The sequence below is a fragment of the Xenopus laevis genome, chromosome 4L (assembly GCF_017654675.1).
Source record: "Xenopus laevis strain J_2021 chromosome 4L, Xenopus_laevis_v10.1, whole genome shotgun sequence".
Classification (NCBI taxonomy): domain Eukaryota; kingdom Metazoa; phylum Chordata; class Amphibia; order Anura; family Pipidae; genus Xenopus; species Xenopus laevis.
The window spans coordinates 115,511,110-115,732,493 of record NC_054377.1 but is presented as its reverse complement, the minus strand read 5'-3'; the positions used below and the strand labels follow the sequence as shown (position 1 = coordinate 115,732,493).

Below are 221,384 nucleotides of genomic sequence, written 5' to 3'. Positions count from 1 at the left end.
TAAAGGGGTTGTTTTGTCTTTAAATTATCTTTTATTATAATATTTTTGTAATATATATTATTGTAATATTCAAAAGCAATTTCATTTGTGATTAGACTTGGAATTTCAGCAGTTATCTGGTTGCTAGGGTTCAGATTACCGTATCAACCAGGGAGCGCTTTGAATGACTAGTATATGAATAGGAGAAATCTGAACAGAAAAACTAAGGGACAGATTTATCAAGGGTTGAATTTCGAAGTAAAAAATACTTCGAAATTCGACCATCGAATTGAAATACTTCGAATATCGAATTCAAACTTTTTTCATTGAATTTGGGTATTCTGCGGTCGAAGTAAAATCGTTCGATCGAACAATTAAATCCTTCAAATAGAACGATTCGATCGATTTTATCGTACGATTGAACAGTTTTACTTCGACTTCAAAAAACTTAGAAAAATGCTGTAGTAATTTGGCGAAGTATTGGAGTCAAAGTTTTTTTAAAGAGACAGTACTTCGATTATCGAATGGATGAATATTCGAATTATTTTACTTCAAATCGAATTAGAAGTAAATTCAAAGTCGTAGTATCCTATTCGATGGTCGAAGTATCCAAAAAATTACTTTGAATTTCGAATTTTTTAACTTCAAAAATTCCCTTAAATTCACTTCGACCCTTGATAAATCTGCCCCTTAGTAATAAAATATATATAAAAAAAACAATAAAATTGTAGCCTCAAAGAGCTATAGCTTTTTGGCTGCCAGGGTCAGTGACCCCATTTAAAAGAATCAGAAGAATCAGAAGAAGAAGGCAAATCATTTAAAAAGTATAAAAATAAATAATGTAGACCAAATCAGCAGCCATACTACATGAAAGGATCACAGTGAATCAGGCCTTGCTATTAGCCACAGGCTGCACAAAGCCGCTTGCGTGTCCAGTACAAGATGCCATGTACTCTACGTCAGAAACTGACCACTGCAGCTGTCAGCAGATATACCCAGGTGAGTTTGAAGGGGAATCCCTGTAGGACTGAATGAAATTATCTTTCCATATGGAAAGAATTCAGAACAGTCAAATACAAGACTGCTAGCTGAAAGCTCACGTGAAATAGAACAGGAGCTGACAGTTGCTGGGATCAGTTTCTAGCCTTTAAACCAGTGCTGTCAAACTGGAGGATTACAGGGTGCATGTGGCCATCCAATCTATTATTTTGGACCCCAGCCTACTCATGGGCTCCACAGATTGCTTTATGTGACATCACATCATTATTTTAATCTGGGCCTTGAACATAGGCCACTACACGGAAATACTTCCACAGAGCTGTAAACCACCAGTAAAGACACCCCACCCTTTTTATCATCGCTCTTTGAATGTGGGAAGACAAAATGACAGAATAATGTAGAGTTAGATTCCTTTTTTTAATATTTTATAAATGACTTATAAACTCTGCAGATCTATTTAGACTCATTGGAGCCATTTTAACTTTATGTGTTACAATTCTCCTTCTCTCCCCTAACCCTTCTGGGAAATACAGGGAAATGGCCTGACATGTATAGAGGAATGGCCAGAACTGAAGGAACCAGTATTAGCAAAAATCAGACAAAAGCAGAACCTCCCTCCACCCTTATTTTTCATACTGTGTTTACCTTTACCTGTTCATAAAAAGCCCATGGCAAACGACTGCATTTAATTATCTCGGAATTTAAATACAAGGAGGTTGATTCTGATGTTTACATTTCTTTTTTAAAATACACACATTTTGATGTAGAAAAAATAGTAAAGCTTTAAAATATATATAAACCAGTAGATTTACACAATAACAGATGTGTGCAAGATATCTGGATTTGTAAATGTTCCAACCACACTGGCTGCTGGTTTATATTTCTACATACATGACTGGTATAAAAGCCCAGACTCCTTATCTTGTACTGAATCTCTACAGCAGACTGATTCCATTCTGTTTGTAAGGCCTTGGCAATTGAATGCAGTATGTTTTTCTGGAAATTAATGCTATCAATTTCCCTGCAGGAAGGCAAAGAAAACTGGAAATTTGTAAATGATTGTTTGAAAGGGTGTTATAAATGTGGTTATTATAATAGCATTGTGTTTTAACAATTAAATAATCCTTGTGGCTATTGTTTAGACAAATATTTTTTCAGATTTATTCAAACAACAAAGGGTTAAAGGGGAATTTTATTTCCCAAAGAGGTCCATACTTCTGTAGTCCCAACAATATACTGTACACTCTCCTTTCTATACTCTGCCAAGAGCCCACCTCTATGTAAAGAAATGTGAAGATTAGTGGTGGGCGAATTTGCGTCGTTTCGCCGAAAATTTCATGCGAAATTCTCAAAAAATTATTTTGACGCACGTTTTTGACAACGACGCCCATTTTTTACGCCGGCGACAATTTTTTTTGGACAGCGGCGAATTTTCGCCAGCGAATTTTCCCACCCGTTTTGCGAATTTATTCGCCGGCGGCAAATCACGCATATTTGTCGCGAATTCGCGCCTGGCGAATAAATTCGCCCATCACTAGTGAAGATAAGAAACTCTTTGGGTTAGAACAGTGATCCCCAACCAGTGGCTCGTAGGCAACATGTTGCTCTCCAACCAATTGGATGTTGCTCCCAGTGGTCTCAAAGCAGGTGCTTATTTTTTAATTCCTGGCTTGAGTGCAAGCTTTAGATGCAAAAAACCAACATGTACTGCAAAATCAATCCTCCCGCAGGCTGCCAGTCCACATAGGGGCTACCAATAGCCAATCACATCCCATATTTGGCACCCCCAGGAACTTTTTGCATGCTTGTGTTGCTCAAATTATTTTTAAATTCACATTTTGGCTCAGGGGTAAAAAAGGTAGTGGACTCCTGGATTAGAAGATAATATCAGTTAAATTATGAGCTAATTTATTAATGTTTGTATCTCAAGTTTGGGTAATGCATAAAAAAAACACAAGCGGTTTTCCATCCTCTCTTTTTTTCTTGCATCGTTTGTGTTTTTTTTAAAGAAAAGACTGTTGAAAAAAAATCAGTTGGCAGTTTTAAAAAGAATAAAAAGCTCACACCTATGACCTGTACAAGTAGGATACACCAGAATATGGAATGCACCTAGTCAAGAAATGTTGGTAGAATTTCATGGCATTGATCCTATTCTCTTGGCAAATGTGATAAATCATTGACAAATCTAATGGTTTGCCATGCCATTAACTTGCATCCATTCTCCATTAGAATTAAGACAATTGGAGTATAGAAATATATTATGTATATTATTTCCCAGCTATATGCAACATAATATACACACTGTTTTAGTTAAGTGGTGTCCCACCTTAAAATGCACAGGAAAGATCTTTTTGCAATTGAAATCAGCCTACATGTAAACCAACAGCACCAGTGGCTTTTGACTTGACTGACTCCATCTTTAAATCCTGCCCTTCTTGATTGGTGTCTTCCCCACCACTACCACCATACATATTAGTTCAGGGATTTCTTGCCTTATGGATGGTGTAAATTACAATATCCAGCATTCCCTGACAGCCCTGCTTCAAGTCTTGCGAATTCACCTTATTCTGTCTAGTTGTTGGCAATGACTAATATGGAGAATGAACTGCAGACAGATTTTTGGTGTCCGTTTGATGTGCTTGGCACAGAGATGTTCATGGTATGCATTGACTTTATAAGAAAAAGTGTGGGGAAGCAAACTGATGATAGTTCATCAAATTTGTCACCTCACTTTGCTTTGGCATATAGCTTGGTACATAGCAGAGCTCAAAGAAATGTTTATATAATGTAATGTAAAATCCTACCCTTAAGGCATGATGCTTTTTTTGTTTTACAACTGCTTTCGTTTGACTGATCTGTCACTGTTCATCTGTAAATGGCTGTCCCCAAGTTGTCTGCTGTATACGTTATATGAACAAAAGTGTCAAGCAAATAAATAAATAAATAGTAATATTTAGTATTACTCATTTATATCCAACCAATACATTCTGTCTTATAAAGCACCATTGGCAAAGGTTTGGCAAAGTTAAGTAACTCACAGCAACCAATAAATCCTTTGCACTGAACATTCTAACTGCCCAGGACCAATTAGAGTGTTAAACACTATCCAGCTTAATGGACAAGGGCAAACCTTTCCCATGATTCTACATATGTGTGTTAAGATCAATTCAGTTCAGCTTGGGACCCAGTCCTATATGAAAGTCTATACAGTTTTTTGAAGGGATTCCATTTCTCTGCCAAAATAACCTTCCCCAGCACATTACTCCAGAGATCTATTGTTTTACTGCAATGAACCTTTTCCGTTGCAGATGTAAACCCCCCTTCCTTTATACATAATTGTCTTTTATCTCCCAATGTCTGTAAATATAAAGATCAACTGAGATCTTTTCCCTGTGTTTATTGTCCTTTGAATTATGATCCAATTCTGATACTTTTGTCTTGAATGCAACATACCTTAAACGTATTAATTTAGTTGTTTGTATCATTGTTTGATTAAGACTCATAAATAAGTGAAATTCTACTTCAGTGCCTAAGGGCAGAGACACATGGGAAGATTTGGGGAGATCTAGTCGCCCGGCGACTAATCACATCTTCTTCGGTAACCAATCTCCCCGAAAAGCCTTCCTGCCAGCTAGAATCGAAATCACTGGTGGGATGACACTTGGATCGCTTTGTTTTCCGAAGTTGCCCAAAGTTTCCTCGTGAGGCAACTTCGGAAAATGAAGCGCTCTGAGTGCCATCTCGCTGGCGATTTAGATTCTAGCCGGCGGGCTGGTAGTTCAGGGAGATTAGTCGCCCAAAGAAGAAGTGATTTTTGCATTTTGCTGCCCATGGGAAATCTCTTCTCCCGTGGAGACAAAACAGTTTACATGTGTGCATTTGTGTAATCGTATGGAAATACCTTTATCTGAGGAGAGGAGCAACCTGAGGGCAACAAAGTGCCCCATATCTGATAATATTTCCCAGCAGATAAGTAAATATAAAGGCACAATTTACACTGCCATGGTAAAAGGTGTGTAGTAGTCAGAAACAAATAGTAACCAGCTTGGGCAAGTATTGAGAAATGTCCCAGAGACATCAAAACGTAAGCAACCGATCCTTGGTGCATCTAAGCTGTAAGTGTGATGATGGCATTTAATTTTTCCATAGTGTCCATAATTTGAATACTAAAGTCCCTTCCTAAATTTAAAATAGCTGCCATGCTCACACATAAACGAAGGACATGCATACATGCCAACTTACAACTGCCAGCGAATGGACAGAGCTGAGTTCTTTACTACTTTTTGTTACAGCAAAAAGCTGCATTTTTTTTTTCATTCCAGGTATTCTGTGATAAAGCAAGCAGAAAATCATGAAAATTGTGGCTCATTGTTACATTTCTTAAACCAGTATATTTGAATGAATCCATTTCACAAATCCAAAACACAGAAAAAAAAGATTGATACACTCTTGAAAAAAGTGCCCTGATATATACCCAACACATTTCAACCCTAGTTGAGGTCTTCAAATCCCCCCCCCCCATTAAAGACTGCATTTGAGTTTAAAACATGGCCATAACTATATAACATGACACTTAATACATTGTGACATAAGAAACATATTTAGCATTGCACCCGAAGTAGGAAAGTTAAAAATCCTTTGCAAATGATTGAGGGCCTCACTTATATTATTATATCAGTGGTTTAACCGCACCATTTATACAAAGGCTAATATCTACCATTTTCAGACTTAATAATATATCTCGGTTTTTTCTGGTCAAAGTTTTTAGGTGGAAAACTCAAATTTTTTGTGGAAAAAGAAATCCTCTAATTTTTTGAGATTTATTATACCCCAAAACTGCTAAAAATACAAAAATATTCTCAAAAATCTCAAACCTGTCGAGGTCATGTAGAAGTCAATGGCAGATATCCCTGAAGTTATTCCTTGACAATGTGATCTGTGCTGCATTATCCGAAAAATGGAGGGTTTTTGTCTGATAGTCCAAAAAAGTTGTTTTCACAATAAAAACTCAATACGTTTTGGAGCGTCAATCTTACGATATGAATTGACAATCGATTTTTGTCATCACGTTGTATCGCTCTGATTTTTTCAAGAAAAATTATTGATAAATCAGTTAAAATCGTGGAAGTGAGTTTGGTTGGATTTGTTTTTATAGAAAAATGAGATTCATTTGAGTTTTAGTAAATAAGACACTTAGCAGCAGATTTATCAAGGGTCGAAGTGAATTTGAGGGAATTTTCGAAGTAAAAAAAAATCGAAATTCAAAGTAATTTTTTGGATACTTCAACCATCGAATAGGATACTATGACTTCGACTTAGATTCGAAGTAAATTAGTTTGAATATTCGACCATTCGATAATCGAAGTACTGTCTCTTTAAAAAAACTTCAAATTCAATACTTCGCCAAATTAAACCTGCCGAAGTGCCATGTTAGCCTATGGGACCTTCTAGAGCAGTTTTCTAAGTTTTTTGAAGTTGAAGAAAAATCGTTCGATCGATCGATGTTATCAAACGATTTAATCCTTCGAACCGTTCGAATAGAAGGACTTAATCATTCGATCGCACGATTTTTCTTCGACCGCAAATGGCCAAACTCAATGCAAAAAACTTTGATTTTCGAAGTCAAAGTAATTTAATTCGATGGTCGAATTTCGAAGTATTTTCAACTTCCAAATTCGACCCTTGATAAATCTGCCCCTTAGTGTCTGCCACTTTAAAGCTGGAATTCAAAGCCTTGAAACGTAGAAGATGTTATTGTACCTTCATAATTAACTATAAACAAATGTCTCTTTTATTGCTAACCATTTAAACAAACTCTTCATTTGCTAATCTGGGACATTTTGAGAAATAACTTCCAGAAACATGGTGAGGCAATGTCTCTGAATCACTCTTTATACAATAAGTGCTGGTATATTTCCCCAGAGAAGTTTGCAATTGGAAAGACTTTAAGAATGTTTCAACTGTTAGCATGGAACTGAACATTCCTGTACTACATTGCTAAAATATGGCATTTTCCCATGCCCTTAGAAGCATTAAGTGACCCTGACTGCAATACCCTTTGGCCATGCTCAAGTCAAGTGCAAAGGCACCATAGAGGTGTCTACAATTCCCATCCAGACCTGCTCAATTGCCTATATATGAAAATTATGCACAGGATATTTCTGGAACTGCAGGATCATTTGTTTGGGAATATTGATGCATTTTGAATGTTCTATATTTCTTTAAGATATAGGTACAACCCATATATCTGCATATCCATTATGATCTCTTGTATGCCAAGAGCTAGTTTGTTCAGTTCAGCATCTCATGATAGTTTGGCACTTAACATTACTGATGCAGTCTCATATGCCAAAACTTTATTTGTGCAGCGCCACAACCCATCAAAGTATTTCAGCAGTCCCGACATGCCAACATGTTAGTGGGGAGTCTTTCATCCCAACAGTTTATTGATGTAGTCCCCTATCCAAACAAGTTACTGGTGCACTTATACATGCCAAGAAATTATTGGTACAGTCTCACATCCAAAGAAGTTTGTGTGCAGTCCCAAAGCACACAAATGTATTGATGCAAACCCATACACCAAGCAGGCATGTTCCTTTATTCCAGAAAGAAACTGTTGCTTTTGCAGAAGTTATTATAGTAGTCCCACGCCCCATGAAGTCAATGGTGCAGTCCGGCATGTAAACAAGTCACTTTGCTCAAAAAATGAATGGCGCTGTCCCATAGTATAACACTTTATTGCACTCCTACATTTCAACATTATTCAACATTGCTACAGCCACGTTTATCATCTACAAGGACTCCAAGGTCCTTTTCCATAATGGATTTGCCTAGTGCAGTCCCATTAAGGGTATAAGTGGCTTGGATATTTTTACATCCCAGGTGCATGACTTTACATTTATCAACATTGAATCTCATTTGCCACTTAGCTGCCCAGACTGCCAGTTTGTCAAGATCGTGTTGCAAGGATGCCACATCCTGGATGGAATTAATTGGGCTGGATAATTTTGTGTCATCTGCAAACACTGATACATTACTTACAACACCCTCCCCTAAGTCATTAATGAACAAGTTAAATAAAAGTGGACCCAATACCGAGCCCTGAGGGACCCCACTAAGACCCTACTCCAAGTAGAGAATGTACCATTAATAACCACCTTAACACACCGTATAGATCTCAATATCATCAATCGAAAATGGTGAAGGAAAATGGTGAAGGAAGCCACAGACTGCAGAGCGCTGCTGCTTAGTGTTTTATTGTACACACCTGTATATTGTATATCTGTGTGTCTGTGTCTGGTACATGTGTGTATATGTCAGTGGGAAATCTTAGGATTCCATTATGATATGAATGTAGTTGTTGCCATGAAAATATAATCTCTGAAAATGCAACAAAATCATTAAAACGATTAGTAAAAATTCAAACAGAGTGATTAGAAGCCAAATACAAATTTAATAGTCAAGGCAACCATCTTAGGGCAACGACACAATGAAAAAAATTAACGCAACATAAAATAAAACCTACTGCTTTTATATCTGATTTAGCTAAATAGATGTCAGTGGTAAATCTTAGGATTCCAATATGACATGAATATAGTTGCTGCCATGGTAACCTTCTACCCCACCCAAAGCTATACGATTGATATGAGCAGTAGGTATTAAAATATCTCAGAAACATTCTTGTCCCATAGGCTGTTAGTATCAAAATAAAAGTACAATAATTAAACATGAAACCTAAAATGTTTTTTTTTATCTCCAAATTTACAGGAAATAAGTGATGAATTGACCAGATTCGTGAACAGGGCCATGCTGGATACTGTGTGGTGGGTACTGTGGGTGGGTACAGCAGTGCATGTGTGGCTCTGTGGGTGACTGATGCTGCCCTTGGCTTTGCTTGCTGAGCATCTTGACTGGTGGTGCTGGTTACCTGCCTGAGTGCCTGACATATTTCTGCTTGCCTTTGAGGATTCATTGCTCTCTGGTCAATGTGACTTGTCTATCCATTTCCAGGTTCTGCTGGCGAACCAAAGGTCTCAGCCAGTACAGATGAATGAATTTTCTTCAGCGGTCCTCCATGTGCATGTAGAGAGAGCCATGAACCTCGAGGTCAGTACTAATGAACCACTGCTTTGACACTTTGCATTACTGGGCCCCACAACAAGATCTACTTAGGGCCACAAACTTTTATAGTAAAACTGAAGCTCCATTGTTATTTCTCCCTTTTCTGGTGTCCATCTTTATTCTCCTTTTCTTTATTTTAATGTTCTTCTTTCAAGTCTTACAGATGACAGTTGGAAACAAGATGCCAACCACCCTTACTAAAATCAGCGTCCGGAATATTGCTAAAAATGACCTTGGTAATGCTTGATATATATTAGATATCTGGCTACCTGTAGATTTGGGGCTCTATTCCTATACTACAGCATTCATATATTAACCAAAGCTATAAGCTATAGTCAACAACACCAGCTAAAGGGCAGAGGATGGGAAAAGCCAAGTTTTATAATGTAAATCCGTTTTGAATTTATAGATTTTCAGATATTTTCAAATATATTAAAATTACTTTATATCATTAACATTAGACAATGTTACAGTCATTTTCTGTGCTCACATGGGGCAAAACATAATTATCTCTCAAACCTTGAGTAGCGCAGAAAGTGCTGAAAAACCTCAATTATTGCAGAATATTGGAAGTCCCTTGCTTTCTGCAAGTTGCATAAGCTAGAGACAAATACCAGTACATTTCTCATATGTAGGTGGTTCTATGAGAGAGTGAAAAACACAAGTCCGCAATAATAGGGGTTCATAGGGATGATATGTCATTTCTATGTATATCGCAACAGATTATTTTGAGGTTATGAAAAGCATAATAATAATAATAGCATATGTACTGTTAGTTCCCCCTTACTTACTCTTTTCCATCTTGACTGTATTTCTGTTTCTAGTATCATATCAACACCACTGATCCAGAATGGAATGAGGCTTTCAGCTTCCTTATTAAGGACCCCTATAAGGAGGAAGTGCAGTTGTTGGTGAGTAGATCCTGCACCAGTAGATGGTGGTCAGAAGGCTCCTTTGTGCCTTGTCTGCTCTTCTTTGTGCCTTGTTAGCCTCTTTCCCTTATACTCTGTATTTTGCAGGTAGAAGACAGGTATCATGGACCCCTGGGTTCTGTATCTATGCCCATCTGTAGGCTCCTGACGGCAGAAACTCTTAATATCACAGACTGGTTTTGGCTCGGTCGGCCTGAACCTTGTGGTGCTTTACGGGTTACACTCGAGTTGAGGGTAAGTGAAAGGATTCTTATGTAACTGTGTATCATTATTTCTGTCTGTGTTAATAATTATATAAATTTATTATAAAGGGAAATATTATATGGATAACATATATAAGGGCAAGGCCTCTCTAACTGCTTATCCAATCTTTTTTTTTCACACAGATTTTGGTTACTCCCTTACAAGTTGCAAGTTGTGAAAATCAGGAATCCAAAGTTTCCAGCTCTCAACGGCCTAAACATAAGACTATGAATAGGCCAAGAGTAGCCCCCAAGCGGTAAGGAGGATTGCATTGTGGGTAAAGAAGAGGACATCTGTGTAGAGTAGTAGAGGAAAGGTCTGAGAAATTTACTGAATTAACAAATTAAATGAATCTCTTTAATGCTCTGTTTAGTCTACCCAAAGCAGCAACTGATGGAGTGACAACCAGTGTCACTGAACAACCAGAAATATGGAGAGAGATAATGCAGAAAGTAAAGGGAATCCTACGAGCAATAAGAACTGTCTGCAACAAATGAATTCCACTGTGCCATCCAACGACCAAGTGACTTTATACATTATTTCAACTAATGCAAAGATGGCAGATTTGAGATTATTACTGCTTCACTTCCAATTGCACCTATTATGTCAATACAGCCCCTGAAACTGGGAGGGATTTTGGGCGGATATGGGGCATGTTTTGACAACTGGACAATGCATAAATTGTCCTGATTTTGGAGAGGAGGTGTGCCATTTTTTTTATATCTTTCAGTTATATTGAATACAATTTTTAATGGTTTTGTTACTCTGTAACAATGATTGACAATAAAATAAAAATATAATTAATAACATGTATTTTCTTTCTAGCAAAAACAACTGTTAATTATACCCACCAGGAACCCTAGATACTGGAATCTTTAGTTTTTAACACTCAGTAGAAGTATAAAATCTTAAAGGGTAAAACTCACTTTTGGTATGGTGTAGAGAGTGATACCCTAATATTGGCAGCTGGGATCAGTAACCCCTATTTTAAAGCTGGAAAGAGTCAGCTGGGGCCAGTTGGAGTAGTGAGGGCCTCTGATGCGGCAGCTGCGATGGGCCAAGATCCTCCAAGTCCGACGATATGCTCAAGTGGCTCATTTGTGAATGTTCTAGTTCTGTGGTTGCAGAACATTTTTGCAATCTAAATGGCCCATTCTGTATTTAGGTTAAAGGGATGGGAAATTGATCTTGTACTTGAATCTGTACTTATCTGTGACATACTCATACATAGATACATTGAACTGATCCATTTACTGGTCCAAGTGCGACTCTCATTCTATGGCTGGCTGATCAGTCACTCAATATTAACAGGTTCCATTAGCCAATCAGTATTTTCCACTGTGAACAAAAAGCTAATTTTTGTTTGGAGCCAACCATAGAGATTGAACTTCTCTGCCTCTTTGCATCCCTCGGCTTCTAACTGTGGCCATATACACACTTCCACTTCTTTGACTAGGTTCCCAGCAAGCATTTTTGGTATTTGAGTGACTTTAGGAGATTAGGGAGACGTCTGCCATTTTGTTAAAAAAAAAAAAACATTTTTGTCCATGTACCTGTGAAAAGGATGCTGTGAGTTTAATGTTTCTACTGTTAGGAATAAGCTGATTAATAAAGAGTCAATTCAATATGCGCTTCCTCTAAGAGTCAGCCACAAGTCTCCTCCTATCTCCCACCAGCTTAGTGTTCTCTTTATATAAGTTATATCTCTGAAGAGTGATCACCCGCCAACTTCCAACGCTCCTCCACGAGATATAAAGAATAAAGAGATTTGTGCAGAACCGCAAAGTAAGCGGTCAGAACCCTGCTAATAATTGTATTCACAAGGTTCTCCGGTTAGACGTGCGATTGTTATAAGTATAACCGCCAGGCATGCTCGTGGATCTCTGCCACCTGTTCCACTCGTCCTCCTCAGTTGCATTTCACTTCCTGGTTGCCTCCTGTAGCTATGGGTCTTCCGGAGGATAAAACTGCACAAAGCTCTGTGGGCTTGAAATCTGTCCCGGCAGACACAAAAGGAAAAGCTCAGAGGATTCTTTTTATCTTTTATCAGTGATCATAGATATCCAAACTTATACTTAAAATAGGAATGTTCAACCTAACTCGTTTCGTCAATTTCTCACTTCATCAGAGGTTCATATTGAGCCAATTCAATCAGTCCTGTTATACCCCTTCTTATTAAAATATGCCATTTCATTGGCTAATCAGATCATTTGAATAATTAGAGGTAATTCATAATATCTAAATTAAAAACTCTTCCTAAAACACAATAAATAAACAAATAAGTAAAATGAACAGACAGATAAATACAGAAATATATAAATGTATATACAGAGCAATACATATGGAAATCCTGCACAAATTCATAGAAAGCAATTAAAAGGGACCCATCACCCAAAAAAAATTATTCAAAATCCTATTTTATCACATTAGTCAAGCAAAATGAACTTTAATTACACTATATAAATTATTTGAATCTTGTTTCCTTCAGTCTGGGAATTCAAAATGATAGCAAGCAGACAGGAGCCATTTTGTGGACACTGTTTTTAAGGAAAGCCTTGTATTATCTCAGAATCTTGTTTATGCACCAGAATAGGGGACCTGATGTCCATCCCCATGCACTGGCTACACAATTAAATTGTAAAGAGAACGGGGGGATATGTGGAGAGCAGTTACATCTAGAAAGTGCTGAATGGAAAGTGAAAGTAATTGTCTACCCCGCCTCTATGCCCATGGCATAGAGGAGGAGCAGACAATATTTGATTGACAGCTGAGATTTTTAAATGAGTTTACAACAGCTATGAATGCTTTAATAAAAAATAGAAATTGTATTTCATGTTTAATTTGAGAAGGACTTTTATTATACAGATTTTTGTGTCTGGGTGACAGGTCCACTTTAAAATCTAGCTCTATATTAAAGCCAGAGGGTGCTAATGTCTTTAATGTTATAATCCATTTTGTTTTTTCCTGGGATATTATTTGTACATTTTCCCCCCTCTCCAATTTCTACATTTTTGTGAGATGCCTGTTAGCTTAAGTACACTGGGATCACTATTGTGATATTTTAAAAAATGTTCCGAGACACTATGGGGCAAATTTACTTACCTGCGAAAATTCGCCAGCACTGGCTTCGCACACAGCAACACTTCGGCAGGCCTAAATTCGCCTGGACAATGCTAATTCACGAAGATCCGAAGTTGCGCACAGGGTAACGAACATTTGCGAAGTTGGGCAAGCAAAAATATGATCAGCAGTTTTAAGTTACTCTAGCGTTGGCTAATTTGCATACAGCGTGCAGTTAAAGTACAATGGTCGTATATGCTACAGCAAATACATTATACTACACAAGGCCAGGGAACCTTAATAACATTATATAAAGTTGTTATATTGCCCTACACATGTGCCCACAGTACAGTTTAGGTGCCATATGCTATCAAATGTAGGGGGGAAGGAGGGTACCCCAAAAAAAATTTTCAATCTTTTTGAGCCTATCACCCTGTAAAAAGGATGCCAGCGTTTTTTGGGACTTAGAAAGATTTTCAACAAAATTTCAAGTAAGTCCTATCTCCATTGCACTTTGCCTGGTCTGAGGTGGCAAAGGCAAGTCTGGTGATAGAGGTAACGTTCAGTAAAATTAAAAACTTTGAGTGCGAAGTTGTGAAAGAGTCTATCTCCTTCTCTGGTGTAGTGCCGAAATGACGTCACGCTGGCGAATTTTTGACAGCGTTAGCCACTTCGCCCTTTAGTAAATTTCCCCCTATGCATTTTTAAACCTTTATTGATGTTTCTTATATGTTCACCAATTCTCACACTTAATTTTCTTGTTGTTCTCCCCACATACTGTTTCCCCAGGGGTGCTTTGCCAATGAGGCGAATTGAGGCTGTCTCCTCAGGCGGCAGCGCCCCACTAGATACCAGGGGCAGCAAAAATGCTGCTCCTGGTACTTTAAGAGTGAATTTGCAGGGGAGGGGGGCAGCAGCAACTGCTGCTGCCTCAGGCGGCAGAGGGGCCAGGATCGCCTCTGTATTTCCCACATGTGCACTCTAATAAGTGCACCACGTTGATTGTTTCACAAGTTATTAGTTGTTTGATTTCATATTTTCTATTTGTTTGATTCGATTTGAAGTCACATATTCGTTACTGTTTATCTTTTATGATTTTGCAAGCATTACATTGCATACACTTAACAAAACCCTTACAATTTTCTAACCAAGTTGGTTTGGTGTCCTTTCTTAGAAAGCTGGGGGCTAGATATTGTCATAGGGTACTCGGACGAGTAAAGATAATTGATGGCTGTTCCCCTATCACTTCATGTAAATTCTTGTCCATTCTCAGAACATGCCAATGTTTCTTTAAGATATTGGCAAGTTTGTAGCCTCCTTTGCAGAATTTGGTGGTGAACGGTACACTCTGTCCCTTTATTTTAGTTTTTGTTGCCAATAAATCAGCTCTATCTATTGCATCTACCTGTTTTCTAGCATTATTTATTATCTCTGGCTTATATCCTTTTTCCATAAGATCTTTTTCCAGTGTTCTGTTGATAATCTCTTGGGTTTGAACAGTTTCTTTTTATTCGCCCAAATTGTCCTCGTAGTATATTATTTAACCCCTTTCTGTGATGTGCACTAATGTATGGTGTAAACCCATTACAGGCTGTCTCCTGATGTCCATCCCCATGCACTGGCTACACAATTAAATTGTAAAGAGAACGGGGGGATATGTGGAGAGCAGTTACATCTAGAAAGTGCTGAATGGAAAGTGAAAGTAATTGTCTACCCCGCCTCTATGCCCATGGCATAGAGGAGGAGCAGACAATATTTGATTGACAGCTGAGATTTTTAAATGAGTTTACAACAGCTATGAATGCTTTAATAAAAAATAGAAATTGTATTTCATGTTTAATTTGAGAAGGACTTTTATTATACAGATTTTTGTGTCTGGGTGACAGGTCCACTTTAAAATCTAGCTCTATATTAAAGCCAGAGGGTGCTAATGTCTTTAATGTTATAATCCATTTTGTTTTTTCCTGGGATATTATTTGTACATTTTCCCCCCTCTCCAATTTCTACATTTTTGTGAGATGCCTGTTAGCTTAAGTACACTGGGATCACTATTGTGATATTTTAAAAAATGTTCCGAGACACTATGGGGCAAATTTACTTACCTGCGAAAATTCGCCAGCACTGGCTTCGCACACAGCAACACTTCGGCAGGCCTAAATTCGCCTGGACAATGCTAATTCACGAAGATCCGAAGTTGCGCACAGGGTAACGAACATTTGCGAAGTTGGGCAAGCAAAAATATGATCAGCAGTTTTAAGTTACTCTAGCGTTGGCTAATTTGCATACAGCGTGCAGTTAAAGTACAATGGTCGTATATGCTACAGCAAATACATTATACTACACAAGGCCAGGGAACCTTAATAACATTATATAAAGTTGTTATATTGCCCTACACATGTGCCCACAGTACAGTTTAGGTGCCATATGCTATCAAATGTAGGGGGGAAGGAGGGTACCCCAAAAAAAATTTTCAATCTTTTTGAGCCTATCACCCTGTAAAAAGGATGCCAGCGTTTTTTGGGACTTAGAAAGATTTTCAACAAAATTTCAAGTAAGTCCTATCTCCATTGCACTTTGCCTGGTCTGAGGTGGCAAAGGCAAGTCTGGTGATAGAGGTAACGTTCAGTAAAATTAAAAACTTTGAGTGCGAAGTTGTGAAAGAGTCTATCTCCTTCTCTGGTGTAGTGCCGAAATGACGTCACGCTGGCGAATTTTTGACAGCGTTAGCCACTTCGCCCTTTAGTAAATTTCCCCCTATGCATTTTTAAACCTTTATTGATGTTTCTTATATGTTCACCAATTCTCACACTTAATTTTCTTGTTGTTCTCCCCACATACTGTTTCCCCAGGGGTGCTTTGCCAATGAGGCGAATTGAGGCTGTCTCCTCAGGCGGCAGCGCCCCACTAGATACCAGGGGCAGCAAAAATGCTGCTCCTGGTACTTTAAGAGTGAATTTGCAGGGGAGGGGGGCAGCAGCAACTGCTGCTGCCTCAGGCGGCAGAGGGGCCAGGATCGCCTCTGTATTTCCCACATGTGCACTCTAATAAGTGCACCACGTTGATTGTTTCACAAGTTATTAGTTGTTTGATTTCATATTTTCTATTTGTTTGATTCGATTTGAAGTCACATATTCGTTACTGTTTATCTTTTATGATTTTGCAAGCATTACATTGCATACACTTAACAAAACCCTTACAATTTTCTAACCAAGTTGGTTTGGTGTCCTTTCTTAGAAAGCTGGGGGCTAGATATTGTCATAGGGTACTCGGACGAGTAAAGATAATTGATGGCTGTTCCCCTATCACTTCATGTAAATTCTTGTCCATTCTCAGAACATGCCAATGTTTCTTTAAGATATTGGCAAGTTTGTAGCCTCCTTTGCAGAATTTGGTGGTGAACGGTACACTCTGTCCCTTTATTTTAGTTTTTGTTGCCAATAAATCAGCTCTATCTATTGCATCTACCTGTTTTCTAGCATTATTTATTATCTCTGGCTTATATCCTTTTTCCATAAGATCTTTTTCCAGTGTTCTGTTGATAATCTCTTGGGTTTGAACAGTTTCTTTTTATTCGCCCAAATTGTCCTCGTAGTATATTATTTAACCCCTTTCTGTGATGTGCACTAATGTATGGTGTAAACCCATTACAGGCTGTCTCCTTCTTGTATAAAATGGTCCTCAGGCCATTTGCTACAGTGTATATGTTTAAGTCAAGGAAATTAACAGATTCCTTGTTAAATCCATATGTGAATCTGAGATTGGAGATGTTGCAGTTCAAACTCTTCATTAGATCTTTCAAATTATCCTCCTTTCCAGATTATTATACAAATCGTCAATATATCGTCGCCAGGTGACCAAATTGGTCCCTGGCTGTAGAATTGGATCTATATTAAAGCTCTCCCAATATCCCATACACAGGTTGGCAAAGCTAGGGCCAAATTTGCTTCCCATAGCTGTGCCATTAACTTGCAAGTAGTAATCTCCATCATACCAAAAGTAATTATGTAGTATGAATCGAATACCATCCAAAATGAATCTTTTTTCTGTGGTAGGATGGTAATATCTCTCTCTAAAAAGAAAGAAACTGCTTCCAAACATTGCTCATGATTTATGCATATATATAATGATGTAACATCGCATAGAAGACATTGGTATAGCCTCATAGCCAAAAGATAGGTTATTAGTCCAACCTTCTCTGCAAGTTAACATTAAAGAAGAGAATGCATATTCCTATTAGTTCCTATGTGATCGGCTAAGGAAGCTAAATATTTTAGACAGGTTCTCTAGAACAGAAGCTTTTTTTCTCAGAGTTTACGATGAAAACCATGTAATAGATGGTATTTTAATCCCAATGCATATTTCTTTAATTATACCTCGTTTAGGCTGTTTCCAGTGTAAGCAATTGAATAGTATCTGTTTCTACTTTTTGATAGTATTAGAAACAGACAAGTCCTGAAATAGATTAAAGCTATAATTAGATAACATATTTCAGATCCGTTCTCTCAGTGGTTATTATAAACATTGGAGGCTGTGTGGGTTTAATAAGGAGCAGTTTATTGATCATCTAATAAAAGCTTGTTAAAGCTCTTTCTCTGACAATGTAACAAAGACAGATGCTGCATCTTTATTCCAGTCTTTTCTCCCAGGCTTTTGTGCTATTGGGATAGTATGAGTCTTCTATTATGTAGTTAAAAAAAGAGGTATTGTAACTACTTTAACTAGTATAGGTAAATCTAAAAACAACTGGACTTGCTGAGTAATCAATGAAGACGTTTCACTACTCATCCGAGCAGCTTGTTCAGTTCAACTGACTGGTGTGGGAAATTCTCGGCATATAAACTCTTCCACTAATCCAATCACAACGGCACATTGTAACTCTTCAAAGAGGTGACATCTGAAGAAATTCACAGAGGTGTAGATTCTGTGTAGTTACTATGATAGGATTATCCAATGTGTCATGCAACTACTAGAAAGAGGTGTTACTTGTGAGAGTTGCATGAATGGATGTGTGAAGTGTTCTGAAACTGCCGGGGTACAGAAGTTAGAACAGCATTGTATGTAGCAGACAGGTGGTGTCGAAGGCCCCCGACTCTTTTCAGGGATGGTTTCTCCACCTTGACATGAATCGTCTCTTTCACGCCTCGTTCAAACCAGCGGTCTTCTTTATCCAATATTTGGACCTTGCTATCTTCAAAGGAGTGTACCTTGTCTTTTAAGTGTAGAAAGACAGCTGAGTTTTGCCCTGTAGAGTTCGCCCTCCTATGCTGAGCCATTCGCTTGGTGAGCAGTTGCTTTGTCTCCCCAATGTATAGATCTGTGCACTCCTCGCTACACTGGACTCCGTATACCACAATACTTTGTTTTTCTTTAGGCGTTAGATCCTTTGGGTGTACCAGTTTTTGTCTCAGTGTGTTGCCAGGTTTGAAAAACACAGGGACGTGGTGTTTGTTAAAAATCCTCCTGAGTTTCTCAGACACTCCAGCTACATATGGGATGACTATGTTTCGCCTATTATGTGTCTCCGGGCGCTTATATGTGCCATTGTGATTGGATTAGTGGAAGAGTTTATATGCTGAGAACTGAAGAAGCTGCTCGGATGAGTAGTGAAACGTCTTCATTGATTAATCAGCAAGTCCAGTTGTTTTTAGATTTACCTATAATAGATATACCATGACCTGGATGAATGAAAATCTTCATAGTCGTAACTACTTTAACTTTGTATAAGTCTTTCCAGTCAGTGGCATAACAAGCTGTCACGGGGCCGCCCAGCAAAATAAATTTGGAAGGGTCTGACACCCACCCCTGCAGTGGTATAACTACCAAGGCCCCGGCCTAGGCCTGGCGAGCTGTGTCAGCACCTCCCTCACTGTCAGCTGCCTGAACTTGTACTGCTTCAGGAAGCAAAATTTAGATGCACTGAAAGGGGCTAGAAGAAGGTAATTCCATACAGCAGACCGTGTGGGGCCTTCTTGTTCCCCAGGGTCTGCTATATGGTAGTTACGCCAGCAGGGCCGGATTTACATAGTGAGAGCCCCTAGGCCCAATACCGTTCATCGCCCCTGTCCCCTCCCTTTATTCTTGAAAATGTTCATCATCTCGACCAGAGCAATGAGGATTAGTGCATGGGAAATTAAAAAAAAATATTATATCCTACTGCCCTAGGCCCAGGCCTAGGTGGCCTTTCCACAAATCGGGGCACTTACGCCAGTGCACACAAGTCCTGTTCCCTACCCACTTACCTCCTTGTGTGCACTCGAGAGCTTACTCGCAAGTAGGGTTGCCATCTTTTCTGGATAAAAATACTGGCCTTCCTATATATTTTTTCCCTATTAATAACATTGCGATCAACCATAATTTTTACCGACCTGGCGGGTAATATACCAGACAGGTGGCAACCCTAATCGCAAGTCACGGTGCGCACACCCACTAGGGTTGCCACCTTTTCTTGAAAACAATACAGGCCTTCCTATATTTTTACACATTAATAACATTGGGATCAAGCTTAATTTTTAAGGCCAGCCGGTAAAATACAGAGCAGGTGGCAGCCCTAACGCCCACATATTTTTCATATACAAGGAGGGATTTTTGTGCAACAGACCCCACAATCCCGCTCCCCTGTCCTCTGGGCCCCCTCACAGCCACGGGGTCTGCTGTCTCTATAGTTACGCCACTGTCTCCAAGCTACAGAATAATTAGTGGGGACCCACGTACTTAAGAATATAAACAGACCATGGTTGTTGTGATGGCAAGCCATCAAAAAAAAATTATCAAACTTGGATACACATTTACACAGTAAATATTGCCCTTTCACACCATCGTTGTGTATTATCACCTGACAGAAAAAAATAGCTGGTTCTAACCATAACAGGAAGAAGTGTGGGCACATAAGACTGGGATCTGTCCATTCATTGGCCGGTGTAACCTAGCGTGAATATGTGCCCTTGGTCCCCCCAAGAGGTGCCCACTGCAGTTGTATGGGGAAGGCAGCTTGAAGGACAGATATGTCTAGAACTATAGCAGAATGACCTATACAGCCATGTTTCCGTAAATCAAGACTCACATAATTAGCCTGACCAAATTTTGACTTTTAAAGGGGTGCCTGAGCACCTAAACTACAGAGATCACCTGCTATGTAATTTGTTTGGGGCAGAGGTATTACTAGCCCATGACCTCTATATTACAAGGGGGGCTGCTCTCTCCATAACCAATATCCACATAAAAACTAAAATTAAAAAATGTGTTAACTACGAGGGCAACTTGTCTGCAGAATAGTAATGTTCTCAATCCTCATTTCATCATAAAAATACATGTAATATAAAATCAATTACCTTTAAAATAAATAGGCCACTCTTCAATGTGATTCTCGGGACCTTTCCCATGGCCTCTCATAATTACTGGATATATGCAAGTGTCTGACCGGAGGCAAGACAATAAAGGCAAATCCCTTGTTAAGTATTGTTCAGTATCAATATGAAAAGAATAAACGGCTCTTGCAGCAACTGCCTGTTACTTGGCTTCAGTGCTTAAGTATTTGGAATCTACATGTTCGGTTGTAAAGCAGCTTCAGTATATACTTTATTATTATATTATTATAAACAATTAGGGGCCTATTTATTAAACCTCAATTTTTTTCTGGTTGAGTTTTTAAAGGGGAAAAATGTCAATTTCTAGAGAAAAAAACCCAGAATTTTTCTAGATTTATTATACCCAAAGCTGGTAAAAATCCGAATCCTAAAATACTTCAGTCAATGTCAGATGTCCCTTTTACAATTTGAAGATGTTTCTTGCCATCGTGATCTGCAATGGTTTTGCAAAAAAGTCAAGGTTTTTGGACCACAATTTTGAAAAAGTTGTATGATTCAAGCATCAAATTTGACTTTTGTTCGATCCAATTTTTTGATAAATTAGGTAAATTCGTGGGTGGGAGTTAGGTCGTTTGTTTTAATAAAAAAATGGGAAAAATTTGAGTCCTAGTAAATACCCCCTTAATGTTCCAGGAACTCACCAATGTAACATTTAGCTTTTTATTTAGTAGCTCTCCAGTTTGCAGTAATGTGGTCGCTAAGGTCCAAATTACCCTAGAAACCATGCAATGATTTGAATAAGAGACTGGAATATGAATAGGAGAGGCCGGATTAGAAAGATGAGTAATAAAACGTAGCAATAACAATAATTCTGTATTCTTGCAGAGCAGTTGTTTTTAGATGGGATCAAACCTGAAAGCGGGAAAGAGTCAGAAGAAGAAGGCAAATAATTAAAAAAAACTATAAAAAAATAAATAATGAAGAGCAGTTGAATTGACCATTCTATAACATTCTAAAGTTAACTTTAAGGTGAACCACTTTTTCTAATTAAGAGTTACAGTATTTATCTTTTTTAGAATAAGCAGGCTGTAAAATAATTATAAAATTATATATTCATATAGAGAGGTTGAGACCGTGACTCTCCGATTACTGTACAGCACTAACTACTAAATGATGCCCAGTTGATTTGCACTTTGGGCCCAGATACAGCTGAAATGCACACTGGTGGCCCAGAAATTAATAATAAGCTGGTAAACTTTTAAAATATCCAGTACTCGTGAAAAATCTTTACCTTGTGCCCATTTCTACAATGAATTAGTCATAGCACTGAACCTTGGGTTGGTGCATTAAATTGCATTTGCTTTTATTAGGGAATTGGATTAAAAAAAAATAAATGTTTTCAAACCTTGTGCCCAAGAATATACCAATATAATATAAATATAAAATGTTTTGCAACAGTGCCCCCTACTGCTCATAATAGTGTAGTCATTTTGTCCAGAAGAGTTTAATGGACAAGAACTTTATATATAATAATTATATATATAGACAGTGCTAGAGCTTTTGCGCTTGTAGATTATTCTTTTTAAATATTCTCACGCATGAGACACTCTGGTAAGTAACACTGTTACTAACAATATTTGAACCTGCAGTGAAGATTTGGGGACAAACTGAATTCAATGGTATTTCCAAAGGGGTTGTTGTTTTATATGATGTAGTAGAGTATGATGTACACATCAATTTTGATTTAAACCAGTTGTGTAACTTGAGGTTATTGAGCCCCACTCCAATATTTATTTAACTTACTGAATGCCACAATAAAGGAAGTATTGAGACAAGTGTCTGATACAGCACAAATTGGGGTTTATAATATCAAGGGTCACAGCCCTCAGTTTACCATAAAATAGATTTGCCAGGAGCTCTATGACCATTGCTAATGCCATATATATATGGGACCTGTTATCTTAATGCTCAGGAAGGACCTGGGGTTTTCCAGATAATTGATCTTTCCGATAGACTGGTTTTGATTTGAGTAAGGATTAATATATAGTCTGGATTAAGTACAAGGTACGGTTTTATTATTAAGGAGAAAACAGTAATTATTTTTAAAAATCTGGATTATTTGGATAAAATGGAGTCTATGGTAGATGAGCGTTCTGTAATTCGGAGCTTTTTGGATAATGGATCCAATATCTGAACTGGATAATAATAATAGCTCTTGCAAAAGAGAAATGTGCTGAAATTTACAAAACATAAAACCCCCTACACCAGTGCTGTCCAATTGGCGGTCCTATGCTTCCTGTGTGTGCCATACTCTGCCTGCATTATGCTCCCTGTGTGTGCCATACTCTGCCTTCCCTATGCTCTCTGTGTGTGCCATACACTGCCTGCCCTATACTCCCTGTGTGTGCCATACTCTGCCCGTCCTATGCTCTCTGTGTGTGCCATACTCTGCGTTCCCTATGCTCCTTGTGTGTGCCATACTCATACTCTGTGCCTCATATGAGTGAAATCCCTGCAATGAGCACCAACCATTTGGTTTTTAGGTGTGCTACCACAATTAATGTGGGTATGGACTTGTTGTAACATGGGTGTGGTTTAAAAATAGGGAGTGGTCAACACTGGCTTCCATTATCGGCCCTCCACCATGTAGGCCAGAAAAATTCCAGCCCCCTAATTTTCAAGGTGAACAATATTTAACTTGAACATTTGGAGCAGTATACTTCATATAATCTCTATCACTTTCACAACCTTTAAAGGGGCTTTTCACCTTTAATTAACGTTTAGAATGATATTCTGAGTCAAATTTGCAACTTGTCTTCATTTTCTTGTCTTCTTTGGAATTTAGGCAGCTACTTGGTTGCTAGGGTCTAGTTTACCCTAACAACCAGGCCAGTGAGAGACAGGAAGACAAATATGAGAGGGGCTGAATATAAAGGCAAGCAAGAAAAACTACCAACAACAATAAAAGTGTAGCCTCAGTCACTCCCATTTGAAAGCTGGAAAGAGGCAGAAGAAGGAGGCAGATAATTAAAAAACTGTAAAAAATATAAATAGTAAAACTTACTTAAAGCTAATTTAAAGGTGAACTACACCAATTGTGGTTATATCTATGGTCAGCTATTGTTACAACACCCTTAGGGGTCTCTGACAATGGAGAGACTAGTGCTACTCCCAACTGGCTCTCCTGCTCTGTGACAATCCTATGGCTGAGTACATCCTCTGGGTGGCGCTGCTGCTGCTTCTCAATGAGCTCAGGGGTCGTCTGCAGTTGCCCTCCAGCTTAACCCCCTTTTTCATTCACTCTCTTAAGGTCTCTGCTGGTGAATTGGTACATAGATGCAAAGATCCCAACGCACAAATCCTCAATTCTTACGATTTTCGGACCGTGTGTGGAGCGTCCAAACATTTTTCGTGCCATGGAGATCAGTTTAGAAGATTTGTGTCGGCTGCCGATAATTTCTCTTTGTGTATTGCCGATCTGATGATTTCAGTGGGAGACTGTCACTAGCTTCTGTCAAGACATAACTTTTCGGATCTTTGCGGCTATGTCCAGCTTTAGTGTCATGGCTCATTTGACATAGACAGAAGCCCTAAGATGCTAGAGCTGTGGGACTATTTAAACTCTTTTGAAACATAATTAGATACATTTTTGGAAGCTGCTGTTTCCATTGTTGGCTGGGGCAAATTCTACAGCTGTGAATCAGGAAAAACACAACAAAATACACTGATTTTATACAGGCTTGGTGTTGCTCACCTACATGCTGGCTGTATGTTTCTATGTACCTTAATCTATGCCCCACTCAGGGGTCTCACAGATATTGGGGGTCCCTTTCTAGGCATATTTGCAAGCTCACTCATGTATAGGATTGACTACACAGATCAGGGGGGGTGAGCGATAGAATTATTCATTGAGAACAGATATAACAAATATGGAGAACAAACTACAAACATTTGTTTATTTTTCTTTTTATTATAGATCCACCATAAAGGAAAAACCTATGTTCATATTTTTGTCTTTGCCATTTTTTTTTTTTCGTTTTCATTTTCAATAATCTTCCCAAAGCGTATGGGAGGCAGGCGCTTGCATCATAACATAATAAAACTACTAGGTATTGTCAGAGCTATACACATCACTTCCACACCATTTATTTACAGATATACACATAATGTACATACACCACTGGGCAGACTTACTAAAATCCCCACCCCCCCCAAAAAAATAAAAATGGTGCTAAAGGTTCAGTAGCAAACATATATATCTAGGTGTATTTTTACATCAACACAAACCTTACTGATTAAAGATTAAATGGGTGAGTTGGGAATGAGGCTCTTGCTGGTATGCCATGGGCTTAATTGCTCAAGTCATTAAATAATTCCCCTAATCGCATTTTTAGGTGTTAATAGGTCATGCCAGGATTTTCACATGACTCCCATTAAATTTGAGGCATGGAAAAAAATGTTGTGTCCTGCATTTTCCATTAGCATAATGATATCCCACAAGTGCACATGAGAGAAACCATGTTTTTGGATCTGGGGCATTACAGCTGAGCCATATCTTTTACCCCAGCAAACATACTTGAAGCCACCAGAGTTAGAGTTAGAGCTCTAAGGACATCCAACATTAGCTAGTTAATCCACCATCTTAATGATGCCTAATGCAAGCCTGGATACTAACTCCACCAATATAAGGAACTTTACTGTAGAAATATACCTAGATATATTTTAAGCTACTGAACAAAGAATAATCTAGCACCACATTGTTTCCTGGCATCCACAATACTGTCCATTTCCAATACAGAGGAGGCCCTTTGTTTATGCAATGCTGTGACAAACTCATAAAAACAAATTTCTAATAAAGGTAAACAGCCAATAATGTATTTTCCCAAAATTTTACGTCTCCATAAATAAACCTAAATCTACTTATAAAATATACTGTACACTGCGCAAATAAAATATGGCACACCATCTAACTGTATACATTAGCATTAGCAGCTGACCCATCCTGTCTCCAACTGCAGGGCTGTCATATATAACTTAATAGCAAGAACAAAACCCAACTAACACCACAAGCAAAATAAAAAGGCAGGTAATTTACAAGTGCATCTGTTTAAAGGAAAGGAGGTATATATTAATATACATAATAGAACGATGTAAGGCTTTCAGCCGTAACATCAAAGGTAATTTAATTGAACGTTTCTTAGATGTGTCCATCGTTGATTGTCACCTTGTGGCTTTCAAGATCGGTCAACTCCCACTGAAGAGCCACCGGTTTGGCTATTCCTGTTGTTTTAGAAATACTGAAGTTTTATTTATAAAATAGCTCAAGCTTTTGTAGGTCAGTAGTAGGACCTTATAAAATGGCACTGGCAAGCCAAGAGCTAGCTGCTGCATTCCTTAAAAAATACTGCTGGTCTTCAGCTCATTAACTAGGCCAAACAAATCTTGACTCCCTAGTACATAATCTTTTTCGGGTTCTAGATTTTCTGCACAGAGACAACAATAAATAAACAACCCAGGTGACCTTACGTTAGAAAGACATTGCTAAATCCCATGTTGACTCTACATGACATGTACTGTCAAACTCTTCATATTCACTAACATTTGCAGGAATCCACTTCAGTAGGCTTCCTAAACTTGCTTTGTGCTGGTAAATTGGTGCCAGTCTCATGCGTCCAGTGTTTTAATCACATCAGCTACTGGATAGTTGGATTTCCAGAAGAAATATATGCAAATGTTCCTTGGCTCTCTACAGGTACTTGTTTGCATTGTTTCGATGAATAAAAGTTCTGCAGGCCATAATACTTTAAATGAAGACAATAGTTATCTGTGTACTGTACGCCCATTCCTGCTACCCAGTAACCATCAATTCTTCCTCTTCCTCACTTGCACTGGAGTTTTGCAAGTGCCACCTTAATTGATGCAGGTCAGGTGGTCAGGACGGTCATTGTTGGTGTTATTTTGAGTACCCAAATTCTCACAAATATGAAGGATAAAAAAGATTTTTAAAGCCACCATGAGTCCATCATATCTACTTGTTTTGTCATTCTTCATATAATCCAACTAGTCTTCATGGATATTTAGATACAAGTGTGGAAGATTCTTCAAATGCTAATTTCTCTGTCATATTGCAACAAAATATTTTCATTTGGATTTTCTCATGATTGTACTGGAAGACCAGATCACACGGTTAAAAGGAAGGACCATTCTGATCATTTTTTTCCAGACAGTGGTAGTTATAAATACTAACAGTTCTGATATCCATGTATAGTTCATTTTGATTTTCAGCTGATAATAAACTACCAATTTGTTTATCTTGTAACCTCCATCATATTTTGTTTATATAAGGTTGAAATTATGGCAGTTGTAGTGCGAAGGTTGTAAAAACAGAGCATCTACTCAATCACAGCAAAATATGTAAAAAGCAGAGCCTGGCTGCTGGCTGATAGAGAAAAATCTACCTGGCTGCTCGTTGATAGAGAACACCTCGATCCAGACGTCTATAAACGTCTTGTATTTGGCCTCCTTTTTGGTATAAAATTTGGTAAGACCCCATTTATTCATTACATGATTGCGGATATACTGATACATGACCATAACTGTTACCATGCTATAGTTCACGGAATTACAATCCATAAAGCAATTCATCCTTCATGATGGGCCTCCCTTTCCACAGCATTGGGAATCTATGGGAGCTAGTCAGTCCCATGTTTTGGAAACCAATGCTACCGTTCATGTTTATGGGGAACAATATTCAATGCAATCCTGCTTGAACAAAAATATTATTGCAATGTCAAGAATGTTCATTTAAACAAGTGTAACAGTGAAAAGTTCATATGGACTATGGGCCTTTTTGTGTTCTGGCAATAGATACATTTTTCTTTTCATCCAACCAGCACCCAGGGTGTAACCTTCATCTTTGGAAGGTTGCATTGTTACTGAGTAGCTTGGATCAATCTGTGGCAAGCCCAGTGATCCGGGCACTTTATGGATTTCAGCTGAGGTTTCTTTCGAGGCGGTTCTTGGAAGACGTCCATTAGATGGCTTTGTAACTTTGCTGATCTCTGCTGCACCGAACCTAGAGTAGAGTAGGAGTACAATTAGAGAAATCCAGGAAGAGAGCGAGTAGCAAGAGAGTAATCCAAATACCACTCATAATGTCAGTAAATGATGAATCTTTATGCTAGTCCTCAAAGCTCATTTCATAAAGGATTACAAGCAAAGAAAAGGGGTTGCAAGTAACAATTCATGCTAATGGCAACATGTGTGCAAAGACGCAATCAATGTCAGTATGGCTTTGTTGTAAGATAAAATACAGACTCAAACTTAAAATGATTATAGGATGAGGCAAGGATGTCAGTAATGTCTTGAAACACAAGGACACTGTTGTTTATGCGACAAAATTAACATACAGATGAAGCCACTTGGATTTGTGAGTTAAATGCGTCATGACTCAGAGTTAATTGAAGAAACTGTGTTATCTAAAGTTATCTTAACTCATTTAATGCATTTAACCTTTTCATTAGCATACCAAAGCACCATTGTTCACAATGGTGAATGCTTTAATTAGATGGGATGTTGTGTCACAGTTTTCTGTGTTAAATGAGATAAATGGGATATCTTTGTTTAGTTATTCTGTGTCAAACAGACAAACCAAAGTGGCTGCATCTGTACATGCTAAAATTCGTTTAGATACAGACATTAGCCCCCAACATCTGTACCGTGCCAGATACTGCTCGCACTTTCTCCATCTAACCCCCCAGTGTAATTTGCAAATGGTATATTAATTGAGAGTTTAGTTTTAGAACTAAAGGCCACATGAAACACTTAATATTCTGCCAAAGAGTCTCCAAAAAATAATCTCCAAATGCAAGAGCACTTTTTTTCCACCTATATGTCTCATTTAATGCTGATGTATCAGTGTGGTTTTGCTGCCCATTGCATAGCTTGAGGAATCACTGGGTCTGGCACTGCAGCCTATCACAATGGGCTCTTCCAGGACATAAGAAGGCACAATGGATTACATGGTCCTCAGTTTAAAACAACAGATCTGACTGAGGAGTAAGCATGCAAAAGCCTGGGTCTCAGGAATGGGGGGCTGATATCTATACGCACAGAAAAAGTCAAACTTGAAGCACATGGATATTAAAACAAAATGGAGAGCTAAGCTGAGAACCCGGCAGAGAGCTGCTCATACAGCACAGGCGGGATGGCCATCTGTTACCTTTGCCAAGAGGCTTTCCAGAAGAAACCTTGAGACTATTCTTCTGAACAGGCTCCAGAAATAAAATGTACATGGATGAAACACAAGAGCAAGTCAGAAATGTGCATAATAATTGGTTTTAATTCTGCAGCATAAGGTCTTTTTTACACAAGAGACTTGGTCAGGCTTTATATCATTGATTACGGACTATTAACAAAACAACAGAACTACAGAAATCTGTTTTGTTGCCTTGCTGAAGTTGTGAAAAGTCAGAATACTGTACAATCAAACCTGACTGATCAAATATCTTGTGCAAACTAGGATTCAGTCTGCCAAATAGCCTTTAATAAATGCATGGAAGATCCATTATCACATCCTGCTGGATTTAATGCAAGGCACTGTTGGCTAGAATATGCAAATGGTGTTTCAGACTGATATGACGAGACTCACATGGGGAGCAAAATTCAGCATTCATCTGTCCTAGCCGAAACACATGAAAAGAGCCTAAGCAAAGATGGCCAAACTGTGGCTACCTGGAAGTTGCTGGGCGACTACTTTTAACAAGGCAATCATCCGTAGAATGCCAAAGATAAATTAGGATCAAGAACTTTGGAAAACAGTTGTAATCATTCACTACAAACATGTGAAAACAAGACTGCTTTCCAATAAAAGGTCTATGGATATTTACATGGCAACACTGGGGACTACTTAATTAATTGTAAGCAACAATTGCTTTATGTCTGCGCGTATCTCTTACCTCTAAATTTGACTTTGCCTTCTTCAGCACATCATGTGTTCTGGTAACTAAATGAGAATGAAAACATATATCCACTTGTGATTTCATACATCAAGCTGTACTAACATACCTGGTACAGACCACATAACCCCAGTATTATCACAGCCTTGGTGTGAAAGAATTTTAAAGGGACAGAGATACTACAAGTCAAGATGCTCCAGTACAAATTAACCTTTCTTTCACTGTATGGGATTAAATAGGGACAATGTAATTCAAGCATTAAATAACCTTCTCTCCATCATAATAAAAGCTGTAATGCATGTGTCAGAAGATCACTGTACTATGTGTATATATATATATATATATATATATATATATATATATATATATATATATATATATATATATATATATATATATATAAACCGTTTGGTTGGTGCACACAGAGCACAAAATGGATGCCTAGGTGCTGGAGCATTACATCATAATATAAAAACAGCAAACAGTCCGCACTCAACGTTTCGGCTCTACTAAATGAAGACGGCTCATGTAGTAGAGCTGAAACGTTGAATAAAGTACACTAGTTTTTTCACCAAGACCTATGAGTGCGGACTGTTTGCTGCTTCAAGTGGTTTTATTCACACATCACTCGTGTTTTCCAACGTTTCGGCCCTCGTTGGGGCCTTTATCAAGTTTGAAAAGCCCCCAACGAGGGCCGAAATGTTGGAAAACACAAGTGATGTGTGAATAAAACCACTTGAAAAAACTGTTGGAGTGCTGGTCCATTTTGAAATGTGTATACTATACTTTGACCATGCACCCACCATTGACCAGCGTACGAGTGCTGGTACTTTCTGAATCATTATATATATATATATATATATATATATATATATATATATATATATATATATATATATATTTTGGATTTCGGCTGAACCCCCAAAGCCTTTGTGAAAGATTTGGGCGAATACCAATCCAAATCTTAATTAGCATATGCAAATTAGGGGAGGGAAGGGGAAAACATTTTTTACTTTTTTGTGACAAAAACTCACGCGATTTCCCTCCCCACCCCTAATTTGCAAATGCAATTAGGATTCATCATATAGGTTTATTTAAGTGGACCAACATTTCGATTCCACACAGGAATCTTCGTCAGGGATTTACTGATTTACAGACTGGCACCCTGCCGTTGGATCATTTATGGTTGTGCGTTCCTGTTCGTTTGGCTTATATATATTTATATATATATATATATATATATATAAATATTTACTTTCTCTTATTACTTTACAGAAGTTTCTGCTGAAAAACATCCACATATTGTGCATTGCCTGTTCCCTACTCAGTAAGTACATACGTTGGCTGACAATGAAGTGCTCCATGCTTTCCTTTGCCCGATTTGTGCTTTTCAGATGCTCCAGAGCCTCCTGTAATGCCACCTCCTGCTCCTTTAACTTGTTTTTCAGCTGGCAAATTTCTTCTTTCATAGCCTGCTCCTGCCAAGCAAATACGTTTGTGTGAAAAAGTATCCATTACATTGCTAATAACCCTAGGAAAATTACATTTTTAGAGGAGCGGTGCCTAAATACATGTTTTTTTAAAGGGGTTGTTCACCTTTGTAACAAATTGACAAATCTAACAGTTCACATGAATAGAACAAACTTTTCCATAGAAATAGTTAACAGAAAAAGTACAGTTCAAGAGATATTCACCTCAGAAGTGTCCCTGTACTAATCCTTCAGTTCCACACAGACCCTGTGCTGGGAGGGGGTCACTGACCCCCAAAAACACTACAGTGTTCACTTCCTCTTCCTTATATGACATCACACATTGTACTGGCAGCTAACTTAACTCCTATTGGCTATGTCTGCTGTCAATCTGCCACTGCTTCCTGTGCTGGCTGTGCTGGGGAATTTGAGCAGCATTCAGGTACTGAAGAGAAACTGTTACAAGTTTGTGAGAGGGAGGGGGAGTGTGGGCTGTGTGCTGCAGAGACTTCAACTGTGCAGATGGGGGGATCAAGGTGCTTGGGACCTGGAGTTTTCTGGATAATGGATCTTTCCATAATTTGGATCTTCATACCTTAAGTCTACTAGAAAATCATATAAACATTAAATAAACCCAATAGGCTGGTTTTGCTTCCAATAAGGATTAATTATATCTTAGTTGGGATCAAGTACAAGGTACAGGTATGGCATCTGTTATACAGAATGCTTGCGACCTGGGGTCTTCCGGATAGCAGATCTTTCTGTAATTTGGATCTTAGTACTAGAAAATGGTGTAAACACTAAATAAAGCCAATAGGCTGGTTTTGCCTCCAATAAGGATTAATAAAATCTTAGTTGGGATCAAGTACAAGCTACTGTTTTATTATTACACAGGAAAAAGAAATCATTTTTAAAAATTTGAATTATTGGATTATAATGGCTACTATGGGAGATGACACTTGTACTTTCCAGAAATATATTATTTTTTTTGGGGGGGGGGGGTCCATGTATTATTTTGTGTATTTACCTCATAAAAAAGGTAAAATATTTTTCTGGTATAGATCCCTATATCATGAAAAATATAACTTTTTCATTTTTTGGTATTTAGAGCTCTAAATCTTGTTCCAGAAGTGGAACACCTAAACACTTAAAAAAGGTATAGTTTTCCTAGGTAAACTACCGCACCCCCCAGCGCACAAAATGTTCAAAATATGTACCTGCCCTCATCACTGCTCTGCCTGTCACTTAGGGCTGCCACCTCACCCTTTTAGAACCAAACACATATGAAATCCACAGGCTGCATGGCTAATTATCAACTCATTTAGATGCATGATACATGGCTGCACAGAAATCAGTTCAGTCTGCAGCATCTAAATGAGTTGATAATTAGCCATGCAGCCTGTGGATTTCATATGTGTTTGGTTTTAAAAGGGTGAGGTGGCAGCCCTACTGTCCCTGCTAGATGTGTAAGTTACATACGTTTCTAAGCAAGTCAGTGCTGGTTTTGTTGCAATTTTGTAAATAACTGACATTATGCTTAATGCCAAAGGTTGCCAAACAATGTTGCTCCTTCCTTTTCTGCAGTATTTGTCTGCATGGCTGTGTGACTGTTTGTTGCAAGGCAGGTTTGTTTATATGCTGCGTCTGTTAACCTCTGCCATTACAATTGAGTAATCAACCAATGACCATTCAAATTATGTGACCGGTTACAGTTCACAAGCACCCAATAAATTACTAGGAGGAGGGCAGTATCAACATCCAATAGGAAACAAGTAAGGGCAAAGCATGGGCATGATGATGTCATCATATAGGAAGTTCTTGGTGTGTCAGGTTCAAAATAGGCCACTCCCATCACTTCAGAAAACTGGTCAGAGAGACAGGAGAAGGGCTGAGTTAATAGGTATAGAAATTAGCTTTTACAATGGCATTTTTACTTTTTGTTATGGAAAATGGTTTTTCTAACACATTGAGAGCATTGTTACTGGTTTCATAAGATTTGTACATTGAAGGTGAACAACCCCTTTAAGTCTTACCTCTTTCTTTTGCTGTGTGGCACTTTGTGTATTGGGAAGAGCTGCTCTCCAGAACATGCCCAACAGGGAAGAGGACTCTTTAAGGATTTGGTGTAAGGTGCTGGTAGTAGAGAAAAGTCTCTTGATGCTTCCATAATCCAGTGCCTGAAAGAAAACAGATCAGAGGTAAGGGGATATGGACATTATATTGTAAATAAAGTATCCCTCTTGTAAATTATAAGGATATTATAAGTTATTGAGGAGTTTAATGACCATATAAAAACACAAGTCCAAGGCCATGTGTTTTTATACAGGTTATGGAACTCCGAGGTAACTTATAATATCCTCATATTTTGCAACTGGGGGTACTTTATTTATTATAATACACAAATTTCAGTGAGTCATGTGACAGAAATGACATCAGAACTCACGGTTTATAAGGATATAATTTACAGGATATTCATAGCTTTTGTGTATTATATTGCAATAATCCACTGGGCTGAATAGATGAATGTTGTGTGAATTACAGTCTATGATATGGGGGCACATTTACTATTGGTCGAATATCGAGGGTTAATTAACCTTCGATATTCGACTATCAAAGTAAAATCCTTCGTTCGATCGAACAATTAAATCCTTCCAATCGAACGTTTTCGAAGGATTTTAATCCATCGATCGAACGATTCTAAGAAAAGATAAGAAAGCTTATGGAGAAGGTCCCCATAGGCTAACATTGGTGATCGGTAGGTTTTAGTTGGCGAAGTAGGTAGTCAAAGTTTTTTTTAGAGACAGTACTTTGACTATCGAATGGTCGAATAGTCAAACGATTTTTATGCGAATCATTCGATTTGAAGTCGAAGTCGTAGTCGAAGGCTGAAGTAGCCAATTCGATGGTCGAAGTGGTCAAAACTTTGAAAATCAAAGTTTTATCCTTCACTCGAAACGCGTAAGGCTGTGGACACAGTAAAACTTTTTCACTTTGAACTTATTGCCTGGTGGAAGTTTGCCTTCTTTGAGTGCCTGCTCCAAAGACTTTTCATTGTGTGAATTAGCTCCAGCTCCTGTCACCTCCTTGTTTCTCATGCCCCATCTACAAGGTGTTTGCTAAAAGGAGCATCAGCATATGACATTTTCAGTTTGGAACAGACTGTCTGATTAAAGGGGAGGTTCACCCTTAAGTTAACTTTTAGTATGTTATACAATGGTCAGTTCTAAGAATCTTTATAACTGGTCCTCATTATTTATTTTCTACAGTTTTTTAATAATCTCCCTTCTTCTGGCTTCAAATGGGGGTCACTGACCCCATCTAAAAAAAAAAACATGCTCTGTAAAGATACACATTTATTGATATTTTTTTTACTTAGGCCCTCTCCTATTCATATTTCAGGCACTTATTTAAATCAATGCAATGTTGCTAGGGTAATTTAAACCCCAGCAACCGGACTGCTGAAACTGCAAACTGAAGAGCTGCTGAATAAAAAAGCTAAATAACTCAAAAACCACACATAACAAAAAATGAAAACCAATTGCAAATTGTCTCAGAGTATCACTTTCTACATCATACTAAATGTTTTTTTTTTTTTAAATCTTTATTTTTTGTCAAGCAGAAAAAATATTACAGCAATTGCACATAGTCATCAAAGACATAGCATACTAAATGTTAACTCAAAGGTGAACAACCCCTTTAAATCAAAATGATCTGTCTACCCAAGCAACAACAGCAAAAGAGCTCAACAACTAGTCGCCACCTTTAGGGTCAATCCCCACTCCTGACAAATATCATTCACATTTCTGTTACCTTAATCCCATGAATTTCCAAGAAGGTTATGTTTAGAGACGACTGCATGATTGTCTCCATCTTCTGAATGAGCATCTTTCCTTCCAGTATTTGTTGTTTCAAGGCAGCGAAATCATCAATGTGACCAATGACATGACGTCCATTTTTGTTGGCAAAGGATCCATCGGGTGCATCGCCTTCGAGCTTTTGGGACTTACTCTCCACTGATGCAGCATTGCAACTTGTCTCTAAAAATAAAGAAATGTATTTATAGCTTCTCCTCCCTGTAATACTCGAGTGTTGAATAAAACATTTCTTTTACAACAGTAATAACTGTTAATGATAACATTACTAGCACAATTGACCCACTAATGCTCTAGAGGCAGTTCAAGGTATCTCCACATCCACAGCAAGGTGTATTTTTGTGCTACTGTCCCTTTAATTCAAGCTAAACATATGATGATCTTGAAATAATGAAATATGATGATTTTGAAATAATGTTTATTTTATACATAGTATGTGAAAGTGTGTTTATAAAAGTGTGTTATAAAGTGTGTTTATAAATGATGTAAGTTTGATGTAAGTTAATTAATTGAATGGCTTTAATGTATCTAGTGCCAAATTGATGATGAATTGAAAATGACGCTAGAAGAGCCATAACAAAACCACAGTTATTTCACAAGGACACAAACATATACAAAAATAGTATATACACACACACACATACATCACTCACACACAGCATCATTTACCAATGGTGTGGTTGTAAATGCTCCAGTTTTTGCAAATGAGCCCTAAACTCTGTTTTTAGTACACGACCCCTCTTAAATTCAGGTTACAAATTTACCAACTAAATAAGTGGACACGCTACCTACATAATTCTATGTAGCAATACCATTGGCAATAATGTCAGTTGTAAATGGGGTAAGCCTCTGCAAATTGTACACTTCTACATCTGCCGATATTTATCCTCTATCCTAACTCTGCCAATGGGAGAACTGAAAAACTTCTATCGCCCAGTCATAAAGGCTGATTTACGAAATGAGTTCAAAGTATAAATTATTGGAGCAAAACCATCAAATCTGTGGCAAAACTCCATTGATTCATGGGTACCACATTCAGATTTAGATGAAGAGACAGCAACAATGCTGGGACATAGGCTTGAACTTATTCAACCCACAACTGCTTGGATTCAGCTGGTGCAAAACTGAGTTAATTTCTTAAAGGGAGCCCTGAAGTTACTGACTACTGAAGGCAGCTGGAAAGTATAGGGCTCCTCTGTGTCTAAGTAAGTTGGTTGCTGTGCCTTGAACCTCATATACAATAGAAGGCTGAACATATACACAGTGTGGTATTGTGTGCCAAACACCTAGCCCTGCTCCTACATATAGTATAGTGATCCTTCTGCTGTATTAATTAGATATTGATCAGGCACTGGCATGTCAATAAAGAACAAGGTTAGTACTATCACAGGTGTAGGTATATCTGTGGTCTCTAATACTAAAATTGGATTTTTATTGTAGTGTATTTGCTGTGTTCAATTCAGTTTACTACTTGCTAGTCAAATACCAGCTGATGAGAACCACGCCTTGAGTCAAAACAGTGAAAACTGTTGGGGCTCAGTGTCTATGGACAGCCCTCATTTAGCTTTATACATGCAGCCCCCACACAATCTTTATGATTAGTCAGAGAAACTTTTTTTGTAAAAAGAAAAAAAAATTCGCAAAGAGCTGAGAACTTCTGTGAAAACAGAAATCAGGCAGCAGTTGAAGTCCCCTGAGTATGGCTTTCTCAAATCAGCCAATATTCAGTATTGATCCCATTACCCTCTGGTTAAGCCTGAACTCCTTGCTTAGAAAACTATAATGCATTTACCTTGTGTCTTGTTGAGAAGGGAGAGATCTGGGACTGGTGTAGTATGGGAAGCATTTAGGAAAGAACTTGAAGGGAAGAAGGTAGACGGGGAGTGCATGCCAACGTCTCGCACAGGAGGAGAAGGGATCGGATCTACAAACCCAAGCAACCATTCAGTCATCTGTTATTTATTTAGTGACAACACAGCAAATACATGACATATACATGGGTTATTCAATGTTTGCCTCTCATGTTGTTGGTGAAATAAAGCTCTCATCACCCTCAGTCATCTATCAGAAGAAAGGATTATTCCAATGTTTTTATTTACCTTATTGATTAAAAATAAGTTTGACATATTTCGTGTGTGAGTTAGAAATCCAAGACCCCATGCCAGACTCAAATGATGTGTAAATATAATTCACATAGTAAATCTATGAATATAAACCTTAGTTCTTGGCTGTTCTAGGTACCTTTAACAATTTATCGGATTTCTCATGATATGGTTCGCTATGTAAAACATGTAGAACTATGTCAGTTCTAGAAATTCTACCTTGGAAAAGCTGCTTCGTGGCATTGTGCTCACAAAGAGGGAAGATACTGATGGAAGATGGCCGCATCTCAATTGCCCCAAAGCTTCCCTCTAGCTGTTTCTCTAAGTGATGCCGTATAGTGGTGTTGATTTGAATGCTCTTCTCCATCTGGGACCTGAGACTCCGTACTTCTGAGAGAAGCTCGCTAAAGTCATAGTTGGCTGGGAGGCTGTGATATGTTTCACCACTGAAAGCTGTACCTCAAAAGACACACAAAGGAACAAAATCCTGTACTTATAAGAAATGATGACCCAGGCTACATACAACTGTTGCTTCTGATGTTATATGTTGGTAAGATGCACATTCCCCAGTATCATCTGGGCTTTATGGTGTATCAGGATATAACAGCACCTACCTGACAGTACTAGCTTGGAAGAACCGAGCAGCCTCTCATACACCTGAAGCTCAGATTGCAAGCTGTTGACCAGTTGACAGTTTTCATTCAATTGCTGCTCCAGTAAAGTGGCTTGGTGTTGTAATCTTTATTAAGAAACATTTAGGAAAACATATCACAACTGATAATGTGTTTAATTAGAAAAGTGCAGTTTGATTTAGTTTTTCTGTTTTTTGGATATTTGGTTTCACTTGTTTGCTCACTGAGTGTTTTTTCTTTAGCTTTGTACATATAAAATGTATAATATATAGTATTCTAACATGGGCCATCTGGTAGCCTGACATTATTACCTGTTACACTTCTCTTGATTTGATTGTCGTTCCGTCTGAAGATTGAGAATCTCCTGTTGCTTCTGATCCAATTCCTCTTGAAGCTTTTTGCTTTCCTGTGTCTTCTGCTCTAGATCCGTTTCAGCGTTCTTTAGTTGTGCCCTTGAAGAGCTTAACAATTCCTGCAAATTCTCCAGCTCTTTAAAGTAGTCTGCCAAGAACAGAGTGGGAGGGATGAGGACATGAAATAACAAGCCTCTCAGGAACATAACACAATTACCCAGCAATGCCAAGGCTTCTACTTTATTTTCTGCACAATGGTCCAATTTGTGGACATTACATCACAAACCATATGTGCTATAATGACAGAATTTTGATATAATGCTCCGATTCAGAATATATGTCTCTGTCCCTACACTTAGGGTATACAGCCAACAGTGTCAACATAAATGTGGCTACTACTATTGTTTTTACTTTTTTATCAAAGCATATTGCCAGTAGTCCTTCCAAACAGGAAGTCTCTTACCTCTGGAGATCTGATTGATACGGACTTGTAAGCTGAGGTTCTCTTCCCTGAGTGCTCTGTTCTCATTGGATAGCTGAGGAAGTGACTCCAAACCTTGGATGTAAATGTTAGTTGGGGCACCTGAAACATAGAAAAAAGATTGTTATGACTGAATGCAGGGGACCATACATACATAGGTCAGTTTTTACTTCATGGAATGTTTCTGTAGCAGCCGTCTCAACTGATTTCTCTCTTACCTTTTGTAGCAGCTGTGAGCTTGTCTTCTAGCTGTGCCCTCAGACGGTCGTTCATGTGGATGGATTGCTCCAGGCGTTGGCGGAGGTTTCGGATCTCAGCAAGATGTTCCTCCAAAAGGTCTGAGCCTATTATCACCCAAAGAAGATGAAGAAATACAGAATATTAGCAATTTAAACATACTGTAGTTTTTAGGGATTTGCTATCTTAATACAGTGTCCTCAAAATTTTATTTGTAATGATTGGAATTAAAGTCCCGAATTAACTTGTCTTTCTCTAATGGCATATGGCCACATACAGTAGTAGCCACATGCAACAGCCAGTCCCATGTCACATAACACAGAGACCCACACAACCAATATTCATGACTAACCAACCCAGTACTGATGTTCAGGTCAAAAAATATTAGGGATGCACCGAATCCAGGATTCGGTTTGGGATTCGGTCAGGATTGTGGCGTTTTCATCAGGATTCAGATTCAGCAGAATCCTTCTGCCCGGCCGAACCAAATCCTAATTAGCATATGAAAATTAGGGGCGGGGAGGGAAATCACGTGACTTTTTGTCACAAAACAAGGAAGTAAAATATTTTCCCCCTTTCCACCCCTAATTTGCATATGCAAATTCAGATTTGGTTTAGTATTTGGCCTAATCTTTCACGAAGGATTCAGAAGTTAGGCCGAATCCAAAATAGTGGATTTGGTGCATCCCTAAAAAATATTCAACCTATACTCACTTAACCCACTGTGAGCCAATCTGCACCCAACACAAGCTGTTGCGCCAATTTATATACCCATTCCCAAACCGCCCCTTTTCTGATGTTATCGGAGCAGACGGGACAAAGTATATAAACCAGCACCGCCCTGTCCCTTGGGGGCTTGGCACAGCAAAGAGAGGGCGCAGGAGTGGCCACGTGGTCACAAATTCAGGAGGTTTCTTGGGGCAATTAGGGCTGACCCGCACATCACTTCTACCCAGTGTCATAGGCATGGCTCTCAATCTCCTGTTGATCCAGGAAAAAGTGTATGTGTGCAACAGGTACCCAGCAACCTAAGCCCAGGATTTTGAGGAGTATGTCCAGTTATATGCATGTCATAGAATTTCTGGAATTTTGTTCAGCTAATTAGTTAGAGTTGAAAAAGTCTTGGATTCTGCCAAATCCTGAACCTATTCCTGGATTCAGTGCACCTTCTGTAAAGTGAGCTATAGCTTGCAGGGTTGCTGGCCAAAGACGGCAGCACAGCAACCCAATTCCAGTAAAAATATAATAATAACATTGTAAACCAAGTTAATATGGGGCTTTAGTCCCTCCTGATGCAAGTTAGAGGAACACTAAATAATTATTGCCTACAAGATTAGGGTGGGGGTTCACTTAACCTATATGTACAACATATTTACTGCACATTTTAATGAAGATATACAAGAATGTACATTAGGTCTGAGAAGCAAAACAATTATGTGTGCCATTACCTGTGAGTTTGCTAGCGGACTGGTACCCAGAAGATCCAGAAGAAGCATCTCCATGGACATTTCCATTGACAGGTCTGACCAAATGTTGCATGTCCCACAAACCACTGCTGTTCGAGAATCCTGGCTCTGCTGTCCTGAGATCCGGAGCATTCTGTGGGGCTGCTGTACTGGGCAGGTCATGCAAAGGTTGGGGAAAATAAGATGGAAACACGGAGGAGGCAGTTGTGTCAAAAAAACTAGTAGCAGCTTGGGCTGGTTTCATAGAGGATGATGCCATAGGCATGCCTGCGGGGGGAAAACATAGATTATGTAAATGATGGATTTTCAAGACAATTTTTGTAATATTTAAATCTTTTACAGAAACCGCTGTAGGAAAATAAACTGAGTGTATTGATGGTGTATATTACATTAATGGTTTATAGTGTCCTTTAAACATACAAAAGTATTGAACATTAAGATATTCATTTACAATATGCAACTCATCACCAAGTTATACACAGCACTAACTCTTACCTTGCATGACCACTCTTAACAATGAATAGCCCTAGCCATGTTCTCATTTCCCATTCTTAAACATGAAATAACCACAAGTGAGTTAATTACAACCCAAAAGAAAAGTCATCCTAGCACTATCTATGAAAAACATGACTCTTTGCACCAAAAGATCACAGCAAATATTAGTGTCAGTAGTAATTGGAAGGAACTCTTTCAAGCTGAAAACTATCGCTAAAAATTGTGTTTCAATTGGATTCCCTCTTTCTATCATTGCTTTTTAATAGATCTTTATTGTGCATATTCTGGTCACTTGTATCTAACACAAGAATTTCTTGGGATTTGGCATGTGCTTTAAATTGTCAAGGCAAAAGACAAGGCAAGTAAAGCAATATGCATTTTGAGCCTGTTGTAATATAATATAAGAAAGAAGAAGTAAATAAGCAGCCAATAAACGAAAAAAATCCGACAAGCCAACAGCATGTTAAGAATACGCCTTAATATGTACAAGGTTAGGGAGTTAACTGACACAAAACAGCAGACACAGACTTTGGCAGCACACCATGCTCTATACTATATACTGTACATCATGCAGGTTTCCCAAAATTCTAAACACCTTAAGGGCGACAGAGATGTCTTTATAGTAAGAAGATGAAATCAGTAAAGGCTGTGGGAGAACTGGCAATACATGTATTGGACTGAGGAAGTGAATTTGTGACTTATACAGTTGTGCATATTTGGGCAGCTTCAGTTATTTGCCGATCTGGTGTAGCCCAGTCAGTGTTGCTGACCAAGTGCTCATTTGCTATTGCTAGAATCAAGGCTAGGCATTTAAACAGAGGAGAACTGTGTCCATAAAATACTATAGACCCTGTAGTTGATCCTACATCTATAATAGCATTTTTCACCAATTTGCCAGTTGCACTACCTTTTCTGCAGGAGACATAAATAGAGTGCTAGTGCAAGGAGTGCATGAACTATTCATGTGCCACCCCTTCCTGCACAGTTGCAACTTGAGCCCATATATGGCAAATTACTATTTGGTGCTAATATTTGCACCTCCAGTATTTGGCACAATATTTTGTTTGTGGCAGTTGCACACAAATGTTGGGTAGGAATATTGCATTCAAAACATGACAAATTGTGCTTTTTTGCACTTCTTTAGTAAGGGCAATAGTCCACAAGGAGATGAATACCCTTATTTTCTGCAGGCGACTCTTCTCCTCCAAATGCTTTCCCATCAACGATTAAGTCATTCACTGGTGGTAAAATCCTTGTGTTTCTTCAGTCTTCCGAAGTCGCCTGAAGTTTCCCCTTGAGGCAACTTCAGGCGACTTTGGAAGACTGAAGTGACCACTAGCGGTTCCCACCGGTGATTGCTGGAAAACCCATGTTCAGCCTTCCGAAGATGCCTGAATTTTCCTCTTGAGGAGACTTTGGAAGATCAAAGCGACACATGGGTTTTACTATCAGTGATTCACTTTATCGGCAGAGGGAAAGCATTTGGCAGAGATTAGTCACAGAAGAGGAAATTTGTTGCAGGTGATTAATCACCATTGCCCAAAATGAGGCCTTGTACAATTATGGAAAACAAAGATTCAAGATAGCACAAACAACACAGAATTGAGTAGTAGAGTTGTCCCTAGACTTGCTACGCACTCAACAAGAAATGTTTTGGGAAACCTGTATGAGATGTTCTGATACTTGTGAACTTCTAGCCATGCAAAAGCCATGTGACAAGAACATGGATAGAATACGGCTCTCACTTTCTGCCAGCTGCTTTTGCAGTGTGTGGAGTTCTTGCTGTACTTCTGCCAGAGAAAAGACTGGTGGGCCACTGATCATGGGAGGATGAACACCAAAAGGTGGGAAAGGTGGATTGGGTGGGAGAGCAGCACTCATCGCATTAACTGAGCTAGGTGGAAGGTTAAAATGCCCTGGAGGTGAAAGAAAGAGCAAGACTGGAAATATTGACTTTGAAAAAAACAAAATAAACAAACTGATTTGGACACATATGAATAAATGTTGGTGTTGATGTAAACATTTCTCTCACATCACAAAACTTTACACAATCCTTAATTTGTTCATAAAATGGTTTCAGACAACATTGCTCATCAAATCTGCCGGAACATAAATTAGAAGGAGGGATGTTCCAATCAGAGAAAAACCTGCACTAGTCTCTTTGTGAGAGGAAAATGACACGCCCCAGGTATGGTATGGTAACACACAGTTGATCCCCTACCTTGCAGAGTTTCTGTAGACTGAGCCTGTGCTGAATTAGCATGGAGCTTGCGCTGTTGCTGAACTTCATGAGAAGTGGAAAGTGATGGTTTGGTGGGCTGAGAAGCCACGTTATCGATATGAATGGCATCTATGAAAAGCAGATGGTACATGAAGGATGACCATGATTGGGTTCAAGTGTCTCATACAAACCACCACATCAGTGTGTGTTTGTATAAATGCATATAAAGGCTATATCCTCAGTTCAATTCCTTATACAAACTTAACAGCTCCCCTGAATTGTGTAGTCTAAAAGTATATGGGATATTACCTGCAACATGGGGGCTCCTGATATAGTCACTGGCTGTGGCCACCTCTGAGCAGCCATCTAAGTCATCGTTGTTGGAAAGCTGGTCATCAGACACAAAAGAGGTCCTGTCAGACTGATCAGACTCAGAAATAGCATGGCTGCTGGATGGAGTCATGGAACGGCCTTCAAGCTTAGACTGGAGAGACTCTATGATTTTGTCCTTTTGTTGAAGCTCTTTGCTAAGTCTGTCATAAAAAGAAACAAAGTCATCTTATGAATGTACCACACTGTCACTATGCTGACTGAATCTGAAAGTGCATACAGGGCTGGCCCAGTTAGTATGGCCCATGTGGCCACACTGGGGGGCCCAGAATACATCATACAGTCAACTGGGAGAATTACCTGATAGCCAGCAGCTCATGTCTAGATTTATCATCCACATCTGAACGTTCTTCTGAAAAAATTGGAAAGAGAATATATAAGTTCTCACCAGCTGAACTGTACTCACTGAGGGTGATGTAATAAAAGGCACTAAATTTGCCCAGATGCAGCAACCTAGAGCAACCAATCAGCAGGCAGGATTTACAGGTCACCTGTTTAAAAGCAAACACCTTATCGGTTGCTATAGGCTACTGCTCCTGGGCAAACTTGCCATAGTGTATTTTATTAAATATGTAGTAATGTGCGGAATCTACTTTCAATGAAAAATAGAAAGGGAAGGAATCTGTAATTAGAAATAAAATTAGTAAATATGACTAAATATATTATTGCTATTAATTCTTCTAAATATAAAAAGGGCTTACTGCTGTTGAGTTTATTGTTCAGCCTCTCTGCTAGCTGGTTCCCTTGAGTCAACTGTTCACGGAAGCCCTGGCCCATGTAATAGTCTATATCGTTGGCACGAAGAAGCTCCTCAAAGGATTTAATGGTGTCCCCTAGATGTTGAGTGAGAATATGGCAGACACTCCTGCCTTCTCGCAGTTTCTGCCTTAGGAGTGACAACTCTCTAGCCTGAGCCTGAATTAGGGAGTCATATTTCCTGTAAAGTAGGACATAGGTGTAACAAATTAGGATTTTAACCAAAACAACGGGCAACATAATGTCTTAGAAGTCTATATAAAAATGTGTACTGTCTACAAATACAAAGTAATCTTTATTTAATCACATTGTAATTTATTTTTGTGAAATAACGTACCCAGGCCAAGTTGCAGATTTCATCTGATCTTGAGCTCTAACATCTCTATGTGACTGATGGAGCTGAGCTTCCAGCATAGACACCCTTTGGACAAGCTGCTCTAAGTCTTTGGTGGCGTTAACACCAACTGTGTCTGACTGCCAGCCTTCATCTTCATCAGTGATGCTGTGTGACGTGGAGCCATGGAAAGAGACGCTGTGCTTCAAACGATGGTGGTTAGCATAGTCGCTAGAAGCGGAGAAGGAGCGGGCTCGGCTTTGTAGGTTACTGATTACCTTCTGCGCCTTCTGTAGCTGTACTTTTAGGTTCTTGACATGTTGCTGAAGGACTGTGACATCCTCTGATTTCTCCCAATCTAATGTCCAGTCATTTTGAACACATCCATTGTTTTTCAAAGGTGTGCTAGTTACTAAGGGTGACCAGCCTTTATATGCAGAACTCTGCTCCTCCATAAGGCTGTTTTCACTAAACATATCTTCATGCTCTTCATATTCTGCAGGTATGAGAATGATTTTGTAAAGGTAAGAACATTATAGAAATGTGTAGAAATTTTAGTACACAATATAGAGGATATATGTCCAGTGACCAGTGTAGTTACTATTTGCCAAGCAACTATATCACTACTCAAAAGTCAGCCAATGTCTCATAAAGGGCCATTTCTAATTACTTTCTCCTAACATTTATAAAGTTGATGTAAATAACACAATACAGAAATGCAGCAGAATACACCTCTTTTTGTTGGGAAAATATATTGAAATGATTAAACAGAGCATCATACTATAAACTCCATTATAACTAGTGGGTTTCTGTTTACTTATGTCTCACTCAGGACTTCGTACCTGGGCTGGTGCTTTCTTCCCGATCAACCTCATTCTCACTTCTTCCACATGTCTCATAGCCCAGATCCTGGAAGCCAACTTGCACTTGTTTGCTATCTCGTTCTACCAATGGTTCATCTTAAAGGAGAAAGAACACAATGTGGATACCGTCTTTATGAACTTTGGGTAGAAAGATGTCTTTTTTGAATGATATGTCTATGCACTGTGTTATCAAGGTTCCAAACTACAGTGTTTTCACTTAATTAATTAATTAATTAATTAATTGGGGGTGTTTGCATTGCCATCACACACCTACAGACTAATATTTTTTTGCTAATAAATGCACAGGGAACACTACTAATCCTAAATAAAGACATTTTAGGAAGGCTTGATCCCTTTGGCCAGTTTATTCTTTCCCTTAAATAAAACTGGAAAACTTCCAGTAAAAAGTAAAAACTTACAAAGTAAATTCTATGTTTGTATCACTCCATACACAGAAAGTACTTACTGAGTAGACCTCTGTATTGATTCAGCTGATCAGTCTGTTCATGCACAGTGGCTTCTTTCATCACTAGTTTATCCTGTAGCTCCTGGTTTTGACGCATACTTTGTGCAAGTTCAGAACGCAACTGCATAGTCTGGTCTTCCAGATTGGCTCCTGTATCCTGCCAGACACTGTCCGGTTCCTTTAAAACAAAATATGCAACTTTTTTTTTCAGAAAGACTACTATAGTTTATATAAACAAGCTGTTGTGTAGCCATGGGGGCAGCCATTCAGTCTTAAAAAAGGAAAAAAGGCACAGGTTAGATAGTAGAAAACAGAAATGTTCTGTGAAGCTCTGTGTTCTATTATCTTATTATCTATTATCTGTTATGTAAACCTGTACTGTGTCTCCTTTTTTAGCATTGAATGGCTGCCCCCAATAATAAGCGTTAGTAATGTCTCATTTACACTACCTAGCCAAAAGACAAATACGCACCTCTTGTGAAACATGGGCCTTCTGTTTTGTGCCAGATTTTTCAGGTTCTCCAGTGTCCCCTGACGACTGCCAGTTGCAATGCCTCTTTAAAGTTTCCTCCTTGGGCTGCTCAGTTACCACTGCAGAACGTTTCGTAGTGGCTGAAGCCTTCTCCATCTTTAGGCGTTCAATTTCCACTGCCATACTGACAATGAGGTCTGGGTTAAATGTCTCCATGCCATCCTTTGAGTTCAGTGCCAACTGTTCCTTCAAGTGCTTTATCACAGTCTCGGCCTGCCTCATCTTTCCTTGTAGCCTTCTTAGCTCCACCCTTAGGCCCTCTTCTACTGGGGAGTCCCCTTCCTCCATCGTTTCATCCTCCCATTGTCCTAACTTTTCACTTTCCATCTCCACATTCCATTCATTCCTTTTTTGACACAAAATCTGTAGCACATTTCTGAAATAATGGGGAAGGGGTGAAAATGTACAGCGAAGAAACAGATTCCTATAGTAATACTATAAATGGTATTAAATTAAACTAACTCTAGGTAAATACCACCCATACAACACAATATAATGGCTTGCAAAGGAAAACATTCATTGTTTATGCACCCTTATAATATTAAAGGAACAGTAACACCCAAAAAATTAAAGTGTTGCAAGGTAATTAAAATATAATGTACTGTTCCTCGCACTGGTAAAACTGGTGTGCTTGCTTCAGAAAGCCTATTATAGTTTATATATACAAGGTGCTGTGTAGCCATGGGGACAGCTATTCAAGCTTATAACAGGTGCACTCTGCAGAATACCATTGTATTCTATTACAGAGCTTATCATTTATCTGTTAAGTAACCTGTGCCTTTTCTCCTTTTTTAGTTTAAATGGCTGCCCCCATTGCTACACAGTAGCTTGTTTATATAAACTATAGTAGTCTTTCTAAAGCAAACACGAAACTTTAGCCAATGTAGGGCAACAGTACATTATAAATGAATTACTTTAAAATGCTTTTATTTTTTGGGTTACTGTTCCTTTAAGTTTTGAAGGGATACTTTTATGACATAATAGGTGCATGTGATTGATGAAACGTATGAGAAGCTACCTGATATCTGCTGCATCAGATATTCCTGCCTCTTCCAGTCTGGACTTCAGAACTTTAAGCTCCTCTTCCGTTTTAGCCTTTACTTCCATCACTTGTTGGAGTTTACTTCTTACACTGACAAGCTCATTTTGCAGGTTTTTGTCCTGAGCTGTAACATGTGGGACTGATTCCATAGCATCTACAGTTACCTACACAGAAATACAGAAAATAGCTCATGCCCTGTGTTAATAGGACGGATGTGGCAGTCAGCTTGCCTGTCCATAGGGCAGTGGTTCCAGAGAGAAAAGGACTGGAGAATGTTGTCAATACATGACAGAACGACTTATTTGGGAAACAGTCCTGTTTTTATTAATAAGCATTAACATTTATTTGGATCACTTTCTATAATAAAGTCCAGTTAGCAGCATGTGCATTACTTAAATGCTATTCAAGCCTAAATGATTGGAGAGGGAGATACTATATAATATGATGTTGGTGATCCCTAGTTTTAGAATGTCTATCACACAAGAAATGTTATAGTTATCAGAATTGGACTTACTTGTGGTACAGTCCCCTGCCCAGAACTCTGATCATCGATTTCATCTTCAATACTATCACTGAACTGTGAGCTGGAATCTTCATCCAATTCATTATCTTCTTTCAGACCTAAAGAAGAAACATTCATTTTCTCATCATGAATCATGTCAGACACATTTTTACACAGCAAATTCCATGCAAAAGATCTGCAGGGTTGCTTGCTCAAGGGGAATTACAGTATATCCCCCCTTTTTTCAAAAATAGTTCAGTGAGTAGGGTTTGTGCTGAACATGTTTTTGCCTATTTTTTAAATTCAGAAATATCTATGGTGGTTTCTCATTTTTGCACTAAACAGGACAAAGTTTACATTATATTCCAACTTTCTGGTTCTTATGAGGTGGTTATGACAAATGATCAGTCCCCTGTATAAACAACCCCCTCCCTTTCCCCTGTGGCAGGCTTTAATTGGCTTTGAGACAAGGAGTACCTCATTATACAGCAGCTTCTGAGTAGACTGGTATTTTTTTTTTAACCACCTCATATGGACCGAGAAGTTAGAATGGGACTTGCGTTCAGTTTGGTGCAAGGAACAACAAAAAACATAGCGATTTCTAAAATTAAAAACAAAAAGCAAATAATATTTTCCCACAAGTCCTATTTCAGTATGTTTTGGAAGGGACATGTTGCTTCTTTAAGTCAACAACACCTGGAGCCATGAGGAGCAGACATGCCTTGATTATATACATTTAAGCACAAAGTACATAAATCTTTATCTGCCACAATATACAGTACTACTATACTATACAGAGTGTTTCTCATCCCTTGTGCAGTTTGCTTATATATTGCTAGTTTATAGGTTGCATTGTATCTCTATTTATGTTTGTATAAAAGTATAAAGAAACTGTGCTTTTCAGAATTCCAGTACATTTTAGACGACATGTTGGTAGCCCTACTCTACATGCTAGGCATCCTTGATATGACAGGTTCCTAAATGGTAACCTGAGTAAATATCACACTGGGGTGAGCAGTTTGACTTATCGTGAATCTTCTTGGACAAGCAGACTCATTATTATTCCATCCCATGCCCATTCTTCTGCGCTGACTCATTACTCTCCCTTTTTACCGTTTTCGACTGTTAAAGAATAAACACCAATTGAAATGCAGATGTGTATCTCTGCTAACATTCATTTTGGAAGATTTGGTTTTCATTGCCTTTCTTGTATTCTTTCAAGAACCTGATTTACTAATCTCCTTGGGAAAGATGGAGTGGGTGTTCTATTCTCTGCTGTTCAGAGCTATTCCATTGTCTCCCCTCTAGTTCACGTGCTAGTCACTCAGCTTGCAGAGCAGTGAAGGGGTGAATACTTCACATCGATAGGATTCGGTGAAGCACTGCGTTTTGTAAACAATCTACAATATTAAACATCTTTTTAAAAATACTGTAGTGTTATAAAGCCCTACAAATCAGCAGTTATTTTTTTGGGTGTGTTGATGCTGAGCTGCTTATCTGTAGCTGTGTCATTAAGGGGGTAATATATAAAAAGGTCGAATTTTAAAGGTCGAATGAACTTAAATAAACACACAACTCGAATGGTTTGTTATTTAAGAAAAACCTTGAATGAGCAAGTTCAGGGTTAACAACCGAATTGGGCGAAGAAAAACTTGAATCGCTTGAGTTTTCGTGCGAAACCCACCAAAAAAACTCTCTTCAAATGGTTCAAGGGAACTCTGCTGTTGACTCCTAAACGACCTCGAAGGGTTTTAGATGGTGTATTTTAGGATTCAAGCTATTTCCAGGGTCAGGTTATAATAAAAAAAGAAATTAAGATGAAAAATCTATTTTTGACTCAAAAATATTCTCGAAAACTCGAATTTTTCGTGGAAAACATAAATTGAACCTTAAATCTTCCCCTAAATGTCAGCTTTGAGTTACTTAAACCTGCAGGGGAATTATTGATAAAACTTTACCTATAAAAAGGCATGAACATCTGGCATAGTCTGTAATAAAACTGAAGTAACTAAATACCCTGTAGTGTACAATGGCACACAGCTATAGCAAGTGCAGATCAGTCCACAAATTTAGAAATAATGTGGGTTCATTGTCATACAATGGCAGCTATTAAAATTGTACCCAACGTCTACATGTGCAGGGAATTCCTGGCTCATGCAACTAAGTGTATTGCATACGATAACTCTAAACATTAATATAAGTGACCATATTCATCAGTTTCTCCAAGTGAATGGGGAATCTACATCGACTTTCAATGCTAGTTCCTGTCCAAAATTGGCATTCAGCAATCATTTTCAAATGTGGGCGGGGCATGTGGCTGATCCAATTGTTTTGCCACAATAAAATAACAAGAGAAATAGTGCGGTTTCCTAATCCAGGATAGCTAATCATCTATTACAAAAGTCAATATGGCTTATAAAACACCATTTCCATTTTTTTGAGCAAGGCCATTTTATATGACTGGAACTGTTTTATAAATGTATCAAATGTGGTCCCTGTGTTAAAAGTAATGGATGGCTAGTTTGATGGAAAATAACCAAATCTTCTGACCTGGTCACCATATGTGTGTATTTCTAAGGTAGTATGTTTGCTGTTTTCTGTCCAACAGCGTAATGAGTCGATAAATATATTATGAGAGACACGGAGTCCAAGTGCTTATCCTCACTGCAAAAATTCCTTATAGTATAAAAACTAAAGTGTTGGTTACAGTGAATGGTTCTGTTTTATCATTTACTCTCAAATATGAAAAAAAAACCTCACTGGAGTCACTATTGGGCAAGTAAGTTAATTGCAGAGTTGGCGACTTCCAATTCGTTATCTTGGATTTGATCCTTTTTCCTTGTAATGTTCACAAGAAATAGTGGGTTGTAAGAAACAATATATGCTATAGTTTTTGTAAATGTTCACTAAAACATATCACTAGAGGTCATTTTTACATAAGCCTTATTTCACGCTAAAGGTGGCCATAGACGCACAGATATCGTAAGAAACAAATTTTCGTACTATATTCGGTACGTGTATGGTGGAAAAAGAGCTGACTGATATCGGCAGAAGAATTGGATATCGGTCGGTTTGTTGATCGGGCTGGATGGAAAATTTTGATTGGGCGCCTTTAAAGGCTCCCAAACATCGGCCAGTGTTAGTGCTGAATCGTCAGATACAGGTAGAATTTTATTGTTTCTACCTGTATATCTGACAATTTAGATCATAATTGTTACGTCTATGGCTACCATAAATGTTGGAAGCGGCCATGGTTCTCTCTGCAAAGAACCTCAAAAAAAAAAACAAGCCAAGTGGCTAAATTTGCATTTTTTTTACAACCAAAATAGATTCATACAGCTTAGTTACAAAAAAGTACTAGGTGCTTTTTTATTAGTACACAGAAAAAGGAAATTATTAACAAAAATTAGAGTGGGAAATGATAGATGGCTTTCATGTCATTTGGAGTTTTGTGGCTATTGGGTTTCTGAATAAGAGATCCCATACCTACCTGCAACATTCCAGCATGTGGGCCATGACTGTGGCTCTGCTCATAGCTATAGAGGAGGGTTTAGCACAACAGGATTAACTTCATTTCAGAGAAGGTAAGGTGGCCCATACAAGGGTCAAATTCCTATGCTTTACAGCCGATTGGCCAATGGATGAAATAGATGTAGAATGCAAGAGTTGTATTTGCAAAGTGCATGAATGAATGAAAGAGCAGGAAATGAAGGGAGCTGCAGTTCCTCTTTACTTCCTCATCTGCTGAGGCTCCATGTATTGGCTTAAATGTAGCCGAGCCAACCATTATCCATAGTACATGGTTATTGGTCAGGACTGGTATGCCTGAAAACTCCAGAGAAAAACTGCACCTGTTTGCTAAACTCCCCCCACAACATTCATACATGCTATTTGCTATACAGCAGCTTGCGCTCTATAGTTCAATGTACTTGTCCTTTCTAACAAAGCAGATGGATTTTTATCATTTGTACTTGAATGTACATCTCAAGGGCAATATGGTTTCATTAAACCTGTGAGACATCCATTTATACGATAATAATAAAAAATAAGTCTCTGGTCAAAAACTGATACTGAGCTTTGCAGCACCAGGGTCACCAAAAGACACAAAAAAGGCAAAATAAGTTATTGCAGAGATTAATAAGTGTATTTACTGGAGTTCCCCTTCTTACCTGAAATCCAAAATGTTGCAAAACAATATTGGCACCTTGTGATGTGGGCCAGCAACAAAAATCACTGCTTAAAATGGAAGACCCCCTATTTAATACACTCCCACATGTAGGATTATTAGAAGGCTGGTGGCTCTATGCTTTTAACTGCCAAGAAAACAATTGTATGACTAAAACAAAATGTAATAGGTAAATAAAACAAACTGCACAAATCATGAGAAACGTGGGACAAAACTGAATCAAAATAATAGATTTTTTTAATGGGAGAGAATTGTGACTTGCCCTCTGTAAATGCTGCTAAACCAACTGTGATTTAACAGATCTCACAGAGAAATGATGTAAATATTGTTATCTATTGTATAAATAAATAGTACTGTATATTGGGGAAAAATGTCTTTTACCCATAAAATCCACCAAGGCACGCGCACACAAACACACAGATTCATGCAGTTAAACACAATATCAGGACAATAAATAATAGGAGGAGGTAAAATAACTTTATTTGGCCTACTGTTGAGGGAATGATAGGAAATAAATAAAAAGGAGGTGGATGGGATGTACGGATACAATATTTCACCTGTGGAATACAAAGAACACGCAGAGATGTAGGGTAACCGTAAGTCTAATATCCTTCAGTTCTACAGCTATGAGGAAATTCTACTCCCACCCTCTCACATCCCTCAAAAAACATTGGCAAGCATTTCCTGTTAGTGACAGCGCTCCTGGAAGAGTAACGTCTGTAGCCCCATTATGGGACTTGGCAGTGTTTGGTTACCCTCCAGAGTTCATATTAGAAGGCATGCGTGTGCATGTGAGGAACGCTCACACTCCCCCACTCCCCACCTCCAAAGGTGATGGCCGTCAGCCCCCTCTCCGAATCCAGCTGTGAAAGGCGATCGGTCGCCCTTTCTAGGGCATCTTCCAGTTGGCACGTCAGTTTCTGTGCAGTAAGCAGTTCTTCCTGGAGTGCTGAGGTGCGTTTTATGCTAATAGAGTTGTACAGATAAAGGCAATTTACTGTTAATATAAAGTCGACAGCACGTTTTCAACATTCATCGACGGATGCTCATTATTTTTTCAATAAAATATAGAATTTCTTTTGACAATTGTCTGGAACATTAGGAAGTCTTTTCATCGAACAGACCCATGTGTCAGAATGAACCTGATTGCTTTGTACAGTTAAACACTATTCTGTTCAAAGGGGAGGCATTGCTCGGCACTTCTCAGCAGCACTGATCATTAAAGGAGAAGGAAAGATTAAAACTAAGTAAGCCTTATAAGAAAGGTCCACCTAATTACACCAGTAAACCCTTAATCTAGTGCTGCTCTGAGTCCTCTGTCAAAAGAAACACCACATTTCTTTCCTTCTATTGTGTACACATGGACTTCTGTATCAGACTTCCTGTTTCAGTTTCAACCTCCTTGCCCCCGGCGTGAGCATGCTCAGTTTGCTCCTCTTCCCCCCCCCTCCGCTGTAATCTGAGCCCAGAGCTATGAGTGAGCAGGGAGATACTCAGGCAGGAAGTGATGTCACACCAAGCTAATACTGCAGCTGCTATCCTAACAGAGAACTTCTAGAGCTTTTTACTCAGGTATGGTAAAACATTCTACAGAATAAATATAGCATTCTAGCTTGCACTATTGCATCTAATCTATCGGCAATAAAATGCCTCCGTGGCTTTCCTTCTCCTTTAACAAACATATGAATCCTTACTCCCCAATGGACATCACATGCAGAGAGAAAGAATTCAGACAACAATAAACGTACATATTTGCGATTTGGATTAAAAGTGCTCATCACGCTTGGACAAACAACTAGAATCCCATGACTGGAAGGAGGTAGAATGAAAATGATCTCTTATGCAACTCAAAAGAGAGGCTATGGGACTCATTTACTATAACTGGGGCTACATTGCACAAGTGCAGTTGCCAATAATCTGGAAGTTATTTTAATTGATTGATTCACTGATGGATGCAAGAAACGTGACTTGTAACGGAAACTGTTCTTCACTGTATCAAGAGCATATATGAGTTTAATGTTTTAAAAAATATTTGAAGCTATGAAACAATGTTACATGAAACAATTCTGAGTTTCAGTGCTTTGAAATAGAAATGGCTATAAATATGCAAAGGCATTAGTAAATATATGGTATACACATCATCACCAAACCAGTGTATAAATGGAATACTCAGCAGACCCTGTTGCACTTTAAACAAGACCAATAACAATGAACAAAGGCTTTCTCAATATATACATCTTAGCAGAGATAAAACTGAAATGTTATAAGTAAATAGAATATATATCTAGTGAATTTCAGGAGACACACTGCTCACCTGTCAGGATCAGAGTGGAACTGTACCAGGCTGCTGTAAAGCTGCTTCTCTGCATGTAATGCATCATTCAGCCTGCCTCTGTCAGCAACAAGCTCCTCCAATAGCTTTGATAACTACAACAGGTAACAGAAGAAAGCAGGTATTAGATAATGCAGGGCTTGGATTTCTGCAATTTACAAGTAAGATAAACTAGTCCTTTTCCTAGTTCTAGTCAGCAAGTAACCAAAATGTAATTACCTAAAGTATTGTAACTATTGAGTAAATTATGTTGAGTATATTAAGTGATAACACACCCTTTTGGTTTTAACTGAAATTCTTCACTGAATGGACTATTATAGGAACAAAGATAATGAGAACTATAATTGGAGATACACTTCAAAACTTTGTTGGCTTAGATTTATGTTTAATTTAGAAAAAAATGTGTAATTTCAGGGCTATTTACCCTTTAAAACATGCACTGCAGGTTGTCTCCAGTAGGTGTCACTGTCCCTATTTCCTATAAATATGTACAGTCTCACTGGTTCACTGTCACTGAGGAAGGGACATGTGTTCCTGAAATGTTTGATCATGTGTAAAGTGTGATGAGCACCATGTAATAAAGTTGGGATCACCCGTTTGCTGCATCATACAGGTATCGGCTCCGCTATTTTTGACAACTGGCGTGTGGCAAAGCCAGTACCAATACGATCACCCCCTACCTCCCACACTTCGCTCTTGATTGGGTGCACATATCACAATAAATAATGTTAATATAAGAAAAGTGGCTGCTACATTTAGGGATCAGTACAGTAAATATTCCAAAATGTATGGAATGCGTTACACTGCTTTAAAAGTCTGAGATGGCATAATAGCTTTTAGGACTTTTACTGTAGGTCCTACTGTAAACTAGTGCCGCTAGAATGTCAGTTCTTTGTACAAAATCGAAACAGAGTGTTCTTAGAATGAACCATGCACTTATGTCCATGATCTGTGCAGGAAAAAGGGAACTGTACAGCAGTATCATTCCATTTAAGAATAAAGTCAAGCAGGCCAGTTTTAACATTGTCCATCTACCAAATGTTAAGGTCTGCTGCTACATATTTAATACTTACATAAGAACAAAAAACCCAAAGATCATATTAAAATGGATGTTTGACTGATAAAATATATTTGGTTTATTTATGTAAAATCTTTAATTGTAGTGAACACGTCGGTAATAAATAACCCCCAATTATACCCAGTGGCAAGAAGACTAGCATACCTTCTGGTAATGACCTATGCCATGTTCTTGTTCGGGCACACCTGATGCAGCCAGCTTCTCCTTTAGGCTTAGGACCTGCTGGGTAAGGCGGTCCACTGTAGGGACCTCCTCTGGGTCAACCAATTGCATCTGCAGATCCTAGACCCCAAGACAGCTGAATGAGGCATTTATAATATTTACACGTCACAGAGGATGAGAACTGTGCTTATATATAGGTACATCTGAAACAGATTTCAACTTATTCTGCCTCAGAATGCAGGGATACTTTACTGTCGATGCTACAGTTGCTAGCAACTGATTTCTGCATCCTTACAATTGTCCCCCTACTTCATTTAAAAAACAAACTTCAGAAACGGTGAATAATCCCTCTAATGATGATATAAAATGATGGCACACATGATAGACAAGACACATCATTCTCTATTATCTTGTTAAGAGCCTAAGTGAAGTTAGAGATCTCCACAGTCCGCAGAGTGAAATACCGCCTCTCTCCATTCATTTCTATTGGATTTTTAAAGGTGTATTTATCAAATGGTGAACTTTCACTATCACCCTTTGATAAAAATCCCATAGGAATGAATGGAGAGAGGCGGTATTTCACTCTGAGGACTGTGGAGATCTCTAAATTCACTCTTTGATAAATCTACCCCTAAGAATTGGGTCAACTGCAGGACCCCAAAAGTCAATATAGTAAGCCAAGTCACTTCTTGATTCTCATGTACAGTTCACCTTGATTAAATCTTCTTTTATCTGAATGTTCCTGCTCAAAGCATCCATGTCTGCTGCTTGCTCCTGCAGCTGCTCACTTTGCTCTCTTATCATAGACTGCAGAGCTGACACTTCAATCTGTGAGCAAAAACAGATGACTTTAGATTCAAGAAAATAGCAAAAATGATGTAGACTAAGATGTAAACTAAAAGTGGACAAGATGGTAGATTCCAAAGGCCCCACTTGCAGCCTAAGATCCCTCAGAAGGGTGCATGGTACACTGTATGTTTTCTCTGGGCTTTGGGCTTACACAATTTGAAAGGAGGGATACATTTTCAGTTTATAAATGTTCAGTTAACCTTATGTGTAAAGGAAAGACCATAGGGTTATAGAGTCTGTATGAATAGAAAATTATATTTTAGTTGTCAAATAAAACACTGTATACAGATACCTGATTTTCTCTTTCCTTTCTCAGAACAAGTTGCAGATCATCTTTGGCTTTGGCAAGTTCACTCTCCAACATTTCAGTTTGGTTACTCTGTGCATCTGCTAAAGCAAAGTCAGAAATCGGTGAATACACCTTTCAGGGGAAGTTCAATCCAATTTCTATTGCAAACTTAGAAACGGTGTCTGAGATAAAGGAATGCTTTGTCACTGCATAAAAACATGATGGTTTTTATTCTAATGCAGTTTAGAAATGAATGACTTATGTCCACTAGGCATATCAACCACAAACTGCATGCAATCCGTGTTTTTCTGTAATATAAAAATAATTGTCATGGACTTGTACCTATTCACTGGTACATGCGGTTGCAAGACAAATTACCTCCCCCTCTATCAGTGAGAGATTTAAGAGTGTTGTTTCCCACCAACTCACCTGGAGCTTTGAGCTCTGCAGACAAAGAAGTCACACATACTGCAACTGGATATTCAGAAAGTGGCTTGTATTTCTCTAACTGCTGAAAACAATAGCACATAAAAACGCATGTTATTAGACATTACAACTCATGAAATTGGTTGCTGATGATAATGGGTAAAGCAAGGAAGTGGTTTGTTGTTGATCCTGTGTCTCCCTGAAGTTTGAATTCAATACCAATACCATTCATGCAACATATTTTGGCATAGGTTTATTACTGGATTCCATCAGTGAATATTGATGTCTTAAAGCAGCCACCCAAGGGCTAATTCTATGGTTCACTGACAGATTGCCCTAAGGATTGATAGGTCAGGTTCTACTTAATCTGGACATTTTGTAATGATTCTTTAATAGGGTTGATAAACTAATAATAGTGTACTATACTGACGGAGTGATTAGACCAGAAATATCCTTATTGTCCTGTCCTGTTTTCTGGCATGCTGGAGATTAATTTCTGAATTCTGTTTTTCTCGTATAGCACAGCTCTTACAGACAAACCCCTGACCCATTTTTTCTGATGCCACCTACATAAAACTAGAGCTATTGTAGTATTACACCTAGAATTTATATTTTGCCTACAATAGTAGATGAGAAAAATATGTTGCTATAACAAACAGCATGATTTGTAGGTGTTAAGTAAACACTTTTTTTTTTTTACTTTTTTCATTAATGTAAATATGTAAATAAACCCCAGTCTTGTAAAAATGTAATTACTACATTCTGCCACTAGGTGGAACTAGCAATAAAAAAATCATAGCAGAGTGCACTTTTGAAAAACAAATTGAAAAATAGCAATCAATCCCTTCTAGACAAACAGCAATACTAAAGATGGGAAAATGCCATCAAGAAGGTCTGCATTTTCCTTCCTTTCCTGTCTGAGTTTACCAATAAAGACATGAATCTCCAACTCCATTGTCACATTGTGTAGTGTAGTCAATAAACTCCTACAAATGAAGAGCACATCTTCAAATCAATAGAATGGGCTGTCATTGTACTTTATATGCCCACCAATACAATGCTGGTGTACTTAGCACTGGAGAAAAGTCATTTGAATATAATGATTACCAATAAGGATTACAGCTTTTTAATTAAACAAATACATTACCGCATTTTTTTTTTTAATCTCTGCTAATTTACTCACACTGGTAAGAAGTTCCTCCATCTCTCTCATGTGTTCATCGGCCTGTTGGCTTCTATCATGAAAAGCCTCTTGCAGCATTTTCTCTTTAAACTCCAAGCAGGCCTGTAGCTCTTGTATCAGCTCAAAACTGCCAATCTCCGACTTCTGGAGGAAAGCTGTTGTCATCTCCTGTAATATATATTTTATTGCCAGTGCTAAACAGGTTACTGGCAGTGATGGCTGCTACAGTAAATCTGTCTATGCATTAAAGATTTAAAGATCCAATAAAACCCCTAGTACCTTAATTTTAGATTAGATTCCCTGTATATTAGGCAATGATACTCCCAAAGCATTGCAAATATTACTGCAAAATGGTAACAAAGTTGCATTGTATTTGACACTTATGCTTTGCTGTACATATACTTTTTTTAGAACTCTGCAATAAGTCCTTACCTGAATTTCTTTGCTCCGCTCTTGCAGAGCTTGCTGCAATTGCTGGATAATTGATTCTCTCTCCTTCAGCGAACGTTGGTTTTTCTCTTCCATTGACTGTTTCAGCCATTCTAAGTTCTTATAAGCTGCTGAAATGTGTTCCAGCTCCACATCTTTGGACTTCATGAGGTTATCCAGGCTCTACAATATACGCATTTTGATTATGGATATCATGTCATATTATATATTTTATATGTGTATAGTGTTCTATGTACAACTGCACATTAATAAATATAGTTGCTGATTAAAAACCTAGGTGCTAGACGGCACAAGTGCAGTTCTGATAGCAACCAATCAGGTACTTGTTTTTATTTTCTAACTCATTTGCTGATTGGTTGCTGAGGAAAATTACATTTGTGCAAATTGGTAATCGTTTGCTGACAATAAAAAAAGGAGAAAGAATGCAGGGTCCTTGTGCATATATTACACATTATCTATAAAATTTGTTGTAGATCAGATCTTATATTTATGTCTCTAGTAAAAAAGTCAAATCAACTGGACTTGCTTTATTTTCTTTTTTCTTGAAGACGTTTCACTAGTCATCCAACTGGCTTTCACAATTCAGAAATTCTTAAAGAAAATTCTTCAAGGAAAAAAGAAAATACAGCAAGTCCAGTTGCTTTGAGTTATTACGATAGATATACCATGACATGGATGAATAATAATCTTCACACACTAACATTTATGGTTTCCTCATTGCCAGAAAGGACACTTTGCAGTCGTTCCAAGTCACGCTGTTTTTCTCGTATTATCATCTTTAGCTGCTGGATCTCCTTTTCTTTCTCTTCCAGTGCACCAAATTTATCATCCACCGCATGCTGGTGTAAAAAAAGAAGCAACTATGTTAGACATATGGATAAGGTTGGGCTGGAGGTTATTTGTTTTTCATAAAATGAGGATAAAAAAAAGAAAGAATATTAGGCACACTTCCTTGTAGAGTAAAATAAAAACCACTATTTATTCATACATTAAAAAGCAGAGATAGCTGCTGTGGAATGGAAGCCTAATGCATTTTTGGTACACCCCCTTAATCATAGGCTATTATTATTATTAAAAAATCACCCATAATTACATCAGGAATGCATGTTTGGTACAGATGCTAGCATATATCAGAACATGAGATGAACTACATCTCCTGGTGACAGGATGCAGTTCTAAATTTCTCCCAATGCAAATTCGACCTAGAACTTTGAATAACTCTAACCAGCATATGCACTCTGCAAATTACTAATTACATTAGTAAGAATGGCTCTGTAGCTTTTCGCCCATGCAAAACCTATTTCTAATCAATACTTCCCAAAGCTATTGTTCTACATACCTCTAAAGCTTCATCTCTGTCTTTAATTCTCTGGCGTAATTTGTCCAGCATGTGCTCGCTGCCAACTGGGTGTTTTCCTAGGCTCTGTTGGTATTTCAAAAGGTCCACATACTCCTGGGGAAGAAAAATCAAAGGGCCTATTTACTGAAATGATCCAATAATAATAATAGAATATAATAAATGCCATAAAAACTCAGGAAAATATCAGAACTTAACTTGGGCTTTTTCTGATGGGAGACATTCACAAAGCCAGATGGCTGTGAACTGAAAGCTCTGGAGAGAATTTCTCCAGCAATTGCTAGTGAAACACTAATCCCTGTATTACCACTGCTACCCATAACCAGCGTTGCATATACATTTAGACAGGAATGGTCAGCAACTCAATACTTCTAAACTTGAAGCCTCACAACAGTGGGGCAAGAGTCCCGACTGTCTACTGAGCTATAACTACAAAATATAGTCAAGGCATGCTGGGAACGGCAATTTAGCATTAGATGTACAGACACACAACCCCACTCTAGACAGTGTTCTTGAGTAGGTAAAAAGCTAGAGCATGGTGATGACAGGCAGTACAGCCATTCTAAATAATGCTTTCAGTTTACAGCAGAAATGTACCACAACCAACCCATAATGCATCAACAAGTGACTGACTGATTCATATAACAGATTCATAAATCAATAAATGGAAGACTGAGCCCACTGGTGGGTGGGAGGGGGGTTGAGTTTTAACTATAGCAAATGATGAATATCTCTTATGTGTCAGTGTGACATTAAAGAGCAGAAATACTTTTATCCACCCTAAATCAGTGTTCTTTTCTCACCTGCAGCAGTTGCTCCTTCTGAGCCAAGGTTTGTTGGAGCTGCTGGATACAGTTCCCCTGGGCATGCAACTTGGTGCATTTCTCCTCTTCAGTGTTCTGAAGAAGCTGACTTTTCTCCTGTAGTTCAGTCTGTAGCTTGTGCAGTACTCCATGCAGCTCCTAACAGCACAAACTACAATCACTTTCCACTCCACATTTAGATTTGTTGCATTTCCTTGGGGTCTTACAGCATTATAAATTCTCAACACATTAAATAGTAATATGAGTGTTATTCATTAATAATTCCATTAACTGATGGAAATCCTAACATTCAGTGATAAATGCTCCCTGTAATACCTATGGCCTAATGCTTATGGACATTGTGCAACTGAAACTTGCAGTTAAATGGTAAAGCCATGGCTGAAAGGTTACTTTGCTTTATTTTAAAACGGATAACGACACCAGATTTAACATTACCTGGTTGTGCTTCCAAGTAGTCTCCTTTTGCTGCTGTCCTTCAAGCAAATCAGTTTCCAGCAATCCCTGTGATTGCTTCAAGTCTGTCAGTTGACGTTCCTTCTGTCGAAGGGTCCTCTGTTGCTTCTGCAGTTCCCTCTGTGTACAGAACAAAGTGTTCTGAAGATCCAACAGCTGCAGCTGCTGTTGGGACGGGGTCATTTGGGAAGCCTGCAAAAGTCAAAACCCAAAATTCAAGAGCAGCATATGTCTGTGTGAAATAAAACAACAAATAGTAAGGTATTATAATAGTATAATGGTTTCAAAACCTGCAGAAAACCTTGTCCCGTTTAATATATTACTACATTTCTTACTGAAGACCAAGGAGTCAGTTTTTGCACTCAATCCCTTGATATACGTGGTGTTAGAAGTAGTATGGTTTTATAAGAAAGGCAACAAATAATTAAATGGCTATATGCACTTTCATGTGGAGTTCTCAAGAGCATTTACCTGGCAGCAGGTAAATATGGTGCTATAAAGGAGGACAGTATAAAGAGGTTGTTTTGTATACAATGTGGTTATCCACTTACAAGTCAAGGTAGATACCTCTCCATTCTACACAGCCTCATCAATAGTAACATTAGAGATTCCACAAGTGAAAAATGATACATCTACTTATCTATTCATAAACTACACACCCTTGGTAGCACAGAACATGTGAGCATTCTGAAATGACAGTTAACCATTGTTCTGCTGTTAAATGCACACACACACACACACTAATTTAGCGATAGAATATGAAGCAGAAACCCGCATATTCTGTTACCTGTAACTGTTCAGTTTGGCTTTTCTGTAGCATATTTTGTAGTTTCACTATGGTATCATTGTGTCCTTCTACTATATGGTACAAATCTGCAACCTAAAAGAGAACAAAAATAATGATGCTGCATGGTTGAAGAATACTACCTTTATAAGTCAAAAAGATTGTATATAACAATTTATATATGCAAATGGCAGTGTTCCCCATAAATGACATGGGGCACGAAAAGTGTGCAACAGTCTATATATTATATGTTTTACGTCTGTCTGTATGGTAATTGGAATTCAAAGGTCTTAGCTGGAGGTTACATTGTAGCATAAGAAAAAAAGAAGGCGTATTTGTCTAGCCTTCCTTAAACGAATATGGGTAGAACAGCATTTATCACTGTGTACGGTCTAAAGTTAGCATTACATTTTCTTTTTTTACAGGCACAACATGTTCATTTAATTCCCCATGTAAAACGTGTTGCCTGTTATGAGAGAGGATAAGCCACCTTTAAAATTAAAAGGTATCAAAGAAATGTATCCATACAGAGCCCTGATCACATATTGCTTGGCAATGCAGTTGTTTTGACTGCATACCTGGGCCAATAAGTTGCTGTCAAGAGTGGAGAATTATCATTTGTGATAAACATAATATGGCTTGATATATAAATGACAGCACTGGTTATGAATACATGTATAATGCCCAGATTCAAACCTTATTGCTGAATGGTTGCTATGGGTTACTGTGCTGGAGCAAACATAACCAACCAATTGGATTTGTTATCAAAATAGCTAGGGACATGGGGTTTTCTTTAATGTGAAGCACAATACCACTTAATTGAGCACTGGAAAAGACAGGCACCGCCTGCGGTTGATGCCTTACCTCACTGTCTCTGCTCTGCAGAGTTTCCCTCAGGCTTTGAATAATGCGTTCTTGATTGCAAGATAGTTCCCGTGCAGAGTTTAACTCTGCAGTCACTTGGTGCAAACTCTCCTGAAGCATCTAGTGTGAATGCAAACATGTCAGACACCAAAGGATGACAATAACAAACCTTCCCTTACTTAAAAAGCTGCTTTCCTAAAACAAAAATGGCTTCTTGGTGACGCACCATACATTTACAGTAACCTTGCATTTCATGATTCTGATTTGTTTTATTGCAATTAGCTCAAAAGCTGGATACATTTGCTGTAGAGGTTAAATGAAAAATAGATTTTGGAAAAGGTAACCATTGCCATTCCTGTATCCAGCTCTCATCTGTAATGGAGATCTTCTTGCAGTGTTAAAGGAGAACTAAACCCTAAAAATGAATATGGCTAAAATGACATTTTATATACTTCACTTATTGCCCCAGCCTAAAGAGTCAGCTTTAGTAGCGCCAATGATCCAGGACTTCAAACTTGTCACAGGGGGTCACCATCTTTGAAAGTGTCTGCGACACTCACATGCTTAATGGACTCAGCTGTTGAAAAGCTAAGCTTAGGGGTTGTCACAAATTATCAAGAAGAAAATTAGGTTGGCCTGTAATACAAGCTGATGCTACAGGGCTGATTATTAAATTCAGATGCTAATTGCACTGGTTTCTGAGCTGCCATGTAGTAATTATCTGTATTAATTACCAATCACCTTATATTGTGAGATTACTATTCTATGTATACTGTATATTGTGAGTGGGCCCCTAAGCTCAGTAAGTGACAGCAGCAAAGAAAGCATGTGCAGTGAACCAGCAGAAAAGACGATGGGGAGCTACTGGGGCATCTTTGGAGGCACAGATCTTTATGCTAAAGGGTTGTGGTTGCCTTGGGCTGGTACAGAAGCCCAAAACATAATGTACAACATTTCTAGCCTACTTCTTTGGTTAGGCTGAAGTTCTCCTTTAAGGGATCAAGCCTAGCATTGGCAAACAATGCTCTCCTCAAACTGAAATAAAATGTCTGTGTTCCAGTAGAAATATAATATAAGTAGAATATCACCATATTATAGATACCTTATTGGAGGCCTCTGTTTCCTGGAGACTTCCTTGGAGAGCCTGCAGGTCTGACACATGCTGTGCAGACAATACCTCACACTGAGATACATTCTGATGTTGCTTTTCAAGCAAATTCTGCAAAAAAAAAAAATGCATTTAATACGTGCACTGCCTACCAAATGTAAAGGTATGCATTATAAGGCGGCTACTCCATTGCAAAAGCTAAATTTTGTCACTTAGTTACCTATGTTCATGAGTGTGCATCAAAAACTTGCAGAATAACTAGATCTTACATGTTATGTTGTTTCAACTTTCCTTCAATTACCCTCATGATCTAGAATAGGCTCATTAGTGGCACTTATGTCCTACAAGGTACATTCTGATGCCAATGTCTAAGCATTACACCTCCGATTAGGTTTCTCTTAAAAGAAATCTAACATTTCTTGTAAGGTTGAAAGTTGCAAGACAGCTCAGTTGGTCATTCAAATTACCTTTATCCTCCTTTCTCAGTGTTTTGCAAGAACTACAATTTCCCAAGGTTCCAGGTTAAGTACAGGTGGGGCAAAGCGGTCTATACATGGGCTGATATAAATTGCTGAATATGTCCTCCCAGACTTAAGGTGGCCATACATGTTACAATTACCATCTTTCCTGTGACCAGTCGTTTTCAACACAGACATGTTAGAGCCGAATTGTCAGATATACAGGTAGAAACAATAGAATTCTACTCGATGTTTCAGCAGTAACAGTGGCCGATGTTTGAGTGCCTTCAAAGGCAACCAATCAAAATTTTCAGACCTACCTGATCAAAGATTTGTCCGTTATCCTGCCGATATCGGTCATCTCCCCCCATACATTAATCAGCATCTTAACAGCCTATGCATGTGGCCTACCAACTAATATCTGGCCTCTGATGTGACCCTCACCCAACAGGTCCACCTATGCCTATATTATGATCCGATAGTCAAAGGCAAACAGGCTACACTACTGCCATGCTAATTATTCTGGCTCGTCCTCCTGTTTTTCTATATAGCGTGTCCTAAACAAATCTTTAAAGTATTCACAAGACCATCCATTATGTATCTTGACACTCATTAATGCACAAATTTGATAAAAAGTTGTTTTATATCAGACCATGGTACTGAAATTCTAGGAAAACAACCAACAGTAACGAAAATATTTTGAAGTTTCAGGAGCTGCTGCGCTTAAGACTGTATAATGTGTGCCTTGTTATGAGTCAGGAGTGTGACAAAAAGCCTCTTTATTACAATCTCACTGGGTGCACAGTGTGCTGCCTAAGAGACTGAATACTGTTCCACAGCAGTGTTAATGAAGGGAAAAAATGATGTAAGATATTTCTTAGAATGTTCTTTGGTAATGGAGAAATCCTAAAGTAAACCTAAAAGATCAGCATATTATCCTGGCTACGTAATTACAATATGCATTCTTGGTTGTATTCCAAACAAGAACAAAGGGCCATCACTATTGCATATAGTGCGGAAGATTTGTTTCCAGCAACCAAATCAGAGATAAAGCCTTTGTTAGACAAAAGGACTATCTTATGCTGCAAGCACTGCTCAACAAAATCTCTAGAATTTACCATATTATATTCTATTTTTAATAAAAACTTCCAGGAATTCCAATTAGCAATACAATGTTTTATAGGTCATTCCTTTTCATTTACAAAACAATATAACCTAATTAAAATGGCAATTTATACTTTCCAAGGATTGTGCAATAGCTAGAAACATATTCTAGCAGAGGTTTGTAGTTGTTTGTACCTTTGGACATTTCTTTATAGACGCCATTCAGAACTGCTTAGAGCTAATTGGTCCTTGCTATATGGTATAATACCTTATAGCTCCTGATGGGAACAAGGTACTCAAAGACCCTGTACCATGCTGAACTTGTTAAACTCATTACATTGCTTTTTAACATTCATTCGAACAAATAGAACCAGAAAATACTGACAAGCAGCAGTAGAAAAGTCCCTTTTTAAGTGTAAGGGCATAGGCAGAATCAGCACTCACGTGTAATTTACTTGCTGGTAAAAGCCCAAAGAGTGCAGGGATAAATGCTGCATTTTCTTGATCAACATCTACATTCCTTACTGGCTATTAAATGCAGCTCTTGTGTATTTACAGCTCATGTGCAACATCAATGGCACAAATAGCCTCGTAAAACTACAAAGAAAGTGAGCTTTTTGGTTGATATTTTGTTGCAAATTTACGCAACTTCCACATACATGCAGATATTTGTCTTTAAACAGAGCAACAAATAAAAAAAAATGGGTCCTGCAAGACTATGTTCTGTTTAAAGGCCAAGTGCTTTTATGGTGGATGACAGATGGTTCCTAGTGAGGACAAGAACATCTGCAACGTCACTGTCTGGAACAAGCATATTCAAGTTGGGTTACGTCTACTTGTGCCTAGATCCTAGAGGGTGTAAGGGACAGCATTCCTCACTGTATACATATACTGGGTCTTGGCATAACTGAGAAGTGGTGGATCAGCGGTGTGGCTGTGTGTGAGAGGAGCATTTTTTTTCATTGGGACACCATTTTACTTGTTGGTAGAACGCATATCCCAAGGGGTCATGGTGACAGGTGGCCTAATTATTTTGGCCTCCAGGGGGAGGGGACAGCTAATTTTGTAGTATGGGGCCCCATGATTATTGATGGTGGCCGTGGTCATGGAATCCCATTTGATCTCTCTAAAAAGGGCTAGGTAGTACTGGGAATATCTGCAGAATCCCAGAGTGCAGCGTTTAGTTTGCTGCCAGTGTACATACAGTAATATAAATATTAGTGCCATGTAATTTAGCCTGCTGCAAGGGGTTGTTACCTTACAAACACTTTCAGTTGGTTTCAAATAGAACACCAGCAGAAAAAAGTTTCTTCAGCTGCTTTCTTCAGCTGGGGGGGGGGGGTCACTGAACCTGTGAAGTGTTCTACATTGATACATCAGTTGTTAAACTTTTTATCTTTGGTCCTGCTGAGCAGAATCCCTGAGTTTCATTAAAGACATCTGTTATAATTTATACAATAGTTGCTAGAGTTCAACAGATGCTGTGTAGAAATGTATCAATTAATGGAGCAAATTGTAACAGTTTTGAGTCTACGCCTGAATTACTGAGCTGCCAGACTGAAACACCAGACAGGAACATTAAAAGGGTACCTATCTCAAAAATTAAAATTTAATATAAGCTTTAGCATACTGAAATAAGAAACTATCTAAATACAATCAATTACAAATACTGTACTGTTTCTGAAATAATGAAGTTCATCTTCACTATCCCGCTCCTTTTGCCTAAAAGATGTATTGGAATTCACTCTATTAAAATCACCAGAAATCCTGTCTCTCTACATGCAAAATTTGTGCAAAAGGCAGTTATTTTATTAGATTTGTTTGTACTGGAATTAACTCTAAAACATAATCTAGGCAAAAGAAGCCCCCCTATAAGATATATTGGATCTAACGGTCAGTGACTATCTGATACCCAACTGCTGCATGAAGAGAGAATAAAGAGAAACAGATGCTGAGAGAGGGATAGTGAACATGAACTTGATTATTTCAGAAACTATGCAGAATATTTGACTATATTTAGAAAGTTTCTTATTTCAGTATGATGCTTATAATAAATGTTCATTTTCGTGATAGTCCACCTTTAAGATATAAACTTGCATTCTGTAAAAACGGTCAAAAATAATCTAGCCTGTATTGGCAGAACTTGTGACTCTTGGGTTAAACATTTATTATATATTATTAGGGATGCACCGAATCCAGGATTCGGTTGGGTATTCGGCCATTTTCAGCAGGATTAGGATATTGGCCGAATCCTTGTGCCTGGCTGAACCGAATACTTAAAATTAAGTGACTTTTCGTCACAAAACAAGGAAGTAAAAATTTTTTTTACCAGCCCCTCTGTGATTTGCATATGCAAATTAGGGTTCAGATTCAGTTCGATATTCGGCCAATCTGTCACAAAGGATTCGGGGGTTCAGCCAAATCCAAAATAGTGGATTCGGTGAATCCCTATATACTATAATGCATAGTTCTCTGGTGTTTGTGCTATGTGAAAGGGCTTGGGAAGAAGAAACAGATGACTTGAAATGAAGGAGCCAAAAGGTTGCCCATGTCAAACAGCACCAGACAAACAATGATATGCATGGGAATCAATGATACCTTATGCACATCAGTGAAAGGCAGGACTGCAGGAACATGGCATTCTTTTAGAAGTTTTTACCAGGAAATAGTTGAAAGTATGGGCCCCAAGTCAGGATTGTAGGCTAAAATCACACTGGTGGGAAAAGATTCATGCAACCGCTGATACTGTCCTTGCAATTTACCATATACTTTACTAGCAACTGCCTGCTTCGCATACACAGGGTAGATTTTGTATTGAAAATGCTCACTTGGACCACTCAGTCTGACAGATAACAGGTAACTGCTCATATCAGAGACTGTATCTGAAGGATATCGACGTCAGCTGACTACAAGTAGCTAGACTTTCGGACTGGAATAAGACTGTATCAATAGTGAACTAAATCATTTTATTTGCCACTCTCTGACATTGGAGTGTGCCAAATATAATGTATAAAATACATCTCTGTTAATGTTAAGCTCTTGCGTATTATAGATATTTATTTCACTATCAGTTGCCTAATGTTCTTCATTCCAGATTCCACGTAACCAGATAGATATGGTTCCCAAAACGTGAAGGTTGCCAAAAGAGCAGAATATGATATTGTTGCGCATAGGCAGGTTTATATACCTGTGTGTAAATGGGCATGTACTCTTCATAGACATCTTGCCATAGGTCTTGCACATCATATAGTTCAGGCAGGAAGTCCTGGCCTGGAGGGGATTCTGCAATGATGCTGAGGAAGCCAAGACCAGGAGAGGGTACCACTGACTGGCCACTGGCCACCATGCTGTGTGATTTGAAGTCATGAAGCCTTGACTTTACGGGTATCCTGCAACCACGCGGGATTTGGACAGGCTTGTAGTTAAACACTTTAGCCAAGAGAAAGGCAAATTCGCTTTTGGCTCCATTGACAGGAGAATGGGCAAGATCATGAATGGAGCAGCAGTCACATTTAGCATCATCTCCAGCAGGCTTGTCTGGTTCCTCCTCTTTGTGGGGCAGAGGAGAAGCAGAAGTAATAGTAGTAGTAGCAGTAGTAGTAGCAGAATCCATGTGAGTAGTAAGAGATTCGGCAGAGGAACCAGAGGACATTCTGTTGGGCCCTTCTGCATCATGTGGTGCCTTGACAAGGGTCAGCGACTCAGGGGTCGGAGACTGAGGGGTCAGAGACTGAGGGGGCAGCAGAGGCTGGGTGGCCATGGTCTCCTCAGTACACACGCTGGCAGCAGAGCCCTTGGTTGAAGGGCCACAGGAGGAGCCCCGCGCTACTTTCCTTGGAACTTTACATACAGCTTCATAATCCGAATCCGCCACCCTCAGGCCGGAGCAGCAGCGGCATCGCCTCGGTCGTAGCCCACCGGTGTCAGTGTGAGGACAATGCTGCGGCTCCTGTTCCTCCAGGTCTGCCCAGTACTCGGAGCCAGAGTAGGCGAAGTCGTCCTGGAGAAGAGCCGAGTAGCGCACATCTGGCAGCTCCGATATGTCCACTGTGCCGGTCTCTCCAGATGATTTGCTGTCCGGCCCATCCTCCTCGCTGTTATTCCTCCTGTACAGGCCGGCCAGGCAGTGTTTGAGCCGCTCCTTCTCGGAAATGAGCTTCTGCAGGCGCTCGATGGATAAAGCCTCGATGCGGGCGATGACCGTATCAAAGCGGCACATCCGCTCCAGCATAAAGGCGCACTTGCTGCACGCGAACTCCGCTTTGCCATCACGTGACACGTCCCTACCTAAGACGTGAGACAACAGCACCTGCAGGTTCAGCTTCGAGGCGGTGTGAAAGATCCAGCGGCGCTGATTCCCGCACAGCTCCCGGCCGCAGATCCGGCACGATTCCTTCATTGTCAGCTCACTCAACTCATTCACCGACTGTCTCCTCCAGCGTGTGCTACTGAGCGTGCGCAGCCAGCAGAGTTGCCAGAGCAGCCGACTCCATGTATAATGAATGGGGGCACCGCAGCCAGGTTACATGAAGCTGTCACTGACGTGGCTCTACAGCTGCTGCTATTCCCGCTCTATTGCTGCCCGAACGCCCTCAGCCAAATACCCGCATAGAAGGTTCCGTCCTTCTTCTCCTGCCTCTGCCTGCAGAGCTGTCATCACGCACAGCATCACAGGTCCCCACCCATCTGGTACCGCTAGCCGGCTAGTGTCGCTTCCCTTCCTCCGACTCCCAAGCAAGATGGAGTCTGCTGCCAGCGCAAGGGGGACCGGGAGATGTAGTCAGAACTAAACCTGGCAACGGACATGCGCAGTGGCACCGGTTCACTGTTTCCCTAGTGATGCCTCATCATGGCAGTGTGACTGTGCTCGCTGCTCACAACCACTGCCTGGGGCGCATAGCAACGTTACTAATAGCGACATCTCGTCAGATTCAATTACAAATCTAAAATAATAATAATAATAATAAAAGTTTGGTAAAAGTAAAACGTTTTTGTGATAGAAATCCTGTGACTTCCTGTTTATGTCTGTGTCTGCCTAGTCTTGTACATAATGCATTGGCCACAATATACCTTCCTATATTCTTGCCGTTTTCTTCTATTAATAACATTGGCATCAAGCATCATTTTTACCGGCCAGGCCGTAAAAATACCGGCCAGGTGGCAACCCTAGTTGGACGGTGCTTTCGAAAGTACTTATTGCCCTTAATTTTGTCATGTTAGTGGCCAATGAGCAAGCCCTCTGATTTATGGAACTCTGAAGAGACTTGAAATATATAATAACTAAAGAAGAAAACATGACTGGCAGTTGACTCCAGTGGGGGAGGGGGATCACCAGCATTAGGTTTTCATCAATGCAAATTGGCCAATCACTAAATTCAACCCTTTTAGAGTAGAGAGTGCAACTGTGATCCCAACAAAATCAGGGCCAGAATCCCTCATGAACAGTGGCATAACTAGATGTTACTGGGCCCACAGCAAATTCATTTCAACCATAGATCATAAATCAAATTTAGGGCTCCCAACATATCCAGAGGTTGTCCTGTTTTACCAACATATGTCGAAATTTCTCATTAATTAGGGCCTTGTGGGGCCCCCTATATCTCCTGGGCCCCCTGCAGCCGCACAGTCTGCTTCCTCTGTAGTTACACACTGAACTTAGGTCTGTCTGATTTAACGTACACCATCATCATTCATGAATGCCCCTGTGTGGGCTGTGGGTTGTGCTCTAATGTTAATGAAAGCAGTGTTTTTTTCTGGCTGACATGAGCTTTACCCATGCAAACCTGGACACCAGAAATCCCCCAAATCCATGTTTCAGGCCTAAGCAACATATCTGACCTTAGTAGCTGCACATAGCTCATCTGTGCTTGCCCATGGATCTGATCCTCACACAAGGGGAATACAGTTATATGGGTCTAAATGCTATGTTTTAGAAGCAAAGTGCAGGTCACTACTAGGATTGCCACCTTTTCCGGAAAAAAATACTGTCCTTCCTATATATTTATAATTTTTCCCTATTAATAACATTGGGATCAACCATCATTTTTACAGGCCAGGCTGGTAAAACACCGGCCAGGTGGCAACCCTAGTCACCACACCCCTCACATTTGCACCACCATTCCTCATTCTGTAAAGCACACACAATGTTTGAGGCGCTGTAGGTAAACATTGCCACCAGTGTAGTTAACCATTCCAGACAGCAAATAGCTTTGAATAGTCCTTTCTAGTGGAGTTAAATACTCAAAGCAGATTTTTACTTTATTATTTATAAGTTCTACACTTTTGCGCAACACCTATGTACAATATGCACTATGGTAATCGATTGTTTAAAGATCTGCCAGGCTTGAAAATATGATCTGCCCATGTATGGTAAATCTGCAGATAAGGAAGTGAAGAGGAGCACAGCTATACAGTGCATTCAGACTACAGGCCAATAGGTCGAATATCGCATGGGGTTGGCTTGGGTATGACCACTAGTGATGGGCGAATCTGTGTCGTTTCGCCGAAAAACTCGCAAATTTTTCCACAAAGTAATGCGTAACGTCGAAAAATTAGCGAAATGCATTGAAGTCAATGGGCATCAAAATTATTTTGATGCAAGTGTCAGTTTTTATATGTGCGACTATATGGTCCAAATGCATTAAAGTCAATGGGCTTCATAATAATTTTGACGTGCAAATTTTTCACTGGCGAATTGTCGTTGCAGCTAACACGGAAATTCACAGGAATTTGTGTCTGCCGAAATTATTTGCCCATCACTAATGCCCACCTAACAGGGTTTGTTCACCTTTGAGTTAACTTTTGATATGTTATAGATTGGTCAGTTCAAAGCAACTTTTAAATTGAATCAATGTTACAGTAAATTGCATTAACAGTAGTGTCGGCTTATTGATGACATTTTAATTTATTTGTTACTAGGAATTAAAATCATATATTTTTCCAAGTCAAAACTCATATTTCATAAGTAAGAAAAACACATTTCATATAATGGTTTCCCTGAAGCAGAATCATGTAGAATTTACCATTGTTATAAAAATAAAACATCATGCCCAAAATATAAAAAAATCCAAGGCTGAGAGGGATTTGTATAATAGAAGCCTCTTTTCTGCAATAGAACAGCACTATTATCGATGGCTGAAAATACACTTTAGTCCTTGTTTGTTGGTTGGGGCATTAGCTTATTATATATTTGTCTTTCTCAAGCACTCAGTAAGTGCCCTGAGGGGCTGTCGTGATTTTATATTGAGTTCCCTGCATTATCTAAATGGCCTTATCCAGGAATTAGGTTGGCAACAATTGTAAAGATGCAGTGCACCTTTATTTCATTTAAACATAAGTAGGTAAATCCACACGCCATCATTAAATCTGTACCTAGACGTTATGGGGAGATTTGGTCGCCTGGCGACTAATTGCCTCGTCTTTGTGGCGACCAATCTCCCCAAAAGCCTTCCCTCACTCTGCGCCGGCTAAAATGAAAAAACACCGGCACTAATCACACGCGGCGATTCGTTTTCCAAAGTTGCCCGAAGTTTCCTCGTGAGGCAACTTCAGGCGACTTCAGAAAGCGAATCGCCGCGTGTGATTAGTGCCGGTGTTTTTTCATTTTAGCCAGCGCAGAGTGAGGGAAGGTGTTTGGGGAGATTGGTCGCCGCAAAGACAAGGCGATTAGTTGCCAGGCAACCAAATCTCCCCAAAACGCCCAGTGTGGCCTTACCCTTAGAGACATGGCTGGGTGTTTATGACAACACCAACTGCATGCAGCCGTATAGCCCATAATAGTACACCCCCTGCCCCTGGCAGAATCAACTCTTATTAGGGATGTCGCGGACTGTTCGCCCGGGAACTAATTCGCGCGAACATCGACCGTTCGCGTCCGCCGAATGTTCGCGAACGTTGCGCAACGTTCGCCAATTTGGGTTCGCCTTAGCTGGCGCTTTTTTTTGCCATTTCTCCCCCAGACCAGCAGATACATGGCAGCCAATCAGGAAGCTCTCCCTCCTGGACCACCCCCACACCCCCTGGACCACTCCCCTTCCATATATAAACTGAAGCCCTGCAGCGTTTTTTCATTCTGCCTGTGTGTGCTTGGAAGAGCTAGTGTAGGGAGAGAGCTGTTAGTGATTTGAGGGACAGTTGATAGTAACTTTGCTGGCTAGTAATCTACTTGATACTGCTCTGTATTGTAGGGACAGAAGTCTGCAGGGATTTGAGGGACATTTTAGGTTAGGTAGCTTTGCTGGCTAGTAATGCCACCTAGCTGTGTGAGCTTGTTCACATTCTGTCTAAATAATAACAATAATAATTCCGTGTCCGTAAACACCACCTGAGTGACGTTTTTCAAGCAGCAATAATATATTCCTTATCCACTACTGTATACGTTGACCTTGCAGGCATTGTTTGCCCAGTCTTTAACCAAGTGCCACCTAGCTGTGTGAGCTTTTTCACATTCCGTGTCCAGAAACACCACCTGAGTGACGTAGTGTGATTTCTGCCCTTTACAGCACAAAACGCAGCGCTGTGTCAACAATGTATTTTTCAGAAACATTTTTGCCCTTGATCCCCCTCTGGCATGCCACTGTCCAGGTCGTTGCACCCTTTAAACAACTTTAAAATCATTTTTCTGGCCAGAAATGTCTTTTCTAGCTTTTAAAATTCGCCTTCCCATTGAAGTCTATGGGGTTCGCAACGTTCGCGAACCGTTCGCATTTTTGTCCGGACGTTCGCGAACATGTTCGCGAACATTTTTTCCGACGTTCGCTACATCCCTAACTCTTATTGACAAATGTAGCAGAATCTAATGTTATGGGTGCTTTAATTTGTTTCAATAACGTGCAGGGTCAAAAAAGTACAAGAAAGGAAAAATATACACCTTTAGTATGAAAGTTATTGGTGCTGGAAGCCAAACACATTGGTAAATAGCATATACAATAAATACAAATATACAATAAACTGTTTAACAGGACACTACTAATGTGCAAAAATATAGTAATAACCACAAATAGGTAAGATTTTTGAAAAGTGAAAAGAAGCCAATGTCATGTCCCTTTGACTGCTAAGAGATATCTCCAAGCAAGCAGCAGAGCTAATGTTACTTGACATCTGTGCTTGGCTCAGTATACAGCAGTGCAGAAACCGTGCGGATGCAAGCCAGGGCAAGTCTGATACACACTGGCACAGAGGGGAGATCATCACTACACAAACACATCATCATTAAAGTGACCCTAACACCCATAATATGCCTGTTCTGCCACAGAAGGAGTGTAGAAAGAACCTCACGGCACACAGGTCTGCATGAAGTTTTCAGTGATTTATTGAAGCGGAGTGCACTGCAACGTTTCGGGGTCGCCCCCTTTGTCAAGCATGATGCTTGACAAAGGGGGCGACCCCAAAACGTTGCAGTGCACTCCGCTTCAATGCTTGACAAAGGGGGCGACCCCGAAACGTTGCAGTGCACTCCGCTTCAATAAATCACTGAAAACTTTATGCAGACCTGTGTGCCGTGAGGTTCTTTCTACACTACTGCTTTGGGGGGTTGCCGAGCCTCCACCCACGTGCACCAGGCATATCTTTGCTTATCTATAAGGTGGGTGTGCTAATCCACATTACATTGCTTGGAACTGCCACAGAAGGAGCCAAACTGGTTTTCCTTGCTCGCTACTGATACTACCATTATCCAAGATAATGTGCAGAACAAAAGCAATGTTCTTCTACAAGGGTCAAATTAATAAGGGTGCTTCTGGTTCAATTGAGAATAGAGAATACAAAATAAAAATACAAAAAGGGAAAACAACTGTAACAACCTGGACATCTTTGTGGAGAAGTAGGATATTTATTGTCACAATAATATAATACAGATGTGACAGAATGCTGATCCACACTGATAGCCTGATTGTTATTTAGAAAATAGGGAGGAATGTGTGTCTGTTGATAAATGTTATTTATCAACATTTTTCAAATTTTTTTAAAATATAAAAAAGCACAATTTAATCGGATCTGGGGAAAACCCGAATCCTACAATTTTTTTGGAAGTTTTTACCGAATATTTTCACGCTTTTGCCCGAAAAGCATGAAATAGTCAGATTTTGGGGCTAATTCTAGTGCAGACCACAGAAACTTCTAAATAGGATAGGGACCTCTCCCATTGACATATATACAACCTCGGCAGGTCTGAGACGGATTTTCAGATTCTGACTTTTTGCATCCTTGGGGTATAATAAATCTTGATAAATTCAAAATTTTTTTCCACGAAATATATAGATTTTATAGTAAAAAAAAACTTTAATATTTCGAGTTTTTGGCATTCGGACTTTAATAAATAACCCCCTTAATAGCAGATACTGTGTAATCTATTCAACTAACGATTACAGTGATAAAGAGGAAGGTTTTATTATGGTGGCACAGTGTGTCTTTCTCAAAAGTTATAAACCAATAGGCCAGACTGCCTCTGATAAAACCAGACTGACAAAATAATACAACTGAGAACAGTTAAGACATATATGAACCCTTTATACAGTACATATAGTTAAAGTAGAAGTTGTAAAATGTATTGTTGCTTATGAGCATGTTTGTAATTGACAATTTTTTTTATCGATTTCATGATATTAGCAGCTTTTATGCTGCTAATATGATGATATCTAACATGAGCAACAGGCTGAACAGAACAGCAAAAGTAGGTAGTAGGAACCATCTTTTGACATTTATCTGATGTTTTTATAGCTCAATGTGACAGGAGCATTATAGAACTGGTCATATAAGCATCAATAGATGCTTCCTTTTTCTGTGAAATGAGATTTTGCTTTTCTTTCTGGCAGGGGGCACTCAGGTTACACTTCATGAAATTAGCAGGGCAGGAAATGCTAATAATGAAATGTTAAAAAAATTAATTAATTACAATTAAAAGTACTCATAAGAGAACTCAGCTCTACTCTAGATATCCCTTTATGTATAAGCATTTGTACCTTGTTTAAATATATAACATATATTTAAAAAAATGATGACCACCATTATTACCTGCAGTTCCTGCTGAGCCTGTGTTTTCTCATCTTGTAGTTGCTGGAATAGGAAATGAACAAGGTATAATAAATCCTATTTATGGTTTTAAAGTCTCTGAACCCAACTGTGGCCCAATTCTCTGTTCCCCCATTGTGTTGAAAATGTCTGCAACTTTTAATGTGAAACAGCCAGAATAGGTTACATCTAGCAAATAGTGGGTCCTAATGGTTAAGCCATGCAACTTACACAGTTGGGTGTTGGTGGTACCCAACCTGCTTCCTCTGTGAACGATATTGTTTTTGAGCTGTAAAGCTATCAATGGCCTAAAATGGATTCAAAAGTATTGTTCATTTTCTTTCAAAAATTTTCAAAAATGGGTTGGGTGGGACATATAATAATGATATACAGTAATTGCTGTAGAGAATAAATTGTTTTCAGTTTTGGGGTCAAGACTGTCAGCTGGCCTACTGTGATGCCTTATGTTTGCCTTTCTCTAGATCCATTTGTACGGTACTTCTGCAAAAGTAATAATTCATAGACTTGTGAGCACTAAAACTCCAACTAGGGAATCATGAAAGATACAGCTGCTAAACACTTTTCTGACAGCAGCATTGAGCTTTAACACACTACTGTGTTGATCATTTCCCCAAATCAACGAATACTGTGCAAATTAAGGGAGGATTCTTAAATCTGAAATCAGTGTATATTATGAATGAATCCTGTCCATTGTTTTAAAAGTGCCATCCCACCCCTGCACTGATTCAATGGCTGTTTATCAGCACCAGATGGCATTAGAGACTCATTTTACTCCACATCTGCCCTGCTCCTTTTATAAAGCACAAGGCCAGATCAATGGCAGCAGTTACTCTATTTGCAGGAACAAGTCTAGAGACTTCTAACTGAGCAAACTAACAATTGCCAAGAAAATAACTTCACTTGAAGGTTTAATAAAAACAAATATGTCGATTTTTACCGGCCATCATTTTTATTTATTTTAATGAAAATGATTGCCCTTATAGCCCCCTGTGTAATGGGTCATATAATTGAGGCTTCAGTGTATTGCCAGTTAATTGGCACATAACGAATTTCATGTAGATATAACTACGATTTTATCCAAATTCTGTCTAGCAAGTTCTCTTCTCCCCCCCAACATGCTGTCACATTTCACACTTTGTTGTCTAAATCTGTTTTATCCATCCCTGCCTGAGACTCCCATGCTTACCTTAACTTCACAGTCCTTATGCTGCAAAGATGCTTTCAGGTCCTGTACGTCCTGCTGTAGGCTTGTGTTCTGCTGATTCATTAGGGTGTTATTTTCCTCTTTAAGTTGGTTTATTAGGGAATCTTTGCTGTCGAGCAATAGCGTCAGCTGCTGGATCATCCTACAAAGGGACAATAAAGTCAGTTGCAAGTGGCCTGTAATTCTATTGCAAGCACCAAAGAAGTATTAGGCAAGTCATCCAAACCACATTATAAAATGAAAAGTCTATTTTGTGTTTAAAAACAGATACTTAAAATTTCTTTGTGATTGAGGCTGATGACAGTGACACCTGCTTTCAATAAACTAACCTCCCTGTCTCTCATTTTTTCAAGCCTTTTCCCTATGATATGGTTTTTGCATTTGATTCCTGTATTGTTCTACCCATTCAATTTGCAGAACTGTAAGTTACTCATTGATTGATAGATGTGTCAGTAAGAAGTAAGTTCATATCTACCTGTCCTTCTCAGTCAGTGTGGTGCAGTAATTCTTCTGCAGTACTCTGGCTTCTTGCATCTCCATAGTGAATTCTTTGATGGTACTTCTTAACTCCAGACATTTCTGCTTCTCAGCCTCGACCAAGGCTGACATCCGATCTGCCTCATTTTTTGCAAGTCTGGCTTCCTGGAGTTAGTAAAAAAATAAATAATTAAAAAATAAATATATATATATATATACACAATATCAAAACAGGGGGGTTGTGGGAGCACTCTAAAGGCTTTAAAGTATATATATATAAGTATAATAAATGCTATTGCATATGTACCCAAATAGGGGTTATTTTGTTACAAAGTTATGATCATAAAATTGATAAGCCACCATACCACGTCAAGGTAAACCCCGAATGGCGGTCCCTAACTTGTTTTATTTTTTATGTGCATTTTAGCATTACCTGTAATCAATGTCCATTGAACGCTGTTTTTTCACTGAGGGCTAAATCCTCCCCAGCCAGGAATCAGGCTTTTAAAGGAGAGATATTCCCAAAACAAACGCCCAATTTTAAAAGCATAGGAACACCACTAGTTAAAGGGGGGGTATGGTCATACTTTGTAACAAAATAACCCCTATTTGGGTACATATGCAATAGCATTTATTATACTTATATATATATATACTTTAAAGCCTTTAGAGTGCTCCCACAACCTCCCTGTTTTGATATTATATATATATATATATATATATATATATATATATATATATATATATATATATATATATATATATATATATATATATATATAGAGATATATATATATAGATATATCCATTACCACAACTGGGTTTCATTACTTTCTTTAATGAAAAAGAAGCCTATCTCCGATATAATTTAATTAAAAAATGTGCACAGTTTTTATAAGAAACCTGACTGTATCCACCTTCATTTACTTGCTCTGACTGCTGTGGATAACTGCTCTGGAAAGGATCATACCTTAAAATAGCAGGGGGACCCCCCACACCTTCCCAGAACTTGAGCAGCTTTGTTTGTTACCCTGTAGAGCAGCCAGTGACCATGTAGAGATTCGTATCCGCAGCAGTCAGAGCAAGTAAATAAAGAGGGAATTTTACTGCATATAGTCAGGTTTCTTATAAAATGGTACAGATTTGTTATTGGGGATAGGTTTTTTTTTCAGTTAATACTTAATAAGTAAAAATGGGATTTTATTTTTGCCTTTCCATCCTCTGTTTCCAACTCCAGCTGCGGGGACAAAGATCATGAAGCCAGATCTAAACAGATAAACTGGGATTCTATTTGGAGGATTATTTGCTGCAGCCGCTGCTTCTGGATTAAGTTTGTATTAAACAATACAAAAGCCATAAAATTTGATTATATGACAACACAGGACCCAGTGCAGTCTGCATATTCTTATTATTAATTAGTCTTGCTGTATCGGCTTCTGGCAGATATCATTTGACTTGTGCTGTTTTAATGATTTATGACAATAGCCTCCCAACAGCAGCCCAGACCACACTGAGCATGTGCACAGTCTTGGTCTTGCAAAGATGTTTAACAAAGTTACAAGATGGTGACCCCCTGTTGCCAACTTTGAAAGCATAAATCATTTGTTTAATTAGGCTTCTGGTGTAGTAAGTTCATGTTTATGTTTAGTATACAAAATATAGCATTTATAGCCTTATTCTACTTTAGACTTTAGTTTTCCTTTAAGGAAAGATTTGCAGTGTATGCCTGATTGCTACTGCCAACCAGGGTCGGCCCAGATCCGTGGCTTCTTCCTGCTGCAACCTCCCTTTGTTGGGCGGTCGCAGCAAAAACATTGAGAGCGGCGCCTATGGGCCCGGGCCCCCCCCAGTCCGACCCTGCTGCCAACAATTTAACAAAGTTAAGTTATATTAAGATTTGGGGTGAATACTTGCTTTCTGCCCTAGATACTCATGGAACCGAGGCTGAAAGTGCAAAGTTATAAGCACTGTTATAAGCCAAAGGAGCCCTAACCAAATATTGGACCTCAAAGATGGGAAACAGTGCCATTGGAATCTAAAACGATCATCTCACCTCTTGAAGAAGCTGGATCTTGTTCTCCAGAAGTTCCTGGACTTGCTCAGTCTCCTCTTGCTTCTGCTCATACTGCCGCCGCAACTCGGCTTCATTGTAGCTGGTCAAGTTTTCAGCAGCAGCCCTTAGAAAGATACAATGCAGCAGGCATTACTATACACTGTACCCATACCCTGACCACAACGCAAAAGTAGTTTATCAAATGAGTTTGGTTTGCCTGGGTGCAAGCTTCTCAGCATTCACTTTCTGCCTGACCAACATCCTCCATAGATGGACTTAAAAATACCTTTACTGATAAATGGGCACAGGCTCCAATATTCAGTATCAAAGGGAGAATTGTGTGCATGAGTGCATTTTATTTTTATCAATGACAAACATTAAAATTCATGTCTTTTATCATTCTTAATGATCTTAGGGGCCGATTCACTAAATTCGAGTGAAGGATTCGAAGTAAAAAAACTTCGAATTTCGAAGTATTTTTTTGGGCTACTTCGACCTTCGACTACGACTAACTAAAAATCGTTCGGCTATTCGACCATTCGATAGTCGAAGTACTTCGACTCCCTACTTCGGCAGCTAAAAGCTACCGAAGTCAATGTTAGCCTATGGGGAAGGTCCCCATAGGCTTTCCTAAGTTTTTTTGATTGAAGGATATTCCTTCGATCGTTGGATTTAAATCCTTCGAATTGTTCGATTCGAAGGATTTAATCGTTCGATCGAAGGAATAATCCTTAGATCGTACGATCGCAGTATTTGCGCTAATTCCTTCGATATTCGAAGTCGAAGGATTTTAATTCCTAGTCGAATATCGAGGGTTAATTAACCCTCGATATTCGACCCATAGTGAATCAGCCCCTTAGTGTGAGCTGTTGTTGACTGCTTATGATGCTAAGAAGACTCATTTATTATTATCAAAACTCCATGCTTTTGTGAGCCACATAAATATGTTGATGACATTTTACTATGATCAGGAGCTATCACTTAGCACTTCTCTCTGATAATTTGATTAGCATTATTTAATGGAGAAATAGATTTGAGTGCAGGCAGGAACATAGCATCCTCAATTCCCACAGCTTCATGATCTAATCAAAACTATAAATAGCAGAGCACTTGCGACCACCTAGCCCTTTATAGTTGACACAACATTTAATAAGGCTTAACATTCCTTCTTCTGGGAAAACAACCTGATGGCATGAAGCTTTCCACTAGACAACTGCAGATAAGCTATTTATACTGTTACATTACTCAAGAGCCGCTCTTCCTATAGGGAAATATAATATTTAGGTGGCTTTGTTACTGTACTTATTGTCCTTTAAAGGAGAAGGAAAGTCATATTCACTAGGTATGGTTTTATTCACTGGGGTAGTGTCTAACAAATTGGTACCCCCACAGTGACTATAATTTTCCTTCTTCTTTAACCAAATATTATGGCATGGGGAACTGTGAAAACACAACACATGCTTTGATTTATTATATTCATACATTTAAGTATGAGCTGGCAAACTACCTTCCTCAGACGGGTTATTTTCCATAGACTTCAAAAGAAAAATATCACCTATATGTGACCATCAGTCCTATTTTTGAAACATTGAAATGTAAAAAAAAGCAGGCTTATTTATCAACATTTTAATTTGTGAATGTTGTTTTTTTTTTTTAATTTTAATCAGCTTGAAAACTTACCAAACACAAATGTGTGCTTATTTATGAAAAAAATTTAATTTAATTTAATTCATTGGGGTCTACCAACTCTCAAAAAATTTAAAAAAATTAAATACAGTAAAACATTTTTGGGACATCTCCCATTGATTTCTATATGAATATGCCAGCTGCTGAATGTTTACATTTGACTTTTTCGCACTTAATAAATCTTTAAATTTACAGTTTTGAAAACTTGAAATTGTACGTTTTAGTGCAAACAAACACTTGAATCGTTGTAAAAATTCTAATTCAAACACTGATAAATCAGCCCCTTAGAAGAACAGTACACCACAAATGATGACTTTTTAAATTGCAGGAGGGCAGATCTGAGTTACAGTTACAGTTTGATACATTAATTGATACAATGCTCACCAGCAGCAGCTACAGAATATTCCGTTCTTAGAAATAATGCTGCCTCAGGTTTACTAAAGCTGGTAAGTGAGCAGCTGTTGCAACTGAACACTAGTTTGAGCAATGTATCTCGACTAATGTATCAAAAAGCAGACCCATATTAATAAGCACAACTAGGCAGAGATAATGGAGTTTGGCCAGTTGTACAGTTATTTAGCATACACTGATGAACTGTTGCTACTAAGCGCTGTTTAGTTGAAGACTAGCTATTCTGGTACAGCAAATGCCATATATTTGCCAAGGGAAAAAAATCTGAGACAGAATGCAATGCTTTGGGGCCTTAGAATAAACAAAGCCCATCTGGGTGCTAAACCAATACACAGTCATAATAGGTGTGTACTATAGAACAGCTTCCCTGCACTTACATCTGATCTGACAATTTACCTAAGGTTTGAGCAGGTGGGGGTAACCTATAATATGTTTCTCTTGCTCACTTTTGATTATGCCACTGAGCAACAGATTTTAAGAAAAATTGTTAATTTGAACATTTGTTTATGGGCCAAATAGGGTTAAACATCATAGCAGAAGTTTGGCAGATATTCTCCCAGTAAGCCATCTGATCCTTCTAAATATCAACTCATGTGTTTCTCTCCTAACTCATTTCCATGCTGGGCTTCCCCTCTTCTCTCCCGTAATGCTGTCATTTGAGAGGATGCCAATACAATATTTTTAGACCTTGGGTACACCAGATAACCCAGTGGCACTGAGCTGTGATACTCAAACAACTCGTGCTTTCTTGTCCGAATCCGATTACACATATACCATACCAGATTGCTTCAGCTTCAAATTGTTTATGGATGCAGCACTTACAAAATGCAAAAATATTGTGTGCAAAATGTTACCTAATGTTAGAGCTGATCTGAATTGTCATTTGAAAGGTTAACTTTGAGATTTCGCCATGACCAATCATTCAGTTGATCTCCAAAGTTAATTCCCATTTAATATCACTGGATTAAAGAATCATTTTTACTGGCCATAACAAGAAATGCTTTTGCCAGGTGGCAGCGATACTAGAGTGCAAGAGCCTTTATACACACCAGGATTTATCCAGAAAATGCTGCTTCTCTTGAAGTTCTCGCTTTAGACTCTCAACCTCCACCTTAAGTTCAATATTCTGTGGATAAAAAGAAATTTACTGTTAATAAAACAACTTGGCAGCAGAACTTGAGAAGCTGGAAAGCTTTCTTATTTCAATACTCTTTTTTTTGCAGTGTGCAAAATTCAGTTTTCGGCATGCTGTTTACCCAATAGGGCAACATTTCCCCCCAGACATCCAGCACAATTGCAGCTGCACGGACGTGTGTAGAGAAAGTTTGAACACAAAAGTGCCTTAATGAATGGCATCAATAAGGACAATATTTGGGTTCATTTTAGTGCAATTGCGCTTGCACTTGAAGTTGTAAATGAGGCTTTAAAACACTCACTCCAACAGCGGCTAGCACTTGGCTGCTAACAGTTGTAACATCTATAAGGTTGCCCACCAGTTTAAAGCTAGTTCTAATGCTTGCTCTAATTAGGTTCCCTCTGTATCCACTTTTTTATTACTTATTCATTTTTTATAAATATGAATACAGGGAAAGTACTATTTTCTGCATGGACAATTACTGAAAATCAATTTCTTTATTCTATTATGGGGTAGATGAAAACACTGAGAACAAGCTGTAGTATTGACAACTGTTGGTGCTGACTAGGGATACTCTGAATCCAATATTTTGTGTCTCTGATGAATCCCGAATCTTTCAACAATGATTTGGAATCCCAAACCGAATTCCATATGCTAATAGGCTAAGGAAGAGTTAAAAGGAACCATGTGTGCAGCATGTGAAAAATGAAATCACAATTTCCTTGTTTGTGTGATAAAAAGTTGTATGATTGGGATCGGACAGGCACTTGGTTTCTGACATATCTGAATCCTGCTAAAAAGATTCAATCCCTGCCAAATCTTGAACCAGATTCTGTATTCTGTGCATCCCAAGTGCTGACAATGTTGTGCTGTGATCAAAGTGGCGCCTAATACAAACGCACACAAACATGCTCTTATTAACACTTATCCACAATTTACTGAGGAATGCACAGAGATTGAAGCCACCCACCACAATAGCTCCATGTGCCACTGTGCCACATTGCCTAACTATCGTGGTTTGATTTTGTCTTCCGTTGATTATTTCAACTCCATAATGAATTATTTCAACTCCATAATGAAGGCAGCTATAGGCTATGGGCAGTCAGGCTGAAGGCTCTGTCAGCCTGCATATTTTTTGCAGGCTTAGAGAAGCAGATCTGGTCCCTTCCACTGCTCCATTGATTTGAATTTGATCAGCCTGTGTACACTCACACACAGCAGAGCTGAGGTTAGACCAGAGGTGCCTCCTTTAGTGTATTTGGGCTAGGGCTGCACCGAATCCACTATTTTGGATTCGGCCGAACCCCCGAATCCTTTGTGAAAGATTCGGCCAAATCTGAACCCTAATTTGCATATGCATATGCAAATTAGGGGTGGGAAGGGGGAAAAAATGTACTTCCTTGTTTTGTGACAAAAAGTCATGTGATTTACCTCCCCACTCCTAATTTGCATATGCAAATTAGGATTCGGTTCGGTCGGGCAGAAGGACTCGGCCTAATCGGAATCCTGCTGCAAAAGGCAGAATCCTGGCCGAATCCCAAACCGAATCCTGGATTCGGTGCATCCCTAATTTGGGCTGAACAGTGCATACAGGCTGATCAGATTCAAATCAAGGGAACAGGGCCACTCACCAGATCTGCTTCTCTCAGCCTGCAAAAATACACCTAAAGCTGGCCATAGACGCAAAGATCCGATCGCACGAACCGTGGATTCGTACGATTTTTGGACCGTGTGTGGAGAGTCCCGACATTTTCGTTCCGGCGGAGATTGGTCGTTTGGTCAATCAGACAGGTTAGAAAATTTCTGTTGCCTGCCGATAATATCTCTGCATTTACAGTATTGCCGATCGTACGATTTTCAGAGGGAGACTGTCACTAGCTTTGTCAGACATAACTATCGTACGATTGCTGTCAGAGGTAGTACATTGGCTGATCTGTTCTTTTACTACTTTATTTGATCGGAATGGTAAGACTTTGATCTTTATGGTTAGTGGAGGGTCGGGAGACGGGAAAGTCCGATCGTACGTTGATTCGTACGATCGGATCTTTGCGTCTATGGCCAGCTTTAAGCTACAGTAATGTACTATGGGTCTTGATACATGACCACTGAAACAGAACACCCTGTTCTAGAGATAGCCATAAATCAGAATGAGTGCTTCACTTTGGGAAGACGGAAAGAGATACAGCCACAGCGATACACAAGCTGACCTATATGCCATCACTGAATGGATGAATACAGTCAATCATAGAAGTGACCAGCTTTTCAAGTGTTCCTGTCATTCAGTTTGATTATGTGAACAATTAGATAAATTGGACAGATAATGCGCAGTCCATTAGGATTGCAGGATAATCTGTCAAAACCACCCAGTGACTTGTCATACATGCCAAGATGCTTGGGAGAATGGCCAAAATTATCCAAACTGCCTGACCAAATCTGGTCTTGTATAGCGAATTTAACAGGAAATATATACAAGTATGGGACCTGTTATACAGAATGCTCGAGAACTGGGGTTTTCTGGATAACGGATCTTCATACATTAAGTCTTTTAGAAAATCAACCCAGTTGGCTGGTTTTGCTTCCAATAAAGATGGCATATCTTAGTTTGGATAATGTACAATGCACTGTTTTATTATTACAGAGAAAAAGGAAATTTTTTAAAATTTGGATTATTTTGATAAAATTAAGTCTATGGGATACTTTCTGTATAACAGATCCCATGCCTGAATTAAGCTCTGCAAAAATAAAATTATGGGGGCTATTTATTAAAGTCCAAATGCCAAAACTTGAAAAATTCGAGTTTCTTTTACTATCAGATACAAATATTTAATGGAAAAAAACCCTCAAATATTTGGTGATTTATTATACCCTGAGGCTGCTAAAAGTCCAAAACAGAAATTTCACAAGAAATTCTAGCATTTCAATTTGGGGTTTTTCGCAAAAATTCACAGTTTTTAATATTTTTTAACCAACTTTATAGTGTTTTTTCAATCTCAATCATAAATAAAGTCAAATTGTGGATTCTAGTTTGGACTTTTTTTTCTTAAAAAATCAGAAAAAAATGAATTTTGATAAATAACCCCCTAATTGAAACATTTTCAAAATTAAGAACACTGAAGAAAGGCACATATATTACAATATTAAAATCTCATGTTATCTAGGTATTCACAGCTCGCAGAAGTGACAGACGTAAGAGAAGATCTGCCATTTGTTCTCCGGCAGGCCAGCAGCCAGTCCAGCAGATGCATCTATTAACCTCAGTTCACTGCTCTTATTATTCTAATACAGTATAGTGAAAGCAATAAGCACTGCCAGCACAGTACAAGTAGCTGCTGTTTCACTCACTCTTCTTATTGCTCTAGACTGTTATATATTCACATTTTAGAACATTTGTGCCTCTTACAGACATATATATAATATATAGATAATCCCATCACCAGTGGGATCTTGATGCATTTCTTTTCTGATGCAGTAACTTAAATGTTGCATGTTGCTGTGAGACTTAGATGTTAAGCTAATCATTAACCATGAAACATTGAAACCTGTGGTTTTGCAGTGCTTATGGCGGGGTATAGAATCACAGTCTACTTGTACTAAAATGTATGCATTTTGTAGTTCACGAATGCCACCTGCATAGGTCCCCCAAAGCTGTTACAATCAGTAAACGCATAGCTTACAAAATAATTAGGACATAAACCCCTATTACTGTCTTGGAGGTAAAAGGAGAGAATCAACTGTACAATACTTAAAGCCAACTGAACCATGACATGTGTTAACACAGTGACATGTATCTGATACTGAAATAAAGATGTATGTCCATCAATATAAATCTGTTACTCAATTTATATATAGATTCTGGTTAGCAGTATTTGTATTCCCCCCTAGCTTTGTACCCTTGGTTCATATGTCCCAAGGATAAATCAGGAGCAACAAAATTACACAAGGCACATATAGACGATACCTTCCCTGACCCCCCTAGCCTAATAAAGTCTTAAAGATAAATTATTCCTTGTACAAGAGCAATGATATACTTTAATACTGTCTAATAAGTAAGATATTGTACACTGCTTACACCATTAATGTCTGGATTGTTGCCCTCTAATGACTGATGAACTATAATTTTCAACAACCCCTTTCTACAGAGAAAGAAGGCGATTGTAGTTCAACGAAAGCTTGAGGTTCACAGTCATGACATTTCTCATCATTTTTATCAGAAGCCGGGAGCCTAATCATGTTCCCTTTAAATATGGGACGTGCAATGAAGGAAATACTAACTGCAGCTTCTCCTCAGTAACAGTGCTAATTATATCTGGCCCAGGGTATGGAACCCCCACTCTGCCTTCTTACTGGCTGCACATAAGGGCTCCTGTCTGCACCCTTGTCACTCACTGTATAGATATGGGAGCAGCTGTCAGTATGTTCATCACTGTCACGCCCTGAGTCTAGCTGGTGCAGAAGGATCACACATTTGCTAAAATGCTGCTACCAATTCAGAACTTTTTGGTGTGACCATGCACAGGCTGCACAGGACATCAATAAGCCTTGGGTGCAGATTTACTAAAGTCACCAGATATCCAATCTATAGGGACATTGCCAATTTACTAACAGGACAATTCACTAGCGAAAGAGTAAATCGATAACGAAGTTTTGCACCCTTTTTCCAGGAGCATTTTCGCTCAGGCGAACAATAGTTACTCCCCAAATTCACTAAAGTGCAAATCTTCCATTACGTTACTCCTTTCGCCAGAGTTTTTTTTAACTCACATGAATTCAATTTTATTCGAAATGCGATTGGGTGAAATGTATTAAAAAGATTTGAATATTTCAAACTCGGACTAATTTTACCGACCCAAAAACTCAAATCGAATTCAATTTGAATTCAACCAAATTCGATCCGAAACTAACTCGAATATCAGGAAGGCTGCAAACATCTCCAAATTGGTCACTGCACCTCTCCTATTACAGTAATTTGGCAGGTTTTAGGTTGAATTCTAATTCCTAAAGTACTCCTAAAGAGTATGATAAATCTCTAAAATCTAATTCAAATTTTTAAAAGACCTCAAATCGAGTTTGGATAATTCCTTAGTTGAATTTGATAGTTTTGACCATAAAAAAAATTAAAACATTTGAAATAAAATTTTCAATTCGACCCTTAAGTGTGCAATCTCATATACTCTGTAGTCCTGAATTTCATCACTGGACACACCTAACTTCACCATGAAAACAGAGCGTGGCTTGAAAGTAATTCCATAAATTGGATCTTCATACCTTAAGTCTACTAGAAAATCATGTAAACATTAAGGTGGTTATTTATTAAAACCTCCATTTTTTCTGGTCGAGGTTTTGCGGGCAAAACCAAAAATTTTTAGGGGAAAAAAATCTTAGAATTTTTTGAGATTCGTTATACCGTGAAGCTGCTAAAAATCCGAATTTGAAAATCCTGCTACGGTCATGTAAAAATCTATGGCTGATGCCGATCTTACAATTTGAAGTTATTGAGATCTGCGCTGCTTCTGTTCACTAATCTGAAAAATTCAGGGTTTTTCGCCAAAAACCCCCAAAAAATCAAGGGATTCAGGCGTCAAATCTGAAAGATTTGTATGATTCGAGTTTTTTCAAGTCTTCCTGACCCGACTTTTTAAAGTTATTTTATTGATAAAATCGTGGATGAGAGTTTGGTCAAGCTTGGTTTAATAAAAAGATGAGATAAATTCACTTTTTATTAAATAAACCCAATAGGCTAGTTCTGCTCCCGATAAGGATTAATAATATCTTAGTTTGGATAATGTACAATGTACTGTTTTATTACAGATAAATAAGGAGTTATTTATGAAAAAAATATTATTTGGATAAAATGGTGTCTACAGCCCTTTTGTAATTCAGAGATTTCTGGATAACGGGTTTCCGGCTTACGAATCCCATACCTGTATAACTGTAAGCTGTATCTGTAGGGTTTGCATTCACACATAAGTGCAAGATCTGTAAAGAACACCAGTATCAGTATTTTGTGTCACTCATCTGCACTAAGCCAAGGAGGTGGGACTGATGGAGTATCATTGTGAAATAAGGAACTTGCTGATTTTATTCCTACCCCAGTGTAGCTAACATGGCCTGTTGATAATAGTGTTACACAATAATTAATATGTACAGAAAACTGGCCACTAAGAACAATATGGACATGGTTACCTTGAAGCTTGGCATATGGCCCCATTATTGTGTATTATTAATAGACTACAAGATCCAGTTATTTGACTTTCGATGAACATATTGAAGGTCTACCTGTTGCAGAGGGAGTTTGCATCTTATAACACTGCCAGCTACACAGTGATTCAACTATTTTTAGCTTCTCAGTAATCCCAGGCCATTTGTAAGGTTTAATATGTTGGCAATAAAATGGTAATCTTATCCTGGTACAGTTGGTGTGAACTGTTAAGATATATATCCACTGATCAGTTTCAATCATCTATTTTTAAAATTGTTTTACTTCTCGGGCCAAAGGTATAACAATATGGTTAGCAGACCCTGCAGCTGTTGGGGAGTAAAATGTAGGGGACCCTGCAAGGGCCAAGACACAATTAAAATATATAGACTATTGCAATACAGAGAGTTTTAGCAATATAAATCATACATTGTGATTTTATCTTGTTGGAGGCTTGACAAAGTCAGTGTGGGGGAGCAGAATGTACAGTATATGTACATCGACACATAAAACTGATCTTGAGCTCTGTAACCTTGAGCTATGTCCCCTCATTAACAATTAGATTTACTGAGAATTAGTAACTCCAGAACTGTCTGCAATGCTGAGTACTTAAAGGGGAACCAGCGCGAAAATGAGAAAAAGATTCATCATACTGAAAAGAGAAACATTCTTAATATAATCAATTAAATATTCTGCACTGTTTCTGCAATAATCAAATTTATCCTCACTATCTGTCTCTCAGCATCTGTTTCTCTTCATTCTCTCTTCATGCAGGAGTTGGGTGTCAGATAAATGATCCAATATATCTTATATATCAATATAGCTTCCTTTCCTAGCAGATACATTAGAGCTCACTCAAATAACTGATTCCAGTACAAACAAAATCTAACAAAATAACTGTCTTTTGCACAAATCCTGCATGTAGAGAGACATGATGTCTGGTGATTTGAATAGAGTGAGCTCTAATACATCTTCTAGGCAAAAGGAACCCCCCTATAATATATATTGGATCTAACTGTCACTATCTGACACCCAGGTCCGGACTGGCAATCTGTGGGTTCTGGCAAATGCCAGAAGAGCTGCTGTATGGTTCCTGCAACTCCTGCATGAAGAGAGAATGAAAAGAAACATATGCTGAGAGAGAAACAGTGAAGATAAATTTGTTTATTTCAGAAACGGTACCGAATTTTTAATTGATTATATGTAGAAAACGTCTTATTTCAGTGTGCTTATATTATATTTTCATTTTTGTGATAGTTCCTCTTTAATAGGGGTGATTTGCCATAGACATCAGGCAGGGACTCCAAGTTCTCTTTTATATTCTTGCATGGGTTTTTATTTCTATGTCAAGTGGATTAATTAACTGTGCACATTAAAGCATTGGCTGAAACCCTTAAAGGGGAACTATCATGAAAATGTAATATAAGCTTCTTCATACTGAAATAAGAAACTTTCTTTATGTAATCAATTAATATTTCTGTGCTGTTTCTGAAATAATCAGGTTACTCTTCATTATTCCCCTCTCAGCATCTATCTCTCTTCATTCTCACTTCATGCAGGAGTTGGGAGTCTGATTTTGATTGACAGTTAGGTCTAATATTGCTTTGGGGGGATGCTCCCTTTTCCTGAAAGATAAATTAGAACTCACTCTAGAGCTAACCAGAAATCCTGTCCCTCTTCATGCAGGATTTGTGCCAAGCCATCTTTTGTATAGACTTTGATTTGTGCTGGAATCCGTTATTTGAGTGAGCTCTAACACATCTGCTAGGAGAGGGAGCCCCTCTAAAATATATAATAGATCTTACTGTCAATAAACATCTGACACCTGTTACCTGCATGAAGAGAGAATATAGAGAGACAGATGCTGAGAGGGAAACAGTAAAAATAAATTTCATTTTTCAAGGAATGGTACAGAACTTTTAATTGTTATATATTTAGAAAGTTTCTTATTTCAATATGATGATGCTTATATTAAATTTACATTTTCGAGATCCCCATTAATATACCACATGTGTAAATTCACCACAAAAAATATTTGTTAAGAGAAGAAACGCTAGAGAATGTATAGGAATATCTGGCTATCATAATGCACAGAATAATCCAAATTGCTCTTTTTTTTAAAAAAGATTTGGATATTTCCATAAAACTCATACTTATCATCCAAGTATTCTGATTCCACACCTACATTGATTTATTTGAGGTTTACAGGCATTTTACACACAGCATTTTCACATTACTATTGATGCCTAAAACCACAATGCACACTGCAAGCTTTACAGGGGCTACATGCCCTACAGCCACGTTTGCTTTAATGAAAAGTGACATTTCAAAGAAATGATAGAGGCCACGTCTGCAAGAATAAAATCAGCAATCCAAAATGCAATCACTCTAAAGTCTTACCCCCAATAGTCAGATGGATGTTACATTTTTCTACGGTTCCTTATCTAAATTATATCCCATATTGACAACTCAGCATACCACCACTCACTGTTTAAATGTATTAACTATACAAATCTTTTGCTACAAGTCCCATCTAAATGAGACATGCAGAGTGATATAATGCAAGTTCTAGAGAACGCTACCATGTTAGACATACTTCAGAAAAATGGGTTTCATTGCGGTAACCAGATATCATTTATTGGCTAATTTATAAATAGACAATATTGTGTGTGCTTCAACCACCTTATTTAACCTTGCCCTCTCCCCAAACATGTCTAACATAGTCCAAAGAAACCAAATGCATAGGAGATCCCATGAGTGAAGTGGTCACTACAAACAGGGCCGCAATCAGGGGAGGAGAAGGGGACAAGTGTCCCGGGGCTGAAAGGGGGCCCGGCAGTGCTGCACTTTTCGAAGAGCCTTGCCCCCCTTGACCGCTCCGCAGCTGTGCCTCTACTTGCGAAGTCCCGAACAGCCGAATGCGGAAGTGCCGAACATACGAAGTCCTAAGTGGCGGAAAGACTCGAAGTCACGAAAGGAGCCCACACTGAAGTCCTGAAGCGGCGAAAAGAAACAAAGTCATGAAAGGAGCCGAAACTGAAGTCCTGAACCGGTGGAAACAAAGTCACGAAAGGAGCCGACACTGAAGTCCTGAAGCGGCGAAAAGAAACAAAGTCACGAAAACATATATAATTGAAGTCCTGAAGCCACGAGTTCAATTCTATTGACACCTATGTGGGTTTTTTGTTTTTTTTAATCCCCTGGCCACCAATGTTTTATTTTAATAATCTATAGGCCCCTGCCACCAATTTTTTTAACTTGTAAGGGGGGCCCTGGCACCATTTTTTTTAAAAAAAAATTACTTTTGGGGCCCCAATTTTTTTTTACTTGTAAAGGGGGCACTGGCACAAAGGTTTTTTTAAAAAATAATTTTTGGGGCCCCAATTTTTTTTAACTTGTAAGAAGGCCCTGGCACCGATGTTTTTTTAAAAAATTATTTTCGGGGCCCCGATTTTTTTTAACTTGTAAGGGGGGCCCTGGCGCAAAGGTTTTTTTAAAATATAATTTTTGCGACCCCAATTTTTTTTAACTTGTAAGGGGGCCCTGGCGCCAATGTTTTTTAAAAAAATTATTTTTGGGGCCCCAATTGTAAGGGGGCCCTGGCACCAATGCTTTTTTAAAAAAAACTTTTATGGGGGCCCTGGCGCCAATGTTTTTGTTTTTTTTAACCTTATAAGGGGGCTCTGACCATCAATATGTGTGGGGGGTTACTTTTTTAGCGCTGATGTCTGTGTAGTCTTTTAATTTCGTTGTATGGGGCCCCGTGATTTCTAATGGCGGCCCTGCCTACAAATGGTAACTGCATTGCATGAAGAGGCTTTGGAACCCTCAGCATTACAGTACACAATGGTAATATGATTAATAAAGCTCCAACACGCAGCAAGAAAAAGGCAAGAGAAAGTTAATATACTGCTAATACCCCAAGTAAAACATATGCCTTCTTTTATAATGCACCCCAAAACACAGAGCACAGTAAAGCCGGGCAAATGAGGCCACAGTAATGCAGATGGGAACTATAAACTGTCAGCAAGTTGAATCCTAGTCGCATTGACTTTAATATTCGTTAATGACAAAATCAATTCACAACCTTGATAAATAGCATTCAGCTGATTGAAACCTGGGGTTTAAAATGAAACAATAAAAACTACACAAAGAAGCTGTGTTCATGACGTCTCTGATAAAACGCCTACAGCTCTGAACTGTATTTTCCGTACTCTGCAAAAAATAACAGAATTTAAAGTACACATAAAATTTTACAAGTTCTTGGCACTGCTTCTGTTAAAGTATGCCCATGTTTTGCATTGAATGGTTGTAGGAAGTTTTTGAGAAAGCAGCAATTGGAAAAGCATGATTTTTTATTTTTGGAACAAGACAATAGAAAATGCACTTCTCTGACTATTTGTTTCAGAAGTTTACTGTACCTAATTGACCATGCTGTCAATCTACGCCACAAAGCTTTTAATATTCAATTTACCTGTAACTGTTTGGCCCAATAAGCTGGAAGGAGGCCTCCAAATCTTATATCAAAACTTTGCACTTTACTGATAAAAAAGATATGGGTGGGAGAAAGTATCCGTCTCACGGAGGGAAGTGGTACCCTGAGATTTTACTTGATGAGACAGACAGAGTCTGAAGATTATTTCTGACCTTGGTCAGTACTGACACTCTGCTTCTCATCCACAGAACTGGAGCTACAGTACTTGAAACAGCAGTTAACCCATAAGGAAAAGCAGCTTCCTTTAGAAATCAGAAGTATCTGATGCAGAGATCTCTACAGATCATTTTTATGGAAGGCAGCATACATTGTCAACTAGCTAGCCCTATGTTGTTTTCTTTATATATATATATATATGGGATGTTTTGGCCTTCAATGATATTACCAAATGGCAAGCATCTACAAGTACAGGTATATACATACAGGTATGTCATTCATTACTCGGAAACCCATTATCCAGAAAGCTTGGACTTACGGGTAGGCCATCTGCCATAGACTCCAATTTAATGTAATAATTTAAAATTCTAAAAATTATTTCTTCCTTCTCTTTAATAATAATAATAATAATAATAATAATAATAATACAGTACCTTGTACTTGATCAACAGCTACAATATAATGAATCCTCATTGGGGCAAAACAATCCTATTGATTTAAATCAATGTTTAAATGATTTTTTAGTAGACTTATAGGGGTATATTTATCAAGGAGTGAAGTTAGAGATCACCACAGTCCACTAGAGTGAAATTCTGCCACTCTCCATTCATTTATATGGGATTTTTAAAGGCATATTTATCAAAGAGTGAAATTTCACCCACTGATAAATACTCTTTTAAAAATTCCATAGAGAAGCAAATTACAGAATGACCCCTTGTCCAAAAAATCCCAGCATTCTGGATAACAGGTCCCATACCTGTACATATATCTTTAAGTGTCATTTGTGCCTCTGTTTAAATTGCTTGATATAAGAGTGCAATAAACTGGTCTGCATTTCAACCCCATAAGAAGAATATGATAGGTATCTGTTACAGGGCTTGATGGTGCTAATGACTGAGTTGCAACTGTGCAGGTTCTGTAGAAATTTCCACCAACAGATCCTCCCTGGCAGGTTTAGAGGAATTAGTATATGACAGCTGCTGTAGAAATCCATAATCTGGAATGTGAGCTCTGTATGAGCAACTGGGAAGGTGCTGACTATAGAGAAGGGACATGGCACAGATGCACATAACTGAGGCTCAGAATTACATATTATGTACTTTAACTCGGCACAAACATGCTGTTATATGCTCACGTCTCAATGAAATCAATATAAAAAATGACAGCTTTGAAATCAAAGTGCAAAAGTAAAGCAATTATTAGGTGTACCTTTAAGACCAATATGTGCTTGTGCTTTATGTGCACACACTAAACACTATGGAGTGATATATTGTTGTACTTGCTTCTATGTAGGTGGATTTATTTAAGGAGTAGGTGGTAAAATGCCATACACTAAGCAGCTACACTTATGATTCCTTGTAAAGAGAATAGCCCTCTATATTTCAGACCAGATTGTGTGCAAATTATGCTCCCATTTCACATAGGTGCATTAGAATGCATTTTATAAAACCATACTGCAATATATATTTATATACTATATACTTTAAACAATATGGAAAAAACTGGATACTATGCCTGCCTAGAAACACTCAACTCAGCATTGCCAAGTGTGCCTGACTATTAGCAACAATAGATGTAGGTTGGGAAGAATGTCACTATCTTCCTTAAAGGACCATGATAGTCATGATTTCTTTCTTGCAGTGGGAAAGCAGCAGGCATGTAGGGCCCAGAGTCAGAGTTGCTTCAAATTACCAGCGGGACCAGTGCAATAATGAAGAGCACATATGAAGAATACTAAATAAACGTATGCCACCAGAATTTGAAATCAATTTATATCTATGTTTGGGGCTCCCTGTGTCTACAAATCATGCTGGGCCCAGGGCACCGGCTTGTACAATAGATCTGATTTCTACCGAGCTGTTATAAAATAATAAATCCCAGCATCCCTGACAGCCGCACCACAGCCTATGGTTTTAATCTCTTAATATCAATGAAGATCAATTGTCTCTAAACTGAGGTCTAGTCTCTCGCTATAAATAAATATTTGTGAGCAGGGACTTAATCTCACCTATCTCAGGACAGGTTTTTAGGCAAGGTTCAATAAGGCCTGCTAAGGACCTTTTTATATTAGCAGGAAAACAAATACCCCAGGAGTGTTTATAGATTTCACAGGCAGTTATTTGCAGTCTAACAAATCCACATCATGTAACAAGGATAACTCATCAACAAAAATACCGCTGGTAGTAATTACCAGGATATGTACCAGTCTCAGCCAGACAGTCACCCACACTCACAAGTGAGAACTATTTCCAAAAATGTAGCCTGTACCTCATTATACCCTTCTAGTATTCCTCTCTGTCACGGATTCAGCTTCTATTGTTAGTGAAAGAGGAAGAACATTGGCTTCTATTATTATTATTAAGAGTTCTGCATTAAATCCCCGGTACCAGTTTGAATTAGGGAGGCACTGAAACCAGGATTCGGTTTGGGATTTGCCCTTTTTCAGCAGGATTCAGAATCCTAATTTGCATATGCAAATTAGGGGCAGAGAGGGAGATTACGTGACTTTTTGTCACAAAACAAGGAAGTAAAAATGTTTTCCCCTCCTACCCTTAATTTGCATATGCAAATCAGGATTCAGATTTGGTTTGGTATTCGGTCGAATCTTTTGTGAAGGATTCGTGGGTTTGGCCAAATCCAAAATAGTGGATTCGGTGCATCCCTAGTTTGAACCTGCTAATGAGTTACAACCTTTTATAGCATTTATTAGCAAGTTTTTTATAACAATGTCCATATCATGCACCAATACTGGATAAGGGCAGGCACTTTGGTAACTAAGGTAATCACTATAGCACAATGGGTTTGGGATATCAGGAGCCAATATTTAGTACTGGTTAATATGACACGGGGCTCATTTATCAACACTGGGCAAATTTGCCCTTGGGCAGTTACCTATAGCAACCAATCAGTGATTAGCTTTTTTAAGCAAGCTGCAAGTAGGACAATGAATGCAGCTATCTGATTGGTTGCCATGGGTTACTGCCCATGGGCAAATTTGCCCAGTATTGATAAATGACCCTGAGTTCTAATTTTTACAATTGTATGGCCTCCCAATGGAAACATTTTGATTCTGTTGTCCTGTCCTGATCACCAGCACTAAAAAGGAATATAATAAAAATAGCAGAAGAGAACAACATGTCCTGCTCTAAACAGATTACCCCATGCAGATATGACTTGGCTTTCTCATGATAGTGCCAAACAAGATGATCTCATGGCCATGGCACGCTCTCTTAGTTAAATGTGGAGGGAGACACACCACAATAAAGTGACTTTATGGATGGGGGGGAGAGTCTTGAAAACAAATGAACAATAGGCCTGGATTTGCTCCCAAAAGTGTTAAAGCAGTACCATTATTAGTAGAGAATATGCAGCAAGAGCACTTGTTTTGCCAGAGTGAAGTAATAGAGAGAGTCTTTTTTGGAACCTCCTGATATGATTAGGGCTTATTTACGAATAACGGTATGAATCTGCATAAATGCAGTAACTCACCACAACCTGAATAAACAAAATTTTTGTGCAATTTTCTTCTTTTGGTGTTTTAAAAAATTCTGTTTCTCATTTCCATTTCATCAAAAGATTTTTCAAACATTTAACTTTTAAGATGTTATAGAATGGTCAATTCTAAGCAACTTTTCAATTGGCCTTATTTTTTAAACAATAAACCACAAATAATAAAAAATTAAAACCAATCATACTAATCGTTAACTCAAAGGTGAACAGTCCCTTTAATTATAAGGAATTACACCAGACTGTCGAAAATCAAAACTTGACTTCCACTCCAAAGTCGATTGAAACCATAATTTGAGGATGTTATTGTAACAATTATTTTCTTTATATTTAAATATATTTATACATTTGTCACACTTTATAGTAATATCATAACATATTGTGGCACATGAAATAAATCATTAAATAAGGTTTACAGGGTAGGGTAGTATGTTTAAATGCACTGTGTGCAAGAGCTTACAATCTAAAGGGATGGGAAAAAATTGACACACAAGGTTGTTGAAAAGAATTGCTCAGGGACCACAAATTGAACTCTGTGACCCATTTATAAATGTAGGAAGGTAACAAAGACAACAGCCTAGGGTAAAGGTTTAGAGGTGGTATGAAGTCCAGCCACACTTGCATTGACAATTACTCAGTTGTTTGTTCCAATAAAGGGAACATTGGCCTTGCAGGAGAATTTTACAGTTGGTTGAATCACTTTTGCACCAAGTTCTTTATGTCCGACAAAGTTGGTGACAGTCTCCCACTGAAAATCGTACGATCGACAATATATGCAGAGATATTATCAGCAGCCGACAGAAATCTTTTAACCTGTCCGATCGACCAAACGACCGATCTCCATGGGACGAAAAATGTCAGGACTCTCCACACACGGTCCGAAAATCGTACGAATAGAGCATTCGTACAATCGGATCTTTGCGACTATGGCCAGCTTAAGTTCTCCCAAGAGACATTTTTATCTTAATTGTTATAATTATTTATTTGGTTATCTCAAAATTGTTACAAAAGTATCTTAGTGCATCTGGTGGCTGTCATGGGCTCTCTGCCAAAAGCCAATTAAGTTAGAAACTTTGTTTTTTTTTCAGTGCAGGAGATGAAAAAGAAAGTTGGGGCATTTCAGTAATAAGCTGGGATTGCAGATTGAGTTGTCAAAAGCGGGACCGCCCCGCTTAAAATGGGACGGTTGGGAGGTATGAGGTTTCCATAGGAAAAAATGATCTCGCAAGAACATGAACTAGAAATCCGGCCCTGCGTGTACACATATGTACACCTGACCTGGCAAAGCTTGTGGTCCTCTTGACATTTCCTGGGGGTCATTTATAAAGTTTGCGCAGCAAACTCACGTTGCACACAAATATTTGCAAATGGCTCACAAATGAGACGAGTCTTTGCATGAGTGCGGCCACTGTGCGAGGTTGTTGTGCATGAAAATAGTGTTGACAGCCATTTAAATTCACAATTTGCAAAACTGTTTAGCGAATATTTTCTCCGCCACCAAAGTTGTGGCGTATATCAAATGCAGAATGGGTGCATAAATATTTCCAATTGCTGATTTTGCATATTTAAAAAAAGCTCTTATGGACATTGGCCGTGTAATTCTGTTTGCACACTTTTATCCAGCTTTATAAATATAACCGTATCACTGTGCGACCCATTCTATAATGCACAACGTTTATATAAGAGCCCCTCTGTATTATGTCCTAATGTTATAGCAAAGTGCAAAATAATGTGGAAAACACTGCTGCAGCTTCTCTTCTGCATAAAGTGAAAGTACATTGAGAAAGTATATGGAGACAATGGAGCCCTGAGTAAATGTCACTTACAGGGCTTCCTTGGTGTGTTGCATCTACACATGTAACTGAATGGCACATTATGAATTGCATGTTAACAAAGTCTATGGAGCCTCCAATCTCATCACATGACAATTATATCATTTGCACCCATATTGAGGTCTGCAAAGCACCTAACTTGCACTTCTTACCAATGCTGATGCAGAAGATATACCGCATCCTACAGGTGCTCATTGAGAGAGTTATGGGAAATAATGCTGCATTATGGGTACAAAATCATGACATTTGCATCTTTTCTTGCCTTTTGTGCATTGCAGTTGTGTAAGTAAATAAGCCCAAGATGCTCCCACAGACAGAAGTATTGATGGACTTACCCTTTTGTAGACATCCTCGCTGCTGTCTTCATACTTCTGCTGGATTCGATCCTCCAGGAAATAGATTCGCAGCTTGAGGCTGAAGTTCTCCTTTTTCAAGTCATTGAGGTGCTGTGACAAAGTTCGGTAGCCGTTAGACATGATATGTGGTCCATAGGGGCACTTTTACCCCTTGAATTTTTCAGTCCCACAACATAATATACAAATGAAAAAAAAAATCAGCTAATCTACAAAAACACACTATAAAAAAAAGAGCACGTCAATGACTATGAAATCATGTTTCTTTGGAAAGATGTCAGCTCTCTGGGAGCTGAGACTTTCCAACACTCTTGCTCAGTCGATACGACCGGAGTGTGGTGAGATAACTCAAAAGCTTTTCCTTTTTTAACTCAGGAGATATTTGTGGAATCTCCAGCAGACGACTGTCCCAACTAACAGGCGCAAGTGCTGTAAGCTGACACCATGGACACAGCAAGGGCTGTTAGACCTACATTGACATTTAGTGGATCAGCTGTTGTGCACAAGTGAACCTTCCATTAACAACAAGTGCTGGTCATGCAGGGAAAAGCCTCAGCTGCCCCTCTCTGGTCTGATACTTTAACAACAGTGTCTGTCATTCTCATTGTCATGCTCATATTATATGCAACTTTCATACTTAGCAACAAAAGCATTACACCTAGGGGGTTATTTATCAAAGTCAGAATTTATCTCAACAAACTCCAATCAAATCCACTTGGGTTTTTTATGCTTATTTAATATTAAATTTTCCCGAAAATTTGCTTTGCGGGTAAAAAAATAAGATTTTCAAGTTTTTTTCAGATTTTTCACAGATTTTTTGTCACTGGAAAAATCATATTTTTGCCTGAAAACGTCGGGGTATTGCGCGAAACCCAGCGCACATCAAAAAATCATTGTGACTTCTCCCATTGACTTATTTGCAACCTCGACAGGTCTGAGATGCCGGATTTTCTGATTTCGTACTTTCCCATCCTCAGGGTTTAATAAATTCCGTAAAATTTGTGATTTTTTAAAAGTCAGATTTTATTAAAAAAAATCATGAAGTTTTCGTGATTTTCGCATTCGGAATTTAGTAAGTAACCCCCCTAATTTTACAATGAGCCTGTGGCACACACAGTCAGAGAAAATATTACGTGTGCCATTGGCTTAAACAATGGTTTATATTTAAGTTAACTGCTAGTATGTTATGGAATGGCCAATTCCAAGCAACCTTTCAATTGGCCTTCATTTTGTATCTTTTGAATTATTTGCATTTTTCTTCTGACTCTTTCCAGCTTTGAAATGGGGGGGGTCACTGACCCCATCTAAAAAACAAATGCTCTGTAAGGCTACAAATGTATTGTTATTGCTACTTTTTATTACACATCTTTCTATTTGGACCCTCTCCTATTCATATTCCTGTCTTTTATTCAAATCAGTTCATGGTTGCTAGGGTAATTTGCAATCCTAGCAATAAGATTGCTGAAACTGCAAACTAGAGAGCTGCTGAATAAAAATCTAAATAACTCAAAAACCAACAACAAATAATAAAAAAATGAAAACCAATTGAAAATTCTAATCTGTTATTCCATCTATTTAGCCTCTTTGTTCTCATAGACATAAGGAATGGTCATGAAATAGGCCAAAAGGTTAGAAGCAAGAGGGCCCACTCACACCTGGGCCCACTGGGAGTTTTCCTGGTATCCCGGTGGGTTTCACCTCAATACCCAAAAATTCGGTGTAGAATAATTGATTGATCACCATTTAATGACTATAAGCTCACCCAAAGGGAAATGTCACTGTTATAAAAAGAATCAAGTGAACCCATTTTAAACATTCTTCAGTCCCCACCCATATAGGAGTCACTGATGCAGACATACACATTGGAACCGGGGGGTCCAAAGGAGCCACTGCCCCCAGATTTTCCAACTTAATGTGTGGGCAGGGAATAAGGGAGAATGGAAAAGGTTTAGCACAGCGCTGAAACCTACCCCTGACCCCCCACCTGATATCATCTGCCGAGATGCCTGGATGCAGAGAATGTGTTTTTTAATTGAAAAATGTACATATATTGATTGTGGTTTTTGTTATAATAAAGATTATTAGTAGGGACCCCCGTTAGCAGTCTGACCAAGAAACTGGAAGGTGAACAGGAAGGGTTTGGAACGGAAAGATAAATAGCAAGAAAACCTAACCTCACCCTACATTCAAACAGTATCTGGAAATACAGGGTAGAGAGAAGCGGAACAGAATATGTATATTATATCAAAAATGAATTCTAAGGTGAACTTCTCCTTCGCCACAACTTGCTGGAAGTGATACAGATTTGTGTCCAAACATTGCACTGCAATTAATATCATTCATTAAAGCTCCTGAGACTTATAATAAAACAGACACATTAAAGGGGACCCGTCACCCAAACAAAATTATTCCAAATCCTATTTTATCATGTTAGTCAAGCAAAACGAACTTTAATTACACTGTATAAATTATTTGAATATTGTTTCCATCAGTCTGGGAACTCATAATTATAGCAACCAGGAAGGAGCCATTTTGTGGAACTTGTTATTAAGAGAAGCCTTGTATCCTCTCAGAATCTTGTTTGTGCACCAGGGGACAGGGACCCAATGTCCATCCCCATGCCCTGGTTACACAATTAAATCGTTAAGAGAGCTGGGGGAATGCAGGGAGAGCAGTGACATCTAGGAAGTGCTGAATGGAAAGTGAAAGTAATTGTCTGCCCCGCCTCTATGCCACTGGCATAGAGGAGGGGCAGACAATATTTGATTGACAGGTGATATTTTTAAATGCGTTTACAACAGCTATGAATGCTTTAATAAAAAAAGAAATTGGATTTCATATTTAATTTAAAAAGGACTTTTATTATACAGAATTTTATGTCTGGGTGACGGGTCCACTTTAAGCACCAACTATAGCCAGCAGTTTGCAACTTGCTCACAGTTTTCCAACACTAAAACCTGCTAAAATGGATCAATCGTTATGCTCAAAAATTTCCACTGGGTGACAAATGATGAAGATTTAAGACTGAAATTTACATCCTAAATTGGGCATCAGTGGTCCTGGGTTTAATGCCAGCCAAGGGATTATCTGCTAAGAGTTTGTATGTTCTCCTGTTGCTTACGTGGGTTTTCTCCAGGTACTCTGGTTTCCTCCCACACTACAGGAAGGTTAATTGGATCCTTACAATGACAAACATAACAGGGATCTTAAATTGTTAGCTCCATTGGGGCAGGGATTTATGTATAATATCTGTGCAATTTGTGTTGGCGCTATATAAACTTTTTTTTTAAAAATGCAGTATTGTTGGTCCCACCACCTTAAGCTTACAGTGTGGATGGCCAGTTGGTAATTGGTTAAGATAGAAATATATTCTACAAATGCATAATAAAAGATTGTGTGTTCATACTACTCACAGATTGCAAATAGAAGGTTGTGCTCATCTTAGAACTGCTTCTACTGAATGAAGTATATCTTATATGTATTTATTAAAGGGCATGTAAAGGCAAAAACATAAAATCCAATTTTTACTTTCTTTCATGAAAAAGAAACCTATCTCCACTATATTTTATTTAAAAAATGTGTACCATTTTTATAAGAAACCTGACTGTATGCAGTAAAATTCTCCCTTTGTTTATTGCTGTGGATAGGAATTGTCAGACGGTCCCTAACTGCTGGGCAGGGAAACAATCATACTTATGAACAGCAGGGGGAGCCCTTGTCTTACATCCCAGCCATGCAGAACTCAAGCAACTTTGTTTGTTTTCCAGTAGAGCAGTCGGCAACTGTGTAGAGATTTGTATTTGATTTTATTTTGGCATTACATCCTCCATGTTTCCAATTTCAGCTGCAGGGACAAAGATCATGGAGCCAAATTAAAATAGATAAACTGAGATTCTATTTAGAGGATTATTTTGCTGTAGCCACTCACTGCTGAGTTGGAGAAAGTTTGTATTAAACAATACAAAAACTATAAAATCCACATTAGATCACATGACAACACAGGACCCAGTGCAGTCTTTATATTCTGATGATCAGTCTTGCTGTATCGGCTTCTGGCAGATATTTTTTGATTTGTGCTGTTTTGATAGCCCAGACCACACTGAGCATGTGCACAGTCTTGGTCTTGCAAATATGTTTAAAAAAATAACAAGATGGTGACCCCCTGTGGCCAACTTTGAAAGCATAAATCATTTGTTTGATTAGGCTTGTGGTGCAGTAAGTTCATGTTTTTGTTAAGTATACAAAATACAGCATTTCTAGCCTTATTCTATTTTAGACTTTACTTCCCCTTTAAGTATTTAAAAGGTAACTGTGCTAACAGATACCACCAGATTGTTTAGCAAAAATAAACCCTATATGCATAGAATATTTCCTCACTGATGTATCAGTTACCAATCATTTTGTTACAGCTATTTTTTCCAAGATAATTTCATATAAAATGAGGGCAGATCATTGCTAACCATCTAAGACTGCCAAATATCTCTACTTACAGCTACGACCGCAAGTACAAGTGCAGCACGAAAATGGACAGAAATACTGTGTGGATTGACAGTCACATTTCTGAAAACTAATAACATAAATACAAATAGTTCAACTCCATATCACAAGTGGCAATTTCTCTGCCATTAAATGGGTTTTCTCTTCCCGGGAACGCTATCTTCCAAGATTAAGGGATTGGATTCTTTTTCACTCTCTCCCACTGGAATATTCCGCACAGTGAGCATGTTTTATTAATGAATTAGGTCACCGGCAGATCTGGAAATCTCAGCTTTCTCTCACTCGTAAATATCATTTTTCAGTCAATGTTTCATTGACGCCATATGGGAAGGAAGTGGTATTGCCCTGTAATAATAATGGGGGTTAACTATTATCTATTAGAAAGTGACATAGAGGGGAAGATTGCATCACTGTCTCTGACCTCCCCCCCCCATATGCACTTTGTTATTTGAAATAAACATACATGGATATTGCCAGCTCCTGATAAAATTTACCAATCTATAGAACAGGTTAGCTATTGGGTCTGCATGTCTACAGCCCTAGACCTAGAGCCCAGGTGAGTCTGAAAGCTTTATCTGACTCTATGTCCCGATCAGTACACAGTAAAACTGTGCATGGTGCATGGTCAGTGTAGACTAGGCATGGCCTGAATATCTGATTTTTTTTTTTTTAATTTCAGGCGTGGTTTATTAAACTCAATAGTACAAGTCACACAATAACATAGCATATCATTGCATTATCACATTTGGTTATACAATAAAGCAAAAGGGCACATTCTGTGATATGAGACAATACTTCACTTCAAATGCATCATAAGTGAGTCAAATTACAATACATTTCAGTGTACACCATTTATTCAGAAAAGATCAATAACTCCCTAGTCCTGCACCCATTCCAGCCACTTACCCCAATTTTTATGGAATATCTTAGTGCTACCTCTTTTTTTTATATATCAAGGTCTCTAGATTACAGAGTACTTTAACCTCCTGTCTCCAATGTGCAGAGGAAGGAAGCAAGGAGTCCTTCCACTTCCTCGTGATGAGCTTCCTAGATAAGAATAGACAACCTTTAATGAAAAGTCCCTGCAGGAATGTAAAGGTATCATTGAGGCCTTAACCAAAGAAATAAGTTCTCGCTGTTTCTGATAGTTTGTTCTCCATAAATACATCTAGAATGTCAAGGATCTCTGACCAGTACAATGCTAGGGCGTGCACTCCCAGATCATGTTGGTAAGAGAAGCATTGTGAGAGTGGTATCTGGGACATTCCGAAAAGGATTCAGGAAAAATACGGTGTAATTTAGCCGGATAGTAGTACGCCCTGTGAGTCACATATAGTTGTATCATTCTGTCTGTATAATTAATGGAGACCGAAAGAGCAGAGGCCGGCAGCTCTTCCCACTCCTCGTCTTCCAGCACCCCAATCTCTCTCCCACTTCTCTTTAAGCAACACTAAGGGTTTATTAATATGTTTTGTATGTAAACCTGCATAGAGTTTTGATATGAGACCCTTTGAGGAGCCCTGCGAAAGACCACACTGTATTGGGCTAACTGAATTGGCTGCTGACTGTTCTGTTGTTTCAATTTGCATTCTATTTGAGTGTACCGTAACCATTGATGTGGGGGCAAGTGCAAGTTGTCTTGGAGTGTAACAAAGGGGACCATTGTACCCTCCTGCCATATCTCCCCTATAGAATGGATCCCACATCTTGCCCATATGGTTCTTACCCAATGCTTGGAAACCAATAGTTGTCCCACAGTGGTGTCTGAGGTAATATTTTATTAATCATTGCAATTTGTGAAGTTTTCCCCCAAATTGTGCGCATAAACATCAAAACCTGATTAGGGTATTTCATTACCTGCGGCTTTTTTATGAGAAGCCCTGGAATGGGGAGACTGAACCTCCCAACAGTATCCCATGCAATTGGTAAAGTGTCTGGTGGAATGACCCTTCAAACCAAACCACAAGGTGGCTTAACTGAGCAGCTAAAAAGTACAGGAAGATATTTGGGAAGGATACACCACCTTGGAATTTATCTCAATAAATTCAATATAGGGAGAATAATCATTTTTATGAGCTGTATTCTGCCCATTGGGCTTATCATCAAGATTCCCACAATTTAATTTTCCTTTCCACAGTCTCCAACAGGGGGAGAACATTTGAACTGTAATAGTCAGAGATGGGCAACTTAATCACCACTCCCAGATAAGTGAACTGATTAACTATTGGAAAAGGAGAGTTTGTCAATCCCCTTTGTGCATTTGTATCATCTACTTATGCTAGATTTTGCTACACTCGTAACCAGCCCAGAGAGGTGGGCAAATTTTGTTGTTACCTCCATAAGTCTCTGCAGGGACGGCCCCAAATCCCCTAGGTATATCAAGGTATCATCAGTGTAAAGCTGAATCCGCTCTTCCCTGTTTCCCAAGCGCCAGAGGAGAGGGGACATTGGGCAGCCCTGTCTCGTGCCCCTTTCTAGGGGGAACTGCTTTGAGTGTATGCCTGGGAGAGTGGTACATAAGTCGTATCCAATTGCTATAGGAGGGGCCGAATTTGAAGTGCTCTTAGATGGACCATAAGTAGGTGATCCCACTGGTGTCTAATAAAAGGGCAGCCAAGTTTGGGAGTTTTACTTTGAAAGCAGCTAGTAAGTTGCAGGTAAAACTTAGTCCCTTTGTAAAATGTATAATTAAGCAATTGAATTCTTAATGAATCAGATGAAAATTAAGCGTAGGACTGGCCAGATATGGGATGACTTTGACGTAGTTGGCCAGCTTAAATATATTGCAATATATGGACAAACAATCCCTGTGTTGTTTGGTAAGGCATTTTTTAGTAGCAGTATGCACAACATGTCTCTGTCTTAAATATATTGATAATGGGTTGAGTGCAGAGGACCTCTTGTAGTTGACCATAAGTAGGGCCATTCGACTTTGTCAAAATGCCTTTGTAATATCCAACACAGCAACCGCCCTCTGGCCGGAGTTGTCATGTTCAGTAGCCAAGTTTAAGTAAAGCCTTCTAATATTCAGAGCAGTCGACTTCCCCTGCATAAACCCAGTTTGATCCTCTGCAATTACTGTATGAATAACCTTATTTATTCTATTTGCTAAGACTTTCGCCAATATTGTAATGTCAGTTGGGAGTAGAGATATTGGCTGATAGGCATCCATATGTGTGGGGTTGCCAGGCTTATGTAATAAGACTACAGAAGCCTCATATAGTCAAGGAGGAAGGTATCCCTCTTGGAAAGCGTACTGCAGCATTTGTAATAATAAGTAGGGGCAAATGAGCTCTTTAAACCTTTTATAAAATTCTATTGGCAGGCCATCAGGTCCCGATGCTTTCCAGCCAGGAAAACAATCTATGGTATCATACAACTCCTTCAAGGTTACCACTTATTCTAACTGGGTCCTGTCAGCATTGGACAGCTAAGGCAGCCTTAGGCTAGTCTCCCTTTCCTCTGCCGTTGTAGCATTTTTAGACTTATACATTTTGGTGTAATATGAGGTCAGTAATTCCTGTATTTCTTCAGTGTGATTACACTTTAACTCTTGCTGATTCTTGAGTTCTGTTATTACTGGCATAGGGTTGTCGGCTCTAGATACATACGCTAAGAGCTTACCAACCCGTTCCCTGTGTTCAAAAAAGGATGCCTTAGTAAACAATAATTTGTTTCAAGCCGTAGCGGAGATATAGGCAGAATAGTCTGATTGGGCAGATTGGAGATTTTTGTAATGCTGTGGATTAGGGTTATTAACCACTTCAGCTTCACATTCAGGTGTATAGGGTATTCTCCTCTAACTTTGAAGTACGTCTGACAGCTGTAATTTCACTATGGAAGATCCCTCTCATGTATGCTTTAAATGTTTCCCAAACTACTAACGGGTCCGCAGTATTTACATTTGTTTCAAAAAATTCTCTCATAGGGGTAAATTTATCAAAGAGTGAAGTTCCGCCACTTGAGTGAAATTCCACAGCTCTCCATTCATTTCTATGGGATTTTGAAAGGCGTATTTATCAATGGGTGAAAGTGAAATTTCACCCTTTGATAAATACCCCTTTAAAAACCCCATAGAAATGAATGGGAAGTGGCGGAATTTCACTCTAGTGGCGGAACTTCACTATTAACTTCACTCTTTGATAAATATACCCCATAATGACAGCAATGCGCTCATCATTGTCAATCTCTAACCAGACCGGGTTAAGTGCCCACCTTCTTATTATATTATCCTGTGATGTATGCCATGTGGCCAAAAGGGGGGCATGGTCCGAGATACCTTGAGGCAGGTATATTTTGTCTTTAAGTCCAACTAGGAGGCCACCTGACAGAAACATAAGGTCAACCCAAGTTAGCCATTGGGATTAAATTGAGAGTCCATGTGAACTTTGGATCGGAGAGCATCATAGAGAGGACCCATATAACGAATTTCAGGCAGACACTCCCGCATATACCGTCAATGACTTTGAAGAGCCGAGTCCTTTAGAACTTTCAGCCACCGTCCTTATGTGAAAAACAGTGCAGAGAAAAAAAAGTCCTTAGAATGTCCAGAAAACGCCCTCCGAGACTTAAAGAGGGTAAGTGCCCTTAACAATGATCCCAAAGTCAATAAAAATGGAAGTGTGAAGTGCCTGTTCACTGCGATAAGGCATTTAAGTACCCTAGTGTCTAGAGTCCATCCAATTATTTAACTCCAACGGAGAGGTAAAAAAGATGTTTTGCCATCCGCAATGACCCTCAATCTGGCAGGATTATTAATACCTAATATAGTCCCACTGTTATTGTCTAGACAGGGAAAGCATTACATAAATATATCCCCCTTTTTGGGCTTATGTAGAAAAGTTGCATAAGCTGCATAAACACTGTCTGAACACAAATAAATGTAAATATATTTCTTTAAGTATACAGATATGGGATCCGTTATCCAGGTTTATTTAATGTTTATATAATTTTTTAGTAGCCTTGTATGGAGATCCAAATTACAGAAAGACCCCTTATCTGGAAACCCCCAGGTCCTGAGTATTCAAGATAACAGGTCCCATACCTGTACATACCTGATTCCACATAGTGAAAGGAAACAATGTCTGACAAACCATATGACAACATCCCTTGGCTGACAGTTTCTCCCAGCTTTTCCTTTAAGCATCTGAAAAAGTGATGCTATTACTTACTGCATGGGTGCAACATTTTTGAGTAACTGATGAGCAAATCTGCCCTGTAAAATTCACGAAACTGCTGAAACGTTTGCGAAAAAATTAGCAAAACACATTAAAGTCTTTTTTTTTTGTAGCAAAATATATTTAGTCTAGGGGCGACATTTTTTCATACTCTAATTGCATTAATGTCAATGGCTGTTTTTTCTCACTCCAAATGCATTGACGTGAATGTGCGTTTTATTTCTGGTGGGTTTTTTTTCTATCGCTATAATTTTGTATGTGACTGTGTTGTTATCTCTATAGCCCCAACCCCACCAACTGTTCACTCACATTTAAGCTGGTTATGTGAAAGTAACATCATAAGCTGGAATTCTTTGAGCAAATGGATGTGATTAGACATTTCTTTCCTTCATAATTAATGTATATTGGGTAATTTCTCTACTTTCATTGAAGCTGTGCCTTTTATGCTGCTGTCACCCAAATAATAGTGTATGACTAGTGCACACACACATAATTGTGCCTCTCAGAGAAACGACACATGAAACAGACTATATCTGGGGCTGGGGACAATAGGGCAAACATGATGAGAATCAGCAGCACATTTAGGGCGTTCTCTTGCAAAGAAAACATTTTTTTAAGCAGGAGTCTGTTAAAATAAGCAGGTCCCACCTCAGCCAGCCGCTCACAAATGATGAAAAAAAAAATATTTCAGTGATCAAAAGGAAGCAGCAGAGGGGAATTTTTTTCTATCCAGGAAAGGAGTTCTCATTAGTAACATATTTTGGAATGGAGATATGATGGGAAATATTCTCTCGTGTAGTTAGTGTTCTGAATAGAGGAAATGTTAAACATGGAAACAAAGAGTGACTTTACATAACACTTGGGGGCTGCAGAGACAGTGCCAACCAGTATGTGAAATGCCAACCTTGTCAGAGGCTACAGAGAGAAGCAGTCACTTGTACACATAAGGAAGATAGGAGATATTTTGGAAAGTAGATGTAAAACCCTGTTTATGTACAAACCTGATCAGAAACAATACAGAGGTGAAGCACCTAATAAGGTACATTATAAGCAGCTCCTTGCCAATACAGTCTTGCCCAAAGCTTCAGGTCACAGAAATCCAATTTGGTGGATTTGGGTGTTTTTTTAAAGATTTCTTTTAATTTAGGCCTGCAGTGTAGCATTTAAAAGGTTATCTGGTTGCTCCATTTACGGTAATTATCCTAGCAACCAGCCATTGTCTGAACAACAGATGAACATTACAGGACCTGCATAGAAACATGCCTGATAATAAATGACAATAGCAAAGGAAAATTCTATCCATACAGTTAATCTGCTATTAAGTTGCCAGGGGCACTTATATAAGCCTTTGTTAGATTTTGCTTTGACAATAACAAAATAAAATAAAACATGAAGACCACCAGTTAATTTATAGGACAATCTCAGTGGCATACCTTCTCAAAGTCCCTCAGGGTATGAGCCTGTAATGGAGGTCCTTTCTCTTTGGTGTCAGTGAGAAAGGCTAAAAGGAAGAGAGATCACATAAAAACACATTATTATTCTTGATGGGAGTAAAGAAGTGTTTCTTAATAACATCTTGTTTCGTTTTACTGCAGCCTCACAAATAGAGGACAGACGTAATCTCTAGATCACTAGATGGTTTTGTTTTACAGAGGTCTTTATGCCTCAGAGGAGGTGAGCAGCAAACTGCCCTTCTCATATAGGAACTATAATAACAAGAGAGGGGGTGTTAGTGATGAGTTACGTGGTAAATGATATCAGTGCAGTGACCAGTAGCAACCGATGTACAAATCAAAAAAATGAAATGAATGATTATTTTGCTTGCTAAAGGGTAACAATAATGGTGGAGTGTAGCACCTGTGTTACTAAATTAGCCCTGGTATGTATAAAATAAACTATACAAAGAACAGAAGATACACCTAACTATGTTTCTTCTTTAGACCAGCAACAGCCCTTGGTATTATGAATGCACTGGGGATCAGCACTAGATATGCTGCAATTGCTAAGAACCAAAACCTTTTATTACCTGCCATGTGACTGCTTCTCTGCAAATACAGGTTCCCCTTCTCCTGACAGCTCCTGCAATTTGAATGAAACAAGGCATAAAAAAGTGAGTATAGTCTGCATAACTCCGCTGATGTTTTATTTAACTGGCTCAGTGCAAAAACAATAACAAATCACAGGTGTAACAAAGAAGGCTATGTCTTAGTCACAGAAACACAACAGAAATTATGTACAGGTATGGGATCACTTATCAGGAAGCCCATTATCTAGAAAGATCAGAATTATTGGAAGGCCATCACCCATAGACTTCAATTTAATCAAACAATTACATTTTTAAAAAGTGATTCCCTTTTTCTCTGTAATAATTAAACAGTACCTTGTACTTGATCCCAACTAAGATATAATTAATCCTTATTGGAGTCAAAACATTCCTATTGGGTTTAATTAATGATTAAATTATTTTTTAGTGGACTTTAGAGATGGTGATCCAAATAACGGAAGGAGCTCTTATTCAGAAAAACCCAGGTCCTGAGCATTTTGGATAACAGGTCCCATTTTTTTCTGGGCATTGATGCTATTCAAAAAAAGTTGTGCCTCCATATATGGTCCTTTTCACCATGCAGCGCGCATCAATGTGCCCCTATAGCCTGCTCTAAGCAACTCCATGCAAGTGCATGCAATGCGGGGGGTCCTAGCTTGGAACTGGCTGAAAATTCCTGGGTTTCCTTAGCGGAAAGCTTCAATAGCTGCAGCTGACTTGCACCAAGTGAAACAGACATTTCCTCCAGGAATAAAAAGGAAGTGACACCATTCTAACATAAATGAAGGCTGAAAGGTGTGCAATTTGCATGCAATTTACTAGAACAGATGCTAACTTCCATCCGTATAGTCGCATTGTGCACAAATTGCAATGGACACAACTGAGCATGTGCCCACAGTTACACTGGAGTTCTGGGGAAAATGCTGCATTGTGGGTAAAAGACATAGCTATCTGCATCCAAATTGTGCACTGTATTAGTAAATGAGGCCTGATTTATAGCATGGAAATTGCACAAATAAATTCCAATGAAACAATTGGCTGAATGCATTTCCAACACACCCTCTTTATTGGGGTTATGCTGAACATAAATAATTCCCATTTAAAGGAGTGAGTCCCCTTTACGATAACTTTTAGTATATTATAGAATGGCTAAATCTAAGCAACTTTTCAAATGACTTTTATTTTCTATAGTTTTTGAACTATTTGCTTTCTATTTCTGACCCTTTCCAGCTTTCAAATGGGGTCACTGACCCCAATCTAAAAACAACTGCTCTTTAAGGCTACAAGGCCTTTGGTTATGAACCTGATTCTTAGTGAGCATCTCTTTAAAGGAATGCAGACTATTCAATAGTCAGTAGGGTTAGACAAGTACTACTCATTCTGTTACTGATTAATCCTTACTGCATCTGAGAATTTCAAGTTAAAAAACACGATTTTGGCAATCGCATGTTGAGGACATGGCCTACAAAAGCTTTATGATCTACAGAAAACATCATGAATGTATATCAGCCCAACAAATGATATCCCTTCTATTAAAGGATAGGAAAGACGTTAGGAAGGAGCTTGCTTTTCCCTAAATGAAACTCTAGCTTTATTGAAGAGCCCAAGGGACAATGAGAGTGCCTTACAGCAATCAAGCACCAGCTGCCACTCTAAGTACTATGACAGTATTGCTCCATTGTAAAACGTGCAAACAACCATTCATTGATAACCTTTAACTGGTGACCAGCAGTGCTGGCTGGAATCAGTCTGTAACACACCCAGCAATAAATTCCTCAGACTGTATAAATTACCCTATTTAAAATGGGAATAGCAAATAGGAATAGCATCTAAACCGAGGCCACAGTCTGCATTGCAGGAAATCTTGAGTGATGAAAAGACGTTTCTCATGTTCAGCTCACAGAAAGAGACTGATATTTTTATCTTTAATTTACAAAGCAGGAAATTACTTTTCTAGTTTTCATGCCCAACAATATCTGATAGAATGCCTATGATTACGTGTGTTGCCACACGAAACGTGTTAGGAGGAGTGTTGGGGAAATAAAGATATTTTTAAAATCACCGATGATCTCTGGTTTGTGGATGTGCGCACAACATTGGAAGTACATTGACGTTCTCAGACTATAACCTTAAAGTCATGGCTCATAATTATTATATTGCCAACATACTGCCACCTGACCGGTAGCCAAGCCAAGGCCAGGGCCAGCATAACAATGTTTAATTGCTGGTAAATTAGTAATCACTAGTCCTTCTACCCCAACATGACTCTGATCTGCCCCAATCCCTTCTCCTAACTCCCCTCTAACCCACAGACACCTGCCCTGTAAAACCTATCCCCTTCTGATTCTCCCTTACAATCATGACTCTGCCCCTTAGAATCATCGTCCTACCGCCAGCCAGTATTATCCCTGCCAAAAGATGGCCAAAAGATGGCAACCCTACTCACATACTGCTTAACATTTCCAGTTGGAAAAATGGCATAATTTAGGCCATGTCATAGATGTGGCCCAGACACACACAGAGATGCCAACTCTGCAGACTCTTTTTCTTGGAAGTGTATAAGCCATGCCCTTATTACATCATGTCATGCTCCTGGCCAAACCCCTGTTCATACTCAGAGCCAATAGGTCCCAAGCCTGCAACTGGAGACGTATTCATAGACAATCTAAAGAATTAGCGGCACACTAATCGTTGCAAAGCAGTGAAAAAAATTTATTTAGCCTTTCAAAATGTAAGGCAGACAACGTTTCGGACCACACTGGGCCCTTTTTCAAGCCTATACACCAAGTGGGAGTTACAACATTTAAAAGCTCAAAGGTGGGTGGGGTAGAATAAGACTGTCCCATCAATTAATGACATCACATTTCAAACTCCCTTTTTCCAAACTGAACGTTGAACTTTTTAATTTGGAAAAAGGGAGTTGGAAATATGATGTCATTAATTGATGGGACGGTCTTATTCTACCACTTGGTGTTTTGCAGGTGTTGATTTGGGCTGAATATTTACTGCTGAGGCAAACCAGCATATGAATGTTTAACACTTGTGAATTTAAAGCACTGGATAATGGAAAGCAACTATTTTTTTTCTTCAGATTTTGCTCACTTTGGGGGATTACATGCAATAGTTGAATATTAAGGCATTGGGCATTAGCAGAGCAAATGTGCAATAGAATTTCACAAAGGTAGACACTCTCTAAAGTTTAACTGCTTTCTATAATACATTGCCAACTCATCAGCCACCAGTAATGCCAATTGATGAACTTGTGCCCCACCAGCATGGCTGAGTGGTTAAGGCATTGGACTTAAGATCCAGTGGGGACTTTTGACTGGGGGGATATTTCTCCTTGGTGTTAGCTTTTAGACCCAATCAATGTGTTTCTGTGTGGATTCAAACTCCACTCTTGGTAAGAGTTTTCAAGTTCCATGTACAAGACTTCCAACCGGGGCAATTACATTATCACCTGCTACATCACAAATGCTGCAAAAGTGTTATTTCATGAACAAGCTCCCTTACGAGAACTTCACCATGCTAGACACCATCTAAAGTTAAACTGTTTGCTATAATACACTGCCAACTCATTAGCCACTAGTAATGCCAATTAGACAGTCTATACCCCACCAGGATGGCCGAGTGGTCAAGGCGTTGGACTTAAGATCCAATGGATGTTTATTTGCGTGGGTGCAAACCCCACTCCTGGTATGTGTTTTAAAGTTTCATATACAAGACTTCCAACTTGGGCATTTGTACATATAAACCAGCTTCATCACAAAGTCTGCAAAAGTGTTATTTCACCAACAAGCATAAGAGAAATTCTAGTTGAGCAGGGACTGTACCCCACCAGGATGCCCGAGCGTTGGAATAATGGATATATATTTGAACTTCAGCATGGTAGACACTGTCTAAAATTAATGGAACGGAAACATCAAAACATGAAATTGTTTTAACGTAATAAAGATATAATGCAGTGTTGCCCTGCACTGGTAAAACTGATGTGTTTGCTTCAGAAACACTACTATTGTTTATATAAATAAGCTGCTGTGTAGCAATGGGGGCAGCCATTCAAAGGAGAAAAGGCTCAGGTTACACAGCAGATAGCAGATAAGCTCTGTAGAACATAATGTTATCTGTTATCCACTATTTAACCCGTGCCATATAGCCTTTTTTCAATTTCCACCATTGCTACTGAGCAGCTTGTTTATATGAACTATAGAAGTGTTTCTGAAGCAAACAGATCAGTTTGAACAGTGCAGGGCAACACTACATGATATTTTCATTACTTTAAAACACTTTCATTGTTTGGTGTTACTGTTCCTTTAAACTGCTTTCTATAATACACTGCATGTGTTGTACCAGGATGGCCGAGTGGTTAAAGCGTTGGACTTAAGATCCAATGGATGTATTCGAACAACACTCCTGGTAAGAGGTTTTTAAATAAAAGACTCCCAACTGGGAGAATTGTACATAACCATCTGCTTCATCATAAATGCTATTGAAGTGGTATTTCACAAACAAGCCTCCATAAGAGAACTTTGCCATGCTATCCTGTCTAAAGTTAAACTGCTTTCAATAAAACACTGCCAACTCACCAACCACAAGTAAAGCAAACTGAGGAAAATCCATACTTTACCGACGGTCAACTTTAGATTCACAAATCTCAAAAGAATTGATCCTTGGTGAAAATTGATAAGATATTTAGCTTGGGCAAACCTTTGCCAACTTTCGATGTTTACATTTTGTTAGGAATCAATCATTTCTAAGCATCTCATTGCAAATTCAGTTTGGCAATTTAAAGGTTGCCAGGTGTTTTTGCAACATTCATTTAATCAAAAGCTTTAAGTTATGGAAAAACTGAATCCTACAAGCGACATGACTGTAAAGCACTGCATATGCAAAGGCAACATTTTTTAATTAGATTTTGTAAGTTTGAGGTAACTTGAATATGCAAATAAGAGTTGAAAAGCAATTCGTATTCAGATCATTCTCAGGGCAAGATTTGCTGTGAAGTCATGAAGGCCTGGGCCTAAGGCGGGAAGATTTTAGGAAATTTTAGCAGAAAACTGAAGAGCACTAGGGGACACATACTCTTGTATGGGCAATTCCTAGTGCTCTGGCGCAGGAGCGGGCTCACACACACGCAGAGTACAAGGACCCAGCGGACTAGGGGAGCGAAAGCCTGAAATCTGGGCCTGGTCATTCTTTTGCCAAAGATCAAGTATTTGTTAAGATCCAAAACTTATGGAATCCGGAGCATACTTATCTGTTTGAGACACAGTGAAGTGAGAAATCACTTTGGAATATTGGCAAATTCCAAAATGTTTTGCAGGTGTTGGTTGGTCTGAATATTTATTGCTGAGGCAAACAAATCTTTAAACACTTGTGAATTTAAAGCACTGGATAGTTTAAAGCAGATACTTTTTTTAAAAAAATTTTTTACATTTTGCTTAATCACAAATTCTGCAAAACTGTTATTTCACGAACAAGCTCCCATAAGAGAAATTCATCACTGTCTAAAGTTAAACGACTTTTTCAAACTATGGAAGGAATGCAATATATTCTAAACCTCACTTTACAAATTCAGTTTGGCAATTTGATGAATGGCAGGTGTATTTGCAACAATCATTTGGTCCAATGCTTTGCTCTCAGTAAAATGGAATCCTTAAAGTCACGTGACTGTAAAGTGCTGCATACGTAAAGGCAACCTTTTTTTTAATTTGATTTTGAAAGTTTGGGGAAAGTTTGCACAAAATCAAATCTGCCAATTAGAGATGAGAAGCAATTTCCATATTCAGATCATTCTTTTGCCAAGGATCGATTATTTGTCCAAAAATTATGGAATCAGGAGCATCCTAATCAATGTGAGAAAGAGTGAAGTGAGAAATCACTTTGGAATACTGGCAAATTCCAAAAGGTTTTGTAGGTGTTGATTGGGTTGAATATTTATTGCTGAGGCAAACCAGCATATATGAATCTTTAAACACTGGTAATTTTAAAGCACTGTATAGTGAAAAGAAAATATTTTTCTTAATTGAATTTTGCACTTTTTAGTGTGCGTTATGCCCCTTATATATAGCTCCAAAGTTGTCTCTGGAGGAAGCTTCGAGCAATTTAGCGATATGTTGGGCATACTGCCAGCAATTTCAATTATTGGCAATGGCGAGGCATTTTCGGGAGATTTGTCGCCCATAGCCATGCATAAAAAAATCGTGGACAACAAATCTTGTGCCACTACCATTAGGGTATTGAACATCATCCCTGAATGTTCAAATTAGTGTTTGCTTGAATTTTCAAGTTCCCTGCACAAGACTTCCAAATGGGGCAATTACATAATCACCTGCAACATCACAAATGCTGCACAAGTGTTATTTCATGAACAAGCTCCCATAAAAGAACTTCACCATGCTAGATACTGTCTAAAGTCAAATTGCTTTCATTTCCATCACAAGGAAAACCAATGTCTTTCAGGACATAAGCCCTGTCAGAGATGGAAAGTGCTTTATTCTAAATGGCATTTAAATATAAACATTTATGGCTATTTGTTAATATTTTTCTTTAAAACTCAGTAACAGCATGAAATTAAGTTTTCCTTTCCTTTCACACAGTGGCAAATTGCAGCTAATACTGTTACCCAATCTGGCTATAGACATTTTGGCTGTGCTGGTGCTAAGTATTCCCAGAACGCAATGTTATCTTCCTGGCTGCTGTCTCCCAGCTTTGCTCTCTTTGACCTTGTATCCGTTCACAACGTTCATTAAAATTCATTAAAATTTAATCAAGCCAAATGGATTGATCTTGCGCAAACTGTATACTCTGTATTAGACAAATGTCCATTAATCACAGTGGGGCAACAGGAAATACGATGCTCCCCATTGGGGCCTTGAGTAAGACCTTTAACCTTTGAGTGCCTAAGCTGCAAACTACCCAAAGTAGGGACTCGTTGTGCCAAATTACCTCAATACAGCTCTGTGTATTAGTCGTGCTTTGTATAACAATAAACTATTATAATTATTTATTTTACAGATGCAGTCTCGTGTGAGCAGACTCGTGAACTGAATTTACAACATAAACTAATGTGGGCATCAAAAATAAAGTAATCAATAGCTGTCACACAATTGCTTTCACCCTATGTTCCCAAATGAAGCCAGGTTATATAGTACATAATATAAACCTTCAAGGGCATAACCATAGGCCCAGTTGTATAACTACCAAATAGCAGTCAGACTTCCATTATGCAGAGGGATTGTCTGTACACTATCTACCTCGCAAGGACCAAACATGGAGACACTCCAATTTCCCTGTTTGCCCTGTTTATATCAAGAAATAATAAAAACTTCAGTCTGTGTTTATCTGTAGATGGACATAAAGGCATTCTGTCATGGTTTTTATTTTGTAGTTTTTGTTTCTAAATTACACTCTTTACATCACAAACAATTCACTCTAATCTAATTCCTGAAACAATAAGTATATTTTTTTAATTGTAATATTGGTGTGTAGGCGCCATCTCAGGTCATTTTGCCTGGTGTAGTGCTGTACTATGAACTGACAGGCTATTGTTTCTCCTACTCAATGTAACTGAATGTGTCGCTGTGGGACCTGGATTTTTACTAGGGGGATGCACCGAATCCACTATTTTGGATTCGGCTAATCCCCCGAATCCTTCTCGAAAGATTCGGCCGAATACCGAACCGAATCCGAATCCTAATTTGCATATGCAAATTAGTGGTGGGAAGGGGAAAACATTTTTTACTTCCTTGTTTTGTGACAAAAAGTCATGCGATTTCCCTACCCACAACTAGTTTGCATATGCAAATTAGGATTTGGTTCGGCCGGGAAGAAGGATTCGGTCGAATCTGAATCCTGCTGAAAAAGGCCGAATCCTGGCCAAATCCCGGACCAAATCCTGGATTCGGTGCATCCCTAATTTTTACTATTGAATTCTGTTCTTAAATCTACCAGGGAGCTGTTATCTTGTGTTAGGGAGCTGCTATATTGTTACCTTCCCATTGTTCTGTTGTTAGGCTGCTGGGGGGGAGTGATATCACTCAAACTTGCAGTACAGCAGTAAAGAGTGTCTGAAGTTTATCAGAGCACAAGTCACATGACTGGGGGCAACTGGGAAACTGACAATATGTCTAGCCCCATGTCAGATTTCAAAATTAAATATAAAAAAAATCAGTTTGCTCTTTTGAAAAACAGATTTCAGTGCAGAAGTCTGCTGGAGCAGCACTATTAACTAGTGCAGTTTGAAAAAAAACATGTTTTCCCATGACATTTTAACTACTTTTAAAATGCAAAGCATATTTATATACAGTTACATGATGAATAAGTACTAAGCTTACGATTGACCGCTGGAAAATCCTACCTCTGACTCACAGCTCAGCATAACACGGGAGGAAGGTTTGTTTAACATACGTGTATATTGCCTCTTTAACAGGAATGTGGACTGACTCTTCTGTGCATTGATACAAGAGAGATAATTCAGAAGGAGGAGAGAAGCAGCTCACACTAAGGATAAAATGAGTCATTGGAACAACTACATGTAAAAATGAAAAAGTGACTCACTTTAATGAAGAACATTTTGAAGATAAATGTACAACTTAGAAGGGAAGTAACTGACTTTTCAGTCTGACCATTCTTTTTTTAGATAAGGTTCGTTATTAAATTAGGTTGCTTTGTATATAAAAATATTGTTCCTAAAGCATTGCCTATATATCATGCCTATAATACTGGCCTGCTATCCTGCTAACAAGCATTATGTGTTATGGATACTCTCCAGTGATCCCCAACCTCTGAGCTGGATGAAGCATTACCAGAAAAGATTCAGTTCTGCTTTAGGAAATGTAATACAGGGTGACAGACACTAGCCCCTTGTACAACCAGGCATACATGGTTATTCCACTGTGTGAGTTGACAGGTAAAGAATGCTGCCAGCACAGTGTGCTACTTACTGTCCGTACTGCCAAGTTTAAATGCCATGTGCACACACACAGCCATACAGAAGATATTTGTGCTCCCACCTAGCCTGTTCCCAAAAATCACTGACGTGGCTGCTCAAGCTGAGAAGGGAAGGGCTGGAAATTATACTGATCCCCTTGTCAAATGTCTATGGCTTTATGGGCTGAGGCACACAGGTAAAAGCAAAAAGGATGGGCAATCTAAACCCCCACAAATGTTGCTGAACTACAAATTTAATCATGCCTTATAGCCTTCAGCTGGCTGTGTAGTTCTGGGAGCTGTAGTATTAGTAGTATTATATCATCAAGAGGGATTCAGGTAACCCGTCCAGGGGTAAATGATGGAAGATAGAAATGAGCAGTACATGTGGATATATAATGCTGCCATATAGGGTTTCCTTAGCATTGAGCTAAGATACTGGAGCATTTTATTATTTCCCTTGTTATATATCATATTGGAAATATTGTGTATCTGTCAAAGAACCTGAATAAATATACAGTTTCACCCTGGCATCACTGCAAAATGTCGTACACATATAACCCAGCACATACCACTAGGCTGATCACCAAAACTGATCATTTCAAGGAAACACTGAACTTTACTAAGTCAACACTGTTAGTAAATTAAATACATTATTTGCCGATATACCGTACATTAGTCCCCTGACCCCGCTTAGAAAAACAGCAACTAATGCAGCCAGTTTTTACAGTTTAACAAGACGACAACTCAGCTTAATGATCTGCTACTGGTAGGGTTGCCACCTTTTCTGGGAAAAAATACCAGCCTTCCCATATATTTATCTTTTTTCCCTATTAATAACATTGAGATCAGCCATCATTTTTACCAGCCAGGCCGGCAAAATACCGGCCAGGTGGCAACCCTAGCTACTGGGAAAAACCAGAGGGAAGAAATTGAATTAATTGTTAAATAAGAAAAATGGTAAAATAACAGCAATTTAAAAGAAAGTCATTATTTCTGGCGTACTATTTGAAATGGTCTTGGGAGGGGGAAATGGTCTGGCATGAAACAATTCATGCCACAAAGCATTAAGAACCCAAACAATACTCTCCAGGGTTTAAATCAATATTAATTGTATTAAAGCACAAGCATAGTGAAACTATACAGTATTAAGGTTGTGATTATCCAACCCTGTTCACAATACCACCATTTAAATGGGGTCCCTTATGAATAAGGGACTCTCAGAACAAGTACAGAATGTCCAAATATTTAAAACATCTCTAACTGGCTTTCCAGCAAGAATAAATCCCTTTGACAATTCCCCCTCCACCTTTAAGTAACGTTCTGTGATATTTACTGTCTGTGCCAGACTTGTTACGCTTCATACATATGCCAATTCATCAACAAAACAATAACATGTCCCATAATATGAGCCTGGTGACTGTTAATATGTTAAAGTAGCTGAGTGTGATTATTATAGATGAGGCTGCCCTTGCTAACAAAAGAGATGTGAATGTTGCTTTTCTCCCTACACCTCTTTACACTAACATAAGTACATTTGTACTCACACACTTCCCGAGTCTGTATGAATAGCTTGTTTGTATCAGACACACCGGCTTAAGGAGCCCAGCAATCCTGCAGGTCCAACGGCTGAGTGAAAAGAAGGTGAACTGTTCCCTTGCGCAGGAGGATCAAACACAGCCAAGGTGGAGCAGTGATGAAAAAACACAGACAGAAAAATCCAGCCTGTGATCATCTAACATGCTGGGACCTGAGTGCCCATAATACTGAAAGATCCATGCAATGGTACTCCACTATATACCTACTCTGTGTATTTTTCTTTAAACTGGACAAGCAAGCAGCCTCTTCCTATCTTTGTCAACATACAGAATACCGAGGCAAAGCACAAAGTGCAAAAAGTCTGCAATTTTAGCTAAGTTTTCCCAATCTCTGTCATATTTCCTCCCAGAATTCCAGTCTCATTGGTCTTACTGTTAGATTTTGCTCCTATGGCTATGCACAAGTGATGTGCCAATATAGGCTTAGCCCTCTGTCAGCTCTTCTGCCTATCATTGCTTCTAATATTAGTAAATATTGGTAAATTAGTTTTAGGAAAGGTGACAGATGCTGAGGAGTGTTTTCTGCTGGTTGACAGATGTAAAAAAATACCCTGGACATAAGGGAAAAGGACATAAGTACTCCCAGAATTTCATTTTTCAGCTGAAATGTCTTGCCTTAAGATTGGCTTCTTACGAAATTTAAAGTAAGGTCACCTTTGGGTGATTAAAGATGGGCAATTAAATCTGCGCTACACACGTGGAAAATTCATGCGACCTTGGAAAATAAAGCACCATGTATGATTTCTCATTGGCATTTTCTAGAGACCCATGTCAACCACGTTAGAGCAGTTTTCTGCAGTTTTTAAAATGAACATTCAAAGGTATTTCACAACTGGCCTTGGTTTCTTAAATTTAAAAAAAAAACTACAGCAGTTAGCTGAAAGGAAGGGGGGCAAAGAGACAAGCAATACATTAACCACAACAATAAATATCTTGCCCCAAAGTCATTCTTCTGTCTTGTTTCTAATGTATTACCCCTAGCAACCTTGCAGAAAATATTTCTTCTACTAATGTGCACATTATAAAAAGAAGAGCACATGTGTCTTGCTGTACTGAATTCACATTATTTTCAGCATAAACTAGCCTGAAAGCATATTAAAGGAATGTCCAAGAATGTTTAGCATGTAAGAGCTAAAAATATTTGGCTACTGACTCACGTTCTCTCTGGTTAAGTGTTAGGTTCATGTAAGAGGGGATTCTATTGGAGTATTGCTGTGGATGTGTAATGCTTTCTTTTCAGTGCAAATATCACTCCTAGGTGACAGAATGTGCACCGGCACAAAAGGACAAAGGAAGAAACCTGAAAACCCTCCTAAAAAGTATGAGGGCACAGCTCAGTGTATGCACAAACCGTTCCACTTCTACAGGATTGCATTGTTGTACAAGGGGGAGCTGCAATGGTGCTTGCTGAGTAATTTACACCTGAGTGAAAGTAAGAGGAACTTGGGAAAGTGTAATAGCTGGGGGGAACCATTGCCTTCCCTTTCTGTTTGTCATTCTGCAACATAACAGGGTGTAGTGGGGCATTATCTGGATGCCTTGTGGGAGTGGCAAAAAAAAAAAACATTCCACATATCATCCAGGGAAGTAGACCTCCAGCCTGGGAAGCCTCAAATAGTCTCATAGCCATATGTACCATTTAGCAGTAAAACAAATAAAAACATTAAAGTTGCAAAAGTGCAAATAAGCGTCTAACCAGGACAGCCTGTGTAATGTCCCATCCACATGGGATGATGTTCTGGTTTCTGGCTCACATGCCCATCTGGAATCTGGATGGATGTGGATGGACATTGGTAACCTCATGAGCAGCTGCTCTGGCCAGTAAATATAATGCATTTGTCACTTGTAAACTTCTCTTTTGACTTAAATATACTTCAGTGCTCTAGCTGTAGAACTGAGGGACACATGCCACACATAACATCTATGCCTGGCCACCCATGTAATACCCAGCCTTCCTCTATTGGTTTTTTATATGGCAGTTTTTGCAATACCAGCAGCTAGCGCATTCCCAAATATTTGACTTTTGACTTCCTATATATACTGTATCTATGTGTACAGCATTGCTTGCCATTTAAACTTATTTTAAGTACCTCCAAAAAGCAGATTCCCATATTTAGCCAACGGTTTCCACCATCTCAGTAGAGTGTTACTGCACTGTCCCTGGGTTTCCTGTATTTCCTGAGCAGGACATAATAATGTACAGTGTATGGGTTAACCAATTAACTGCTGCAGACTGTAGAATCGAGAGCATTAACACAATGTACCAGCGTGACAAAATAATAGATTCTATATTTTAGGATTTTATCGAACCCTGTGGGAAAAATGCTTTGCCTTGAACCATGATTCCAGCCTCATTCTCTGGCACTTAATGACATAATATATGTTATTAGTATAATGAAAAATCTATTTTTTTCATTTTGAAAAAATATTGGCAGTTTTCTGCGTGTAAATTTCCCCAAGTCTTCGGTGCTTGTAGACACCCGTTCTAACCACTGAATTGCCACTTTTTGTTTTAATTACAATATTTTAAAGCTGCTTAGCCAATCAGAACCATTGAAATTTCTTTATGTGACCTTCAGTAAAGTAGGGTTTTATCTCAGTGTTTTCAGGTCAGGCCCAGGCAGCCTGGTGGCTGACAGCTTATTTTATACAGGTCATGGAACTCCAAAGTGACTTTTGATATCCTTATATTTTGGAGATTCTTTGTTTATAATAATACACAAGGTTCAGTGAGTCATGTGACAGAAATGACATCACTCAGCTCCCATTATAACTGATGACATCACTAAGCATAGTTTACATAGTGAATAAAGTACCCCCTCTTGTAAATTATAAAGATAGTATAAGTTACCGAGGAGTTTCATGACCATATAAAACACGAGGCTGAAAGCCGAGTGTTTTTATACAGGTCATGGAACTCCAAGGTAACTTCTAATATCCTTATAATTTACAAGAGGGGGTACTTTATTTATTATAATACACAAGTTTCAGTGAGCCATGTGACAGAAAAGACATCAGAACTCACCATTTATAACTGTTGACATCAGAACTCACCATTTATAAGGATATAATTTACAAGATATTCATGGCTTTTGTGTATTATAAGGATATAATTCACAGGATAATCATGGCTATTGTGTATTATATATATTGCTAAAAGTAATTTTGCAAGGTCCAGGATAGCAAACTACAATTATAAAGATACAAGAGCTTTTTTAACATCTTTTTATCTACTGCATAACCTCCGAACTAATATCCCATATACAGTACATCAAAGCTTTATGCCAACATATCAAAACTCCTTCAACAATGACAGCCCCTTTTGCCCATAACAGCCATAGCTGGTGTTAATATTGTCTTAACTCTTCAAAACTGTACTATTTAGCCCAGACACATCTGCCAGACTAAACTGAACTAGAGATGCTAGCTGAACTACAGCTCCCAGCACCCTTAGTCAGGCTAGACACTCCAATAACTCTGAATTCTTTGCCACTTAGGTAGAGAATGGTGATGGCACAATCAGTTACAGCTGGTGACTTTCAGTGCAGCCGCAGACTGGCTCAGGGTACAAGAGTATAATGAGCACATCTATGGACAAAAAAGGGCATGTCTGGCACAGAGGTCTGCTTGGCGGCACTGCTTACTTATGTCACTAAATACATTGTACACAAGTGACACTGGGAAGGATACTGTGAAGGATAAACATACTGTGAAGGTTACAAGAGGTGCCCCTGCTGAAACTTTATTGGGCAAAGTACAAAAATAACATTTTATGGAAGGCATTGTGTATCCTTTTCTGCTAGTTTCTGAAACAATGTTCTTATTTATTGAATATATAAAGAGAAAAAAAGGAGGGGGTGCAACGAATTGCCACAGGTCATATTGCAAAAATGTGTTTCATTTCCATCCTGTCCTTTTAATAGGCTCCTTTTCTTACCCATTATCAATATACAAAGGTTTAAAAACCATCAACCCACAGGGATAACTAAAGAGAACTATAATATACATTATATCCAGGGGTGTAACTAGAGAGGAAGCAGACCCAGTAGCTGCAGGGGTACAGGGGGGCCCCATGAGGCTCTAATTAATGAGCAAATTCAACTTATATTGGTAAAAAAGGAAAACCTCTGAACATGTTGGGGGCCAGAAAAATGAATTTGCTGTGGAGCCCAGAAACATCTAGTTACACCACTGGTTATAGCCACCAATAGGAGCAGTAATGTTTCCAAGGCCCTCAAATACGTCAAGTGTTCTTAGTACTACTAAATGATGTTATTATGGGAATGTGTTCATAGTCTCACATACACACATATAATCCTTCCATACATAGACACAATCCTATGTAACTGGAATGAATTTCATCATTGCACTTGGCCTATACATGTATAAATATATATATATATATATATATATATATATATATATATATATATATATATATATATATATATACTGTATATGTGTGTGTGTGTGTGTGTGTGTGTACAGTATATGCAGACAGGCCACACATAAAGCCTTAGCCAGTTGTTGGACTAGAATACAGATATGCCAGGAGCTGCTAATCAGGGATAACCTGCTGTATATGTTGCAATGGCAGCAATAAATGTATGTGTGAGGAATAGCCCCATACAAATCTGTGCATGCTGTTCTGCTATGGCACACATACTAATGGCAGTGAAGGCAGCAGTACCTACCTTACTGAGCTTGGCACCGGTTCTGAATTCCTGTCCATGTCCCGGTGCAGATATCAATGTAGGTGTAGCAGCAGATCCATGCCAGTCCTAGTTGTGCCAGTCCTAGCTGTGTCCATACACACACACATACGACTGGCTGAGCTGTCAGAGGCTGTTGCTGCGACTGTTAAATGCGTCTCCCATGACTGAAGCGCTGCTTGTGGCCTGAGACTCTGTGAGAATGGAGCAGTCTAGGCAGGGAGAGTTGGTGTTTATTCTGCTGTTTCTGGGCTATGCCAGGAATGCATGGCTGCCCTTGTATCCATAGGGTTGCACAGCACTGCTGCCTGGGAGGGAGGGAGGGAGAGAGAGAGATAGAGAGATAGAGGCAACCTTCCCTGGATGTGTCAGTGCAGCAGTGATGCCTCTTGTGCCGGCAGCTGCTATTACAAACAATACACGGGCAGCAGGGAGGGAGACTCACAGTCCTGTACAGAAAGAGCAGAAGGACCCCCCTCCAGGCTGAGATTTAACCCCCTCAGTGACAAGCAAAAAAAAACCCTGCATTTAAAATATATATTCAGGATCTGTGATTTCTGGATTATAAAGTATTATAGGTGGATTATAGGCAGATACTGTTAACAAAGCTACTGTGGAGATAAGTCGCCCAGCGACAAATCGCCTCTTCTTCGGGCGACTAATCTCCCCGAACTGCCTCCCCGCCGGCTAGAATGTAAATAGCAGGCAGGATGGCACTTGGAGCACTTTGTTTTCAGAAGTTGCCTCACGAGGAAACTTCAGGCGACTTCGGAAAAAGAAGCCCTCTGAGTGCCATCCCACCGGGGATTTACATTCTAGCCAGCAAGGAGGCAGTTCGGGGAGATTAGTCGCCCGAAGAAGGAGCGATTTGTAGCTGGGCGAATTGTCTCCCCAGTAGCTTTGTGTGCCCCTGCCCTAAAGGCAAGCACTTCGTTTTCCGAAGTTGCCTCACGAGAAAACTTCGGGCGACTTCTGAAAACAAAGCCCTCTGAGTGCCATCCCGCCGGCAATTTAGATTCTAGCCGAGGGGGAGGCAGTTAAGGGAGACTTATCTCCCTCAGTAGCTTTGTGTGCCCCTGCCCTTAATGAAACTCAGAGATTCTGCTCAGCAGGTACAAAGATAAGAAATGTATCAACTAATGTATCGGGCGACCCCCCCCCCCCAGCTGCTTTAGAAGGTGAAAAATTACACTTTACACTTCAATATTAGAAAAACATTCACACATAGAAAATAGAAAGTCATTGGAAAAAAATCTTTATTTCTGGTGATCTATCTGAAACCAACTGAACTGCAAAAGTGTTGGAAGGTGAACAACCCCTTTAATAAACATGTTTTGAATGGATATTTTAAATGCAAAATATTTATGTTACTATTACTTTAACAAGAAATTATTTATAAAGCACTAACAGGACCTCAGTGCTGCAAGGCCACCATGCTGTCCTTTATGTTTTAATTACAGTATCAATATAAAAACTACTTAGGACACATAAGACTTGGAGATCAAAAGTGTTAATTTCTTCATATTTAATTTTTTTTTTAAATAGCCTCCTCTTGTGTTTTATTAGGCAGAATAAACAAATGATTAGATAGGTTACTGATGTTAGAATTTAATTAATGGCTTATATAAATATATATATATATATATATATATATATATATATATATATATATATATATATATATATATATATATATATATGGAATCATATATAACCAGTGTTATTAAAATATGTATTTTATTATTAAACCTCCATCATATTCTACAGCAATAGGCGACTATATAATAGTTTATATACAATTTTATATAAGTCCAATGGAATGAGGTTGGGCCAAAAGGAGGAGAATTTTTTAGATTTTAATAACAGCAGTATGAATATATTGTTTAAGCTGTAAGGGGGCTGGGGCAAAGATAAAGGAAAGTACAGTGCGTGAGTAATGACAGCCTATATCCAGAGGGTTAGAGAACCAGAATGTAGTGACAGTATTCCTTTTATGGACAGAGAAAAATAGAAATGTTTAAATTCCACATACGTATGGGGGGGTGCTTTGTATCCTCCACACAACATACTTACACCCTTAGACAGGATTGTAATTAAAAGTTTTATCCGCTCTAATACATATGTGATGGTTAGAATGGTTATGGAAAGGTAACCAACCTGTTATTAGTTTATGTTGTTTGGGGAGCAGACGGTATTAATCTGGATTTCAGCACCAGCATCCTGTGAGAAACGATTTTGGCAATTAACCCATACAGAAGACCCTGCTTGTCATTGTGACCCCATTGATTTCCAAGCCATCTGCTCTTCTGTTCCCAAAAGACATAGCAAAGTCTGCCCAAAAAAACTATGTACATGATTCATCAAATAACCTCCCGCTACGGTTATATCTACAGTATTAACTGAGCTGAGGCTTTATATATCAATGTATTCATTCATGTATATTTATTTTGAGTAACCAGATGTTAGTAAGTAAATTGACTGATGCCAAACCATACAGCCAACAAACAACAGATAAAGAAAGATAAACAATGGAGACAAATGGTGAAAGTTACAAATAACAGTGAGAGATAGGGGGTCTGTTAGAGACCTCATATTACAGACAGAGGTATGGCAAACAGAGATATGTTGGAAAAGTCCCTTTTGTTGACCAGAGGTCACATGTCTTATTCCTTAACACAGATTGTGACCTTTATTATTGTTCCTCACTCTTTTTAAAGAGGGTGCAAGAGGACTTCAGGTCTGGGTTGGCGGGGCCCACAAGGACCGGGATCCACAGGGTTTTTGACAGTCTCCCGCCGGGTTTTGCCCTATATGTAATGGACCATGACCATGAATTTCCTTTTTTCATTTTAGCGTTCTAGCATGAATCCTTGACATCTTTGATTACCTTTACCCTTGTAAAGCAACAGATTCAGAAATGGCCACAGAACTGAATGTAAACCATGTTCCAATTGTGCCATTACAAACAATATGGCAGGGCTACTTTCCGAAGCTAAATGTAATCAAGGTCATTGTGCAAAACGGGGGACACGAGCTGGACATCCAAGTGGTAGAAGTATAAAATTTGAACTGTGGATTCATCTTATATTAATTTTCCTTCATATTAAAGGTTTTATGGTTGAAGAAAATAAAAATTAGAGTCTTGAACTCCAAACAAATTACATAATTTGAAGGCAGAATGATTGGGAGAAAGTCAAAAGACAAAATGTGGGAGCCCACCCAGAGAAGGGGTGCAGCCGTTGTCTTGATGTGAGTATGTAAAGCAGTAATGAGAAGAGAATTGAGAACTAATGCTCGATGCACTGGATCTGTAATATTTTAGTTCAAGCAAGTACCAAATGCTCTACAAAAATTTGGATGAATACCAAACTGAACACCTAATTTGTCAATTTTAAATTTGTATTGGCAGCAAGAAGTGCAAGTTTACACCCAAATCACAAATTAAGTTAAGTTCTGGATCTTAAAAAGGTCTGCTGCATGCCTAGCTTCTACGTTCCAAAATCTCTCTCTCTCCCATATATTTGCACCTCGATTTATTGAGTTTTTTTTGTTAAGGAACTCTTCAGTATCCCAGAAAAATCAGTCCAATTCCAAAAAAAGATTGAAGCAGTTCTAAAAACTTAAGCTTATCCCAGCTAAACCTAAAACCCCATATATTTTACATTTTAGTTCTACACCATTGCAGCCTCAAGAGACTGTTATAAAACAGAACAGAACAGGTACAACTATAGGTAGTTTTAGACCCAAATAATTGATATTATTAACTCAAATCTTGGAAAAAGGATAGGAGAATTACATGGAATTACCGTAGTGCTCTATGAAGCACAAGTTATAAGGAGCTTCAAGAGCTAGTGATTGACATGGGTTGTATTTAAGGTCATGTGACACTTGCTAATTTGGTGGGACAAATCAGTCATCCTATCTGTGCCTCCATCCTTTCCATAGCGGCAGGAAAATCATATGTAGCTGTTAAACTCAGCAGCACTTTCTAAATGCTTTTAGCATATTTATGTTACATTAAGAGAACAGGAGGCATGTCACCGATCTCTACAACATTTTACTAATGTAGCCTTCTTCTCCATTCTTCAATTTTTTGTCATTAAATAAAAATGCTGTTTGCTGCACATTGGTCCTGAAATGATGCCTAAAATTGTGCGTCAATCATATGCTTGTTACGGCCCCCCAGTAACTGCTGTTTGGCAGAGTATAGTCATGATGAAGGGCATCATTTTGTTGGACCTAATTTTAATATATTGTGCATTAAAACTCAGTTGTCACATTAGATTTCCCCAGTGTCATCTCATTGCTTAGAAGGAGGTTAGAAAGAAATGGATAATTATGCACATTATATAAAGCTGCTGCATTAAAAATCACTTTGAAGCATTAGTCATTGTCAGAATTCTCATTATATGACTTGTTTCTGCCTGATGGAGAAGGATCCCTGTGAAATTCCAACTATTTGCATAGCAGAAGTTTGAACAAATAAAATCTGGATGAGTGGACCCTAGAAATAACTTTTATCTTACATATGCTTGCAAGTAATACCGAGAAACATTGCCGATTTGCTGTAAAGGAGAACAGAAGCGATTTTGTGACCCTTACCCTTCTGCCCGAGTGCATATACAGGTATGGAATCCAATATCCAGAAACCCATAATCCAGAAATCTTAGAATTACAGGAAGGCCATTACCCATAAACTCCTTTATAAGCACATAATTCTCATTTTAAAAATGGTTTCCATTTTCTCTGTAATAATAAAACAATACTTTGTATTTGATGGCAACTGAGCTGCATGAATCCATATTGGTGGCTAAACAGTCCTATTGGGTTTATTTAAAGTTTAAATGATTTCTATAAGACTGATTTCTTCAAACTGCCTTTCCCTAAGAGGCAACTTCGGGCGACTTTGGAAAATGAAGCGCTCCAAGTGCCATCCCGCCGGCGATTTTCATTCTAGCTGATGGGAAGGCAGGGGAAAGCAGTTTGGGGAGATTAGTGACCCCGAAGAAGAGAAGATTTGTCGCCGGGCCACTAATCTCCCCGAATCTGACATCTGTCCCTGCCCTAAGGTGATCCAGATTTCAGAAAGATAGATCCTATACTTGTAGTAAATGCCCAATTGCCCATCATTATGTTTAGGGCCACTACAGCTCTTTGGCAATGCCAGTTGCTAACCTGAGCATATGAGGTTCTCTTTTTAGATTGCTCCTCTGAGCACTTTTGTAATGTAAGTTACTTGTTTTGTAGTTTTCCATATATTAGCAGTTTTTACACTGCTAATACAATGAATGTCAAACAACTGTGCCAGCTGCTGTTCATTCTTGCTTACTCAACACAGTCTGTGGGAAATGAAGTTAGTGAGAAAAGAAACAAGTTATGATGTTGCTCTGTTTAGAACTGACCAGAAACATCAGTTGAATCTCTGCGTAGTTGAGCTCTGAGCAAAGGAAAAACGTTTTCTACCAACTGTGCACAATCTGCCAAATGAACAGCAGGTGGCACTGTTGCTTTCATTCCATTATATTGCCAGTGAAAAAATGGCTATTATTTTAAAAACTAAAACATCAATGTATATTGCAAAAGTTCTCAGAGAGTCAGTTAGCAATTTTATATCAATTTGGTTCAAGGGTTTACATTTTATATAAAGATCAGCACAGTAGCATCAATGTGACAGATGTACCTTCATTTTCCGCTTGCTGATTCTGAGGACCCCAAAGCTTGACAGCTGCCCGGAACACACTGAGCATGTGCAGAACCAATAAAAAGATGTTTTAACAAGATCCAAAAATTAACATTTAGATATAAAGTTGCTCATTTTTATTTACTTTGCCCCATTGTTCCAGTCCTGCTGTTTGTTACAATTCACCCAAGTCATGTTACTACAAAGTGGAAGTCTGATAAATGCATGTTGCAAGGTTGCATTGATAGCATGTTAATTACACTGAAGTCAGTGCATGGCTTCTATCTGGATTTTCTAGATACAATTCGCAGAGTTGCCCCAAGGTTTCTTCATGGTTTTGCAGTGAATTAGCAATGACTTCTCTCTGCGTGTGGCAGCCCAGAGGGACAGTGAGAAAGATTGATAAGAAATACTGTGCGCTGGAGTAACAAGGACAAAATTAGAAATGACAGGTCTCTCCCATGATCAGTAAACAACTATCAGGCTACAAGGGAGAGGTACTTGTTTTCCACTCAGCTGTTCTTTGTGCTTACAGTGCCCCCTGTCTCCTAAGGGCGAGGTCATTTGTAGCCATTTTACGTTTTATTTTTAAAAACATGCAGTCAAGCGAAATACGACAATGAAACCATAGACCCATGATAATTTGTGTTTTTCAGCTTGTAGTTTTATTTTCCCAACGTGCATTTCTGTTTTGTTCTCATTCCTCACAATTCCACTCGGAAGAATTTTAGTAAACTTTAGTGAAGTAAAGTGGAAAAGCAATTTATATGCAAAATGTAGCTGGGCTGATCGTCAATACGCAACATAATTCCATCACCAGCATACAACGCTGCAAATACATATATGCGCAATCCATCTCACAAGAGTTTGGCCGCCATATTGAAAATACCTGACTTATTTCAGCAAAGTGTATTTCCAAACCTGAAGATCCCTTAATATGGCGTTTCTTTGGCATATTGCCATTTCTGCTAAAAATTGGGTTGCCGGCCAGGGAAGGGGGCGGGTCCACGAGGTGGAGGATCATTCTAAAAATGGGTGGGGCTGTAATGTCACTCGGCGGCATAGCGCTGTCACTGGGGGCGTGGTCATGACATCAAGGGGCGGGCCAGAGTCGTGGATCGTGGAATAGGTAAGTATTTTTTAGCTATAGAGGGAAGAAAAGGGTGGGCTGAGGGTGCATCGGAGGCAGGCCGGGAGCAGTTTGAATGGTGATCACAAATTTACCGGCAGCTACATTGCCGGTAAATTTGTAATACCGGCCCTGGCCTGGTATTTTACCACCTAGGCCGGTGAAATACCGGCCAGGTGGCAACCTTAGCTGAAAAATGCAAATAATGGAGTTGAGTGGCGGATGTTGGCTTGCAAGCGCCCCCTGCAGGAATTGCTATAGTACATTTTCTATTATATTAAATAGGGCTTCATTTTGTGCAAATTTACGTTAAAGCTCAAAAACACCACTTGTGACTTCGCCCTCACTGATAATTTCAACTCATTTCTATAAAGTAATTACTAAAATGCAAACAGGTGCAAAATATGCCGGGTTACCACTGGGAATGCTGGGAGTAAGCGTTATTGGTGCTGGCTGGAATGGAAAATACCTGCCTTTATTTTTCTCCAGTGGAAACCCCCCTTTGTATTAAATGCACATTAGACACTGTTGTTACAATTGTTGTAAATGTAATGACCTCTTGTGGATGTTCTAGGTAGGTACAAGTTACAACTCCAGCTCCTTATGATATTTAACATAATTATAATTATTAATATTAATAATAATAACATGTATTTTTAGAGGGCCAACATATTGCGCAGCACTGTAAAATTAATGTGTATATACAAGAAATCACATGAGGTGAGGAAGGCCCTGTGCAAAAGAGCTTACAATCTAAAAGGGAATGAGACACAAGGTGGAAGAGTGGGCAAGATAAGCCGGTGAGAGATGAAGCATATGATATTGCATTCGGTAGCTAAACACAGTGAGGGTAGGCTTCTCTAAATAAGTGTGTTTTAAGAGATCTTTTGAAAGCAGGAAGGTTGGGAGAATGAATGTGTATGAGTGTAATAATGCCATGTTTTGCCTCCCAAATTATTTGTATCAGATATAAATGCATTCCTCCATAAAGCCTGACCAGAAAATACAAAGCTCATTTACTTTGGCAGGAGAAGCACATTGCCACTCTAGTAGTTGCTTGTGGCAGTTATAGGCACCCACCACTCCTTGCACTTGCAAAATGTAATGTTAAGAGTTCTCCCATCCATAGTTCTGGCAGCACGCATATTATACTGCATGTTACCCTGTCTGTGAAGTTCCCGGCAGTGAGCAGTTGCAAAGCATATTGGGACAAAAGGTCCAGCTGCCATGATGCTTTCTGGAATCTTTATGTATGGTCTGACTAGAAGCAGCCTGAGTTATTTGTCTGGATGTTCTCTTAAATACAGACATGTTTTAATTTCTTACTATGATGGGCTGTGTTCTCTCCTGAGAACTTTCAAAGATAAAATAAGATAAGATTTTTATTTATGAGAAAATTATGAACAATTTAGGCACAATATATGGGGCAATCAAACTGAATAAAATTCAGCAAAAACACTGTACAGAATAAGGTACAGTGCTTATAAAGATATTAGGGCTTACTTAACAAAAACAGTGGAAGAGGTGCTCATTCAGGCAGCACTTCTTCCCATGGTCTAACTGCAGTCTGTACCTCGCTCCTATGCCATCCCCTAACTTGCAAATCGAAATAAGCAAAACACCTATGTGTCTCCCACTGGAATACAGTGCTGTTGAATGCAGGCATCACTGCATTCATGGGAGTAGCTGCAATACACCTGTGGCAATTTTACATCCAGGGAAGGCAGAGTGTAAAGATAAAAACTTGCATTGTGCCCATTTCATGCATTTTGTATAGTAAATGACCCTATTGGCTACAGCAGTGCTTCAATTGGGGTGGAATGCAGCATGATAGAGCTGTCCCATTGTGTGTGATTTTCTAATGTAGGTGTTTGCTGGGGTCACAGAGCCATTTTATGCTGGCAGTAGTAGTGTTGTCCTCTGTTTCTGTTTTATGCTGCAGTTTGCTTGAAGTCAAAGTGCTATTTTGTACTGGGGTTGTTAAGAGAAAGTGGTTAGAGTACAAGTAATTGCACCTTTTGCAGGCTCTGATATCATATGTATGACATATGGGAGTTTCCTGGCACACAGCCTCTTTCTGTATAATGCACAAAGGGGACACAAGGGCCTCCAGAGCCCTGTACTTAACAACTGCTCAGGGCAGGCAAGTGTTACATATAAGGTTCCTTTGTGCCTCTGAGCCCTGCAATCGTCTAGATCTCCAGTCTTGCATAAGGTGCAGAGCATACTCAACAGTTTGGTGAAGAATGAATTGCTGAAGAGAGGTCTATGTCTGGCCAGCATTAGAACATTTCATACAAGTGCTTGTACTTCGGAGGGTACACAGGTCATCAGAGAGTCAGATAAATAGGAAAACTTTAATGCTACTTTTGTAAATGAAAAATTAAAATAATTTTGCACGGCAAATACTGAAATCTAATCTATGTCTACTTTATTTTGGTTATTGGGTGAATGAACTTTGAACTGGATTTTAGGAAAACTCTAGAAAAAATATGAGAGCCAGTGACTGCTTATTACCAGGGGCGTAACTATAGAGGAAGCAGACCCTGCGGCTGCAGGGGGGCCCAGGAGGTATAGGGGCCCCATGGGCCCTAATTCATATAAAATCTCAAGAAATATTGGAGAAACAAGTCAACCCCAAAACATTTTGGGGGCCTGAAAAATAATTTGCTGTGGGGCCCAGTAATATCTAGTTACGCCACTGCTTATTACTTTTGTTAATGGGCTACTTTAGGCACTGTGTTTTTTTAGTAGTCTGAAAATATTGCCACAAACAGATGGAAATCAACTGTCAATCACTTCTGCCAAAGGCTAGCTTGTTGGGTGATATTACCTTGGAAATACGCACTTTGGTTTCCTGCACAACAGGATTCACATAGAAATTTGCCCACTGAGCTCGAAATGATTTTACACAGAAGGTGGAAAGAAAGTGATCTATTCTTACTCATTATGGATGACCTAGCAAGTAATACACTGACAACAGAAAGACAACACAACGGGCAGAAAATCAATATATCTGTGGTTTAATATTGCATTCAACACGTTCACAGTTTTGCTCTCTTTTAACAAATCTACTTCTAAAGTAAAGTGCATACACAGCTAGAGTTCTGAAACGTATTAGCACAAAACCCTGTCACCTACTGCTTCCCTCTCTGGGAGCACCTTTATGTACACAGCACCCTAGTCTTCATCTAGCCCTCTAGGGTCTTAAAGGGAAAATGTCATGGTAAAAAAACACGCACCCAAACTGCAATGGATGTTTAATATATTTGTTTCCTTACAGTTATGAGATAAAAAATGATTTATTATTCTTCTCACTGCTATCAGTATCCATCATGCTGTGGTCATCCCAAATCACTCTTCCTTGTTAGACAAGAGAAGTCAGTCTGTGACTCACAACTAGTTATTTGCAGCAGGATAAAAAATGTTAGGCTGAGGAACCTACTAAGAATTAAATTTAAATAATTAAACATCTAAAACATTATATTAAAAATAATAATCAACATAAATAATATTTGTGAAGCAGATTTATTAAACAAGGACTTACCCGTAAGTCTATAATGTATAATCATAATGACAGTTCCCCTTTAAAAGACCAGGCATATATTTCAAACTCACAGGTAAGTAAGTAAAAACAGGAATTGTCCATTATCTCACCTAGATATATTTATTCTCATAATATAAAGGCCCAGAGGCCTGGGGTTGGACAGCCCTGAATGGCATTTATTAAACATAACATTATCATATAGAAGTACAGGGCAGCAATAGTAATGATTTTTATTACTTTTGTTTTTAAATTCCAAAATAACAATTGCATTTAAATTATCCCCAGGATGTAAAATATACGACAAAGCGTTTATTAATATGTTAAAGTAGAATTAAAGAAAACGTTACCTGTATAGATAAATAACCCTAACCCTAATATTTGGTGATTCCATCTTGCTAGGAGGCACTGGATAAACTTGTGATATGCCGTGTTTCATTGGTGGATAGTGGATTAAACAGGGAGCTTTTCTCCCAAGGTTCCGCTTAAAGTATCAGTAACATCAATTTTTTTTATTAAAAAGTTTGTTAGTGTAGAACGAAAAAAAACCACAAAAACGTATTAAACTTTTAAATCACTAAATCTTTATTAAGAAATAACTCCGCTTGCGCTCCTCTTCAGAAAAGGTGACATGGCGACGATCCATTATGCTGCGCTCGATTTCTCCTCCCTGGCTATCTCCTATAAGAAAAAATTGAGCGCCACACGATGGATTGCCTTTCCTGAAGCAGAGTTTTCGGTAAGTTATTTCTTAATAAAGATTTAGCGATTTTAAAGTTTAATATGTCTGTGGGTTTTTTTTCATTCTACACTAACGAATTTTTTAATAAATAAAATTTATGTTACTGGACTTTTAAATGTGTAAATACACAAACATTATTCAGTGATATTAATACATTGTAACACACTCAAATGGTCATGTTAAACCTTGAGAAGCAACTAGGGATGCAGCGAATCCAGGATTCATTTCCTGATTTGGGCAGGATTTGGCCTTTTTCAGCACGATTCGGCCAAATCCTTGTTTAATCACAATACAAGGAAGTAAAAACATTTTTTCCACTTTTTCCTTTCCCGCCCCTAATTTGCATATGCAGATTCGGATTTCGTTTGGTAGTCGTCCAAATCTTTCACAAAGGATTCAGGGATTCGACCGAATCCCAAATAGTGCAACTCTAGAAGCAACACCTTCCAACACTTTATCAAACACTGATTACAATTTATAAAGGACAGCATAACAACGTCCAAAGAGAAATGTAACGTGGGATAAAAGGACAGAATGTGCAGGACAGGTGCCACAATGTATACTAATGGTGTAGACTGGACATGGTGACAAAATGTGTGGCTAAGGGCACTTTAACACCATCAAACCAAGCCACAGTACAAAGGATGTTAGATTTCTAACATTCTCAGAACCGTTTTGTAACACATGGAACAGTCAAATAATGGTCAAATAATTGGTACAGGCAAATACATTCTCAGATGCAGACACATTAATTTAGACACACAACATGCTCATCTGAGTGGTGTTTACGACACTGTCACTGTAACGCTATGTAAGTATTAACACTTGTTAGAGATATACACGAGAATGTTACAGGACATTTTTAAATGTTAATCTTTCCATTTACTGTTTTTTCTGGATATTTTGGCAAGATATCAATGGTAAGCAACATGTGCCATTCACCATTTCAGGACTCAATCATAATTTCAATCCTGTTTCTATTATTTAATATACTCATCGGGTCCTTGTTTTGCTCGTTTTTGTATTTAAAGGGTCAGTGTGAGTTTAAAATGGTCAGTGGTGCAAATGAGTAGGTGTCTGTTTATTGCGATACAAGAGGGAGTGCAGACAATGCAAATACCACTTCTTCCTGTCAAAAAACACCTTGCTAAGTCCACCTTAATTTACACATCATTTTTAGTAACATTTCCCATGTGCCAACCTTACTAAGAAAGATTCACAACAAGACTTTGGCCGAGTGTAAACTATGGGTTCAGCCTGTTCATCCATAAGGTATGTACGGTCCAACTGTATCCCACACACAGGCAGACTGACAGCTGCACTCAATCTAAATTGGCTTGTACAATAAAGTGGTGACGTACTTCTTCTTATATCGATGGGTCGCACTAAGAACCATTACCCCATCCTAAAAAACAAGAGTGGATAATATCAGTACAATAAGACAAAAACAGACATATAAAAAGTTATGTTGTGTTATTCTAGTACACGTAACACATCCCCCACTCCATTTAACAAATTCTAAAGACAAGAATAGGCTCTTTCAAGCAATGATGGGGATGCATGTGTCTTCTTTTAGTCTTTTTCTTAGCATTTCTTCTGGGCAAGTAGTGTTGCCTGGGATCTAACAATCATCACTATGGACTGTATCAGTGAATGTTGGATATCTGTTACATTTTTTTTTTACCCTGCCAAGGGTGAGAGCTAATAAAGCCTGAACTCTGGTTGGGGGATACAAAAGTATTTTTTCAAAAACAATTGCCCCCTGCTAGCACTAGGGTGTATGCACCAGGAGGGAGCTCCTGGTGAGGGTGGCCATATTGAGGCACATGCATGCGCACAATAATCGAAAGCCTTAACTCTCTTATTATTCATATGCATATGACTGGAGCCCAGGTCCAGACTCAGAATTAAAATAGGCCCTGGCATTTCAGGTACACAGAGGCCCAATCAGCCCACACAGAGGCCCAAAGAGCCCCCACCAGCCCACCAAATACTGACTTTCTATGGCACCTTATCGCAGCCCCTCTGGCATTTGCCAGAACCCACAGATTGCCAGCCTACCCTGCTGGAGCCCTTTGTGTTTGTCATTGGTTGCTCCCTTCTCTACCTACAGAAACAAAACTGCAGTTTGTACTTCCCCCCTAAAATTAGTGCCAATCATGCTGCAAATAGAAAGAACACGATTCTTCCCACCCTCTAAAAAAAGAAAACAAACAGCATTACAGAAGCTGGATAGTGTGTGGAAGTACTTCTGTAAACCCCCTATATTTTGCATTGGTTTTCCCGATGCAAACAGCCTGCATGAAATCGTATTCCCTGTCAATTACTGCTCCACTTTGTTAAATAAAGGTGCAGGTCTTTAGCAGAGAAATGCGTTATGTGTTACATCTGCCACATTCTATTTTAAACAAAACCATTTGATTTATTCATTTGTCTGTGAATGGGACCAAACAATTGCATGCCAAATCAACACTGGGACTCTTTCAGGAAGTTAATCCCTTTGTTAGTCCATTATATAAAAACACCTTCTCTGTGTTACTAGGGTCTGAAATATTTCCTCTGACAACCAACTTGTTTACCTCGTCACAGTAAACATTACCTTTATTGACAAAGCATACAGGTGGTTTAGCATGACGTGATTTGGTTCTGGAAGGAGCGCAGGATCGCACTGAAATAAGCAAACATAGAGCAGGTTTAAACATAACTGTCGATACATAACTGTTGATACACATATAACACACATTGTATTTCGAGTACAAACAAATGATTGTCCTCCACTATTATTGAGAGAAGGAGTCAAGAATGTTAGGAATTTTAAGTAAAGAGATAAAATAAGGGTAGAAGTGACAACTAACACAATGCAGACCTAAGGGAAGTGTTAGTATTAGGCATGGATTGTGAATTTAGATGTGCTCACATACACTTTCTATATATTTTTTTCTTTATATGGGGGGATACAGGTGTTTTGATTCCTCACTCAGCCACAAACATACTAAGGGCTGCTAAAATATTAAGCCCTACTTTTTTAGGCTCTCATCGGGGAGACAATACGGGGGTTATTTATCAAAGGTTGAATTTTAGAATTATGTGAGCTTCTTTAGACCTCGAATGAACTCACAACTTGAATGGTTTCTAATTTAAGAAAAAACATGGAAAAACTGGAATCAGCAAGTTCGCAAAAACTCAAATGAATAAAGTTTCCACAGGAAAAAACTTTAATCGATTGAATTGATCAAGTTTTCGAGTGAAACCCGAACTCGAACATCATGAAGGCTATTAATATCTTCAAATGGTTAAGGGACCTCTTCCATTGACTCCTACATGACCTTGACAGGTTTTAGATGGTATATTTTCAGATTCAAGCTATTTCCAATGTCGGGGCATAATAAATCTCAAAAAATTTGAGTTTTTTTTAGAAAACTAAAAATACTCAAATCGATTTTTGACTCTAAAATAACCCTGAAAATTAGATTGTTTTATGAAAAACACAACTCGAAACCTAATTAATCTGCCCCTAAGTGTTTACGCATAGATTAGTATTTGAAATCATTCTGAGATGACAGTGTGTATGCCTGTAAATATTTTAATATTTTATGGAGGTACTATGACAAAAACGAAAGTGGAATTTCTAAAGAGCCCATTGTAAAAATCTATTCAGCAGTACATGTACACAACTTTTTCAAATGTATCAGCTTTAGACAGCTCCTTCCCCATTTTGGTCTTCCCAGAGGAAGAGAGTATTCACAAAATGACAAAAACCATCTCTCTCTCATGCTATTACTCTAAAAAGCACATTAGACTAAACATATTAAAAAAATCAGATGCTTTAAATGTTCCGTGAATCAAATTCACCCACCAGTTATATCAGTTTCTTGAGCAGGGAAGACATACAAGGCTTACAGTCAAAGTGGGCTTTGGGTATAAATAAGGACTAGGAAGCAATGAGAAGGATAGTGCAACATTAGTAACCAGGATGCCCACTGCAGTCCTATCTCATATAGATAACTTTGATTAGGAATCAGCTACCAAAACAGATTTGGGGAGAAGGATAGGGAAGGCAGGCACATGGGAAGTCATTACTAATACCCTGGAAAGCTTTAAGGTAAATGGGTGCACTGCAAAATATGGACCTGCAGTCAAGTACAGGTCAGCTTTTCAAAACAAGCAAGTGGCACTCAAAAAAAGCTACATGCAGCCTTCCCTGACAAGTGACAGCCTGTCTATAACGAACACCACAAAGCTTTTCCAGAGACTTTTACGAGGTGACTCATAATTTTTGGTCCTGGCTAAAAGGCAGAAAAAAAAAATACATATTTGGCTCTTATTTTTCCAATAATGAAACACAAATTAAATATTAACAAAAGCACAAAGGGGTCCTTTAAATACATTATCCTTTAAACTAACAGAGATGTTGGTGTCCTTGTTAAGTATAACTTGCAGAAGATGGGGAGGAAGGATAGGAGGTGATTTAAAGCGTTCTTCTGGCTTGTAGGCATATAACTCTTGGCCATAAAGTCCAGGGGGGGAACTTGACAAGTCTAAGAAGAAATAAAAACAAAACAGAAAGTTATAAAAAGTGAAAATTCTGCATCAGATCAGTACATTTAAAGAATGTATCTTTAGCCCCACTGCCAGCCTATACTGTACAGGTACTGACAGCTAATAAAAAATATTTGGTTCTTAAATATTACATGAGGTTACCACTGTAGAAAAAAATTAAATTACTAAAATAAAAGTTCTGAAAACGACTAAATGAGTGCCAGATCCTACCTCTAGCTGACGTGTCAGAACTTTCCATTGAATCCAGTTTCAAAGCATCAAATACTTCAAAATCTGACTTCTTCACATGGATTAAGTTGTTAATCGTACCAAGCTGGCTGGTGACCACAGGCTGAAGAGAAAATGAGACTTGTATGTATGTATGTATATTTGTATATAGCACTCCTAGCAAAGCACTATACAGCAAAACAATAAATTAGTAGAAACAAACAAGGGGTCACTGCAATAATAAGTAACGATAAGTGCATTATTAGAGATACGGTTCACATTAATCTACACACTTGGAGATTCGGGAAGATTTAGTTGCCCGGCGACAAATCACCTCTTCTTCAGGCGACTAATCTCCCCAAACTGCCTTCCCACCGGCTAGAATCTACAGTAAATCGCCGTGGCATGAGATGGCACTCCGAGCGCTTTGTTTTCCGAAGTCGTCGGAAGTTTCCTCATGAGGCAACTTTGGGTGACTTTGGAAAACGAAATGCTCCGAGTGCCATCCCGCCTGCAATTTAGATTCTAGCCGGTGGGAAGGCAGTTCGGGAGATTAGTCGCCCCGAAGAAGAGGAGATTTGTCGCCGGGTGACTAATCTTCCCAAATCTCCATGTGTGTCTCTGCCCTTAAATATAATTACAATACAGATTAAGTGCTCAATGTCAAGGAGACATAAGGATGAAGGACTCTACCCCGTAGGGCTTACATTAAAGCTACTGGTATCATTCTATCACTTGAATGTTCTGAAAATGTTACATTTATTTTGGGCAGGGCACACTCTGTCCTCTCTCACTATATACTTTAGCTAAGGAAAGTCTAATGGCATCATTTACCACTAACGAGCATTAGCTCTTTTTAAGGTATGTAAATGAATGTGTATGTTAAATGTTTTTAAAACAGTATTAGCTACGTGAGCTAAGGAACAGATTTTACAATATACCCAGTGGTTAGTGTGGGGCACACATTTATAGATGGCAAGGGAAGGGGCAATGGAAGTATATATGTCGGTGGAGGAATAACTGGTGGTCCCAAGTTACACCCCTGAAAAAGATCTTTATGTAAAAGATCTTATTGTTGTTATCATTATTGGGCTAGAATAAGATTTTAAGTGATATGCCACCTAGCACAACTTACTTTCCAAAACATTTAGACCTTCAGACCAGTAACAAAAGGCTGGTGGGTGGGATATGGAGTTAAAAAAAAATCAAGCACAGTGGGGAATTGGTAGTGATAATGACACGATATTGATTTAAAAGTGTCTGCCAAATTTGGACTTAATAACATTAAAAAATAAAAGTGTTTTAAAGTAATTAAAATATAATGTATTGTTCCCTGCATTGGTAAAAGTTCTGCGCTTGCTTCATAAAGACTACTATTGGTTATACAAAGAAGATGCTGTGTGGCCATGGGGCAGCCATTCAAGCTAAACAAGGAGAAAAGGCACAGGTTACTTAGCAGATAAGCTCTGCTTAGAATACAATGGTATATACAGATTTCATCTATCTGCTATGTAACCTGTGGCTCAAATGGACGTCCCATGGTTTCATTTCAGTTTGTTTATATAAACTATAGTCGTGTTTCTGAAGCAAACACACCAGTTGTACCAGTGCAGGGAAACAGTACATCATATTTTAATTACTATAAAACATTTTAATATTTTGGGGTTACTGTTCCTTTAAGATATCCAGAAGACCTGATCAACTGGTGCTAGTAATGCTGTCTGTTCTTAGAAGCCTAAAGTTTCACTTTAGGCTCCTGATTGAGGTTCTTTTTTTGGGGGGTGGCAATAGTAATATACTTACTCTACTTATATCGATTGACTAACCTTTGCAGTGAAAGCATCCCTTTCCTTGTGATGTTATATAGTTTATGTGATACATCCATGGAAAATACTAAAATCCATCTATTATAAGGCTACAAATACAAAACTAGATTGCCACAAACCTGATTTTAGCCAGTAGCTTTACGCTACAAGGCCATATTAAAAACAAAGTGTAAATATATATTTCTAATCAATTGTGTATTTAGTTGATAAATAGTGCAATGACAGAAAACACACACACACACAAACCAATCATACACTGCCAACAGATTCATCCTCCACTGTAAGCTTCTCATCTGTTGGATTTTGAGATTCAGTGTTAATGGACCGCCATTCTAATAAAACTATGAAACTTGAAAGCTCTCTCCTAAATTTACCTCAGAAGGGTCATGTACCCATTGCCCATCCACAAAAAACTTGTACTGATGCTCTCCCTCTGGAAGGTCCAAAATGGCAACAAAGTCATTGTGGCTACAAGACAAATTTCAAAATGAGAGGTTAAACTCTAAAGAATGAATAATATATAGTGAATAAAATATCCACCGTTGTAAAATATAAGAATATTAAGGTGGTTATTTATCAAAGGTCGAATTTTTTAGTTTTTTATGCCTCGAATGAACTCAAATGAACCCAAACTTGAATCAGCAAGTTTGGGTTAATGATCTGAAAACTTGAATCGATCGAGTTTTCACCAAAAAAAAACCTTGAATTGATCGAGTTTTCGGGCAAAACCCTCTGTAAAGATCACGAACATCACAAAAGCTATTAATATCTTCAAATGGTTCAAGGGACCTCTGCCATTTGAGCTATTTCCATAAATATGCAAGACCATCATGGAAACAAAACCAATATACCCAAATTTTTATGTTAGTTATGGTTAATACCTTTTAATCAGTGGAATTTTTGTATTCCAGTTGTTGAATGACCCAGATATGAAGACTTCTTTGCCACCTTCTGTCCAACGGATTACAGTGGGACGACCCTGCTGAGATGATTTCCCTGGATCCTCTGAGTCCTGCGTCCATGTTGAGTCTCCAGGGTGCTGAATGGCCAGAATGTAAATTAGAAATAAATCTACACTCCGAAATGAAGTTGAATAGCAGGAGGACCTCATGTAATAAACCTGTTTTGATGCAAGTGGTTTGCAAAGGAGCACTAGAGAGAGCACTTTTGCACTCTTCAGTGCTCCAGTACTTGCATCCAGAGTCATAGTAAATGACCCCTATGGTAACACCAGATCACATTCCCACTCCAGTCTCATGTAGGGTTTAAGCTAATTGGAATACCTTAGATTCTTGAGTGCTAAAGATATTTGGGTCGTCTGTGCTTCCAACCATGATTTTGTTTTCCTCATGCTCCTTTGTAGAGTGTCCCGCAGTTGCTCCATCTGCACGGTGGGACTTGCCATGCCGATCTCCAGATATGCGATCACTTGCAGTGTTACCCATAGTTGGTTCAGGCAACTTCAAAGCAAACAGATTGTGGTTTAAAGTGTATATTATATAAGGGAGAAATCTGTAGCAGAGCTAAATATACAACTAATAAATAGGGTTTATATTGCTCAGGGTATTGTTTACATGTATCTTTAGACAGCTTCTGTGGCTTGAAATGTCAGAGTTAGTGCAAGGAGAGACAATGAGCTCAGTACCACCAATGTATAATAAATAAGGAAGATGTATTCGTAGTGTGACTGTCACTCCCACTCCTTTACTATAGTCTACAGCACCTGAATAGGCCCAGATGACCCCAGTCTTGCAGTAATGGGGCCCCTGGGCCCCACCCACCCTGGGCCCCACCTACCCCAGATCCTGCCCACCCCACAGTTAAAAGACCACACAGACATCAGGGCTAAAAAAGGTAAACCCCACCCACATACACAACTTATAAAAAGCCATTGATGGTCAGGGCTCCCTTATAAGTCAAAAAAAACTATGGCGCCACGGCCCCCCATAAAAGTTTTTTTTAAAAAAAAATTGGTTGCCAGGACCACCCTATAAAACTTCTGGTCTTTTCGTGGCTTCAGGACATTGTTTTGGCTCGTTTCCTGGCTTTGGGTCTTTTCACAGCTGCGAGACTCCAACTTTGGCTCTTCGGGACTACGGCAGATGTAGCTCGGCAGTCAAGGGGGGCCTGGCTATTTCAAAAGTTCCAGCACAGCTGAGCCCTCCTTTAGGCCCAGGCCCTAATGAGCAGTAATATACTCATCTCTGAGAGAGATTGACAGGCACAACATGAGAGATAGAATATGGGATTTGGGTATATACAAACACAGCTGCCATCAAATATAACCCAGAGCTCCTAACAGCAAAGCATTGCGGCTCCTTTAACAGCTTGTGTATAATATCTATGGCAACAGCACTGCCATTATACAGAATTACTTCTTCTAAACTCCATTCCACTCCACACAAAGGCTACATTGGACTATGTTTCCTTGTTTTTAGAACTATAAAAGGCGGCATGGCACAAGACTTATTAAATATTGGCACATGCTAGGGACCTGTCTATTTTAGATCCGCCTGTAACTAACTAGGAAGTGAGTGCGGGTGAATGCAACATAAAGCAAGGAAGCCAGGCGAGTGAAGCGAATATTCCCACAATGCCCTGCGGCCAGAGCTGGAATCTAATGTCATTTGCTGAGTAATAATTACACACAGCGATGTTCCCTGTTTACTAACAGACATGTAGTGCAGGGAGCTAAGAGAAACTTACCCCGGGAGCTGCAGGGCCCTGTCCCTCGGAGTGAGCGGGCTAGTGCAATGCCTGGAATAGCTCTCAGCTGTGCTCTAACAGTGACACATGCCACAGCCGCTTGTCACACGCAGCAAATAGATAAATAGGCAGACGCGCTGGGCAAACCGGCACCACCTCTCGCTAATAGGCCTGGATGAGCGATTCCTCTATCCGCCATCTAGTGGAGGGAAGCTGACCAGAGCTGTGCCCACTGCTGACACAAAGACAAGGCCTGTGGCATGGTTAACCCTATAAGCACTGGATGAAAAAGTCTCTTAGTTGGGAATACATTTTTTAAACATATGTTTAATCTAGTTCTCAGCATGATTAAAATTCACCTCCCCCAATATAAAAATGAGGGATTCAAAAGATGTCCTGGCATTTCAGGTACACAGAGAGGCCCAAAGCAGTATCGGACTGGGACACCAGGGGCCCACCAAAAAACCTTAGACCAGGGGCCCACAAAATATTTTTAGACCAGGGGCCCACCCTCAGTACTATTTTCTTCCTCTCCTCACTCAACCTCTATTCTCCTAGTCTCTTTTCTTTACATACTATAATCTATTATTCCACCTATTTTGCCACTTTGTTCTCATAGAAATAGGGAATGGCCATGAAATAGGCCAAATATTTAGCAGCCTGAGGGCCCACTGACACCTGGTCCCACCGGGAGTTTTCCTGGTATCCCGGTGGGCCAGTCCAACACTGGCCCAAAGAGACCCCCATCAGCCCAATAAACAGTGACTGTCAGCTGCATTTTACTGTAGCCCTCCTGGTACCTGCTACAAACCACAGACTGTCAGTCTGGGCCTGAATCTTAATCATACCTCACAACATTTGAAAAATAGAGAGAGGGACCAAAAAATGTTTGAACATGCCCATTTTATGGCCACACCCCCTAAATACCACATTCATTTTACAAAATTTGGCAGGTTATGGAAAGTCTAACACATGTATGGGGTTTTTAATGGAGAATTCAACCCTTAACTAAAAAAAACCCCTTCCCTATAGTGATGTGCGGGTCAGGGTTTTGACCCGCACTCGACCCTAACCCGCCCTTCCGAGGTCCTTTTATAGACCCGCCCCGCCAATGACATCACAATGTCATCACAGAAGGGGCAGGGCGAGCAGGCGCGAGATTACAAAAATGGAACCCAGAAGTCAGATGCCGGCATTTGAATGTGGGGGGCGGGGAGAGCAGGAGAAGAGCTCAACCCGCACCCGCCAGGCACCCGCGAGGATTATTATTATTAACATGTATTTATATAGCGCCAACATATTGCGTAGCACTGTAAAGTAAATGTGATTATACAACTAAATCACATGCATTACATACATAGAACATATGGAGTAACAAACATCACAATTAATACAGGTACAAAAAGGTGAGGAAGGCCCTATGCATAGGCATACAGTCTAAAGGGAAGGGAGTAATACACAAGGTGTGGGAGTGGGCAAGATCGAATTAAGTGGGTGAGAAATGTGGTACTGTATGTGGTGTTGCGTTTGGTAGTTAAGCAGAGTGAGGGTAGGCTTCTCGAAAGAAGTGCATTTTCAGAGATTTCTTGAAAGCAGAAAGGTTGGGAGAAAGTCGGACAGACCGTGGGAGAGAGTTCCAGAGGAGGGGTGCAGCCCTTGCAAAGTCTTGAATGCGAGCATGTGAGGAGGTAATGAGACAAGAGTTGAGTAGCAGGTCAGTAGAGGAGCGTAGTAAGCGATTGGGTGAGTATATAGAGATGAGTTCAGAGATGTAGGGTGGGGCAGAGTTATGACGTGCTTTCAAAGTGAGTGTCATTAATTTGAATTTGATTCTGAAAGGTAACAGAAGCCAGTGCAGGGATTGACAGAATGGCGAGGCAGAGGAGGAGCGGTTGCTGAGGTGTATGAGCCTCGCAGCAGTGTTCATTATGGACTGGAGAGGTGACAGTCTCTGGAGGGGGAGGCCAATTAAAAGAGAGTTACAGTAGTCTAGACGCGATATGATGAGAGAGTGAATAAGAATTTTGGCAGCGTCTTGGGTGATGAATGATCGTATTTTGGATATGTTCCTTAGGTGGAAGTGACATGATTTAATAAGTGACTGGATATGAGGAGTGAATGACAGGGCAGAATCTAGGATAACCCCAAGGCACCGGGCCTGGGGAGAGGGGGTGACAGTGGAATTGTTAACTATGATGGATACTTCCGGGATGTTTCTGGTGTTAGTTGGAGGAAAGAGAACCATTTCAGTTTTAGAGAGGTTTAATTTAAGGTAGCGTTGCGACATCCAGGTAGAGATAGCGGACAGGCAGGAGAAGACGCGAGTTAGGAGTTCTGGGTTGAGATCAGGAGATGAGAGATAGATCTGAGTATCGTCAGCATAGAGGTGGTAGTGGAAACCATACGAATTTATTAATTTGCTGAGGGAGGAAATATAGAGGGAGAATAGTAATGGTCCCAGGACAGAGCCTTGAGGAACTCCAACAGAAAGAGGTAGGGGAGAAGATGATACTCCATTGTAGGAGACACTGAAGGAACGATTGGTGATGTAAGAAGAGAACCAGGACAGGGCTGTGTCACGAAGGCCAAGCGACTGGAGGGACTGGAGGAGGAGAGGGTGATCTACAGTATCAAATGCGGCTGAGAGATCAAGCAGTATTAGTAGTGAGAAATGATTGTTGGCTTTAGCAGTTAAAAGGTCATTAGTTAGTCGAGTCAGGGCAGTTTCTGTGGAGTGTTGTGGCCTTAAAACCAGATTGTTGGGGGTCCAGCAGGTTATTGTCAGAGAGGAATGAGGTTAGTCGGTTGTAGACTAGGCGCTCAAGTAGTTTAGAGATGAAAGGTAGCAGAGAGATAGGTCGGAGGTTGTCAAGATTGGAGGGATCAAGAGAAGGTTTTTTCAGAATGGGGGTGACAAGAGCATGTTTTAGTTGAGAGGGAAACAGTCCAGTTGAGAGCGAAAGATTAAATAGGTGAGTTAAGGCTTTGATTAGACAAGGATTGGTATTGCGGAGAAGTTTTGAGGGAATTGGATCAAGCGGGCAGGTGGTAAGGTGAGAAGAGGCCAAAAGCTTTGAGACTTCCTCATCAGTGACAGGGGTGAAGGAGCACAGGAGAGACTGGGGAGTGTGAAGGGAGGGTGGTGGAGGTCTAGGGGGGGTTGAGTAGTGTAATGTCCCTTCTGATAGTGTCAAATTTGTTTTTGAAACTTTTTTAGAAAAGTTGTGCTGGTTTTTTAGAAAGGGAGTTAATGAGTGAAGTAAAGTATGTTTGTTTGGCTTGGAAGAGGCTGGTGTTAAAGGAGCGCAGGGCAGATTTGTAGCTCCAAAAGTCTGATTCTGAACGGGATTTGCGCCAGCGACGCTCAAGTGCACGTGAGTGTCTTTGGAGCGCTTTTGTATGAGCAGTATGCCAAGGTTGAAGTGGTTTGGGTCTAGAACGTTTAGTTTTTATAGGAGCAAGCTCATTTAGGGCAGTGGTGAGAGTACTATAGTTGACAGAGGTAGCCACATTAGGACATGAGATGGCTGAGATATTAGAGTGAAGAGAGTCAAAGGAAGAAGAGAGATGTGACACGTCTACAGCTTGCAAGTCACGGTAAGTACGTGTTTGGGGAAATGCAGGGGGTGAGGAGGGAGTTAGTGAGAGTTGAAATGTGAGCATATTGTGATCAGAGAAGGGAAATGGTGAGTTAGTAAAATTGGTGGTTGAACAGAGTCTGATAAATAGGAGATCCAGAGCATTACAATTGGAGTGAGAGGGGGGAGTCTGAGCACAAAGATAAGCCTAGGGAGGAGGTTAATGAAAGAAGTTTAGAGACAGAAGAGTTGTTAATGTTGTTAACGGGTACATTAAAGTCACCTAATATGATGGATGGGATGTTAGATGAAAGAAAGTAAGGAAGCCAGGCAGCAAAGTTGTCCAGAAATTGTGCAGTTGGTCCTGGTGGTCGATATATAACAGCAATGCAGAGTGAAATAGGAGAAAAGAGCCTAATGCAGTGAGCCTCAAATGATGAGAATGATAAAGAGGGAACAGGTGGAAGAACTTTAAAAGTACAGCGGGGAGAGAGAAGCAAACCTACCCCACCTCCAGGTCTGTTACCAGATCTGGGAGTATGAGTAAGGTGTAAGGTGAGTGAGGATCAGTGTGAGGTTGATCCGAACCGGCCCGACCTGCGGGTAAACCCCCGGGTCCCTCGGGTATCGGGTCGGCCCGCACATCACTACTACCCTACACAGACCCCCCTCCCTCCCCCCAGCCTAACTGCTAACCCAGGGAAATACCCCTAGCTTTTTACTTACCCCTTGGTGCAGATTCAGGGACCGCAGTTCACGGCAGTCATCTTTCGGGAGAAGCAAACCTACAGCTGTGACAGGTAATATAAGCACTGCAAACACTATGAGGAATCTGCCCCACTAATGACAGAGCTGCATTTACTAATGACAGAAGACAAAACATGGGGAACGTGATGAAAAGCAGTTTCTCTTTCTGATGATAGATGCCTTGGACACTGACAAAAAATGTATTCCTTACTTAGGGACATGTTTACAGATACAAGTAATTTGCCAGATCTACTATCTAGCTTTTCATTAAAGGGGCAGTTCACCTTTGAGTTAACGTTTAGAATAATGTAGAGAGTGATATTCTGAGACAATTTGCAATTGGTTTACATTTTTTTTTTCATTATTGGTTGCTAGGGTCCAAATTACCCTAGCAACCATGCATTAATTTGAATACGAGACTTCATACCTCCCAACTGTCCGGTTTTTAGAGGGACAGGTCCTCTTTTGACAGCTCAACCTGCAGTCCCTCATTTGTACTGGAAAGTCCAGTTTTTCTCTAGTAAAGAAAAAGAGAAAAGTGCTTATTAAATGATATAATTTGTATCTCAAAGGCTTTCATTTTCACATATATATCAGTAAGCCAAGGTATCACATTTCTACCAAACTGATGTACAAATGACATTATTGGCAGGTTCCCAAATAAAACATGGCGACTCCACGGCGCAATAACTTTAATTTTCCCTTCCTAGGAACCTTCGCGCCCGGAACCTTTGTTCAGTCAGACAGGGGGCGGTATTACTGGGTGAACCCTGTCACTGCCAGCGGTGCAGGGGGGTGGAGAGAACGTTTCCGGCCAGCTCATCCTGATCTCTAGACCGGCTGTGTGTACGTCTCCTTCCAGTCACCATGGTCCTGCTAACTATGATCGCCCGAGTGGCGGATGGACTCCCGCTGGCAGCCTCCATGCAAGAGGACGAACAGGTGCAATGTTCATATGAAGTTCAAACATGTCTTCAACTCGAGGCACTCTACCTGTTGGGAACCACATACTAATGGGTATAGGGGACTAGAACGGTCGTCAAGTAGCTGAGGGCAAGTTATAGTGCTGTTTGTATGTAAAGCTTGTGGTTACACAACACAGCTGAAGGGGCAACTATACTGGCGGGTATGTGTACTCTATCCATACAGCTGAGGGTGTTATTGTGCTGGATGTGTTATATAGAATGGCCTGCTTGTGTGTGTTTAGCTGCTATAGGAATAGAGTTAAGGTGTATATTTTAGTGCTAGCTGTTTGTTTGCTTTGTGATGAGGTGTGAATAGTGTGTGCGCACTTTGTACTGATACAGGGGAAGGACACATGTAGTATTGGCTTTACTTTGCCCACGTGAGAGTTTTACCACACAACCCAAGTAGTCAGTCCACTTCATTTCTTTATCCTGGCACACGGAGATATTTGTAGACATGTATTTCAGTTATAACTATCTGCCTAGTGTCTGTCCCCATTGATAGAGCAGATCTAGTTCACATGTGTGGTTCTGGCTATTTATGTACAGCCTATGGAAGCTGTTGTGTATAGATTTTTTGTTGCCATATAGTCATGGGATACTTGTTTAGGCTGTACAGATGATAGCTATGTATTGACTATTTGTATATAGGCAGTAAATGTAGAGCTGTTTGGTCACCATACAGATGAGTACTTGTAGTGTATGTGTGTGTATGTATATATATATATATATATATATATATATATATATATATATATATATATATATATATATGTATATATATGTATATATATATGTATATATATATATATATATATATATATATATATATATATATGCATAGTGTCTGTACTGGTGTAAAATATGTAGGTAGTTGTGTGTGTGTGTGTCCACACGGAATGAGTTCTCTATTTTGTTGTGTTTTTATACACACTAGCCATAAAGGTGAGGGCTTTGTGTGTAGTGTTCATTTGTATTTGCCCCTATTGAGGAGGGGTGTGTGTAGTGTTCCCTATGTAAGCAGGTGATGGATATACGGAGCTTTTTTTTTGCATGCAGAATACCCAAAAAGGTGTACATGTGAGGCAGGCATAGGTGTGTGCTTGTGTTTTATCGGTGCCTAGGTACACGCCTAGACTTGCGAGTGGGCATGCATAACTGTAATGTAAGTGCATGTAGATAAGATGCCTTATTAAAGATTATACCAAGGCTAACCAGCCATAGACCTTATATGGTCCTCTAAGGGATATGTAGGGCTTCTAGCCCAGTCACAGCTTGTTCTTCTGGGAATTTTTGACCGGTGTTGGTTTGCACTCCCTACCTTCCATAGGCCTGGTTATAAAGAGTTGTCTGTGTGTAAAGACTGTTGCACTACTTATTATTGGCTGAGTGAAAGAGCTACTAGACCTTTATCCTTTTGCTCAGGAGGTATGGCAGTCTCTGAAATGCTGCAAGACTTGTGCAAGAGAAAGTGTGCCTGGGGTTATGGAGTAGAAAGGTTTTAGGATAGAAGCACGGGGGTTTAGATTGGGAGGGTTAGTGAATACAGTTCAGCACTAATTGTCAACCAAATTGGAGATATTTCAGAGCACCTTATTGATTTGGTTTTTTTGTTAGGATTAGGTTACACTGACTTTTATAGCAACTTGTCTCTGTTTTGCTTTTATAAATGTGCTACATGTGTCCCTACAATATGTTTTGTGCAACTGGAGAAGTTGCTACTATTCCCTTGTAACATTCCGGTTATGCAGGGTTCTGTTTGCCTTTGTCTCCGTGCCCTTGGGTTACTGTATGACAGGAGAATATGTAGTAGTGCGGCATAATTGCTGCTCTCCCTAAAGTATTAATGAAACCATCTCTCGTTGGTCTTATTTGCATGCAATGTGTTATAATGTTATATTAATGTGCCCTATGTGTCAAGTTGGGGAGGAGTGGAAATGCACAAGGATGGTGACATAATAAGCACTAAAACAGGAGAATAGATACAGAATAATACGGATACATTTAGGGGTAGAGTTTTTTAGAACTCGAATGTACTCAAATGGTTTCTAATTTAAGAAAAAGCTGAAATGGGAAAAACTCAAATCAGTGAATTTAAGGTAAACAAATTGATTGAATTTTCGGCAAAAGAAACTCGAATTGCTCAAATTGATCGAGTTTTCGGGCAAAACCCTCCGAAAAAACTCAAACATCATGAAAGCTATTAACATCTTCAAATGGTTAAAGGGACCTCTGCCATTGACTTCTACATGACCTTGACTAGTTTTAGATGGTTTATTTTCAGGATTGGAGCTATTTCCAGGGTTGGGTTTTTTTTAAAACTCGAACCTTAATAAATCTGCCTCTAAGAATGCATATAAGCGTAGGAGCGGGCAAAATAAATGTATGTACCTTGTATAATGTGCATAGAATATGCTTCTTCTTTTTTAATCTCCTACCCCAGGACATCGGGCATGGAACCTTTACAGAACTTTGTAGTAGGGTTGACATGAACACTTTTCATTTTCTCAGTTAACACGTTAATAGGCAGATTATTATATGCTGAATGATTTGATGTTCGTTCTTATTGTTACCATGGGAGATTACATGTTCACAAGAGACCAGTCAGAGTATAGAGTACTCAATGATTGTTTTTCCCTTTTCTCTAAAAATGATAGAGGAGCCGGTGTAACCAGATTTACAGTGTAGGAGTACAGAAGGTTTATCTCAAACACATTTTATGGCTGACACAGAACATGGAACATGTACCCATGTGGAATAAACACCACAAAGTTTACAGTTTTCAATAAAATGTTTACTTCTTAAAAAAAATAAATGACCACTAAATACTATCTTTTGATTGGCTGCTATCGGTAATTTGACCCGTAGCCAACGTTTATTACATTTCTTTCTTCATTGTACAAGCAATGTTAATGTGAACAATACCCTGATTCTCCTTTTTTTTAAGATTTGTTTTTCTGGTTTGCAGCTTGCTGACACTAGCAATCAGGCAGTCACTCGACTATCACAATGAAGACTGCATAAGAAAGGCTCTGAATAGAATAATAAGCAATAAACATAATTGAAATATATATTTTCACATTCTGCTTTCTCATTGCCAGGGTCACTGACACTAGCAACGTGCGATTGTTAGTCTTCTATGAGAGAGGCAGGATAGAAAATAAAAAAAAAACCAATGCAACATATTTAGATGTAATTAAAAAGTAAACGTCCCTTTAAATACATAGCAGTGTATATGTGTATTGCTAAAACATTGCTTGTTATTCTCCTACAGTCGGGCAGAGACCTGCAGCAGTACCAGAACCAGGCCAAGCAGTTGTTCCGCAAGCTGAATGAACAGTCTCCAACGCGGTGCACCCTGGAGGCAGGAGCTATGACCTTCCAGTGAGTAAATGAAGCTGCCACTCATAGCTCTCTTGTGCACCATCATTTTATTGGCTTATTGTACCAGCTCCACAAACATTCCTCACGCTCATACTAACTTCATTGCCAGATCTTAACAAAAGCTGCATCTCTGGTGATGTTGCAGAACTGCACTTTATCCTCAGCCAGCAATTGATTGGTACTAGCTGTATTACTGCAGCAGCCAGAGATCAGCAGCTTTCTATATGCGATGTTGTCTCTCCACTTAGTAAACACTGCCAGGAATATCCTGTCCCTGAGTTATTAGACTTCTCTCCCTACACTCATGTGCCCTTTTCACTCTTCAATGTTAAAAATGGTACACTCCTTTTGTTACATATAACTGAATACTGTTCCCTGTTCTTGGCTTCAGTTACCTGATTGAGAAAGGCGTTTGTTATCTGGTGCTCTGTGAAGCTGCTTTCCCCAAGAAGCTGGCCTTTGCTTATCTGGATGATCTGTTTGCGGAATTTGATGAACAACATGGAAAAAAAGTGCCTACAGTATCACGGCCATACTCCTTTATAGAGTTTGGTAAGGCTGCCTTGGTCTATGTAAAAAAATACTGTTAATGCTATTGGGGAATTCCTTTCTACAGCATTAGTATGATTTCCAGCAGGGAGTCTGCTTCAGTGTAAAAAAGTAAAGAAACCATCAAGGTTAGGGTGTGAAGGGCAAGAAAGAGTCAATGAGCAATGCAAGATATGCAATATAATGCCTTCATAAAGGGGTTGTTCACCTTCCAAGCACACTTTTTTCAGTTCAGTTGTTTTTGAAACCATTCACTAGAAATAAAGATTTTTTTCCAATTACTTTCCATGTTTTATTTTTGACTGTTTTTATAAAATTGAAGTTTAAAGTTGAATGTTCATGTCTCTGGCGTTTCAGTTAATTCATGTGCAGATTCTGAACTGAATTTGCTACATTAGTTGATGCATTTCTCAGCAGCAACTATTGTATCAATTCTAACAGCTGCCTTTAATGAAACTCAGGGATTCTGCTCAGCAGCGCCAAAGATAAGAAATGTATCAATTAAGAACAGTTACAGAGTCAGCGACCCTCCTCCTCGAGCTGACTCAGAAAGACATAAGGTGAATAATTTACATCAATATTATAAAAACCGTCAGAAATAGAAAAAAGTCTTTATTACTGGTGAACTATCTGAAACTGAATTGAAAAAAAGTGTTGAAAGGTGAACAACCCCTTTAAACAGAAGCTATTCACATGCCCCATAAATATTACAATCTAAGCAGGTGGATAACACATTTGAGAGCAGACTGTTAAGTGCCAGGGCTGGATTAGACTAGACACTGTTCTATTGCCCCAAAAGGTAGAATCTAAGTAATTTAATGAGTTTGAGAAAAAATTCCCTACAGAGGAATTTAGGGATGGAATTCCAGAGATACTGAGCAGGGGTGCCCAAAAGGTAGATCAGGATATACCAGTAGACTTTTAGCTGGTGATCAGTAGATCTCAAGACATTGTCACCAGCTTGTCTAAATCACCCTCCCGTTTCATGCTTCTCATTCATGTAGTTATCATGTTAAGGCTACATAAGAAATAGTTTATTAAATATAGCAATATACATTTTCTCATAAATCAATATATAAGTAAAATTGTCCTGGAAGAGAATGCTTACAATGCTTTTATGAATGTACATCATAATGGGACAACCTCACTAAAAGTAGACCCCGTATTAGTTAAGTATGGGCACTCCTGTTTTAGAGGATAAATAGCAGTTGGTGTGGATGGTGTGAAAAAATGGTGCCTCTGAGGGGAACCGAAGGAGATGGCCAGGAACATACATGGGAATGTATGAGTGAGGGAAGTGAGGGAATTTAGTGACAACCAGAGGAGTGGGGGACTCTTAACGTTAGCAGGAGGAGTTTGTAAGCTATCCTTTGCTTAATAGGAAGCCATGATAGAGATTTTACTAATGGATGAACAGGTTGCATCTTTGGAAAGAGCAGGAGAATTCTAGCAGCAGAGTTTAAGATTGATTGCAGGGGAGAAATGTGGGAGTCTGGGAGACAGGTTAGTAGGAGGTTGCAATAGTCTAGGTTGCATAAGATAAGGGCATTGATTAATGTTCTAGCAGTTACTTGTAAAGAAATGGGCAAATCTTAGCAATATTGCAAAGGAAAAGGACAGTAGCTTTAATATAGAGAATGATATATACCAAATTATTACATTTAAGAATGTCTGAAGTTATGTCACCATATATAAGCTGTCCCTGACTCACAGCCTCTTCTGCATCTAATGAAAGAACTACAAACTGCACAAACCCTGCTGTGTGCAAGTGTCATGGACAGCAAAATGTACTCGGGAAAAGGGCACCTTGCAAAATCTAATGGAACAAAAAAGTACTGTGTTACTCTTGATGTGAATTTTACACTTGTTACACGGCTTAAGTACACTGCTTCTAACATGATGAAAAGGAGTGTAAAAGAAGCAGGGGAAGAAAACAGTGCGTTAACACCACTGTTATAAATATGTTTTTTCTGAGGGAGCAGCTGCTGAAATAAACAAGGGGAGTGGATTGAAGCAAACTGCAGGGTTGGCATATAAGCCCATGGGATAGCACTGCTGGTCTGGTTGGCTCCTTGTGATTGACTACGTTAGTAGCAGCAAGCAGTTTATTATTTAGTTTAGGCTGCAAATGTTCATGAATGTGCCCTGTTTCCTTATATGCCATGTATTGGGCAACATTCTCTGATAACTATTTAGTACCTGTAAGGTTACATTCACTTCTTTTTCTCTATATCTTCAGTAAAACTAACTGCCTACCTCATTCTCTGCAGGAATTCTTAATTAATTGTTTGAATGTTTATAACAGATAACTACATCCAGAAGACGAAGAAATCCTATATCGACAGCCGAGCCAGAAGAAACCTTAGTTCTGTTAACACTGAGCTGCAGGACGTGCAGAGGATCATGGTTGCTAATATTGAAGAAGTTTTGCAGCGGGGAGAAGCACTTTCAGGTTTGTTGATAAGCTCAACAATAGGAAATATAAATACATGTGAATAAACAGAGGTTTACCCTGTTATTGAAGGGTAATCATAAGAGGGGAAAAAGTTGTCAACTTCCCCCATGCTGCACTTTCAAGCAATTTGTATGTCACTCATTTTGAAATGGAGCACAATTGAGTTTTATAGCCCCTCCCATGAAACTATAAAATATTCTGGTGACAAAACATTCAAAATTGCCTTGTCAAATTTCTAGTCTTCATTCATAAAGTGACTGATACCTTTGGACTTTTAGCACCATCATGTTCTTCTATGTAAGTTAACAAGTTGGGTTTTACCAGAAACTTCAGCTAGAGGCAGACCCATGTTGGTGGGAAGGCCACAAAGGCCCAGACCTCTGGCAGTAGATTCTAGGGGCGGGCAGGATTCTAGGGGCGGGCAGGATTCTAGGGGCGGGCAGGATTCTAGGGGCGGCAGGATTCTAGGGGCAGCATGCCGCCCAGGCGCATCTATATTGGTTCCTAAGCACTATGGAAACAGAGGAGATTTGATAGTTCTTCAAACTTCCCATGTACCAATCTTCAGTGCTCTAGAACTGATGATGGAAATTTGCCCATTTCAAGGGGAGGGGTTCAGGGGCAAAGAGCAGTGGTGGGCCTAGGGGCGCCCAAAATGTAAATCCGGACCTGCCTAGAGGACCCTCTTCTCTGATTTCAATCTGCTGTTGTCAGAGGCAGTATATGCTTAAAGGGGTTGTTCACCTTCAAACAACTAGTTGTTATCAGATAAATCACCAGAAATAACGACTTTTTCCAATGACTTTCTATTTTCTATGTGTCACGGTTTTTCTAATATTGAAGTATAAAGTGTCATTTCTCTCCTTCTGAAGCAGCTCTGGGAGGGGGGGTCGCCGATCCTGTAAACTGTTCTAAATTGATACATTTAGTTGATACATTTCTTATCTTTGTCCCTGCTGAGCAGAATCTCTGGGTTTCATTACAGACAGCTGTTAGAATTGATACAATTGTTGCTAATACTCCAGAGATGCTGCTGAGAAATGTATCAACTAAATGTTGCAAAATTGTAACAGTTCAGAATCTGCACCTGGATTACTGAGCTGCCAGACTCAAACACCAGAGACAGGAACATTCAACTTTAAACTTAGATTTTGGAAAAAACGTAAAAAATAAATAATGGAAAGTAATTGGAAAAAGTCATTATTTCTAGGGAACAATCTAAAAACAACTAAATTGAAAAAAGTGTTTGGAAGGTGAACAACCCCTTTAAGGAGATTTTAGGAAACTGCAACTATTTCTCTCATCAACCATTTAATTATCAAACCTTCCCTAGCTAAAGTGCCTCTAGGTGGAGGAAAACAACATTCCCCAGAATAGCACTTATTGTTCTAGGCGCAGCCTAACAGACACCAGGGAGAAGAAGGGACCCCCATAGCTGAAGTTTGAGATGTTTTAAAGCAACAAATAAAAAAAATCCTGCAAGATGTGTCCCTCTTTTTGGTGTGGGAGACCTGCTACAAAACCAAGTCAATGGTTAGGTTCCTTCATCTAAATGTCAGCTACCAGTATGGGTGATTTTCAGAATGGTAGCGTGTGGGGTAGACGGGTGTTTAGCTAGGTTTTTAGAGACTGCAACACTCTTGAGTCTGTGCTCACATTAAAAATATTGTAGATTGTGTCAGTCATCTAATTGACATTTGTTCTATTCGCCAGCTTTGGATTCAAAGGCCAGCAACCTGTCCAGCTTGTCTAAGAAGTACCGGCAAGATGCAAAGTACCTGAACATGCGCTCCACTTACGCCAAGCTGGCCGCCGTAGCAGTGTTCTCAGTCATGCTCATTGTGTATATCCGATTCTGGTGGTTGTGAAGAGAGGAAGTCTGAGGAAAAATACTGTGAAGATGAGAGAGGATTGGGGGAGTGTTTGCCAAGGTCTTAACCGTTTCACTGCTAGTGGCCTTCTCTGCAGTGATGTGGTTAATGGATTCTGCACATCTCATTGTGCGTAGAGATCACTGATGCTCTAACCTCAGAGCTGGCTTGTAGGGAACATAAACATTAGTAGTGCTCTTTTTCCAATGGCCAGCTAGAAGTAAGATTGCACATGGCTTAGTTCCTTTATCTTGTCATCTCTACACAACCACCCTGGACTGGTTCATAGCAACCCTCCCTTGCTATCTGACAGCGCATCATTGGTTACTCACCTACCCCCTCTTAGGCTACTAATGTATTAAGCAGGTTTCTACTACTCTTGAAGAAGCCACTTTACCCCCCGTTTCTGCCCTGCAGGCCTTGTAGGGAATAAACAGATCCATTTCAATCAGATACATGTGATAAATGCCAGAAGAAATTAGCTTGCATAGTAGGATGTCACAGCCCACCAAGAACACATGGGAGATGGGGAAAACAAGTAGTAACAAAATAATATTGCCAATTATTAAAGGGATTTTACATATATCAAACTGACACTGCTGTTTCATAGCAGAGTTTAAAGACTTGCCCTAATATCGTCCTGCGCTGCACTCCACAGAGTGAAACAGTTGTCTCGGTTTAATAAATGATACATATTTACAGTTATCTTAGGTTCTGTCAAAGCACAGCAAAGTTTTGCATATATACTTACGTGCAAATTGCAGCTTTTATTTTTGGGGCAGCTTGATCCTTCAGCAGTACTATGCCTTAAAGCAGATGTCCAGTCCAAACCAGTTGCTTTTCATAATGCAACAAATGTAATTCCAATATACATGAATTAAACACGTTCAGTGGTTTGAGGGTTATTTGTAATGGCTACTGAAACCAGCATCTGTTTGTGGCCGTTTATATTCTCTGCACTGCTGTACATGATTTCTGAACAATGTAGCACAAACCGGCTGAATTACAGACAGTGGAGAATGGGCTCCGGCTACATTGTTTCAAGAGTCGGAACCGGAAGAGAGAAGGGATAAACAAATGCTGCTTTCAGGATCAATTACAAATAACTTTTAAACCTTTGAGCCTTTATGAATGTATTTTGGAGGGTTGTTTAGAATTACATTTGTTTCATTATTTGCGGTGGAGTTCCCCATTGCTGTATGTGTACTACAGCCTCATGCCTATTCCTATTAAATGTATAATTTTATAGGAATAGGCATGTATATTTGTATCTGCCTGTGAATGGAGTGGTCTGATTCCTGTTTAGTCTGATACATAAGGGGTCATTTACTTCAGGCAAAGTTCATTAGGTGCAAAAGCTGCCATGTTTCTGTATTTTTTACACTGCCCCATCGCCTCCACTATAAATACAAGACTGCCTGTTGGCAGTGGTGTGTTCATATGGGAAGGGTGGGAGAGTCAAGTCATTGAGAATCACAAGTTCAAGGAAAGGGCCCTTTGGCAAATGGTAAAGACAGGGCTACCATGAACCCCATGCTGCCATGTTGTCCTGTAGCTTTATCTGGATGCACATACACTAGAGTGGAGCCTGAGTTGAGATTTTGTAAAATGGTTTTATTGCTTGTGCCTATCGCTTGTTAATATTTCCTGCGGGGTCTGGAGTCTGTGGGTAAATCCCTGCTCAAATACACTCACTGTCTTATTCCACCGTGTCTTTCTATTGGCAAATGGCCAGTCATGAACCTGTTTTTTATAACTGCACTTTTGCTTACAGGTGACTTGTAAATATAGTAATTATATAGTAACTGCCCTAACTGCTTGTAGAGTGTGTTATAGTAACTGCCATAACTGCTTGGAGAAGTGTTATAGTAACTATATAGTAACTGCCCTAACTGCTTGTAGAGTGTGTTATAGTAACTGCCATAACTGCTTGGAGAAGTGTTATAGTAACTGCCCTAACTGCTTGTAGAGTGTGTTATAGTAACTGCCATAACTGCTTGGAGAAGTGTTATAGTAACTATATAGTAACTGCCCTAACTGCTTGTAGAGTGTGTTATAGTAACTGCCATAACTGCTTGGAGAAGTGTTATAGTAACTATATAGTAACTGCCCTAACTGCTTGTAGAGTGTGTTGCAGTCATCACACTGGAGTGGGAAAGGTGCATGGACTCTTCCCAGAGGAAGTTTACAATCCAAAGTCAATCTGTCTGAAAAGACAAAGAGAATGCTTTCACTGTGGAGAAACAATTTGTTTAGTACCCCCTTAGCATATAAATGTAAAGCTGGCCATAGACGCAAAGATCCGATCGTACGAATCGTGGATTCGTACGATTTTCGGACCATGTGTGGAGAGTCCAGACATTTTTCGTCCGTCGGAGATCGGTCGTTTGGTCGATCGGACAGGTTAGAAAATTTCTGTCGGCTGCCGATAATATCTCTGCGTGTATTGCCGATCGTACGATTTTCAGAGGGAGACTGTCACTAGTGTTGTCAGACATAAGTATCGTACGATTGCTGTCAGGGGCAGAACATTGGGTGATCTGTTCTTATTTGGTCGGAATGGTAAAGACTTTGATCTGAATGGTTAGTGGAGGGTCGGGAGATGGGAAAGTCCGTTGATTCGTACGATCGGATCTTTGCGTCTATGGCCAGCTTAACCCTTGGCCTCCGGGCCAGTGAGTTGTACATGTGTTGTGCATTTTCCATCTCTCTGTGCAAAGTTAGTGCTTGCAGTTGCCTAACAAATTGGCACCTGAAGTAAACTGCACTGTTCTCATTCCACATGATAGTCTGTCTCTGACTTGTAGGAGCCACTCTCCAACAGCCTGAGGCTAGAGACCTGCACAGTCTGTTTTTTAAAACCAACCAACCAACCAACCAACCAACAGGACCCACTTACCCACCTTCCAAACCCTATGGATTTCTACCCAACCTGCCCCCCTGCAATGATTACCGGAAGTGACATCATACCAACGATTTCGTTTTGTGTTTATTGCCCCTGGAATGGCTGCCTGTAGCCCACCTTACTGCCGTTGGTTGGGTACCTGTGGCCACCTGCACAGTGGGCACATTAAGTTTGATCCAGCCGAAACCCAATCACATTGCTGGTACCTGCCCCTCTACCTGAGGCTGTAGAGTCATGTAATCCCTTCCTTATCTTGCTCCATTACAAACTGATGGATTCTGGGACTTGAAGTTCCCTCTACTTTACAGATAATTTGTGCATCACCCACTATGGAAAGTAAAGGGATGTCAAATCTCAGAATTCATTACCTCACAATGGAACAAAATGAGGAAGGGTGTATGACTCTGTGAGCCTAAGGGGGATTATGAAATAATAGTAACTGAATGAGTTTGTAAAAAAGAGGGTTATATATTCTCTTCAAACTAACCTTTAGTATAAAGTGATATTTGGGGGCAGCTTTCAGTACCTGTTCATTTTTCCAAATATTTTTGGTGGATTTTGAATTGTTTAGATTTTTGTTCAGCAGCTCTCCAGTTTGAAATATTATCTTTATTTTACTATATTACACTATCTAGTTGCTAGGGTCTCATTTACCCAGGCAGTAGCGTGAATGAGAGACTGGAAGCTGAATAGAAGTGGCATGAAAAGAAAGAGAAGTGCAGGTATGGGACCTGTTATCCAGAATGCTTGGGACCTGGGGTTTTCCAGATAATAGATCTTTCAGTAATTTAGATCTTCATATCTACTAGACTGAGTAGGCTGGTTTTGCTTCCAATAAGGATTAATTATATCTTGGTTTGGATCAAGTACAAGCTACTGTTTTATTATTACAGAGAAAAAGGAAATCCAAAAATTGGATTATTTGGATAAAATGGAGTCTATAGGAGATGGGCATTCTGTAAATCAGAGCTTTCTGGATAACAGATCCCATAACTGTAATAAGAGGTAACGATAACAATGAAATAAATAGTGATTGCCAAAAATGGTCAGTGAACCCCCTTGAGAGCTGAAAGGAGGCATAAAGTTGGCCATAGACGTAAAGATCCGATCGTTCGAATCCTCATCTCCTGACCTGCCACTAACCATTCAGATCAAATAAAGTAGTAAAAGAACAGACCAGCCGATGTTCTGCCCCTGACAGCAATTGTATGAAAGTTATGTCCGACCAAAGCTCAAGTCTCCCACTGAAAATCGTACGATCGGCAATACACGCAGAGATATTACCCGCAGCCGACAAATTTTCTAACCTGTCCGATCAACCAAACGACCGATCTCCGCCGGACGAAAAATGTCGGGACTCTCCACAAACGTTCCGAAAATCGTACGAATCCTCGATTCGTACGATCGGATCTTTGCGTCTAGAATTAGGCAACTTTACTTAGAGCAAAGTTAAGTTAAAGGGTAGTTTCATATAGTATCAAGAACATGTATTTTTCATTACATTATATATCTTTTAAAAACCAAGGGAACATGGCTGCTTTCCCTGGTTGATTGGGAGAGACTTATACCGTAGAGCACCAGCCAATCCTCAACTTGTGGCAGGGAGCTGCAGTTCTGCTTTAGGGTTAGCATGTGCTCCAATAAGGTGTAACGATTTGAAATCAGATGGTGTATATCGTTTATCATTGCCTACATCGGGGCTGTCTCACTGGTGACCCCAGAATTGACAAAATATCTATAGGCCTTGTAAGGATTATACCAAAAAAAATAGAGGAAGCCTTAAAGCAGATCTTTGTTGCAATTAAATGTATTGAGATTTGCTATGAGACTTCCCCCATCTTTTTGGTATAATCCTTACAAGGCTTGTGATGACAGGAGCACGTGGTGGGGTCAGCCTACTAATTACTAACCACATTGGAGCGCTGGATACTGTTGATTTGTAAAATATCTATAGGCCTAATTGTATTGAAATCATTGTTTTATAATAATCTGACTCCTCCACCCAAATACAAAACATTAGGACATACTTGTCCCTTGGTAGAAAAATCTTGGGCACAACTCACCTTTATGATGAGGTTACAATAAAAGCTGTATGTGTTTAAGGGTAAATCTACACGGGCGATTCCTGTGCGCCTTTAGCGGATCCGACGCACTGTGCCAAAATGCTTTCCGTCAAATAGGATTTGACGGAAAATAAGGTAAGCGATAGCAATGTCGGATGGTGTCGCAGCGTTTGGATGCAGACGCTGCATCTGCATCAGTCGTGTCGGGTGAATGCTGCGACAAGATCCGACATTTGTACGTACCTTATTTTCCGTCGCACCCGATTTGACTCCTGCGTTTTGGTGCAGCGCGTCCGATCGGCTGAAAACGCATTGAAATCGGCCGTGTAGTTTCACCCTTAATGGGAAGCAAGCTGTTCATTCTGAATCTTAAAACAATGAAGCAGAAATACAGTTTTTATCAGCCAAGACACATATTGGCCCAGATTCAATTTGATGAGAAAAGCTTTTCTCCTAATTCAATTCTAGATTTTCCCATAGTGCCGGATGCAGTTCAACAGTAAAAACGTATCCCACTGTATATTATATATTGGGAAAAATCGGAACTGAATAAGGAGAAAATTAATTCTTGTCCATATGTTTTCAAGTGATAAACCATGAAATAAAGTTTTCTCATTGATTTGAATCTGGCCCCTGGTCTCTGCTACATTCTGTCAATAGTCACAAACAGCAGTGCAGAGCATAGCCAGGAACAGACATACACAATCACAGAGAACAGGGACATTTGTATTAGAAGCACTTGTGTAAATGGGTTATCATTTAGGGACACTGATGATACAAGGCTCACGGCTGGCCAGTGACAGAGGTAAGAACATAGCGTAGGCTTTGCAACTACACCCACAATACTGAGTCCCCTTGTGTAAAACTCCCCCACTGCTCGGCTCATTGAATGAAATATTCAGCAGCAGGTAGAGATGTAGCCGGTGTAATACTGCAGCTTCCTCAGTAGGTGGAGCCATTTACTAAAGGAGACCCACGTTTTCTATTTTTGCAGCTGTTTAGAGACTGCAGCTCAGTGGTTTGTTCAGTTCACTTTTCATTGCAGGCGACATTGTGAGTGACTTATACACATCTGCACAATCAACACGGGCACCAGAAGTGTAACAATGTGGCGCCAAGTCCTTGCAAAAATCTTTCAAGGGGCCCAGCAAATCGCAACTATGGTTGCCTCCTTTTCTGGAAAAAATGCCGGCCTTCCTATGTATTTAACTTTTTCACCTATTAATAACATTGGGATCAGCCATCGTTTTTACCGGCCAGGCCAGTAAAATAGCGGCAAAGTGGCAACCTTATCAGCAACCTACCCACCCACCTCTTGCTACCAACAGGCGCACAAATATTCTGGAGCTAGAGAGCAAACAGACCCCTCAGTCTGGGCACCCTCTGCTTCCTCTATAGTTATGCCACTGCTGAGCACCCCAGAAACAATTTGCAATTGGTCCAGATGACAACAACAAAACCAGCCTCGTACCACTCACTTATAGATCAGCAACAATATCAACCTTCAAGCTGGTATATCATAGAATCAGTGTTGGACTGGAGGCCCACTGGGGCTTCCGCTTCAGGGCCCTCCCTGCCCCCGCCAGGCTCCCCTACCTCTGTCACTACCCCCTCCGGGCCCCCACTCTTATCTGTGCGGTAGTTGTAGCCGCCATCGGCCCGGGGGGGGCGTGATCAGGGAGTAGCTCGGGCTGTAGGTGGGTCTGGGCTGTAGCCCCCGTCGGCCCTGTATGGAATAGCCAATTCTAAGCAACTTTTCAATTTCTCTTCATTATTTATTTTTTATAGTTGTTGAATTATTTGCCTTTCACGGATTGCTGGTACTTGGGACTGATTGGGCGGGAGATTCAAGCAACTGTCAAATTCTCCCACCCAGTCCTCAGTTCAGGTCTTTGCCATCCTAGGCCCGTCTGGGTATCTCTCACTGTTCCGACTTGATGGAATGAGATGGCTCAAACTCCTCCTATGTAACCCAAGTATTCTTTCCCATAGGGCCTATATGTTAAGAGCCCTTCAAACAAAACAAAAAAAAAAGGGGGGGTGGAGCATGCATTGTAGCATTATTATAGATGCCTCTGAGGAAGCTGATTGGCTCAGCGAAACGCATCAGGCGGAAGTGACGTCACCGTGAGCTGCAGTGAAGAACCACAAGGGAACCTGGCAAAACTCTTCTCTCTGGACTAACTTGGGGAAACCTGCTAATAACTTACATACAGTATGGGTGACTATCCTCCTGGAAACTAATGAGTGTAATGTTTAAAAAAAAAAAAAAGTATTCCTAAAAATAAAACAGTATTACACTATGGGATTTTTGTATTCCTATGATGGAGCCTAAAGGTGTTCTGCAGAGAATATTATTGGATACTACATACAATAATTATAACTACTATCCTGTAAGTAGGCATTTTGGCCGAATCTGAACATAGTACACTATATTTTTGTTTTGTTTTCTCTATTGCCCTAGCTGCCGATCCGCTTTCTGATCTGTGAGATTTTCGTGTACAGCTGAGAGACTGGAAAAGGACTAACTTTTCTTATTTTTTTTTCTATATTTATTTATTATTACAGGTGGAAATAGAAGCGGACAAGATAAAATAGGCGAGGTAACAGAATTGTTGGGGTGTAGTTATGAGAATAGTGGTTGAGAAGGAGGAACTGGCAGATCCCCTGAGGATCATTTTATTGTTTATTAGAAAGATACAAAGAATTGTAAAAAAAAACTACTCAGTACATAAGCACTTTAAGAGTACCCCAAGATGTCTATACCCTGTGTATCACGTATAGTAAAAGCAGATGTTATTTGTTGCTGTGCCAGCGAATCAGCTCTGTGCCAAACCCACACTGCTCATAGGGATCACACAAGTTCAAAGTCCATGTTTATTGATCAGCTTCCAGCACGACGCGAGCCTTTTGGGTAATTTGCTTAAACTAAACTTCCTCTTCTAAATGATGTAAGTGCAGCCCCAGCACACACTCTAACCATTAACAACGTTCAACAGACAGTACAGTGCAAGCTGTGTGGTTAAATCTGGTTTATTTAGAAAGGAACATACACACATTCATTATCCAGGCTTCTTTGGTGGCAAAACTGGATGTTCAGCTCATTGTCTAAAAAGTTTGAATGAACAAACTGCCGGCTAAAGAGGAAATACATACAAACATAACCAGTGTAATAAAAGTGACAGGGACTTCCATGTAACCTCCCTTTTCCTATGTATCAGCATTGGGCAACACACAGTCTGTAGGAAAGGCTGAAGCACAGTACTTTGTGTATGTGCCTGGTCCTCTGTCGAGATTGAATCCGGAGGTGCCTGCAGGGTACACTGAGAAACATTTTCTACTGGAGTCCATATTGAAGAATTTACATTTGTCAGTCTTTTGCTTGGCTGCTCAGGATACATTTGGGAACTCCCAAGTATCAGTTCTTCTTCCAGCCATGTACAGCGCTCCCTCTGGGGACTGGATGATGGAAAGGTCTAGACGCCAAGGTCAAAATCATCTCTCTAAGGAGAAAAAGCAAATGGAGTTTAATGGAAACCAGAAGCATTCAGTTAAGCAGGAGCATACAGAGGGGGGCGGCACTCTCTGCAGAAACCTTGTAAGAATGGTCTGTTGACTGCTTGAATATAGACTGGCAGTTGTACCAAGGGCTCACACTACAATTACTTGCTTTACCTCCTCATTGTATTCCATCACATGCTTCTTAATCTTGGAAGAATCCACCCAAGTGACAAAATCTTCCATATTTCTGCAAAACAAAACATCAACATCACTGAGTAACTAGCGGAGCCAATAATCAACACATAGGTCTGATTTACACAGGTTTAAAGGAAAAGTAAAGCCTGTTTTAACAAGCAGAAGACAGCTGAAAGGGATCCCCGCTGCTGCCCAGTGTGCAGCAAAGTTGGCAGCTGCCATGTTTGTAAGTGCCACATACCAGCAGAGCCTGCATTGCTGTGACGGTTAACCAGGATGTGGCACTGGCAAACATGGGGGCACCAACCCTGCAGAGCAATTCTGCATTTTGCCATTGGTTGTGGGAAGGAAGGGCCTCTTTCAGGAGTCAGGTGAAGCAATGGGGAAGGGTGGTGTGTGCAGAGGGCCGCTTTTTTTTTTAAAATAGACTTTATTTCTTCTGCTTGAAATGAATTACCAGGCTGCCCAATTTTGGGGCAGTGGGCAAAATGGTACTCGTGAAGTTACCCATAGCAACCATCCAGATATTTGCATTCTTTATGCTCCCTGTGTCTCCACATATGAATATTCCCCGCAATTAAATTAGTTTGTGCATAAGGTATGGCCTAACAGCAACCCAAATCAAAACTCTTATTAGCATACTGTAATCTGAGCAAATGTCTGGATTCAGTGCATCCATATTGTACTTTACCATTCTGTGACTAGAGCCAGTGGCAGAACTAGATGTTACTGGGCCCCACAGCAAATTCATTTTAGGGCCCCCAACATATCAAGAGGTTGTCCTGTATTGCAGTATAAATTTGAAATGCTCATTAATTAGGGCCTCGTGGGCCCCCCCCCTGCAGCTGCAGGGTCTCATCCTCTGTAGTTACGCCCCTGACTACAGCACATAGTACATATAGTAGACAATGCACTATTTTCTGAATAGTGACTGTGATAGGACCTAAAAACATAAACCAGATCATTAGTATATATATATCACGGCTATAATGTTCTATATGTGTATGTACAGCTAAACCAGTAGTATAGGCAGACAAAGCATTTCCCTAAACTAAGATGGTCAATTTTTAATACAATAAATTAATTCATTTAAGACTTCCACCAGTAGAGGGAGCCGTATACTCACAATTATTTGACCTCCCCGTCTCAGACAAGGATTACTGTACCTGTGGTAGCCAGAAAATAGCAATACATAGCCTGCCTCAAAATCAGCCACTACCAGCCATTATGTCCTCCTACACAAATAGAGGGGTGGTACAACTTTTACCTGTGTTTTACAGAGTAGCCTTAGTGCTGTGGAACAATTCAGCAATACAACACTGCTTTCTGGCACAAGGAACATGCAAAGCTTACATAGCCGGTGTGTGCTGGAAAAGACTGTGATTAAGGCCCTGTCTGTGTTCAGAAAGAGAGAGAGAGAGCTCTTTGCACTTCCCGATGGGAACACAGAGAGAGGCACCTATAGGTGCCAAATAGAAATTCCATGGAGGTAAGTGGCAATGTTCAAAATAACTGTTTTGTTGAACCTTTGCTCACTAAATTTATTAGGAATTGAACAAGGACATTTGAACAATCCGCCACACTTCACGCAAATGCTTGAAGTGGCCACTTGTTATCACAGATGTCCAAGGAAGCCAAATAAAGACAGAAGAGATCCTCTAATGCCCTAGACATGAGCCCAACCTAAAACAAATGTGTCATGTCCCTTAAATGGTTAGGGAAAAAATGTTAACACAAAACTCTTTAATAGTTAGAACTAATAGTTTGAAGGCAATCCCACTTTATAATATGGAAAAACGCCAGTGTTTTTTTTTTAGAACTTTTATGACTTTTCAGCATACAGGATATGATGTCACTGACATAAGATTGAGGAGGATGCAGCTTCATCTTACAGTTCGCCAGGTCTAAGGTGGTGAGGGAATCTCTGGTGAAAGGGGTAACGTAATGGAAAATTCGCACTTTAGTGAATTTGAGGAGTAACAATTGTTCGTCTGAGCAAAAATTCACCTGGCTATAGTGTGCAAAACTGCTATTGCGGCGGTCTCTTTTACTAGCGAATTGTCGTCTACGTCTGTAATTATATGGGAGATGTTCCTGCGGATGAGAGTTGTGGCGAATTTTGGCTAGCGACGGCCCTTTAGTAAATCTGCCGCTTTGTGTCTGGTAAAAGCCCTAAGCATCACTAGAGAAAGGATTGGCTTTGTGGCTGCACTACCTCACGACAACTTACACATTTCCACTGATTGTACTTTCCATTTCAGCTAGAAAGAACCCATAAGCCAGTCTTGGTCACAAACTGGTTTAACATAAAAGCAGGGCCCATCTACCTATTATTTTATACAGTGGGTAAAGTATAAACACTCAGCCTCTTATGTACAATGGATATTCAAAAGTGCAGATTGACTTTCAATATGCCAAGTAAAGGGTCACCTCTGCGTGGAACTTGCCTTTAAAGACTCCATTTTCATTTTTAACAGGGTATATCTCTAGAAATGACCATATCATTGATCCATGGCATACAAATAAAAAGTTGTACAAAATTTGGCAGCTTAGCCAGTTGTCCTCTGCTGAAGTCAATGTCCTTGATCAAGGGACAATAAACATGGGAGAGGTTGAAGCCGTGCTGATTGAAAGTGACGGTGCACAAGCAGGCGTGAATTCAGGGTAATGAGGTGAGGATTCATACATAGGCAATGAAAAAGAAAGGGTTATCGTAGTCAAATTCCACCTCTCACGCCTGAAGCAAAACAAGTCTCTTCCCAGGGATACCGGGGTCTTGTGCAGAGACAGATTCCCTCTGGCTGTTTGGGCATGTGCAAAAGTGCCATTCAAATTCCAGGGGAAAAGAAGGGAAAACACAGAGTCCTTTGAAGTGGCAGAAGCAAAGCCAGCTCAGTGTGCATTCACGTGAATGGATTTTGGAAAAGGACTTGCCTATGGATTTTACCTGGCAGTAAGCTGACCACATAACCACTGATGGGTCATTGAGTTGAACATGGGCCTTCAAACACTTCATGTCTCCAAATGACAAATGCCTATGGATCTGTGCCTTCAGGTGACCACATAAGAACGGAGATATTCTTTTCACATTGGCACGTAGATATAATGCTATCTCCACGTGACACAAAACTGCCACCTCCATGTACTTCTATCTACAGGTTAGTCCAGCTTGAATAACAAAGCATGAGCAATTTATATTCAGGCTTCAATGTATCTGCTGTATCACCTGTGGGTGGGCACCCCACCTTTATACTATAGTCTGCTAGAAGCATTAAGAGGCAAATTGTATTGAGTATTAAAAAAAAAAAAAAAAAAAAAAAAAAAAACTCAGTTGCCAGACCAATGTTCACACAAGTTGAGCTCTGACGCACCCTTTGAGCTCACTGATGTTGAGCCTGAAGCTGGCGATGGACACGGGTATTCTTATTATATTCTTATTGTATGATGCACTACGCCGCGGCTCAGCTTTATGATGAAGGAGGGACAGGACCCAATGATGGCAGATTGATGTATGTGATCTCTTCTGAGACAAGACAATGGGCTCACTGATCTATCACTGGCACAGTGGCGGCTGTAGGACACGTAGAGAGAAGCACTGAGTGGCTTTATGTTAAAAGTTAATGGGAAACACATCAGCCTGAAATTGGAATGTGAAGATATTGTTTACACTTTTCTGTTTAAAAATATAAATCATGAACCTTCTTTAGTTTTTTTCTTACCTGCTATTCCCCCTGCCCCAACAGCATCAACCCCACTACCAAACATGGCGGCTGCCAACCCCACAGTGCATCTCTGGAGTTTGACACCAGGTATAGTGCAATTTTGAGATTCTGCCACTATGGGTGGGACAGAACAAAGAGTGCAGTGGGGCTAGCAGGTAAAAAAAAAACAATGGAGAGGTTAGTTCCCGTTTAATATATCAAATACTTGATTCAGGTATCATGTTTAAAGAGAAAATGAACACTGCATTATGAGAAGTGCTTCTCAGCATGCTGAGGTTAACCTAATCCAAGAAGAAATAAATGCAATTTTAATTTTTCTGCAGGATTTGCAGAACCAGGGGGGCCCTTTAAATCGGTATCTTCTCTACCTACTACACATATATGCATCAGTCACATGCTGCAAAACCACATCAGGAGCACTAAGCCACTAGACTTTTACATGGCTATTGCTCATTTGTGGGGTCCCTCACCCTAATTGAGCTTCCACTGAGGCCTCTTGCTTCAGGTCACACATTTCCTTTGGTCCTACCCTATCTGAGTCTCTGGAAGCTCATGCACCCTCCTCAATGAGGAGAATCCAGGAGAAAGAAATATTGCTACTCCAGACTAAGGGCTACCCACCCACAGGGCAAGAGGTTCCATGTTGACACTCTTCTAGCTATCCTGCCACACAGAAAATGAGCCCTCTTCTCGGTAAGGGCCACCAACACACCATAAGGACTACATACAGCAGGGATGGCTGCAAATGAATCTCCTACAGCCTTTCTTCTTATGCTTTTTGTACTTAAGCCCCAATCAAGGTGCAACATTTGGTCAAGACTAAAATTACATAAAACATTGCTTTTTCTCACATTTAATCATTGTTCCAAAAGTGTCCAAAAAGTGCTGTAGGTGACAATAAGGCTATATCAATAATCCTAAACAGCCAATAGGTTTTCACCCTGATTCTCAACCTAACCAATATTTTGGTCACACCTCATTTTACCACAAACAGATCAGTAGCCACAACATTATTATTAATAACAACAATAATAATTAGTAGTAAGCACTACTTTCCTGTCGGGCTGGCACGCTTGGCATGCTAAAGCAGGGATACCCCTCCAGTGCAATGTCAACTGTTGTCAAGCTCCAACTCTAAACATTCAGTGGCAAGTAAAGGGTACAAGGAGGAGGACAAAGCAAGTTCAAGAGCAGTAGGTGGAGTGTTTGCACATCCCAGAGCTAAAGCTGGTTTCACTTACTTGTTATGTGGTTAACCAAAAAGGTATAAATATAATCTTGTGGACATGCACTGAATTCCCGCTGCTAAAATTACACAACACTAAAACACACGTTATGTTTACATTAATAAGCAGGTGGGACAGGGGAGACCTATATATAAAGTTAAGCAAGTTGGCCAGGTTTGACATTTTCTGAACAGATCAATGAACCCAATATCACGCAGCTTGATTCTGGAAATTGTGGAATCACAACACATACCATTTCCCTAAAAGTGAAGTTATTGGCTTGCTATTAATGTGCGGCTTGACAAGGTTGCCAGGTTGGGTCTTGGGACGACCCTGACCCAACGTCTCCCACCCTGGACCCAAACTGGCCTGCCATGCCACCATGATTTTAAAAACCTCACCCAACCTGATCTCTGCTGTAACTGGAGTGGACAGGGCAGATGGTGCAAGTTTAAAAATTAAATTGACATCTCCCGAGAGGACTATGGCAGGGTGAGAAACACTAAAGGGGCTGGGCCAGAGGGAGAGTAAGCCCTCTACCACTCACCAGGCCTAGGTTTCTGCAAAAGCCACAAAAGCTTGGGCCTAGGATGGCAGAATTTTAAGGGCAGCGTGCTGCCCAGCCACATCGCAAAGGGTTCAGTAGCACTGGGGACATGTGGGAGATTTGCTAGCTCTTTAAATCTCCTGAGAGCCAATCCATATGCGTTTGACCCAACAAGTAAAGACTCGCATGTGCATGCATAGTAAGGAAAATCTTAGCTATGAGGAAAGACTGGCCAAGTTGGGGTTGTTCATACTGGAGAAGAGGTGCTTGATAGGTGATATGATAACTATGTATAAATATATAAAGGGATCGTACAGTAACCTCCCTAATGCTTTATTTACCAGTAGGTCTTTCCAGCTGACGCAAGGCCACCCATTCCGATTAGAAGAAAAGAGGTTCCGCCTAAATATTCGGAAGGTTTTTTTTTTTTTTTTTTTTTTTACAGTGAGAGATGTAAAGATGTGGAATTCTCTCCATGAATCACAGCAGTCTCCCCTAGGCCCGCTGTAGTTCGTCACCCCCCTCCCTCCCGTTTATTCGCTCAAATTTTCATAAGTGTGACTGGAGCAATGGGGATTGGGGAGATTTAAAAATCTATTTTATCTCCTGCTCATCCCCAGTATTTCTGAACCAATATGGGTGTGGTTGGGCGGCATGCCACCCCCTAAAATCCTGCCACCCTAGACCCGGGCCTTGGTGGCCTCTCCACAAATCTGGGCCTGAGGCTGATACAAGAAGGGGTTGGATGGCTTTTTAGCAAGTGAGGGAATACAGGGTTATGGAAGATAGCTCATAGTACAAGTTGATCCAGGGACTGGTCTGATTGCCATTTTGGAGTCAGGAAGGCTTTCTTTCCCCCTCTGAGGCAAATTGGAGAGGCTTCAGATAGGTTTTTTTGCCTTCCTCTGGATCAACTGGCAGTTAGGCAGGTTAAAAAAAGTTAAAAGGTTGAACTTGATGGACGTGTGTCTTTAGTCAACCTAACTTACTACAGTATGTTACTATATGAAGGGGGAGGTGTGGAGGGGAAAAGGGGGCGATGAGTGGTGGCCTAGGGGTGCCCTATGTATAAATCGGGTCCTGATGCCCATGATGGAGAAGTGATTCATCAACCTGAACCCACCAGATCCACGTGTAAACCTGCACCTTTCAGGTAACCATGTGCAAAAGATTTAGGGCCACTGCTCAAAAAGAAATCAGATTCCTCAACTTAAAGAAATGCATATGATATGAAATGCAACTACGGTGTACACGGGATGACAATAACAATTGCACAAATATTAACTGCCCAAACCACGCTATCCAGAATACAGCATCTTTGTCCATGCCACCCTTCTTTAGCAAATATCACCTGCCCATTACTTAGTGGTCATTGTTTATTGCACAGATTCTCCAATACGCAGTGATATTCAAATAGCCAGAGATGTGCAACTAATCTAATATAACGTATGGAATATGTCCGTGAGGAAGAAAGGCTGGCAAGGTGGATAACATCACTGTTTATAAACACAAATAAGGGCTCATGCCATAAACTCTCCAATGCCTTAATAGCCAGGAAAAAGTTCTTCACTTTTGATATTGCTCCTTTTTTCTGTCCCTGAAGCAGTTGTACTGGTAGATACTTTAGATAATGTCAAGAAAGGGTTGGACCACCGGTTCTATCGCAGTTTTGGAGACGGGAAGGAATTCTGTTTCTCCTTCTGAAGAAAACCGTAGATTTTACTCTGGACGAATAAATATGTTTTTACTCGATGGACCTGTTTATTTCTTCAAACTCCACTTGTATGTACCCCAATTAAACGCTTTGCTCCAGTTCAGTGCAGAAAAAATTAAATTCAAACATTGCAGTGTGAGAAGCGCGGCTGCACTACTTTGTGACAAGAACTGAAGTCTGTTCCCATGCAGAGGGTTTGCATTCAGATTCTTTCCAGCCACATGATGGCAGCACAAGTTTTTTTTCAAGTTCAAATATAAAAAAAGGAAGAAAAACACATTTTTGTTAAAAGTATTGGTAATACAGTACAGGTATGAAACCTGTTATTCAGAATGCTCGGGATGTGGGCTTTTCCGGATAGTGGATCTTCATAAATGGATAAAATGCAGTCTATGAGAGACAACCTATTCATAATTCTAAGCTTTCTGGATAACAGGTTCCCATACCTGTAAAAAAATGTTTTATCATATGTTTTATATTATTCATATATTGACAGGTTTTAAGGCCCCAGTGGTTTAGAGGGAAAAAATCTCACTCTTACAGGAATTCTGTCATTATTTTATTGTGTAGTTTTTATTTCTTAATTAAGTGTACAAGTGTATTTTCTTAGTGTGTAGGTGCCATCTCAGGTCATTTTGTCTGACCATGTGCTTTCAGAAAGTCAGTGCTGCACTATGGAACTGCTTTCTGACAGGCTATTGTTTCTCCTACTCAATGTAATTGAAGGAGTCGCAGTGGGACTTGGATTATTGAGGGATTATTGGAATATTGAAGGTTGTTCTTATATCTACCAGGGATCTTGTGTCAGGGAGTCATTATCTGGTTACCTTCTCCTTGTTCTGCTGCTGGGGGGGGGGAAGTGGGTGAGATCAGTCCAACTTGCAGTACAGCTGGGGGGCACCTGGGAAACTAACAACATGTCTAGCCCCATCAGTTCAAAATTAAATTTAAAAAATATGTTTGTTTTTTTGCAAAATGGATATGAGTGCAGAATTCTGCTGGGATAGAACTATTAACAGATACCTTTTGAAAAAAAATCCCAGAATCCCTTAAAAAAGAAAACCCCTCATTGGCCTGGGGAACTTTACTTACCCTTATAACCACAGGCCTGTATGTACCCTGTAGTTGCTATTTAGTATGGTACAATAAAACTAACAGCAGTTATCGTGGCGTGTACTCGGCCCCTTCCACCTGAACTATACTGACTGACATGCGGAAAAGAAGACGATGTTCCACACACCAGGCTGCTTTTTAAAAACAAAAGCCTTTATTATTCCATGTTATAAGACACGCTGCATGGTCCGCTTAACGTTTTTTGGGCACAGCTGCCCTTAATCAGAAGCATGACTGACATGGCCATTTTTCTGCGCCATGATGCAACCACCCTGCCCCCAAGTGATATCACTGCCTGCTCCCCGACTGAAGGTCAGTATTATGCATTAAAAAAGGTTGCAACAACCCTATTGATATCACCGTAGGGCTTGGGCTGCCACCCACTAAAGAGTTGTGCTGGCCCAAACCCATGACTGTGTGGTTTTCTGGCTAGCCCGCACAACACTTGTGTACAATACTGCATTGTTTGCAGCAAGATTATTGGTGGAGAAGGAATATGTATACACACATCCATAAGTCGCATGCTTGTGAGAATGGCGTTTTGTGCTCTCAGCTTTACGAGAAGAGAGAAGGACAGAAATAGATGATAATATCACAGGAAGTGACTGGTTTAGAGCCACAAAATGGGGAAGGGCACACATACTGTGATATTCGTTTAGAAGCAATTATACTGCATTTTTTTGATGAGGTAGGAGAATGAAATTGAAAATGTATAGTATTTAGAGGTAGGCAGAAATGAAAATGTATAGTCCACAGAAATGTAGAACTAGACTCTTTCGTCACTCTTCCATGTGGTTTTTTTTATTATCTGGGGAAAAGTATGAAAGACCCTTGAGCATGAGATATATGTGTAATCTTAAACCTGATCAGAGGTCCACACGCCTCTCCCCTTTCCAATTCACCAACAGGGACCATTATTTTCTCATATAATGGTGTCTTGACAAAAATGTTCCCTCTAAGGTGTGCGCACAAAGAATTTGGTATTAATTCTGATCCGAATACAGAGTTTTTGAAAACTGCACACAAAAGTTTAAGATGTGTGCACAAAAGAAATGACCACTTTACAACATAGAGAAAAGACATTTACAGAAAAATAAATAGCAGTATTTGTGATTAATGTGTTCAATCCCCTGATGGATATTCTGCTATATTTGCGAAATGGTGATGTAGAAATTATTTTTATTGGCAACATCAAAAACTATGGAGCCAACTTAAATATCTGTAGCTAGTAGGTCAGCTCAAAAGTGTTTCATGTAGTTTCTCTCAAGCTCACATGATAGAGGGATGTATTGAATCGCAGCAAACTAGATATCCTGAAAGCTCCAAATTATGGGAGGGCCGTCTTCCATAAAGCCATGTTGGTGGCAAAATAATCCCACTGGGTTTGATTTAATTTTTTTAGTAGACTTAGGCAAAAGAGCCCAGGTACCTAGAATTCCAGATGTTTGGCTCCAGCAACTTACCTCTCTAATACGGGAGTAGTGCGCTGGGAAGGAAAAAGGGGCTTATTGAAAGTGGGTGAGCAACTGTAGCCCTGGCGCAAATTGGTTTTATCATACAACTGTCAGATGGCAAATTTGAAAAACCATGTGACTTTAGGATAAAAGTAGTATGTAAACACATGAGATTAGAGAATTCAGTAACATGTTTTGAAAGTAATATGAGTATGTGAATAATGCAACATTAACCTGGCATTCCTTTACAATGTACAGCACCTCTATCAGACATGCAAATGGAAACACAAACATTCTATCACTTAACCATTATAAGATTCACTGCAAGCTCATTTGAATCACAGTATAATCCCAGCAGCAGGTCATAGGTTCACCAAGTACTAGCTTGGACCTTAAAATTATTTTGTATTCCTACTTACTAAATGGAACGTTTTTCTTAGGAGCAGGATACAACAGAATATAAAGGAATGAACGGTGGCAAAATATCAAAATAGCATTTTTTCCTATACAGAATCCGATTGCTCAATAAATCCTTTTTTTTGAAGAACAAGAAGCCTTTCCCAGGCGTTTTTCACATATCTTACGGTATTAGATTCTATCTGGGGTATGTTAGTAACAGAATGAGCTGTAGAAGAATGCAGACAGTACTTGCACTTCCACCCTTGCAATGCTTCAGACACAATGAAGGCTAAAGAAAGTGTTTTACCTAAGCCTACCTACAGAGACCCCGGGCATTCCTGGCATTCTTCTACCATGGGCTCTGACACACTACAAAAATACAGTATGGGTATGAAAAGCACATTGTCTATTTACATTGATGCAAAAAAAAAAAAGTACAAATTTACTACTGGGGCATCTAACAAATTAATATGAAATTATGCAAATGATGGACTGCATCTTATACTGGAAACCAAAAGCACAGAGAGAAAAGGGAAATACAGAAGCAAACATAAAGGTATAGAAAGTGAAAGAGAGGGGAAAGATGGAAAGTAAAGCATGGAGGGATATTATAAAAAATAAAATGAAGACGTGAAGGATGGAAAGATAAGCTAGAGAGGAAGGACAGAAAGCTAAGTAAAGAGGGGAAGAGAGGAAAGCAAAGCAAAGAGGGGTCAGAAAGGAAAGCAAATCGAAGACGGAAGGATGGAAAGCGAAATCCAAAAGGGAAGGGCGCAAAGTTAAGCAAAGAGGGGAAGGCTGGAAAGCGAAGCGAAAAGGGGAAAGTCGGAAAGAGAAGCAAAGAGGGGAAGGTCGGAAAGCGAAGCAAAGAGGGGAAAGTCGGAAAGAGAAGCAAAGAGGGAAAGGACGGAAAATGTAGCCAGAGAGGAAAGATGGAAAGTGAAGCCAGAAAGGAAAAACCAAAAATGAAGTGAAGAGGGGGAGGATGGAATGTGAAGCCAGAGGGGAAGGATGGAAAATGAATGAATATGGAAGTGAAGCAGGGCAATAGGCATTCACCCCAAATCAGTTAACCTGCCCTGCAAGTTACGCAGGTTTTCTACAACTCATCTACCCCTCTGGGCTCCACTAGAAATTGTTGGCCACAAATTCTGAGAACTTCTTCTCTATTCTAGACATTTGCAGCACTACCATTTGCTTCCCATAGATAATAATACTATGTCGCATCTGCAGTGACACAATAAACAGTATTCATGATAGAATGATTTCCAAGTATCATAACGAGCCTGATCTTTTAACTTCCAATACAAAAAAAGTTGTTTCAGTGGTGTGCCAGAACTGAACGAGCTGCCATAGGATATATAACCAGGAACAAGACAGTCTACACTATTCTTTGGCAATTTCTGGTATGTTTAGAGCAAGGTGAAGAAAGAGCACATTGAAAAAACTGAGAGAAACAGTCTAACGATTGTGCTAAAATGTAAGAGTCAGGCCTTGGTTGCTAAAAAACATAACAAAGTGAAGCCAATATAAACTCTCGGAGGTTAGACAGTTGTGTCTGAAAAGTAAACGATCAGTGTATTATTCCACCTGCAAACAAAGAAACCCTTTCCTAGCCATTTTGGCCAGCCTAGCCCATAGCAAGATTCTCATGGGATTTTGGGAACATGATTCTCATGGGATTTTGGGAACATAACACAGTTGGCAGATTGAACATGACAATGCCTTTGTATTGAACATGGGAATATTGGTGTTGTATAATATTCACTACAGTTGTTCCAAGGTGTTAACATTACATTTTTCATCCTTAACAGGTTAAACATGCAAACAAGATGCTCAAGCTTTAGATCAGGTCAGTAATACCATGGTTACCCATGCACTACTCCTCTGTGGTCAAGTTATGATACAAGATCCCATTACTGAGTAGAGTTAACAGGTCAAAGACGTACATTGTGCTGGATGGTCTCGTCTGATGTAGTGGAGATATCTGGTTAGAGAACAAAGGGTGCCAAGTTCAGCAGGAATGGGCAATGGAGTAGGCAAAACCCCATTCATTAGCAGGAAGGCACCGTGAAAGGCTAGTACCATGCGCAGTCTTGGCAGGTACAGTTGTCCGGAACTATACGTACAATGGTCCACAATATTGTCCATTGTCTGAGCAACAACAGTGTAAGCAAATGTCAGATGTAGCCTTTGCATATGGGGAACCTGTAGGACATTTTTGACCACTTTGTTATAAAACCATGCTTTCTTCCAATACCTAAGATCTTTACAAAGTACACGCCAAGTCAAACCAAGTGCACTATACAAACACTAGAGACTATAAACATTTCCCTTGACGTGCTACACGCAGGCAGAGGCCGGTTTCTGTGAAGCATATGTATGTAACTTTGTAAAACAGGAATGAAATAAATAGTGCTGGAAGTGTCAGTCGTAAATTAATATTAAGACAAACTACCCCTCTAATTTGCATTATGCAGACAGTGATATTGTAAAACCTGCAATTTGTTTCATTTTGTTATTTTCATTAACTTTTTGTTAAGCAGCTCTCCGATTTGAAGTTTCATCAATTTTCCCAAAAATCAGGTGGTCTGTGGAGCTCACAGCACATACCTCCCATTGTGAAAAGTCAAAGGGGGTAATTTATCAACTCTGGGCAAATTTGCCCATGGGCAGTAACCCATGGCAACCAATCAGATTGTTGCATGCTTTAAAAAGCCACTGGTTGGTTCTTATGAATAACTGCCAACTGCCCAGTGTTGATAAATGAGCCCCAAAGGGAAGCTTCCATCTACCATGTGATCTATAAGGTGCATTGGCTAACATTGCTGCCTCACAGCTCTGTTGTCTTGGGTTTGATTCCAACTAGGGCTTGATGTAACTGAACATTCTCTGTAAAGTACAGCATTATAAGCCATTGCTATATGTGTATGGGACCGATTATCCATAATGCCTGGCACCTGGGACTTTCCCATAATCTGGATCACCATACTTTAAGGCTACAAAAAAAAAAATTAAACATTTGGGGGCACATTTACTATTGGTCGAATATCGATATTCGACCATCTAAGTAAAATCCTTCGACTATCAAAGTCGAAGGATTTACCGCATTTCCTCGAATCGTTCGATTCAAAGTCTTAGTTGAAGGTCGAAGTAGCCAATTCGATGGTCGAAGTAGCCAAAAAAATACTTCGAAATTCTAAGTATTTTTCCTTCTAATCCTTCACTCGAGCTAAGTAAATGTGCCCCTAAATAAACCCAATATGTTGTTTAACCTCTAATAAGAATTATTTATATCTTACTTAGTATTAAGTATTTAATATTACAGAGAAAAAGGAAATCATTTTTAAAGTTTGAAATACCGTATTTGACTAAAATGGAGTTTATGGGAGACGACCTTCCAGTAATTCAAACTATCTTTTTAACAGTTTCCGGATAAGAGATTCTAGATAATCTCCTACTAAAGACCTGTGCAACCAAATATTTCCCACTATGTAACAGACAGGGTAACAGACCAAGAAATACATGAATGTGAACTCTACCTAAATCATTAGGGTTTTTTTGTCCCAGTGTAATAATATAAACATCAGCAGCTGCACGCATTTCCACCACCACAATTTCAACAGCTTTTGTCAGGAGGAACTAAAATTTAAGATGTTATTACCTGACCCTCATCTGGCACCGGAAATCTGTAAAACCTCTTTTGCGGTAATTAATAGAAAAAAAAAATGAAAGCATATATGTCTCTCCTGTTCTGAGCTCAGTGCGCACAATGTTTTTCTTCCACCCACCCCACCGAGGCCCCATTGCACGCATGTAATGCTGCAGGACGCTGTGGTTACACACAGGAAGAGCTGAACACAGAACAAGTGAAGGAAGTTTCAGCAGCTGCCAGCCGTAGCATCATAACAAGGACCTTTTCTGACCAATGTCACAGGACTGAATAAAAAGAGAAAAATGTTTGGAAATAAGGCCTAAAACTATTTCTAACCTGGTATGCTAAGCAGAACATGTCAATATATGATTATAGATTTAAATGACTTAGTAAGTTAAACAAAATCCTGTTTGCATTCACTTTTTTATATATGTTCAGTAAAAAATGTAGGTTGTTTGCTTAGGGAGCTTTATTCACCAGCATTTACTTTCTCTTTATATTGATGACATAAGTTTTTTTTCCATTGAAGCTTCATTAACCAAGTGCAAAATGTAAAACAACAGTGCAATGACTTAGCCTTAAAAGCACAAAGCAATCCTTGGCCCCTTTGTCCTTGCCCAACCCCCCCGACCTCCACAACCAAAAGGCCATGGTCTTCAGGCCCCCTTCAGCACAAGGATAGTTGGAGCCCATTGTCCATTCCCCTGCAACTCAAACACATATAAGGGATCAAGAACAAATGAACCTCCAAGAAGGTCCCAAATATATTTGCAGGTTCAGGGGGAGAAGTAGCCTAATAGCCACACATCTCCTACCGAGATCAGCATGTGGCCCAGGGTGTTTATTGAATCTAGTCCAAAAGTTCTAAAAAGCAACAAAAAAAAAGAATAACTATATAAACAAATAGCTAAAATCATGTAAACTGGACAAGCCTATCTACTGGATTTAAAACAATGTCTTTAGTACCATTGCCAAAAGGCTGGGAATGGGATAAAGAGCATAAAGCAAAGAAAAGTGTCCAAGTGTGCTAAAGTGCCAACGCCAGTTAGGTCCATTCAGCTAAATGGAGTCAAATTGATTGGGAGGCGTTTCATAATACAGATGGACAATGACCCAAAACATACAGCCAAAGCAACCCAGGAGTTTATTAAAGCAAAGAAGTGGATTAAAGCAAAGAAGTGGATTAAAGCAAAGAAGTGGAATATTCTTGAATGGCCAAGTCAGTCACCTGATCTGAACCCAATTGAGCATACATTTCACGTGTTGAAGACAAAACTTCGGACATAAAGACCCACAAACAAACAGCAACTGAAAGCCGTTGCAGTAAAGGCCTGGCAGAGCATTAAAAAGGAGGAAACCCAGAATCTGGTCATGTCCATGAGTTCAAGACTTCAGTCTGCAGTTCAACTGCATCTGAGTTGTTTCATTTAAAATTCATTCTGGTAATATACAGAACCAAAATTAGAAAAAAACTTGACTCGGTCCAACTATTTATGGACCTAACGGTATGTATAATCCCACCGTGAAATCAGGCAACTGATTTTTGCAAGGCTTGGGGCGATATCCCTGGCTCCATCCAAAGCTAGCTCTTGGCCAGTAGACAAACTGTTTCTCTGCCTCAAACAAAAAAAAAAAAAAAGGGGGGGGGGGTTCCTGACATATATTCTTTAGCTGGGATGCACAACCCAGTAATAAGAACAGATACTACACTTGATCTTAGCCAAAAGGCCAAGAAGCTATAGCGCTAACACATTCACAGAACCCACTAGGGCAAGTGATCAAGAACTTGTTAACTTTCATGTGTCAAAGGAAACTGAAGTACCCACAGGAGACCCACATAGACATGGGCGGGCTAAACAAACTCTCTGCAAATTATGCCCAATCTATTTAAATTGGGCTTCCATAATGTTTCACCAGAGCAGCCATCTCATTTACAGACTCTAATCTAATAATACTGTGACCAATTCTCAGTAAAATAATACTTTGTTATCCCTACATTTGTTTGCACACTTGGCATTTCAGAAGATCAAATGAAGTGGCTGCCCATACATGCTGCCCATACATGAGCAAATACATGGGAAGCATTATACCAGCAATATGTCAATGTGTGACATCAGTGCGTCTGTTTTTGGGGCCAAATCCCCTTTAAAAGACACAAACTTTGTAAACAATGCCCGATTATAGGTTCTACCTTGTGTGTTCCTGGGTGCGCTATACTTCTGATTATTGATTCCTGATCCTGACCTCAGCCTGTTTCACGGACTATTGAATCCTTGCTGCTTGAACTGACCCTTGCCAGGACTTCACTACGCTAAACTTCTTAACTCCTTGGATCCCACAAACTGTGTTTGGTGCCTGCAACTTCCTCCTTGGTCTGTATATACAAACCGGAGCCTTCAGGCCCTGACAATTCCCTAGCCAAACAGCCCCTATAAGAGATAATACACCATCATATGATTCCTTGCCTTGGGACTCCATTGCCAAAGCCTTCTAGCTTGGTGGAGAAGCTGTAACTCAACAGTAGCTGGAGGTCCAAAGGTTTGATAGCCTTAGTTTATGAGGTTACAGCTACTGTATGTAAGCTTGGCTACATGGATATGCCAAAAAGTTGTACTAGTTGTGTGCCTAAAGTATATTTTCTTGACAGTGATAAGCATGTACAAGTATGATTACTATTTATATATAAAATGTATGGAATCTATTATATGGATTGCTCAGGAGCTTGGCGTATTCCCAGATGGGGTCTTTCGGTGAAAACACTACGTCTGCCCATCATCACTCCATGTGCATTCATCTTCATCTGAACTACAACTGTATGAAAAACAAAAACAAGAAACTCTTACCTTGTAACCAGGAAAGCAGGGTCAGTTATGACTTCAGGCCCAACACGGATATCTGACAGATGCCGTTAAGGTTATATAGCAATATAGTATTCATCATCGTTATCAAGTCTTTGTACTGTATAGAGCCAAAAGCAGGTGAACATTGGCGAAATTATAATCATTCGGACATTTTTTTTTTAGATGGCTGTAGTGAGTGGGATCTAAACTGGATTCAGCTTACTGGCATAACCATGCAAACACCTTTAAACCCAGTGATTGGATAAGCATTGCGTGCTTTTAGGGGAACTCTTGCAAGAAACTGAGATAGATTGTGCTGGACACTGGCCCCTGGTCCCAAATTAATTATGCATAGCAATGCCGAGAATGGCCTTCACATCAAGTGTTTACATCCCTTATGGAATGTTGGTGCAGCACTTATGTTGACTTTGCTGGAGAGCTTGCTGTCTGAGAGCTGTCTGCAAATTTCCATAATCTGATCTGCTTTATGCCAGCCACACATTTCACAGGAACTTGCAAGATATCACAAATACATTTGGACATCTAGGAAACTATACTGTACTACATTATGTTCTTATGTAACAAAACTCTAGCCTGATCTGTTATCGGTTTTTCAACATTTTAATTGTGACTAGGTTGCTGTTCAGACTGGACCAGAAAGGGAAAATTAGCATTGTTATGTTGATTTGCATTGGCATGCTTGGGGTGTGTCAAATGAACATAGTAGGTATGGGACCTGTTATCCAGAATGCTCGGGACCTGGGGCTTTCTGATTAACAGATCTTTTCATAATTTGGATCTTCATACCTTAAGTCTAATAGATAATCATGTAAACATTAAATTAACCCAATAGGCTGGTTTTGCTTCCAATAAGGATTAATTATATATTAGTTTGGATCAAGTACAAGGTACTGTTTTATTATTACAGAGGAAAAGGAAATCATTTTTAAAATTTTGGATTATTTGGATAAAATGGAGTCTATGGGAGACAGTCTTTCCGTAATTCGGAACTTTCGGGATAACGGGTTTCCGGATAACGGATCCTATACCTGTATATAGCTTTAAATCACATTAACCTTCACATACATATTGAGATCAATTGGCCACTAATGTAATCTGACATTTATTTTACTGCAGTGTTAATGACACTTGGGTTAAAGGGGATATGTATACTGTAATTTGTCAGTGTTAAAATGAATAATGTAGCATGCACTCACCAACCAATGCAAGATTGAGATAAATAAAATTTGCACAATCGAGTAACCCACGGCATCTGATCTGTGTTTTTTTTAATATATAAAACCTGCTTAGCGGCTACTATGGGTTACAATAACAGCACGTTTAATTATGTTATCTCCAATATATCTAGCCTTCTGTGTTTGAGTGGGTGGGCAGTGCAAGCTTAATCACACTGGGTTAGGGGACGTAGGCTGCTGTGATAGGCAAAATGCACCTACTTATTTATGGCAAGCACGTAGAGAAGAACCAACCGGCCCATGGGCTTAATATTCGGCCATATGCAGCAAAGTGCTCCGTTTGTCAGGTTGCACAAATGGTATAGGTTGATATGCCTCCTATCTTCTTTATCTAACATCTTACGGCCAATCACAGCAACATACACCGCCATCTAGAAATACAGAGAAACTGTATTTGTTATAGCAAATGTTTAGCAAAGGGTACCAAAAAGTCTTTCCGTAATAGCACTCTGCAGTATCATTTACCGCCAAAATATAGATGCTGACAAAGTAACGCAGCACAGACCTCTGCTGCAAAGGAAATATGTAATATAAGTCCAAGCATATGGCTGGACTCAAGGGGCATTTCAGTCTGAAAAATCTAAATAATAAATTTCCCTATTTGGTGACAGCAGATACAGAAAGACAGTAAAACATGTTCCAAGAGAAATACAGAAATCCTTTGACTTATGTTTAAAACAAACTTTCCATCCCCCACTAATAGTTTTCCCATTGCTGCCCCCCCCGCAACGGTGTGAACTCACTGTACATGGAATATGTCTGACTGCATGTATCAACATATAAAACCTGAACCGTGGATGCAGTTGTTAAAGGATTACCATTATACCATGAAATAACTACTTTTTTACTTTTACTTATTACTTTTTTTTTTACCATTAAATAACTATTTTTAATTCTGCAATTATCACACTTTGTTAATTCTGTGCTGATTTCTGTTCTGTCAACAATGTCCATTGTTGATAAAATGATTGAAAATCTCTTGGAATTATTAAAAAAGAAACAGAATAATTGTATGTATTACAAGCGAATAACAGGGCATAGCTTTGAAGCATGAGCAACCTCTAAATACATGGCCCATTGCTCAGAGCACTCAACCCCTTGCACTGGAATGCTTTGTGTATGGTTGCAGCTTTTAGTGCTCCAGGACTGGCACCTACCCATTAGTAAACACGCTTAAGGCGGTTAGCATCACTGGGAGAAATGTAGTTACAGTAAATGTTTTCTCCTGCTCCCACAATTGTTTTGGAAAACCAAGGATGTGGAGAAAGTCCAATGAATTTATTCTCTAATTGTTACTGTTCTAAACTATTTACTACTGCAAAAAAATAAATATAGATTTTCTTTAAATAAACAAACAGGCAGAAAGCATTAACTCAAGTTCTAATGTTGAATTCATTTGTAAACTGAAATAAATATGGTCCATTGCATAATTATTTGCAGTATTTAAAGTATTAACCTTTATCTAGTACATTTATCTAGTACCAACATACTCTGCAGAGCTGTACAGTGATTATATTATCAGCCACTGCTACATTGCAGCTTACAATTTAATTTACCAGTCTTAACTGCATCAGTTATAACAGAAATCAAATATCCTTTCAGTATGTTTTGACAGAGTACTGGGTCTGAATCTAAGCTTGCACTACTGTGCTGCCCTTAATGGGGAAATAGGCAAAAATAAAGTGTTTTTAATCACTGTCAAGGTGCCGCAATTTTGACCCTTCGTGAGATCTCTTCAAAACTAGCAGCAGCTTGTGAGTCTAATTTTGTCCCATCATTTTTTTTCTTTGCCTCGAGCTGCAAAGTCTTTTATCCACAATAACCCCCAAGTCTTAAGTAAAGTACAATACAATTCAATGTTATGATGTATTTAGCATTTATGTAGTTCATGCCCAATGTAAAGCAGAACCTGATTTCTGGTTAGCTAGTCATTCTCCAAATAAATTCCAAATTACTTTGCAAAGTGGAAACATCTTGCATGGAAACAATTGTTTTGCACAATTAAATATAATCAGCAAACAAAATCCCTTTTTATAATGCCAAACTTGAGGTTAGTTGAGGACCCTAGTCTGACACACACCCAACTTTTACCCACAATGGTTGGCCAATTTTCAACCAGAACCCTCCCAACCAGTGGTCAATGTTTAGAAGTAAACATATAAAGAGGAGGAAGGAGACGTATTCACAAGCGGTTATCTCTAGATCACACCCAGAACACACATAACTTCACCCATACAAGGTAGAGGGGCATTGATGATCAGATAGCTATGATGCTGCTGACATATACAGACTCCTGTACATTCCAGTTTTCTATCTGAAAAGATCTGCAGTCATCATGATTAATTGAAATAGTGCCATGTTGCTAGCCAATTATGCACTGCATTTTAAGAAAAGAAAAAAAGAACTAAGAAACTTGAATGGCGTTATTTATTAAAGTCCAAATGCCAAAGACTCGAAAAATTCTATTTTTTTTTTATTATAAAATCTGAATTTTTTGTGAAAAAAAAAAAAAAAAAAAAAAAAAAGAACTCTGCATTTATTATACCCAGAGAATGGGAAAACTGACTCTAAAAAGCCGACATCTCAGACCTGACGAAGTTGTATATAAGTCAATGGGAGAAGTCCCAAAGATATCGTGCAATAATCAGAAAATTTCATTGTTTTCGAGCACAAATCCCAAAAAAACCCAGGAGTTTTTGCGTGGAAAATCTGAAAAATTGGTAAGATTCGATTATATTCTAGATTTTTACAAAGCTAGAATATAAATTATGAGTGTGTGGGGGGAATCAACACAAGTTCTTAGATCCTCCAAGCATTGTTGTAGAAAGGCAGACAGTCCTAGCTCTCAATGATATTGTAATGGAGGAGCGTGGTACACAGATTTTTCATTGGAACATGTGAAGAATTTAGAATGTTCCTTCACTTATCATTCTTCCCATGGATTCAAGGATTTCAATCCCTATAACAAGCTTCAGCTTCCTGTTTCCCACCAAACATAATGCGATGACACCCGTTTCCCACCATTCCAGCCTCCAAAGATATGATTATTAAACAGGACACAGCATCTATTTACATTCCCTGCCATGGTGGCTTTCAACTGATTAAGCTTGTTTGGAGCTTGAAAGACACACATAACACTGTAACTATGAATACAGTGTACCATATAAAGCCAGAAATACAAAACTTTAAATTGACATGAGGGGTTGATTACCTGAACGTTCACTGAAATGAAATACAAACAACCTTCCTCGGTTCAAAGATTATATTTTCTTTCCCAGCCAATATATGTACTGAACAATTCAAGCTTGAAAAGAGGTTTTCATATAAAACGGAATGTTTCTTATAGGCCCGTCAATATATTTGTTAAAATTTATTTTGGTCCACACAAGTGACCCTTCTGACTCTCTCTTACAAAGCTTGGGTAGGAATTTAGATACCCAACACACAGAGATGGGCCTTTTAAAAGATTGGGCTGGGTGTATTCTAACAGTTACAGTGAAGATTAACAGAAATAGGTACTTAATGGCAACATGTTAGTAGCAACACAGATGGCAGTATTTACTGTTAGTACCTTTAGTTTTGTACTAGGCACGCCATCACAATATCTTCTACCAAATATTGTGGATCCCAAAGTTGGCAGAAATATCTGGAGGACTATCTCCACTTTTCCAGGGAGCTATTTCCACATTCAGCAGGATGCTAACTACTGAAGTCTTGTACTACTACAGAATCTAAATTAAAGTGAAATACCAATGGTTGGTCCTTGCCCATGGGCTCCCCCTTTCTCATAAAAATCTTTATTGGGAGAAGGCGGGGGGGGGGGTAATATGGCACTGGCATAAGTGTAGCTGCCTCAGTTCTCCTGCTATAAACACCCAAGTGAAACACGAATACTAAAGCTCGGGCCAGACGGGGCAAAAATTGGCCTGAGTTCAGCCCTGACCGCAAGCAGATTCCTTATCTGACATTATTAATGTTGGAAGTTATCCCATAAAAACTTGCCTCTACAGGAGAAATGACAAGCATGGAAAAATGTATACCAATATAATATTACAGCAGGCACTCGCAGAGCCCAGAATCCGGTATTGTGAAGGATAAGTAAACTTTATTTTAACCAGATGTTGGGCACAGCACAGTCTTACACGTTTGGTGCACACAGACCTTAATCATTGGCTAAACAAAACAGATTAAGTGCTAATGTGCACAAAACGCGTAGGACTATGGTGTGCCTGGCCACTCTTGAGTCATCTGACCTGCAAATGCACTGTCCAGGACATCCTAGGTCTTTGTCACCCACTCATCAACCTAAAATCACACAAATGGCAAAATATGCTGGGAATAGGCCTATGTGCAACTGCCCTTAATTGATAGCATTGTTCAAATCAAGCATCAGTTGCGCAACACATGCCAGAAATAATTACACAGCAGGCCTGTCAAATAAATTAAGAAAATATATATATGGTTTATTTCTATTTTCGAAGGCTATTCATTTGTGGCAGAATTGCTTGGTTTCGGTGTAAGCCATTCCCTCCCACTTTGTCATCTCTGCTACATAAGAGTAATAAGTGGCTTCAGCCACAGTCTGTAAAATATATAATTGCATACACTGCGCTTTTGAAGGACGCCATGTGAGCCATAAATGTGCAGCCGCTGCCTCTGATCCGAAGGTCATCACCTGATTGAGAAAGTGGCACATAAAAGTAATGATTCCTTGTGCAGCACTTCTTTGGTGCTCGGTCATATTTAGCTGTGGAATGTTTGTTTTAATGGAGCATCACGTGAAGATGAACTCTCTATCGTGCAGCTCTTCTCATTACAGAAATCTCTTCAGTCTGTAATTAGAATATATGTATCTGCCCATCCCCTTGATGCAGCTAGCAGACATACCATTTTCCTCATGTAGTTGTAGGTTTCGGACATATGCCAGCTGTCCAGTAGATTGGAACATATGTAGCCCAGGTGTTACCAGCGCTATTTATCAGGTATATTTACAGACACTTCATGCAGACCACCTGCCTCATGCCATAAAAGTATATTTGCTGAAAGACACCTCCAAAGTTATTCCGCATTTAATGTTCAATATTTCATTAACCACTTACCTGCTGTCGTCAGGAAAATGTATAATGTGGACACTCAAATACCTGTGACTGCCAGCAGTGTACATTCTATTCAGTGGCAGAACTACCGGCGGAGCAGGGGGTTACATTACTGATTCTATTGATATTAGAAACACATAAAAGAAAATAACTAGTAACCAGATTGCTAAAACTGGAGAGCTGCAGACTAAAAAAGTAAATAGAACCACAAATAATAAAAAAAACGGCAAATTGTCTCAATCGCACTCTCTACATTATACTAAAATTTAATACAAAGGTGAACAACCCTTTTAAATGCATTCATCTGTAAACCCCACACCTCCAAGAAATGTGAGACCCTGCTTTTATATCAGCAGGGATAACACCACAACATGGCAATTTTCAGGAATTGGATGACATTTAGCATTTATGCTTGATCAAATATCTTGATGGTACAAACCTCATTTGGTCAAACAGACTGAGCAGCTCATTTGCTATAGGTACGACAAAACCGCTGGAGAGATTAGGAGACCAACATTGTACTCCTTAGAGCCCATGCCATAATTACTAGTGCAATCTATGATCTTTGCCTTACACCAGATTGGAATTTTAGTCATACTGCAGAATGCAGCGTTTACAGGGATACAATGTTTACATTTGTGAGCTTTTAAATATTATATAGGAAGACATAAGAAAAATGTATCATTGTGGCAATACCGAACTGTACTCTCTCTGGCTCCACTGTCAACAAGTGAATTATACGTTTCTTTCAAATACTGCAGACGAGCTACAGATCTGGTTGTTCTCACTGTAAGGAAGGGAACGAATTTTCAACCATACATACATTTTTTTTTCTCACATCAGATAAGAAAAACACAGGGATCGTTTTTTTTTGCCATAGGAAAATAGGGTCCATTTCTAAGACACCATTCACACAATTTAGGATAGCAAGTTGCTGAATGCTGTAGAAGGAAGGGCATTTTGTAATGGTGACTCTCATTATGCATGCCTGGTTGCCTGCAATGATGTTATTCTTCATTATTCAAGTGTCTATGTGTCAAGGCCATGGGAGATTTATAAAAACCTGTAACAAATGGACGTGAAGAGGTAACTAATATATAATACTATCCAACAACCAATTTAAGGGCAAGTGCAGAATAACTGCCTTATATTGTTTAGTCTTGTTGCACAGAGCTGCTAGCATGACTCTATCAATAAAATTTTTTTGTTTTGCATAAAGAAAGAAAATGTGATTCAACGCAACTTTCCAATAAAAATTTGGCAAAATGTTTCATATTTCTTTGTAATTACAATAGAAATAAGTATTTGTTTTCTTCTGCACTCTGGGTCTGACTAGCAGTTCTCTTCCAGGTCTTTTAACCAGATTTAACATTGCTTCAGGAGTATGTGTCAGAGAAAATACACATACAGTAGTGATGTGCGGGCCGGAGCAACAACCATGGGTTCCACAGATCAGGCTGGTGTCGGCTGACATACATTTTGCGGGTCGCTCTCCCTGCCTACATAGTTAAATTGTTACATAGTTAAATTGGGTTGAAAAAAGACAACGTCCATCAAGTTCAACCCCTCCAACTTTAATCTGATGGGTTTCTGCTCCGGCAGGCTCCATTTATAGGCAAACTTCTGCCAGATGGGTTAGGGTCGGGTGCACATCACTAACATATACCTATTGTTTTCCATTGCTATTACATTTGTGGACAACATTAAAATCACTGAAAACTGTTATTTACGGTATATATAAAAGTTTCTTGGAATGCCATTTTCTTTCATAGTGCAAATACAGTTTACAGGTAGAGGAACCCTATAAGAGAGCATCACATACAGGAATTAGCTTGTTTCATGTTCCTCCCAAACAAACTCTCTAACTCATGATGTAGTAAAGCAAAAGTCAGCAACCACCCCCTAGGTAGTACACAGAGGCCTTACATTTATTCAACTTCAGTGGGGGTTTAAATTTCCCTTTAAGAGAAAACAACAACGGTTGTGCCCAAAAGGGAGATCTACCAAAAACTACTGAGCATTGCATGCTGCATGTACTGTATTTTCTCTCATTCTAATAATGCTTATTTTTTGTATGGAACTCTTGACAGTTAAAGGAGAAATGAACTTTTAATATAAATATGGGTAGACATGCTGTATTTTATATACTGAATTTATAGTTTCTGAATCACTACACTAGTAATGATTCAGCCCTTCAAAATTGTCCACATGGGGTCACCATCTTGGAATTTGTTAAGCGTGTAGGAGCACATGCTCAGTGTGTTCTGGGCTGCTGTTGAGAAGCTAAACTCAGGGGTCATCACAAATTATCAAACAGAAAAAAGCCCCTCCTGTAATAGAAGCTGGTGCTACAGGGTTGATTTTTCTGATGCTGAATGCATTCATTTCTAAGCTGCCACGATATATGAATCTGAATTAATAACTAACAAAATTTGTATCATGAATCTCTCTCTCTCTAGATTTCTTCAGATTTACAGATCTTCCCTACTAAAGGGCTGGGGTTTCTTTGGGCTGCTACAGAATCCCAAAATAATCCCAAAATAAAAGGTGCATCATTTCTAGCCTACTTTCTTTTGTTAAGCTTTAGTTCTCCTATAAAAGTAAATACCATATTGGTAATATTTGGCTCCATGTGAATTTGTGATGTAAATTAGAGAACAGTTTCCTACCCTTAATCCACTGACATAAATTAAAAGAAAAAAACGAAACGTCGCAAATTTTCTTCAAAACAACGCTAAGAGTTCTTTCAGTATCTGTTTCTAGTTCCTTCTAAAGTGCTGACATATCTGTTGGTGTCGTCTGAGGCTCTGTAATTGGCCTCTCCTTTTTCTCTTTAAAATACACTCCCCATGCTGAACTTAATTGCTTCTTTTGCTTTGAATACGTCTGTGTGCAACCCTATCTCTTTGCACTTGACCTCACACTCTCAGAGCACATATAAGAATTATGGTTCCGTGGCAGTTCCTTTATGTAAAGCTGAGAGGTGCCTCCAACACATGTCAAACACGGAGCTGCATATATTGCCTGCTAAATCACCCACAGTGTTCTTCAGTTATCAACAACAGGGCAGCATGGCCCTTGAAGAGTAGCTCTAGAATGTTCTTGCTGAACTGTGCTTTATAAAAACAATACCAATCCTAGACACACACTGCTCATAGCAGTGACAAATCCAAGTTTGAGCACAGCCTGTAGTTGGATATAATTAAATTATAAATGTACCAGCTTATATATTCCCTTTTAATAATCAATGTTTATCAGTAATATCAGTGGAAATCACACATTGAGCTTCATTTCACTTGGAATATAGCTGCATGAACATGCAGGACAAGAGGTTCTAAAATAGTGGTCCCCAACAAATTTCTCACGGGCAAGATGTTGCCCATCAACCCATTGGATGTTTTATATTCTTTGCATGGAGGCAAGTTTTGCTTGCATAAAAACCAGGTGTACTGCATGTAGGCTGCCAGCCCACATAAAAGATACCAAATAGCCAATCACAACCCTTATTTGGCTTATTTGTGTTGTTTCCCAACTCTTCTTAAATGCGAATGTGGCTCACGGGTAATATAGGGGAACCCGGTTTTAAAAGCTTGCCTCAAAAATAAATTGGGATAATCTCCCTTACTATATTCATATAAGAATTGTTTCAGAGACAAACATCCAATGTATTCCAAACAATGTGTATAAACACTATATTTGATGATTATAGAAACTCACAATACGGGATGTTCCACGCACAATACAGAGTGTTTATTTTGAACAATGTGTTATTAACACTGATACTGTGCACATATTTCTTTTCCCAAACATGTAGCAGTGGACAAAATTCAGGGGGTAACTTTACATTATGTAAGCAAAGATATTATAAACGAAGAAAGGGATATGTGGAGGAGCTGTGTGAACTTCTAGCTGGAAGCTAGACAAATGGCTAATGAACTCTCCCTCGTTGTCAAATTACATACTCCCTATCCGGTAAAATAACTATGGAGGAAGCCTATCCAAAAATTATAACACAATGAAGAACTTATTGAAGGTTTGCTTCCTGCAATAATGCTTAATTACCTTTTTCATTCCAGCCTTCTTACACAAGATTTTTCCCCCTTTCCAAATTAACTGCATGCAATACAAGATGTATTTTGCAGGGTATCTATTAAACAGTTTTGTTTGGAGGTATTAAAATATATGCAGATCCAATCAAGATTTGGACAGCTTTGGTTTTAGCTGAGGGCAGAAGACCATTATTATTATTAGAATAGTGGGTCTCCTGAGCGCATGGACCTGTGTAACGGTTTGTGGTAAAAGCAGTTTTATCTCTCTCCTTACATGTGGTCTTGTATCCATAGAGAGACAGCTCTGACTCAAATGACACTTATCAGAAGAACTAGCTCCTATATGCATGTTAGAAGCTTCTCTAGGAGGAAAAGCCCAGTGTTGGTAAAGATCTATTTGGTGGAAAGTGATTCTTGGCTTTTACATGTTGCCATGGATCTAAAATAGTTTACATCAAGGATATTAGTTTTTGACAAAAAGGGAAAAATTTTGTGGTGAGTTCTACTCTAATTTCTTCAGACTATATTTTAACAATGAGATCTAGAGAAAAACTCTTTCCTTAAATGCTTATTGTAATAGGTACAAAGTAAGCAACATTTGGACAAAATGCTATTTCTAAGAAATGACATAAACACATTTTAGAAAGCAAAACATTCCTTATGCCTAGACCAATTTAAGGTGCAAAATATGGTGAGGTTCTACATATGAAATGTTAACAGCCAAAGTTAAAGGCATGAGCACGGATTTTGGCTGCTACAATTTAGAGGGAACTTTTGACTCTCTGAATTACTATCTTTCAGATTTTCCAGACCCACAAAGCTAATTATGTAGCAGATTTATTTTAAAAGTTGGCACATGTTGTATGTTATTAAAAGCTCTGTAGCACTGACCTTTCTACCAAGTAATGTAAGGTCTTCCTCTAACAACTTCAAAGGCAAATGGATTTGGAGACAAACCAGTAAAGCCTTTGTATCTGAAGCAATCTCTTTTTATGGAGGAAAAAAGCTAATGGACATGCGGCTAATGAGTAAGTTCAACCTTCACGTATCTAAATGTTAATGAATATGGTTGCCATTCATGCAGCAAAACAGCTGTTAATACAAAAAATTGCTTTCTAATGAGTGAACCTCTACTTTCTAATTAGCGAGGCTGCAATATAAACAAAGTTACATAGTTGCTCAGGGGAAGGCAAAGGGTTTTGATGATACGGTTCCTGCTGTAATAGGTTTATCTTAATTGCTAATTATGCCAGAACATTTGAAAGTAAACAAAAAGCTTTAAATGTTTACCTTTCATTGAATGCAGCTGCACACCCCCAGTATTAAATATTTGACATTTTTGTAAATAAAAACTAAAGCTGGGTACATGCAAGCAGTAAAAGGTAACATTATCAGAAGGGATTTTGACCAAATGCCCAAGATAGCCGTTAGCTAGTTTAGCTATGCACTAAGGTGGATGTAATGGGAGGAGTATAGGCCCTGATTTGATCATTTGAAAGTCTGAATGATCAGTTTAGGTTATTTTATGTTAAATGTAATAATCTGCTACTATAGTCAGGTAAGTGAATAAGCAGATCCTTGGCTAAATTGGGCTAATCTATGTTTGATTCCTGTGTCTATGATTGGATCACAAATATGTGGCAAAGTTATTCACCAGAAAAGGGCTAGGGGTCTGCCAGGCTGGTCCAGGAGTGACTAAACATGCATCGGACAGCATTTAAGTTAAATTCAGCAATACTTGTTATTCTTTCCATTGGGTGGGTGCATTTGAAAGAAACAACTCAATCAAAAACACCAACAAGCTTTCAAGGAAACTCAAAACAAAATTCAATAAATGTACCTTCACATACTGTATTTAACACAATGAATATTAACATACAGGGGCTCATATATAAACACTGGCCAAATTTGCACCTGTGCAGTAACTCATGGCAATCAATCAGAGGTTTGCTTTCATTGTTCAACTTGCAGGTGTCTTAAGACACACTTGCAGGTGTCTTAAAATAGCTAGCTACTGATTGGTTGCTATGGGTTACTACCCAGGCGCAAATTTGCCCAGTATTTATAAATGAGCCCCATAAATTTATAATCAGGATTGGCCCAAGGTTAATCTCTACAGTGAGAGCAAAATCTGGGTCTGTGCAACACGGACCAATTGTAATTTCTGTAAGGAGCCATAAACAAAAGAGGTACAAATGCTGCTTTTAAAGTGGATGTAAAGCCCAAAAATATAATGCTAAACAACTTCGTATATATTCATTACAAAGGTTCAGTGGTTGTAACATTATTTGCAAGTGTAATTGTTATTCAATTTAGCATCTATCTTCTTCCATTAGGTAAAAGTTTAGTTTTCAGTGGATATCCCCTTTAAATCCAATTGTTATTGTTGCACAGTGTGTATTACTAATGTAGAGAAGTGTCTCGGAACAGTTACAATGTTGGCTAAACATATGTTTTGTAATCTACACAATTTACATTTAAGGTTTACCAGAATCATTTTGCACTGATTGATGCAAAGCATTTTCACTTTTCTCCCATAAGACAACAGGTCATGTCTCCTATGTTTATTTCACTCGCTCTCTCTAAATGAGATTGTGGATTTAGGTATTACACATGAAACACCAGCAGTAACTGGTATTTCACAATTTGTGGCATTATAGGTGCCCCCATGGGAAAAGCAGCCTGCATTTATACCTAAGCCACCTTTCCCTTTCTCCTAAAAAGCTTTTAAAATTTGCAGAAACAATTTATCACCATTCTGTGGTTAATCAGCCTGGGGACTGCCATGTCAGTACTGTCAGACCTACCCCATTTATACTCACCTTTCATCAAATCCCAATCATGCAAGACGGTTATTAAACAGACTGCCAAAATTATATTCATTTTAAGACATGAAAGCTTTAATAAAATAGGCAGGTACTCAGAGCATACAATAAAGGATTAGTAATAACCCCGGCCAAGTCGTTTGGCACCAACCTACACATTGATATTTCATTTGGATGTCTCGCTAATAATTCATCTCCAGACGGTTTATTGCAACCAGTTATCCAGAACAACTGCAACTCAGGTGACACTGTCTTAACCCTTTACAGTCAAAGGCAAAGCCAGCTCCTCTAATGATAAATGGGTTTACCTTGCAAGAATGATAACGTGTGCATTTGTGTGTACATATACGCACACGTAAAATAAGGCGGGGGTTGGATGCGACTCTCCAAGTTTATTTACCCAGCCCCCGCGTCCAGTGTCATTAGCCGTGGGGAAACGGTGAAGTGACGCCCTGGGGCCGAAGAAAAGAGAGGATCTGCTAGAAGCTGCTTAGAAGTGTGCTACTTGATCAGGGCAGGTACTCCTCTTGCACGCACCTTCCACACATGTTGCGGTCTTAGCTAGGGTTACAGGGGAAACGTCAACCAAACCCCCACTCTCAGGGAGAGACAGATACGTAGTTAGGTGCGCAGGGCCACCAACAGGGGGGCACGAATTTGTTTCGGGCCCGATGGCTTCTATATGTTAAGGGGCGCCCGGCCGTGCAGTATTTCATGGATTACCCAGGACCCCTTGAACTGCTGAAGTAGCCGGAGCCGAGTTGCTCTAAAGTAGGAGCCATTTTTTTTTTTTTTAAAACCTTTTTTGCACTCCAAATTTGTTCATGTTTTTTTTTTTTAACTATAGTCCGCCCCCAACAGTCTGAGGGACAGTTCACTGGCCCCCTATTTAAAAAGTTTGAGGACCCCTGAAATATGGAATCAGTTATCCCGAAAGTTCCAAGTTACGAGAAGACCACCTTCCATAGACTCAATTTTGATCAAATAATTAAAAATTTTAAGAATCATTTGTTTTCTCTCGTAGTAATAAAAAAAAAACAAAAAATAAATAAAAAAAAAACAGTACCTTGTACTTGATCCCAACAAGATATTTAATTCTTACTGGAGGTAAAACAATCCTATTGGGTTTATTTAATGGTGAAAACTGTTTTAGTAGACTTAAGGTATCCAAATTACAGAAAGATCCTCCCTTATCTGGAAAACCCTGGGTCCCACATTTATGTACAGTATGTATCTATGTATATATGTGTATCTGTTTGTGTTATTAACTCATTTTGAAATCCCATGCCCCTAATCTCTAAATAGGTCTTTAAAACAAATACAGTATTGTAATTCATGACAGAGGCCAAATAGGTTTTATGGGGAGTAACAATAATCATAACATTACAGCTCCAATTTAAATGAGGCCATATATTAGTTATCATTGCATACAAATCAGGGAGATTTTTAAAACTGCTGTATGTACCCACAGGTTAAACGTGAACATTTAATTAAATTATTATAAAAGAATATATTTCTATAATATACCATAAGTGTAGAATGTAGAATTTTTAATGATCAGCAGGCAAAAGTTAACTGGCAAATGTGGATACCATTATAATTATACAATAAACTGTGCAATCAGACTAAACATTAGTCTCTTGTGTACAAGTGCAGTCATCAATTATCGCTGACCTTTCAGTCATGCAAGGGGTTAACAAGGTCAGAAATACACAGCTAATTAGATTCAACTAAACAAACACTTCATAACAGAAATCACAGACTGTCCCAGCGGGAAGGTATGAGCTAACGCTCAAAGCCAGTGGCATCCAAAGGAACTCCCACTAAATCCTAGTGTTAATCCAGTAAGTCAAAGGCCACCCTTCCATGTGTGCTTCTGAAACACAAAATGCTCTGGTTGACTGCACCATCCCACCATTTTATTAAGATTTTATAAAAAAAAGAGGGTACGTTCTACCACAGAACAGCTTTCACAGCTTAACCCATTGTGGTCCACAGGCTTCCTAGCTTTAGGGTGCATAATTTGCAGGTTTAATGTATACCCCTTGTATTGTACAGCGCCAGTTAATAATATGGCCATTCTTTAAGGGCAACTAAACCTTTTTTTTGGTATTCTTTTTGTATAGTTAAGGAATTTTTGTTGTGGAATGCCACCATAGGGAAACACTGTTATGCTTATTTTCAAATTCTCATAGGCTTCCAGTACAATTATGGGATCGGTTATCCAAAAACCTGTTACCCAGAAAGCTCTGAATTTCAGAAAGGCCATCTCCTATAGACTCCACTTGATCCAAATAATCCACATGTTTCTTTGTATACTTTTTGGGCACACTTGCAAGTATGGACACTATTAGGAATCTGGATGGGACTTGTGATTTGGATATAATATTAAGAAGATTGGCTCAGCCCTCCCAAATGGAAAGGATTGGAGCACATGCCGGACACTTGCGGCACAATCAATGACCACTGATGGACGCTGTTGTTCCCGCCCAGCACCCCCACTGTTTCCCCACCCACAATTCACTCTATTTAACACAGAACAGTATGCAATTTCACAGGCTTGAGAAAGGGTCCTGTGAGGCCCGAATTGTTGCCACATATTGTCTGCTCACATGTTTTGAGCCAATAAAATTCACTTTTGAAAATTATACATTTTGCAGTGTGCTGCAGTATACTGGACTTCTGCAATTGATTTTATGGCCTTGAGTGGGTGAAGTTTAAATGGAAAGTGGTGAAAAAGTGGATATGGCCTACACAGAAGCAAATACTCAAGATATCAAAAATACTCTTTTACCTTTATTTCCTTAAAAAACACAAGAAAAGGATACGACCTTGCTCAATAAATGTGATGGCTGTCTTCAGGTTTTGTGCCATTCTCAGTTTGACTACGATGGTGGGAAGTCTTCTCCTGCATTAATAAAAATAAAATTGGAGAAATAACTGTCTTCATAGAAAATAAATGCCACCTGGCAACAGTGAAGTAAAACCATAAATCAGGGGTTCCCAACCTTTTTTGCCCATGAGCCATATTACATTGTAAGAAGAGTTGGAGAGCAACACAAGCATGAAAAAAGTTCCTGGAGGTCCAAATAAGGGCTGTGATTGGCTACCTGGTAGTCCCTTTGTGGATAGTCAGTCTAAAGAAGGCTCTGTTTGGCTGCACATCAGTGTTTATACAACCAAAGCTTGCATCCAAGCCAGGAATTCAAAATAAGCACCTGCTGCGGCCACTGTTAGCAACAACCAAGGGGCTGGTGAGCTACATGTTGATCACGAGTCACTGGTTATGGATCACTGCCATAAACCATATTGTTCTAGTATACTATTTAAAGATAATTCTCTATCCACACTCAAATAACCCATCAGAAAGATATAAAGGTCCCCAACCACAGAAGAAATTATTGAATGCCGTTAGTTGACAAAATGAGATTTCGGGAACACCTAGGGTGCAACTCTGCTGGTATTTCACAAGTCTAAACAACGTGTATTTTTGAAGAAAACGGATCCGCACACACAGATTATTGCAGTCGGGGAGTATCCCCTTTTATTTGCCACCAAACATTCAACGTTTCGGGGGGGCACACCCTCCCTTCATCCTGATGAAGGGAGGGTGTGCCCCCCCGAAACGTTGAATGTTTGGTGGCAAATAAAAGGGGATACTCCCCGACTGCAATAATCTGTGTGTGCGGATCCGTTTTCTTCAAAAATACACGTTGTTTGGGTGGCCCGGCCGGGTCAACGGAAGGACGCACCACTACTGCAGGATTGGTGAATTGGAGGTGTGCGGTAGGAATCTAAAATCATTGCATTTCACAAGTCTAGCCATTAGAACACCAGATGAGGATGGGGTTGATATTAAAAATGTATAAATACAAATGTACTTGCAGGTAAATTTCGGCTTCCCCGATTTTACAACTCCATCCCGTCCATTATAATCTATATTCAACCCAATACCACCAGCAGCTTATTCTGATTTGCCCAGGAAGCTTGGAATAAGGGGAACATGTTTTGAATAAAGTACTGAAGTGTTTGCAGGAATGAAAGTGGGTGTTATAGTTAACCAATTTTCTTAAATTAGCAGGGCTCCATATGTATGCTATTTTGATTGGATGTGCTTATAACTTACTGGAATAGTTTGTTTACTGCATAATATTACATGGCTGGCAAATCCATGAATTCTCATCAAATCATGAAAACTCAATCCCGTTTACACAAATGTAATTAGTCATACAGAGAGTGATTGTGTGGAATATAAACAACCAAAATGTATAATAATAATCTATAATAAATAAAAAGCTTTCTTAAAGGCCCAGTAAGAACTAAAATTGAACTTTTTCCAAAAATCAACACTAAAGAAAATGAAATGTACATCTCTTTCTTTATAACCTAGATAACAAAGAGAACACTCTCCTGGGTAATTATTAGTACACCTATTTGTTGGTATTCATTCTTTCTGCACTGTTCAATTAGCCAAGAATTCAATAGTGATTAGAATGTCTAGATCTTGACGAGCCCACAACCAGGCTTTGAAAAACAATGGAGAAGGTAAAAAGGCAAAAAAGCAGGTGGTTTCTGGGTTCGGTCTCAATAGATTCCATTCTTAATTAATCACTTTGATGTTGCAAAGGTCAAAACCATTAGAGTGCAGGAAACAATGTGATTGCAACATGTCTTTTATAAACACCTTTGCTAAAGCCGGACAGTTCTCATTGACTGATTTTATGTTACTATTCTGTTATTATTTGTTGGACTGTTTGTATTGTCACCCAATCCATTCAACAGCACTGCAGAATATCAGCATTATTCTAAATCTGGCAGAATCTGACTTATTAAATATCCTCTTCAAACCTCCACAAACTTTAAAAAAGCCAGGTATACAGCCTAAACAGTGTAGGGGACTCAAAATTCAGTTGCATGTTCCAGTTATACTTTGCCCAAAGATTAGTTTTTAAAGCATCCCATGGGTTCAAATCAACAGAGCAAAAGAAAAAAATAAACATCTTCCCTAGTAAACTAGGAAATGATGGAGTTATCATCAGAATATACATGCTTTCCTTGAATACATTACTCCTATCTCAGTCCAGAAAATGGGTGAAATGTACTGTATTGAGTTTATAGTAGATTGATGCAGTTTGGCTTAATATCTAAATTTTAATGTCCAACCAAGAATTAATATGACAATACTATTTATCAACACAAAACCACTAACTTTCTCATTCTACCCTAAAAGTTTGCATTACCTGTATTGATAGAATTAGGCGACAAAGTCAATATCCCACCCGCAGGTGAATGACTTACCTGCAAAATGAAGAAGCAGAGACATTTTGGCAGAGCTGAAGACCCTGTTTGGTGGGGATCAGCCCCATGCAATATCTGAAGAGAAAGAAAGCACAAATTAACAGTGAAGCCGAGGCTCTGAAGACTAAAAAGGTAATTTACAAAAAAAAAAAAAAAGTTTATTTCTTGTCTATTAGGAGAATGTAGTAATATTGGGGATTGCTTCTGACTTTTCAGAGAAAGTACTCAGCATTAAAAAAAAGTCACAACAAAACACCAAACAAAAGACCACAAAATATCCTGTCACACACGTCCTATAGAAAAATAAAGCTGGTAGAGTCATTTATGACGAAAAACAATACTGTATATGTCAGGAAAGTTAAATGGCAGGTACAGCATTTTCCTTGCATAGTTAACTTTAAAACACTCTGACCTATTAATATAGAGGTTCAAGATTGTAATGCAGCTTAGTGACAAATAGCTATATCACTTAAAAAGGGGCATAAAGAAATTTCTCATTAGGAACATTTTTGCACTATTCTTAGTATAATTTTTGGGTATGACTTCCTTAAAACTGGCATAATGACCCATCTAGACAGCCAATGCAAGGGATGATCTCCTTGCTCTAGATTGTTTGTGATCTGACACTACTCCAATACAGTACTCTCTCTCTCTCTCTTACACCTACAAATTGAAGTTATAACGAATTGTATCTGGTCAATGCTTGACTGTCAGGACAAACTAAAGTTGAAGGAGCTTGAAGAGTTGCCTAAGTGGATATGCCTATGTCCCTCCAGCTCTCAACTTCCTCCAAAATGCTGGGGACAGAGCGATTGTTATGAAGAACAGCTTCTTAATGAAGAGGCCACTTAAATATTTAATCACCCCTGGCTTACAAGGACAACACTCTGCCAGAATACTGTTGTGCAAGACAGTACTAATCTAAATATCTATATGAGAGAGCTAAGAAAGAAAACATGAGTACTAGAGAGAGTTATTAGCAGGTCTTAATTAAGAAATACGGTAATTGTGCAGAGGGCTAAAAAAAATAATAACGTTGATTTTAAACCTATGAAGGAACATTCTCAGGTTGGGCAACAGATCGCCATGGCATAGCATTAAACATAAGCTACATTTAGTTTAATATAAAGCCCTTGTTCTTAGCTCACCAGGAGGTGCATTGCTTCTACATATGTGACTTACTTCTATTTTGTACTATGAAAAAAAAGAGAATTATTATTAAATATTTTTATGGACTTAAATTGAGTTTTGATAGCGTAATGGAGTAACTGGGAGAAGGCATGTATGCTTTCAAGTCATGCCCAAGATGTTCCTTGGAGATGTTATCCTCTTTGTAATTGGTTTTTACATTCACTTTATTTTTCTTTAAACGGGTTGTCCGCCTTTGAGTTAACTTTTAGTATGTAGAAAGTGATATTCGGAGACAATTTTAAATTGTTTTTCATTTATTATTATTATTATGAGACTGAAATATGAATAGGAGAGGGCCTGAATAGAAGCAATAACAATACATTTGTAGCCTTAAAGAACATTTGTTTTGAGATGGGGTCAATGACCCACATTTGAAAGCTGGAAAGAGTCAGAAAAAGGCAAATCATTTAAAAACTATAAAATTAACTAATGACAACCAATTGAAAAGTTGCTTATAAATGTCCATTCTATAACATAGGAAAAAGGTGAACCACGTCTTTAAATGTTCAGTAGAACATTCTATAACATAGGAAAAAGGTGAACCACGTCTTTAAATGTTCAGTAGAATACAGGAATGGGATCTGTTATCCAGAAATCTCCACATTAAAGAAAGGCCAGCTCTCACAGACTCCATTTTATCCACATAATCTAAATTTTGAAAAATTGACTCAATTTTAATTTAATAATTTATTATGAAATAAATTTTAATGATTTCCTTTTTCTCTGTAGTGATAAAACAGAACCTTATACTTGATCCAAACTTAGATATAATTAATCCTCAAGCCTGTTGGGTTTATTTAATGTTTAAATGATTTTCTAGCAGACTTGAGGTCTCAAGAGCCAAATTACAGAAAGATCCCTTATCCGGAAAGCCCCAGGTCCCAAACATTCTGTATAACAGGTCCCATACCTGTATACTGAAATAGGTTATATGTCAATTTTTATGAATGAAAGTATCAGTGGTGGTTAATTGTTTCAAAAACTCTAAGGAAATAGGGATTTCCAGTGGTCAAGTAATCTAGGAAAATGGCATAAAGAGAGTTTATAATCTAGGTTTGGTGCCTGAGGTGCAATGATATTATGCCTATTTGCAGCTCCATAGATCTCAGGGCGACAAAGGACTTGTTGCAATGAAATATGTCAGGTCAGAACAGAATCATAGTTTTAACTGTGGAACATTTTAGGGCCTATTACAAATAAGCTGTACCAACATATACAGAGCAGGAAACTCAACGTCCAAATTACTTTTCAACAAATTAGGCCACTGTCGGTATCAAGACTAACACAGTTGCATAGGAAAAAATGTAATAGGCTTTGGCAGGATTTAAAAGTTATCACTAATTAAAATGGAACAGACCTATATATTCCAGAGTGTTCCACTAGAAAGTAGTTCTTTGTTCGGGCCTCCTATATTATAATTCCTCTGAATTACAGCACAAATAAACCATTTTTATGATAACATTATTCAACTCCTAGCTCTTTCAATGTGCTCATTGTATCCTTCATATTTGAACAGCAATATACTTGGATTCTCATCAGAGAGCCAATTTCAACAAAGTTTCCCTTAAACTTGGATTTGACCATATGGAAAAAAAACTATGAAACCCACAAAATGTCCTCCAGGTGTTCTTAATTTTGCATATATCATGTGTTTCTTCCATCTGGAATTTAAAACTTCTGATCTGAATTGAATCAGGCTTCTTAGCTTAGTGAGAGTGAAGTGTGCACAAATTCTGATCACAATTACAGTGGCCATGAAAGTCACTGCAAGGTCACAGCTATTACCAAGAGGAATCTGATTAACGTAACACTAGAGCGGAAAGTAGAAATATGGAACTGAAAAGTTAGCCGTTTCCTCCATTAAAATATAGTGTGGCATTCAGGGTGCCGGTATTTTGTTTGCAAATGCAGGTGTTCCCTTTCATTACCTCTAAAGGATTTGTCCACCTTCCAAAACTTTTTTTCAGTTCAGTCATTTTCAGGTAGTTCACCAGGAATAAAGTTAAATTTCCAATTACTTTCTATTTTTTATTTGTTTTCCTAATATTAGTTTTAGTTTAATTTTTCACCTTCTTATGTCTTTCTAAAGCAGCTTGGGCGGGGGGGGGGGGGGGAGTCCCCAACTCTGCAACTGTTCTAAACGAATACATTAGAAAATTCTAACAATTCAGAATCTGCACCTGGATTTTTGAGCTGCCAGACCGAAACACCAGGGACAAGAACATAAATCTTTATACTGATATTATGGAAAAACAGTAATAAAAAAATAACAAAAAACAACTGAAAAAAACTGTTTGGAAGGTGAACAACCCCTTTATGGAAGAATTGCATGGATTGCACTTCTTACATTGCTGGGATAAACTTTTGGGTATGAAAAACAAAAATCATTTTTAGTTAAAAAGCATTCCAATTATGAAATTTACCAAAGTTTTCCTACAGTGCTATTGTTATCTTACATTTTAAAGCTAATGTCACAATGGGTAACTGGCCAGCATTAAAATGCAAAAATGGGTCATACCCCCATATCCAGGCCCAGATTTGTGGAAAAGCCACCTAGGCCTGGACCTAGGGCGGCAGGATTTTAGGGGGGGGGGGCATGCTGCCAATCTACATTGGTTCTAAAACACTGGGGATGCACTGGAGATACAATTATTTTTTAAATTTCCCGTGCGCCAATCACCATTGCTTTGGTCCCGATGATAAAAATTTTCACGAATAAAGGGGAGGGGACAGGGGCGATGGACGGCAGTGGGCCTAGGGGCATCCCCTATGTAAATCCGGCCCTGCCCATATGTAATAAAAGGCACAAAGTTTGCCCAGGAGCAGTAACCCATCGCATCCAATAAGAGGTTTGCTTTTAAACATGTGACAAGGAAATTCTACCTGCTGATTGGTTGATATAGGTAACTTCCCCATGCCAAAGTTAGTGCCTTTAATTACATAAACCCCTTATAAAGATAGCCCACTGAGATGAGGGGAAATTGCTGATGAACATCTCTGGATGAATCTTCTCTGTAGTTTTTGTGGTCTAGGTTTTGGGGGCACTGCATGAAGATAACTTGCTTATCTGCGCATATATGGCCAGCTTGCATCAGTTGAACACACCAAACCAAGAGATTTTACTTAGAGAACAGAAAAAAAAGTTGACTGAAAACAACAAAGCTGCTAGAAATTAGACTAAAATAAAAAATCAGGGCTTTTTATTCAAATTATTTTTTTTGTGTACATGATAGAAAAAACAGTATGCAGTAAATAAAACCAATCATTTTCATTGTATTACCAGTTTTTTTTTAATTATTAAAATGATTTACAGCTAAGGGTATCATTATTTAACATTTACTTTATTTTCTCTACCATCTGCATACTGTCATAGCTTAGATTCTCAGTCATGCCTGTCATATATTTCTTTATCAGCACTAAATGATAGTGATGAGGCCTAGCATAAGTGTCATGGCATTATGTAATTTAGGAGACTTGTCCAACTGCCTATGGCAAGCTATGGAATAACTCTGCTGTGTGTTCCCTACTGCTGTCGCCAATTCTATTTAAAGACTTCATTTGTGTAGGCAGCTGGCTCAAGCTACAGACAGACAAATGATCCCTGATATCATCGTTTTGTGTAGTGTAGCAGAATAATAAGAATCAGAACTGTACTATAAGAAGAAAAATAGTCAAAGCAGTGAAGACATTTTTTTCACAAAAATCACATTACAGATGCATAATGGTAAAACAATGTACTAATTGCAGAAGACTCCGATAAGCAAGCCAGTAACTAGCATCAAGAAATAACTAGTCAGATACCAAGTGAACAGATTATTGCAACAAAGACGCAGAAAGCAAAAGATAACATGTCTGGTGATGGAAAGAGGATTGTATGGATGACTGGAAAAAGCTGTACATACTTCTATTATATGATAACCATTCATAAAACATGGTGTCAGTAACGTAATGGCTCTGTCAGGCTTTGTTGCCTCACTTATCTTTATTGACTCCATAAGTTATTGCTGAAGCAATAACATGACCTAGTACTGTACAGAAAAATATTGTCTGCTTATTTGAAACAAAATGCTTCCAGACTTACTAGCCAGCAGATGTTATAAGACAACAGACCAAAAAAGCACAATATCGATGGATAGAATGAGTCCATAGAAAAAAAGCATCCTTTACAGTTCAGTGTAACTGTAGTACAAATAATAGTTCCAGTGCACTCTGTGTTATCATCTGCCCCATATTTGAGCATTATTATCATCATATACCTACAGATGGCTGCATTGCTTGGAACACTAAACACACATTTGGGCAGGTAGCTTGTTCCAAGATCAGCCAAATTACCAGTTTTAAGATGCCTACCTAAGGTAAGCCGATGCCCCCAGGATGAGGAGAGCTATGTACTACTGGAAGGGACATGGGCCTATTGTCCTTTTCGCTTCCTTAGAGAGAATCTTGGGCCAGTTGGGTGCATTTTAACCATCATCGTGAAGTAAAGTCACACAATACTGTTGATTGACTGAATGCAAAAATTGCAGCATGTAGCTGTATTTAGAGGCTTGTTCGTGTGGCCTCTGACATAAAGTCAAACAAATCTGATGCATATGTCCACCTAAATGGCAATATAAAAATCACATTTTTCCGGAGAGAATTGCTCAGCACGGCTTTTCTGTCTCATCCACCTCTTCATCTGAAATCCAAATTGTATTTGTAAAAAGAAATAACAGCAAGCTTCACCTCTTGAACATCAGCCAACAGTAATCATTTTACAATATGTTAAAACGCCGAAATCTGAGAAGGGTGATGGGTATATACAGTTTTATAGTATAGTTTGCTTGTGAGGCTACAACATGCAGAAACAAGGTTAAAATTACCTTCTAATAATCGTTACATTTTTTATATGGCACAAAGAGTTTAGGCAGCTTTGAAGGCATATTTGTACCAGACACACCCACTGCCCTGTAAAAACTTCCAGTCTAGTTTTGTTGGCAGACTAGAAGCAAAAGTAATTCCAATATATAGCACAGAAGCACAAATAGCATTATTCAAGCAATGTCCATTACAGCTCAGTTTCGGACCCCTGCAGCACTGCAAAACTCCCAACTAAATTACCTTTGGGCTGAGACAGAAATCAGTGTGGGTTCCTGCTTCAACCTCAGTGACACTTGAGAGAAGTGCACCTCTTACACCGGCAGCCAGACCGGAATAGCATCACCTCTGGCAAAATGTGGAGTGGAAACCAAACAAGACATTATCTGCAATTCACATCATACAAAACTATTTAGCAAAGTAATGCGAATATCAGATGTTATATAGTTTTCACTCTGGAAGAAGCCCAGAGCGGGTGACTCAGAGTTTGATGGATAAAATGTTTTACTCAGATTTATTAAATTACAGTCTAACAACACCTGCTTTGCACATTAGCCGACTGTCTCAGAGTCTGGCACAACTGGTTATTCTAGAAAAGGAAGCGGTCTTGCCATTAGTTTTAGGTGAAAAACAAAACGGAAAAATGTATCTTATTATTTAATATTTATCCATTTTGTCTGTACAAAGGCAGTGTCCAAAGAGCTATTCAAATAAAATGACAGCTTTGAATTGTTTGGAACATGCTCAGGCTGTGTGGAATCATCTACTCCATTTTGCAAGGTGGCTGGATTGCCACGTGGCTGGCATTTGAGTGAAGTGGCCAGTACTATGCTTAAAGGGGAGGTTCACTTTAAGTACACTTTTAGTATGCTATAGAATGGTCAACTTTTCAATTGTTTTTTTTTTTATAGTTTTCTCATTGTTTGCCTTCTTCTTTTGACTCTTTCCAACTTTCAAATGGGGGGGGTTAATTGACTTCCTCTAAAACAAATGCTCTGTATGGCTACAAATGTATTGCCATTGCTACTTTTTATTACTCATCTTTCTATTCAGACCCTCCACTATTCATATTCCACTCACTTATTTAAATCAATGTGTAGCTGCTATAGTAATTTTGACCCTAGCAACCAGCTTGCTGAAATTGCAAACTAGAGAGCTACTGAATAAAAAGCTAAATAACTTAAAAACCACAAATATTAAAACAATGAAAACCAAATGCAAATTGTCTCAGAATATCACTCTCTACATCATACTAAGTTAACTTAAAGGTGAACAACCCCTTTAATAGCAATTTCGTTAACAGAAATGAAAGATGCGAGGGTTTTCCAGACACGGTAGCAGCTTTATAGGACAGATGATTTTAGAGGCAAATTTACTTATGGTCGAATATGGAGAGTTAATTAACCCTCCATATTCGACTGCTGAATTGAAAATCGAAGTAGAAGGATTTAGCGCTATTCATTCGAACGAAAAATCATTCGATCGAACGATTAAATCCTTCGAATTGTTCCATTCGAAGGATTTTAATCCATCGAACGATTTTTCTTCGACCTAAAAGTTGTTCCAAAGCCTATGGGGACCTTCCCCATAGGCTAACATTGACTTTGGTAGGTTTTCGGTGGCGAACTAGGGGGTTGAAGTTTTTTTTTTTAAAGAGACAGTACTTCGAATGGTCGAATAGTCTAACGATTTTTAGCTTGAATCGTTTGATTCAAAGTCGAAGGTCAAAGTAGCCAAAAAAACATTCGAAATCCGAAGTTTTTTTTATTCTATTCCTTCACTTGAAGTAAATGGGCCCCCTAATGTACAGGTAGGTTTGAATATCCAAATCCAGGAGAAAAACAATATTTCTTTTTAAATAAAGATTTCACGTGGATTGTTTTAAATGACAAGAGGGTGGCCTCACTTGATAATTTGCTATTAAGTCACATTAAGCGTGATGGCACGATATGGAACATGAGAACGGAGTTTCAGGAACTTATTGCTGTACTTTGAGGAACACTCTGTTTTGCTTCCCAAAATTAATTAAATGCACACTTATCTGTGTAATGACAGTTTTCAGTTTCAAGGGCAAGTCAGTAGCAAGCATTAGACACACAGACAAAGGGTATAAGAAAATCAGTCTCCCTACAAAAAAACTTTTCTTTTAAAGTGCATTGGTTAAAGGAGAAGGAAAGGCATCCTGCACTTGGGGGTTCCAAATGTTAGGCAGCCCCAAGTGATTGTATTGACTTACCTGAAACCCCGGCCCGGTGATCCTATCACTGCACCGGCCCAGGGTTATACCAGTGAGCACCACGGATCGCTACTCTTTCTCTGCACGGCTGCAAATGCACAGTAGAACGAAAAGCTGAACTTTAAGTAAAAAGTCGGCTATTTCGCTCAACTGTGCATGTGTTTGCCCCGGGAAAATTGAAGAAAGAAGATGCCGGAAGAGGATCACTCCATGGTGCTCACTGGTATAACCCGGGACGGTTTTCGACTGATAGTAGCACCGCCCCGGGTTTCAGGTAAGTCAATACAATCATTTGAAGGTGCCTAACATTTGGCACCCCCAAGCGCAGGATGCATTTCCTTTTCCTTTAACAATGCGGCAGGATTATTTATAAGCTTTAAGTATTTTGTCTTTTTTCTGTCCGACCCTGTCAGCACTGGTGGTCCACATGCTGACTACTAGGGGCAGCTAGATGCATAAATGCATACGAGGCACCGTTTATGCATAGAAGGTGTTTAATTCATTAAAAAGGGATAGCTTCATGTTTTTACTGCTGCTAACCTTACACGATCTTGAGTCTAAAAATGTCATGATCTGTTTAAAAAACAAAAACGGATATTATTAAATTATACCAATGTCTATGCTTGAAAATGACGATTTCTTGGTATCGATGCTACGATCTCTCTCTCTCCCTATCTATATGTTATATATGACAGATATATCATATCAGATACTTTTTATTTTCATAAGGCTGTGAAACATTGGTTTTTCATCAGAAAGAATGAAACCACAACAAAATAATTTTCTTATAAATTTATGGCTGCTGTTTTTTTAACCATATTTTGTGTTTGTACCAGTAGCATTTTATAGGCATAAAGGTTTGGTTAGGGTTACTTAAATGACATTTACTACTGAAATAATAAATGTGTTAGTGATACAACTATAGAGAAAGCTCTGAATTATGGAAAGGCCATTTCCCATAGACTCTGTTTTAAGCAAATAATTCCAAGTTTTAAAAATTATTTCCCTTTTTCTCGGTAATAGAAAAACAGTACTTGATCCCAACTAAGATATAATTAATCCTTATCAGAGGCAAAACAATCCTTTTGGGTTGATGTTCAAATTATTTTTTATTAGAGAAAGTATGAAGATCCAACATGTGGCAAAAGACTCCTTACCCAGAAAACCCCAGGTCCCAATCCTGTATTAAGCTACTAGCATTTTTTCTGTTGCCATGGTTATGCATAATAAGAACCAATTAGGAGATCTGAAGAGTTTGCACTTAAACCATGGAATGTGTCTCCTGAGGGTAAGAACGAAGCAACATGTCCAACCTTGACACAAAGGTGATTCAATGAGAGGCACAATAATCTCCTAATTGACCGATAGCCAAAGGCCTCCTTTAATGATTGCATGAAACAGAGAGCAATAGTACATAGTAGTAACAAGTTATTAAAAATAACCTACAATGTTATTAGTTTTAAAGGAAAAACAGGAATTGAATTTAAAAAGAATGTAAACCAAAATACCTATTTTTGCATATTGAAATGAATTTGAAAGTCCTACCAGAATGGTAGAGAAGTACTTTCTACATATTATTTACATCAGGTGCTTACCCAAACTTGTGCTCAGAGCAGCTGGGAGAGACAGAACGGCGCTGTTACTGCACATGGCTGAGCTTCCTCATTCATTTACATAGCGCTAACCCGATTGTCTTAAAAATTATGCTAATAAATGAGGAAGCGATAAGTCATGTGCAGGAGCACTTAACCTCAAGCTGAATGCACTGCCATTCTCTGTGTGATTGTAGAAGAAGATGGGGGGGAACAGAAACAGGACCTTTGGGTAGACATTTATTGTAATTACTTATGGACAGTAAAGCTAACATTTACTATCATAATGGTAAAAGTGCTTCTTTTGCAAAGTACTACCACTTTAGTCAGACTTTGCAAAAGGTGAACAAGCACTTTAAAGTTATTTGTAAATGTAATTACCTATTGAAAACTATAGCGGTCTGTTAATTGCTGTCTGCACTGCGGATTCAGACTTCATGCACCACTGAAACAATGTAGCAATAGTTTGCTCCCCTCCAGCCAAGCCTGCAATTCCAACAATGCCTTTATGTTCTGCGATTGACAGCCCCCTAAAGAAGAAGAATCACAAAGGTGTGCAAGGCACTATGGGGGAATAAAAAGTCTTGGCTGGAAGAAAATTGCCACTGCATTGCTATTCCCTGAACTGTTGTTCTGACACTAATAACAATTACTGAGAGAAACTGCTAATTAATAGCCAATATATATGCCAATATGTTTACTTTAAAAAATCATTGGACATCTGTAATTGGAGTTTAATGGATAGTTGCTTAGATTCCACTTTGTTTTTCATTTAGAGCATTCAATACGCCTCAGAGTTTGAAAGCCCACAGTAACCTAGAGCAGAGTTTTTACATTTCTCTTATAGCTTGTGACAAATGTATCTCTATAGTAGAAGTAAGCACTAGTTTATCATTATTTAATTAGCCGAAATAAAGTGCATGTTACGAAACCCAACAGTAAACTAAAGCACCAATAGATTACCGAAACATTGATATTATCTGTACCAAGCTTGTTACAAATTACATGTAAAAGGAAAAGTTACATTTCTTTTTTTTTTTTTTTTTTTTTTTTTTTAGAATGTTGCAAATCAAACTATCCAAAGCAATCTCCATCAATGCAATCTCCATCAATGCAATCTCCATCAATGCAATCTCCATCAATGATTCCATAATGAAAGAGACTGAAGAACTGATTATGCAGGGCACATACAAACAAAGTGACAATATTGCCAGAAACAAGTCAATCTATCACACAGAGTGGAGGAAGAAAAGCATTTAATGGACTCTGCAGCTGATTTTATTTATATATAGGCAGGGAAGTTGGTCCATATTTTACATCTTTATAGCTTCTATCAAGGGTTGAACTTGATGGACTTGGGTCTTTTATCAACCCAATTTAACTATGTAACTATTTTATGAGGTATTATACATGTAAGTGGCCTAGGAATACAAGCCAATAAAGTTTTGAATACAATTTAAAGTAACTGCTAGCAAAACCTAACGTAATATTATCCAAAAACAGCAAGCAAAAACCTGCATTTATAACAAAACAGAGAGAGAGACCTGGGTGCAGAGCTATGTATTAGTATTTACAATGGCTCAAAAGAAGCTAGAACACACAAGACTTATGGAGGGGAAAAAAAGGTTTTTATTTTAACAGAAAAAAAACTAACGTTTCGGGCTAGGTCCCTTTGAGAAAGGCTAGGGACCTAGCCGAAACGTTAGTTTTTTTTTTCTGTTAAAATAAAACCCTTTTTTTCCTCCATAAGTCCTGTGTGTGCTAGCTTCTTTTGAGTAAATATATATATATATATATATATATATATATATATATATATATATATATATATATATATATATATATACACACACACACAAAATATAATATATGCACACAAAATAATAAATAACAAATCCTTGTGCAATTAAAAGATTTTCCCATGTCATCCTTTGCTTATTAATGCCAATCCATTCTCGCAGATGACATTTATATTGGAATGGCTGTATCATGTGTCCTAATTGTGTCCAATTTCCCACAATGAAATAGGGATGTGATTATGTAGGGTAGGACAAGCTTCTGTACAGAAGAGAGCTTTAGGGCTAGTCCACACGGGGAGATAGCGACGCGTTTGCGGTCGCGGCGACAAAGCGCCGCGACAGTCGCCGCGACCGGCGCAGGCGACAGTTTTGTATGGGCGCCTATGTAAAAACGCCTGTGCTAACCACACGAGGCGATGCGCTTTTCAACAGTCGCCTGAAAAAGCCTGGCGAGGCATTTTCAGGCGACTGTTGAAAAGCGCATCGCCTCGTGTGGTTAGCACAGGCGTTTTTACATAGGCGCCCATACAAAACTGTCGCCTGCGCCGGTCGCGGCGACTGTCGCGGCGCTTTGTCGCCGCGACCGCAAACGCGTCGCTATCTCCCCGTGTGGAATAGCCCTTAATGAGTATCTAGACAAGCACCCGAGTTACGATGATCATAAATTAGAAGGTTAGCACAGTGAGTGGGCAGCGCTATTCGTCTTAGGAGAGGGCATTATAAATCCCTACTGTTTGCTCTGCTAACAGATGCATATAACAGATATTATGCATATCCTGTGGCTCAATATAGCTGAGTCAGTACTGCTCCACCATTAAACTGCAAGTGCATACATTTTAAAATATTTTAGAGCCAAATGCAAGCTCAAATTCAAATATATACTTCATAAAAATATTAGAACACATCCCTATTTAATCAAATTCATGGGACAAGATGCAGAGTGCTGGCAGCACCCAGAAAATGCACATTATCCTATATGTGCATATAAGATAAATTTGAATTTGCAAACTATCCACTGAGCCGAATAAACATTTAATTTCATACTCACAGTTTCTCTAGGACCTTTGCAGTACTTTGGACACGAAACTGATCTTTTTCATCCAGGTCTCTAATTTTCTGGGCAAGTTCTCTGATATTTCTGCTGAGTTTGTTGTATCTACAGGACAAATGAAATAGCAAGATATGTGAATAATCATCATCATATATTTATATAAGGCCAGCAAGTTACTCAGCCTTTACATTAATTAATAATGAACATGGGTTTTACAGTAATTTGACAGGGTAAAATAGGATCAGGGGTTCCTACTCATATGAGCTTACAATCTAGCCAACTCAAAATAGGCAGTGCAGTACAGCAAATATAAAAGGTTATTTTTTTTTTTGTTTTAAATAAAATGAGCACACCTCTATGTACAAGATTGATGACAATTGTATGCATAAATTCATTCTTTCAGTCTCTTTCACTCGCACTCTCAAGTAATTACAACATGATGTCATTACAAAGAAACAGAGAGATGCATCCAGAAGACAACACCTGTCACCCAGACATAAAAAGCTGTATAATAAAAGTCCTTTTCAAATTAAACATGAAATACAATTTCTTTTTTTTATTAAAGCATTCATAGCGGTTGTAAACTCCTTTAAAAATCTCAGCTGTCAATCAAATATTACCTGCCCCTCCTCTATGACTTAGGCATAGAGGCGGGGCAAGCAATTACTTTCACTTTCCATTCAGCACTTCCTAGATGTCACTGCTCTCCCCACATTCCCCCAGTTCTCTTAACCATTTAATTGTGTAGCCAGTGTATGGGGATGGACATCAGGTCCCCCATTCTGGTGCACAAACAGGATTTTGAGATGATGCAAGGCTTGCCTTAACAGTCTCCACAGAATGGCTCCTGCCTGCTATTTATAATTATGAATTCCCAGACTGATGGAAACAAGATTCAAAAAAATTATGCAGTGTAATTAAAGTTAAGTTTGCTTGACTAACATGATAAAATAGTATTTAGAATATTTTTTTGGGGGTGACGGGTCCCTTTAAGCATTCATTTAGTATTTGATTACTAAGCAAACATGAAGCAAGTACATCTCAGTAGCACCTGGTATTAAAGGGATGAGATTGGTCTTTCTAGTCTCATGGTTTTGGCAAATGGGGCTTTTTGTAATGTTTAATCACTGCTAATACCAGGCTATAGTCAGGGCAGCCATCGGGGGGACAGGGGGGGGAGTTGTAGGGGGCCTGAGGGTAGGGGGGCCTGGCCACGCCACACTTACTTGAATAGCCGGCCCCCCATCTTTCTGAGAGCTGCTGACTTTGGGAAGGCATGGATGTTTAAGGGGCCCTGGCCACCAATTTTTTTTTCTCATGTGGGGTCCTAGCCACCAATATTTTTTAATTGGGGGGCCCTGCCCGCAAATGTTTTTTTATGTGGAGTCCTGACCACCAATATCTTTTTATTAACATGTGGGAACCCTAGCCACCAATATTTTTTTTGTTTTTTTTACTGTGTGTTGGGGCGGACCTGTGGGGTGGGGGGCGGACCTGTAGGCGGGGCTTGTGGTGGGTGCAGCCCAGGGGGCCCAGGAAATTTTGTAGTATGGGGCACTGCGATTTCTGATGGCGGTCCTGGCTATAGTCACTCATCAAGCATTGTTTTTAATGGCCAAGTGGCAAACCTACTTGTGGCAGCAAATGTGGATGCAAATGACTACTGGGGATCATGCACATTCAGTAATTAGGTTTGCCACGTTTTCTGAAAAAAAAAAAAAAAATACCAGCCTCACCTATAGTTTTACCTTTCTGCACCAATGGCGCCAAGTATCATTTTTACTGGGCAAACAAGTAAAATACTGGCCAGGTGGAAACCCAAGTACAAAGCCCTGCAATAGTATGCATTTGGGACTGAGGAAATTTCAGTGGAGCAAAGTCAAATCTTATTATTTTTGCAAGCAGCCTAATTACATCACAAGCAAAAGCAAAACTAGTAAACACTAAATGTATTTAACCAAATAAGTGTGTTTATATCTAAGGCACTATTAAATTAAAGGGGTTGGAATGGTATAGAATGGCCAGTCCTAGGCAACTTTCAATTGTTTTAATTATTTTTTTTTAATTATTTGCCCTGACTTTCCAGCTTTCAAATGGGGGTCACCGACCCCATCTAAAAACAAAATGCTCAGAATAGCTATGAATGTATTGTTATTGCTACTTTTTATTACTCATTTTTCTATTCTGGCCCTCTTCTATTCATATTTCTGTCTCTTATTCCATTAAATGCATGGTTGCTAGGGTAAACTGGACCCTAGAAATCTGGAGAATAAAAACCTAAATAACTCAAAAACTACAAATAATAAAAAATGAAAACCAATTGTAAATGGTCTCATAAGGACTACATACCAACTAAAAGGTGAACAACCCCTTTAACATGTATTTGTACAAGTTACTAATAAATTATTGTTACATTGATAATCATGTTATTATAACTTTAACAAATATGTAAACAAGTTCACTGTAGCTCACAGATAAAGTTCCTCTGTGGCTTATCCTACGGGGTATCCTGCGTTGATATCCCAAATCAATCAGTTATAATAAAGATGCAGGACAAGTCCACAGTAGTAATCTTTACTGCAAATTGTTTTATTGAAAAAAGATTACTACGGTGGACTTGTCCTGCATCTTTATTACACCCTGATTAACCCAAACAAATAATATGAAAAATAAAGAATCCTTCTACAACTATTTTTTGTCCTGCAGGGTCTATTGACAGTGTGCATTTACAGTAATTGCAGTTTACAATCAATTAGCAACCTTGTTAATTATATTTTCAAGTGTACTTGCCAGTACAGCCTATATTTAAGTTACCGGAAGTAGGCCATACTGTTGCCATGGTAAAAGTGTCATGGCTGCGCCCGTTTCACACGTGTACGCTGGAATTATTTATACCCTTCGATCGCCTTTATGTGAACCACCGATCTGAATGAAACATAGGAACAACGATTCCGATTTGATGTGCTTAAACGACACTTACTTTGTATAGTCTTCTCGCTTGTCCAAATGGTATTTTCGCAGCACTTTGACTTCATGGATGTTATTATCCACCTCCCAATTAATAAAGTCGACCTTTTTCAGCAGCTTCTGCTCGTGGAACTTTAATTTGCGAACCATTTTGCGCGGCTAAGAAAGGCGAACGAGAGAAACAGGGCGCAAATGGAATGGAATGGCGTGGAATGGAATTACGCTTGTTTCTGTCTATGCGGAAGCGGCAAGGTCACGTCACAGGCAGAAGGCGGGGCTTCCCAGGCATGACTATGCGCGTGTGTGTTGCTGAGGCGCGTGCCTTATATGATCGTAATGATGATAGTTTTTATTTGCTCTATTATTGTCTGCAATAATTCCTGTGCTGTTTCCCTGCTGACAACGGCAAAGACTAGATCATATTTTTCAACATCATTGTAATTATTAAGTTGTAAAGCTGTCAGCAGATACTGTGGCTTCTGGTCAAAATGCTGCCAATACAAGCAGTCTGCTGCAAGAAATCTACATTTTGTTTATACGGAGTGTCGCCTATTTTGTGTATTTATGAGATATAAATAATCCTTATTGGAAGCAAAACAAGCCCTTGGGTTTATTTCATGTTTACATTATTTTTTAGTAGATTTATGGAATGGAGGGTTGGACTGGGTTGATGGCCCGTAGGG

The 221,384-nt window shown here is 39.1% G+C and overlaps 4 protein-coding genes, 1 non-coding gene and 1 pseudogene across 17 annotated transcripts; 2 read left to right on the top strand and 4 right to left on the bottom strand.

Annotated features, from left to right (window-relative positions):
- Positions 1-24,588: 24,588 nt before the first annotated feature.
- Positions 24,589-127,586, bottom strand: LOC108713553 (myomegalin). Of its 13 annotated transcripts, none has more exons than XM_041590680.1 (48): positions 127,190-127,586; positions 111,949-112,001; positions 111,356-111,423; positions 100,231-100,341; positions 83,624-83,700; positions 80,478-80,601; positions 78,423-78,589; positions 77,930-78,089; positions 76,726-76,767; positions 64,148-64,264; positions 63,046-63,165; positions 62,185-62,277; positions 61,380-61,589; positions 60,924-61,082; positions 60,103-60,216; positions 59,465-59,602; positions 58,746-58,925; positions 58,314-58,481; positions 57,134-57,215; positions 56,708-56,805; positions 56,278-56,394; positions 55,549-55,686; positions 54,309-54,421; positions 52,818-52,960; positions 47,821-47,927; positions 47,283-47,470; positions 46,205-46,640; positions 45,733-45,910; positions 45,246-45,362; positions 44,407-44,899; positions 44,015-44,250; positions 43,614-43,665; positions 43,233-43,456; positions 42,924-43,052; positions 42,448-42,618; positions 40,190-40,474; positions 38,723-38,848; positions 38,487-38,606; positions 37,982-38,171; positions 37,653-37,777; positions 37,258-37,497; positions 36,729-36,860; positions 34,875-35,101; positions 33,098-33,241; positions 30,935-31,073; positions 29,596-29,642; positions 28,860-28,911; positions 24,589-27,713 (listed from the first exon to the last, which is right to left on the bottom strand). In XM_041590680.1, exons 1-48 carry the CDS (start codon positions 127,225-127,227, stop codon positions 27,571-27,573), a joined length of 7,131 nt encoding a protein of 2,376 aa, XP_041446614.1. In that variant the 5' UTR covers positions 127,228-127,586; the 3' UTR covers positions 24,589-27,570. The 13 variants fall into 13 exon arrangements, with proteins under 13 accessions (XP_041446614.1, XP_041446616.1, XP_041446604.1 ...); XM_041590682.1 differs by lacking the exon at positions 127,190-127,586 and adding an exon at positions 122,445-122,468; XM_041590670.1 differs by lacking the exons at positions 76,726-76,767; positions 77,930-78,089; positions 78,423-78,589; ... (4 more) ...; positions 111,949-112,001; positions 127,190-127,586 and adding an exon at positions 68,903-70,638.
- Positions 115,583-115,665, top strand: trnal-uaa. Its single transcript has one exon. It is a non-coding gene; the product is annotated as a tRNA-Leu (tRNA).
- Positions 127,587-139,364: 11,778 nt separating the features above from the next.
- prkab2.L (protein kinase, AMP-activated, beta 2 non-catalytic subunit L homeolog) lies at positions 139,365-147,650 on the bottom strand. The gene is given in 8 exon segments (NM_001087211.2): positions 139,365-139,707; positions 140,902-140,970; positions 142,707-142,840; positions 143,073-143,193; positions 145,270-145,363; positions 145,777-145,934; positions 146,179-146,355; positions 147,602-147,650. Coding segments are annotated over 7 exon segments (816 nt in total). The 5' UTR covers positions 146,341-146,355; positions 147,602-147,650; the 3' UTR covers positions 139,365-139,629.
- Positions 147,651-152,777: 5,127 nt separating this feature from the next.
- sec22b.L (SEC22 homolog B, vesicle trafficking protein (gene/pseudogene) L homeolog) lies at positions 152,778-161,603 on the top strand. Its single transcript, NM_001271009.1, is given in 5 exon segments — positions 152,778-152,868; positions 156,166-156,275; positions 156,667-156,827; positions 159,130-159,276; positions 160,993-161,603. Coding segments are annotated over 5 exon segments (648 nt in total). The 5' UTR covers positions 152,778-152,793; the 3' UTR covers positions 161,148-161,603.
- A 7,532-nt stretch (positions 161,604-169,135) lies between these two features.
- Positions 169,136-220,909, bottom strand: imp3.L (IMP3, U3 small nucleolar ribonucleoprotein L homeolog). Its single transcript, NM_001091591.1, is given in 7 exon segments — positions 169,136-169,621; positions 169,794-169,866; positions 186,488-186,539; positions 202,539-202,618; positions 205,009-205,083; positions 217,732-217,839; positions 220,715-220,909. Coding segments are annotated over 7 exon segments (552 nt in total). The 5' UTR covers positions 220,852-220,909; the 3' UTR covers positions 169,136-169,594.
- On the bottom strand, positions 185,289-185,384 carry LOC121403482 (annotated as a pseudogene).
- Positions 220,910-221,384: the final 475 nt, after the last annotated feature.

Coding starts and splice junctions, on each gene's coding strand:
- LOC108713553 (XM_041590670.1), bottom strand. CDS start 70,114: ATGAAGGAATCGTGCCGGATCTGCGGCCGGGAGCTGTGCGGGAATCAG. Junction 58,926..59,464: donor GCAATGAGGAAACCATAAAT/GTTAGTGTGTGA, acceptor CGTATATTGTAG/AGCCTGGATAACCTCATGAA. Junction 56,395..56,707: donor GAAAGGAAAGAGAAAATCAG/GTATCTGTATAC, acceptor TTTTGCTCACAG/ATTGAAGTGTCAGCTCTGCA.